General features: G+C 35.0%; 31 protein-coding genes, 3 long non-coding RNA genes, 1 other non-coding gene and 1 pseudogene across 45 annotated transcripts; 16 read left to right on the top strand and 20 right to left on the bottom strand.

Moving 5' to 3' along the window:
* Window positions 1–6,270: 6,270 nt before the first annotated feature.
* On the top strand, window positions 6,271–11,147 carry LOC109121482 (alpha-crystallin domain-containing protein 22.3). The gene is made up of 3 exons (XM_059742890.1): window positions 6,271–6,432; window positions 8,462–8,808; window positions 9,100–11,147. The coding sequence occupies exons 2-3, from the start codon at window positions 8,571–8,573 to the stop codon at window positions 9,330–9,332; spliced, it is 471 nt and encodes a 156-aa protein (XP_059598873.1). The 5' UTR covers window positions 6,271–6,432; window positions 8,462–8,570; the 3' UTR covers window positions 9,333–11,147.
* Window positions 10,068–10,911, bottom strand: LOC100249373 (alpha-crystallin domain-containing protein 22.3). The gene is made up of 2 exons (XM_010661533.3): window positions 10,452–10,911; window positions 10,068–10,315 (listed from the first exon to the last, which is right to left on the bottom strand). Exons 1-2 carry the CDS (start codon window positions 10,909–10,911, stop codon window positions 10,068–10,070), a joined length of 708 nt encoding a protein of 235 aa, XP_010659835.1.
* Window positions 11,148–16,571: 5,424 nt separating the features above from the next.
* Window positions 16,572–19,702, bottom strand: LOC100263173 (putative pentatricopeptide repeat-containing protein At3g05240). Of its 2 annotated transcripts, none has more exons than XM_010661535.3 (2): window positions 19,580–19,702; window positions 16,572–18,480 (listed from the first exon to the last, which is right to left on the bottom strand). In XM_010661535.3, exon 2 carries the CDS (start codon window positions 18,417–18,419, stop codon window positions 16,722–16,724), a length of 1,698 nt encoding a protein of 565 aa, XP_010659837.1. In that variant the 5' UTR covers window positions 18,420–18,480; window positions 19,580–19,702; the 3' UTR covers window positions 16,572–16,721. The 2 variants fall into 2 exon arrangements, with proteins under 2 accessions (XP_010659837.1, XP_002284834.1); XM_002284798.4 differs by lacking the exon at window positions 19,580–19,702 and adding an exon at window positions 19,213–19,409.
* Window positions 19,703–20,589: 887 nt separating this feature from the next.
* Window positions 20,590–26,683, top strand: LOC100254480 (uncharacterized). The gene is made up of 7 exons (XM_002280844.5): window positions 20,590–20,984; window positions 22,302–22,396; window positions 24,279–24,358; window positions 24,451–24,506; window positions 24,619–24,731; window positions 26,166–26,227; window positions 26,342–26,683. Exons 1-7 carry the CDS (start codon window positions 20,843–20,845, stop codon window positions 26,634–26,636), a joined length of 843 nt encoding a protein of 280 aa, XP_002280880.3. The 5' UTR covers window positions 20,590–20,842; the 3' UTR covers window positions 26,637–26,683.
* A 1,096-nt stretch (window positions 26,684–27,779) lies between these two features.
* On the top strand, window positions 27,780–30,789 carry LOC100240917 (amidase 1). Its single transcript, XM_002284787.5, has 9 exons — window positions 27,780–28,004; window positions 28,387–28,539; window positions 28,904–29,028; window positions 29,145–29,270; window positions 29,541–29,723; window positions 29,807–29,954; window positions 30,050–30,218; window positions 30,324–30,458; window positions 30,563–30,789. The coding sequence occupies exons 1-9, from the start codon at window positions 27,895–27,897 to the stop codon at window positions 30,713–30,715; spliced, it is 1,302 nt and encodes a 433-aa protein (XP_002284823.2). The 5' UTR covers window positions 27,780–27,894; the 3' UTR covers window positions 30,716–30,789.
* A 2,803-nt stretch (window positions 30,790–33,592) lies between these two features.
* On the top strand, window positions 33,593–39,405 carry LOC100251148 (mevalonate kinase). The gene is made up of 5 exons (XM_002284777.4): window positions 33,593–34,191; window positions 35,399–35,642; window positions 35,724–35,977; window positions 36,789–37,202; window positions 39,011–39,405. The coding sequence occupies exons 1-5, from the start codon at window positions 34,059–34,061 to the stop codon at window positions 39,130–39,132; spliced, it is 1,167 nt and encodes a 388-aa protein (XP_002284813.1). The 5' UTR covers window positions 33,593–34,058; the 3' UTR covers window positions 39,133–39,405.
* Window positions 39,406–40,014: 609 nt separating this feature from the next.
* Window positions 40,015–41,417, bottom strand: LOC100256303 (glucose and ribitol dehydrogenase). Its single transcript, XM_002284767.5, has 3 exons — window positions 40,753–41,417; window positions 40,305–40,663; window positions 40,015–40,209 (listed from the first exon to the last, which is right to left on the bottom strand). The coding sequence occupies exons 1-3, from the start codon at window positions 41,394–41,396 to the stop codon at window positions 40,187–40,189; spliced, it is 1,026 nt and encodes a 341-aa protein (XP_002284803.4). The 5' UTR covers window positions 41,397–41,417; the 3' UTR covers window positions 40,015–40,186.
* A 906-nt stretch (window positions 41,418–42,323) lies between these two features.
* Window positions 42,324–43,470, top strand: LOC100246005 (uncharacterized GPI-anchored protein At3g06035). The gene is made up of 2 exons (XM_002284780.4): window positions 42,324–42,663; window positions 42,797–43,470. The coding sequence occupies exons 1-2, from the start codon at window positions 42,576–42,578 to the stop codon at window positions 43,297–43,299; spliced, it is 591 nt and encodes a 196-aa protein (XP_002284816.1). The 5' UTR covers window positions 42,324–42,575; the 3' UTR covers window positions 43,300–43,470.
* Window positions 43,471–45,975: 2,505 nt separating this feature from the next.
* LOC100259597 (uncharacterized) lies at window positions 45,976–53,687 on the top strand. Of its 3 annotated transcripts, none has more exons than XM_002280835.5 (10): window positions 45,976–46,706; window positions 47,320–47,382; window positions 47,588–48,604; window positions 48,701–48,769; window positions 49,644–50,141; window positions 50,227–50,295; window positions 50,915–51,079; window positions 51,713–51,929; window positions 52,143–52,484; window positions 53,006–53,687. In XM_002280835.5, the coding sequence occupies exons 1-10, from the start codon at window positions 46,035–46,037 to the stop codon at window positions 53,116–53,118; spliced, it is 3,225 nt and encodes a 1,074-aa protein (XP_002280871.2). In that variant the 5' UTR covers window positions 45,976–46,034; the 3' UTR covers window positions 53,119–53,687. The 3 variants fall into 3 exon arrangements, with proteins under 3 accessions (XP_002280871.2, XP_010659838.1, XP_010659839.1); XM_010661536.3 differs by having other exon boundaries at window positions 45,988–46,706; window positions 47,320–47,386; window positions 47,583–48,604; XM_010661537.3 differs by lacking the exon at window positions 48,701–48,769 and having other exon boundaries at window positions 45,988–46,706; window positions 47,320–47,386; window positions 47,583–48,604.
* A 2,904-nt stretch (window positions 53,688–56,591) lies between these two features.
* Window positions 56,592–61,739, top strand: LOC100261399 (serine--tRNA ligase). Its single transcript, XM_002284751.4, has 9 exons — window positions 56,592–57,234; window positions 57,411–57,481; window positions 58,195–58,356; window positions 58,454–58,559; window positions 58,699–58,892; window positions 59,654–59,757; window positions 59,835–60,018; window positions 60,442–60,621; window positions 61,232–61,739. Exons 1-9 carry the CDS (start codon window positions 57,102–57,104, stop codon window positions 61,439–61,441), a joined length of 1,344 nt encoding a protein of 447 aa, XP_002284787.1. The 5' UTR covers window positions 56,592–57,101; the 3' UTR covers window positions 61,442–61,739.
* A 6,793-nt stretch (window positions 61,740–68,532) lies between these two features.
* On the bottom strand, window positions 68,533–76,129 carry LOC100266603 (uncharacterized). The gene is made up of 6 exons (XM_010661538.3): window positions 75,896–76,129; window positions 75,625–75,664; window positions 75,258–75,338; window positions 72,085–72,271; window positions 69,590–69,857; window positions 68,533–68,992 (listed from the first exon to the last, which is right to left on the bottom strand). The coding sequence occupies exons 1-6, from the start codon at window positions 75,953–75,955 to the stop codon at window positions 68,786–68,788; spliced, it is 843 nt and encodes a 280-aa protein (XP_010659840.1). The 5' UTR covers window positions 75,956–76,129; the 3' UTR covers window positions 68,533–68,785.
* Window positions 76,130–78,152: 2,023 nt separating this feature from the next.
* Window positions 78,153–81,816, bottom strand: LOC100244263 (peroxisomal adenine nucleotide carrier 1). Its single transcript, XM_002284727.4, has 5 exons — window positions 81,431–81,816; window positions 79,826–80,057; window positions 79,183–79,329; window positions 78,853–79,010; window positions 78,153–78,775 (listed from the first exon to the last, which is right to left on the bottom strand). The coding sequence occupies exons 1-5, from the start codon at window positions 81,571–81,573 to the stop codon at window positions 78,487–78,489; spliced, it is 969 nt and encodes a 322-aa protein (XP_002284763.1). The 5' UTR covers window positions 81,574–81,816; the 3' UTR covers window positions 78,153–78,486.
* Window positions 81,817–95,680: 13,864 nt separating this feature from the next.
* Window positions 95,681–118,536, top strand: LOC100249429 (mitochondrial Rho GTPase 1). 5 transcript variants are annotated; one of them, XM_059742887.1, is made up of 16 exons: window positions 95,703–95,805; window positions 96,144–96,321; window positions 96,442–96,664; window positions 97,513–97,645; window positions 97,903–98,052; window positions 99,068–99,244; window positions 99,396–99,647; window positions 100,640–100,708; window positions 103,235–103,290; window positions 113,996–114,077; window positions 115,259–115,470; window positions 115,596–115,665; window positions 116,758–116,870; window positions 117,575–117,725; window positions 117,858–118,044; window positions 118,145–118,536. In XM_059742887.1, exons 3-16 carry the CDS (start codon window positions 96,447–96,449, stop codon window positions 118,216–118,218), a joined length of 1,944 nt encoding a protein of 647 aa, XP_059598870.1. In that variant the 5' UTR covers window positions 95,703–95,805; window positions 96,144–96,321; window positions 96,442–96,446; the 3' UTR covers window positions 118,219–118,536. The 5 variants fall into 5 exon arrangements, with proteins under 5 accessions (XP_002284757.1, XP_059598870.1, XP_010659842.1 ...); XM_059742888.1 differs by lacking the exon at window positions 95,703–95,805 and adding an exon at window positions 95,837–95,933; XM_059742889.1 differs by lacking the exon at window positions 95,703–95,805 and adding an exon at window positions 95,837–95,933 and having other exon boundaries at window positions 96,144–96,327.
* Window positions 96,121–96,225, top strand: MIR3629B (microRNA MIR3629b). The gene has a single exon (NR_127876.1). It is a non-coding gene; the product is annotated as a microRNA MIR3629b (primary transcript).
* A 228-nt stretch (window positions 118,537–118,764) lies between the features above and the next one.
* On the bottom strand, window positions 118,765–119,656 carry LOC100242488 (cyclin-P3-1). Its single transcript, XM_002280809.4, has 2 exons — window positions 119,120–119,656; window positions 118,765–119,046 (listed from the first exon to the last, which is right to left on the bottom strand). The coding sequence occupies exons 1-2, from the start codon at window positions 119,566–119,568 to the stop codon at window positions 118,815–118,817; spliced, it is 681 nt and encodes a 226-aa protein (XP_002280845.2). The 5' UTR covers window positions 119,569–119,656; the 3' UTR covers window positions 118,765–118,814.
* Window positions 119,657–122,290: 2,634 nt separating this feature from the next.
* Window positions 122,291–126,140, top strand: LOC100247620 (putative UDP-glucuronate:xylan alpha-glucuronosyltransferase 4). The gene is made up of 2 exons (XM_002280796.4): window positions 122,291–123,012; window positions 124,994–126,140. The coding sequence occupies exons 1-2, from the start codon at window positions 122,304–122,306 to the stop codon at window positions 125,923–125,925; spliced, it is 1,641 nt and encodes a 546-aa protein (XP_002280832.1). The 5' UTR covers window positions 122,291–122,303; the 3' UTR covers window positions 125,926–126,140.
* Window positions 126,141–128,221: 2,081 nt separating this feature from the next.
* Window positions 128,222–137,128, top strand: LOC100254531 (mitogen-activated protein kinase kinase kinase NPK1). Of its 2 annotated transcripts, none has more exons than XM_010661543.3 (17): window positions 128,222–128,592; window positions 129,072–129,113; window positions 129,398–129,463; window positions 129,612–129,722; window positions 129,802–129,882; window positions 129,984–130,049; window positions 130,165–130,247; window positions 133,843–133,924; window positions 134,062–134,162; window positions 134,565–134,604; window positions 134,729–134,788; window positions 134,865–134,914; window positions 135,017–135,224; window positions 135,326–135,562; window positions 135,928–136,265; window positions 136,356–136,423; window positions 136,599–137,128. In XM_010661543.3, exons 1-17 carry the CDS (start codon window positions 128,320–128,322, stop codon window positions 136,691–136,693), a joined length of 2,001 nt encoding a protein of 666 aa, XP_010659845.1. In that variant the 5' UTR covers window positions 128,222–128,319; the 3' UTR covers window positions 136,694–137,128. The 2 variants fall into 2 exon arrangements, with proteins under 2 accessions (XP_010659845.1, XP_010659844.1); XM_010661542.3 differs by having other exon boundaries at window positions 129,984–130,061.
* LOC100259649 (probable microtubule-binding protein TANGLED) lies at window positions 137,088–139,336 on the bottom strand. The gene is made up of 4 exons (XM_002284694.5): window positions 139,110–139,336; window positions 138,654–138,796; window positions 138,186–138,244; window positions 137,088–138,092 (listed from the first exon to the last, which is right to left on the bottom strand). Exons 1-4 carry the CDS (start codon window positions 139,188–139,190, stop codon window positions 137,302–137,304), a joined length of 1,074 nt encoding a protein of 357 aa, XP_002284730.2. The 5' UTR covers window positions 139,191–139,336; the 3' UTR covers window positions 137,088–137,301.
* Window positions 139,337–141,280: 1,944 nt separating this feature from the next.
* LOC132255032 (uncharacterized) lies at window positions 141,281–141,781 on the bottom strand. Its single transcript, XM_059742526.1, has one exon. The coding sequence runs from the start codon at window positions 141,779–141,781 to the stop codon at window positions 141,281–141,283; it is 501 nt and encodes a 166-aa protein (XP_059598509.1).
* A 37-nt stretch (window positions 141,782–141,818) lies between these two features.
* LOC100252731 (kinesin-like protein KIN-14S) lies at window positions 141,819–147,720 on the bottom strand. The gene is made up of 12 exons (XM_010661545.3): window positions 147,522–147,720; window positions 147,055–147,197; window positions 145,590–145,721; window positions 145,201–145,297; window positions 144,815–145,111; window positions 144,431–144,710; window positions 143,532–143,693; window positions 143,124–143,339; window positions 142,970–143,007; window positions 142,454–142,617; window positions 142,298–142,369; window positions 141,819–142,101 (listed from the first exon to the last, which is right to left on the bottom strand). The coding sequence occupies exons 2-12, from the start codon at window positions 147,187–147,189 to the stop codon at window positions 141,820–141,822; spliced, it is 1,875 nt and encodes a 624-aa protein (XP_010659847.1). The 5' UTR covers window positions 147,190–147,197; window positions 147,522–147,720; the 3' UTR covers window position 141,819.
* A 2,559-nt stretch (window positions 147,721–150,279) lies between these two features.
* Window positions 150,280–155,586, bottom strand: LOC100257878 (kinesin-like protein KIN-14S). The gene is made up of 11 exons (XM_010661549.3): window positions 155,377–155,586; window positions 154,752–154,883; window positions 154,333–154,432; window positions 153,939–154,235; window positions 153,579–153,858; window positions 152,698–152,859; window positions 152,328–152,543; window positions 152,166–152,203; window positions 151,689–151,852; window positions 151,490–151,603; window positions 150,280–151,297 (listed from the first exon to the last, which is right to left on the bottom strand). Exons 2-11 carry the CDS (start codon window positions 154,854–154,856, stop codon window positions 150,488–150,490), a joined length of 2,286 nt encoding a protein of 761 aa, XP_010659851.1. The 5' UTR covers window positions 154,857–154,883; window positions 155,377–155,586; the 3' UTR covers window positions 150,280–150,487.
* Window positions 155,587–156,633: 1,047 nt separating this feature from the next.
* On the top strand, window positions 156,634–161,759 carry LOC100264831 (uncharacterized). The gene is made up of 9 exons (XM_002284676.4): window positions 156,634–157,011; window positions 157,889–157,976; window positions 158,505–158,618; window positions 159,261–159,343; window positions 159,615–159,729; window positions 160,204–160,295; window positions 160,753–160,818; window positions 161,174–161,267; window positions 161,574–161,759. Exons 1-9 carry the CDS (start codon window positions 156,713–156,715, stop codon window positions 161,682–161,684), a joined length of 1,062 nt encoding a protein of 353 aa, XP_002284712.1. The 5' UTR covers window positions 156,634–156,712; the 3' UTR covers window positions 161,685–161,759.
* A 780-nt stretch (window positions 161,760–162,539) lies between these two features.
* On the bottom strand, window positions 162,540–174,499 carry LOC100242541 (uncharacterized). The gene is made up of 7 exons (XM_002284673.5): window positions 174,261–174,499; window positions 173,389–173,471; window positions 172,535–172,653; window positions 171,620–171,756; window positions 165,129–165,276; window positions 164,881–165,040; window positions 162,540–162,976 (listed from the first exon to the last, which is right to left on the bottom strand). Exons 2-7 carry the CDS (start codon window positions 173,399–173,401, stop codon window positions 162,885–162,887), a joined length of 669 nt encoding a protein of 222 aa, XP_002284709.1. The 5' UTR covers window positions 173,402–173,471; window positions 174,261–174,499; the 3' UTR covers window positions 162,540–162,884.
* A 795-nt stretch (window positions 174,500–175,294) lies between these two features.
* On the bottom strand, window positions 175,295–178,609 carry LOC100263014 (chaperone protein dnaJ C76, chloroplastic). The gene is made up of 7 exons (XM_002280759.5): window positions 178,240–178,609; window positions 177,669–177,749; window positions 177,362–177,399; window positions 176,732–176,811; window positions 176,118–176,201; window positions 175,929–176,037; window positions 175,295–175,695 (listed from the first exon to the last, which is right to left on the bottom strand). Exons 1-7 carry the CDS (start codon window positions 178,501–178,503, stop codon window positions 175,554–175,556), a joined length of 798 nt encoding a protein of 265 aa, XP_002280795.2. The 5' UTR covers window positions 178,504–178,609; the 3' UTR covers window positions 175,295–175,553.
* A 1,890-nt stretch (window positions 178,610–180,499) lies between these two features.
* Window positions 180,500–183,051, top strand: LOC104881403 (uncharacterized). Of its 2 annotated transcripts, XR_002031806.2 has the most exons (4): window positions 180,500–180,679; window positions 180,756–180,849; window positions 181,520–181,776; window positions 182,953–183,051. It is a non-coding gene; the product is annotated as an uncharacterized LOC104881403 (long non-coding RNA). The 2 variants fall into 2 exon arrangements; XR_787445.3 differs by lacking the exon at window positions 182,953–183,051 and having other exon boundaries at window positions 180,518–180,679; window positions 181,520–181,849.
* On the bottom strand, window positions 181,791–185,793 carry LOC100240751 (putative receptor-like protein kinase At3g47110). The gene is made up of 2 exons (XM_002280748.4): window positions 183,045–185,793; window positions 181,791–182,473 (listed from the first exon to the last, which is right to left on the bottom strand). Exons 1-2 carry the CDS (start codon window positions 185,791–185,793, stop codon window positions 182,064–182,066), a joined length of 3,159 nt encoding a protein of 1,052 aa, XP_002280784.1. The 3' UTR covers window positions 181,791–182,063.
* Window positions 184,973–186,111, top strand: LOC132255031 (uncharacterized). The gene is made up of 2 exons (XR_009467587.1): window positions 184,973–185,081; window positions 185,200–186,111. It is a non-coding gene; the product is annotated as an uncharacterized LOC132255031 (long non-coding RNA).
* Window positions 186,112–190,271: 4,160 nt separating this feature from the next.
* On the top strand, window positions 190,272–192,341 carry LOC100247676 (esterase). The gene is made up of 5 exons (XM_002284659.5): window positions 190,272–190,646; window positions 190,879–191,088; window positions 191,172–191,341; window positions 191,490–191,754; window positions 191,865–192,341. The coding sequence occupies exons 1-5, from the start codon at window positions 190,385–190,387 to the stop codon at window positions 192,128–192,130; spliced, it is 1,173 nt and encodes a 390-aa protein (XP_002284695.1). The 5' UTR covers window positions 190,272–190,384; the 3' UTR covers window positions 192,131–192,341.
* Window positions 192,342–202,085: 9,744 nt separating this feature from the next.
* LOC100252783 (germin-like protein subfamily 1 member 15) lies at window positions 202,086–203,043 on the bottom strand. The gene is made up of 2 exons (XM_002284646.5): window positions 202,861–203,043; window positions 202,086–202,743 (listed from the first exon to the last, which is right to left on the bottom strand). The coding sequence occupies exons 1-2, from the start codon at window positions 202,985–202,987 to the stop codon at window positions 202,208–202,210; spliced, it is 663 nt and encodes a 220-aa protein (XP_002284682.1). The 5' UTR covers window positions 202,988–203,043; the 3' UTR covers window positions 202,086–202,207.
* Window positions 203,044–211,515: 8,472 nt separating this feature from the next.
* Window positions 211,516–217,142, top strand: LOC132255030 (uncharacterized). 2 transcript variants are annotated; one of them, XR_009467586.1, is made up of 4 exons: window positions 211,516–211,636; window positions 211,713–211,806; window positions 213,920–216,048; window positions 216,167–217,142. It is a non-coding gene; the product is annotated as an uncharacterized LOC132255030 (long non-coding RNA). The 2 variants fall into 2 exon arrangements; XR_009467585.1 differs by having other exon boundaries at window positions 213,920–217,142.
* A 6,612-nt stretch (window positions 217,143–223,754) lies between these two features.
* Window positions 223,755–224,769, bottom strand: GER7 (germin-like protein 7). Its single transcript, NM_001281015.1, is given in 2 exon segments — window positions 223,755–224,475; window positions 224,593–224,769. Coding segments are annotated over 2 exon segments (663 nt in total). The 5' UTR covers window positions 224,720–224,769; the 3' UTR covers window positions 223,755–223,939.
* A 13,157-nt stretch (window positions 224,770–237,926) lies between these two features.
* On the bottom strand, window positions 237,927–238,935 carry LOC109123939 (germin-like protein subfamily 1 member 17). The gene is made up of 2 exons (XM_019225163.2): window positions 238,765–238,935; window positions 237,927–238,647 (listed from the first exon to the last, which is right to left on the bottom strand). The coding sequence occupies exons 1-2, from the start codon at window positions 238,868–238,870 to the stop codon at window positions 238,112–238,114; spliced, it is 642 nt and encodes a 213-aa protein (XP_019080708.1). The 5' UTR covers window positions 238,871–238,935; the 3' UTR covers window positions 237,927–238,111.
* Window positions 238,936–247,126: 8,191 nt separating this feature from the next.
* LOC100240807 (germin-like protein subfamily 1 member 7) lies at window positions 247,127–248,002 on the bottom strand. The gene is made up of 2 exons (XM_019224923.2): window positions 247,849–248,002; window positions 247,127–247,736 (listed from the first exon to the last, which is right to left on the bottom strand). The coding sequence occupies exons 1-2, from the start codon at window positions 247,973–247,975 to the stop codon at window positions 247,201–247,203; spliced, it is 663 nt and encodes a 220-aa protein (XP_019080468.1). The 5' UTR covers window positions 247,976–248,002; the 3' UTR covers window positions 247,127–247,200.
* A 1,807-nt stretch (window positions 248,003–249,809) lies between these two features.
* On the bottom strand, window positions 249,810–250,617 carry LOC100251041 (germin-like protein subfamily 1 member 7). Its single transcript, XM_059742665.1, has 2 exons — window positions 250,499–250,617; window positions 249,810–250,380 (listed from the first exon to the last, which is right to left on the bottom strand). Exons 1-2 carry the CDS (start codon window positions 250,615–250,617, stop codon window positions 249,831–249,833), a joined length of 669 nt encoding a protein of 222 aa, XP_059598648.1. The 3' UTR covers window positions 249,810–249,830.
* A 1,728-nt stretch (window positions 250,618–252,345) lies between these two features.
* Window positions 252,346–253,338, bottom strand: LOC100261451 (germin-like protein subfamily 1 member 7; annotated as a pseudogene).
* Window positions 253,339–260,510: 7,172 nt separating this feature from the next.
* Window positions 260,511–261,420, bottom strand: LOC109121498 (germin-like protein subfamily 1 member 13). The gene is made up of 2 exons (XM_059742757.1): window positions 261,294–261,420; window positions 260,511–261,181 (listed from the first exon to the last, which is right to left on the bottom strand). The coding sequence occupies exons 1-2, from the start codon at window positions 261,418–261,420 to the stop codon at window positions 260,688–260,690; spliced, it is 621 nt and encodes a 206-aa protein (XP_059598740.1). The 3' UTR covers window positions 260,511–260,687.
* Window positions 261,421–262,756: the final 1,336 nt, after the last annotated feature.

Raw genomic sequence — 262,756 nt, 5'->3', positions numbered from 1 at the left:
TCTTTTGTCTTACTTGAGCCAAGTCTCTCATATGTTTCTGGACAATCTTATGAAGATGACGATTGGCATTGGTAAGGAGAGGGAAGGTCTTAACTACTTAGAGTGGGCAAGGGAGTTACAATCTAAATTTGACTGTGTTTTTCAAGTAGCAAGAGAGACATCTGATAAAAAAAAAAGATTCTTTTATGACATTGTAGATTAGGTCACTCATCTTTTTCTTATTTGGAATGTTTATTTCCTTAATTGTTTCGAAACATTTAAGTTTCTAGTTTAAGGTGTGAACAATGCATTTATGCTAAAAATCATAATGTGCCTTTCAAAATAAGTCTCAATAAAAGTCTGATTCATTTTACCCATGTTTTTACTAATGTTTGGGGTCCTTTTTCTACTCCTACTCTGGGTCATAAATACTTTGTGTCTTTTATTGATGACTTTACTAGGGTGAGTTGAGTATATTTGCTTAAGTCTAAGAATGATGTTTTACATGTTATTCCTCAATTTTCCAAAATGATTGTCACACAATTTAATACTCAGGTTAAGTTTTTTCACTTTGAAAATTGTTTGTGAGTTTGTGAATCAGTCTCTTGCTGATTTATTCAAAGAAAATGGAATCCTCCACCAGACAACGTGTACATATACGCCACAACAGAACAACATAGTAGAGTGTAAAAACAACCACATTCTAGAGGTGGCTCTAGCTTTACACTTTACCTTGCGTGTTCCAAAACTTCTAAGCTGAGGCCATCCTGACTACTATCTTTCTCATCAACCGAATGCCTGCTTGTGCCATTGATTATCAAACCCCGTTACAAATATTATCACAATTTCACTCCATTCCTTCTACTTTGAATTTTTATCTTAAAAGTTTTGTTATGTATTTTATATTTGGGAGAATTACCATATAGGGTGGGCTATGAGTGATAATGACCCAAAGGGGTCATCAACTTTGATAATTCTTCAAAAGGCCTCAAAATATAAAAACTCAAATACACCCTTATACCTTTCACTTTAAAGTCAAACATATCCCTACTTTGTCTTTTCTATATTTTGTCTTTTCTTCATTTTATCTTTTTCTTTTCTAATTATTATTATTTTAAAGATATTATAAATAACTTATTCAAAATAATAATAATAATAATAATAATAATAATATAATCTTAAAAATTATTATTTCATTATGATAATTAAAAACATAAATTTATTATTTTTTTATTAAGTAGATTTCATAAGAAAATATTATAATAAAAATTTATTTTTTTATCTCTTTATTAAATAGATTTCAGAAATTTTGAATTGTTTAATTTGCAATGTAATTATTTAAAAAAATATTATATTAAAAAATTTGTTTTTATAATTGTTAGAAAGAGAAATTAAGGCATGTCATAATATATTGTACTTTTAGTATACTTATATTGTAAGTTCAATACATAAGTATCATACCTACAATTTACGTCTTTTTAATTTTCTAATAATAATAATTATTATTATTATTAACCTATCAAATAAGAATAATATTAATATATATAAATAATATAATAATTAATTATAAATTATTGTTTCGTTAATTATTATTTTAAAAATATTATAATAAAAATATTATAAAATAACTTATCCAAAATAATGATAATAATAAACAATATAATTATTTTACAAATTATTGTTTCATTCTTATAATTAAAAATATAAAGTTATTATATTGATTTCATAAATTTTGAAATGTTTAATATTAGAAAATCTATGTATTTTTGTCATACCTATAACTTAAATATAATATTAGTTGCATTAATAATATTAATAATAAAATTAATAATATAAAACTAATATCATAAATAATAATATTAATTATGTGTTCACCATAATAATTTAGTTAGTCTTAATGTAGCATATAAAGCATAAAAGGAAAAAAAAAATAAGAATAATTTTTTAATAAAGCTTACTTGCCTTAAGAATTAGAAAAATAGAAATTATCTTTTAGGGTTTTTTTAGTAGTAATAATAAAAATATAAATAATAATCATAAAAATATATAATATTAATAAGAACGATATTAATAAATAACATGAATAATTCAAAATATTAATATCATAAATAATAATATTAATAGTAATAATAATAATGTGTAAAGAAGTATAAAAGAAAAACAATTAAAAGGTAAAGTTAAACGAGAATAAGAGGAAAAAGACAAACAATGATATAATTGGAATTCCAAAATGGTCAACTTTTCAAAGAACATGATAGGAATTTGCAAACACAGTGACCCTTTTGGGTTATTATCACTGGTAGCCCACCCTAAATGGGAATTCTCCCTTTATATTCATATATACTTGTCAAAGGGATAAGCTTGATCCTAGTGCTCTTAACTGTATCTTTCTTGGCTACTCTAATTCCTAAAAGGGCTATAAATGTTTTCATCCTCCTACAAGCAAATACTATGTCTCCATGAATGTTCAATTCTATGAAATGGAGTCTTATTTTTCTAGGAATGTGTCCCTAGTTCCTCTTTAGGAGGAGATTGGTAGCAATGAAGAAGAAAAGTTATGGTTAGAAGAGAAGAAGTTATAGATTTCAGGTCAGGGGGAGGATTCAACTGATTTGGGAAGTGGGAACTCTTTAGATACTCCCAATACCATGGCAACTAAGTTTGAATATGAGGAAAGAAAGGATGAAAGACCGGCCAAATTATTTTAACAAGGTTATACAAGGAAGAACAAAGATGCTATTGTCATGCCCCCCTCTAAGCTCCAATACTCCTCTTGATGATACTACTATGCCATCGAATGACTCTTCCAAGACTAATCCTAAGATACATGTTCTTTCACCTTTAACTTTTGAAACTAGTACCTTGAATCCATAAGTTGGTGAACAAGGTAGGAAATATCCTTTTTGTGCTTATAAAGAACCGGATAGGCTGGGTTTCTCAAATTATCCTCTAATGTTATCTATCTCATTTCTAATTTTGTCTCTTATCATTGCCTATCTAAGGCTCACCTTGCTTTTGCTCTTCAATTATCCTTTGTGTCTATTCTTAGTCATTTTTTGGAAGCCCTTGAAGATCCTATGGAAGTTTGCTATGGTAGAAAAAATGAAAGCTCTCCAAAAGAACTCTACTTGGGAGATGGTCGAGCTTCCTCAGGAAAAAAAGTCAGTAGGATGTAAGCGAGTGTTTTCCGTAAAGTACAAACTAGATAGGACAATTGACAGGTACAAAGCTAGATTGGTTACCAAAGAATACACCTAACTTAAGAAATTGACTATCAATAGACCTTTGCCCCTGTGGCCAAGAAGAACGTTGTCAAAGTCATACTCTCTTATGGTCAATTTGGACTAGCCATTAAGACGATTTGATGTAAAGAATGTCTTTTTCCATTGTGATTTGTTAGAAGAGGTGTACATGGATCCCTCTCTGGGGTTTACACCAGAAGGAGGCAAGGTATGCAAACTAAATAAAAAGGGCTTTGTATGGATTGAAGGAGTCACCAAAAGAATGGTTTGATAGGTTGAGCTGCTCAATGAAGGAGTATGGTTTTAAACAAGGAATGGCAAATCACACTGTTGTATAAGAGAGATGGTGATGACATTACTTTGCTTATTGTTCATGTTGATGACATGATTGTTATAAGTAGTAACTTTATAAAAATAGAGAAGCTTTGGAGCTATATGGCTAAGGAATTTGAAATGAAGAATTTTGGGTACTATAAAATACTTCTTGGGTATTGAGGTATCTTGGTCCAAGCAAGGACTCTTTCTCTTATAACGAAAGTATACATTAGATCTTTTGGTTGAAAATGGTAACTCCATTTGCGAACCTATAGATACTCTCATTGAGATAAATCATGGCTTATCCATCTGCCTTAAACAAATTCCAACGAACAAAGAAAGATATCAAAGACTAGTGGAAATTAATCTATGACCCACACTGGACCTGACTTGTCATATGTGGTTAGTGTTGTAAATCAATTCATGCACAGTCTGAGTGATTGACACATAAATGCAGTAAATTGTATTCTAGTCTATTTGAAGTCCTCTCCAGGCAAAGGTATTATGTTCTCCGAACATGAACATCTAGATATTAAGGATTACACAGACTGACTTTGTCAGATCTAGATTGGATAAAAAGTCTACTTCAAGGTACATGTCATTTGTAGGAAGAAATTTGGTGACTTGGAAGAGTAAGAAACAAAATGTGGTCTCCTTGTCTAGTGTAGAAGTTGAATACCATGCGCTTCATCATGCAACTACAGAACTTATTTAGCTAAGAATTCTCTTAAGTGAGCTTTGGTTTGGTTCCAAGAAACCTATGGTGCTCTTTTGTGATAACACGGCAGCTATTAAGATTGCAAATAATCCAGTATAACACAATTGAACTAAGCATATTGAACTTAACAGGAATTACATCAAGGATAACCTAGATTCTAGCATGATAAAGGTTTCCTACATCAAGAGTGAAGATCAGTTGGTGGATATAATGACTCATGTTGTTACTAGTGATCTATTCTATGCATCATTATCCAAGTTGGACATGTGCAATATCTATGTACCAACTTGAGTGGGAGAATTAGCATATAAAGCTGATGTGCAGTTGTGGCCGTGCACAGCTGTGTGTACAACTGTAATTGATTGTGTAATTGTGATTTATACAGTTATACATTATTTTGTATAGTTGTCAATTATTTTATATAGTTGGCTATCCTAAAATAGTTTTGTGTACCCTGTATAAATACCGTTGAGATATGTGAAAATATTCATTCAATAATTTATCAAGTATCTGTGATCACAAACCGTTACCCACAAAATGTGTTTGGCCTGTTTTAGAAAACTGGAAATGACACCAAGGGTGATGTCCTTGCAACAGGTCTACTCTATTTTATTCAGCATATTTTCTCCAATAAAAAAGAACAATGAGATATTTCTTTTCCATATCTTCTCCATAGAGAAAAATATATATATAAAAAATAAAAAAAATAAAAAAACAATGAGATATTTATTTTCATTGTTTGATTGGTTACTGAAATCAAACACTACCTACTCGTATTATTAAGAAGATAAATGCTTCTGCTAATTGCTGTTTTAGTCTATGTAAGATAGCTCCTTTCTTTTTCTTTTTCCTTCCATTTTAGTTGGAACCCATTCTTCCTCTATAGAATAAGTGAAAGGAGTTGATGTTTGTATTTCGTTGGGCTAGGTTTTGATCATCATTGCCTTACATCTGTCAATTTCGCAATGGCTTGATTTGAGATGATAAATTTGTATTTTCAAAATGCCATGTAAGATTCAATGCACTCTTTTAATTAAAAAATGGTTGGCTTTACCTTCTCCAAAATAGACAGAAGACTTGGACAATGCCTCATCCCCAACCATTTAAGAGAGGTAAATTGTACAAATTGATCACATAGAAACTATAAAAGAAACTACTGAAGCAGTTTTGATGATTCAATAATATTCTTACGTCACTTCAGAGTTCTTAGTTACCTCAAAAAACCGAATGTTAGCAATGGAATAACCAAATCATGATTCATTGGTTGATTTACCATTAACCTTTTTTTATTTTGGTGTTAGGAACTTATTGAATCGACTGACTTCAGCTGCTTCTGTTATTGTTGCTGGATTGGCTGTAGGGCTTGCTTCTATTGGACTTGGTGTCCAAGTACTACAGCAGACCAGGCTGTAGAAATTATCGCATGACAGCCTGATGTGGAGAGAGAAATTTGAGGTACTTCATTCTTTAGTCTAGATATGATGAAGCTTTAACAATTTATGGACTGGTTATAGCATTAGCACTTTTATGGGCAGATCCTTTTATTTAATTGTTAATCCTCTAAATATGTAACTACATATTTTCTTTCTTATTTTATTTCCTTGGACTTGCCACTTGCATTTTCAAATTATATCTATACTGAACTACTAGATGATAACCCATGGAAAGGGCTGATTTGGGGATGAGGAATTAGAAAACTGAGGGTGGGCAGTTACTAAGGTTGACTTCTAGGAGATAATAACGCAAAATATGTCTCAGTGAATGGATTTTTCCTACATTATCCATAGGAAAATTTATCTCCCCATTAAAAAAAGAGAACAATCTTGCAATTGGAGTTCCTTGATGTTATTGCAACGTCAAGTCTGTGTTTTATAGGGTGGTGCATGTGAAATGTTTATCTTGGAACTGACTTTGCACTCTTGGAATCTCACAAAACAGCACAGAAGGAGGATACAGCAAAACAATGACACTGGGTCACTTGTGGGAGCTACATCTTTGGCTTTTTGGTTGACATTGTTCAAGGAAGGATTTGAGAGATGAAACCTACAAGAGTTGGAGTTTTGCATACCAAGAGCCTCGCCTTACATGGGTCAATCAACTTGGTCTCGGCAGGCTCCAGAGCAAGAGCAATCATCCACAAAACACGAAGGGGCTGCAGCATATACAGTTGGGAAAATGGTACGTGACTTTTTGAATTTCATTTGTTGTTTGGATGGCATGCTTTAGAAAGCTAATTAACATGGTCCAACTGCTTGCACTTCAATTTTTGTGTCCATCATCAGAAAACTAATTCTTCAGTCTTTATATTCATTTTTGGTGAAAAGTTTGGATTCTGATGGTCTAGTTAATAGAGGCTTAGTGGCGCTTAACATTTCCTTACTGATGGATATGGTAAATGTCTAACTAGGTACATTGTAGATATGTCATTGTCAGTGGTTTTTATGCCTAAGGCACCTTAGTTATTCCTATGGTATATTATTCTATTGCCATATATGTTAGACTAATTTTGCAATCTGTCTAGCAGTCCACAGTAGGCATTCCCTTGTGAAACTGGAAACAATATGAGAAAGATCTAAATCTAATCTTATTTAATTAATTTCACATTTCAGAGAGATGTTAGCTGTGTGAATCTACAAATCATAGTATGCTAATTGTATTTGATGAGGACATCCTTTGACATTATTGGCACTGACCTACCTAGGTGACTGAACTGGCCAATTTAGGTGATCTTGTCTGTTGCAAGTTTTAAATTTAGATTTATTACTTAATTTAGTCTTTTAATTTTTTTGTTATAATAAGAGAAAATCTCAACCAATTTCACATGAGGATAAGCTTTGAATTTGTTACTTAATTTTTTTTTTCCCTCTTAAATTTCTTAATTTTTTATTTAGATTTATTACTTCAGAGGTTTCAAAAATGCCTACCAGATTTGCAAGATTTTCTAAGTAACTTTTTTTTTTTAACAATTTTTACTAATAATAATAAGGTGACAAACCCAAATGGGAAAAGGTAAGTTTTGACTCACTAATTTAAAGTTTGAATCCCAAACTTTATAAATCAGATTTATTTTTATCTATTTAAAAATATTTTAAAATATATGTATTTTTTTCATAAGCCAAATAATTATTTTCTGAAATATTCCTTTTACTTGTTAGGTTAATAAGCAATTTTTTTTTATGTCCAAAACTTATTTGAGATCAATAAAATAAAAAAATTTTAAAATATAAAAATAAAATATTAACTTTCACTTTGCTAAAACACACTAGTGGAAAATGTAGATTTTGAGAATGATTCGAAAATAAAATGGTAGTTAAAATTTTATTTTTTTTATTTTTTAAGTTTTTTTGTTTTAATTGTATTTTTAATTTAAATTTTTTTTTATTTGATTGTTGAAGCCAACTAACAAAATTTTTATTCTATTTTATTTTTTAAAAAATGAGAAGATGAGTGGATTTATATAATACATGATATAAAATCATTATTAATTAGAGAATTAGAAAGATTTTATTTATCTTGAGGATACTAGAGAATTTTTTCACAATAATTTGTATTTCATATTATATAATAAAAATTTTATAATATATTTATTTGTAAGAAATTAAAATGTTAAATTAATTTTTTGATAATTTTATTTAATATAATTAAGTAAAATGATATTTCAGGAAATAATTATCTAACTTTTGAAAATATACATGTATTTTAAAATAAATAAATATAAAACTGATTTATAAAAATTTAGATTTTTTTTCTATATTTTTTAAAATTAGTGAATCAAAATCGACTTTTCCCAACCTGTATGCCCTACTCTTAACTCACAAACCACACTCACCTTTATAACTCTGACTTTACCCAAGAAAACCTCTACAACCTGTTCCATACACTTCACTCAGCTCCTCAGAAATCTTGCTGCTGGAACTTGTTTCTTTACCATCCAATGGTGTCTCCAATCCGGTACTTTTCTTTCCAATTGCTTTTTTCTTTGATTTGTGTAGGCATGGATTGGTTGCGGGTTCTTATTTGTTATCCAAATATTAAGAGTGTTTTTGGTTACTTCTATGCACTGTTGTTTCTACGTCGATATTTATCCTTGCTTGAGTTCACTTAGGTTTAATCAACCAGATTTGCTTTTTGGGTTTTATTGCATAAATATTGCTACTTTGCCTTGGGATCATAACCCACTATATTTGCGGTTCTGATGGATTTGCAGGCTTTCTGACACCCATGGGGAAAGAGATAATGAAAAAGAGCCTGGCAATCCTCAGCAGCATGTTCTTGCTGTTGGGCCCCTTAACAGCATACCTTATTTTAACCCTGATATGCTAGAGTCATGGTCACCTGAAGCAGACAATGAAACGGTAGAGAGAGCTGGACCTGGAGTCATTCTGCCAAAGAAAGAGTGGGATGATAGCATTGATGCCACGAGAAGAGGAGTTGGGTTAACCAGGACTGCGGCTTTGGGAATGGTGGGACCAAGTGTAGGACTTCTTGACATTGGGGAGATGGAGGATTCATACATGTTTCGTGTATCCCTCCCAGGGGTTGCAGCCAATGAAAGTAAGTTGCTATATATCCCAAGTAACTTTCTGTAGTTATAAAAAGGTTTTCAAGATTTTTTTTTTTTTTTTTTGAGGAATGCCCCTTGTTAATTCCACATCCTTGCCTTACCTTTGATTTCTAGGAAAAAAATCATAAGCTCTCTTCCAAGTCGGTAAAGCTGATTTATCAAATACTAACAAAATTAAAGTCTTGATACAATTTTATTTGCACATGGTGTCCAAATGCTTTATGATATTATTGGTCTCATAGACAGAGTTATACATGTGACCATGAACCCTGTGATTGCAGGGTTGTTCAGTTGTAATATCAAACCAGATGGGAATGTTTTCATCAAGGGAGTATCAACAACAGGTGAGGAAACTGTGTACAGAAACTCCCAACTTTTCAAAATGAAATCCCAGAATCTCTGCCCTCCAGGGCCCTTCTCTATCTCTTTCGAGCTACCGGGTCCAGTTGATGATCAACAAATCTCTACTAGTTTTGAGAATGGGGTTTTTGAAGCTATGGTGAAGAAAAGATGACCAACAAGTATTGAAAGGATCAATGAATGGGCCAGTAGGTAGGATTCAAGAAAATCCTTTTCTTCCACAGCTTTTGAATCAGGATTCCCTGTGTTCTTCTATGAATCCTCAACCTTCTCAAACCCCATTCCCTCCCTTGACTGCCTATTGTTCTTTAACAAGAAACATTTAGGAGAATGTTATGATCTTTCCCTTCTATTGGTCTCAGAACGTGATGAACTGAAAATAATACATTCTGCTGTTGCAAACCTGCATGTCAGATGCCATTGGTTTATTGCACAATTGGTTAGCAACCACCAGTATAGGATTATTATGGCAGAATTGCATTTGGAGTGAGCATGTTTTTGGCAGTTCACCTAGCATTCATCTTAATGGTTGTCTGTGAAACATACCGATTTTCTAAAGAACCTGCAGGGTCAGAGCCCAAACCCAGATACGACCAAGTTGGGGAACCAAACACAGACCAATCATACAAGCTATGTATGCCAACTCTGATCTATGGGTTGCCAGCCAGAAATCATGCTCAGTAGGCTTTGCACCATTATAAAGTTTCAGGAGGTTATGGAATATCTAAAGCTCAGTCATCGGTCATCTATCCTCAAGAAAACTGAAAGATGCTATAAAGTGGAAAATTCGCCTTCCTACAACTCAGCAAATTAGCATTTCTAGCCAACATTATAGTTACTGGTTCAAGCTTGAGCAGCAAGGTTTATGACAATGTGTTAGTTCAGCTACTCATCGTCGTTTGTCTCTCTTCATCACAATTCCCTCAAGAATCCCATCAATTCCAAAATTACCAGAGAACTGTTGAGGATCAACAGGACCAGGCAGCTGAAAAGAAATGGAGAAGTGCCCTGATGGACAAAGGTTCTGTGTTTGCATTTCAAACACTTGGTTGCCTGCATACACAGTTCTCTCCCCTGTCGTTGTCACACCCCTTATCAATACTTTCCCATCGTTTTCAACTTCACAGCTAAATTCCCCTGCAGTCAGGAAATCAATACTCATATCAAGCAGCAGCAGTAAAAATCAGGTCATTTCTTGAAATCTTGAGATGAACTGTGTGCAAATGAATGAATTAGGTGATTGATAAATTCTATGTCCTAATTCACAACTTACGTTCATCCCTTTTCACCCCAGGAAGGGATACACGAAAAAGATACGAGTCCTCGCACTCCCCAATATCCATGTGCCCAATGGCTGGTCCTATCTGCCCAACAGCAGCACTTCCAGTCAATGCAAATCCACCTCTTGTGGCAGCAACAATGTTCTTCAACTCCTCCATTGTTGGGTGAGAAGGGAGAAAGATCTGAGCTGCTTCAACCCTATCAGCAGCTGAGGTGTCTCCTTCTCTAGGCAATATAGTCATACCACTGCTAACGGATGTCACACAGTGACCCCGTTGTGGGGGATCATCTGCATGTCTTTTTCTATAAGAATCATGGCAAGACCTGGACGGAGGCTGCTGTCCAGTAGATTCAGCTCTCTGCACTGACACATTATGCAAAGCTCCACCCACCCTGGAAATGAGAGATTCTTTAGTCTGAGATGATTCTTTAGTCTGAGATGAGCCGATCATTGCAGTTGCAGATGTAGTTGGAAAATCTGCAAGAAAAAGTAGCAGCACTTCAGGGGAAATTCATGTGCAAAGTAGAAAGCAGATTTCCACTTGATACTCCCAAGATATGTATGCATTGACAGTTTATCGTTTAATTTTCAGAAGCACCCTACAATCAAACTCCTTGGTAGAGGATGCCCAAAGAGATGTGAAACATACTCCTATGAGTAATCAACAGATCTTTTCCTGTCCTCGAAGATCCTAGAGTTCCACTTAATACTTGATACAAATTACCCGAAAAGCTGTTAGCATATCCCTCTTCAGTAGCACCCTCCCCCAAAGATTTTCCAAATGCCCCAAAACATAATAACCAACATATCTGCAATATCTCTAGGTAGAGACCAAGAAATTCAGAATATAGGATTTTGCAGGGGAGGTTTTCACTTAAAAGAGAGGAGACCCACCTTATATTCTTGAGGTGTTGTGCCTAAGATCCATTCTCCCTATAACACTAAAACCTTGAAAGTATAGTAAGCAATGGATTAAAAACCATCATATTTCAGGATTCATCAACTTGATTTATATAAAGAGGAGTGGAGAAAAAATCTTATTGAGCAGAAAATTGTTTCTTTTTCCTGCCTTTCCCTACCATTTCCTCCAAATGCTTCAAGATTCAAACACAGCCTTAGAATCATCCTTATTGAAAATTACACTTCCCGTTTAGCTAAATTATAGGAACCTCCCCTCCTTTTCTGTGAAAATACGCTCCATCAAGTTTTAGCCTCGATTGCATGAACTTCAACAACCAGCCCTCGGTTGCATTGGTGGAAATATTATATTCATGCATCATTTTTCATATCATAGCTATCTGACCATGCCAGAGAACCCAATCAAATTATAAATTCTCTACTTGCTTATTTCTCAACATACGCCAGCCTTAGATTCTATTGATGGTACATGTTACAAATATAGACAGTTCATTCTTGCATCCAATTATCAAAAATTTGTTCCAATTATGAGCAGCAACAGAACACTACAAAGTCAATAGCTGTCCAAGAAAAACTTTCCCAAACCAAGCATTGCAAGGAAGCAATTTCTAGGCAATTCCTTCCAAGTGGTTTCTGTAAAAATTCAAGTGAAAATGTGTGAAAACTCATAGACTTCACCCTACACTTAGCTTTAACACCAGACAGCACGTTGCAATCTAAAAACTAAATGACTCAAGATACAAAAACCCAGCACAATCCATGAATTGCATTGAAGAAATTCCAGCTATTGAGATTGAAATTCCTGAAATTCACACCTATGCATTTCCAATTGCATTCTTGATATGAGGAACAATCAGCCAATTGCAATTTCGGAACTTAACCATTCAAAATACACAACACTCACCCACAAGTTGCATGGTAAGAAATTTATTTGTTTGTGATTGAAATCTTTACATGCATTTTAATTTACATTCTTCATCTACTGTGAAAGGAACATTCAGTAAATTGCAATTTCAAAACTAAATGATCAAAATACACAAAACCCAGAAACATTCACAAATCCTATTGAAGAAATTTCAGTATCCATGATTGAAATTGTTGAAACTTTACACACATATATTCTTTATCCACTGTGGGAAGAACAATCAGTAGGTGCAATTTCAAAACTTAATGATTATATTACACAAAACCCAGAAAAGCTAAGAAATGTTATTGAAGACATTTCAGTATTTGTGATTAAAATCTTGAAACTTAAACAAATGCATTACATTCTGGATCAACCAGTTGAGAAACAGGCAGTAAATTGCAATTTCAAAACTTAATGACTAAAATACACAAAACCCAGCAAAACCCACGAATGGTATTGTAGAAATTTCAATGTTTGTGATTGAAATTGTTGATGTTTAATCCATTTCATTCTTGATCAACTATGTGATCAACATCAGTAAATTGAAATTATTCAAAAATATACAGAACCCAGAAACATCCCCAGAAGAAATTTCAATTTCTGTGATTGCAGTAGTTGAAATTTGCAGCCATGCATTTCCAATTACATTCTTGATTAACCGAGTGAGAAACAGTCACTAAATTGCAATTCCAAAATTTAGAGATTCAAAACACACAAAACCCAGAAAAACCCACAAATTGCATTGAAGAAATTTCAGTGTTTGCTGAAATGCATGCGCATACATGCATTTCCAATTACACTCTTGGGTAAATGTGTGAAGAACAATCAGAATATTGCAATGTCATAAACTTAATTATTCAAAATACACAAAACCCAGAAGAAACCACAAATGATACTGAAGAAATTTCAGTCCTTGAGATAAATTGTTTGAAATATGTATAAATGCATTTCCAATTAAGTATCTGAAGAAAAGTCACGAGGAAAACAAAGGAGATCAAGAAACAGAAAACGTACTAAGAGAAATGGTTTTTGCAGAGACAATGGAGATTGTAAGAGAACCAGTCATGCCATTTGGACCCTTCAGAATTCAGAAAAAGCAATCAAAAGAAGGGAAGAAATTAAGCTAGAGTAGAGGAAGGACCTGAACAAATATTCACACCAATGGCGGTTTGCTTGCAGCGATCGCTTCAGCTTCTTCTATTTCTTCTTCCCACAGATTATTATTTTGATTTTTCTCCTTTTTATCAAACCAAAATGATTGATCTTTTACGAGGCTAATTTGATGAAAATCAGAAAATGACTACAATTTAAGAATTTTTAATATATATATATTATATTTGAAGTTGATATTTCCCCATTCTTGAAGTAAGGCAACAAATCAATAAATAAAGTTAATCCAATAAAACTTAATATTTATTATTTAATAACTTAAGTTGATGGATGTTTGGTAAATTAATTTGATAACTTAAAATGATTTATTTACTTAATTTAAATCATTAAATATATTTAGTAAAATAACTTAATAATATAAATTAAAGTAAGAAAATAACTTTAAAAAATAAATAAAATCAATAAACATATATTTATTTTATTTTTCTGCCACAAGTTACCCTAGTTACTTTTATGATTTCCTTTATTAGTTCACACCTTCACTATTACTCATTTGTCATAATTATAATTTATGAAGATAAATATATTAACAATCCTAATAATTAAATTAAGAATTAAATAATAATTTTTAAGTTAACAATTTAAATATAATTTAACTTAAAATCAACTTAAGGCATTAAGTAATAAGTATTAAGTTTTACCAAACAACTCGTTGCTGACTTAAAACTTATTACTTAATCCTTACTTTAAGTATTTAAATTGTTTGATAAAATTAACTTAAAATTTGTTTTAAATCATCAAATTAATATATTTATCATTATAAATTATAATTAGGGTAAAAGTAGTCAAATAACAATAAAAGACATAAAGTAGCAAAATGGATCATAGAAACAATTAGGACAAATGAAAGTAAAAAGGTAAAATAAAAATGTGAACTTAAAAATAAATTAATTATTTTTACTTATTAATTAAAGTTGATTTTTCCTTTCAATTATATCACTAAGTTATTTTACCAAATATACTTAATTTATTAATGACTTAAATTAAGATATTAGAACTTGGTTTATCAAACACCAATTAAAAAATATAATTATTTTTATTTTATAAAAGTTAATAAAAGGATATATAATTTATGTCTTAGTTAAAATTCTTTATCTATAATATTATATTTTAAATTTAAATTTGTAGAAACATTTTTCCAACTTTAAAGACATGCTTAGAATGTTGGAATATAAAATAAAAATGAAAAATAATATTTAATTTAAAATATAAATTAAATATATTGAACAATTGAACCAGACAGAGACATATTTCCTTGGAATGGTTTGTTTCAACAAAGACCAAATGGTTTTATTTGGAAAGGAAGAAAAGAAGAAAGAAAGAAAGAATCCATTTGGTTGACTGATGAATACTTATGAAAATAGTGCAAAAAAAAATTTAAGAATTTTAAACTAAAAGTGTCATTTTGAGGTAAATCAGCATCTTCTGAACATTCTGCAAAACTTTCACAGAACTGAAAAGAACATCAACAATTCTTGCTTCATTGCAGCTGTAACGACCCGCACCCAACCATGTAGATATTGTCCGCTTTGAGCCCAAATGGGCCCTCACGGCTTTAAAACGCGTCTACTTGGTTAAGAGGAGTCTTTACATATATAGCGCCAGGAACTTGCTCCCCTATCCGATGTGGGACATCACAAATACCCCTCATGCAGACACAACGTCCTCGTTGTGTCCTATGGGATTACGGGGCCAAACAGACAGACACCCCTTACGGAGCCAAACAAACCCCCACACCGGGGTCGGGGATCGGCTCTAATACCATTTGTAACGACCATCACCCAACCATATAGATATTGTCCGTTTTGGGCCCAAGAGGGCCCTCATGGCTTTAAAACGCGTCTACTTGGTTAAGAAGAGTCTTTACATATATAGCGCCAAGAACTTGCTCCCCTATCTGATGTGGGACATCACAAATACCCCCCCATGCAGACACAACGTCCTCGTTGTGTCCCATGGGATTACGGGACCAAACAGACAGACACCCCTTACGGAGCCAAACAAACCCCCACACCGGGGTCGGGGAGTCTTTACATATATAGTGCCAGGAACTTGCTCCCCTATCCGATGTGGGACATCACAGCAGCACTGTTCATAGGTCATTTAAATATTATAATAAAAATATTTTTTTTTCTTTTTTTTTTGGTAAAATATAATTTTATAACTACACAAATTATTCAAATTTTTAATAAAAATAATAATTGAATATTTGTACATTAGGGTATATGATTTTTTTATGGTTAATTTTTTATTTATTGAGTATATATATATATTTAGTCTTATTATTTAATAACAAAAAAACTCTCAAATTTTATTTTTTAAAAATAAAATAAAAATAAAAAATTATTTTAAATTATATGAAAGGATATTATTGTAAATTTATTTCTTTTTCATTTCCATTCCTATTATTATCAAACATTGAAATGAAAATAAATAATTATTTCAATCTTGCATTCTTAAGTTCATCCAAATGTCAGAAATAGAATCATCAAATTTATTTCTATCCATTAAGAAATAGGAATGGAAACAAAATATTTATTTTCATTCTCTATTCCGACGTACCAAACACCCCCTTAATGTTTGAATTTCAAAAATCACCACTAACATACATCCGATGGATGTTATTAATATATTATAAAAAACAGTATTCGAAAGAATTTTTTATTTTTAATCAAATAACCTTATATAGTCAAACCCCTTAAGATTCTCCATTACGAACCAAATCTCAGGAACCGCAGGTGCGGAATACCCGTAACAATGGGTAAGGATTTGAACCCTGAGACCACATTTCCTAGAGTTACCTTGATCAATTGTACTATCCTAACAGGTTAAAAAAAAAATTATTTATATTTAAATAATAAATAAAGTTATATAAAAATAATTACAATAAAAATGTTACTAACAAAAATGAACTTTTGCAATATTTTTTATATCATAATCCGATTAGGTACAAGTTGTGGATACGGGTGATTATAAATGGTACCCATGTGGTCAGAGTCGGAGAGATCTCTAACCCGTGTAAAGGTTTGTTTGGTCTTATGAAGGCTCCACAATCCCATGTGATACAACGAGAACATTCTATAACCACGTCTTAAAGCCATAAGTGCCCTTTAAGGTAGAGCTGACAGTATCTAAGATATACTTTTATTTCCAAAAACAACTGATTACTATTTTTAGCAACAGATTTAAAGAACATTGCTAACTAAGCCCCAAGTCTTTAGGGCGATGGAACTGATACAAGAGCATGAATGTAGAAAACACAAGAATCATGAAGCCAACATCTTCATTTCAACTGAGCTATGCCCAAGACTTTTCTGAATCTTTCTTTCCTTCATTAGCTCTCTAGCCATCTTCACCTCCTCCCATCTACAGGCTCCGGCGTATATGTTAGAAAGCAGCACATAAACTCCACTCCCATCAACCTCCAGCTCTCTTACCCGCCTTCTTACCCGGTCTGCTACATCGATGTTCTGGTAAATCTTACACCCATTCAAGAGAGCACTCCATATGGCAGTGTTTGGTTCAACTGGCATTTTCTCTACTAGCCTCTCTGCCTCTCCCAACCGACCTGCTCGGCTGAGAAGATCAACCATGCAGCCATAGTGCTGGGTTGTTGGCTCTATGCCATGAACATTCTTCATGGAGATGAAGTGGTTTTTCCCATCTTCCACCTTTCCAACATGGCTGCAGGCAGATAAGACCCCAATATATGTGATTTCATCTGGAATAAGGGCTGTGTCCTCTTGCATTTTCTTGAAGAAAGTCAGTGCCTCCTCACCATGTCCATGCATAGCTAGGCCTATGATCAAGCTGGTCCATGCTGTGACGTCTTTCTTCTGCAGTTCAGAAAAGACCTGCTGAGCCCTTTCTGCATCTCCACTCTTGGCATACATGTCCACCAAAGCAGTCCCAATGGCAGTATCATCAGTAAGGTTCGTTTTTGAGACATAGGCATGCAGAGCTTGGCCTGATACTAAGGCCCCCAAATGGGCACAGGCACCAATCACACATAAGAATGTAGCTTTGTCTGGATCAAAACCAGCAATTCGCATATCAGAGAAGAGATCCAATGCTTCATTGGCCTGGCCATACTGATTATACGCTCCAATCATGGAATTCCAAGCAACCAAATTTCTGTGAGGCATTTTGTTGAACAAGTCCCTGGCTGTCTTTAAGCTACCGCACTTTGCATACATATCAACAATGGCAGTGGCGAGAATTACATTGAAATTTGAATTTGACTGAAAGGGATCAAGTCCCATTTGGCCAGTTCGATCATGGACCCATCTTCCAGCATTGAGATCCCTACTTCTAGCACATGCAACCAACACATTCACCATTGTGATCTCATTTGGGGCGACACTCCAAAGCTCCATATCCTTATACACCCTCACAGCTTCGCTAGGGCAATCATTACTGATACACCCGGCAATCAAGCTAGTCCAGGCCACCACATTCCACTTGGGAATATCATCAAACACTTTCAGAGCCGCCTCCATATCACCACAAGCTGCATACATCTGGAGCAAAGCAGTAGCAGCATACACATCCACTTCAAACCCAGTTTTCACAATGCAGTTGTGAACACACTGCCCCAAATTGTATCCATTAACCAATGAACAAGCTTTGAGCACAAAGGGGAAGGTGAAATGATCCGGGGCATAACCCTTTTGCCGCATTTCTCTGTACATAGTCAAAGCCTCATCTGGGCTTTCACTAATGGAGTAACCCTTGATCATGGAATTCCAAATGTACAGACTAGGCCGATCAATTTGGTTGAAAACTGACTTTGCATAGTTGAGGTTTCCGGAATCCGAATATGCACAAAAATCAACAAGCCTGCTCAGTGGGATTACATCTTGGATTACTGATGTAGTGATCATTAATCCATGCAATCGTTTCAACTCAGCCATGGTTTTGCATTTTTCCAACAAAGAGAGGATGGAGTTGTAGTGTTTCTTCATGAGCTTTTTTGCTGTTCAGAAGCAGCAGACTCATGGGATTTGTAAAGGGTATCTTCAAGAACTGCAAAAAAATATATGGCATCATTAGATATATTTCAATTTCTGCAACTTTCCTAGGAAAATTCAAACTCATCAGCACATATCAAGTTTGGAATGTCTTCAACTATTCATAGGATAATTCAAATTAATTGGTCTGTTTCAGAATTTAAATGTCTGCACATTGTCTAGGAAAATTCAGTCCCAAACTCATTGATCAATTCATCAATATGATTGTCGGAGAGATTGATAAAATAAATAAATAAGCAATCATCTTATTACAAGGTAAACGAATGTAACAAATTTGATTTATGGTTTTATTTTTCTTCTTCTTCTCCTTGCAACATTCATAATTGGAGAACAAACCCTAGACCTTTCAAGCCATTTCAGCACTTCCTGATTCCTCAACCCTAAACCCATCAAAACAGCACAGCAGCAAAACCCTAAAACCCAATCTTTAAACCCTCTCTTCCACCCTCCAATGGAAAACCCGAATAGAGAAACCCCTAAAACCCCCCAAAAATATTCAGTTCCTAGTTCTCGCCCAATCAACACAGCAAAACCAAAAACCATAACCAACCCAAAGAGCGTTAACCCTAATCGTCTCCTCCTTCCTCTCCAACCATCAAAGCCTCCTCCTCCTCCAAAACCCTTCCGAAACCCCAGCCCACCACCATTACCATTCCCAGCACAGAGTTCTGAAACAACCAAATTCAAGGGCTCCGGTAAGATTTTCAGACTCGATGCGATGACCCACATTGATTCGAGGATGAACTTTGTCGATAATGAGGACCCAGATCGCCTTCTGTTCCTTCTTGCACATACAATTGGTTCGAATATCTGGGTTTGGTTTGAAAACTGAAGCAAAGACCAGCGAATGGGTGCCGAGAAATTGGAGCATTTGGGAAAGCAATGAGGATTAGGAGATCGGAGAGGAGAGACTTTCAATAGGATAAGTTGGGGGTTGAAGTAAAGCATCTTCTGCGTTTGCCTCTCTCCTCTCTTCCCTTCCCCTCTCTGTTTCCCCTTTTACAGAAGAAAGGAGGAAAAGAAGAAAGAAAATTTAAAAATTTAAAATAAAACAAAAATATATATACATGGAGATGAAGATCAAGAAAACTGACCGTTAAAGGAGACTTTTTGAAATTTATCCATTTCTTTTTCAATTTTGAATTCATATACTTTTGCAATGTGGGACATGAAATTGGTCAGCTTGTGGTGGCTAGAGGCCCTAGACAATATTGTGAAATATGGGAAATTTTGGATACCACCAAAATTATACTTATGCCTTTTTTTTTTAGATATAAAATAATGTCAATTGAAATTTGAGATTTCAAAGCAAATCCAAGATTAGGCTTCAAGCCTGCATCAAATTATGTTATTTGTTAATAAAAATAAAAGATTTCCTTCTATCATTCTTACCATTTTTACTTCAAAATTAATAGTTTATTGTTATATACACAAAATATATCCCCAAAATTCTTTTGTTCTTACCATTTTTAAATAGGATTTCACCACTACATACTATATATCTCAACATTGCATAGATTTGCTTAGATTGTGTCCTTTGTCAACAAGCTTCTCAATTCACTATGTGTTTGTCCTATGTTAGATGCTTTGTAACATCCCATGCTATATGTTATTTCCTTGATGTGTCAATAGCCTTGTGTTTGGGCTTCCACCATTTCAAGGTGTCACTCTTATGCCTCGAGTTGTCATGATATTGGTGTCACACAACCTTTTGATTGCATTATTGCCCCACACATGCCAACCTTGTTGATTTCTTCCATTTGAAACAGACATCTCATGTCATGTACTACAATATATTGCACTTATGAGTTGCACCAAACTTGTGACATTACGTTCATCCATCAATGCTAACAAGGCTCACCAATAGATCTTGACCATGTATAAGGCTCCATGTCTCGTCCTTAGTGTGGCATAGCCATTAACGTCCGCATTCTATTATCACCCTTTGAAAGAGTTAAGGTGTTGACACTTACCATTCTGATGCACATCCATTGCACCATACTTTCATATTTCAATTGGACACGAGTGGTCTTTCCATTAGGCACTTGATCTCTTCATTTTTCAAAATAAACTTCCTCCATTCGATTTGAATAATAAACATTCAAGTTTAAACCTAATCAATCAGACTTCAGAATTCTAGGTGAGTAACCCAAATCTAACTCAACTTTTTTTTTCAATCTTGATCAACATAACACTTCAAAAGAAATAAAAACCAACAAAATGAATAAGTTTATTTTCTGTAGAAAAAATAAAATTTTATATAATATAATTAAATTTAATATTTTTCTTTACAATCATTTAATATATAAAATGAATAAAATAGAAAAATAAAAATAAAACCTCCACATAAAATTTTGATGGAGGGTTTGAAACTGACTGGAACGATGATGAACCAGAGCAAGGATACCAGTTGCAACGATTCCCCCTCAGAGGGTCCAAACCCGTGTCCCATATGTCTTGGGCCTGTAGTTAAGGACTCCTATTTGGATCAATGTTTTCGTACGTTCTTCTTCTCCTGCCTCCTGGTGTTTTCATGCTTTACTCCGACCCACCCTCTGTTTGTTTGCCGAGAATAAAACTGAAAGAAAAGTCTTGAATATTATGGTTTCCACACAAAGAAAGGCTCACCCCAACTGGGTCGATTCAAGATTTAGTTTATTTCGTTTCCAGTGTTTTTTCTCACCGACTCTGGGTGTTTTGATTTTTTGCTCAGTGAGCTTCTGCAAATGATGGTGAAGAACCCCTTTTTTGTTCAATTATTTGATTGAAACAGATTGATTGTTTAGCTTTTGTTGAGATTGATTTGATATATTTTAAGGATTGTCTTGCCCATTAGAAAGAATAATAATTCTGAAAATGATTTGTTTGTATGATTTGGTTATGAACAATCAACTTTAGGGGTTGATTGGTTTTCAAAATATAAACTGTTTTCCAATTTCAAAAATGGAAAATGGAAATCACATAGGAAACACACTTTGCAGCTCTTCTTATGAAGACTGTTTCTCAAATAATTTCTTGGAAAATGACCCATACTCTGATAGGTTTTTACATTGCCATTTCGATTTTCTGATCAAGAAACCTGAAGCAAAAGTATACAAATCAATCTCAAAGTTTGTTGTGTTCATTTCAGAAATGAGAGCCATTTTCATATGTTTCTTTTTGAGCCCTAGACCAAACAGACCCCCCTTGACATTCCCTGACAATTTAACAGCTTAATTTCAGTCACATAGCCATTAGCATGAAGATGCCTATCAAATTTGTTTAGTGAGGATATTCTTCAGTCTGCCCTTGTAGAATTTTCAAAAATTATCCCCAAGCAAGACTTGCATAACTACATTTTGCTGCTGCGCTACTCAATTTGGTAACAAACAGAAAAGTAAATCATATGATTGTAGCACATGCTCTTCCAACCTTTGTCCAATACAACGTAGATTTTACTATTGATTAGTGAAATTTTCATATTCGTCATTTGCTTTGCTGGTTTGAAGAATGAATAAGCTCCAAGCCTGCATTGTTTATAAATAACTGCATGGATTTTAATTGTTTACACTTCTCACTTCCTTCAAACTATATTTGAAGTTTTATCTATTCAGAAAACCTGATTAGCCACATGGCTGAGCATTTTTTCTCTCTCTTTTCCTTTTGGGTCTAAGATGGACTTGTTGAATATTTGACCTGTATAACATCTTGCTTGATCTTGAGCAACTGAGAGTGTAAAGATAGGGTGGGAGACAAGTACTATAACATGTTTGTTGTTTTGCAGGTTCTTTTGTTTGCAATTGGTCAAGCTTTAGTCTTACCATTCTTGTGTTGCAGATAAATTTTGCTATGATTGCATTGTACGTTGGACCAAAGTGGTTGCCAGTAAACATTGTCGCTTGTCTTCCACTATAAAATGTCCTTTCTGCAAGGTTTGATTTAGTCACATCATTCTTCTACTTCTTTCATTTCCTGTCACTTACCTTGTTTGTGAATGTGATATTGTATTGTTGATGATGGCTTTCCAAGTTGTCAGCTTCCCTTTCTTGACAGCATATCAATAGGTAACCCCCACGAGAACTGTCTCTTATAACTTCAGATGATATCAGGGACTCAGGTGTATGTTCAAGGGTTATCATAAGGATGATGTGTTAGGAATCCAATTATTGGCTAGGTACTGACATTGAGAAAGAGAGATATGTCGATATGTTCAAGGAGGCTTCAATGGGCCTTAGTATTAGTGCCTTGTCTCTGATAGAGTTGTTTTTCTCTTTAGTTTAGCCAGATGGAGAGCATGGAGGGTCAGATGAATTTTAGTTGCTAACCGCTGCAGTCTGCATTACAAACTTTTCAAGCTCAACTATCAGGGGTTTGCTTTTTCCTTGTTATAAAAACAAATAGTTAAATGAACTGCAAACAAAAAAGGTTCAATGTAAGGATTATGAAATATTGAACTGTTGCATACTCAATTGGTGTTTGATTGCTCTCATTTCATCATTTTGTCAATAAGATTGAAGTGGTTCTTACAGCCATGTCTTATGGAGGTTAAGAACACTGGAGGGCTTTAGATACTAGCTAAAATCTTGGAGGACATTAATTTCTCAAATTATGATTTTCCTCTTCTCTATGAGCATAACTTCTCTACTGCTGTTGAGGAGGCTATCTCCTTTATCAAAGAGACCTATATTCAGAATTTCTTCTAAGTTGAGGCTGTTTCTCTTAATGGATCCTTAAACAAAAATAAAAGATATCCTAATAAGAACTAAAAAGATTAAATGATATGGAATTGTGGATAGATCTTTCCATTAGTTAAATCAATAAGTCCTATTTATTTTCATTTTTCCTTTTGAGCCCTTGGTCCATCTTGGTGAAGTCGATTTGACATATGGGTGATACCATGTTCAGCAAAAGAAACCCTATTAGGGTGGCATAGCTCCTTCACGGATAAGAAATGGAAGAAAGTTTGGAGGATTATTCCCTCATGTGTATTTTGGACATTATGGAAAGAGAGGAACCAGAGATGTTTTGAAAGCAAGGAATTGTTCATGCGCTATGGTTCTCTTTTCTATGTAATCTCTTGATGTTGATTAGGATTTACATTGATGGTGGTTCCTTAACTATGTTAGATTTTATAGACCGGTTAAGATCTCCTTGAAGAGGTGGATGGTTTTTTGTTCCCCTTTCTTTTTTGCTTTGCTTTCTAGGCTTCTTTTGTATACAGCCTATGTACTTTGTTGCACCTTTAGATTGCACTTTTAATATATTTATTTTGTTTAGTTATTGCTCCAAGGTGATTAATCACATTCTTATCCATTGCTCCAAGGCAAGGGTTTTGTGGGAGCTTGTTTTTGCTCTGTTTGGTGTGACGTGGGTCCTTCCGCTGTCGGCTAGAGATACTCTTCTAGGCTGGCATGGTTCCTTTGTGGGCAAGAAGCATAGAAAGGCTTGGATGGCAGCTCCTCTTTGTTTCTTTTGGACAGTTTGGAAGGAAAGAAACAAGATAGCTTTTGTTAATAAGGATATTTCGATTCAAATGATGAAACTTTCGTTGGTTTGTAATCTTTGGTCTTGGTCTAAGTCTTGTTTAGATGTAGGACCTTTACCTTTAATCAACTTTTTTGATCGGTTGGGTTCTAGATGAGGGCTGGTGAGTTTTTGCTTCTTTTTGTTCTTGCCTTTTGGCGTTTCTTGTATACTTCTTGTATGCTTTGGGTTGCCTTTTAAGCGCCCTTTTTTCTTCATATATTTTTTCTGTGTGTTTATATATCAAAAAAAAAAAAAAGTCAATCTGACATTGGTCTGATCAATTTGCAGACTGAAAATTTTTCTATTGTACATGGATATGATGGGAGTTCTTTTCAACAACATTACATTAACCAGGATTTTGGGAAAAGGTATTGAGTCTTTTGGGTTCTTTTCTTTGACTTTCCTTTCATATTTTATGAGATATCATGATTTTCTATATATTCTTTCATGACATCCACAGTTTTTCCTTTTCAAAAGCTCACAAGTATAGATTACAGTGCTACTACACTGAACCAGGTATCATGCCACACATCAATTTGCTTCATTGGTTCACTCTTTCCTTTCAGTTATTTCTTGAAAAACCTACTATTATCTATATGCGTTTTCAGTTAATTATGTGTTAAAACAGGTATCTTAAATGATAAATTCAATGTGTCGCGGTATTGGAAGTTCCATAAGTATCGTCAGCCAAATCAGTGGCTGCAGGCTTGGTTAAGAAGGGAGATTCAAGCTCTAATACAGGTTAATGTAGTCATCAGTTTATTATTCCCGTGTTTCATTTCCTTTTCCCATGATATTTGATGTTGGTGGATGTCCCATGGAAACTGAATCACTTCATTGTCATGATAGGTTTCAATCATTCAAATCAATCCTCTAGAAAGATTTAAATGGAATCCATGTCAGAGATAATGGCACATGTTCAGTATTAAGATTTCCCAAAATGCATCATATCATTTTTTTTTATTTTTTTTTTGGGCCATGTTTTTTGGTGTTGACTCTACCTTCTTTGATGATTTCATTTTCTGCGGGTGGATTTGGCACATCAATGCCCTCTAAGATAGGATAGGACAATTCTATTTCCTTGAACATCCAAATGCGTGGTCATCTATTTTTTGTGGGAAGAGGCTCATCTAGCTAAGCAAGCTCACCAATTGAGCCCTTTGGCATAGCTTTTTTGATTGTGTAGAAGTTCTTTTTAACTGTTAAGAGATTTATAGGTTGTTTGGTTGCACAATCAAAAAAGTCTAAAACAGAAGATGACTGGAGTTGAAAACTCTTTTTAGTCAAATTAGAAGTGGGATGCTTGTACAGAAGAGCTTTCAAGTAGAGGCTTCAGAATTTCAAATTTTTTTAACTTGATAAATAGGAACATATTATTTATGCAGCCTTTTTTTTCTTTTTTTTTTTCTGAAGCACTTCACTAGAAGGTATGGTTGCCAAATGAAGCCTTATAAACCTGTTGATAAATCAGTTTCAAATGAGGATAATGTTCTGTTTTCTTTTGTGAATACTATACGTTGTATTGGTCTAGATCTGATTGTGTAAGCACCAATATATGGAGTTTGACATGTATTTAATTTAGAATGTCATCTACCTTGAAGTATATTTCTGAGAAAATCGGCATAACTTCAGTTTCTTGTTACCATCCCACTGAAATGGATTTCAGAATATATTTTAGTGTATGTTTGTATGCCACATATACTTACTGAGTCTCTCTTTGATATTAGCCCAAAATGGACCAGTGAAATGGATTCACAAAGCCGTATTACCATCATTTTGCAGCACAAGCTATCTCAGCTGACACACATCTGATCCAATAGCACAAATACCTCCTTTTCTTAACACTTCCATTTCCTGCTCAACTGAAGGAGCCTATAAATTTCCAGATTTTGCTCTGATCTTGCCATTTTGAAAAGCTTCATCAACATCAACCCAGTTCCAGTCCTAGTGCCAAGTTTTCTACAGTATGTCTTGTCCAAATGTCCAGATGTTTGAACAGGGATGAAATTGATTCTAATATCATAAGCTATAATGCTGAAATCTTTGCATGTAGAATCATAACATTTACATAATGTTCTAGTGATAATTTTAAAAGTCATAACCTAAATGCTCCTTTTATATAGCAAAATCCATGCACAAGTGCTAAACTTATTTCCCTCTCCGTCTTATTTGTAGGAGGAAGATGTTGACATTATTGTGCATCACATCCTTGGTGTGCTTGACTCAGTCATCAAAAGGTAACATTCATTAGTTTTTTTCATCCAACAGCAATTAGAATACAGTTTGAGCTTTATAATCATTTTTTCAATGTTTGGCATGCATGAACTTACCCCGACTCTAAATCGTTCTAGAACCGAGCAAAAAGGTCAAACAATTACACCTGAAAGAAAACAAGAAGAGTTCAAAGCTTCAGTCTCTGATGCAGCTAGGCCTTTCCTAACAGGAAGAACAGACCGATTTGTAAACGAGGTGGAACTATTTCTTGCATCAGGTTTAAACATTGAAGCCTATGATGAAGTTTATCTGCAGCAGTTGGGTTGGACCAACCCTATGGCAACCACAGAGGGTGTAGAAGAACAGAATGGACACACACATGTTGTTCCTTATTTGTACTTGTTTGACTATGACTCTGATGGCACTGATTGAAACATTTCCTTGCTAATGTGGAAGTTGGTCTGATTTTCTTTTGTGAACTTCCCTTGTAGGATTCCTTCCCCATCCCATCTGCTAATGACTCTGTGTATCCCAAATTTATGTCTGCATTGGGTCACATTTACAAGTATTCACATCCTAGAATGTAAGGTCATGTTTGGTTAGGTGGTGTTTGGTCGGTGACTCGGTTGGATATAACATAAGATAGATAAGAGAGGGGATAACATATCATCGGATCCTATTCCATGCATGAATAGTAATGAAATAAGATAAGTTAATAAAATATGTGATAAGATAAATTCACCTTTATTTTTTTAATCCCCTTTTATATAGTATTTTAAATATTTTAATTATGAATATCATTAAACATGAGAAATTTCATATTTTTTAATAGAAAATATTGGAAGATAATATAATTTTTATTATAAATTGATATTAGATATTGAAAAACAATAAATATTTTATTTTATTTATTATTTATTTTATAAACTAAATATAAATATAATATAACATATCTAATTGGATATATTACTTTAAAATTTCATATCCATTAAATATAATATTTAAGAATATCACATCTAATTGAAAATAATATATATATTTCTTATCCTATTATATCCAATTAATCCAATGTACCCTAGCCTCGGAATTTTTGGCATTCTATTCTTTATAAAAAAAAAAAAAAGGAAGAAGCCTTTTTTTAACACTATTATTAAATTTTTTCATATATTTTTTAAAAATATGTTACTTTTTAGAATAATTTTGAGTTATTTGTAGTTGTTTTTTTTTAAATGTTGTCAGCATTTTCCCCCAAAAGTATAGTGCTATAAATAATTTGTAAATTCATGAAATGGATTTCATTAAGGTGACGTGGAGTGATTTGGTTGGTGGGTAACTCGTCAAATCTAAAAATGTTCCATTTCTTTCCCATTTTGCCCTCCATATGCTTCTTAGGAGTCAGGGCCATATGTTGCCAACTCAACATCCTAATGATAAAGGGCACAAGGGTCCTTACACCTTCTCCTTCATCCAATCCCCACCCTTCTCGGAGGAATCAAGTATAGGCCAATCAAAGTACCCAAATGCCCCTATCCCCTTGTAGAAAACTGGCAAGCACACTCATAAGAACACCATAATTACCAAGAATCATAGGGGTAGAACGGCCATTGGACCACAATTACCGGACCAAGGGTCCAAGGCTGATAACAAACGGAACTGACTGAAGAGCTAGTGAAAGAACAGTAGCAGAGAGATGGCAAAAGCGTCCAACTATGGAGCTTTCATGGAGAGATTCATTCTACAACCAAGCTCTTCTTCCCATGAACTTCCCTTAAATGGCCTCACCTTTGCAGTTAAAGACATGTGAGTTCCTCCACACAACTCTCATTCCAATCTGTAATCTGATTCAATCAATTTCTTTGATTAAACTCATAATATCACTCTTCTCCTATGTGGGCACATAGAAAATCTGCATACAAGTACTGTTTCTCTGTGTTCCGTACTCATTCATCAATTTCAGAAACTGGGTTTTATCTATATTCTCTTTTAAGATTACACACATGATCATAATTCAAATGATTTTACTCCTTCCCCTTTGAGAATTTGAAATTTGTAGAGTCTGTTATACTTGTTCTTATGTGTTTCAACTCATTGATCAGTTTCAGCAACTGGGTTTTATCCAAATTGTTTTTACATACTTCAAGTGATTTTTCTCTATTTCATTTTTGGGGAAATTTTGGAACAGATTTGATGTGGATGGATATGTGACTGGGTTTGGGAATCCTGATTGGGCAAGGACTCATCAGGCAGCCATGTTGACGGCTCCGTCGGTTTTGGCTGTTCTAAAAGGAGGTGCCACATGTGTTGGTAAGACTGTCATGGATGAAATGGCATACAGGTTAGAGTGCAGAACCCAATTTGAATTTTGCTCATTTGGCTTAAAGGATTAAATCTTGTTGCATGAGATGCCTATAATTGTGATGAAATTTGAAGACTTATCAATTTTGGAACTCAGGAACGAATATCAGCTCAAATTTTTTGTCATGAATCCATTTTAGAAATTGCTATACTCTTCTTGATGAACCAGTGCATTTGAATGCTATCCAATAAAAAGTCAAATCAATTCAATCTCAGCTGATTTCCAAATGCTTTTCAAATGGTTTAAGGCTGTCACCTGGTTTTTCATCTTCACATAAAGGTCTCTTGAAAATTCAGGGCATATTTTTTTGAATAATGTGGCAGAAATGACTATTTTTTGGCAGTATAAATGGAGAAAACAAGCATTATGGCACACCCACAAATCCACAGGCACCGGATCGGGTACCTGGAGGATCTTCTAGTGGATCTGCTGTTGCAGTTGGTGCAATGCTTGTGGATTTCTCCCTAGGTAAGCTTTTAGTTTTCATTTTTTTTCTTTTTTATTTTTCTTAAATCTTGGAGAACTTCTGAGCAATTCTTTTTATGATGTTAATTAGTTGAACCAGAGTTTTTCCTCCATTACAGGTACTGACACTGGAGGAAGCGTAAGAGTCCCTGCATCATACTGTGGAATCTTTGGCATCCGGCCTTCACATGGTGTTGTTTCTACTACAGGAGTCATTCCTATGGCACAAAGTTTTGATACTGTAGGTAAGAACCAACAATATAATGACTTAATACCTTCTGCCTGATTTTCTCCAATTAAATTGTCTGAATGACAACCAATGCGACATTTCAAACATCTTTCTGCTATGAAGCTGAACATGTAGCTGAATTCTCATGAAAATTTTCCCTTATTTTACTTTTCTGGAAGGTAATGTGTGTTGTGTTTAGTCTAATGTTTCATGAATTATGAGCTCCTAAACTTGTAGCACTCTTTCAATTTTGATCTCATTTCTTTGACCCCAAGTTCACTCCCAGGATGGTTTGCTAGGGATCCTGAGATCTTGAACAGAGTTGGACATGTCTTGCTGCCATTCCCTGATGTTAATCCTGTCAAACCTAGTCAGATTATCATTCCTGAAGATTGTTTCCGCCTCCTCAGCATTCCAATTGATCGAGTAACTCAAGTTCTTATTAAATCAGTGGAGAAGCTATTTGGGAGTAAGTAGTTTGACTATATACTACAAAACTCTACATTTCATTATCATGGAGTGAGATGACACTTTCTGTATTTACTAGTGCAGGTGATATTGTCAAGCATGTAAGCCTTGGGGACTATGTAGAGGACAAAGTTACAAGTTTGAAGCCTTTTATGAGTAAAGAAAATCAAACACAAGAGTACAATATACCATCCTTGGCAGCCCTTTCAACTGCCATGAGGTTGCTTCAAAGGTACAGGTCCTGAACCCTTTTCTGTTGGATTCTTAGTGGATTCAACAATGTGCTTGAATGATAATTGGAGTGCTGTTGATGATCTTGAAGCATAGGTATGAGTTCAAGAATAACCACGGAGAATGGGTCCGTGAAGTTCAACCTGATTTAGGGCCTGGAATCAGAGAAAGAGTATGGGAAGCCCTAGGGACAACAGATGAAAAAATTGATGTCTGTCAGTCTCTGAAGACTGAATTTCGCTCGGCTCTTACTGATCTTCTTGGGGTACTCTCTCCATCTCTCTCTCCCAAAACTCACACAAGCAGCTATACCAACAAAATAGAAGACACCATTTCTCCATGAATTCACGTTTGCCTGCATTAATCTTAGGATTCTGGTGTCCTTGTGCTGCCAACGGTACCTGGGCCTCCACCAAAGCTGCAAACAGACCCTACTACACTTGAAAGTTTTCGTGCCAGGGCTTTTAGCTTGCTGTCCATTGCTGGGGTGTCTGGTTTTTGCCAGGTGATCCTCTCTTTCTCTCCCATTGTGATCTTATCTTTTCCTTGATTATCATCAGTCATTTGGGAAATTTTTTGTTCACTTTTGGGAAATGGTTCAATCCACAGGTGAGCATACCACTGGGGCTGTATGACAATCTTCCTGTGGCAGTTTCCTTGTTGGCAAAACATGGTTCTGATGGCTTTCTACTCAATCTTGTTCAGACCCTTTATGGCAGTATCAAAGAACAGGTTGAAGTAGCAGAGAAAACAAGTTACTGAGCTCAATTGAATCTCTTTGTACTATTCAGTTCTAAACTCTAGTACCAACTTGAATAACAAGGCTCTGTTTTGCATGTCTTGTGCTTTGCATTTCTCTCTATTCACACATATGGGGTGTGTTTGATACACTGGAATGAGGAATAGAAATGAATATTTTGTTTGCGATCCTATTCCCTCGTGAATAGGAATGAATTTGGTACGAATGTAAGGTTGGAATGATAATTTTTTTTCCATTTCAATGTTATGTAAAAATGGAAATGAAAAAAAAAAATTGTCTATAATATCGTATATATGGTTTAAAATAAATATTTTTATTTTTATTTTTATTTAAAAAATTTTCAAATTGTACATAGTTTGAAATAATTTTTTATTTTCATTTAAAAAAATCCTTGAGAATTTTTTTTCTAAATAATAATACCACTATTTGGTTGTTATTCTTTAAAAACAATTTTTAAAAACAAAGTAAAATAGAAAATTGTTCTTCCAATTTTTTTTATTAGAGAAAATGAATTTCAAATCAAGTGAAACTTTGTATTATATGTATTAATAAGTTTAATAATTTTAAAAAATAATTTCAAACTCAAAAAAAATATATACATATAATCACTATGAAAACTAATGGACATAATTAATATTTTAAAATTTTTAATAAATATTGTAATTTTTTAGAATAATTTAAAATTCAAAAAACAAATTGATTAATTATAAATTAAATAAAATAATTGAAAATGTCATCTTGATAATTGAGTAATAAATGTAAGTTTATAATGAAAAATTTGGCTCATTTATTTCTTAAAAAATTAAATATTATTCGTTTTTATATTCATTGAAAATATAATAGTACTATTAATTATTGATTTTGAAGAATTATTCTTTATTTTTAACAAAATAAATCAATTAATGTTAATATCTATATTTTTATAATATTTATAAAAAAATATAATTTATAATTTTATTATATTATTAATATTCATATTTTATTAAAAACTATTTATTTTAAATTTATTTGTAACTAAAAATTATTTTTATTTTTAATATGAGGTGAATTAAATTTAGTTTACATTATATAAATTAAATTTATAATTTCTGTTTTTTACAAAATCAAAATAAATAAAAAATATTTTTAAAGACATATCTAAAAAAAGTCTTCACAAAATAATGGTAGAACTCAAAGCTTCACAAATAAGTTTGTATGAAATTATATAAGTGGGTCAAAATACTCCTAAAGTTTAAAACCTTTCACAAATTCAAGATAATTCAATCTCTTTAATTTCTTTCATATTAATTAATATAAGATATAAATGACACATTTTTCATTTATAATTACAAATTCAACCCATTATGATATTTTTAGGCTTCCTCCACCATAGCTTTTTATTTCTTGTTTTAGTTGGAAGTTGAAATCGAAGTCCAAATTATAATTTTTTTTAAAGGAAATATTAACATTGTAAAATTTAATTAAACATGGAAAAATAAAATTTTCCTAACTTTCATATTCGGTTTTATTTGAGTCATAACTTATTTTTCTTTTTTTCCTTTTTTTTTTTATAAAAAAAAAGCTTTTGATTTCTTAAAAATTGATTTTAATCGGGTCTTAATCCTATAACTCTCATGTGTAGCTATAGAATTAATAAGAGCATACATATACGAAGAAGGTTGCAATTGAGTGAATATAAAAATGTTATAACATTAGGTAAGTTAGGGATTCTTGAGGGATCCCAGAATCAAGTTTGCAATGTTTTAAAACATTTTGAAGGGTGTATAAGTGTGTAAAACTTCTTTTCTCAAAGATTTGAAGTGACTAGGAATATCAAACCTATTGCTTTATGCAATATGACATCTTTATTGTGACTTATGGTGTCACAACCTCACTCTCCACCTGATATTGTCTAGTTTGGTTTTACTTTTTTATTAGACCTACACCCTTAAGAAAAGGCCTTGATAGTGTGTTGTGAAAACCCTTCATATATGGTTCTTCCTCATCCACTCCTCGAGCGATGTGAGACACTACATTCCGCCCCCTTTGGAGCCTAGCGTCATCGCTGACACACTTCCAATCGAATATCAATACCATTTTGTCATAGCCCCACTCTTCACCTAATATTGTTGGGTTTAGAGTTGCAGTAATGCACACATGTCCCACCAGTCGACAATAGTTTTACTTCTTTATTGAGCCTACGCCCTCAAGAAAAGACCTCGATAGTGTGTTGTGAAAACCCTCCATATATGGCTCTTTCACATTCATTCCGTAGGTAATACGAAACACTACATATGGTATTTATGTTTGGTATGATAGGGGATATTACTTTCATCCTTCTTGCACTATGATACCTTCATTGTGGCATCAAATGATATGAGGTGGGGAGATATCATATTCACCCTTCCATCCAATACAACGCCCATGTCTTAGTCTATAGGGCTCGTGGATGTAACATACATCCTTGTTATAGCCAATGAAGCTTCTTATTGTCAAAATTGCATTTGTTTTTTTCTCAAAGACCAACAATGATAATTGGTATAGTATGGTCTATGTCAAAGTCAAAGAATTTTATGACTTTAAAACACGTTTTATAAAAATAAGAAGAAATATTTTTTTTTTCAAGTGCCAAAAACATCTTTCTTCACTAGGACTATGACCAAAATTATCTTTCAATGTAAACCCAACTATCCAAATACTTCACCAAAGAGAGGTCAAGCCCATGCCGGCCCATTGTCAAAGCAATCCATCATTCTCACAAAAAATGATCAAAAAGGTCCAATTTTGTGATCACCCCCAAATTGAGTGGACTTAGAAATGGGCCCACCAACAAGCCCGTGGTTCACGATGAAGGTGGGTGAGAGTATGAGAATGGAGAGTGCCATAATAGTGTTCACTCAAAGCTTCAAACCAAATATATAGACATGTACTCAAGGTTGAAGCTTTGAATTGTTTCCGGCTTGTGAACTCTAAACCCACGCTCCACTCACTGGCGCGTACACATTTAGTATCAATTTATGTACTATTTTTAGAAACTCATGATTAAATTTATATAAAATGAAGAAAAATCATGAAAAATCGACTTGGGTAAGTATAGGTTTGAAAATTTGTGGTGACAATGCCATCAAAGAATTCCACGCGCCACCACCTCAAGTGGGGGGAGTGTCAGGGACTGTCAACACCCAAAGGGCCTAAAACAAACGAAGTCAAGCATACGTCTCTTCTCCGTCACAGTCTCTCCCATTCCCAGCTCTAACTTCCAGCGGTGTGATCCAATCACCCATCAAATATTCGTAAATATAAATTCTAATCCACACCCACGAATCTCCATCACTTCAATTCGTTTCTCCCAAATTTCCAACGAGAATGGAGGTCAGAGCTCGAGCTCCCGGGAAGATCATCCTCGCCGGCGAACACGCCGTCGTCCACGGATCCGCGGCGGTGGCCGCTTCTATCAATCTCTACACCCACGTTTCTCTTCGATTTCATAGCATTTCTGGTGCACCCGTCAATCTTTTTTTCTCCTTTTGTTTTTAGAGTTATGATCATGGCTTGTTTGGTTGCTCAGAAAATATGGGAAAAGGGAAAGAAAGTGAATTTTTTTATATTCCGTTGAATTTTTTCTCCTTTTGCTTTTTTCTAATTGTGATGATTCAGACAAATGTGGGAAAGGAAGACGGTGGATCTTTTAATATTGGGTCATTGATTGGTTATAAGTCGTTCCGGTGAATCCAACGCTCTTTTGTGTCCTTTCTTGCACGAGTTTTGTTTGAATCTATAACTGTTTTTTGTTGGTAATAGGAGATGGATTAGTGGCGCTGTGTTTGATTGCTCAGAAAGTGTGGGAAATGGAAAAAGAGAAAAGTTTTAAATATCGTCTTTGTTATTTTTTTGTATGTCTATGAAAAAGACGGGTTTGGAAGCTCTAATTAATTTGGTTTGGTAGAAATTATCTGTTTAGTAGGGTGATTAATGATGATGAAGAGTGATTAATTATTTGTGTCTCCTGGGAAAAGAGGGTTTGGGAGCTCCAATTGATTTTTGTTGAAATGATGATCAGAAGAAACCCGTTTCTTTTCCTTCTTTCGGTAAGAATTAGGAGAGTGATCGATGATGATGGAAACTGTGATGATAATGATCTGTTTGGTTGCTCAAAAAGATGTAGGCAAGTAAATCTTTTCAATATTGAGGTTTCCATTGTTTGAATCTTTATCCATGAGCTAACTTTTGCATAGATGAAATTTTGCATTGGATTGATTGGGATTTGCTGCAAATTATGATTGAGAGGACATTGTTCAGGTTTTGTATTAATGGTTTTATTTGAAAACATTTTTGCTCTGATTTTTTTTTTCTCTAAGCTACTATTTTTTGTAAAAAAAGAAAAGAAAAGAAAAATCACTGCAGTAAATTTTTCAAGATTGCATTGATTTGTTTTTGCCAAAATAGATGATAAGAAAAAAAAATGCATTTTAAGATTTTGTGCTAATGTTTGTGGTCAGAGTGGATTGTAGAAATGTTATTCTTTTATTTATGTTCAATATATTTCAGACTATTACATTTGTTAAAAAAAAAATTGATGCCAATTATCAAATGATGATCAGTCGGATATGGATCTGATATAGTATGTTCTCTTTTTCCTGATATGGTTTTGTTCATTTCTTCTTGGTTTTCTGTTGACTGTACCTCTAATTAGTATTTTTTAATAGACGATGATCATACCTTAAAACTCCATCTCAAGGATATGGCATTGGAATTTTCATGGTCAATTGAAAGAATCAAAGAAGTACTACAAGAAGTAGGTTGTCCCTTCTCGTCGACGCCTACAACATGCACTCCAGAGTTCATTAAATTGATTGCAGCTCTACTTATAGAGCAGAACATTCCAGAGGCAAAACTTGGACTTGCTTCTGGAGTGTCCGCCTTTCTCTGGCTGTACACCTGTATCCAAGGGTATTCCCTTATTATTAGTTTCTATTGTCAACTATTCCCCTGTTATTGTTTGCTTTTCTGATTTGGTTCCTTATGTCTCAGGTTTAAGCCTGCTACAGTGGTCATCACTTCTGAGCTTCCACTTGGTTCAGGCTTGGGTTCATCTGCCTCATTCTGTGTCTCACTCTCAGCTGCCCTGCTTGCATTGTCAGATTCTGCAAGTCTAGATTTTAGCCACCCAGGTTGGTCAGTATTTGGGGAGAATGAGCTTGAATTGGTAAACAAATGGGCCTTTGAAGGTGAAAAGATAATTCATGGAAAGCCATCTGGAATTGACAATTCAGTTAGCACATTTGGTAAGGAATCTTTCTGATAGTGTAGATAAATTTATAATTGTTGTCTTTCAACATTTTATGTACAATCAGTCTCCCTCTTTTTCCTGACTAGGATCTGGCCGCTATTTGATGTCTGGAACAAGTTGGAATTTAATAAGCTTTCATAGTGAAAGAGTTGAAAGAATGGTGGTTTATAAAAAATGGCAAGTATTTTGAGAAAAACTTACAAATGCAGTGCATTTTGTGGAAAAGGATGTCTGTGTTGCTGTCGTGGAATTCTCTCTAATAATTTAGGATTTCCCTCCAATAATTTAGGAATTCCAAATCCTTGGAATTTGTTTCTGATGTACTTATGTAATTTGTGAGCTGGTGAAATTTATATGATAACACTAGGTCATGTAGCATATGTTTGACATGGTCCTGGGTTCGAATTCAATCATTGATAATACCTTGAATTTAACTGGTGCTAATTGTTGCAAGGCAGTCAGCACCCCAAGGTTTGGGTCCCCGTGGAGAGTTTTAAGGGCTTGGCCATGAAAGATTCCTCGGTTATTAAAAAGAAAAACAAAATGTTTTAGAAGCTTTAAAAATTTCAAAGCAATTTGTCACCTCTTTCCTTGTCACACACCAATCCGCATGCACACATTGTCTTGTGCAGAGAATGATATAACAAGAATAAAAAAAAGAACTGTCAATATCTGGATCTTTCATTCAGCGCAATAAGATGCTTTTATTTTATTAACCAAAGAATATGTAGTTTTTTTTATCTTGAAAATCCTAGGCGGTTGCTTCTTTTTAAATATTTATGTGATAAAAAAGGTTTATGAAACAGGCAACATGATCAAGTTCAAGTCAGGTAGTTTGACGCGCTTATCCTCCAATATGCCACTCAAAATGCTTGTTACCAACACAAAAGTTGGGAGGAACACAAAAGCATTAGTTGCTGGTGTCTCAGAGAGGACCTTAAGGCATCCAAATGCCATGAAAGCTGTGTTTAACGCAGTTGACTTTATCAGCGAGGAATTGTCCACTATCATTCAGTCTCCAGCTCCTGATGAGCTCTCCATAACTGAGAAGGAAGAGAAGCTAGGAGAGTTGATGGAAATGAATCAAGGTTTGCTCCAATGTATGGGGGTCAGCCATGCTTCCATAGAAACTGTGCTTCGAACAACATTGAAATACAAGTTGGCTTCGAAGCTGACAGGAGCTGGGGGTGGAGGCTGTGTTTTGACGCTATTGCCAACCCGTATCCATTTTCAAATTCTGTTTATATTTGGTGGTATCATTCTTGTGATGGCACCCTTAATTTCAATCTTTTCCCATTGCATGCTTTTATATTCTATAATGAATTCCATGATTAAATATTAGTTAGGGGCATATTTGTAGAAAAGACATGCGATATAAGATAGGATACATACATGACGCACACAGATTTTTCCATTTAATAGTTATAAGAGAATTTACTTTTGAACATTTAAAAAGAAGAGTAGAATTATTTATAAGGTAATTTAAGATTTTGAGGCTTGCTTTCTGTAATAAAAGTTAAAAACATCTAACTCATGTTGCATCCAGTGAGGAGTGGTTTGACATTTCCTTTACAAGGTTTTGAGACTTGGTTTCTGTAATAATAGTGCATGGAAGCATTAATTTATACTTGCATGTGTATTCCTTTTTGTGAATTGGTTGCAGACTGCTTGGAACCTTTGTTATATTATTAGCTAGTTATAAACTAGTTGAAACTAGAAAGCATAAGTAAAAGTTAGTAGGTTTACCTTTGTGGATTTTATAATGAATTAATGCAATGAAATGTCATTAATGTGTGCATCCGAATAATACGATTCAATATATGTTTTTGCCTTTTCAAACATTATATCTTCTATGAAATTGTTTATTTATAGCTTTGTCCCTCATTGTTGCAATATATATCTGTTTTATAATGAAATTTCTTTTATGGTACACCATACAGAAATATTGGAAATTGATTACTATATGCAAGTTGACAACTATTGTTTGGAGGCATTAATTGTTTCTGAAAATATATGTGATTTTCCCCTTTATTTGCCTTGGTACCTCGTATGTACAATTTTGATTCTTACAGTGGCAGGTTGCTTCATTGAATAGGTTTGCCATATGTGCCTAATATTATGCTATAAATGAAGTTTCATGCATCTAGTTTGATTTGTTTTGGGGCTACTACTTTGCAGATGAATAAAATCCTTAGCATAGAGCTCAAAACTTTACCTAGAACTAGGATAAAATTAGAATAATGAGTTGGAATCCTTGTTTAAATTGAGACAAACAGAATTTTTTGGTTGCGTGCCCACAGAACTTACCTGGTTAATGCAAATATTTGATGAATGGATCTGTACTTGGCTATAGTTGGGAGTGTAAGAACTTGAAAGGACCATAATAGCAAACTGCTTTACAATCCTAAGGAATTGAATCTAGCTAGAGATGGGGTAAGAGAAGGGTGATGAGTGGGTCATTTAGTTTATCATTTCAAGAAGCTTAGACTTGGTTGTAAAATGGAAATCCCAAGGAATGTGACTCCGGTGCTGAGGATTAGATAAGAAAAGTAGCTAAATAGCTTCATGTGGGCAGACTCAAATAGTTGGGAGGGCTTGATTTAGAGCTGGTCTAAGATTTTTATAAATGAGTCTTTCAAGTAGAAACAATTTGAACAGAGCTCAAGCTGCTGGTAGTAAACAGGAGCAATCATGGTAGATTTAGACAGATTTTGCCTAGAACAGATAACCCTCATCATTTTTTGCCCTCATGCAAGTGCACGACTGAAAGCTCTTTCAGAAACAATTTGCTTGGCTGTAGGGACAATCTCATATATGTTACAATTCAGAATAATGACAGGAAAATGAAACTAGGCAGCAGTCGAACAAATTAAGCTGAACAATCCATATATGGCCACAGAAACATGTTATTTTCTCAGCTTCAATGTGGCTGTAGTCATACAAACCAATATTTTTTGTTTCTAAATGTCATTCTCTCTCTCTTCTCTTTCTCTTTCTTCATTTGTTCCCCTTGACTACATGATACAAGTGCTATCAGGAACGGTTGTTAATAAAGTAATAGCTGCGTTGGAGTCATGTGAATTCCAATGTCTTATCGCTGGAATCGGCGGGAATGGTGTTGAGATTTGCGTTGGTAGTTGTTCATCCTGATTTTCTCAGAGGAAGCAATGAAGCACAGTAAGCTTGTAACAGCTATATTTCATTGATGCTGTTGTGTTTCTGTGTACATTAATTTTAGAGTCAAGGAGGAATAACCATTCTTCCTGGTTCATGGACATTATGATAAAAGAAAATGACTGTATGAATTCTTAATAATGGCCTGATCCTCCTTCATGTTGTAAGGTTGTAGTTTAATTGTAGCACACACTGCAAGCTTTTAACGAGTCCTTTCTCCTTTGCAGTAAATCCACTCTTTTATTTTGAGGTATTGGCTTCAAGGTTATGTATGGTTCTCAAAAAAGTATTAATGAAAGAAACCCCAAGTAGTCTGGTTCGTCTTGATTTTCAGTAGGTGGCACATAATAAATAAAATATTAGACATAAAAATTATCTTTAAAATATATTCAAAAATATTTAAAATTTTAAGTTTTCAAATAATTTTTTATCATACTAAACGAAAATGGTTTTAAAATTAATTTTATATATATGTAATATATAAAATTAATAGGATTTGCATGGAAATGTTATTCGAAAACAATTTTTATAAAATAGTTCTCAAAAAATAAATATTTTATGAAAAAAATAATTTAAAAAATTTGACAAATGGAAAATTGTGGATGATGCTCAAATTGTTTCTGTGATTTTTCTTTATTAAATTATTAAAATATTTAATAAAATAAATCATTAATTCATAAGGAGCATATGACCCATCTCAAAAAATGATCTTCAATTAAATGTACCACAAATAAAAGCCACTGATGAACATGTTCCATTCATCAATCTGTTAGATATCCAAGGTACTGCTGCCTTTTAAACCCACTGGTTAATGGGAGGTCTCCCAAGTTAGATTCTAAAGCTTCACCAGACAAATTCTTGCCACAAACCAAAGTTCCATTTATTTCATGTATCAAACACATCATATTCCCCTTGCCACAAAAGTATCAAAACCCTAGTTCCTTACAAACAAAACCCATCTCTATATACCAGGACTTGTTCATCCACAAATCCCCAAGAACACACAAAATTCTCCCTTTTGCAAACCCCATCAAGCATTCACCACAACCCCACCTGCAAAACCAAAAACCCATCAAAACAAAGTCATCAAAACCCCATCTTGAAATCTTAAAAGCTTAAATATCCAAAACCCTAAAAGAAAAACTTACCATTGGGGTGGAGAACTTGACCAGAAATATAGGAGGAGTCTGCATGGGAGGCCAAGAAGACATATGAGGGTGCAACCTCACATGGCTGGCCAGCCCTGCCCATGGGTACTTCAGACCCAAACCTTGCACACTCCTCTTCACTGAAGGAGGCTGGTATGAGTGGAGTCCAGATGGGTCCAGGGGCCACACCATTAACCCTAATTCCTTTGGGTGCAAGCTGCAGCGCCAGTGATCTGATGAAAGCCACAATGGCACCTTTGGTGGATGTATACTCTATCAGTTTATTGTTTCCTTTGTATGCATTGATTGAGGTGGTGTTTATGATGCTGCTCCCTTCCTGCATATACTTCAGAGCATGCCTAATATATATCACCACCAAATAACGGTCATCAGTTAGTGGGTGTGTTTGGTTCTTGGGAAAACAGAAAGAAAATAGCAGTTCATGGACCTGGTCAAGAGGAAGTAAGAAAAGATGTTGGTTCTGAACACCCTCTCCAGCCGCTCCTCGTCGATCTCCTCCACCGAGCACGACTTGTACTGCTCGGCCGCGTTGTTCACCAGAATGTCTATCCTCCCGTACGCCGCCACCACCTCCTCCACCACCCTCCGGCAGTTATCATCGTACCCCAGATCCGCAGCTATCGCTATCGGCTCCTTCGCATCGTCCCTCTTCGCCTTCCTTATCATCTGCAGCGTCTCCTGCGCGTCCCTGTCCTCCTGCACCTTCACGTACGTGAAGGCTACGGTGGCCCCCTCAAGCGCATACAGGTAGCAGACGGCTCTGCCGATGCCAGAGTCGCCACCGGTCACCAGCGCTACCTTGCCTTGGAGCTTGTGGGCAGGCCTGTAGTCTGGGTTTATAAACTGCGGGGTGGGGGTCATCACGTGCTCCTTCCCTGGCTGCCTCTCCTGCCTCTGGGGTGGAAACTGCTGGCCGCCACCGGAAGCCATTGTCCTCTGCAACAGTGCTCTTCTGGGGTTATCTCTTGTCGCCGGTAAGCCTGTACGGACAGGCGGAAACTCCAATCTCAGGTGAGTGACACAAGCTAGTGATGAGACTGGTCTCGATGAAGAGAGAATGCTAGAGAACATGGAAATTTATGGGGTATGGGGGTGGTGGAGCTAAGCTTTCGGCTTTATAGTGAGGTGGAAACGGCGCGTGTGGATACGTGGCAGACCTGGCGTCTACGTGTCGCGTCGATCGCATGCGGCGGTCACGTCCTCCGAAATGGGCCCTTTGCCTGAGCTCATGGGGCTTCCCTTAAATTATTATTTTTTATAATAAAAATTAAATTAAATTTACTGTGAAAAAATTGTTCTGGATTAAAATTTTCATATTTTACTAAATTATATATTTTTATATTTTGTTTTCTAAAATTCCTATCAAATCTTTCTAATTGATTTGAATTTTGACTTTTACTTTTATACATTTCTAGTAAAAAACGATTTTTTAAAAATAATTATTTATATTTTTTAAACATAACTTTCAAAAATTAATGGCAAGAAGGATCACCCTTATTCCAATTTATTTAAATTAATTCTCAACCTTATTAAAAAATTTAAACGAGTTAAGGTTGGTATAAGAATTCTCATACCCATCCGTCCAACCATGTTTAATTTTTTTTCAATTAAATTTTTTTTCTTCATATTTTTATTTTTTAAATATTAAATTTTATTAAAAATAAATATTATACATATTTATAATTTATTTTTATAAAAAATATTTTATATATATATATTAAAAATTGAAAATAAAAAAACAATTAAAATATATGTTGCCATCCTGTTGGAAATGTTTTTAAATATTTATTAAAAATAATTTTTTTCCTTTTTTTCAATATGTTAGGAAAGCGTCAAACAAATCTCAAAAAAAAAAAAAAACATGTTTTTGAAAATAATTAATAATCAAACATAGGAAATACTAAATATATACCTTCTGTATTTTCTTTTTCTCTCTCATTTTCTCACAACTTTCTCGGACAACCCTAATTAGAAGTTGAGTTTAACAGAGTCAGAGATGGGAACACTTGGCTGAGGAAGGAGAGCAAGAAAAGTGGGTCTTAAGGTAGTTTTGCATGTTGGCCACATGTAGTGCTCTTCCAATTGACACCTTCAACCCTTTCTTCTCTCCTATTTTCTCCCTATTTAACCAACCCCCCACACTCGTTTTCACTCTCTCTACCCCCACATGCAAATCCACAACCCAAACCAGAAATATTGATCCTCTTCTTCCTCCTCTCTCTCTCTCTCCTCCGGTTATAGAGCTCAACAATGGCTTCTCTTCTTCAACTCAGTACCCTCTCCTTCTTTCTGGTTGCTCTCTCCATACATTTCACATCTACTCCAGTCCATTGTGATGGTAATCAATTTCTTTAATTTCATCTTCTTCTCTCTTTCGTATGACCTTTTTGTATTTATGGTTGAGAATGTCAAGTGTGGGTCATGGTATTCATTTCACTCTTTGTCTTTTTCTTTTCTTTCTTGAGATGCAGCTGAGGATGACGACCTTCTTCAAGGCCTCAACAGCTACAGAACGGCCAGAAACCTCTCGACCCTGGTCAAGAACGACAAGGCGGAGTGCCTGGCGGAGGAGCTGGCCGGGGAATTAGAGCATCAGCCCTGCACCGCTGCCGTCCCCGCCACCCCGCAGCTCCAGCTCGCCAACTACCCCAGCATCCTTAAGAAGTGCAAAATCGACATCAACTACACCAGAGACGGTGTCATCATGCAAGTCTGTGTCCCCCACAGGGTCCCAACCCTCGTCCTCACCAACTTCACCCAGTCTCACTACTCCAGGTACCTCAACGACAGCAAGTTCACGGGCGTCGGCGTCGGGTCAGAGGACGACTGGGTGGTGGCCGTCCTCAGCACCAATGGCATCGAGGGGAGCTTCAGTGGGGCTTCCAGGGCTGCCATGGAGCTGGGTTTGATGATGCTCAGCCCCTGCTTGGTGGCTTTGCTTTTGGGATTATTTGTTGCTATGGTGATCAACTGAGACTGATGGGGTGTTAGGGCTGTGTTTGGTTGTTTAATCTTTTGTTTTTGTAGCTTTATTTTTCAGGTTGATGACCAGTTTTCAGTGTAATGTTAATGCGTTTTTTCCCCCTTAATTTCTTATGTGTATGAATGGTAATATATAGAATTCCAAGTTCAACTTGGGTTTGAAGCCCAAAAGAGTCAAAAGACCCGTCCAAATTTAGTTAGGGCAGACTTGGGTCGAACACGTTTGAAAAAGCCCGAAATGGCTCCCAAGCCCAAATTTAGGTGGGCATACTTGAGTCTGACAGATTCAGAAAAGCCCAAAATGGCTCAAGCTTGACTCGACCCAAATTTAGGTAGGGCAAGCTTGAGCCGCTGTTTATTTCCAAACCCATTTAAACTTCAACCCGATTGGATCCTCGAGCCTGTTCAAAAAACCGATCTAAAAGTTCATAATTAGATTAAGAGTGTGTTTGATAATGATTTTAAGAAATGCTTCTAGTTTTTTTAACGTTTAAATCATAAATCTTTTTAATTATTATAAGTGATTGAAACGTTTTCTAAATTCACCATCAAATGGACTTTAAACTAATTGAAAAGATTATAATTAGTCAAGTTCACCAAAAACCTTCAATAATTTAAAGTTACCCTTAATCTTTGTATATTACATTTGCAAATTTTACTTTGTGATTTTATTACGTATTCTTGTTTAATATTTAATGGTGGTGGATGTGTATTTATATTGTAATCATGTCATAAATATTATCAATTCACCAACAATAGTGGATTAAATTACACTTATACCCTTGATAAGATGTAAAATTTGGAATTTTAATATAATTTATAATTTGGATTTTTTTTTTCATTTTGGTTGGTATTATCTTAAAATATTAAACATTTTAAGCATAGTTGATTTAGTTAACGATGTTAATATAAAATGGTAAATCTTTTAAAATTATTTAAGACCAGCAATATATGGCATACATATGGAGTTAATTTAACCTTTTTTTTAGGTACAATCACTTATCGAAGATACTCATTAAGACCTAAACAAACTCGTTTAGGGCCTTTATTTCAAGCAATAACTTTTTTTTTCTTTTTTTATTTTAAGAAAAGAACAAATAATTACCATTTAAAGGCCAGGAAAGGATCACTAACAAAATATTGTATTTGTATCGTAATTTAGATTCCACATGAGGCCAATCTTAACTCTTAATTCAATGACCCAATTTTTTGTAAAGATACATATGACATGATATTATAATGACACTCATACCATATGAAGTGATTGTCACATGGTAGAGAAATGGTATCTTGAATCTTACAGTAATTAGAAAATAAGATAATGACACTCATACCATATGAAGTGATTGTCACATGGTAGAAATGGTATCTTGAATCTTACAATAATTAGAAAATAAGAAAATAAATTAAATAAATGATATTGTCGTAGTTAAAGGTCTTCATTGTCATCATGGGAGTGGGACATGAGGGTTGTACATCTAAATAATTTTCAATCAAATTTGGAATCCATATTATGTAAGAAGACATTGTTTTTGTTAATTCGAATTGAAGGGTGATATAAAATCAGTCTATTGTCGACATCATATCTATAGTTAGAGCATTCATCACAATTAGTAGCTCTAATTCCATATCAAAGTCACGATCGATAACATCACTAGCATCAATATGCTATATAATCCGTACCCATTTGTAACTCTCCCTTGTGATGTTATGAGAAATATCTATATATATAGGAAAACTTCGGATTACTAAATTACTTTTTTGAAATACCTAAGATAAAAAATAATAAAAAAACTAGTCATTTCACCGTTCAATTATTTACTCCAAGTCATGAATGAAACCACACTAAAATCGAGAATCATTTCATTTTAAACATAAAAATCTTTCACATTTTTTTTTAGTGGTTTATAGACAGTTTTTAGCAGTTCCAACTCCTATAAATAGTTCTCTTTGATATTTTATTTGGTTGGATCAACCTAACTTTAACACTCAACCAACTCCAATAATATATATATAATTAGAAAAAAAGAAAATAAATTGAACAAATGATAATACTATAATTAAAAACTTTGGTCATCATCATGAGAGTGGACACACGAGGGTCCTACATTTTAATGAATTCCAACCAAATTTCCCACAAGTGGGGACTTTGAACCTTGGGAAGAAATAATAATGTTGAAAATTTATTTATTTATTTATTTATTTATTTAGGAGAATTAGCTTGTGGGTGTGTCTCATTCCACAATAACCCATGCCCCATTTACTTTTTTGTTTTTGACTAGACCATGGTGGACATTGTGGTCCATTGGGATTTGGCTTAAGTTCATTTGTCACTAATCAATCCTAATAGTATGGCTTTGGTTATGAATTTTTTAGTGGGAAATTTTGAATCGTGTATTTTTTATTTTAAAAAATGAAAAATATTTCTCATTTTCTCATTGGAAATAAATTTATTTATTTTTGGATCAAATTCTCATCCAAATATATTTTTTAATAATAATTTTTTGGAATCAAATTTAATAAAAAAATTGTTAATTTGGGAATTTTGTTATAATTCATTAGTGGGCCAACCCGAATCCAGTTGGCTCAACTGGATTGTGGGTCCCTTTTAAACTTTGCCAGCTGCAACTACAGTGAACGGCATGTGCGCACAAGCCTAACGTGCGCACCAAGCACCACCCACAAAAACGATACGTCAGAGAGAGGAACACCTTCAGGGCTTCAACCATGGCGGCGATTTCATCCGTCCACGACGGCGACGAGGGTTTTGGGGATTTCAAATTCGCCTCCTTCCCAAATCCGACCGTCCATTTCAATCAGATTAACGGCACAGATTTCACCGACGATGAATGGGGCGATTTCGTCGTACATCCACTCTCCAATGTACTCTCCCACATTCAATCATCGTCCAACCCCTCCCAAACCGCAAAGCCCTTCGACCCTTTTGGTTTCTTCCCCAACGATTCAGCGAAGCCCTCCGAATCGGTGGTGAGCTGCGTGGACTCAGTGCCGACTCGATCTGAATCCGAGAAGAAACAGTGGGTTAAGCCTCAAGGTGCCTTGCCGTTATCGATCTTTGGGGAGGAGGAGGAGGAGAAGGAAGAGAAGGAATCTGATTCCTCCGAGCCCGCGCAGACTTTCGATCACAAACGAGTCGATTCTGCGAAGCACGGACCGAAGGTGGATCCGGTTGTTGGGATTAATGATATTCTTTCAAATTTGTACAGTCAGAATCAGCAGATCAAGGGTGAAAATGGGTCGCCTGCGGTCTCTAATGGGCGGAATTTGAACTCAAATTCGGATTCAAATACGTTGCATGCGGATTTGGTTGATGGGGATGATGGTTTTGATGATGATGATGGATGGGAATTCAAGGGTGCCGTCTCTGAAAATTCTAAGGTAATGTTTCAGTACTTGTTGTTTATGATGGGTTGTGCATAAGATTGGGGGGAAGAAAAAGTTATAAAATTTTGAATGTGAATTATTTTGCGGTTCCCCTTATGCAGAAAAACTGAGACAAATATATATATATATATATATATATATATATATATATATATATATATAATTTATGTAGTTTTTGCTTTCTTTATGCTTGGTTGGTGTCAAACGTGAGGGAGAGAAGAAATTAAATTTTTGGGCATTAAGGTGCTTTGTAGTTAACCCCTTGCTCGGTTGTGAAGAATGTTGAGGAGCAAAAGAACTGCAAATTTTGAATAAGGACGTTGGAGCTCAGCTTTTATAGTTCACCTTTTTTCCTTTATCTTTCTTTTCTGAGAAAAATGAGGAGCAAAAAAAATTTCAAACTTCCAGCTTTCTGTTGTTTTGGTTTGGGAAAAAAAGGACCTACTGTGAGGTGAGCCAAATAGTTATGCTAGAGAAAATCTGAATGGATGTTTTTGAATAATAAAACAAACTAATGTTAAAAATTTTGAAGTTCTTTTCTAGTCCTCCGGAACCAAATGAAGCATTAGAAAAAATATGATTGTTTTTTTTTTCCTGTTCATGTCAGGTACAAGTGGGTTCAGGATTATTAGGACTGGAAGTTGAGACAACAGTAAAGCAAGAAATGCAGGCGGGTATTGTTTAATTTTATATATTTGTATGTTGTTTGTGTTTTCATGATCAATTTGTATTGGAGAATTCAGTGTTGTGTGTGTATAATTATCCGTAAAAGAAATCAGTTGATCTATTAAGAATCTTGTTGCTACTTGTTTAGGGAGAGCATTTTGTCTGTAAAGCTGACATTTTCTTGGTTTAAATGTGATGGAAAAGGGCAGGAAAATCCTGGTGGAGGCAAATACACATCTGGATTTTGCAATGCTTTGGATGGTTCTAGAGATTTCTTTGCTGCACCAAATGGGCTTTGGCAAGAAAGTTCTAATGGAGCCAAACGCATGTCTGGTTTTCACAATGCTCCTGATAGCTCGGGTGATTTCTGTGCTGCTTCAAATGGGCTTTGGCAGGAAAATTCTGAGGGAGCCAAATATGCATCTGGGTTTCACCATGCTCCTCATAATTCTAGTAGTTTCTTTGATGCATCAAATGTGCTTTGGCAGGAATCTGAGGGAACCAAAAACACATCTGGGTTTCACAATGCTCCTGATAATTCTAGTGGTTTCTTTGATGCTTCAAATGGGCTTTGGCAAGAATCTAGGGGATCTGGGTTTCACATTGCCTCTGGTAATTCTAGGGATTTGTTTGATGCATCAAAAGGGCTTTGGCAGGAACCTGAGGGAGCCAAACACGTAAGTGGGTCTCACAATGGTCCAGATAGTTCTAGTGATTTCTTTGATGCATCAAATGAGCTTTGGCAGGAAAATCCTGAGGCATCAAAACAAGTATCTGGGCTTCACAATGCTCCAGATAATTCTGGTGTTTTATTTGCTGCATCGACTGAACTTTGGCAGGAAAATTCTGGAGGAGAAAATTACACATCTGGGTTTATCAATGCTCCAGATAGTTCAACTGATTTTTTTTCCATGTCAAATGGGCTTTGGCAGGAAAATGCTGAGGGAACCAAAGCCTCATCTGGGTTTCACAATGCTACAAATAGTTCTACTGATCCTTTTGCTGTGTCAAATGGGCTTTCTTATGAACCTAGCAAATTGGATATTGGATTTGATTTCAAACCAACTCTTGCACAAAATGATACCATTGCAGATTCAAACTCTACAGGCAAGCTGATTGATAGTGAGAATGTGTTGAAGCCTTATCTGGGAGATGAAAATGTTGATCCTGATGAAAATTTTGGGGAATTTAAGGATGCGTTTTCTGAAACCGAGTTGAAGTATGAGGTGAATTAGCAATTTGATTTGATTTGCTTCTCTTGATTAATTATGCATCAGTTTTTAAGAAATGCTCTTATGTTCAAACTTTAATTTTGGTTATAGGAAGAGCAAAAGCTTGCTGGCATTTCTCATCCTGGGGTTCAAGTTCCCAAGTTTGATGGTGGAATCCAGGTGGGTGATTCAATTGATTTGCTTCTATATTGTTACAAGATTATACATTGCACTTTATCAGATTCAAAATGTTCTACTTAGCATCCATAATGTATGCTATGTTAAAGATCAAAACGTGTAAAAGATGGGATGATTTTCCCAGAAGAAATGCCTTTCTTTTGATCTTCAATGATAATCTGTTTCTGCTTTTATCACGTGAATGCTTTTCCTTTACAACCACTACAGGTGGAACATAATAGGACACTCAGCCCAAGTAAAGGAAGCCTATCCTAGTAATTTGTGATCAAAACCACAACTTCGTCTAGGGCATACGATAAGTTATAGAAAACCATGTCTTCTCACAGGTTCTGCCATGGTCTTACCATTATCCTTTTAATCCCTTTTGGCCTTGCACTTGTCCGCTCAGTGCCTCCAACTAAAATCGTGGAATTCCGTTTTGGTTACACGGTTACTTCTATCACTTAGTTGTCATCTTGCTGTGATCTGGAGCTGCATCTAATGTTTCACGAATTCCTTCATTTCAAACTCAATGCTGCTTATTTACTTGTTTTGTTTATTGAAGCTTGTGTGATTGCATATGATTCTGTATTTTAAATATTCTGGGTGATCTTATCTAAGATGTTGAATTTTCTCTAACTGAAATAATAAATAAGCCCTATGACCATGCATAAAATGTCAATCCACAATTACTTCATGCCTGATGGGTCCTTGACCTTCTTCCATGGTACATGGTGATTCTTGCTTATGAATTGTTGGATTTGTTATTAGCAATTGTATTTCATTGATAAACTGAATTTTGCTACACTAGGTCAAGCTTTGAACCCCAAATTTTTCTTCTTTTAGCTGTTTAACCATTTCACTGTCAACTTTCCAGGAAAATGAGGGAAAGCCAGTGAATCATAAAGGAGCTCTGCCCCTGTCTATGTTTAGCTATGGAGAACTGGAAACTGATGACTCTTTGAATCATCAAGATTTTTTGGCTTACAAGCCCAACTCCAATCCAAGAAATGACACAACCCTTCAGGCTTCTAATATATCTATTAATGATCTTATATCAAGTTTATACAACCAATCTGAGCCAAGCACATCTGTTGATTCTGCCCAAAAACCAAGTGAAAATGGGTTTAGTTTTGCTGAAACAGTGCTGGATTCTGATTTAGTTAATGGTAGCGATGATTTTGATGATGATTCCTGGGAATTTAAGGATGCCTTTTCAGGAGCCAAAGCTGAAGATATGACTTCTGCTCATGGTGTTGATAATGCACATCAAAACTTTTCTACCAAAGTAGAGCTAAAGGATTATGTCGACTTCTATTTGAAATTGAAAGAGGAGTCATGCTTTGTTGCACTCTGCCATCTTGACAGTCTTAAGGTTGGTTCACCTCTTAATTTTTATGGATTTTCTCTGGCAGTATATCATTAAAGGGACTAAATTTGTGAAATATGCTTTTTATTAGAAAGCTAAAACTGATGCTGCCCTGTCTGGTGAAGATGTGAAAGCAGTGGCTCTTGACGAGGAGATCAAGGTTGGTATTTGAACAGCTTCCTTTGATATTATTGTTATGTTTTTTTATTAGCTGAATGTTTCAATAATGTCATCAGCAGTTTCTGTAAGTAGCTTCCTATTAAAGCATTATATCATAGCTAGATACAAAACTCTTTCTGACTACACTTCCCATGCTAACTCATTTTTAAGTCCTCTGAGATTGGCACAAAAATGATGTTGCTAGTGTTGTTATTTCTAATAAATTTGTTTCTTTGTAAAATAAAACAAATTTTTGGGAAAGGACATGAATAAATGGGCCATTGGTAGCATCACTACTTTTAGGAAGTTTGTTTCTTGTAAAGTTAAAGGGATCTGGGAAACATCAGAGACTGGATCTGGCTTCTGACTTCAGCCTCACTCTAATTTGTAATAATTTGAAATAAAATTCTCATTAGCCTTGCAGTAACCTTCGTAAGTAATAAGAAAATGTAGCCATTGCCATTGCTTTACAGTAGTTAATATCAGTCCCTTGTACACATGCATAACTTTTACTGCCTCTGTATTTGCACGATATTGTTGAATTACCTTTCTTTGCTTTCGCAAGTGGAATTATTATATATATTACTCCATATTTTCTATGTGACAATTTCCTGTTGTAGGAAGCCTGCAAGGAATTGTCCCAAGAGAATATGCTCCCCAAAGAAGTCAATCCTGAGAATGGTCCACCAAGAAATATTTGCCTTGATGGATTTCTTGAAGATCTGTGTGGACCAAAGTTTCAAGTGCTTGAGTCTGAATATCACTTATCAAGAAGACTATCATTGGTATGTGACATTCTCATTGATCTGTGATGAACTTCTTCACCATTAAATCTATTTATTATTCTTCGGCATGTCAATTTTCTGGCCAATTTTTATCATGGACCTATTTATGGCAGGTGAATAGAATAATTCTTCTTTTTTGTGAGAACTTAATGAACTACTTATTAAAGAAATAATGACCTGCTGTCACTCTGTTCAAATTAGTGGTATATATATGCAATATTGATGTTCAGTTTGAGGAGCTTTTCCCCTGTTAACGTATGCTTTGCATGAAGTTACACATACTGAATCTATGAAGACGATGAGTGTTAAGAGGAAAAAGAGAGACATAGCTAATGCCTATATCTGCTGTCCGTAAATTCTATTTGAGATTTTATTTTGCTTTACTGTCTATTCTGTGATTAATTATCTCATGCTTTTCAACCGACCATGCGACACATCCTGCTGATACACATTTAGTGAATGGCTTATTGTGGATTAGACTTTGTAAGGTACATGGATACTTGTTTTGATGGTCACCAACATACTTGTTAGCATGCACAATATTTTTATGAGAAGTCAATGGTTTGGGTTTATCAGGATTCTTGGCTTGATACCACTTAACCACTTAATGTAAATTGTTATTGTCATGAATAGGCAGAGAAGGATTTGAGGTCAGCAGTTGAACTCTTTAAACATGCTACATCAATACTAAAGATTCTCATGTTGAGATCAATGGACGAGGTGACCAACTATGTTTCCACATGGTCTAGAATGATCTCTGTTTGTGCTCAAGAGTTGAAACAGGGTGCCTTTATTTGGAAGCAATCATTGCAGAAGAATGTTCACAATCAAATACTATTTGAACCTCAAGGTATTGCATAGTTCTAGAATTACTATATTAATGCTACAGTGTCTCAACTGTCAAATACAGATTTGACATTGCTACTGCTTCATTCTCCCCTTTGCTGCCGCCCCCCCACCCCCCCTTGGCAGCAGGAGGCAGGTCTTGAAAGCAATGTAAAACAAGGGCTACCTCATCTGTTAACTTTGATTTTGATTTTATTAACTTTGTGAACGAATGCAGGCCAGAAGTTTATTCTTGCCCTTGGAGAGATTTACAGAGTAGTCAAAGTTCTTGGTGCCTCGGCCAGACTTTTCAAGCTATGGGTATTGTTAAGTTCTGCAAAAGTTGACATCTTTGTTCTTTTGGAGGAATGTTCTACCATATGGTCAAGTTCAGGACTTGAAGACGCTCTCCACTGTATATGTGATCCAGTTGGTTTTGAATATGATGCGACTGTCCAGGCATTACTGGCATCCATCAAACATGTTCATGATCTTGATGTGCTCCCTCTTCAAAACCACATCTTTGCTCAACAAAAACCTATTTGTCAGCTGTCATTACTAACACCAGAAATGGTGCCTGGTAAGTGGATCTCTGGAGAGTCTTCGAGTTAGACCAGATAAGAAAAATACCCACCCCTTTCATCTGTTTCAACAATCTTGGTGGGCAGATGATTCATGGCCAAAAATTCTCCCTCAGATTATGCTAACCACCCAATTAGATTTTGATTCTGGCATATGAATTTTTGACCTCTCAAATCATAATGAAATTTCAGAGGTCATAGAGGTTGACCCTTATTGAAATTAGAAATGTCAATTTTCTCACCTGGTCAAATTTGAAAAGAAATTTAAATTTGATATTCCATCTTTGGATCCATGGTGAAGGATGCAGTAGGTTAGACAGCTTCATTTAATGAGGTGAGAATTTTTGGCCTAGAAATTCTTTTACTGGAATGTACCAGGACAGGAGAATCATTATGTTCAGGCTGCCTAAACCAGAAATGAAGCAGATAACAATCTCTAAACTTGTTTTAGAATATCCTGAAAAACCTTATGCAGATACCAAACTTGTCATCTAAGTTTCTGTTGTTTCTCCTGAACCAGGTATGAAAATGGTGGCTTGGAATGGGAATCACTACTTTCTGACACTAGCTAATTTGTGGGCAAATCTGATTAGTTCTGATCCTCCTAAGTTGCCAGACCTACAAACTGGGTGAGGGGAAGAATCATGCAGAAAAGTTTGGGAAGTACACACCTTTATAAGCTCCTCAGCGAAATCATGGAAAATGTTGGGAAGGTTTTGTTTAGAAACTGTGTGGCTGAGATTACAACACAATCCGATTCTTTTCCTCAAGCACAAGTCCTGTACAGGCATTCATCAAGGTTTCAAAACTGGAAGGTTCAGTCATGGGATGGGCAAGACCACAGAACGACAATTACAAACCCAGATGGCCATGCTGCAGCTCGGCTCTTTCAGGCAATGCATCCAATTCAATCCTTGTTTCTTCGTTTCGCATTCTTTCTGTGGGAGGTGTAGCATAGCATGGTGTGAATGAATGTACAGGTGTTTTATTATCGTCTGAATTTAGTCTTGTATGATGATTTGGAGCTGGGTGATTTGATATAAGCACCCATTTTATACATAGAACAGAACTATGAAAGAACAGAGGACATTCAATCCAGACCCTCTCCCCCCCACCCCTCCCCCTTGGCCCTTTTTCTGTTATTGGCTTTGCATATTCAGAGTTACAAAGAGAATAATGAGAAAGATTTTTTGGTTTGTTAATGTGTCCCCTGGTGAGAATTTGTAGAGTTCTTCAATGACCTTTTTCATTCTGATTTAGGATTCTGGAGATTTGGATTCAATTTATCAGTTTTTTGTCAGTGGGTTTCTTTTTCAGCAAAAATCCTCTTCAATACCTGAATGCTTTGCATTACTTCTGCAGTGGATTGATGAAAAGGAGAAAATTTTTCTTCTTTTCTATTTGTGTTTGAACATGGATGTTAGCTTCTCCCCATGAGCGGCATTGCGAGTTTATTTTGAAATTAATTGATTAAAAGGTATAAAATATCTTATATTTATAAATCTAACATCTTCCATTTTTTTTTTCTTGAGAAGTGAGTTGTTTTTTACATAAATACCTTTCAACATATTGATTAGTTGCCTATGTGTTTTAAAGGAAGGTTATTTTACAAGAGAAAAGTGAGGACATTTTTGTTTAAAACGGTATCATTTTGGTTGAAAAAAGTTGAGAGTTAAATTTACAAAATAAGGATGATTTCATTAGGGTTGCAACTTGATAGGATTAATGACCGACTAATCAACCCTAACCCAAATTAAAAAATAATTAATTTAAACTTAACTAAAAACCGAATTCTAACCCGTCTCATCCAACGTTGCCCATCAAAAGGCACATGGATGTCCCTTCTCCCATGTAATGAGTGCCCTTCCCACGCACTCGGCCTTGTCTTGGCTCGCCGAGGAACTCTCAAGCCCTCAAGCGAGCATGTTGCCTTAAAAAAATGTGTCAATGGCCAACATCAAGGCTCACCCTCGAGGGCTCCCCATCGCTCGGTTGAAATGATACTCAAGGCGCCCCATGCGGCTCGTCCACCACAGGTTTTGCTTGTTGCTCTAATGATTCATGATAACTCGACAGATTGCATGACCATCATGTCAATGACGCATCATTCAAATTTTTGCCCTATCAACTTTCGATGATACTTAACTTGAATCCAATCTAATTACATGTTTCTAAGTTCAAGTTGAATTCAAGTTATTCAAGTTAGATTGGGTTGATCAGGTTGGTCGAATTACCCTGAGTTGATCAGGTTATATAATTCAAAATCCATTTATAATTTTTTTTTAAAAAAACTTTTTTAATATATTTATTGTGAAACCAAGGTTTGGTTAATCTTGATTTTGATGATAACAAAACAAGGTTTAAAACTAATGATCATATTTCAAGTGTGATTAGGCAAGACAACTTCCAAAGTGGCAATTCAAAGACAAATCAAGCCAAGGAGAAATCATGAAGAAGAAGACCACCTCAAAGAGAAGAGTTTTTCAATACCAAATCTTCTTAAGATCTCTTTGTAAGGTTGTTAGTGCATTAGGATTTTCATGCATTTCATTCTTTATTTATACACCAAAATCATCCAAGAGTAATATTGTTTTAAATATCTTTAAGAATTGGATGATTTCATGTTTTCAACTAAAACCTTGTGTTAAATGATTTTCAAACTTGTGATTAAAAGGTTTTAAGTTGAAAAAGGTTGAGTGTTGAGCCAAAAAAATGGTTCAACCGGTTCAATCGGTCGACCGGTTATGCTCGTCCGGTCAAGGACCGATTGAGGAAGACCAAAAAGTTTCTCTCTCTCCCAGTGGTCTTCTCTTCCTGGTCAAGGTTGAACCTCAACCGATTGAGGTCCGGTTGAGGCCCAACGGTCACTTTTCCTAACAGCTAGTCAATCGGTCGACCTCTAGCTCAATCGGTCGAACCCCCAACGGCTTGTTTGACTTTTTTCTTCTATAAAAAGGCTTCAATCTTCATTGTTTCATAAGCTTAACCTTCCCAAATCATTCTTGGTTATATTTGAGCATTGGAAGAGTGTTTTTAAATACACCATTGTTTTATAACTTGCATATCTTTAGTGCACCATTCAATCCTAGTTTTTCTTGTATCTTTGAACCTAAAGTTCTATTACTAGGATTTTGAGATATCATTATTTGTATATCTTTGTGAGGAATTTTCTCAAGTGAGAGGTATCACTTGAAAGGTTGTTCAAGAAAGGGATATCTTTTGAAGAAGTGTAAAGGGTGCTTAGAGCCAAAAGTCCAAAAGGGTGAATTGGAACCATAATCCAATTGTAAAAAGATTGGAAGTTTAGTTGAAACTTCAAGATAGTGGAACCCTCACTCTGTTAGGAGGTTAAGGAGAGTGGACGTAGGTAAGGAAGTGCCGAACCACTATAAACTCTCGTGTTTGCACTCTCTCTTCCCTAACTCTTTTAAATTATATGCAATTGTATTTATTTTGTTTATTATATATTTGCATATAATTGTCTCTTATTTTTGCATAGTTTAAATTTGTGAAAAAGAGACTATCACCCTATTTACCCCCCCCCCCTCTAGGGTGATTACCATAGTTTGGATTAGCCTCAAATTCCTAACATAAATTTATATATATTTTTGGAAAAAGTGAAAAATATATGATATAATATAATTTGATTTTTCTTTTAAGAAAATGAATATTATTTTATATATATATATATATATATATATTATAAAAACATTAATTCAAATTCAGGTTAGAGTTGACGTTATTTAAACTTTAGTCTGAATTCAATCCAAATTAAATTTGGGTTGAAAAAACCTAATTTAGGTCCAACTCGAGTATTTAAAGTGATCGTCCAAATGTTAGGTTCGTCTAAGTGATATAGATCATATTTACCTACAATTTTTAAAATGAAAAAAGAAAATTCCGTGGGTCAAGACCTAGCATGAAAACAATGAAAGAATTCATCTGGGTCCATAGAATGTGAAATCAATCAAAAGGTGGAGAAAAGTTGAGTAAAATAAAAAGAATGAGAATTTAGGGTTTAAGATATTTTGATTTGTGATCAAGTAAGGTTGACCAGTGTGAGTCTGAATCAGTCAAAACCCAACCTTTAGAGTGGCTTGTAAGTCACTCTCCCAATCCACAATGTTTCAACTTTTTTTTTGCCTTCCTCGTCACCCTCCATGGCCTCCATTGCTCAGTTTTCTTTGCAAAGAAATAATTTTTTTGTTAAATTCTTTAATAAAATTGGTGATGAGGTGGCAAACAGTGGACCCATGTTAATGGATCTAATGGGCAGGAAAATTGGGTGCATATTTTTTAATTTTGGAAAATTGGTGATGAGATGGCATAGACCACTTGAATGGATTCAATGGGCAGAATATTGGGTGCGTATTTTTTAATTTTGGAAAATTGGTGATGAGGTGGCAAACTGAGGGCCCATTTGAATGGATCCAATGGGCAGGAATGTTGGGTGCGTGGATGCCCAGTTGGCTATAAGCTTAGAGTCTCAGCTAGGGTTTTGGGCTCAAAGGGAGGAAACCACATCACTGCTGCGTCGCCTTCTTCTTCATCATCGGCGCCTCCATTTTCATCTTCCTTATTCTAGAGACAGAAGCTAGAGAGAGAAAGGGGAAGAAATGTTGGACATCAACCTCTTCAGAGAAGACAAGGGCCACAACCCTGAAATCATCCGCGAGTCCCAACGACGTCGTTACGCCAACGTTGAGCTCGTCGACGAAGTCATCCACCTCGACAAAGAATGGCGCCAGCGTAATCCTCTCCACTTGGATCTCCTTTCTTTTTTATTAATTTGCTTTTGGGTTTTCTGGATTCCTGTTTGTGTCCCTGGAAAATCAAGTTATTTCCCAGAAAAGCTAAAAAAAGATCAACTTGAATTGTGGAAACACATTTTTGTTTATTTATTTATTTTTGATTTGGTTGCTTAGGTCAATTCGAGTATGAGAATCTCCGTAAGGAGTTCAACAAGATCAACAAACAAGTTGCTAAGCTCAAAATTGTGAGTGTCTGCTTCTTTTTTCTTTTATCTTTTTGTCATTTTCAATGGGTGATTTTTTGGGGTTTATTAGTAGTATGAACTGAATTAAATTTTTCCTTGTGATTCCAATTATAGAAAATGTTCAATTTTTTAGAATGATCTTCATCTGTTGTTAGGGGTTTAGATGTAAGCCTGATCAATTTCTGATCTTGGTCTGTACTTAGGGTTGGACTGGGCACATGGAATTAGTATTAGGTATTAGGCTGCTCTAATAATGGTTCTATGGAAATAAGCCCATAAATCAAAGACTGTAATGTAAATACGGTTCTAAGAAAGTTTGTTATTGAATTAAAACACTCATTTAACCTACAAATATGATATATCTACGGAAAATTTAACATTTCAGTGACACTGACACAGTATTATCCTGTCCAATATGCCAATTTCCATATGTCTATGTATCCAACTGGTGTATCCAACAAAGGAAAAGCAGAAAAGAAATTCTGGTTCATTGTGAGTGGCCTTAGAATCTTGTTGGACATGCCATGCCAGAATCAGTACTCCATAGCCTTGATGTCCTGTGAATCTTATTCTGCATGACCAAAGGCAATCTGACTAAAAAGTACCTTATCTATATTTTATAAAAGTTATTATGTTGAATTTCCATGTTTTATGGTTTGATTATTGCAGTTTGTTTGTTGTGAAACTAAATTATTGAATTGGTTTGAAAAAAGTCTGGTGAGGATGCAAGTGAAATGATCAAGAGCACAGATGAGAACAAGAGGTTAACTTCCAAAAAAGAAGCTGAAGTTCAGGAGGCTTTAGCAGCACTGAACTCAAAATTGGAAATAATTGGAAATCTTGTTCATGATTCAGTTCCAGTGAGCAACGATGAGGTATACAAATCGATAGATTTTAGTTCATTTTAAGCTATTAATTCTAATGCAAAATCTTTGTTTACTAACTTCTTTTTTATTTTATAAATTTTGGTAGGCAAATAATGCTGTTATTCGGTCATGGGGTGAGAAAAAAGTGGAGCCAAAACTAAAGAATCATGTTGAGCTTGTTGAACTTCTTGGAATTGCGGATTTGAAGAAAGGTATTAATTAAAGTCTCCATTCAATCTCACACATAATCTGAAGTTCTGTACTTGTATGCTGCCTCTAGCTCCTCACGGATGCATTCATTTGAAGTTGTATGTAACTTATTGATTATGCAAATACACTTGGAATTTGCAGGTGCTAATATAGCAGGGGGTAGAGGTTTCTACCTGAAAGGAGACGGTGTACGTCTTAATCAAGCCCTCATCAACTTTGGTCTTGATTTTTTGGAGAAAAGGGGATATACAGCATTGCAAACTCCATTCTTCATGAGAAAAGATATCATGGCAAAGTGTGCTCAATTAGCACAATTTGATGAAGAACTTTACAAGGTAACACTAACATATTATTAAAGAGATAATAACTAAAGTGGGACCATATAAATTTTATGACTATATTCCATATAAAGATATATCTTATGACTTACAAAGTAAGAAGCAGTTTATTCTTTTACTTCACATTTCTGCTAGGGCTGTAAAATATTTTAGAGGCTTGTGAGCCCATTCATTAGAATTATGATAAAAGTGACCATATGTTGACAAATTTACACAATGGTTTAGATTAGGTTTGTCAACATTGATGAGTTGAATGAAGATTGCTCTTTGTAGAAGGTTTAGTAGAAGTTCGTTTTGTGAACAACTAGTGAAGGTATCTTGAATATTATTATGTTTGTTCACCAAACTCAAGCCAACTCCACCTTAATCCCAATACCTTTGTGTTGGATCAAGCAGAAGGGAAGGGGAACCTTTAAAATGTCCTTTGCTTTGATTGTTTGGGTTGCAAGTATGGCTGGAATGGGATGGGTATGATGTGGCCTTTTTACTGAATCATGTTTCTCCACCTGAACTGAATTTGAATTGTGGAGCAAATAAATGCTATTTTTCAGCTACATCAAGCAAATCCTTTCTTCTCAAGTACTGTTGCCTTGTGATTATGATTTCTTTAATTTCAGTTTTATTAAAACAAGAGTACTTGCACTAGTGCCTTATTCCAACTCTTCTTTTTAGATCAAAGAAATATAACAGCACGCTTATATTGAAACTATTTTTCCCACTATAACGTGGGCCTGACTGATTTAGTTGGTGTTTAATAGGTAACTGGTGAGGGAGATGACAAATATTTGATTGCAACAGCCGAACAACCCCTCTGTGCTTATCATTTGGATGATTGGATACATCCTTCCCAGTTACCCTTAAGGTAAACCCAACTTGTGAACCCTATTTGTCTCACGGTATCTACAAAAGAATGGTGGTTAATATTACATGTTTTCCCAGATATGCTGGATATTCATCTTGTTTTCGTAAAGAGGCTGGATCGCATGGTCGGGATACTCTGGGAATATTCCGAGTTCACCAGTTTGAGAAAGTGGAGCAGTTCTGCATTACCAGCCCAAATGGAAATGACTCTTGGGACATGCATGAGGAAATGATTAAAAACTCAGAGGACTTTTACAAGATGGTACAAGAATTCTTCATTTCCATCAGAAAGAGGACTTTTAGTTTGCCTTTTTTTCTTATGTTGCTTTATCTAACAAAAAAGTTTTAACAAAAGAAAAGACAAACAACTATAATTAATTTTCTTCTGAATGTTCATGATTCGGTTTCTCTAGGGAACCTATATGGGTAATTTGAATTGCTCTTAACCTCATACATGTCATGATTGATTAGGCAACCAGTTTTCATCATTTGTTCTCTAATTTTCTTCCTAGTGAACAAAATTCAAAGATATATTTGGATAAATGAATGCAGAAGTTCTAAGCTGTACTGTTTCTGCCATTTTAGATGAAAGAAATGGATCTGCTCTTGTGATATGATGATTATTCCTTAGTGAAGAATGCCCTTTTTTCCGCCCTGGAATGTAACTCCATTTCCTCTATTACAGCTAAACATTCCCTATCAAGTTGTTGCCATTGTTTCTGGTGCCTTGAATGATGCAGCTGCAAAGAAGTATGATTTGGAAGGATGGTTCCCTGCATCCCAGACTTACAGAGAGCTGGTCTCGTGTTCAAATTGTACCGACTACCAGTCCAGAAGATTAGAAATTCGATATGGACAGAAAAAGGTTAGTCCTGTCTACTTGTTCTTATTAAAAATTTAATAAGCTGTACGCCATCGCATGCTGCCTCTATCAATAATAGAAGTGCTAGGCAAATAACAGTTGGATGCATTAGTTTTATATCGGAAAAGAATTGATAGGAATTATGGTAAGGTCAGTATAATATTTATCCAAAAGAAAAATGGTAAGGTCAGTATAATATCTCATATCTCTGAGGTGTCTTAACCAACCAAATTTCATCATCTATACCTATTTTGTTTCAATCATTCCTCTTTGATATGCTTCTCTTGGTTCATTCAAGACAGCTCTTCTTTAATTGATCTTTGGCTACAGTGATTGTTTTAAACCCTTTTCCAAAATTTTTGAAGTGATCCAAATAGAGATGAGGGGAAAATGAAAAGAAATGAAAGAAAATTTGCATATGTTATGTGGCACTTAACAAAAAATGAAAATTTGTATAATAAGATATGTTATTGTCTCCAATTTGCATGATGCTTTATTTCCTTTATTTGTTAAAATCATACTTTGATGGCATGCTTGGCACTCCCAACTCCATGTATGGAGGAATCTCTATTTTCCAATTTTTTATTGTGCTTGTAATTGTGTTTGGTTGCAGAGCAATGAGCAGATAAAGCAATATGTTCACTTGTTGAACTCTACCCTCACAGCAACTGAGAGGACCATCTGCTGCATCCTTGAGAACTACCAGAAGGAAGATGGTGTTGAGGTACCAGAGCCTTTGCGACCGTTCATGGGTGGAAAGACTTTCCTACCTTTCCAGACCAGCCCAGCAACAGAAGCCAAAGGGAAGAAATCCAAGGCCTAGATTCTCTCTTAAATTCACCATTACAACATTAGATTTAATGCCCCCCACTTTCACCTCCACCCAAAGCGAACAATACAGTTGAAATCCTAAATTAATGGAGTCATGTGGACTTCAATAGTTGATTGATGTGTTGCTAAACTGTAACCCATATTTAAGGTCAATACTGTTGGAAAGGGGTAGGAATCAAAATAGTATTTTGCCACTCATTCATATGTATCTGGGTATGTGATTTTTTTTTCCTTTTATATTGTTGGAACCTTTCCATTTGAATGTTGTATTAAATGACAATCATTCATCATCTTGTGCCTTTAAGCATTCCAGTGTCAGCCATTTTTCTCTTAATACCAACCCTGTTCAACATCTTATGACTGGTTCAAAACTGAGTACTTACCACTTTGTTGTAGCCAGTCCATTGAACTTCCCCATAAGAAGGAATAAGTCAGTCTGACCCAAAATTTGGGTATTAGTACTTCCCACATCTTATGCATAGTTCAAAACTGAGTATTTTGACTCAAAAGAAAACAGAAAATCACTGTTACTTGGGTATTAGTGTTGTAGTTGAACTATGCAAAATTTGGATTGATATGGCTCTGTTTGAACTTTGAGGGAATGCAAGCATCTGCAGATGAGAATAAAAGTGGCAGGAATCTATATCTTCCTGTTATATAGAAAAATTGTATGCATCTGCAGATAGAGAATATAAGTGGCAGGAATCTATCTTGCTGTTGTATGAAAAGTTGTATGGATGTCATGATTGAGGAGGTATGAGTTCCATTTTTTTCTTCTGTGTAAATTCCCTCTAAAACTCAATTATTAAGGCACGATCTCTGCATGGTAAACCAGGGAGTACTGACAGTGGTTTTTTTTGGCTTTTGGTTGTAAACATATGGGCCTACTAGTATGCATCAATGTAGCTATTATGAGAAACAAGAATGCTTAACACATGGATTCATTTCTAGAGGTCACACTCTGACAGGGTTTCCTAGATTTAAAGGTATTGATAGAAAGCTACTGGTCTCCTACCTACTTCAGATGGAAGGATTGCATTATCAACATGTCAAGGCATCATCCAAGCATTGATATGAATGAATGTCGCTTTCCAGATTGCAACACTAACTTCATTTCTGTTGATCCTGCTTGGGAACTTCATTCACTGACATGGATCCATCCAACAACATCAGGAAGAGTATCCATCCATTCATCCCATCAAGTGATAATTTTCATGAAAACCCGGATCGCTGCCCTCCTTAAGAGGGTAATGCACCTTGATGGTGAGCTTGATCATGCTTCACCACCAAAAACATGGAATTGGTCGAGGAGATCAATTTTGGTGGATAGAGTTGGAGGCTTGTCAAGACAAGAAGTGTCCTAACACCAAGGGCAGGTTGGGTTGAATAGATGTCTTATTGGCTCATGCCCTTGGTGACCCATCTGGTCCTACTCACAAAACTCCTTCAAAGCAACTCAATGGGGATGGGCCAAGGTGCAAGGTGTTGGAAAATCTTGAGTTTATACGCAGCCTAAGACCATGAACAAACCTTTATTGCATTTGCGACAACACTAGAGAAGAGTACCATTGAGTTTGAAAATTTTTACCCTTTGTCATTTCTCTCAAGATCACATTATGGGAGAGTACAAATCTAAACTCATTCTCATTGGCCAATCTTGAGTCCACTTCCCTTCAACCATGTCAAAGTAGGGAGTTGTTTTGGAAGAAGCTCAGGTTCAAAAAGTAGAGCAAGAAAGTGCAGCAATGTCATTATAGTGGGAAGACCCTTCAAAAAGCACCACAATATGGGCAATGAGAGGCTTCTAACCTTTGTTTATTTCATCTTGTGTATCACACAAGTTGGGTAACTTTCAACCCATGAATCTTTATAGTTGAATTTATAACATACCTTTTTGGAATTAGAGTCCACAACATGGAAACTCACACTCTAGGAATAGGTTTAGTCGTCTTAACCTTCAATAATTTTGTTATTTTTCTCTTGGAGTCAAAAAGAAGATGCCCTTTTTGAAGCATGGCTCATTTTACTTTAAAAAGTTCTATACTGTCAACATCTCAGAAATCACACAGATATTTACAAAAACATTTAGGGTTTTGAGGTCTAACATTGCATATTTTGCTTTAGTTTTTGTCTTTATGATTCTGCAGTTTACTGTGAAAGTTAAAGAAAACAAAAACAAATCAAAAGAAGAAGATTTCTAAGAGGTTTTACTCTTGAGGGAGAGAGAGAGAGAGAGAGAGAGGGAGGGAGAGGAAGAAAGAGAGAGTGAGGGAGGGAGGGAGAGGGAGGGAGAGAGAGAGAGAGAGATCTTAGCATGTTTTTGAACCAAAACTCTTTGTATGAATGACAAATAAAGATACATGGTGTATGCAATATGATTCTTCTTTATTCTGCTTATTGTAACTCACATGTAAACTAAAATTCACTTTCTGCCAAAAATAAAAACAAAAGACAAAGAGAAAGACAAAAATTCACTCTTATTGAGTTCCTGACTAATAGTGTGAAACTAAAATCCACAATTATAGTAAGAACATCTCTTCTAGCATTCAAACCGGCGTATCGATCGCTAAGAAGCTCTTGATCAACAGCATGTCCGATCAAAAGTTTTGATATATACACACACACCTTCAACAACTCAACTCACTAGCCAGGTTTACCTGTTGTGTAATGGATCAGGACATGAGGGTACTTCTCTATTGGTGTTTGCAACAAAGCCATCATCTCCACTGTCTGTGTTTTTCCTCCACATATGCTGTTTTTCCATGTCTTTCATCTTCTCTTTTAGATATCTGGCTCCTAGAACTGTTGGGTGTGAAGCTAAAATGCACACCAAAATCAATAAGAGACACAGCACCTGGGTCCTTGAGATGAACATGGCTTGATGATGAGTCTGCAAACTGGCTCTGCTGAACTTACACTTTGGAGAGAAGGATTGGAGCTTGGGAGGGAGGAGAGAATGAGATTGAGATTGAGGGGGGGAGTTTGTTGTAAATGTAGGAGTAGGATGGTGGAATATAAAGGGGGATGAGGACAGAAGAATATTCAAATGGCTGTCCTCTGTGTGTTTAAGTTGAAAATATTTGGTCAAATTCCCAAGCAAAACAATGTGGGAGGTGAGAACTCATTTATGGGTTGAGCTCTTGTGGAGGTGGCTGTCCCCCCACCCTCTCATGTGATTAACCAACTGTTGGAGGACTTGTTTTGGATCTCTTATTCCTAAATTAGCCTCAATAATCACATAAAATTATAAATGACGACCATTAACATTTGAATTAACATCAAAGCTTAAGTTATTACATATAGCTTATATCAAGCTGATCTCACGATTTGAGATCGAGTTACAACCCTTTAATCTCACTCCATCAATAACTTTCATTGACTTGCTCATCAGTTTAAACAATAAGGAAAATAAACAAACGAGGTTCAAATTTATGGCTTTCAAAAATCAAAACTTTGATATCATGTTAAATTATTCTCATTTATTCAAAATCTTAAATTATTAAATCGATTAATAATATTACTATATCTCATATACGTCTAGGGAGGAGATTTTTAATATTCATAAAAGGGTAATGCCTCTAAACCATTTTGATGCATTTTAAAACAATAAGGATAGTGTTGACCAATCTTAAATTGAAGGTATGGTAGTTTGTTTAAAAGAAAACAATGTTAAGTAAAACCAATCTTTGTAAATTAGCTACTATTTGCGCGTTATGTAATCAAATAAATTTAGTTCAATGTCGAAAATGCGATTATTAAGCCATGACTATAATTTACAAGCTTTTTGCTCAAATTTAAGCTAAAAGAAGTTAAATACGAAAAAGCAAAGAAATCCCGATAAAAATATGATTAAAAAAAAATACACTTTAAATAATTGGTTTGTTTTATAAATCATTTTAAGATGTAGGAACTTGAGTTTGATTAGGGTTATACCACAAAGAATTTGATGATATTTTTTACATGAAAATAGTTCCAAAATAGAGTCTAGTGGCACCAAGTAATTTACCAAGAATTGAAGGGCATATGTCCAAAGATTTGAAGGGTGAAGTTGATGACAAAGTATTATGTCATCCAAACCAACCAGTCATCTTCTACTTTCACACTGTTCAAACCAATGACCACTCAATTTTCAATAAAAATAACCTAACCATGTCTCCCCAAAGGACCTCAATTTCAGGATCTTAGGTTTGACTCTTTCTTGGGTGATTTCCACTTTCTCCATTGCCCTCTTCTAAATTCCAAAACCCTAATGTCCATGCAAATGCAGTTTTCTAGGGCTACCACTACTTGTTCCTCTTTCTTTATCCTACTTTGATTTGTTAATCATTTTTGTGTTTCCCAATCTAGGGTTTATGCCTTTTGAAGAAACAACACATTTTTACTAAAAGCCATCTCTACCATTTCTTTTTGTTGGGTTTAGGTTTCTTGCCCTATATTTTACTATCTTTTGTTTCTTCTTTTGTAGTAGCTCATGGCATTTCTTAAATCAAATTTTTCATTTATTTAATCCTCCTTTTTGGGGATTTGTTTTATTTAATATTTCACTTTGCTTGCACCAAATCTCACATTGGTTGTGAATCTTGTGAATCAAGTCTTGTGACCATTTTTAGGCTTAATATTTATTTAATAAATTTTTTTTTAAAGAAAATATTCCATAATTTTGATTTATCCTTGGGGTTGTGAAGCTAGATTGTACTATTGAGCCCATGTCAATGAAGAGTGCATTTATTTTTTTTAGGTTTTTTAATTAGTTTTTATTTTACTTGGAACTTGCAATCACTTTTACATTTTTTTTATAGCATTTAATACATTTATTTTATTTTCATAAAAAATTATTTTAAGAATGGACCATATTGATTTTGTCTACCTTATAGTAAAGATCTAAACTATGGTCTCTTACATTCAATATCCCTTTTTTTTATTGTTGCATTGAGATGTCTTACATTGACTAGTATCAAACTATAATACGGTATCATTTGGCACCACTTTTTGTTTCTATTTTGAATAGTAGAAAAAGTAGAAGTAGATCTAAGGGGGTGGTCATGTTTTTCTTTAGTTAATTCTAAATATAACTTAAAATTAAATAATAATTAATATTATTAATTATTAAATTATTTTTTAATATTTTATTTCTATTAAATATTAAGAAATAAACAAAAGTTAAATATTTTGATTTTTTTTATTTAGACAAAAATTCAAGAAATAAGTAATAAGTTACTAAAAAGTGAAACAATACAAACCATCTAAAATCTGAAAGTAAGTTGCTTTCAACAAAAGTTTTTAAAAAAAAAAACAACACCACCTAACTGTATTTATATACCAAAACTTGTATTTTAAAAATATATTTATTAAAATTAAGGACAGTTTTAACATTTTTTAAAATTTAATCAAAATTTCATTACTTCCTATCACCTTATTATATAAAAAGCTCTCCTAAATAGGGTTTAAAATCTTAATCTTAATGCATCGTCTCATGAACTTTTAAGCTTATGCATTAGCTTAAATAAACAAGTGATGAAATTCAAATTCAAACGACCCAAAAACTTAAAACGGTTGTATCAAACCAACATAAACAAAATTAACTAAAACCCTAATTAAGAACCCAATATGAAGAATTGAAAAATAAGGATGAAATTGAATAGCAGATGATCCCTGAGAGGAGGAGAATGGTTACTATTTATTAAATAGAGAGAGTTGCAGAACATGAAATTAAAGCCACGAGGCACAACAGCAACTCATAATGATAGGAGACAGGAGACAGGCCATGGATGAATGTAATTAGGGTGGCACTGAAGTTGAAGCAACTGAATGAATGGATGATGTGTATTGTATTGTATAGAAGGGATAATGTTGGGAAGCATTTATTGTTTAGTTTCTCCCAAACCCATACATGAAGGGATCCAATGAGCAAGAAATGACAGATTTTTCTTTTTTTTCTTACTCTTCTTACTGTGTCTAGGGCCATCATGTCTCCAAATTTTCATTGCGATCTCAATCCAGCTGTCGAACTGATTCGATACATATTGAAAAACACGACCGATCAAATCATATTGGGTGTATATATAGATTTTAATGTGTCAAAATAAATATGATTAATATTTTAATAATTAAATATTATTCATGTATTGTGTTGACTTGTCATAAAATTAAATAATATTTTTAAAAAAAAATATTAAGTAAATTAGCAATTGAAAATATGAAAATAAAAATAAATAATAGTATATTTTATAAAGCTTATTTAAAAGTGAAAGCATTTAAATATGATATATTTATAAAAATGACTACTATACCTTCAAATTTTAATTATTATATTCATTTATTTATTTAAATATCTAAATATATAAATATTTTATAAATTTAGTAATGATATTATCAAATTCACAAAAGTTAAAAACTTAACATCAAGTCTCTAAAAATTTCAAAAGTGAGTTTAGGATAATAAAAGATATTACAATTATGTAGTAATTATTATTTTTTAATAAGTAATAATAAGTCTTTGATGTAAATGACATAAATTATATTATAAGTAGTGTTAATTTAATAATAATTGACCTAAAAGACCTAAAACCCTCAAACAAACCCTTCCTTTTGCTACTTGACTGAACATTAGCTTCAAGCTATCAAGCACTATAATGAGCACCTTCAAGCAAAAAACCAATTAAGGCCTAAAAGCATTTTCTTCATCAACCAAAAAGGAAAAAAAAAAAAAAAAAAAAAGTGAACTGATTCATGGGAGGCATCAAGTTTGGACCATTTAAGTATGTTCTAAATCCATATCCAGAACCAGATGCTATAATATCGATCCCTCTTTTTCCATGTAGGTTACCCTATATGATGCTTAAGCTAACAAGGCCGAAGTTGAAACCAACCCTCGAGACATTAATCATCACAATATGCAACAGTAGGCCCTGTGTGAGACACCAAGCTCACATGTATGTCTTGAGTTAGGATGCGTTGGAAAGCAACTTCAAGGAAGGATATAGAATTCTTTCTCCCAAAGTCCCAATAGAAAAGGGACAAAAAACAGCCTAGGCAGAGTAGGATGGAAATAGTATAATTGACAATAACACAATGCACGTACGATTCACGCAGATAACGATATGTTCCCACTCTATGCATTCACCTATCACTTTACATCATGGTCTTAATCTGAGTTGGGAAAAGGAGGAAGTGCATACAATTTTTTTTAATGTTAGTTCATATTGTCACAAATGAATGAATACAAAGAGGTTCTCTATCTGAAGAAGAATACATCCAGTAAAGGAGGACCAAAATCTGTTTCTCTCATAGATCTAAAATTTGTTGATAGCCACCTTATTTGAAAACCAGTTTACTCTCACACTGTGACGGTGAACAAGTAGATCTTCAGTACAGCAGCCAGAGCCAACTGCAATAAAAATATTGCAGCTACAATTAAAAACCATCTTTCACCTGCTGACTTAATGTGGGCTCGGAGGTTGAGGGCCACAAAGGTTGCCGACAAGAACCCAGCTACACCAGCAACCACCCATCTGAACAATTCCAGAGGCACAACGGATAGACACTGCAACCAAATACAGAATTAGAACCTCCGCAAACTGGTGTGTGCCCTGTCTTCATCATAATTCATAAAACTTTCATATGTTTAATAATCATGCAGCTCATTGCTTTTTCTAATATATATTTTATAAATAAATGTGCAATCATGCACCTGAAATTTGGAAGAAAACATTGGTTTTGTAAATGTAAAACCAGACCCAAAAAAATAGAGTAAGATGGTCATTGTTTTTTGGTTGAATAAAAAATACCAAAATATTTTGCTAAATAGAAAAGATTAAAATATTTGGATTTTTTTATTCAATTAAAAATAACTTGTTGATATGAACCAATATAACTAAACTGGACCTATTAATAACAAGTTCACTTTAGTTATGTTGATTGCTATCAATAGACTACTTTTAGCTGAATAGAAAAATCCAAATATTTTGGTTTTTTCAATTCAACCGAAAAGCAAACACCATCTAAGTGATAACCTAACACGATCACTAAAGGGTCCATATTTCATACTTGCATAGAGGTCAGACCATCTCAGATTTGATTATATTCACAAGCAGTAAATTCTATAAAATATCATGTGGAAAATTGAGAGCAGAGAGCTCACCAAAGCAGGAATGAAGATAAACAGGGAGTAGCCATATAGACATAATAGCTGGGCAAGGCCAGATGGGGCTGAGAAATATTTGAGAATTATATACAACCCGAGAGGAATAATTGTGACATAGCCATAAAATAAACCAGCAGACCAAGTCACCAGGTTTATATCATAGTCCCATTCTTTCTTCTGTATTTTGTGAGCCACATAGGTGACAAATGTGCCAATGGAAGCTGCCACAAATATTAAGGTAGTGCATATCCAGAATGGTCCATACCTGCACAGCATTTGAAAAGATTACACAACATCTACTATTTTTATTTATTTATTTGTTAGGGGAGACAGAAAGAGGGGTAGTTAATAAATCTAAATAGCATCTTAGACTTTGCTAAAATTAAAATAATTTACTTTCTAAAAACTATTATTACAACTAACAAGCCAAAACTACAGGAAAACCTCTAAAGCTCTCAAAGTGATTTGATGTTAAGGGAAACAATTATCTTACCTTTTTTCCCAATATATGAGAACGTTTTTTTCCAGAACCCTGCTCTTTTTTTTCTTTATTTGATAGGAAAAGAGAGAAAATGATATTAAAAGCACCAAACAAGAACAGGGGTGCACCTAAGTACAATGGGAGCACACAGAGTGCAAACGTCAAACAGCGCTAAAGGAAGGACCCACATCACACCAAAGAGTGCAAAAATTAACTCTCATAATACCTTAACCTTAGAGCAATGAATTAGGATGTGGTTTATAGACTCTTCTTCGACAAGGCAAAGGAAACATCTATTGGCTAGAGTCCACCCCCTCCTCTTTAATTGATCCAAGGTTAAGACCTTACCCCACAAAGCTTCCCAAGCAAAAAACCCCACTTTGGAAGGCAAATGATGTTCCACATAAATGGGACTGAATTTCTTGTCTCCAAAGCATCATAAAGGAACTTAATAGAAAACTTCTCATTCTTAGTCTCTTTTCAAAGCACCCTATCCTCTGAGTCCATAAACACCCTCTTCCCTTGAATTGTCGAAAGGAACCACTCCACTAATCCACCTCCCAACCATTAAAAGGCTTTGAGAATCAAGGATTCCATCCCCTCTCCTCACCCGAAGAATCCCACACCTCTTTAGAGTTCACCAAGGCATACAAAGAAGGGAAAGAATCACACAAAGCAATGTCACCACACCACTTATTCTTCCAAAACCTCACTCCTCCCACTACCCACTGAGAACCCAATTTGATTACTCATTAAAAATCCTTCCTTCCTAATATCCTTCCACAAACCCACACCATACCCCTCCTTAACTGCTCGTGTACTCCACCCTTCCTCTACCTCAAACTTCCTACTAATAACTTGTTCCCAAGGAGTCCCCCTTTCATCCACAAAACGCCAACTCCATTTGCACAAAAAGACCCTATTGAGTGTAGAAGGGCATATCACACCCAAGTCACCCTTTATTTTTATCTAAACAAACCACCACCCACTTTACTATACGAGGCTTCCTCTCTAAGGCCCCCCACCCTAAAGGAAGTCCCTTTGGATCTTTTGTAATCTCAATCTAACCACTCTTGGCATACAGTACAGGGACATGTAGTAAATAGGCATGCTAAACAATGTGCTTTGAATGAGAGTAATTTTCCCTCCTTTAGAGATATATTATCTTTTCCACAAAGCTAGCCTCTTTCGAAACCTCTCCTCCATCCCACCATCCCAAACCACCATAGATTTATGCAGAGCACCCAAGGGAAGCCCTAAGTAAGAGGAAGGAAGCTCTCCCACCTTACAACCAAGCTCAAGTGCCAAAACCTCAAAATTCTGCCACCTTTCAACTGAGTAATGCTGACAGAAACATGTTCCCCATACTAACTTCCAAATTCCAATTGAATGGACAAGGTAAAAAAGCTTCATCCATCATGTGCTAAAAACATGCAGGGGGCTAAAGGGTTAGAGACAATGTATACCTAAGTATTGTAGTTTCTTCTAAATGTTTATTAAACTTTATACATCTATGAATTAACCAAGCTCAGGAACACCTTAAGAACAAGCCCAAGAACCCATAAGTAGTTCATGAGGGCTAACTTGAACTTGAAGAATTAGTGCTTAAGAACTTAACGGCACGCATAAAACTAACTTGTTGCAGAATTTCACTTTTAATATTTCAGAAAAAGTTAATACTGTTTCTATATTCTTCATATTCCACAATTTTTCAAATTCTCCATCCAAAAAGGAATTGCAGTATATCACATCAACCCTCCACTCAAGTTTTGTAATAAAATGTAAAAGAACCTTTACTTTCTCTCCTTTTTTGTTATAGGCAGTAAAAATATTTTATAAACAAATGCCCAAAAAACAAGGCATCAAAAAATGCTTCTACTCTCAAGGCAGAGAAATCCCAATCAAAATTCACATTAACAAATAAATTGTTAAAAAAAACCCAACATTTTAGTCACCAAGTCCAAAAAGTATATGTATTAAATAATAGGAAGAATTAGTTAATATGACTTACAAATCTGGGTTGCTTGCGACCTTTTCAGAAAAGCTTCCATTAAATGGAAAGAGTGAATCTTTAATCCTCTCTAAAACATCTGAGGTGTCAACATCAAAGTAAGGTTTATATGCAGCAACTGTAAATGAGCGTAACCAGCCACTTGGCGGAGATTCATCAGAACCAGGTACTGGTTTTGAGAATGTTTCTGCATCAATGGAAAATTTTTAATTTAATTTACAAGCAAACATAAAAACTAACCAATCATTTCTGTCTTCTGATATATGAGTTAACAAAGAAATCTACAAGAATGTATATTTTTTTTAGGACTTTTTTTTTTATAGATAAAAGGATGTATATTAAACAAAAAGAGGAAGCACCAAAAACAGTGCCCTCAAAGTATACAAGGAGTATACAAAAGCAGCCCAAAGGCTCAAAATAAGAGTCAAGCCATGTGGCCAGTGTGTGATCATGAATTAAGGGGAGAGTAGAGCAAGAGGAAGAGAGAAAAAGAGGCAGAAGGTGTTGGTGTGCTGCCAAAGGGGAGCTCTAAGAAGCGATCTCAAAAGTGCCTGTGGAGCCTCAACTGGAAAGTCTGAGATTCTTTAGAGAGGTCAGAGTTAGTAGGTTAACTGTTGTTTAAAAATCTCAGTTGGGAAGTTTAGGACAGGCCTCCAAGGCCTAGTGCTTTAGGACTTCATTGCTCCAAAATACATTCATGGTAAAATCCATTCCCTAGACACAATGGATCCCCCTACCTCTCAATCCAACCAACATGGGTTCGATTCAGGTCTGATTTATTCTTCCACAACAAGCCTACAACTCTATCCATTAAACCAAATATCTTAAAGCAATCCCAAATATTTAGTAATGGAAGGGTTAGGTTCACCACCAAGTTCACCTTGGACTCCCCTACCTTTGATTCCAACTTGGGCTGCATTAATAACTGCAGCAGTAATAAAATCTAGATTGGTTAGGCTACAGATAAGGGGAAAGAGTGTTTTCTCTCTTCTTGTTCTTTGCTTCATGGAGCCCTATTACACACACTCTGTACTTTGTGTGGCTTTTTTTGGCCCTTATTTATATATTGCTTGCCTTGCCTATCAAAAAATAATAGCATTTAAGTGCTATATCCCCAAGAGAAGGGGGCATCTTCATGGGAGTAACAAATAACTGAAGTAGGTTGTGGAGCACAGTGAGTTTTGGAACCAACCTACTTTGAGTGTGGAATATTCTTTATGGCATTTAAGTGCTATATCCCCAAGAGAAGGGGGCATCTTCATGGGAGTAACAAATAACTGAAGTAGGTTGTGGAGCACAGTGAGTTTTGGAACCAACCTACCTTGAGTGTGGAATATTCTTTACTTTGACAATTCAAAGAAGGTCAACTCAACAATTGAGAGGAGAACTATTTGCTCTACTAAAAATAACACCATCACAACCCTAAGCCACCACAACACCAACCTCCCTCGGTCACCCTATGCCACACAAAAAGAAGGGACATCCCCTTCTTTATCTTGACAATTATTTTGAGAAAAATCACTTACCTCACACCTTGACACAAAGGCCACACATTTAAAGCGCGTGGAAAGAAACCCCTCACTACAAACACTTTGCAAACAAACATCATTTCACCAGAAAGTGTGTTAGATGAGCCTATCATTCACCATGGCCATCAGATATGGGCATCCATGCTAGGTGGGCAACCAAGACACCCAGGCAACCAACCTTAGAGTGGTCATCCAGGCTAAATGTCAATTAAACCTAGCACAGGAAACTAACCAGAGATAATCGTGTACTCATGTAGAGACATGGAACCCATGGCCACACATGAAGGAGAATCATCAAAATTTGTGCCACAGACGAAAGGAGAATCATCAAACTCATATGGAACTAGATTACTGGCCATGTTACACTTCATCATAACTGCTTGCGTGGATAAGCTGCATCTCATACTAAGACATTTGGCACACATAGATAGGCTAACATGGACAACATAAATTAGACATTGGCATAGTCCTTATAGACCACACACTAAAATGAAATAGTTCCAACATGTGGAGGGTTGTCATTGTTCATGCCCAAACATATAAACCTTTAGCACTGATGAGCATAAACTGTGCCTTCTTGAATACAAATAGCAATCCAACTTACAAAATATTGAAAAAAATGATCTAAATGGTGAAGAATATTGACAAACCACTTTGCTTTCAAGAATTATTGTGCCAAATATGTCTAGAAACCAACTGTATGGTCAGCTAAGAGTCCATTCTAAGAACAGCAGTGGGCCTTACATAGGATGAGCTGTATATGGACCTCAACCAAAATGCAACTGATAGTCTCCCACTCTTGAGCTCGCCCAGAATTACATGATTTATATAATTCCATTGTCTATGAAAGGTTATGATGGGGGGAGTCATTTTCTTCATATGCGATGAGTATAAATGAAAAACAATTGTATGGAAGCAACGAATGGACAAGAGAATTAAGGAGATGAGATGTGATGACTTATGAACAGACCAAAGATATTGTCCGGGTTAAAGCTAAATAGCAATGCATGCATGAGACGAGTAAGAGGATTAGATGTGATGACTTAAGACTAAACTGAAGATATGGCCATTGATAAAGCTAAACAGCAATGCATGCACAAGAGGAGTAAAAGTGTTGGAGGTGATGACTTGAGACCAAACTGAAGATATGGTCATTGATAAAGCTGAATAGCGAAAGCTAACCCCAAGTAGTCGAAATATAGGGTTTTTTTTGCACTTATTGTTTGCAATAGTCAACCAATTTAATCAAAAAGGCCACCACAAATATTGCTGATTTAATAGTAGTTTAAACTGACTAAAATTTAAAGTTATATTTCTAGAGCAAATAAAGAAAACAATTGAAACAATATTACTCCAAGAATACAAGGAGAACCATCTTCTTTTATACTTATCAGTTATCCCAAAGAACTGCTTATTCAATCTTATAACTCTAGAGTTACTCAAACCCTGATTAAACTATAGATCTGGTGCAGGGTCAAATAAAACCTGATCTAACAAATGCCTAGTATAATGAAGACCTATAAAAAGAAAAAATAACAAGCTTTTCTATCATAAACACAGATGAATGGTGACAGTAAATCAATTCACATAAATTTTTAGAGAAAACAATAAAACATATCTATATAAAGATTGAATAGCATGTACCGTCAGCATCGCGAGGAGGCCGTGAAGCACCAGAGATCTTCCCCTGAGCCTCAGATGGAGGAAATGTTTCAAGATTTGAATCTGAAACAGAAAATCAGAAAATTCATCCATTATACCACCACTAATGCTAAGAAATCTGAGGAAACATGAGCAATAAGGATACTACCCTTTTAACCTTGTGATTTATGCAGTAGTTTAGGTTTATATCATGGTCTAATTTTTGTTTTCTCAATACTCAGACAAATGAAAACCTAATGGTTTTATGGTTTCTCAGGAACCAGCCAGAAATACAAATCTCACGAAACAAAAGATAGCTTCCAGCATAATAAATTCAGACTCTCAATTTCATGCAAAAACAAAACCGTACCTGCGAATTTGACGGTGACCTGACCTGGATCTGAAACCGCCTGAAAAAACAACAAAACCAGACATTAAGATCTGAAGCTTTACCTAAAGACAAAAAGCTAAACCGCAGCAACAATCCGCTTGGTCCCTGAGAAAACCTGGGGAAACGAATGAAAGCTTCGGAATCTCAGAACAGGCCAGGAACTGTCAAAGGACTACTCCGAGATTCCAATTTTTTCACTCATTTCCCTCCAGCTCTCTCGCCGGCCAAACGGAGCGGAATGGAAAATTACAGGTACGGATCCGGAGATTTTCTGGTTATCGATGGTGGTATAATTCCCGCCGGACATCATCTTGTCTATTTATTATTGTTTTCTCTCGGACTGAGGACGGCAAGAAAGTCGAGGCTTCTTTTTTCTTGGAAGCCAAACAGATCTCCGTTCCTCCCCCTCTCTCTCTATTGACTCTTTCTGTTTGGCCTTGTAATGCGCCATTCACTTCTCAAATTTGTCTTAATAACGCAGCTTCTACTGCCCCTTCTCCCTGCGGTGACCCAGATAAGTATCAAAGACGCTGATTGTAGGACACGTGTACTTTGCAACAATATTTTATATATTTTTTCTCCCTTTTCTCTATTAGCATTTTAATGCATTCCAATTAGATACAATTTTAATTGTGTTAATTTATAGAATATTTAATACAATTTACCACTTCATCCTATCGCGTGTTTTTCACATCGTATCTTTTAAATTGAAGGAAATATCATAATAAAAAAATAATAATAAATTTGTAAATTCAATTATCAAAAAATATATCATGTGATATTTTTGTCAATTAAAATTAACATCGTTCAAAAAAACAAAATGTTAACATTTAAGAAGCTTGATTTTAATTTTTGTAATGTGTGAAAAATGTAATAAATTAAAAGAAGTAAAACGTATTAAACTCTTTATATAATTTATTCAATAAATAAATCATGTTCGGGTTTGACTATTCAACCCGTTTAACCTATCTATTTATTGATGGTAAAATAATTTATTTATAAATCAACATGTGTGACATATTTTATTCATACAAATTTATTAATTTCATGTATTTGAAAATTATAAAAAAATATAAATATGTTTTTTAGTTACAAATATCATATAATTAAAAAATTAAGAGAAAATTTATACATTTCATTATGTAGATTAAAATTTATGTAATCAAAATATTAATTTTTATATTTGTTATTTGCATGTACGTTTTAAATGAAAAATTATTTTTACAATAAAAAAAAGTGAGGGCATTATTTATCAGATAAATTATACGATATAAAATATATATATGAATTTATTTTTAAAAAATATTTATAAATCTATATTTCTCTTATATTTAATTACTAAACAAAATGATTAAATAAATATTTATTAAAAATATTATCGTAATCATCTTATATATATACGTAAAGGGCAATGAAGATGAAAGTTGACTAAAAGAAGCAGCCGATGACTTGACCTTGGGTCGGTCTCCATTTCCATTCGCCTCCCTCAATGAGGAGTGCATGTGAAGCGACGAGGCCTCCTGAAGTAAATGGCTCGCCGATTTCACGGATATTTTGGCTATAAAATCGGGAATATCGATAAAATGTAGGAATATCACCGATACGAGGACGTGCATCTAAGTTGATATGGCTCACCGAATCGCAGATATTTCGGCCTAAAATGGGTAAAATATTGATAAAATTGGAGATATTTCGGCTCCCGGAACCCGGATATGTCGAGGATATTTCGGCCATAAAATCGGTAAAACTTGTTAAAATCGGGAATATTTCGGATAGCCCTAGTAAAATCGGTAAAATGTTATAAAATTGGAGATATTTCGGATGCCAAAATAACGAAGATTTCGGCCATAAATCGGTTTTCGAGATTTCGTCCATAATATCAAAATCGATAAAATCGGGGATATTTCGTTCAATAATTCGATAAAATCGGAAAATCGATAAAATTGATATTTCGGTCATAAAATGGGTAAAATTTTGATATTTCGGCCGTAAAATCAGTTGAATCTCGATAAAATCGTGAAAATCGATCAAATGCAAAAACGTCACCAAAAATCGGCTATTATCGGACCCGAAATTTCCACTATTTTTCTCCTACCTCTAACGGAACTTTCATCCATGCTGCTGGGTGACTCATATAGACCCTACTCGACCGAGTCAATCAAATCAACTACAGCAGCCAAACCTAAGGACAGTCGTGTGATGCATCTTCCCAGGTAGCCATAACGGCTCTGTTGGCTTCCTGAATATAACTCTCATTCAACACTCCAATTTTAACTTCGCTTTATGGTTTTGTCAGACCCCCTTTTCAGCCATTAACTCCATAGCATTTACTCACCCTTCTCATAACTCCGAACGGAGCCAGAACCATTTCCAAGGAGAAAGATGATTGAATGAAGCTCTCATACTGCAATCACAAATGGGTTACCAAGCCTTTTCTTCACAGTTCATTAATACCGTAATCCCTATAAGCTTCAAAGACCAAGAGCACATGCATGGTAGAAAGAAAATGAATTGTCAATAGAATGATTCATAGCAGAAATCATCATGCAAGTAGTCCTTTGTTTTCTTAAGTCAGTGCCTTAGCACACAACAACATACCCTGCTGCGTGTTTATTACTCTACTAATGAACTTTCTGATCAAGCTATACGAGAATCACCTGTTTTTAATGTCTAACAATAGCCTAATCCATAATTATTCTTCTTGAAAAAAAATAATCCCTTGTTCCTGCAATCGAATTTCAACGAAAGCAATTGAACCTGGGCTCTATAATTGTCCTCCTGTTTGGCAACATCATATGAAACCAAATTATCTACAGCCGATCATGTGTACCACCATTGATGCTATGGCTTCTGAGCACTCTTCAGTCTACTCCCTGTGAGCAATAGATACTTTCTAGCTGCAAGTATTAGTACCCAAGTGCCTGCTGCAATTTTCTCCTTGATCATCAAAAGCAATGCTGAGCTTAGTACAGTTTTCAGGATCTGAGCTTGCAAACCCTTAAAGAACCCTGGCACCCCTTCTCTCTTCCAAATAGCATAAAGAACACCATGTACTGTTTTGTGGGATTTCTGTGGAGCTTTCTTGGCTTCATCGTCATTTGTGTCTGCTGCTTGAATCATGACCTTACACCTGTTCATGGTTCATATATCAATTACTTCAGCATACGAAGCTGTCAAATATGATAGGCATAAGAGAATCGCACAAACCTGATTGCTGGATATGTCAAAAAAGTGGCAATACTCTTTGAAATTGCACCCAACATGAAAGCTGAGAGGGCAGAAAGGGCTTCCGGGGATGAGCCCTTCTCTGTTATGTTCTGATTCCTCTTCAGGTGTCTTTGCTTCAGCTGATCAAATACTGTATACTGCAGAAGATAATGATTCTTGTCTCAGCTTGGTCCATTATGTTATTGTCTAACTTTCAACGAAACTTTCATTTAATGCAAATTGCAGCTTGACATGAGACACGGTTACTTGAATCACATGGTTTGAGATCATACTAATTTACAGTTACAAACTTGAAGGAAAATCAGGTACCTGAATTGCAGGATTTGTGGTCAAAAGAAGAGAGATTCCAAGACCATCAAATGCTTCACTCCAAGTTCCAGCTGTAAGGGTTTGCCAAAGCCCTTTTGATTTCCCAAAAGCACTTGTCTGCATCCTCGAGGAGGCTGTATCCAGGGGCTACATGGCAATATAAGAAAATGAAACATTACATTTTCAAGAAAAACCAAAAGAGAAAAAAAAATGGTAATTGTACTTAAAACTAAGAGTAAATTAGGAACAGATTACAGCCATCTCAACTGCAGATAGATGTATGATTCCATACATCCATAGGCAACCAAATGGAGCATTAGTTGAAACCCTAATGCATAATAAAAAAGAAATGAAGCCAATATCTCAACATTGTATAAACAGCAATCTTGATTTCAGTATCTTAACACCAGGGATTCCCCCTTTTAAAAAAAAAAATTTGCTAGCCATATCCAACCTCAAATATGAATTATGCCTTTTTTCCATTATTTTCCCAGGTCACAAAGTTGCAAAATAAAAAACCGTGCATATAGTGGATGATACTTCACATTTTTTAAACCGATATGTGACATTTAATATTGTATATAGTGAAATGAGATATAATTATCAACCAACAACATACGGGCCTGCCTCAAATAAGCCTTACCTGAGTCACAATAGCAGTACAGGCCCCAGCAGCTGCTGCAAGAATCAAGTTTGCTTTTGTTCCAATGGAATTGAAGCCACTTCTTTCCAAATATAGTTTTTTGAAGCAGCTATACCCATAGAAGTAGACAAACTGTGCAATGAAAGATTGCAGGTTCTTTGTCCCTAAACCCTGATACAGAGAAACAATTTGACGGGTAGAGATGGCTTCCCATAATACATCTGAGAGGTTCCTACAAACACCAAAGCAGGTGGAATCAAATAAACAAGAGACCAATACTAAGAAATGCATGCAGGCTTGATAAATCAAAGAAAGCATAAAGGAACTGTATTCACATTCTCCACAACCATGAAACGAGTGAAAATTTCCAGAATTATTTCTTTGCAGAAATTCTCACATCAGTTAAGTATTAACTGAACAAACAGGGCCAAAGGAACACCGAAAGGAGCAGTTGCTTGCCATGATTTAATAAGTCAAAGATCAAACAGTGCATATCAAACCTATTGTAAGTCCAAAAATCAGCTTCATCGTGTCATACTCCGTATGACCCTTTTATCCACGACAAAACACTATGAATTTGATTGCCACCAAAATGTAATAAACAACATGAGTGTGCCAGTGTCATAATAAAAAGCCAAGACCTTCACAATGAATCCTAAAAGAGACCATCCAATAGGGATACACAAATTCATTTCTATCATCCAAGATTTTGAAGTGACCTTCAATTATCATGTTCGCAAGAAATCAGAAACCTGGCCTCTTCACCAGCATTATCACCACCACCCAACTCCACAAAAGGAAATCATCAGTCTGTAATGCTCCTACCCCATGGTGTAACCGAAATACCCCATGAGCAGTGCTAGTATAGAAACCACACATTTTACCTTTTTGCTAGGTCTAAAACCCAAGCCAATGTACTGCAAAATTGTAAACTCCTCAATAGAATCATTGATTAAGAGCTACATGTAGGACGTAACAGAATCAATCAACCTTTTTCATTTCAAAAATATCCTTTCATACTGTGTTTAATGAACAGTATCATCCCTGAAAACCAAAAAAAATCTAAATATGCAGATCTACAGAGACTATAAATCTACTGAAATATATGCCCTAATTCACGGATAAAGTGCACAACCTTCCAAAGTGACATAACTGAAAGTGAAAGACAATGAGACATCAAGTGGTTGGACAATAATTATTGACATGAATCAGTCCTCACAGATAATAATAACACCAACAACAACTACAACGACAACAATAAATTGTATGGATTGAATCATAATATACAGACAAAATCAAGCCAAGTTTACATATCAAAACTGCTGAAATATACTGGTAAAATCAAGGTGTTCAACAATTTCTTAAAAAAATCAACAAAAATTAAGAGAAAAAAAAAAGAAAGAAAGAAAAAAAGGAATCGGGCATCAACTGTACTCAATATACCAACAAAGCGATCCACCATAATTGAAACAGACAAGAAAAATTTTCCTGTTGATCAAACATCAATAAGAAAAACGAAGAAGATAAAAAAGAACCCATAAAAGAGAAAATAAAAAGACGGTGAAATTAATGAAGGAAGAATGGGAAAAAAATGAGATGGGTCACCTGTATTTTTGCTGGCCGTGGGCTTTGACCTCAGCTTGGTACTTGGTCTTGCAGGTGTCAAGCGGGTACAAGATGGTGGTGCTCAGCAGTGCTCCTACGGCGCCAGAAGTGGCCTCTGATAAAGATTGAAGATCAACCGCCATCTCTGAATCGCGCTCTTCTCGAGTACCCAGATCAAAATACTATTTATAGGCGTGCTTGGACAGGAAGAAAAATAAAAAAGGAGTTGGCAGGTGGGAAGAGAGAGAGAGAGAGAGAGAGAGAGAGAAAGGAAATTGGTAAGGGAAATGAATGTAAACAGGAATGGAAAATGACGTTTTTCAGGAAAAGGGAATGGGAAATGGTCGGTGTTTTCCTGGGAATTGAAAAACGTGAAGCGATTTTCTTCGGCTCTTTTGACCAACGAGTCGTGTTTGTCTACGAGGTTATAGTATCCCATGTCAATGCTAGACGTGGAAAATAAAAGGAAAATCATATCTATACTACTTATAAAATTACAAGCAATTTTTCACCTTTTTATTTCTTGAAATATTCTTCTCAATACTAATAATCAATTTAAATAATAATTTAACCTTTTTAAAATAATTTAATTTTTTATTTTATTACGATTTTAATTATTTGTCGCAATGTAAACCATTTTTAAAATTATCATCACAAATCTAAAAGATAATTCAAAATTTAATATTTTTCGTACTCATAATCAACTTAAACTTAAAAGATAGTGAAAATTTTAATTTTTCATTTGCCTCTAATTTTTATTTCATCAACTGTTTTAATAAAAATTTAATTTAAAGTTTTAATTACTTAGCACAACGAAAATCTGCATGTTTATAACTTTATTTTGATTTTATATTCAAATTCAATACTTCGCTTTAATTTTATATTCAAAATCAATCTTGAAAACTGTTCTCAATAAATTATATAAGAAAATGTTAATGTTTGTGGAAACCTCTCAAATTGGGCATTCATCTTCGACGTCCCTCCAACATGGTTACTCCATCTTTCATCCTATTTGATAAAACGCACCATGATCCACCAATACAATGTTTATTAGTCTCCATCATTAATTTTGGTTTATTTATAATATATATGTATAGAAGTTTGGTTATAGTAAGAAATCTTGGATAATGTTTTTCGATTTTGGATTTATAATTGATATAAAAGATAGTTAAAGGTTTGTTTGGAACTCTCCCATAAATCAAAATTTATTTTTTCTTAATATCAAATTTGAAGTATTTTGAATCATATAAATTAAATGTATTTAATACTTATATTTATTATTAATTTTTCTTCTTATCCTAACTTATCTTTCATTTCTTCAATGAAATAAATTATTTAAAAAAAAATTATATGAAACCTTTTACTTTTTATAACCGTAATAGTGATTTTCATTCATTTTGAGATATTGAAATTTAAAAAAATAAATTATTTAATTAAATAATAGTGAATTAATAATTAACACTTATTATATTATAGATAATTATTGAATAAAAAGTTTCATCACTCATTTATATTATTTATTCAAACAAATTTAAATTTATTAAAAAAATTACTACATTGTTTTAAAAATATTAAGATTTTGATATAAAATTTGCCAAAATGATGAAAATTCTTTTATTGAGATTTTAATTCTTTTGATTTTTTTTTAAATATTTTAAGAACAAAACTTATTTTTCTTTTATATACTTTTCCTTCGATTAAATAATTTGATATATTATATATTTTTCTTTGATATGAAATTATTTAATTTAATTTGGAATCTAATTTTTGATATAAAATCAATTAATTTAATCCAGTTATATTTTCTATATTTACAAACGAAAAATAATAATAAATTTTACAAAATATATGATGGTTTTTAAAAACAAATTAAAATCACACTATTAATATAATCAATGTTATAAAAATTTATCATTAAAAATTTGAAAACTTTTCAAATTTCTTATAACCATTTTATTTTTCATCTTTAAAGTTTGAAATTTTTTACCTTCTTTTGTTGTTCTTTATTCTTTTCAAATTTTTCTCATTAACTTTTTCAGGTATGCTACCGTTCTTTTTTTTTATTATTCTTTTTATTTTTTAAAGATTTTTTTTAAATCCACAAATTTCTTGCTTGAACTAAGTCATTTTTGTTCTGATTTTTATTAAAAAGCTCTAATATAAAAGAAAAAAAAAGGTATTTAAACTATATATAAAATAATTAACTAAAAAACTAAAAATTTAGTGTAAAATAAATAAATAAATAATGGGTTTATATTAAGACTGGTAAATGTCATCACTTTCTTTGCAGCTATCCAGTGGTCCAAACCTGGGTTACTCTAATATCATCCTAACATTCCAACAACAAATGCAATATCAAGCCTTGTGCAGACCTGAGCATACATCAGACTTCCAACCGCATAAGCATATGGAATGTTCTTCATCCGTTCCATCTCAAGATTGTTTTTCGGGCATTGGTTCAGATTGGACCTATCACCCTTCACTATAGAGGAAACACTAGGTGAACAATCCTTTATCCGAAATCTCTCTAAAACTTTATTGATATAGGTTTCCTGAGACAAACTTAAGATACCTTAAAATCTGTCTCTATGGATCTTAATGTCAATGACATAAGATGCCTCACCCATATCCTTCATGTCAAAATTTATAGAAATGAATTATTTCACCTCATGAAGTAAACCCGTATCATTGGTTGCAAGTAAGATGTCATCCATGTACAAAACAAGAAAACAGACTTTACTCTCATTGACCTTAAGGTATATGCATTGATCCATAACATTTTCTACAAAACTAAATGAAGAAATTATGTTATGGAATTTTAAATACCATTGGCGGGATGCTTGTTTTAAACCGTATGTGGATTTCTTAAGCTTGCAAACCAATTGTTCACCATCACTAGAGAGGAATCCTTCAGGTTGTTTCACTTAAACTTCCTCCTCTAGCTCTCCATTAAGAAATGCAGTTTTCACATCCATTTGTTGCAATTTCAAATCAAAATGGGCTACTAATGTCAATATAATGCATATGGAATCTTTCTTAAATACAGGAGAAAATGTTTTCATGTAATCGATTCCTTATTTCTGAGTGAACCCCTTTGCAACAAGTTTGGTCTTATATCTCTAAATGTTGCCTAATGAGTCTTTCTTTGTCTTAAAGACCCATTTACAACCAATGACTTTTGCACCATTAGGCAACTCAACAAGGTCCCAAACATCATTGCACCTCATGGAACTCATCTCATCTTCTTAAGTGCTTCAGTCCACAGGAATCTAGAAATTTTTGAGCTACTCAAGATACTCCTCACCATGTCCAATAAAGTTCGGTTTCTTCTTTCTACTACACCATTTTGGTCTGAAGAACCAGGCATGGTGTGACAACAATCTCATGCTCTTGAAGAAACTTCACAAATGGCCTTGGTGCTTGTCCATTTTCCATATATCTATTATAATATTCTCCATCTCTATCTGATCTTAATTTGTTTACCGCATTGTTTCTCTACTTCTACCTTGAAAACCTTAAAGGCATCTAATGCTTCATTTTTGTTGTAAAGTATGTAGAGATACATGTATCGTGAGAAATCATCTATGAAAAAAATGAAGTATTTCTGATCATAAGAGTCCATGTATAGACTACATATATCGGTATGTATGATCTCTAATATGGCAGAACTCCTAGTAACACATTTCTTTGACTTGTTGGCCTGCTTTCCTTTAATGCAGTCCACACAAGTCTCAAAGCTAGTAAAATCTAGAGTACCCCATCATTTACCAATTTTTTATTCTAGCTAAGAAGATATGACCTAATCTCCGGTGCCATAATGTAGAGGAATCCTCATTTACAACACATTTCTTAATGCCAGTTTGGACATGTAATGAATTATAAGTGGTATCATTTTGTAAGAATATGAGATAAAGACCATCAAACAAAATACCATTCCCAACACAATCAAATTTATAAGTCAAACTTGTAGATGTTTATGAAAAATGAAAGGAATATCCAAAAGGTACAAGTCTAAAAACTGAAATCAAGTTTTGTGGGAAACTTGGTACATAAAAGGTCATTTGCAATTCTATAACAAAACCACCATCTAAAGTTAAATAACATGTCCTTATTGCTTCCACATGTGAGCCCATCTTGTTTCCGGATAAGATGAATTGCTCACTACTCATTGGCTTCCTTAGGTTTTGCATACCCTGCAAGGAATTTAAAATGTGGATTGTAGATCCAGAATCAATCCACCATGTGTTGGTGTTTACGTTAAGCATATTAGATTCATAACAAACAAACGAGGTAGGGTTACCTTTCTTCTCAAGTCATTTTTGGAATTTCAGACATTTCTTATTCACATGTCCTTTCTTTTTACAGAAGAAACACTTTTAGTCTTTCTTAATGTCAGCTTTGGGAGGAATTTGATGCTTATTTTTCTGACTGGCTTTAGATTTTCCTTTATTTCCTTTATTTTGAATTACCAACTGATTGGAGCCAAAATATGTGCTCTAATGGCACATATTCGATATGATTTGTACACCAAAGGACATTCAAATCACCCAACTTGACCTAAATCAATGCTAAGGCCCTAACCATGAGTTTAATCTGTACTTTGGAGACTTATCTCAGGTTCAAGGGAAGAAAATTGTGCAAATTGAATGACTTTAGATTTTGAAAGATCAAGAAAGGGCTAAATGAGAAGATAAGTGAGTCAAGACTCATTGAACGTAAGGAAAGGCAAAACAAGGATATCATGAGGTTGGAAGATGATAAATGACCATTATGGAGTAAGAAAGAAGGCAAGAAAGCGTGGGAAATGAGGCATGAAGCAAGATTTAGCTGCATGAAAATTTAGAACTCAAAAATCTGATGACATTATATACTCTGACTTTGAGGACAAATTTGGAGCACTTTATGGAGTCCATTATATACATACTATATATTGTTTCGAAGCTCGGGAAGTCAGGAGTCCAACGCTTCAAACGGTTTGCAAATCGGAGCTGAAATGAAGAAGTTATGGCTATTTGAAGACAACTGCACCAAGTTGGAGGGTCATTTCGAAATGATTTCGAAATTCAACTTATAATTTCGAAATTCAACTTATGAATTCGAAATCCACTTCGAAATGACACCAATTTCGAATTCACCCACTGCCACTTTGATGTTCCACCTCCTCTACCCCGGGAATTGCATCTATTCAACTTATGAATTCGAAATCCACTTCGAAATGACACCAATTTCGAATTCACCCACTGCCACTTTGATGTTCCGCCTCCTCTACCTTGGGAATTGCATCTAAAGCACTCCATCCGCCCTAGGTGGACCCCACACGACTAGAAATCACCATTTTATTATTTTTTAATCATTTTTAAGAAATTATTTTGTAATAAGTGGCCAATGAGAGTGTGCCACATGTTAGGTAATTGAGGATATTATATAAACTCTCTCAATTCTAGGTTTTAGGAATCTTGAATTTTTTTCTGGAGTTTTTGACATTGAAGGAGGAAGAAGACGAGAACTTTGGTTTGTTTTCTTTTTCTTCTTTATTGAATATATTGTTTTTAGTTTCTTTTGATTCAAATTATGGATTTTTACCCTATTATGAATTGTGAATGTGACATCACCCCCATGAGAGGCTAAGAGCCAACTTGGGGCTTGAAGCATGAAAACCTAAGGGTTAGGAAACCTATAGGGACAATGGGTAAATTATTATAATAATGAGATTAATTATTGGTTGGGTGACAATTTATCAATTTTTTTATCCTATCCTTGTGAGTTCGTTTAGGGAATGATACGGTAGATTATTACTTGATACTAGTGATTCTTGGTAATTATTAATTATTAGTTATCCTCGTCTTACCTATCGTTATTTGCCCCTAAACAAAGCTATAAGGAGTAGGAAGGGTTAAAAAGCCAAATCTTAAATTGATAATCAATCTCATTCATTTGATGGTTTTAGGAATCTATTTTAAAAAGGAAAAATTAGGTTTCGGATGCAATTTTGAGTTATAGAACTCAACCTGATCGCGAGTGGCCAAGGATCCCAAAACCCTAAGATCATATTACTTAAAATACCCTTGTTTTCTCTAATTTCTATACCCTAGGTTGGATTGTGGAAAACCCCAAACTTGAATCAATTGAATTTAAAATAAATATTCATTTTTTTTCTTATTAATCCAATTTCTTTTACTTAGTTTCACATTATTCACATATTGTTTTTCACTTAAGGATTTAAACAAAAACAATTCATTTATTCTAGTATTGACAATTTTCATAAGTCAGTCCTTGAGAACGATACCCGGAATACTACAAAAGCCGTAGTGACTCTTTCTCTAGTTTTTCTTGACCAGAGTTACTACGTAAAAACGCTAAGTATTTTGGTACAATAGAGAAATTTCGGTCACCAGCATGGCACTTTCTCCTTGCTCCATCATTAACCTTCCTTCATCTTAAACACTCATGGTTATCAATTCATTGATAGACTACTTATCCTTATGTGTTGTAAGAGATTTTGAAAGGTCCATACTAAGGCGGAAAAGTGTTAAGGATAAAGTGCACCAAGAAGGATTCAGACATTTCTACCTTGAGCTTCTTCAGTTGAACCACCATGTCCCTCATTTCCATGATGTGTTCGCGTACATCTTTTATATCGATGAGAGGATGTGAACTTCATAATTTGGGTGCTCGCCAAGGCTTTATTTGAAGTGACGAATTGCTCATCAATAGCCTTTAGCAATTTGCGGACATTCTTGTGCTGCTCAATTGAACCACATATACCATTACTAATTTTTGTCCTAATATACATCACACTGAGGTGATTAGATTTCTCTCAGCATTTCATACAATAGAATTTGATCAGGTGTGTTGGTATCAGTGATCTTAGGTGGTTCATTTTTCCTGATGGCATAGTCTATGTTCATACACCCTAATTAAAGAAATAACTCTCTCCTTTCATAACTTAAAGTTATCTCCCCTGAGTTCGGGAACCTCACAATGAATATCGAAAATGTTAGGTAAAACTGCACAAAAAGATTACAAGCTTATTAATATTTGAGGCTTTAAATAAATTCATGTTTTACCAATGTAAAACACGCTTAAAAATGAATCTAATTTTATTAAAAATTGCATGTGGGCTAAATCTCTAATTCAATCGGATTCATTATCTTTATGATAGATTTTATTAAACTATTTTTACTAAATTTATAATATTTATTATGAATATAGTTTGATATCTTATATCTTTAAGCTTTATGATAAACCATTGAATTAATTCTTCCTAACCCCTGTGCATAAATTAGGAAATTTTTTTTAACATTTTATCCTAATTAATTATATAAACATAATGAAATCTCTGTGGGGTAAAACCATTATATTTATATAATTAATTACAATTAATGTTCATTATGTGATCCTTATCCACTTAATATATAATTTTATATAATTAAAGATGTTGTGGCTATTCCTTAATTATTTAAAATTATATGGTTCACTTAGACCTTAAAACTTTATGTTATAACTTCAATTTATCTAGCACAATTTAGGCAACATTGCATGCAATTAAAGCTACAATTTTACACATACAAACATATAAATTAACATAAAATAACCATATTTGCATGTATAAAAAAATCACATAATAATAATTTATATATATATATATATATATATATAGTAAAAGTGGATTTTGGATTGTGATTGGGTGCCCAAGCCCATATAGTAACACAATCTAGGTCTATGCCCAACAAAATTATTTCAAACGGGCCATAAGGGCCTAAACTAGCCCATCTTTCTTATTAAGTCCATGGCCTAACAATTTACTAAAGCTAGGGATTAAAATGGCTCACCTTCTATAAGATAGTTCAGTTATCAGATGGTGCGGGAAGTGGGCACTACTATTATGAAACCAACAGCAGATCTCTGCCACTATAGGAGCCATGCCATGAACTTAGTCGGAATTCTAAGCCTCCACTGAAAACTCAACGCGACGTCTTCCTTTCACCGACATCACCGTGCTTCAGTGCGACGTCTTCCTTTCATCGGCAGCACCAGTCCAAGCCTCGAAGTCGCCTACAATTTAATGATGCAGGCCTGGCAGTGGGAGATTGGTGCACTGTGGTCCAACGCGCCTCTTTCCACTATAGGAACCCAAAAACCCAGGTCTTTGCTCGGATCTCGAGGCTTAACTCCCTACTAAACCATTTCCAAAATCATTCTTGGAAACCCCATAAGGGTCTATAGGCCGTTGATATCCAAATGACAATTTTGGCTGCCAATCCATTGAAAATTGGAAATTAATGTTTCAAGTAATCCAGAACAATACCGAGTATATTATTAGTTTTAAGTAGTGATTTTGAGAGATCATAAAAGAAAAAATTTCTTTCAAGCATGCTGCATGAATGTATCAAGAGGACACGTGGCGCGCTCCCCTATCCGGACTCCCTCAGGGAGAAGCACACGGCACTCGCGAACATCACACCCGGACGATAGCATATCCTATCCGGATATGTTGCTCGGATCATTGACTGAAGTGAGCAAGCTTTGCTACGTCATTTCGACAGCCTACCACAGCCCACGTCCGCCGCCTGCAGAGCGAAAGGACAGGAGCGATAACAAGTCGCCTCCCACGATATCTGATAGCCGCCCGTAGGGTGATAATAACCTTGCCACCATCTAGAGGCATCATGACGAGCCAAAAAGTCTTCCCACCATTAAAAAGGGAGGCAGAACTTCTAATACTATATAAAAGGGCCTTCACACAAAGAGGAAGGTAAGCTGATTATCCCTGAAAAAGCCTGATAGCTTAATCTCTTGAGTCATGGCTAACAAAACCATCGAAGGGTGTGTCCGGACATCCTGTCCGGACATCTTTTGCAGAGAAGACTGAACTAGAACTCAATCTTGGTTGAAAGCGTGCGTCCATTTGGCAGCTACATGGATCATTGGGACGCAAGGCATCAACAGTGGCGATTGTAGGGACCCCTCCCCCTGATGACAAGTGGCGCTCATCACTATCCGGAACAACTCCATCCGGACTCCCCAAGAGGACACATGGCGCGCTCCCCTATCCGGACTCCCTCAGGGAGAAGCACACGGCACTCGCGAACATCACACCCGGACGATAGCATATCCTATCCGGATATGTTGCTCGGATCATTGACTAAAGTGAGCAAGCCTTGCTACGTCATTTCGACAGCCTGCCACAGCCCATGTCCGCCGCCTGCAGAGCGAAAGGACATGAACGATGACAAGTCGCCTCCCACGATCTCTGACAGTTGCTGGTAGGGTGATGATAACCCTGCCACCACCTAGAGGCATCATGACGAGCCAAAAAGTCTTCCCACCATTAAAGAAGGAGGCAGAGCTTCTGACACTATATAAAAGGGCCTTCACACAAAGAGAAAGGTAAGCTGACTATCCCTGAAAAAGCCTGATAGCTTAATCTCTTGAGTCATGGCTAACAAAACCATCGGAAGGTGTGTCCGGACATCTTGTCCGGACATTTTATGCGGGGAAAACTGAACTGGAACTCAATCTTGGTTGAAAGCGTGCGTCCACTTGGCAGCTACATGGATCATTGGGACGCAAGACATCAACAATACTATCCAATAGTGTATGAAAACATTGCCATACGAATCAAAACAGAAAAAGTTTAAGATCAGTTATTACTTCCAACCATTGATGTTTGATTTGTTATACCCACTTGTTGCTGCAAGTCTTTGATTTTTCCAAACTCTGATCTCTCACGTGAGATGGTGTATCACTGAAGAAGAGAACAATACAGAGTGAGGTTACCACCATTACGCAGCAGTTGTGGGTCACGTTCCTAGACTATAGGGAATGTGGAAAATGTGTGGAGGATTTGGTCAAGGTGTTGGGCCACTTCAGAGGTGTTGTGGGCATGTAACAGATAACATAATACTCAATTTACTTAATGACTTAAATTAAGTTATTAGCTCAAGTTGATTTACCAAACACACACTAAGATATTACATTATAAAAAAAATTGTATAGTTTAATGTATGATTCACTTACTAAGTAATTAATAATTTCCTACTATGCTTTATCTAGAAAGCCCTTATAAAATATGTATTTAGTGTTACTTGTTTTTCAGGAAAAAAAAAAAATATATCCAATTATACATATAATAATTTATTAATTAATTGACTAAAAAGTAATAATTTTTTAAAATTATTTATAAAAAAAAGGTATTAAACAAATATTAATACATCAAATTTTAAAGCTTTTAAAGTAATTTTTAAAAATATAAAATAAATCTATACTTTTGTATGAAAATATTTATTTTTTATATAAATTTTATTACTAAAACTAAAAAACAAAAAATATATGCATATGAGGGTTTTTTTTAATGTCCCTATTTGGCATCTACATTGCCCTAAAATATCCAAAAAAAAAAAACAAAGACTAAAGTTTTATTTTATTAAATTATTGAGTTGCGTATTTTTAAATTATTTCGAAACTTTTTATTTAATTCCATGTGATTTAAGGAAAAATGCAATGCATGTAAAATAGAAAAGAAAAATAATAAAATAAAATAAAATAAAAAATATATTTAAAATTAATGAATTATTTTTATAGTATAGCGCAAACTTATTTTACCTATTTTAATTTTTGTATATAAAAATTAATTAACTAATTTAAATATATATAAATTTTTAAATAATTTTAATTATATTTTATTTTCTTTTATATTTTTTATAATACATCTATATAAAAAAAATTATTATTTTTTTTCAATCTTTCCTCAATCCTCTTACTTTTCAAAAACTAAGAAATTAGGTTTAAGTAATGAAAATTTTTATTTTTAATTCTAACATAGGGCAAGGTAATTAGAGCTAAGTTAACCTTGGTCATGGACACACCTTGTAATTAAATGGGACGCCCACTCGCTTCACCTTTTAACTTTTGTTTGAAAATTTTAAAATTTTTTAATTACATTAAGATAAATATACTTTATAAATAATTAAAATATTATAAATTTTTATAATTTGTTTTATTGAAAAATATTTATTATTATTATTGTTATAATTATAAAAATATGAAAATAAAAATTAAATTAAATTAAATTGATATATAATCGGGATGGAACAAGGTAATATTGAATTCGTCCCATGTTTTTAAAAAAAATCCAATCCCACCTGTAATGCGTTTATTTAAATTTTAAACTCATTTCATTAGGGACGAGACGAGGCAGATACCCAAAAAAACTTGTCGTTACCATCCCTAGTTCCGACTTTAATTTTCAAACCAAACCTCATAAATGTGAAATTAATATCCAAAAACATGGTAGTAGTGTTATTTCAACAATTTAATATCATAGTACATGGTGGTGTTATTTCAACAATTTATTGATTTTCCTTGTGAAAGGAAGATAAAATTGATTTGTCCTTTGCATAAACTATATCAAATGTAATGATATCCAATAATGTAATTTATTGAAAAATCAAAGCATTACATTCTTTGTAACACAAGTGTATCATTATTGACACAGATCTTTCCATGCTTTAAATACTTTATTATTGATGAAAATATAGAGGTCAAATATGATTTTATTACTAATCAATATGTTAGGACATTTTGTTTTTCTTATTGATTAGATGTGACTTATTTTCAGAAGTCTTAATGGTTAGGAAGACTTTAAGGTTTTGTACAATTAAGGGGTGTTTGGTAAACCAACTTGATAACTTAATTTAAATCATTAAGCAAATTAATTATATTTTATAAAATAATTTAATGGTACAACTTAAAGTAAAAATTAACTTTAAGTAATAAGTAAAAATAATTAACTTATTCTTAAATTAATATTTTTATTTTATTTTTTTATCATCATTTGTCATAATTATCTTCACGATTTCTTTTACTATTTCATGACCTCTATTGCTACTCAACATTCTTTACTCTTAATTATAATTTATGAGGATAAATATGTTAATGTGATAATTTAAAATAAATTTTAAGTTTGTTTTACCCAACAACCTTGATAGTTAAAATAATAATTATGTAGTAAGTTTTAAGTCAATAACTTGAGTATAAATAAACTTAAAGTAAACTTAAGTTATTAAATAATAAATATTAAGTTTTATTTAACACTCTTCTAGTCGATAAAAGTGCAGGGTTATCAAATTTAAGATAAATATGCATGATTAATACAAAAAATTATGATGAAAATCATCTATGTGTTTTATAATCAGGTATGTATTATTTTTTAATTCCGATTTTGATAAGTTTTAAATTTGTGATTATTTCTAATTTATGATTTGATTTTAAATAACATATTTTTTAATATTTAAAAATTTGGAAATTCTCCTAATTGGTTATTAGAGTTTTTTTGAATATTTTATAAATAGAAAACTTTTCATAATAGAAGTAGGATATTTCAAATATAAAATGATTTGTTTGAAAATTATAGGACTCTAAGAAAACTATAAAAGAAAAATTATAGGATATTTATGTATGAAATTTTTATTCTCATACAAATAAATAAATTATTATAAAAATATATAAAATTTTTATAATTAATAACCCGTGTCTTATTTTAATTTTTATTAATATTTTTTATTTTTAAATAATTTCAATATCAAATTATCTCTAAATAGCGCATGATTATCAAATTCAAGATAAATATGCATCACTGATACAAAAAATTGTGATGAAAATCATCTATGTGTTTTATAATCAGGTATGTATTATTTTTTAATTCCGATTTTAATAACTTTTAAAATGGTGATTATTTGTTAATTATGATTTGATTTTAAATAATATATTTTTTAATATTTAAAATTCTGGAAATTCTCCTAATTGGTTATTAGAGGTTTTTTTTTTTTTTTAATATTTTACAATTAGGAAAATTTTCATAATAGAAGTCTAGGATATTTCAAATATAAAATGATTTGTTTGAAAATTATAGGACTCTAAGAAAATTATAAAAGAAAAATTATAGGATATTTATATACGAAATTTTTATTCTCATACAAATAAATAAATTATTATAAATTTTTTTATAATTAGTAACTCGTGTCTTATTTTAATTATTATTATTATTTTTAAAATTTAAATAAATTTAATCTCAAATTATCTCTAAATAGTGTCAAGATTATTAAATTCAAGATAAATATGAATGACTAATACAAAAAATTAGGATGAAAATCATCTATATGTTTTATAATCAAGTATGTATTATTTTTTAATTCCGATTTTGGTAAGTTTTAAAATTGTTATTATTTCTGAATTATGATTTGATTTTAAATAATATATTTTTTAATATTTAAAAAATTGGAAATTCTCCTAATTGGTTATTAGACTTTTTTTTTTTTGAATATTTTACTATTAGGAAACTTTTCATAATAGAAGTCTAGGATATTTCAAATATAAAATGATTTGTTTGAAAATTATTGGACTCTAAGAAAACCATAAAAGAAAAATTATAGGATATTTATGTTTGAAATTTTTATTCTCATACAAATAAATAAATTATTTTAAAATATATAAAAATTTTATAATTAATAGCCCGTGTCTTATTTTAATTATTATTATTATTATTATTATTATTATTTATTTTAAAATAATTTCAATCTCAAATTATCTCTAAATATTAAATAAATTATTTATTATTTCTTAATAAAAAATGAGTAGAAAAATCTATATGATAAAAATATGAATAAATTAGATAATATCAAAATAGATAAAAATTAATAATAACTTATATCCAATTTTTATATGGATTTTTAATCAAATTTTGATGAAAAGCTTTAATAAAACAATCTATTTATTATTTTAACATATTTTAATCATTTATAAATTCTTTTAATTTACCCAAAAAATTTACAATTTTAGAAAAACAATATATGAATTTATTGAAATTAAAATACATTCCACTAAAAGTTTTAAGGCTTGTTTGAAAATTATTTTTTAAGACCAGTTTTCTATTATCCATAATAAAAAATAAAAAAAAAATATTTGATAATAAAAAATTATTTTATGTTTAATATAAAAATATTTTAAATATATTTTAAAATATTAAAAATAGATTTAAAACATTTTAGGTTTTTGACTTTTATTCTATAAAAATAAAAAAATAATTTTCCAAAATTGTTTTCAAAAATTATTTTTGAAAACTATTACCAAACATGCCTTGCATATTTTAAATATATATTTCTAATATTTAATTTGTGAAAGGAAAATTCTTGAAAAAAAAAAGAAATATAAAAAAATGACACGTGGGTCACAGTGAAAAAGCATGAGAGAAGAGAACACTGATCGTTTAAATCCGAAGCTTCATACTTCTTTCCCAAGCCTCCATCCCTACCATTAGGGTTTTGGCGGTGTCTGCAATTCCCAAAACAACCTTCCACAATTCTCAATCCAACAAGGTATATCCATTCGCATTCGCACCTTTCTCTGTTTGGTTGTTCCGAAAGTAAAAGGAAAGCGAGGAAAAGGCGAGAAAAAGAAAGATTGTTGTTTTTTTTTTCTTTTACGGTGCAAGTGCAAAACCCTGGTATTTTTTGAATTTTTTATTTGGAAATTATAAGTTTTATCGATCGCATTTCATTTTTTTTCTGTTTGGTTGCTGAGAAAATAGAAGGGAAAAGCGGGGTATTCGTTTCTGCTGAATATACAAAAACCTGGGTTTTTTTTTTTTTTTTTTAATGTTGTTTTATTTTATTTTTAAAGTTTGAATTTCGTTTGTTTTCGTCCGGTTTCTCAGCAACCAAACAGGGTTCATTCGATTTTGAAATTCCTACATCGGATGCTGGGTGTTGGCTGCTGAGAAAATGTAGGAAGAGGGAAGGAAAAATCCATTTTTGAATCTTTGATTTTTCGTGGTCTGAATATGAAACGTTGGAAGGCTTTCTTGATTGAGTCCATTGCAGCTATTTGAATCAGTTGAGGTTTTAGTTTTTCGTTTTCCTCAGTTTTTTCAGCATCCAAAAGGGTAGGGCTAGGATTTTTTAACTGGTCATTCAATTGTTTGTTTGAATCAGAGGTTTTTCTTTTTCTTGAAGGTCTAATGGCGAAAGCTTCAGCTGGAGCTACAAATTCTGGGAATCGAACTGGGGTCCGGATTGTTGTTGCTGGAGACCGAGGCACTGGAAAATCAAGCTTGATTGTTACAGCTGCTGCAGAAAACTTTCCGGCCAATGTGGCACCGGTGTTGCCACCAACGAGATTGCCTGATGATTTCTACCCTGACCGCGTGCCCATTACAATCATCGATACCTCATCTAGGTAACAAATCTTGTTTCTGTATGCTACGTTTGGTTGGAGAGAAAATTTGGTAAAAGTGTAAGGAAATAGTGCTCTCTTTGCTTGGTGAGAAATTGTGCAGACAGATAGGAAGTCAATAACCTGTTTGGTTGTTGAGAAAATATAGGAAAAGAAAAGAAATCAAAAGTTGAGCTTGATTTTTTATTTTATTTTTGAACTCCATTTCATTGGGCATAAAACGAATGTTTGTTCTGTTCATCTGTATTTTCATTTTCTTCATTAAGATTTATATCCTGAATTTTTGCCCATTACAGCCATGAATACCGGAGAAAATGTGGAAAAGATAGAAACTAATACATAATGTCTTAGACAAAATGGTAAAAAAAAAAAGAAGGTAAATAAAGCTAGATTCTTCTTATATATATATATACTGCTTTGGTTTTCTGAGAAATGGGAAAACCTGCCTTAACATGGCCATTAGGGTAGTCTGCTGCATTTGGTTGCAAGGAAACCAAGGAAAAAAGAAATCAATTGATTTCTTGCCCTTTTTTGTGTCATCTTCTCCCGAGAAGATGGAAAATTTGATCTTTTTGGGCCAAAAATATATTTATTTTTCTCCATCTTCTCATTAACTGGATGGAGCATTGAGTATTCTTTAATTGGGGAAAAAAAAACCTTAAACCTGGACTATATTGAGTCTAATTCAACTATTTTGTTTAGTTGAATTCAGTTTTTCTGATTTGGAAACTGAATCCACAAAGAATATGGTATTTGGATTTTCTTTTTCCTATTTTCTTCCTCAGAGAATAATCCCAGTAATATATTCAGTTAAATTTTGACTGACTTATTGTTATCTATTTTTCAATCAGTTTGGAGAATAGAAGTGCACTTGCTGATGAACTGAGACGGGCTGATGCTGTTGTACTTACTTATGCCTGTGATCAGCCTGCAACTCTTGATCGGCTGAGTACTTTTTGGCTTCCAGAACTTCGTCGCTTAGAGGTTTTTCTTCTACTTGTCATAAAATTTTATATTTTTCCTATTGGCTGTTTGTTTTTACAGAATTTATTTCCAGGTTTCATGGATAAAGAGATGATATTTTCATCAACCATCAATATAGAATATCCACTGAATAAGTGGAACATTATTGAGAAATTCTTTTTGGAAAATCTCCCCAGGATATATATGTCAGAATAGCAAAACCAGCGATCTTGTTTTTGACAAATTTGTAATGGGGATGAGTAAATTTTGATGAGCAGGTAAAGGTCCCAGTTATTGTGGTTGGATGTAAGCTAGATCTGAGGGATGAGAATCAGCAAATGAGCCTGGAACAGGTTATGTCACCAATCATGCAGCAGTTTCGGGAGATAGAAACTTGTATAGAATGTTCGGCATCCACACATATCCAGGTAAATTAGGTGCTCTTTACTTTACTGTTTGGTTCTTTTAGTTGCTTTTCTGGCTACAAGCTTTATCAGTCTGTTATCGGATGCAATACTTAATTTCTTTTCGTTTTTTTTGGAATAAGATGACCTGATATAGTATGAACACTTGTGATATGTTTATTTGTTTAATACATTTGGTTGTATACTATGACAGCTGGTCACAATACTCATGAGCCACTCTATACCTAGGTTATTTGCTAGTTTTTTGGGTATTTATTTTGAAGATTGATACATGTTATGAACATTGTATGTTATATGGAGGGCTGTTAAATACAGAAAACAAATGGAGCTCTGGTATGGTTTGGTTTGTTGAGGCAAGCTTGACTTCTAAGCTTCATCCGAGGCTCCGAGACCAAGGATTGTGCAAGGATCACTTCCAGCTTGACCTCTTTGGAATGCAGATCAGCTTGCTAGTCCTAGTAGCAAGTGCCTGGTTTTGGTCAGGGCTGTTTTGAGGGCTGGGACTAGTTCTCTTTGCATTTCCTTTTTAAGGGATATTTTGTCATTCTTTATATGCTTCTTTTTGTTTTTTTATTAATAATATTTCTCATTTTCCTAACACTAAACCCACTCTCACCCAAACCCAACCTGTTGATGAGTCATCTGCCATTGGAAATTTTCATTTGTTTAGGGTGGAAGTGTGAAAAGCCGTGCAAGGGTAAGTTTTGTTTATCCACATCAGAACGTTACTTTATTTCATGAACTCTGTAAAAGTTATCTCACATGACTGTCTAAGCCTGTAGCACTCCCTTCCCCCACCTACCCCCACACACTAAAAATAAAGGGCAAAAAAAGGCTACCTATTGCATGTGATGTCAATATTGCATTTTATCAATATATAGACTTAAAAAAAAAAGTTATCCATACTTAATCTGTTGGTTGATTCTGATTTGGTATGGTTAAGGCTCTGTCTTGATGATTTGGCATTGACACAATTTCATCGTCAGAATTCAAAATGATGGGATTTCTCCACTTACAGATCCCTGAAGTTTTCTACTATGCACAAAAGGCAGTGCTTCATCCAACGGGACCGCTATTTGATCAAGAAACGCAGACTTTGAAGCCCCGGTGTGTGAGAGCTTTGAAACGAATATTCATTTTGTGTGATCATGACAGGGATGGTGCCCTGAGCGATGCAGAATTAAATGATTTTCAGGTTTCTTTTTGCTGCTTCAAATTTTTTTCCTTGGATCTGTCCTGTAGAAAATGATCTAATAATGATCGAAAACAAGTTCTTAGTTTTTTGCAAAAAGTTATGGTATTTTGTGACTGAGATTGTTGAAGGAATTAATAATTAGTGTAAACAGGTCAAATGTTTCAATGCTCCATTGCAACCTTCTGAAATATCTGGTGTTAAGAGGGTTGTGCAAGAAAAATTGCATGAAGGAGTCAATGATCGTGGTCTTACTTTGACTGGATTCCTCTTTCTCCATGCATTATTCATTGAAAAAGGGCGTCTCGAGACAACATGGACTGTCCTAAGGAAGTTTGGGTACAATAATGATATCAAACTAAGGGAGGATCTCATTCCATTGTCATTTAAACGGGCTCCTGATCAGGTAACTTCTTATTGGTAAACAATCAGCATTATGGTCTTGAATTTGTGGCAATGTTCAGATGCTTTTGTTAAGTGCTGAGTCTGCTGACAATTATTTGTATCTGTTTATGTAAAAGTGAGTGCAAATTCAGAGAAGTTGCTTATATTTTGAATGCATAATTTTCAAGAACATTGGTTTGGTTTGTTGAAGTAAGCTCTAATATAAGGACCCTTTACGAGTTATTGGCAAATGACAATTGAGGAAGGGCTGACTTTTTTTTATGCATTTGTTTTCTTGTCTGGTCTTGTTTCTTGACATATTGGTGTGGCTTGCATGCTGCCTGTGTACTTGGGTTGTATGCCTTTTTGGCATTGTTCATTTTATGCTCAATGGTTATTATCTATCGAAAGAGAAACAATGTTGATGATCGTTTATGCCAAATTCACAGTGATGACTCTCAATGCTAATAGGAATTGATTTATGGTAGGTGCTAGAGGCAGATAAAACAGTCTGGCTTTTTGGTGCTGATATGAAATGCTATTCATCTCTGACTTGGAGGTGATATGATTGTTGACATGTTTATTGAACTTTGGTTTTTCCATCTAGATGATATATATGTAGTTACAGATTCTAAATCATTAAATCTGGTTGTTATTAAGCTTCCCCTTTTTCCTTAATGATAAAAATGTGACTCATCATGCCTGCTTACTTTTGTAGGGTCCCTCTGTCCATGTAAAAGTTTATTGTATCATTTATTTTTTGGGAATATCTTGGTACTGGAGTCTCATGGATTTTAGCCATTGAAATGTTATGAAGGATAGCAGTTTATCTAACTGGCTGGGCTTGTCTCAGGTTCAGGCTTACTTTACACCATAATTTAATACAATTGGAATTGTGGGCAAGTGAATTGCATTTTATGGCCGCCCAAATGTTTGGTTATATCTGTCTAATTCATATCCTGGAAGTATATGGTTTCTTGTTTGGAATGCTTACTCCTCTCATGTTTCGTGTAGAATATGGAGCTGACAACTGAAGCCCTTGAGTTTCTGAAGGGAATCTTTAGCTTGTTTGACATTGATGGTGTATGTACTATTTCTTTCCTTATCAATCACTTAGATGTCACATATAGTTTGATACAATGATGCAGTTTTAAATGTTCGATATGGTTTAAATGAACTTAGTTTTATCACATTATTCGTTTATTAGTTCATTTTTAATTGTGATCGGAATTGTTTATATCAACCATAACCTAGTGCTACTCATAGCATCTAGAGCCCTAAGTTGAGGACCCAGAGTGGCTCATATCATTGATAGCCTTGAGCTATTCACAACATTTAAAGCCCTGAACGCACGACCTATAGTCGTTCATGTCAACCACAACCTTAAGATGTTATAGTATCTGTAGCCCTTAGATCAAAACCCCGAGTCATTCATGTCATCCACAATCCTAAGCTCTTGATTTAGACTCTTTCATGTCATTAACAACCCTGATCTATTCATAAGATCAAGTTTCTCATTGATGTAATTACATTGCTCTTTTATTGTTGTTATTATATCCATCATAATCTTCATGGTATACTCATTGTTTTGGAGTCTAAGATACTTAAATTTCATGTCTATTTAGTTCAGATATAGAAAGTATGCTGGGGGCAGAAGTTCCACAGTCATCTTGCATGCCACCTTCCCTCTCTGTCTCTTTCTCTCTAAATAGATTCTGAATTTTCTCATCCCTTTCTTTGCTTTATCCAAAGTACAAAGTTGAGTTGAGGTATAATACAAAATGACTTTGATACTTTCTATTAAGTGTTGATATTTTATTTTATTTTTTGTGCATTTCCACTTTGATGTATCTTTAAACATTTATTATTATAGAAGACATCATGCTTATCAAATATACATATAGAAGATACCATCTAAGTAACAAAAGGTGCAGGAAACAATGCCAGATTTGACAGCATCACACCTACATTGAACTCGGTCTGCCTGTCACAATTATGAAGAGAGGCCCATCATATATGACTTCATATTTCACCACAAAGACACACATAAACACGCATGCACACACCATAGTTCATGGAATCAAAATATATAGCTAGAGATAGATATGCTTCATAACTTCACTAAACCCCATAGTAGCTTTATTTATTTCTTTTGATAGGCAAAGAACAAATATATGAACAAAGCCTAACAAAAAAGGGGGTGAACCCTATGTACTCGGGGTATGCAAGAGGCATTGAGAGAACAGAACAGAAACAAGAATGCCTAGGCAAAAAAAAAAAAGGCCCTATACCAAATCTAAAATGTTCATCAATGAACAGTTCTTGGGGCTATAGACCACTTCACAAGGATAGTATAAGGTTCTCCATCAATTTTTGTTTGTGAAGCACTTCCTTGTTGAAAATCCGTTTATGAAGCTCTCTCCACATGCACTAAAGCAAACTAAGTGGAGTCATTCACCAAACCTTCGGCCTCTTATCCAAGCCCCAAAACTTCCATCCCAGTGGGAGATTTCTGGCTTTGTCTGGAAACACTCACTGCTTTAAAAAATGGGTAGTAACATTTCGACAATTTTCTGGTTTTGGCATGGTGGATTAAGATATGGTTTGCCAACTCTTCCTATGTGTTGAAGCCTAAGAAGGTTGCACCGTAGCAGAGATAATGTCTTGATGCTTATATGATCTCGACAAAGACCATTACTTTCTGTTGAAGCTGGATTCCTTATAGAGCATTTTCATGATTCAATCTGCATTATCTATTTTTAGAGGGTATAAGTCTGAGAATATCTTGGAACCCGATTGCATCACAAATCTTGACAATAATTAGTCATTAGGGTGCAAGGGGATAAAGTGGGTGTTAGCCATGTTTTATAGATGTTGACATATGGGACCCACTTCATTTCATGCACGGCCTTATATGGAGGCCTATTTTAATAGTTATATTTGCAAAATGTTATGTTACTTCATGTAACATAGCATTTTTTACTCGGTCATATATCATTATCAGCATGTCTTACCTGATCATAATCATGTCTTATTATGAAGTTTTTCAAGGACATAGTCCAAATTTTCTTTCTTTTGCTTTCTCAAAATTTTCAAGGACATAGGAATCACTAAATATCTTCATTTCCAGTGCATAGGAAATTGTTGATGTCCTTGTCACTTTGTCAAATTTTCCATATTTTGTTCTGTAGTGGCTCTGGTAAAAATGCTGTGACTGAAGTAAAATCTATTAAATATCTATCAAAAAAAAAAAGACCTGTCAAAAAAAATTATAATAATAAACCTCCCTTCCTCTTGCTAGAGCCCAAGACCTGTCAATAAAGTCTAACAAGGACGAGAATGCCTCACATGTGGAATTCCTTTGTCCAAAGAAAGGGGGGTATAAAGGATAGAATTATGCTTAGTATTATTACTAACTTGGAGGGTTAGGGTTAGAGTGATGAAATTGTCAGCATAAGCTAAATGTTTTTCAACAGTGTTGGTAAGTAAACTTCCATTCATGTTTTATGATTGTATTCTTCTATTTTATCTAGCCTAGAGCTCTCTAGTTAGTTAAGTAGTTGCACAGCTTCTCAAAATCCTGATCGATATGGATTTTGTTTTGAGCAGGATGGGGCACTGCACCCTGATGAGCTTGTAGATCTTTTTTCTACTGCACCAGAAAGGTACTTCTGTTTTCCTAAAACATCAATTTATGGTTTTGTTTTTGCTACTTTACTTCAACATATATCATTTCCTATTTTATCAATAAGAAATATGATATGTGTTATTGTCTGTTGGAATTTATAAACATCCTGTTGGAATTTGTAGTTGCACAACATATATCATTTCCTATGTAATTGTTTATTTGGCAGTATTTTGTTTAATAAAAAACAATGAAGCTGTTGTTGACTAATATTTCATATGGAAATTAGGGTAGAATGCATTGATTATAAGTTTTATGAGGCTTGTTAACCAATTTTGTGTTCCTTAAGGGCATCTGGTTTTGCTGTCATCTGAGCTGTCAAAGTCAATGTCAGTATGCATACTGTGCTGTACTTTTATATTGCTTAAAAAAAAAAAAACATGAGTATCACATGTCAAACTTCATTGTTGAAGGATGCTTAACAAATTTGATGCTGTAGAAGAGAATTGCCACCTACAACCATAGCATGTGATGAATTCATGGTATTGTTTAGAAACCTTGGCTGCCAATGAAAGTGAGTTTCTTTGCATGGGAAGTAAATCGGGGCAGGATCCTTACCAGAGATTAGTTGAAAAAGAGGGGCTGGACCATGGTGAACTGATGTTTCGTATGTAAGGATGAGGACGAATCAACAAATCACCTTTTGCTTCATTGTACCAAAACAAGAATCATACGGCAGCTAGTCTTCTCTTTGTTTGGGGTAGAAGAATGAGTGGCACCGACTTCAGTTAAAGGGGCCTTCTTAAGTTGGTAGCGATCCTTTGTGGGAAAGACAAGAAAGAAAGCGTGGAAGACTATCCCCCTTATGTGTCCTTATGTGTTTTTTAGACTGCTTGGAAGGAGAGAAATAATGGGTCTTTTGAGGACGTGGAACAAATGGATCAAATGCTAAGGCTTTGTTTTGTAACTGATTTTGAAGGCATTTCCCAAAAAACAGTCATAAAAATCAGCTTTTAAGAATAGTTTTTAAAAACTGTTTTATAATGTTTTGTAGAACAAATGTCTATTTGAGAACTTGAAATGTTTTTAACCTATTTTTATGTTTTTAAATATATTTTAAAAATAACTTATATATGTAGTATTTTATTTTTAATCATTCTTCATATTTGTGTAATTATTTTTTAAAACAGTCCTCAAATAACAAGTAAAAACAACTGAAAACAACTAAAAAATGTTATATGAAAACATAATGTTTTCTGTTTTTAAAAATAGAAAAATGATTTATGATTTTAAGAACAGAAAACTAATTTTTGTTTTCTGATTGCCAAACGTGTTTTCGTGTTTCTTTGTTCAAGAGAATAGAAAACCGTTTTAAAAAACAATTACCAAACAGGACTTAAAGGTTTCTTTGGGATTGTTTTTAAAAACAATACAATGTTCTTTAAAACATAAAATAGTTTCCTAATTTGGAAAATACATTTGACAATTTTTTTTATAAGAATTTGTTCTAAAAACAAGTGGTTTTCAATGTTTTTTTTTGTAGGATAATGTTATTTTTTTGTAGAATATTATCAAGAACAATTAAAAACATAGAAAATACTTTAGGAACTTTTCCATTATGCATAAATGTATGATACCTTTGTTGAGAGAATAAGTTGAAAAAACTATTTTTCATATTTGAGATGAAACTATCTGTTGGTTGGGTAAAAAGCAAGTTGGCTATGTTCAGTAGGATTGTGGGGTTGCCAATGGAGGGGTTTGAGAAGGAAATTTTTTCCCTGTTGAGGTGAGGAAGGTCCTTTCTGTAGCAAAAGTAGGAAGACAACTCTTTCATCCAAAATTGAGAGATCTGAAATTGGAATTTTTAGTGAGGTATAATGGCACAAAAGGGAAAGTGGGGTTTTTTGGGAGGATGGGTTTTGTTGGCTGAAAAGCTTCACTCCCTTGGTGTTATGTCTCGGGATGAGCCTAGGGGAAATGCTGTTTCCTATGGGACAGGGAGTACAGTTGGGGAATCTGAAGGAAAAGCCCAAAAATCCTATGTCGATGTGGTGAAATCAAGAGAGAAAAAGGTAGGGGAAACACTATGGTTATAGTTGGGGGAGAAAGACATCTCAAGTGAGAGGAAGTTAATGGACCGATGTCTGGTTGGCAGATGGGGACATACTCCACTGTTGGATCCAGATATGTATGCTCTTGAAAGTTGGGGGAGAACCTGTTGGAATATTAAAGGAGGAATGAAGTTTGCGAGGATAGGGGGCCCTCTCTTGCTGATTGAGTTTGAGAATAAAGATGAGGCAGACAAGGTGCTTTTAAGAGGAAACAGATGGTTCAAGGAATCGCCTCTGCATTTGGACAGGTGGGACCCAAAAGTGGGGTGTTCTCAAAATGGCGAGAGAGCCGAGAGTGTTTGGGTGAGAGTCGTGGGATTGCCGTTGCATTTTTGGAGTCAGGAAGCTTTCAGAAAGATAGGGGACTGTTGCGGGGGGTTCGTCGAAGTGGATGTAAATACTGCTAATCTTAAGGAACTAAGGTGGGCCAGAATATCAGTGAGATATGTAGGTGTAGAGTGGCCGAGTACCATGCAAGTAGTAGTGGGATCTTTTTGTTACGCTCTCCAGCTGTGGTGGGAGGTGAAACCAGGCTTGTCAGAAGTGGTTCCGGCGATAAGAAAAGAAAAGGGCAAGGAGCGGGAGGTTAGGGATGACGGAGAAGGAGATACACGCGCTGAATTCAAAAGGGTGAGAGAAAAGACGTATGGGGAACCTGCAAAAGTGGCTGAGAAGTACAAAGTAGGTGAAGGAAGCTGCAGCAAGAAAGCTCAGCCCTCTGGTACTGTGTCGGGAGCAGCATCAGAGGCTGACGGGTCAACAGGAGACCGATCTTCAGCTTGGGGGAAGAGTTCTTGCTATGGGCCTGGAGAAAATCTACCACTGGGCCGGCAAGGCGAATCGGGTTGGGAAAGAGAGCCCGCTGTGGAGGGCCAAGGGATTAAAAAATAAGAGGAAATGGGCCGGCCCAATTTGAAGCTTTCTAAAGGCCAGGTGGGGGAGGGACGACCCATTTTGAAGATTGCAAAATGGGTTAGGGCTCCCGATGGGCGTCGCAGTGGTGGCGGAGAGCAGGAGGGGGATTTGTTTGGGTCCAAGCTGGGATCGCCTCGTCCGACCGTCAATCTCTCAGAAATCACTGACGAGGCGTTATTGGAGGAGGCCTCCAGGTATTCCGATCAAACCTCTTCTCCTTTCTTGTCTCTGGGGAAACGGGATATCTCTCTCTTTTCTACTCCTTCTGGGTGGGACGGGGAAGGTGCTGTCATGGCTAGGGCTTCCGACCGGGGAACAGTTTCAGATGACGAAGGGGGAGCAGTCATGGACCCGCTACGGATGATTTTGGCGGATGGAAGGGAGGCTGAGGTTTCGGACTTGGTGGGTAGAGAGTCTGGGATTACCGAGGTGTTATCAGTAGGGGTTTTGGAAAGAGTCTCCCATGAGGACAAGGAGGAGAGGGGCAAAGAGGGGGATCTGTGTTGGCAGTCTAGTAGCCTGGCTAAATTTAGCTGCTATCTAGGAATGCCGACGGAGGGATTTGAAGGGGAAATATTGTTCTTGCTTAAAAGAATGAAAGAGAGGAAAATTCAAAAAGGTAATTTGGATGGTAGAAAAAGGAGAAAATTAGAGACGTCAAAATTCGAAAGAGAATTGAGAAAATTGGAATGGACTGTGAACTATATTGGAGGTGGAGGAGGAGGAGGAGGAGAAGGAGGGGGAAGCACGAGTAGGTCTAAATGAAGCTCCGAATGCTCACCTGGAATGTAAGAGGGGCTAATAATTGCGACAAAAGGAAGGTGATCAAAGCCTTGATTAGGAAAAATAGGGTGGACTTGGTTTGCCTACAGGAAACCAAGATTCAGGAAATGTCTACGGGCATTGTTCGGAGCTTAGGAGTGGGCAGGTTCCTTGAATGGGGAGCTGTAGACTCAAGGGGTGCAGCCGGAGGAATAGTGGTGATATGGGACAGCAGGATGCTGGAGTTGGTTGACATGCAAAAAGGATTGTTCTCTATTTCGTGCACTTTTAAGAGCTGCGAGGATGGTTTTATATGGACGTTTACAGGGGTTTATGGGCTAACTTTAAGGAGGGAGAGGGAGAGTTTTTGGGAAGAGCTGGGGGCCATTAAGGGGCTTTGGAATGGGCCGTGGTGCGTTGCAGGGGACTTTAATGCCATTCTGAGACCGGAAGAGTGCAACAGAGGAGGGAGATTGAACTCAATTATGAGAAGGTTCGCAGAAGTGATAGAAGAGCTGGAGTTAAAGGATCTGCCCATGGTGGGGGGCCCTTTTACTTGGACTGGAGGAGCGGATAACCAGTCTTTTTCAAGGTTGGATCGCTTTTTGGTTAATGAGGTGTGGGATAGCCATTTTGGAGATGCAAGACAGTTTCTCCTTCCAAGACCCGTGTCCGATCACTTTTCGATTCTTATGGACGGTGGGGGTCTGAGAAGAGGCCCTATCCCGTTTAGATTTGAGAATATGTGGTTGAAAGCGGAAGGCGTAAAGGATCTATTGAAGCAATGGTGGGAGGAAGGCAGCTTCAGTGGATCCGCAAGTTTTATCTTGGCTGAAAAATTAAAATTTATGAAGGCTAAGCTGAAGGAGTGGAACAGAAACAGTTTTGGACGAGTTGAATATAGAAAGAATACGACTCTGGAGCAGATGGAGTATTGGGATGCAAAGGAGAAAACCAGCAGGCTGTCATTGGAAGAGCTGGAAGCCAGAAACGAAGCGAAGGAAGAATATAAAAAATGGGTCTTACTTGAAGAAATCACGTGGAGGCAAAAATCCAGGGAAGTGTGGCTGAAAGAGGGAGATAGAAATATCGGTTTTTTCCACAAAATGGCCAACGCACATAGGAGGAGGAATAATGTGGACAGAATTAAGATTAACGGAGCGTGGCTTACGAAGGAGAATGATATTAGGGAAGGGATCGCCAATGCTTTTAAGACGTTATTGTCTAACCCGGGGGAATGGAGGCCTTCTGTATCTGGGCTGCAGTTTGAGATGTTAGAGCCTTTGGACGCTAGTGCATTGGAGTCTCCTTTTATGGAAGAGGAGGTATTTGACGCCCTAGTGGGCTGTAATGGGGATAAAGCCCCGAGGCTAGATGGATTCTCTATGGCCTTTTGGCTTTTTGCTTGGGATTTCGTGAAGGCTGATGTGATGAGCTTCTTTAAGGAGTTTTACGAAAATGACAAATTTGTTAAAAGCCTAAATGCAACATTTATGGTCTTAATTCCAAAAAAAGCAGGGGCTGAAGCTTTAGGGGATTATAGGCCTATAAGCTTGGTGGGAAGCTTGTACAAGTGGCTGGCCAAGGTATTAGTCAATAGGCTAAAAAAAAGTGGTTGGAAAGGTGGTTTCCAAAGCTCAAGGGGCGTTTATGGAAGGTAGACAAATCCTAGATGCAGTATTGATAGCCAATGAAGCCATTGATTCGACCCTTAAGAATAATGAGAGCGGCATTTTGTGCAAACTGGATATAGAGAAGGCGTATGATAAAGTGGACTGGAATTTTATTCTCACAATCATGAAGAAAATGGGCTTTGGGGAGAAATGGATTAGGTGGATTTGGTGGTGCATATCCACTGCAAGTTTCTCAGTGATGATCAATGGAACCCCTACGGGCTTTTTTCAAAGCTCCAGGGGTTTGAGGCAGGGCGATCCCCTTTCCCCCTACCTCTTTGTCATTGCTATGGAGGTCTTTAGTGTTTTCATTAAAAGGGCAGTAGAGGGAGATTTTTTATTTGGTTGTAGGGTAAAAGGTCGGAGCGAAGAAGGGGTCCTAATTTCCCACTTGTTGTTTGCTGATGATACACTTGTGTTTTGTAAACCTTCACAAGATCAGTTGACTTACCTCAGTTGGCTTCTCATGTGGTTTGAGGCTGCTTTAGGATTGAGGATAAACTTGGAAAAAAGTGAATTAATTCCAGTAGGGAGGGTGGAGAGTATGGATGATCTTGCTGGGGAGTTTGGTTGTAGTTTGGGTAGTCTTCCAACCACCTATTTGGGGATGCCCCTGGGTGCTCCTTTTAAGTCAGTCACAGTTTAGGATGGTGTGGAAGAGCGCTTTCGAAGAAGGTTAACTATGTGGAAGAGATAATACTTGTCCAAGGGAGGAAGGGCGACTCTCATTCATAGTACATTATCGAATTTACCCATTTATTTAATGTCATTGTTGTGCTTACCAAGCTCAGTTAGACGGAGATTAGAGAAAATCCAAAGGGATTTCCTATGGGGTGGGGGCAATCTGGAACATAAGCCTCACTTAGTAAGATGGGAGTTGGTGTGTTTAAGCAAGGCGAAAGGAGGCTTGGGGGTCAAAAGCCTTTCCCTCCTTAACAAGACTCTTCTTGCTAAGTGGAATTGACGTTTCGCAAATGAGAGAGAGGCTTTGTGGAATCAAGTGATTAGAGGGAAGTATGGAGAAGCTAGAGGGGGATGGTGCTCGCGGGAAGTGAGAGAGGCTCATGGTTTGGGTTTGTGGAAAGGAATTAGGGTGGATTGGAAGTTGGTGAGTGATAGGATGGCTTTCATAGTTGGTAATGGGAGAAGGGTGAGCTTCTGGAGGGATAGATGGTGTGGGGAGTCTCCTCTGTGTATGACCTTTCCCTCTCTTTTTGCTTTGACGGTTGAGAAGGAAGCGTGGGTGGCAGATATATGGGATCCCTTGGCTGAGGGGGGCTGGGGGGGTTGGAACCCCTGTTTTTTAAGAGCGTTCAATGATTGGGAGGTTGAGGAGGCGGAAAGATTTATGGAGAGGATTCAGAGTAAAAGAGTTATTGAGGATGTGGAGGATACGGTATCCTAGATTGAAACCAAGAGCGGTAAATTCTCGGTCAAGTCTCTATACATAGCTCTTGAAGCAAGTGGTTCATCTTTGTTTCCTTCAAGCTTTATTTGGAATGCGAATGTGCAGCCCAAGATTAGTTTCTTCACATGGGAGGCCACGTGGGGCAAAGCCTTAACTTTTGATCTAGTCCAGAAAAGAGGATGGGCCTTGGCGAATAGATGTTTTATGTGTCTTGAGAAAGAGGAGACCATAAACCACCTTCTTCTTCATTGTTCTAGGACGAGGGCGCTATGGGATCTTCTCTTTGCTTTATTTGGGGTGTCTTGGGTTTTGCCTTTTTCAGTTAGAGAGACCCTTCTAAGTTGGAATGACTTTTTCATGGGCAAAAATCGCAAGAAGGTGTGGAGAGCTGCTCCTCTTCATATTTTTTGGACGGTTTGGAAGGAGAGGAATCGATTGGCTTTCAAGAATGAATCGGTGTCAATTCAGAGATTGAAACACTCTTTTATTCTTACTTTATGGGCTGAGGCTAAGTTGTTCATAGACGATTGCCCTCTAACTATAGCTAATTTTATTGATTGGTTGGGTTTTAAGTAGGTTTGTGGCAATCGGTTTTTTGTCTTTTGGCCTTTGATGGCGGGTGTATAGGTTTTGTATACTTAGAGTCGCTATTTTAGCGTCTCTCTCCTTTTTTAATGAAATTCATTTACTTATCAAAAAAAAAAAAAAAATTGGTGGTTGGGCTATAGGTTCAGAGGCTCTAGCAGTCGTATTCTGGTTTTCAAATTGAAAGCCTTGAAGATGAACTTAAAAGCTTGGAATCGGGAGGTGTTTGGAAATGTGTCAGTCACCTAATCAGCAGCCTTCAATCAGTTAGGCTTTTGGGATGCCAAGGAAACGGAAAGCTCCTTTGGTTGAGGAAGAAGTGGAGGTTTAAAGGAGTAGTTGTAGAAGATTATAATAAGTGAGCAAAGCTAGAAGAAACCTCTTGGAGACTTAAGTTGAGAGTGATATGGCTGAAGGAGGGAGACAAAAACACAATATTCTTCTACTAGGTGACAAATGCTTATCAAAGAATTACTTTATGGCTTGAATAAGAGTGAACGAGATTTGGTTATCCTGTGAGAGGAGATTAAGGAGGGGGTGACTAACTCCTATTGAAGCCTTCTTGTTGAGTCCAGAGAATGGAGGCCTTGCATTAATGCGATGCCCTTTGCTTTTTTGAGAGCGGAGGAAGAGCTTGGAGTTACCTTTTTGAGAGGGGGAAGATTATTTTGCCCTCTTACCCTGGAAGTGGGATAAAGTCTTGGGACCAAATGGGTTTATTATAGCCTTTTGGCAGCTGTGTTGGGAATTTGTGAAGAGTTGCGTGATGGGGTTCTTTGGGGAATTCTATGAGCAAGGTCTGAGTGCTACTTTCTTGACCATGGATAAATCAAAGAAGAGAGGATGAACTTTGATGAATAGATGTTTTATGTGCAAAGGTGAGGAAAAATCTATTGAGCACATCCTCTTTCACTGTTCCAATGCTAGAATTCTATGGCAGTAGTCTTCTCCTTATTTGGAATTGTTTGGGTGCTAAGTTCATCAATTAAAACAACTCTACAAGTTGACATGGATCTTTCATTGGGCAGAAGCGGAAGAAAGCATGAAAAACTGCTTCTTTGTGTTTGTTTTGGACTTTTGGGAAAAAGATAAATAGGAAGGCTTTTTTTTTGATAGGAAAAATAGGAAGGCTTTTGATAATATAGTAATATGGATACCCAATAGATTTTATAAAATATTTATTTGTTTTTATTTTAATTATATTTATAATTTATATAATTAAATTTTATTTAAATCCTAATATACATTATAAAATTTATTTTAAAGATTGATAAAAAAAATGTATATATAAAATTTATTTTAATAAATTGTTTTTTTTGGTAATTTTCTATTGATATTTTATTAAATATTCTTTTAGTAGTGGATTGTCTTCAGTTTGATTTTGAGATTTTGTTTAAATGTTTATATTTTAGAGTTAATCAAGTAGTTATGAATTTACAATTAACTACGGAGTTATTTAAATTATATACTATTTAATCGTTGATAAAATTTAAATTATTTAATGATTCACATGGAGTCATTAAATTATAGGTAATAACTATATATTTTTTTTATTACCACTTATCTATTATTTGAGAAGACTTGTGACTCCACCAAATCTCTAACCATCAAATGACATGTTTTAATGATGACTCTTAGATGAAAATTTTATATCTTATAAAATATTTATTTGTTTTTATTTTAATTATATTTAAAATTTATATAATTAAATTTTATTTAAATCCTAATATACATTATAAAATTTATTTTAAAGATTGATAAAAAAAAATGTATATATAAAATTTATTTTAATAAATTGTTTTTTTTGGTAATTTTCTATTGATATTTTATTAAATATTCTTTTAGTAGTGGATTGTCTTCAGTTTGATTTTGAGATTTTGTTTAAATGTTTATATTTTAGAGTTAATCAAGTAGTTATGAATTTACAATTAACTACGGAGTTATTTAAATTATATACTATTTAATCGTTGATAAAATTTAAATTATTTAATGATTCACATAGAGTCATTAAATTATAGGTAATAACTATATTTTTTTTTTATTACCACTTATCTATTATTTGAGAAGACTTGTGACTCCACCAAATCTCTAACCATCAAATGACATGTTTTAATGATGACTCTTAGATGAAAATTTTATCACTGTCAAGTGATTTATGTTTAATTATTTGAAAAAATTCAAAAAATTTATTAGTGAAATTATTAAAATATTCATCACAAAAACTTATTAAAATTATTAAAATTTTTTAGTGATGCTTCTTGCTGTTTTTTAAAATGCTTTTGAAAAATCCTTTGAATTTTTTAATAAATTTTTATAAAAGCTCAAATTTTAACTAATATTTTTAGTTTTTTTGTTGTTTAATTTGATAAACTGTATTTTTTTTTTCATGATTAATGTCTATAATTGCTTACCTTTTTGAATTGATATTCTATACCCTTTTTTTTTTTTTTTAAAAAAAATATATAAAAATTTCTTTCACTGTTTAATATTGCATTATCAAAATGTTCTCTTGGCCATCAAGAAATTATTGACCTTTTTCTTTTGGTGGAAGCTTATATTTAAGGGGGATATTCAACTTTATTTTAGAAATGCAATTGTTATTTTTGGCTGTTCCATTTTTATTTTTAGCAATTTTTAGCATGAGCCTTGCCAGTTTTTCTATATACACTAACATGTCCATATTCTTGCATGTAATTATCTGTATGCATGTTTGTATATGCAAAATTATTGTTTTGTCAATCTTTCAGTCATTCGTTTTACTCCATTTTTGATTTATCACTTGAATTGATTATTACCTAGTTTACAATTAGGGCCTGTGTTGTAATACCTTCTATGCACTTTTTTGATACTCTGAGAACTATGTTAATGTCTGTGTCTGTTGTGCTAATCAAAGATTTGGACACCTATAACTCACCCCATGTATTTCACTTGTTTTCTTACTCATGAGAAAATGATAATCATCTGATGTTAATATCTGATCTTGTTCTAATATTTTTCTTTGTGTGTTTAATATTTCTACCATGTAACAAATGAGAACAGATTAAAATTTGGAAACCCCATGGGGCATGGTGTTCTGACTGCATATATATATATATATTTTTAATTCAGATATTAACTTTTAACATTACTGTTGTGGATTATCAGAACTTCATGCTATCAATTTGAGTAAATGCACTTTATGAGTTTTTATGTTGGTATGTCTATTGGTTGCAGTATAATACAAGACATTTGTTAGGCCTCTGCCCCCCCCAATCTTTCATTTTTTTTTGACACTTCCTTTTTGAAATTCAGTCCTTGGATTGAAGCTCCATATAAGGATGCTGCAGAGAAAACTGCATTGGGAGGGTTGTCGCTTGATGGGTTTCTGTCAGAGGTATTTCACCAATTTCTTTTTTTTGGTTGATTTTATACTGACATCACAACATACTTGCGCATTTATAAGGTAGCAAAATTAAATAAAGTTTTCTTGTATGAATCAGTACATTTTTATCGTAGTGTATTGATTGTCCCCATTGGTTCACTTGTAAGTTTATTTCAGTCAACTATATGTACCATAGACAACAATTTCATTAACTCTTCGTGAAATTAGGGAAAAGGACCATCTGGAAAGTCATGCTTTCAATTCAAGTGTAATTGCAAACCAACTTAAACTTAGTTTGAAATTTTTGAAGATAAAGTGTCATTCCTGGATGTGAAAGAACCATGCTGGAGAGTGATTCATTTTGGTTAGTGCACAGTTGGGCCTTTTAGCAGTCTGTGGGAAACAATTTACTTGATATTCTTGAGATGTATTGATAATCATGCTAGGCTTGCTCAGGTAAAGGGTTGGGGTGGGTTTATGGGAGGTTCCAGGTTCAATTCCTAGAGCTGATAAAAAAGAAAAGAGAAAAAAGATAAAAAAAAAAAAATCATACTAGACTTGCAAAATATTGGGTGCTATGGAGGTTTTTTTTTTTTTTTAAATTTCAATGAAGCATCTATATGCCCTGGAGCAGTTCTATCTTATGTTCCTTCTGTAGTTGATAGAGGATGCAAAATATGTAGCTGCAGTGTTTATGTTTTGAGACAAATTTACTTTATCTAACTCTATTTTCTTTGATCGCAAGCTTGTTATCAATTTGGAAGGAAGTTAGTTGATGAACGATTTATTATTGATATGCTGATAACATGGACCTTAATTTTTATTATTTGATGGTAGATAGGAGGAACAGTACATTTATTCAGTTTTGTCCTTGTACTTTTGATTGTTGTGCGATGTATATGTTGTTTCTGTAAAGAAATTGTTCATTCTTGTTACATCCCAGTAGGACAATAGACAAAATTTTGTAGTTTGTGCTGTTAGTTGTGTCAACTGATTGTATCCATATGTATGAATTAGAGATCTTATATATGGTTGTTTATATAGTCTCTAAAAGGAAGAACCAACATGGCTTTGACTGCTTCCACATATGTAATTTTTTTTAGGCAGTCATAACTCGTAGTTTAAGCAATCAGAATTCTATTTCTTTTTCCTAGCTACCATGTACTTATTTTAGATAATGATGGTGGTTGCAGTGGGCTCTTCTAACACTTCTGGATCCAGTGAGTAGCTTGGAGAATTTGATATACATTGGATATGCTGGTGATCCTCCTTCTGCCATGCGTGTAACTAGGAAAAGACGTTTAGATCGTAAAAAGCAGCAATCAGACAGAAATGTTTTCCAGTGCTTTGTTTTTGGACCTAAAGAGGCTGGAAAATCTGGATTATTAAATGCTTTTCTGGGGAGGTGCATCTTCTGGTCCATATCAGTTACTCTGATTTATCTTTAGTTGAGTTATATCTGGTTCATCTTGGTACTTCATTTATGTGAGTTGATTGTTATGCTATAATATTCCACCTGTTAAAATGCAGGCCTTTCTCTGATAGTTATAATCCAACCATTGACGAGCGTTATGCAGTGAATGTTGTTGATCAACCTGGGGTGAGTGGTACATTACATACCTCGTGTCTTGATGATTGGGTGGATTATTTGCACTCTCTTTCTCTCTCTCTGTTCATCTGCACGCAAACAAATGTACTGTTGGTGCACACTAATATGATGTAATGAGTCAAAACTATTGGCCTAGGCGATCTAATTAGCTGCATTTTATTTATTTTTGTCTCTTCTTTTCTTGCTTTGTCTATGAAAATTCTCTTTTTTTTCTTGTTATGCTGCATAATTCCTGCTTGTGCCTTTTCCTTTATTCCATTTGGAAGTAATTTTGCATCTTATTATCAGTCGTTGACTGACTTATTTTTGTAGGAGGATTAATCGTTTTTCCTGAACCTTTATATTCTTGTAATAAATTGAAGACACAATGGGGACCTGAAAATACATGCAACTTGTTTTCCCTTTGTTTGGAGATCTATTTATGCACGCCATAGATCTCTTTTTCCCTTTCTCTAGAAACTTGTTTTCCCTTTGTTTGGAGATCTATTTATGCTCGCCATAGATCTCTTTCTCCCTTTCTCTATCACCTTCTTGTCTTTTCTTTTCCTTTTTCCTTTTTTTAAATCTTTTATTTAGTGATAAGGAATGAAAGAAAGTAGGTACCCATTTGTTGAGCACTTGCATGCTTAGGGAAATTGTAGTCTATATATTAGAGCAAAAGCCCATTTTGCTTTCGTAACTAGTGCCCTTAGTTTTGTTTAATATTCAAAGTTCCAACAGCTGATGCAGGAGGAGAAATTCTTTTTTGAAATAGTTGATCCTTCAATCAAAGACAAATGTCCTTAGTTTGGTTTAATATTCAAAGTTACAACAGCCGATGCATGAGGAGAAATTATTTTTTGATATCCCTTCAATCAAATACTTACGTATCTCTTTTGTCCATATTTGGATTCTTGGTATGTGCTTTGGGTGTGCATCTATTTTCATGCTGCTTTCTATTACCGAAATTCATCCCCCCTCCCACCTTTTTCTTATGTTGTTTTTGAATTCAGATGTTCTTTTTTGGCTGTTTGTTTCTAATTAGCAGCCGAGGTTGGTTTAAGCTCTTTGATGAAGTATTTCGTTTTATTACCATGTTTGCAGGGAAGTAAGAAAACCCTTGTACTGCGGGAGATAGCTGAAGATGGAGTTAGGAAGCTGCTATCTAAAAGAGACTCTTTGGCAGCTTGTGATATTGCACTATTTGTGTATGACAGGTAACTAAGACGTTGTTTTGATATTTTCCTAGAGCATATTTTTTTAATTTTAAGTCAGAGTATTGAAATAGCTGATTTTTTATTTGTTTTTAAAATTTTAAATGGAAAAACCAAAGGTTATTTTCATCTACATGAATGTGAATGTAGGCAAATTTTAAATCCATATTCTGCTAAAAATCTCAATTTCCTTTATACTAAGTTCTTATCAGTTTAAAGTGAAACTAAGAGGAGAGTTAGTGTATATTATTAGAAGTATGATGATACTTCATGGGCATTTTTGATTAGTGTTATTATTATTGTCATGTATAAATCTAGGAAACCATGATGAAAGGTTTACACAGTTTACATATGAGAATAGGAAATCAGAAAAATTATTTTTCCTCTCTTTTTAACTTCAACAAGAACCTATTGTAACTTTGAGATGATTGGAAGTCTTGAATCTTGATTCTTTGTGTTAGTTGTGTCTATCTCTTGAAGTTGTGGTTGAGAGATTTAGATTTCAGCGGTGCTTATGGACGTGTGTGCTCACATGCATGCATGCTCCTATGCGTGTGTCTTTCTTAAAAAATTGAGGTTGTAACATTTAGATCTTCATGGTACCTCTAGAAGTGTGTGCACATGGGTCGTCTCCATAGCATGGTGGTGAACTTCTAGTTGCATTTTTATCTTGGAAGTTCCAAAGTTGATGCTTTATACTTTTCCAGTTCTGATGAGTCCTCGTGGAAGAGAGCAACTGAGTTGCTTGTGGAAGTTGCTAGTCATGGTGAAAATACTAGCTATGAGGTACCTTGCCTCATTGTTGCAGCGAAAGATGATCTGGATCCTTATCCGATGGCAATACACGATTCAACAAGGGTATTTACCTTCTTCAGTAGTGTTATAATTTCTTTTGCATTATGTTATTCATGGGGCTGTCAGTTTGGTGAAGGTATTGATTACACTGGACACCGCATTAAGTCTTTCGTATTGCAAATATTGGTTTTGCAGCTAACTCAGGATATGGGAATTGAGCCTCCTATACCTATCAGTGCAAAGTTGGGAGATTTCAATACCATATTCCGTAGGATTATTGCTGCAGCTGAACATCCCCATCTGAGCATTCCTGAAACTGAAGCTGGGAGAAGCCGCAAGCAATACAGTCGGCTTATTAATCGCTCTCTTATGGTTGTATCAGGTATGTCAATGTCTGAAAACTAATGCTTAGAATACGGGCTCTCTCATTTACAGTTTATTGGTTTATCCTGTGTTGTTCATTTTGTTTTTCACCATTACAGTTGGAGCTGCAGTTGCTATCGTTGGACTGGCAGCTTACCGTGTCTACGCGGCTAGGAAAAGTGCCTCAAGTTAAGGGTATAACGGTTTACCCATGGACCTTCCCTCAACAACCTGGTGGTGCCAGGCTTTTCTGTCATTTTAAATCACCCCCATTTTATTTAAGTTTCTTAAAACAGGCCCTGCGGAGGGTTCCTATATTTCTTTTCAATCATCAATTTTCCATTGCTTTGAAGTGTTTGTGTTCCTTATAGGGTGGTTTTACTAGGAAAATTATGTGGGCTCTGTTTTGGGGTGGCAGGGTCTCTGAAGTAGAACATGCCATAGTTGGTTGTACAATGGAATTTGTTGTGCAGGACTTGTGCAATAAAAAATTTTTGCCAAATTGATCCAAGTGATTCAATATGTTGATGAGCATACATTTGGGAGCTCTGAAATTTATGCCCTCTTGGTTGCTTTCTCTGTTCTAATTGACTGAACTTGCAGCCATCAGCTCTCGTTTAATTTTTTTGCATCTTAATTTAATTGATTAATTAATTTTTTCATTTTTCCTTTTCTTTATCCATATAAAATAATAAAAAAAAGAATTATAAAAATTAACATTTATTTATTCATAATTTATTTTACTTCAACTCACAAAAAAAAAAAAAAAAAAAAAAATCAAATATCTAATTAGATGGACCTGCAAGTATACCCTGAAATGGTGGATGCAGCTTGTGATTCATTGACCCCATGATTTCCGCCGCTGGCAGCTTCCTCCTCCAGCTTCACGCAGCACCGCCTGAAAGTCTCTACAGTCACATGGAGCCTGAAATCCATATCAAACAGCAACTTCACCTCCAGACTGTTCATTTCTTTTATGCTTAGCCCCCCAATCACGGCGTAGAATGCGTTATCGTAAAACCTGCATTCATACGGTTCAATATTAATCCATGAACAGCCACATTTTCAGTGAGATCAGTAATATTACTACTAACATATCATCCATGAACTTGGCCGCTAGCATGACGGCAGTGATGAGCAGGCGGTGGACGTTGAGGGAAGTGAGGCGGACGCCCACACGCTTAAGGTACCGGTTTATGTACAGAAAGGCGACGACGTAACAGGAGGGGCTGCAGTTGGCGTACTTGTCGATACGTTCCATGTACTGTTGGACGGTGAGGGAAGGGGCTCTGGAGCTGTGGAAGTCGGTGATGGTGGGAGTGGTTTTCCTCGTTGACGTCTGTATGAACTTCTCATTCTTTCGGATGGATCTCCGGAGAGATGCCGCTATAAGGAAGAGAGCCCGGGGTGGCTTTTCGGCTCTCTTTCTGGATTCAACCAAGCCCAGTGCTGCATAAATTCGTGCTGCTTCATGGTTGTCTTCCGGTGGCTGTTGGGTTTCCATGGTGATGGTTTTTTTTGTGGGAGAAGCTGGGAGGGGCATGCATGCATGGTTTCTTCATCTAGGGGAATTGTCAGGCTGTCAGCTTTGTTCTTTTCTTTAGGGTAAAGCCATGAAGATACGCAGCTAAGGAGGGTCCATTTGGGAGTGATTACCGTGGAATCATTTTTAGAACGTAATGCTTTGGTGCTTAGTACTTTTATTAGAAATGTTCGGAGAATCATTTACGCTATATTTAGTTCCCGAAAAGTATCAAGAAAATAATAAAAATGTTAAAAATACCTTGGAGACTTTGGTCTCGTATATAAACCTATATTATTTTTATGAAGAATAAGTTAATAAAATTATTTTTCATATTTGAGTTTTTAAATAGAATTAATTTATTTTTCTAAAACAATTTTTGAAAAGGTTACCAAACAAACCCTTAATATTTAAATATAAATAAAATATTTTGTGATTTTATTAAGTTGTGTTTGTTTTTTGACTGAATAAAAAAAATCAAAATATTTGACTTTTTCTATTCAATTAAGAGTAACTCATTGACATCAACCAATATAATTAAATTAAACTTAATAATAAGTTCACTTTAATTAGTTGGTTAATATTAACAAGGTATTTTTAGCTTAATAAAAAAAAGTCAAATATTTTGACTTTTTCTATTAAGTCAAAAAACAAATACCACCTTAATGTTTTTTTTTTTTTTTTTTTAATATATTACTTAAAAAAATGATATTTGAGAGAAGCACTTCCTAAGCACTAATACAATATTAAGTTTATTTGCATATGCATAAAAGAAAAAGGGGGAAAGAAAAGGACATGGATTTATTCCTTAACCTCTTAAGTGGGTAAAGAATAAAATGGTTGGCAAATACTTGAATTGTAAGTTTATTAGGTGTTTTAAAATATTTTTTTCCCTATATTCCTTTATATTATGAGAAAACATGTAAAAATAATTAAAATATGTTCTTCCAAAGTATCGCGCATTTAAAACAATTTTCAAAAACCGTCTTGAGCATAATTGATAATATATATATATATATATATATATATATATATATATATATATATATATATATATATATATATATATATATTTATTTATTTATTTATTTATTTTAAAAATAAGAAATTGTTCTCCATTTGAAGCTAAAATCATAATTTATATAATTTTAAAAGTTTTAATAAATTTCAAATAATTTTTTAATTAAATTTTATTTGGGAGGACCTATTTGGCAATGCCTTTTTAAAACATTTCGAAAAAAAAAATAGTATTTTGTATTTAAGAAATAAAATATAAAAATAATTTCATTGATTTATTTTGTATAAAAATATTATGCACTTATATATAATAAAAAACTTCCTAAATTATTCTCAATATTTTCAATTATTTCTCAAAATATTTTACAAAAAATATCTTAAAACACCTCAAATTAATTCTAAATGACAACACAACTTCAAAACAAATTCTAAATAAAAGTATTTTTGGTAAAAAAAAAAAAAGTATTCAATATACATTTCAAATTAAAAAAATTATTTTATATTTTCAAGAATAATCTACAAATAAATCCTAAAATTCTTAATTTTTTTAAAAATAATACATAATTATTCAACCATTGACAATTTTTCTTTAAATTGGAGGCAACATTTTGAATAATTTCCTAAAATTATTTTTTCAAAAAAAATGTTTTTATATATCATTTTTACTTTTTTTTTTAAAAAAAAATTTCAAAATTAGAAAATGAAAATATTTTGTTGTAAAAATATTTGCAAATCATAAAAAATAAAATAAAATTTAGATATTTTAGATTTTCTTTTAAAATAATAATAATAATAAAAAATCTTGGTTGGAAACATGTTCCATCATATCCAATTTTCTTTTCCATGGGCAAATATTTTATTATTATGTAGGCCAACTATTATTATGAGAATTATACACCACTGATTTGGTACCCACCCACCTAATCAAACGGTGTAGATTACAAGTTGGTGGGTCATGTGGGCCATGGCCACCATCCATTTATATCTCAACTCTAACCTATTTAAATGCAATTTTCCTTAATTAATTACATGATTACTGCACTTCCTATTTATGTCAACCCTCTATACTTGCCATTATGGCGCGTGTATGACACGCTCTATGAATTTAAACTTCAATAATATAAAAAAATTAATTGGTTAAAATAGATAGAATGATATTTGTATTTGTGAATTTAACTCGTCTTTTTGTTTGAAAATAAACTCATTTTAGACATAAATGTCTTTAACTATTTCAAGCATTTTTATGTATGTTTTAAAAGAAAGAGTTATTATTAAAAGAGAAAATAAGGGTATTTTTGTCAAAATGATATCAAGAAAGAAAGAAGAGTTAAATTTCCGAAATTGAGTTTTTATTTACCCTTTTAGTCAAATAATCCAAAAAAAATATTAAATATTTTCCCTAATACACTAATCCATTTTTTGAAAAAAATAAAAATAAAAATTCCAATTGATTTAAAATATCAAATTAATTTCCCATTTTGCTTTTAATTTCATGCATTAATTACCTTTCTCTACCCAAATGGATTTTCTCCATAATTGCGTAGATTTTTGGTAAATTGATTAAATACACGCGCACACGCGCAGCGCGTGGGGTAAAACTGAATGCAAGAAAAAGACATGGAATTGACTGTGCCAACGTGCCGCCATGCAAAACCCTGTCTGTCGAAATAAATACACACAATTTACTCAGGGGTTTTCTTCACCAACCCACAAATATTTGCAGCAAAACCCTAAAATTAATGGCTCCCAGTCTTAAACCTTTCAATTTCAAGCCTAAATTCTTCATTTTCTTTCTCCTTGTTCTCTCTCTAGCCCTCCTCTTCCTCACTCTAAGTCTCCGGCCACTCTACTTGCTAGAGACCTCACTCCGAAACCCAAAATGGCTCGGTATTGCATCGAAAGAACTCAACGGTAGGAGAGTCAAAATAGGGTTGGTTAATGTTGGTGACCAAGATTTTGGAGAACTGTATGGGTTAAGAGACCAAGTTCACGTGCCATTTGATCGCGTCGCCGGCGATGTCAAGTGGGGTGACTTGTTCCCGGAGTGGATAGATGAAGACCAGAAATGGGCTGCACCGCGGTGCCCGGACATCCCGATGCCGAGGCTCGAGTTGTACGAGGACCTGGATGTTGTGGTAGCCAGGGTTCCATGTGGGCATGGGGTGGTGGAGGGGAGGAAGGGGGTGAGGGATGTGTTCAGGGTGCAGGTGAATTTGGTGGTGGCTAATCTAGCAGTAAAGAGTGGGCTGACGAGGGGTGACATTGATCAGACAGTAATCGTCGTGTTTGTTGGGTCCTGTGGGCCCATGCGGGAGATTTTCCGATGCGATGATCTGGTGGAGCATGGAGAGGATTACTGGGTTTACAGGCCTGATTTGAGGAAGCTGAAGCACAAGCTGGTCATGCCTGTGGGGAGTTGCCAACTTGCTCCTCCTTATGCAGAATTCGGTGAGTTTAATTTTCGACCATTACAATGAGCTTTCCTTCAAAATTCCTTCAAAATTTCTACTAAACTCGACACGAAAACAATACCAATTTCTTCGAATTTACTTCTCATAATATGTTAATAATTTGTTTCATAGATCCAATTTTTTTTTTTTTCTTTTTCAGAATTAGGGTTTTGTATTCCTACTCATATTTTATTGAAGACCTCATTTGAGGAAGATGATAGAGATGTTGGGGTTAAGGGAATTTGCAAACAAGGAAAAAGATAGGGAATATAGGAAGAATCTCAGTGTATACACCTAACAAATCAGTTTTGGTCACCAAATATCAAGATAGGTTTAGGTTTTGTTTAATTGGTTTATAATTAGAATTAAGATAATGGATTTTTTACCTTTGTCTATCATAAGAAACCCATGATTCTATATACCTTAATTATAGAAATAATTTTTTGTATCAATCCCACAATCCATTGGTTAAATAAGGTTTTAACTTTTAAAGTTTGGAGACAAGTCCAGTTCATTAGGTAGAAGTTTGAGAAGGCATGCAAGATGGATTTATAAGTGGTTGGTGAGCATTACCATATATATATATATATATACTCTAGAGTCTAAACCTAGATGGTGGGTCTAAGAATTACTAACTTTGGAATCGATTTTTTCTATATATGTAACGCCAAAGCATTAGGTGGTTCATGAATTAGGGTGTAAGCACTTCAAAAAAGTCAACCCAATATGACAATGCTTGTTTGTTTATTTGTGTCTTTTTATTATTATTATTATTATTATTATTATTATTTTTTTTTTTTATGGTTTTGAAGTTAAGGTGGAGGGTGTTAGTTTTCCATTTAAAAAAAAGATTATTTTAAAAATAATTGTACAAATGTTGAGATTTAGGATGTAAACTCTTCATAAAAACTAGTCCATTATGACAATTCCCATTTGTTTGTTTGTTTGTTTTTTTTATTAGTTTATTTTTCCTAAATTTTCGATAGATTTCAAATATTTTAGTGAAAAATTGTTTTTGAAGTTAAATTTTAGATAGTTGGTAAAAGTTTTGATTGTTTATGTGAAATTGAAGTTTGAATAATATTTTACATAGGCGTGTAATGTTGCCCCAACCAAATCCATACTCAACTTAATTTTGGATGGATCTGGATAATCATTTTTAATGATTAGGTTAGATATGAATTAAGGTTTTTATACGCAATTTTAATTTGGGTGGGGTTAAAGTTTGAACAACTCGAATTTAGCATAAATCTTATATAATATTTTAATAATAATTATAATTTATATTATGCTATATGATAATACTCATTTTATTTATCATCCTTTTACATTTTAAGAAAAATATTCAAATTATATATATCATATATTTTTCATTATATATATAATTTTTTATTATTATTTAGAAATTTTATCCCACTTACTATTTAAATTTTGGTAAAAATATATAAAAAATGGTTTTTTAAGAACTTTGTGGGTACATTTTGAATCATATAACCAAATCAATCTGAATCTAATTCAAGCAACCCAAAGTTAGAAAAATGAAACCGAGTTGGGTTTGGATCAACTGTCTCAAATCAGATATTAGATTGGATTGAATTCAAGTTAATTGTGTGTGCTTTTACATCAATTATATTCAAATTTCAAACAAATTCGAACATGTTTGAACGAAAAACAAACTCCTCCTTAGATTGTCACAAGTCTCTTTCAATTGTTGAGTAAGGTTATAACTAAAGATTTTGTCATCACTTTAGCACCCTAATGATCAAAAACCAAAACTAAACCTAATGCCTTCAATTGGAAAACCTACCTGTTTACAAGCACACAAGATCATCCGTCCTCTCTTAAACCCTAATATCTCCCTTGAGCAAATTTTAGCCATGCATGTTGCTACTTTGGGTTCTGATTAATGACTTCTGATTCAATTCTACACCACTATAATAATGAACCTTGAACTGAATTTTCGGTTTCTATTCATGCAGGCAAAGAGAGGTGGAGACGCTATATATCACAATCCACACCATCATCTCTCAACTACGCAATCAACAAACCAAGAGAAGCCTATGCAACCATCCTCCATTCTTCTGAGGCTTATGTTTGTGGTGCCATAGCTTTGGCCCAGAGCATCACCCAAACCGGATCCACCAAAGACCTGGTCCTGCTCGCCGACAATTCCATAACTTCCCGATCCCTCCAAGGCCTTAGGGCTGCAGGGTGGAAGATCAAGCACATTGAAAGAATCCGAAGCCCTAATGCAAAAAAGAATGCCTACAATGAGTGGAACTACAGCAAGCTGAGGCTATGGCAGCTCACTGAGTATGATAAAATCATCTTCATAGACGCCGACTTTATCGTCCTAAACAATATGGATTCCTTGTTTGTTTATCCACAATTATCAGCAGTAGGGAATAACCGAGTGTTGTTCAACTCTGGGATCATGGTGGTGGAGCCCTCCGAGTGTATGTTCCAAACCCTAATGGAGAAAAGCCAGACAATGGTGTCATATAACGGGGGCGATCAGGGCTTTCTCAATGAAGTCTTCACATGGTGGCACCGGTGGCCGAGGAGGCTGAACTTCCTCAAGATCTTCAAAGAGAAAAACGAACATGAGATCCCGGCGAATGTGTATGCGATTCATTACTTAGGGGTGAAGCCATGGATGTGCTATAGAGACTATGACTGCAACTGGGACAAGCTGGATCATCATCCTTTTGCTAGCGACTCGGCTCATAGGAGGTGGTGGGAGGTGTACGACGCCATGCCGGAGGGGTTGTGGGGGTACTGCGGGCTGACAAAGAAGAAGGATGAGAGGATAAGGAAGTGGAGGAAGATAGCTCAGAAGAAGAATTTGTCTGATGGGCATTGGAAGATGGAAGTCAGAGACCCCAGACAGAAGATGCTTGTTGATTTGTAGGAGGAAGAAGATGATCAGGTTTTGGGGATTCCATGTGGTGAATTGTGGTATATGTTGAGGAAGGAAGGGGAGATGTATTTATAACCAAAAACTTGGATTGAATTATTATTCAAAAGTGTATGTAAACTACAAAGCTTTGCTTCATGATATGTACATTTGGCATACAATGGCAGAGTTAGAAATGTGCTTGAAGAGACATAAATAAAAGAATTATTTCAGAGGAAGCAAAAATAGGGAGAGACAATGGTATATAATGCAGTGGAAAACATGTTTTCAAACTAAGGTTCAGAACCCTTATTATGATTTTAATTTTTTAGAGGGGGCATGTGCCCCTCCTGGGCCTTGGCTGGTTTCACTGATTGCTTATTTTTGGGTTTGTTTATTAGAGTTCATAACCATGAATCTTAAATCCTAAATTCTAATTAAAATATGAATTATTAGCTATGACTTATTTTTGGGCTTGTTTATTAGCCAAAGACTGATAATATCAATTGTGTGTTTCCTATTGTAAACCTTAAACCCTAAATCTTAATTGAAACATGAGTTATTTCCTATTATTTATTATTGGATTTGTTTATTATTGATCGAAAACCAATGATATCAATTATGTTCTGCATCATAAAATCTCAAACCCTAAATCCCAATTGAAACATGAATTATTGGACAAAGATTGTCGACATCAATCGTGTTTTATATTGTAAAGCTTAAACCCTAAATTCTAATTTTGAAGTATGAATTAATCGATACTTTTTTATATGTCAATTTTGAATGAAAACATAAAATAATGGGGTGACTCTTTTCTCAAGATGCTTTTTTTTCCTTGTGTGGAGCCCCTAGCTAGTTGGTTTTGGTAGGGTTTGAAATGGGCTTTTATTTTTATTTTTAATTATTATTATTATTATTTTGTTTGGAGAGAAGGAAAATGGCTCAAATGGGAATAGGGGGTTGCAAAAGTTGTGGAAATGAGGGGGCCAAAACTCCCAACCTGCACCTCTCAATTATCCTTTTTAAAAGGTTTAACCGACCTTTATGAAAATTGTACCAACTTCAATTTCAAAAGTTAAGCCTTACACATTATTCATTCAAAAAAAAAAAAAAGGAAAAATATTATTAATTATTTGATATATTTAAAAGACTATTATTATTATTATTATTCATTTTATCTCCATTTTCACATTTTTATTATAAGGATGAAATGTGTATATATATATATATATATATATATATATAAATGTATTTTGGTCACACTTATAATGATTTTTGTACACTTGGAACATGGACAATGTTTTAGGAATAATTTTCTTTAGAAATGGTTTTTAATTATTTTGAGGAATAAAAATATTTGTTTAAAATTTGTTTTTTTTAAAAACTTATTCTATGTTAATATATTATACATTTATACATAATTCAAGAGTTTTTCAAATCATTCTTTGTATTTTTACTTATATTTTAGAGTATTAAAAAAAAAAACTCATAAAAATACCTTTATTTTTTTATTTTTATAAAAAATAATCAATTTGGGAATAAGTTTTTAGAAAATTATTTCCCATTAAAACTTGCATAACGTGTTTTTTCAGTTAAAACTTGATTTCTTATCAATTAACATAAAAGTATAAACCTATTATCAATTCAAGACTTGTTTTTAGGGGTGTAAATGAGGGTGGTTTGGTTGGTTTTTGAGTAAAAAATGAACCGAATGAATATAATCGATTTTATATGTAATAAAAACTGAATCAACTACATTTGAAGTAAAGAGAAAGAACCAAACTGAGTCTTTTGAGATTGATTTGATTTGGTTTTTGTGTATCGATTTCTATCTAACTTAATGACCTTTTAGTCCTCAATCCAGGTATAGATTTGTGTTTGTTTTCAACTCAAAGCTTATAATTTTAGTTTATATTAGACTTTAAGTCTACTTTATTTTTAAAATTAATTGAAATCAACTTAGATTTGATATAAAAAATATATCAAATACATTTAGAATTAATTTGATCATAATATAAAAATAATAAATTATAATCTAATATAAAAAACTTATCAAATATCAAATAAGGTCTATTTTCAAAATACTCAAATGGAATTGATTTTTTTTTTATTGAAAACCGAACCAATATAATCAATTTTAATTGATTTGGATCGATTTATTGATTTTTTCGATTTTGCTTGTACTACTACATGTACATTTCAGGATATTACATCTGAAATTGTGAATAATTGTAGGCTAATTTAATTTAAATATTTTAATATTAACATTTGATGTTTTATTTTTATTTAAAAAAATATAAATTTGAAAAAAGAATTTCTCCCTCCTTTTTCCCTCTTCCTCTCTCTCATCATCATGCTTCCTCCTTGTCTCTAAAACCCTACCTTTCCTCGTTCCACAGACCCACAACAATGCAAGACATTTTCGGATCAGTTCGCCGGTCGCTCGTCCTCCGGTCACCCGATGGCGACGACACTTCCCCCGGAACCCTAGTCGACAAAATCAACTCTTGCATTCGCAAATCCAGAGTCTTCTCCAGAGCCTCCCCTCCGCCACTAATTCCCAAAGACGCCACTGCGCCTTCGATCCGATGTCGAAAAGGGGAGCTGATCGGCTGTGGCGCCTTCGGTCGTGTCTATATGGGCATGAATCTCGATTCTGGAGAGCTTATCGCCGTCAAACAGGTCGGTTTTTGTGCATTTTCGATTTCTTTTGCCATCAATTTTGGAATCTGAGTTCCATTGTGTTTCTTTTCCAAGTAAACTTTAATGGGTGGAGTTGGATTTTGATTTTTTTTCATTCATTTTGAAGGTTTTTTTTAATTGTCGGTCTTTCAGTGCTTAATTCTTGGAGGATTGTGTCTAATTTTGTTTTTTAAGTTTAATTTTGTGTTCTTTAATAGTTAGTTTTTAATGTGGCTTTTATGAATCTTGATTTTGGAGTTGGATTTTGGGTTTTTATTTATTTTATTAATTGTTGAAGGATTGGATAAGTTTTGGGATTGGGATTTGTTTTCTGGTCCTTCTGTGGTTAATTCTTGAAGGGTTTTGACTAATATGGAGTAGGAGTTCTTTTGAGGTGTTTCCTTGTTAGTTTTTGTAAGATCTTCATCAATTTTGGTTTGGCATTGGGGTCTTGAGTTGCTTGCTGTTTAAATTTTCAGGTTTTGATCACCACAAGCAATGCTACAAAAGAGAAGGCACAGGTTTGAATGTAATTTCTGTTATAAAGTTACTGTTATGATCTTATCGAGTTTTAGTTATTGTGTGATTAGTAGTTTGTAATTTTCTTACCTCGGCTTTGGTTGCTGAGAAAACTGAGAAATGAAACAACTTGCCTCTGTTTGATGCTCAAATTTTTTATTTGTCTATTTTCTGAGCAACCGAAAGGAGCAATGTGCAATTTTGGTTGATTTGGCATTTATTGTGAGGTGATTAATCAAAGAATAGCATTTATTGACTAAGTGTCTTGATTGTTAATGCTAAGTAGGCTCATATTAGGGAACTTGAAGAAGAAGTGAAGCTTCTTAAGAATCTCTCTCATCCAAACATTGTTGTGAGTATGATCTTCTACCTTTTTCTTATTCTGATATTTTCCAGACAAAATGAATGAAATTGAGTAGAAAATGGGTAATAATGTTTGACAAAGTAAACTGACTATACTTATCAGGGTTCCAATTACATTCGTTGTTTTCGTTATGCAGAGGTATTTGGGTATAGTCAGGGAGGAGGAGACCTTGAATATTTTGTTGGAATTTGTTCCTGGTGGATCCATCTCATCACTTTTGGGGAAATTTGGATCTTTCCCTGAGGCTGTGAGTGATCACCAATCTTGATGTTGCACATTTTGGTTGTTATTTTAATGCTAATATCATCTACTACTTTGCTAAGCAGGTGATAAGAATGTACACAAAACAATTATTATTGGGACTAGATTATCTTCACAACAATGGAATTATGCACAGGGACATCAAGGTGCTGTCTCTCTTTCTCCCCCTCTCTCACTCTCACTTATTCTCTCTCTTATTTCTTCTTTCCTTCTTAGGAGATGACATGTATTTTTGACCCACATTTAGGGGGCAAACATCCTCGTCGATAATAAAGGATGCATTAAACTTGCAGATTTTGGTGCTTCCAAGCAGGTTGTGGAGCTGGTACACACTATCTGCTCTGTGTTTATTCATTTATTCAGTTGACTTAATTTTTGTGATTACTTTTGCTCAAAATCTCGTCTGATTGAGACATTGGTTGCCATAGGCTACCATTTCAGGTGCCAAGTCCATGAAAGGCACCCCGTATTGGATGGCTCCGGAAGTCATTCTCCAGACAGGCCATAGCTTGTAAGGACTATATCAAACCTCTAAAATTATGTTTTTATTTTTATTTTATTTTATTTATTTATAGTTAAGATGATATATCCAAAATTGTTGAACTTGGCTAGCTTTTCTTTGCTCTGAAAACCTTCCCCCTCTCCTCTCTCTCTCACACACACACAAAAAGAAAAACAAGGTCAAAATTTGAGCTTCTAATTTAATGATCTTCATTATGCATTTATAATTGTTAATATTTCAAACAGTTAATAATAAAATTTCTTAAATAATGGGCATACCAAGATATTTGTTAGCCCCTCAAACTAAGCATGTCAGCATTGTGGCTTCATGTGGGCAGCACCTTGGCCCCATGAGCAGACCACGAGCAACACAAGGTGTAGTGAGTGGAATGGAAGCCTCGGATGTGTGCACAAGCTGTTGGCATGTATGCGTATCAGCAGTGCATAAGCATGTTGGCGTGGCAGCATGCAAGACTTGCGCACACGTTGGTGCCTTCATGTGGCACAACCAGTGGCACAATGACACGGGGGCATGTGGGAACTAGGACAGGATGCCTCGGAAAAGGGGACCATGCTGTAGCACGAATGAGCATAGCCTCAGTAGCAAGGTCTTGTGAGACGCATGAGCCCAACATGTGCATGGATTAGGTGGGAGAGAGTTATGCTAAAACTCACTCCCTAGATTTGGAAGAAGATTAAAAGTAATTTTAGAAGGGCTTGATTATGAAATACGATGGTCCCTCTGAGGTTGTAATGAAGATTGGTGTTGTATCTTACAAATTGAAGCTTCTTGAGAGATTGAAGCTTCACCCCTCATTCCATGTGAGTTTCTTGAAACCTTATCACGAGGATCCTGATCTCGACAGAGTGTAAGCAAAGAAAGCACCTCCTAACATCCAAAAGGAGTTTAGCAGGGACATAGCGAGCATCCTAAAGCATAGGAAGATGGGGAATTGGAAGAACAGATGGACCATGTTTCTGATTCACTGGAAGGGGATGCTCTAGAGTGAAGCAAGTTGGGAAAAGGGTGCCATCATATGGCAGTTTGAAGATAAAGTGCAAGAGTACCTGCAAGCCAAGTCAATGAGGGTGTTGAAGGGGCAAAGTTGTGGGGGAGGGGTGTTGGGTTTCTTAGCCCCTCAAACCAAGCATTTGGGCAGTGCCTTGGCTCCATGAGCAGACCATGGGCAACACAAGGTGCGGCGAGCAGGATGGAAGCCTCGGATGTGTGCACAAGCTGTTGGCATGTATGGGTGGCTGTAGTGCATAAGCATGTTGGCGCGGCAGCATGAAAGACCCACATACAGGCTCGGTGCCTTTGTGTTGCACATCCCGTGGGCACGATGACATGGGGTATGTGGGAACTAGGGAGGGATGTCTTGGGAAAGGGGGCCATGCTGCAGCATGAATGAGCATAGCCTCAACAGCAAGGTCTTGTGAGATGCGTGAGCCCAACACCCACGGATGATCCATAGATGCAGCAGCAACATGTGACTCCTGTGCAGGTGGGCAATTGAGAAGAGGCAGTCTGGTGGTATGGCTTGAGCGAGACTGACTCAAGGCAAGCACAGGCGGACTTGAGTCAGATCATGTTGGACACATCTTGGCATTGGGAAGAGCCTAAGCAAGATGTGGTTCTCCTTGTGCTATAAGCACAGTGGACTGATTCATCAGATTTATATAGACAAGATTTATATTTGCTCCCTTCAGTGGTTTTAAATCCTGTTCTGGTAGTGGCGACAGAATTAAGTTTCTGTTCATTTGCATAGTTGTCAAATCATTGTCTTGTTATAGCAAATTTTAAAATTTTTTATTTTGGTGTATGGTATATTGATAATCAAGGAGTGAATGTGTGATAATTTAAGGTTATTTCCATGTACTGTTACAAACCTAAGTGTCAAAAACATCCATTCATCTTCTTCAAGATTGATAAAACCATGAACTTTATATGCTTCATTATTAAACTAACAATGTGGCTATACTACTGTTAAGCCTTGTGTTGTATGTCTTAGCTATAATTTGTGCAATGTTTTTGTGTCTTTCAAGTTTAATTGCTTGCTTCTTAATTTCTGAGTTTGTTTCAGTGGCATGCATTTGTATTTTCAAAATTTCATTGCTAGTTTGAAACCTTTTGGTGCAGAAGCAGTTACTAACATGGAGCCGGATTCTGACTATTGCAGAAAGATTAACCTAATTTTCCATGGATGACTTGAAAAACCCTAAAAGAATTTGAAAATTCTTAAAAGACCAGTAACTTTAGTTAGTTTCTCATAATCCTTATGTGCCTTTAAGTGATTTCTTTTTTGTGGTAAATGAGTTAAAAAAAAAAGTCTCCTCTTTTGAAAATTGTCTTATATTTTTTTTTGATAGATAATCACAAATATATTAAAGGGCAAAGGCCACAAAGCATACAGGGAGTATACAAATCAGCATAAAACAAGAACACAAAAAACAAGCACCCTTACCCACCCTTAAGTGGCCGCTAGCCACTCCAAAAAGCCTAAGAGCGAAGAGGACTCCTCTCCAATATACACCCTAGCCCAACTCCACAAGGTATATACAAAAGAATTTTTGAGTTTCTGTATATCTAACACACCTCCCCTAAAAGCTAATCTATTCCTCTCCTTCCATACCGTCCAAAAAATACACAACGGGATGGAATTCCAAATTTTTTTCCTTTTTTTTCCCCACAAAAGAGCCCCTCCAACTGAATAACGCCTCTTTAACTAACTCTGGGAACACCCATTGAACCCCAACAAGGGCAAGGACGATCTCCCATAGGGCCCTTACCACTATACAATGTAAAAGAATGTGATTTACATTTTCTTCTTCACAACCACACAAAAAACAGCGGTTAGGGAGCTGCCATCCCCTTTTTTGAAGCCTATCCAAGGTGAGAATCTTCCCCCACGCGGCTTCCCAAGCAAAAAAGGCCGCTTTGGTTGGGACCTTGTCCACCCAAACGCATTTAGTTGGAAAGGCGCATGCATTGGTAACAGCCAGCACATTGTAGGCAACCTTAACCCCATATTTGTCATGACCCCCACATTGTCTTATATTTTATTATTGCATGCATTGTTTGTAATGTATCTACTAGCACACTCTGCAGTACATCATGTTGCAAAACATGGAGCCAAAATTTGATTCATGACTGCACTTTATTTATTTTTTGGTGCTTCGGAAATGGCTCTATGACCATATTGTTCTAGAATATCCACATTTTCTGGCATTCCTTTTGGGATTCCCTTCGCTTGTAAGTACATTCTTACCTGTTTTTCTTGGGCTCTTAACTCTATAGATGTCAAAATCATCTTACAAGGAGTTGAGTTTTACTTCCTTTCTGCTCTCTGATTGCAACGCCATGTTTTTCTACTACTGGAACATAAACTTAGGTTCCCCTTTATTCTAATTTTTTGTTGAGAGGTTTGTCCATTGAAAACCTAAGAAGGTGAGCCAGTCTCCAAAGAATATTCTTTGCATAGCATATGCATGCGATCTTTAGTGCAATCTCATTATGCTTCTGCATCTGTGATGTTCTGACATTGATAATGAAGATCACAAATTCTTGCTATATTATTCTGATTATTTTCAAAATAATTTATTAGCTCGGCTGATATATGGAGTGTTGGATGTACCGTTATTGAGATGGCCACTGGAAAGCCTCCTTGGAGCCAAAAGTACCAAGAGGTACACACTCATAAAACATTGATTTATTTGTTTTTCACTCCATTCTGCTGATTTCTAAGATTACATTCGATTTAACTTTAGTGTCCTTGATTTCAGAAGATTTTGCACATACGACACTAATGACAGGTTACATTCAGGTTGCTGCTCTCTTTTATATTGGGACAACAAAGTCTCATCCGCCAATTCCTGCACATCTCTCTGCTGAGGCAAAAGATTTTCTACTGAAGTGTTTACAAAAGTATATTCATTTTTCCCCTGCTGATCCTTTCTGCTTTTTGTATTCTTTTTAATTCTGGAAAAAGTCCTAAATATAATTACGCCATAAATCACTATTATTCTCTGTAAGACATTTTATGCCGTCTCTATCTCTCTCTGTGTATTATCAATCTATGGTCTATCTCTCTCTATTTCACTACGAACTTTTATATTGTACCATTGAGATATGATAGAAAAGAACATTTCCCAGTACAGAAAAATTTTGTTTTATTTTATTGTAATCTTTTTAAATATTGAGATTTATGTCTGCATGCGAGGTGATCTCTTTCTTAGTAGAGTTACTGAACTATCCTTCTGTTATATTCTTGTTACCTTTTTCCATCTGCGGTGTTTTTATGAATTTATGATAACATGGAATTGTCAGGGAACCAGATTTGAGGCCAGCTGCCTATGAGTTGCTGAAGGTGATTCTGATTGAATAACATCTCTCTTTCTTGCTCTTTTTTTTTTAATCCATTTCCCATATAATAAATAGAATGCAGCTTTTTTATTCAGTATTTGATTTTCTACTTTGCTAATTTCTTGCAGCATCCATTTGTTACTGGAGAGTATAACGAAGCTCAACTTGCTCTTCAAACTTCCGTTATGGTTAGTGTAGTTGTAGTGGTTTCATATTCATTATATTGTTCCAAACTATTCTCTCCTGAAATTTTGCTACCATCAGGAAAATTCTGAAACTCCTGTATCAACTTCTGAGGAAAACTTGCCAAATCCGTAAGCATTAAAATTTTGTGGATTTTGGAATTCTGGTTGTATGTTGTCTGCAAGCTTGATCATAAAAGCCTTTTGGTGATGCTGCATCAATTGTGTTTCCAGTCAAATGACAAATGACTCTAGCTTGCTGGATGTCTGTGAGATGGGGAATTTGAGCTGCTCAACTGGATATCCTGAGAATTCAGAATCCAAACCTAATTGGGGAACAAGCAGCAGTATTGACATGTGTCAAATTGATGACAAAGATGATGTTATGATGGTTGGGGAAGTAAAGTTCAATTCTATCCTGCTGCCTGATAACTTTAATAAGGTCTGATATTGCTTTCATACTACTCTGATGAGTTGAGTACTTTTTTTAGTCACGAAGATCTTCAGCATCTAATTATTCTTGTGTAATCCTGTTTGCATTAGAGTTTCAATCCGATTTCTGAGCCCTCACATGATTGGAGCTGTGAAATTGATGGAAATCTACGACCAGAACATAGTGGAATGGACATGGACACCAATCCATCTCTTGATATGCCTGCTGGTAGCTCTGGCATATCCAATAAGGGAGGCAATGATTTCTCATTTCCTTGTGGGCCATCAGTATCTGAGGATGATGATGAAGTTACTGAGTCAAAAATCAGAGACTTCCTGGATGAGAAGGTATTGTTTTCTTTTGTTTGTGCAAATGCCTGTGCATGTGTGCATTGCTGGTTCATTGTCTGACAACTTAAGTTTTTGGGTTAATTGGTTGGCTAACATAGTCTCATAACTTTGATTGTTGGGAGGTAATGAGTTTGAGTCTCAATGTTACTTATTTCTCCATTTATTGAGTCCATGTGTGAGACTGAAGAAGGCTGCATGTGAGATGAGGTGTTAAGACATTAATCTAATAACTCGAGATTCATTGTCGGTCCATTATTTAACCACTCTAGTGTTTTGGTTAATTGGTTGCTTATCAGTTTTCAGTTTAAGTTTTGCATTAGACTGTCTTCTATGACATTAAACAGCTTCTTGACTCTATTCAGGCCATTGAACTGAAGAAACTGCAAACGCCATTATATGAGGAGTTCTACAACACTTTGAATGCTGCATGCTCTCCAAGTGTTGCTGAGCGTACACAGGATGAAAATGTTATAAACTACTTGAAATTGCCTCCTAAAAGCCGTTCACCAAGTCGGGCTCCAATTGGAACCCCATCTGCGGCTGTTGATTCCACTAGTACTGCGAGCCCTGGGAGTTGTGGCAGACGAATGTCAAATGTTGGCAATGCAGGTGATCAAACTGCACAGGACACCCCGTCACCTCCACATAATGACTGGAAAGGCCTTCTTGTTGATTCTCAGCAGGAACCTAATAGCCCAAGGTTAGCCCATTGTTTTCATTTAGCTTATCCAGTGTTTGGTGTCTTTTTTACTATCAAGCCATCTGAAATACAAAAGTGTGCTGCTTGCAGTGTGAGCTTTTATGAGATACAGAGGAAGTGGAAGGAGGAGCTTGACCAAGAACTAGAGAGAAAACGAGGTAGCTATTTATTTTTTATGCATTTTGGGTGCCAACAATATTGTGTTCTAAGTGTTTCTGCTAAGCCATTGGTCGTTTCTTGGACCATAAAGTGTCTTGGATGGATCCACCTCTGCGTTAAATCCTGATTATTGGGCTGCGAGTGGTTGCATCTTTAACAAAAATGTCTTTGCAGAGATGATGCGCCAAGCAGGGAAAACATCATCACCAAAGGATCGAGCTTTGAATCGGCCAAGAGAACGTTCAAGGTTTGCATCTCCAGGCAAATGAGAATTGTATGTGAGTGCGCGCAGTTATACCGGTCCAATCTAGTCCAATCTGGTGAAATGGATCATTAATACCTTACCACCATTGGCTCCCCAAGAAGATAGCTATGCCACCTCTCACGCCAATCTTATTCAGCTCTCATGGTCATCATGGTGTGTCCCTAAACTGAGTGATTTTGTATGTCCCTTGAAAGCCCAAGCCTGTGTCTCTGCTCTATATAAAAAGAGTGGGTTGGGTGATACATATTTTCATTTTTCTTCTTTTTTGAGTGAGGTTTGTGTCCAGTGCATAAAAAAAAAAAATATTGATCCTGTTCTATAGAATAATTTGGATTGTTATGGCCCACATGAGACAGCCTAAGAAATCCTATGCCACTTTGTTTCTGAACTATCATCTCTGCTCCAATTGATTCATATATAAGCTTTTCATTATTTTTCAGCCTGTAATGCTTTGTGTGTTCACAATCGTTATTGATGAAATACCTCACAAACTTGTACAAGAATCAATAAAGTAAGGTAGTAAAAATCAATACAAGAATCAAAGGATCACCGGAAAACTCACACCAATACTGAGAATTCAAAGTAATGGACTATGGACATCGAGACAATATCTTAAATTCTTTCTACTGACAGTCGAGTTGGCATCACCAAAGAAGAAGCTGGGCGCTGCTTCAATCCACTCATCATCATCAACCCATCGCTCTTCTGTACACATTTTCTGTTCTTCAATGGAGATACAAGTCTGTTAGCCAGTCTTGAAGGTGAAAATGACCGGCGGAACTTCACTGCAGCCGATACCTTGGGTGATGACTTCTTGCCCAAAGCAGTTGTTGATCTTGTGGGAGAGATGGAAACAGGCAGGTTCTTGATCTTGACTTGAGATTTGGATGCTGATGGTGGGGACTTGATCAAGAATTTATGTGGCAGTTCTCGGGTTTTTGCCAGCACTGGAGATCTTGTTCTGCAGAACTTCTGCTGGTGTGAAGCTGTGTTGTGAAGGAACAAAGGGTTGGGAAACATCACAGTTTTTCTCGCCCATGGCCTATTCCTGGGAGACACTCTGTTAGCTGAAAGATGATAGTTTTCTTTGTTGAACTCCCCTTTCTTTGGAGACACAACCTTGAAATTAATCCGGGATCGAGCCCTTTGAAGCGATGGAGCATCAGACTCTGATCGAATAGACTGTAGTCTAACTTGTTTCTCCCTGTTTCTCCTAGCTCTCAGTTCAGTGTTTTCGGGTTGTGGCCGCTGCTTTCTCCCTTGAGTCACTGGAGTTTTTGGATCATCCATGGAGGTTTTCTTCGTTGCTGCTACAATTTCTCTGGCAAATTGACTAGCTTGTAGAATTTCACCAACGGTTTCTCCCACAAGCATCGCTGGTAGCGACATTCGACGCCATTCTCCTGCACCAAACAGTCCAATTTAGAAACACAGATCATGGCAAAAGATCTCTGGAACATGAAGAAGAAGCACAGAGAGTGGAAAAAGAGAGACACCTCCTGTACTTCCTGCAAATTTTCCCACTGGAGATTTTCTTGGAGCTGCATTCTTGATCCTTCAAATTGGCATAGAGGAAAAAGAGAGAAACCCCATTTGAGTAATGCTAATAAAATGGCTGAAAACGAACAGAAAACTATAATTTTCTCATGAATCTGGATCTGTTTGGCTGAGGAGAAAAATGTGGAAAACTAGAAGAATAAAATTTTGAAACCCATGCCTAATATGACTTTGTATCAGTTGGAAATGTTCTAAGGGCAGCATCTTTTGTCCTTCAAAATCCCATTTAAATGATACAAACAAAATGAAAAAATTAGCAAGCACTGACACTATACTGGAACATATCTTTCTGTTTGGTTGAGGGGAAAATGTAGGTAAATGAACTGATATAATATAAAGATTCATTATCTCAGGAACCAAACAGTAGTGGGAAAATGGAAGAAACTGAGAGAAGTGGAAGGTGATACCTGAGAGACTCTTGCTTGCATCTGAAACTAGTTTTTAGATAACCTCTGGTACTACGAGGGCTGAGACTTTTCCCAGATATGACCTTTGTTCCACCTGCTACTGTGTACTGAAGCTCTTGTAATCGAGCCATGCATTGATCCACCTGAGATTTCACCCAACAAAGAAAAAAAAAAAGAAAAAAAAAAAAAACACAGGCTCAGAAGTTAGGAACAGAGAAATCTGAATGTAAGTCTCTGCTTGGTTGCTGAGAAAATTAAAGTAAGAAAACCCAGTAAAGACAGGACACTGGATGAGAGATGCTCAAACCCATTAATGATAAACGCTCAAAACACAGTATAAAAACTAAAGATTCAAAAACCAGGAACTTTTTTAATTTCTTGTTCTGCAATTTTTCTCGGGATCCAAACAGAGGAGAAGGAAAAAGAAAATCCTAGGGAAAGGGATGAAGTTGCCACCTTCTTAACAGTTTCTCTGAGAAGAATGGGATTGAGAGGAGCAGCAATTTTCTTCTGCTTTGGTGGGGTTCTTGCAACCATTTCCTTTTTTCCCAGGGAAATCAAGTCACAAATGGTGGGTCTCTCAAAGATCTCTCGGTGTCCCTCCCTCTCTCTCTCTCTCTCTCTCTAAGAGTCTTCAACACAACATTCACTCTCTCTCTCTAAAATACGCAGTCTCTACATTATATGTATTTTTTTTCTGTCTCTTTCTCTAGAAAAACTTCTCATTGGAGGCGAATCTGAAAGTCAAAAAGACAGACTTAAGTGCTAACGGATCTCTGGTTTCAACGGTCGATTCTATCTCACTGTACACGTCATCCAAACGGCTAGTTCTCATGTTTTCAAGGAAAAAGTGAGACCCACCCCAGTGATGGAAGGCCGTTGATTCACCACCGTGCGATCCTCTAGGGATATTGCATCGACGGCGTGTGGCTAATAGGGACCTCGTGAAGAGCATGAAGAATATGGGGTTTACACGTGGCTTGTATTGTGTGGTCGAGATTTAGGTAATTTGAAAATCTTGTGCTTGAGCAAATTCATAAAATATTGTTAACGTCAACGTTAATTAAGAATTGTGAAATATTGATTGATTTTGTAATTTCTTTTATTTGAACTGTTTTTAATAACATTTTTTTATTCTCTAAAACAAAAAATATAAAAAAAAATTTAACAATATTAATATTATCAAATAGTTACCGAAAAGACCCTAAGATTTTTTTTCTTTTCTTTTGTTATTCACTTTATTATTTATAATATTAATACAAATATTATTTATATTATTTTTAATAATAAATAATTATTTATAATAATAAGAATGATAATATTTATATGATAATAATAATATTAAATATGGTAATATTAATACCATTATTCATAATATTTTATTAATAATAATAATGATGATGATGATGATATAGATTAAAAATATTGATATATCTTTTATTGTGTTAATAAAATACTAAAAAATTCAAAATAATAACAATGATTATAATTAAACATAATAGTCTTAGTATATGTTAGTTTCAGAGTTTTCTTAATTAAGTTTTGATGATTTTAAAATAAAATTAAGTTTATCAACATTTTAAATTAAGTTAAGAGTTAAAGTTTGAATGAAAAATTCTAAAGAAATCTCAAATAACATTAAAAGAAAATTAACGGCATGAAGATTTGGGTCTTTTGAAGACTTAAAAAATTTATAAGATGGTATTCTACGGTGCACTTCGATTTAAAACCTTTTTCACGTACTTCAAAACTAATTTCTTCATCTATACTTGAGTTTAAAAACGATGTTTTATCATGAAAATGGATGAATCCATTGTTTAATTCAAAACATTGTGCCAAATTCTTTTTAAATTGACCCAAAATGGTTTTAAAAGGGTTACAAAAGTTGTTGGAAAGTTGAAACTTCAAAGTAGTTTTTATGTACTTTTGGGTGCAACTAGTTGATGTTAACTTGAGCAGTTGAATTAGTTGAAAATTGACTTGATTGATTTGACTCGATCGATCAAGGACTGATTAAGTGTGCTATCAACCGAGGTTTTGGTTGTCGATTCCAATGGGCTTTCTCAATCTCTTCAAGTATAAGGTTCCAGTAGTCACTTATAGAGCATTAAATGCTTCAAAACTCGTTCATGGTACTTTTTGTGTTTTTAGGTGTTTAAAGTTATTTTCTATAAACATGCACCACAAAATCTATCATAACTTTATTTCTATCGTGAGTCAAGTTCTTTTTAGGGTTGAAAATATTAAATTCATTTTTTATCTACTCATTTTTAGAAAAAAGTCTTCAAGTTGTGTGTATTATTACCTGAAGAGGTTGAGAAAGTCCATTAGAACTTTACAATCGAAGTATAAGATGTTGAAGACTTTGATTTTGAAGTCTTGGTGATAGTGGAATTCTCACTTTACAGTAGCTTTTCTACAGGGATCAGTTGGGTATATCTGTGGATTGAGGTAGTCAGATAGCTATTCTTGTTGGAATGTAAGTAAGAATTTAATGAACTGTAACAAGAGAGAAAATCCACAATCTCATGAAGCTAATGAAACCAAAATCATCATGACCCTACAACATTTGATATACACTTATGTTCTATATTGATATTACAGAATTTTGATGTTGTTTAAGTTCTTTAATAGGGGGTATAGTACAGAATTTTTTTTGGGTCCCTCACGAAGGAAAGCTTTGGCCTCAATGAACCTGCTTCCATGAATTTACTACAGCTCCTCATGGCAGTTGGTGTTGCCTGCACTGTTGCACCTGATGCTGTCCTCGACCCTGGCAGTGGAGAGAAAATCCTTGATATACGCTGTATCCTATATGGGTTCCTCACGAAGGACTGACTGCCCATTGCACCTCTACTCTTTAGTTCAGCGGTAAGGGGTGTGATCATGTGTGAGTTAAATTCAGGGAGAAGGGTTTCAATTGAGACCCGTCTCTTGGGCTGAAGAACCTGTGCTGTTGATGTTTGAGGAAGTCTGAGAGAAATGGAGGTCCGTCTTGGTTGCAAAAAGGATTTTGTGTTGGTTGCTGCAGCTGTTGGTCTGGGCATGTTTACTCTGTCATCTGTTGAAGCTGGAAGGATTGGAGATGGTGGGGGCAAGAGATAGGAAATTCTTCTGACAGGCATCATCCTCAGTTTTGAAGGACCCAAAGATGGCTTGTTCTTCGCTATGGTCCGTCTTGGTTGCAAAAGGGATTTTGTTTTGGTTGCTGCAGCTGATGGTCTGAGCATGTTTTCTTTGTTATCTGTTGAAGCAGGAAGGATGAAGAGTAACTCATGGTTTTGTGGGGTGGGATTGGAGATGGTGGGGGCAAGAAATTAGAGATTTCTTTCAGAGGCATCTTCAGCTTTGAAGGACCCAAAGGCGGCTTCTTCTCTGCAATGGTCTTCAGGGGTTGTTTTAATCTGGTTTTCCTTTCCACTGCTAATTGATTTTCAAGGTCCCGAACCTGTTGAGAAAAATTTGCTATCAACTATCTGTTTCATTGGCATGAAGACTAATCAAAAGCTGACAAAAACTAATCAGATGCCACTTCAGGTGATTTGGATAGAATATCAACCTCCTCCAAAGGTCAAAGAATCAGTCTAATATTATTTAATTATTTGATCTATGTCAAAAAGCACACACTAAGTGATGATAATTACCTTCTCTTGAAGACTTCTGCAGACATCCTGTAATTTTTTGGTTTCCTTTTCTTCATGCTTTAGCTTTTCTGCCTGTTTATAAATCAAACCTAAGTTCAGCCAACCAGAAACTGAAAGAATTGTTTTGGAAAAGCTTTATTCTTAACGTTCACATACCAGTTGCTTATACTTGAAAAGCTCGGTGAGATCAGCCTGTTTACGAACAGGACCACACCCAATTCCCCGGACTCTGCTGGCAAAGTTGAGTGAGCAAAGGGTCTCTCCTAAGTCTGCAGCACTTGGGCTGATCTGGACAAACATTAGGGTTTTGCAATCCCCTCCTGTTTTTGAAGTTTTGGTTAGTGTTTTTCTTTATTTGAGAAAAAGGAATATACCATTTAACTTATGCTTTATGGCTACAAAAAATTTGGACTTGGGTTGCCTGCAGCTAAACCTTGGAATTTGCTGCAGTTACAAATCCCAGCATACCAAGATGCATAAAGTAAAATATGGCTCAAGGCAATTAACAAATCACCCATGTAGTTCATAATGACCACCACTGCACTTCAAGTAAGTGCAGTGGAGTGGCACATTGTAATCAGGAGCTAGAGAATTTGCAGGACAGGAAATCCAGCTATATAGGATTGTTTCCAAATGAAATAAAATGTTAAAATACAAAGACAGGAGACTCACCTAGAGAGCTTTGTAGAATATGAGTGAGCTTGGAGTTCCTGGATTTGGAGAGATGAAATAAAACATATTTAGTAAAATAAAAGAAGAATAAATTCACACAACAATGAGAGAGAGAGAGGGAGAGAGAGAGAGAGAGAGAGAGAGAGAGATGTGCCTGTAAGGAATGTGGGCTGTTTTAGATGCAAGGGCAGAGATAACATCACCTAGTGCTGAGAGCGATTTGTTTATAAATTGAGATTCCTTCAACCTTTCACCTTCAGCTTCAATCCTCCCCACCCGCTCACTTCCAGCCAAGTCCACTAGCCAGAGGTGGCTACTTGTCCTCTCCCCATTCACTAAATTCTCCCCCTTAACAGTCACTCTCAACAAGCTGCACACACAAGATTATTTGATCATTACCACAATATAAAAGGGATATTTTGGCCAACCTCATAATATCATCAAATATAGTTTTAACATACTATGAACCACAAAATTAATGAACTGCCTTGATTTTGGTTATGTATGTTTACAAATGAATATAACACATTATCTAATTTGTCAACCAGAAGCAGCAAATTACCAGTGAGAGCGGCTGCTGAGCTCATTAGCATTAGTGGATCCAACAGATCTATTTCGGCTTCCAGATTGAAGCAGTCCCCACACTTCATCTGTGCCATAAACACGGGCTTCAACTAGTCCTGGGACTTCTTGGGTTCCTTCTGCTGCTTGTTTGACCTCCAACCTAGATCCACATAACACATTCTATTTAGATCTATTTTAAGATAACATTCAACAATGCATAATGGTTAGGACCAAATATGACCTCAAACTTAATTCAATTACTGAGTTTTGTTGTTTGTTACTGAAGAAAACCACAACTAATTGAAACACTAGAACAAAACCCAACAAGCCAAGCCCAAATTTGATTGAATTTTCAGTGGGTAACAAGTTGTTTTAAATATGCTTTGTTTTGAGTGATTCAATTGAAGTTCAACTTTTCTAGGGTTTGAGTGAAGCAAGGATATGTACAGAGGCCAACTAATCCAGAGCTACTGATGCTGTGTTTATTAATAAATATAATCACCAATAAATAAAGTATTTTCTCTTTGTTTGCAGCATCTTTTTTTGGTCCAAAATTCAAAGATCATTTTACACAGAAAAAAGTGTAATGTTCGTGCAAGTTGCAAAGTGAGAACTACACAACTACAGTGCATTCTATCATCCAATCTACATGTAAGCTCTCAATAGAAAATAAATTCTGTTTCAAAAATTTTTCCATAAGCATGACACTACTTAATCTTGCTTATGATCATGGTTCTCTCTCTTTTATTATTTTTTATTTTTTCTATTGGTAAAATAAACCATTCGGTTTTTCCACTTGTTATCAGAATCAGAATATTTGTATAAGTTGCATGTTTGACAGAATACCATACTTGAAATGGTACAGCTATAGTAAAGAATTCAGTTCAGGGGACCTACTTCTTAGGAGGCTGGTTGGATTTTTCTACCAAAAGGTCTCTGATCTTCTCATTGTAAACCTCCAACATGCTAACAAACAATTCATAATTTATTATGTTGCTTCGCTCCCTTGAAATTCGGAACAACTCCTCCAGAGTCCTGTAGTTGACTCCCCTATTTTCAGGAGTTCCTTCCATTGTAAAGGTCTTTCCAGTTCCAGTTTGTCCATAGGCAAATACACAGACATTGTACCCATCCAGCACAGAAGTCACAATTGCTGAAGTTTGTGCAAAAACAGCCTCTGCATATTTAACAAACCTAGAATTAAAAACTTGTAAACAGTGCAAGACCCATTAACTAATTACTCCAGAGTAACAAAATCAAATATGAGAATGTTCAGGTTACCTTGGTCACTCCCAGGCCTGAACACATGGTCAAACTTAAATTGCTTCTTTGAAGAATCAGAGCAAATGATTTGAAGCTCATTTTCTCGAGATGAGTCAAAGTCGACTATAGAAGTAGATCCATTAGCAATTTCAGCTTGATTTAAGGGTCTACACCTGCAGAAGACCCTGATGCTGCCTTTGAGTTCAATAACTTCATTGTGCAGCCGCTTCCGTTCCAAGCACTCTTCAAGGTACTTCTTCTTCAGAAGCTCACTCTCTTCCAAATATTTCTTCTTCAAAGTTTCATACTCAATACCTAAAATCAAATAAAGCAAGTAACAAACCAATCAAAACCCGGACAAGAAGAATATAGAATATCAGTAGTAGTTAGTGAAGACGACATACCGAGAAACAGAAGGGCATCATAAACTTCAGGGCCAGGAATGGAATCTGCATCAATGTTCTTCACTTCATTACATAAAACTGTGTGCACCTTCAAATTCTGTCACATGAAGATTCAAAGTCGATGACAAATAAATGAAGATGAACTTTCTTACAAGACAAAACGTCCAAGGCTCTGATTGGTTGCTAAGAAAAGGCAGGAAAAGATAAGTAAAATTCTGAATCTTCAATTTTGCATTAATCCTCCGCTTACTTAAAATGTGTTGTTCATATTTTTTGACAAACCTAAATCATGTAAAATATAAGATTCAAAATTTTCTCTTAGGTCGCCCTAACCTGAGCTTTCTCAGCATCTAAAGATTATGGTTAGGCTATAATTACCAAAACCGTACCTGAGTCTCGGTGCTCAACTCATCAATTTTCTGAGAAACCGGAAGTCTCTGGTTATGATCCAAAGAAATTTCTTGGATTTCCATGGAAACATCATTCTCATCCATCTTGTCCCAATTTGGTTCAACTTTTTCCTGAAGCAACATCCAAAACCCTTGATCAACACACACACATCACAGAACCACAAAAACGACAAACTAGAATTTCAAATTCCCATCACTTCAGAGTTAAGACCCAATGAAACAAAAACAACCACTCAACTGCACCTAACACAACCACCTGACTGACTAAAACCGACCTTTTCTCAACTTCTTGAACCCAAAAAAATAAGTTCCTCGGATGTCACCTCCACATTCTCAGACACCCAAAAAAACAACCAAATGAAAGAACAAACTACTCAAGAACTCAAGACTGCAGACACCCAAACATCTTCTCGAACTCAAAAATCCAAGAAGACCAAAACAATTACCGTTTCTAGGGTTCATGCTTCTTAAATCAAAGAAAGAAAAACAAAAACATAAAAGCAGAAACCTTATTCAGAAATTGAACAAAGCCGTGTGATCTGAGAGCAATGCGATCGGAAAAAACGACGACGTTTTGCAGGTCGAATAGTTGGAGGAAGAGAGAAAGGAATTGATGAAGAGGAAAAACAGAGAAGACAGTGGATTCCTCAACGGTCACATAGGGTTTATAAGTTTGAATTAAATGAATGTGGGCTGTTGGACCGGGAGAGATTGCGCCAACGGCTCTAAACTTAGGAGCCTTTTTTTGGAAAATTTTCATTGGATACGGTAATTTCATATTGTTTCTAAATTGGGGATGCCACGTCACCTAAACTATGATGCCACGTCACCTAAAATTAGGATGCCACGTCACCTAAAATTAGGATGCCACGTCACCTAAAATAGGATGCCACGTCACCTAAATTAGGAGGTCACGTCACCTAATTGAATGCCACGTCGCCTAATTGGATGCCACGTCATCTATTTGGGATACCACGTCACCTCGTTGGGATGCCACGTCACCTAATGTTTGGAAAAATTACTATTATATTATTATTATTATTATTAATTCATATGAAACAATTGATCACTAATCCACAAAGTATAAATGGGAGGAACTCTAGACCAAAAAAAAAAAAAAGAGAAAAAAAAAGGTCTGTTTGGCTGAGGAGAAAATTGTGGAAAACTAGAGGAGTAAAATTTAGAATCCCATGCCTATTGACATCGAGTTAGTTGGCAATTTTTTCCGGGCAGCATCTATTGTCCTCCAAAACCTCATTTGAATGTTACAAACTGACTGAGAAAAATAAACAAGAAGCACTGATTTTATAGTGGAACGTATGGTTCTGTTTGGTTGAGAGGAAAAGGTAGGTAAATGAACTGATATATAATATAATATTCATTTTCCCAGGAACCAAACAGTGGAGGGAAAAGGGAAGAAACTGAGAGAAGTGGTGAGAGATACCTGAGAGACTCTTGCTTGCATCTGAGACTCGTTCTGAGATAGACTCTGGTACTCCGAGGGCTCAGTGTCTCCCCAGATACGACCTTTGTTCCACCTGCAACTGTGTACTGAAGATCTTGTAATCGAGCCATGCATTGATCCACCTGAATTTCACCCAGAAAAAACATAAAACCACAGACCCAGAAGTTGGGGAGAGAGAGATCTGAATGCAAATCTCCGTTTGGTTGCTGAGAAAATTAAGGCAAGAAAGCCCCAGAGAAGGCAGTGCACTAGACGACAGTTGCTCAAACCCCATTAATGAGAAATGCTCAAAATTATAGAAACATCCAACCCAGTACAACCATTGAACATCAAAAACGAAAGATTCAAAAACCACGAACTTTTTTCTTTCCTGTTCTGCAGTTTTTCTCAGCAACCAAACAGAAGAGACGGAAAAAGGTTCCTAGGAAAAGGCATGAAGTAGCCACCTTCTTTACAGGTTCTCTGAGAAGAATGGGGTTGAGAGGGGCATCAATTTTCTTCTGCTTTGGCGGGGTTCTTACAACCATTTCTTTTTTCCCCAGAGAAAACAATTCACAAATGGTGGGTCTCAAACTCTCAACACAACATTCATCACTTTGTCTCTCTAAAATACGCAGTTTCTCTCTCTAAATTATTTGCATTTTCTTTTTCTGTCTCTTTCTCTAGAACCAAACTGGAAGTGAAAGTCAAAGTCAAAACGTTAGATTCTATCCCACCATTCGCCTCATCCAAACGGCTAGTTTTCAAAAAAAATTTTAGAGGGAAGTGAGACCCAAGTGATGAGAGCCCATAGCCATTGATTCACCGCCGTATGATCCTCTCATCAGACACGTGGCGTGCATAGTGTGGTCGAGATGTAGATTAATTTGAAAAATCTTACCCTTACGAAGACCTCAAATCTTATTGTTAAAATGGGAAATTAATTATACGAGGGAAGAAATTTTTGTATTTGTCTTTTTATGATAGATTCATTGATGCATTAGATTGAGAAATATTATCTTACCAATTCCGGGTCATATTAAATTTTTTTATCAAAACTATTAAAATATATGATAAAATTTAGAGTCTGCTTAGCTGTGATTTTAAAAAACGTTTTTAGCTTAAAAAATGTTTTTATTCTTTTAAAAACACTTTGTGAGTAGTTACATCTACAGAAGTTGCACTTGGGGCCATGTCTATTTGCAGGAATGGAAGTTTTTCCAAAGATTTTACCTATTACTTGAATCTTTGAAACAATGAAATAACAGGAGAGCTACTAGATGAAATTGGATACTTAAAGCTGATTCATGAATCTAGATTTGTGGTACTGTTTTATTGCTCTTTGTTTCTGCTGCTGTCTTAACTGGATTCTTCTTCTTCTTCTTCTTCTTCTTCAAAAGGAGAAGTGCAGGAGCTACTGGATCCAATTCTAATGGCTTTTCCTGAACCATGGTGGAAGTTGACCTTTTACTCAAAAGCTCTGATGAGGCTAATATTTTGGGGGGGGAACTGTTTTAGCTGTTAAGGTTGTAGAAGAACAGTGCAGCCAGGGTTACAGAGGTTTCAAAAGGGAGTTCCAAATAGCCTCTGGAATTGGACATTCAAATCTTGTCAGAATGGTAGGATCAATCCAGAGACGAGAACTCAAAGGTATATTTTTTTTTTTGGAGTTTGTGGGAAATGGGAAATGGGAACTTGGAACTTGGAACTTGGAACAACATCAGTATTATACTGGGGGGTCAGGTGGAGGAGCTGGTGAATTGAAATTGAGGGAAAGAATGGGAATAGCAATAGATATTGCTCATGGCTTGGAGTATGTATCTCCATGGGGGCTGTTATGTCCTATTCAGGTTGTACATTGTGACCTGAAAGTGCAAAATCTATATGTGAATTGAGAAGCTGATGAAGGCTTCTCAACTCAACCCCAGAAATGGCTAGGCACTCTGCATTCTTAGGGACTACCACAGTACTCTATATGTGTATTGACTATTGAGGTATTCACATAGCCATTCTTGATGAAGGGATCCAACAAGAAGGTAAGAAAACTGTCACAAGAGAGAAGCTCCACAGTCTCATGAAACAACTGAGACCAAAATTATCATCAAAGTTCATGAAAACGAACACCCATCAAGATTTGCTATATTCCACAATCCCATATAATGTACATTGACGTTTTTAAGTTCTTTAATAAGGGTAGGATCAAAGATAGTTTCATCAAGACTCTTTTAGCAGCATAGAAGACAACTTTGCTACTCTTCCTTGTGCCTTTGAAAGCACTTTCCAAAGCACTTTGTTGTAGATTAGCATTTAAAATATCACCATTTTTGGCATTGTAAGGTGTGGAGGGGAAATGATGAGAATCAACAAGCATTCAAGGATCCATTGCATGTTCCAGTTGGGCTTATTACTAAAGCAAGATCTAAGAAGATCAAATAAGCACTTAATGGGCTAATTCAAGATATTTGGGCTGATTCTGACGTAGGACATTCCAAGTTTGGCCCAAAGGAAGATGAATGTGTAATAAATTTAATCCAATCTATTGAGGGCTAATCTAACTTGATTGGGCGTGATTTATGGCATGGATTAATGACTGATTGACTTTCCAGCTTCATATCAATTATTTCCTATTCTAGAGCTTCTAAATCCAGACCAAATCTACCTTAATTTTAGGCTTTTATTATTTAAAACGTTTTTTAGCTATTTTCCTATTTTGGATCTGCTAATTTCAAACCAAATCAACCTTTATTTAGGATTTTAATATATAGTATCTTTTTTAGTTTAGGATTTTAATATTTAGTAAGTTTTTTTTCATGACATATAAATAGTACACACTGGGATAATTTTTATTGAATAAAAAAAATCAGAAAAGGGGATAATTTTTATTGAATAAAAAAATCAGAAAATGTGAGGCTTTGCTTTTCTTTTGGTTCTTCTGTAAACTTATCAAGGATTCTTCCTTGTGGCGTTCAAACTTTATACCTTCGGTTCGTGATTCCATTGTAATCATTGGGTCTTGGTCTATTACTTATTACTTTTGGTTCGCGTTTCACTTATAAACATCAAAAATTTGTATTGTAGCTTTCTTGGGCAATTATTCCAATATTGTTTGTTGGGTCTCAAAGCGTGTCGATTAAGGTTCGCATCAAGAAAGCAACACAAGGGGGCTGCTATTTCCAATCTTCTTATAAGAAAATATAAATGGAACTATGTATTATAGAATGAAGATAGAGCGCAAATGTTAGAAACACTTGTTTATGGGAAACGAAGAAACCGAGACTAGATTTCAACAAGGAACTGTTGATTTTAGTAAGCATACAATGGCAATAAAATCCAAAAGAACAAAAAATTGAAAAATGGATGGGAGAGAAAGGGTTTGTCATTTTAGTGTAATTGATGATACAGGCTGAGACTTCATTCATACCCCAGTGGGTGATCAAGAAGGTACTAATGACCTTCTGTAATTTCTCATGCCGCCCCTCATGGTCAGTGGACTCCACACTAACTGTTTCCTTTGCAGTGCAATTACTGCTGGGTGCTTTGACCTCAATGAACCTGCTTCCATAGGAGGACTACCCATGAATTTACTACTGCTCCTCATGGCAGTTGGTGTTGCCTGCATCGATGGGCCCATGAATCTACTACTGCTTCTCATGGCAGTTGGTGTTGCCTGAACTGTTGCACCAGATGCCCTCCTCAATGGAGAGAAAATCCTTGATATACGCCGTATCCTATGTGGGTCCCTCACAAAGGATTGCCTGCCGACTGCACCTCTACTCTTTAATTGAGTGTTGAGGGGAGTGGTCATGTGTGAGTTCGATTCAGGGCGGAATGTTGCAATGGAGACTCGTCTCTTCGGCTGAAGAACCTGAGCTGTTGATGTTGGAGGAAGTCTGACAGCAAAGGAGGTCCGTCTTGGTTGCAAAAAGGATTTTGTATTGGTTGCTGCAGCTGTTGTTCTGAGCATGTTTTCTTTGTCATCTGTTGAAGCTGGATGAATGGAAGAGGAACTCATGGTTTTGTGGGGTGGGATTGGAGATGGTGGGGGTAAGAAATTGGAGATTCTTCTCAAGGGCATCCTCGGTTTTGAGGGTAAAGGTGGCTTTTTCTCTGCTATGGTCTTCAGTGGTTGTTTTAATAAAGATGATGAGGCAGGAGGTTTTGGACAAGCAGCAGCAATGGCCCTAGTTTCCTGTTTTAATCTGGTTTTCCTTTCCTCTGCTAATTGATTTTCAAGGTCTCGAACCTGTTGAAAAAATTACAATCAACTATCTGTTTCAATGGCATGAAAACTAATAAGAAACCGACAAAAGTCGGCTACTTATTTTGTGTTTGCATAAAACTTGAAAAGCATAACTTTAGGCATCTGTTAGAAAGATTGTGAAATCTTTTGTTGCATTTCAGATGCCATTTTTGAAGGAGAAAAATGAGTGGTTACCTTCTCTTGAAGACTTCTGCAGATATGTTCTCTGGCTGCAAGTTTTAATTGCAGTGACTGCAAGTTATCCTGCAATTTTTTGGTTTCCTTCTCATCGTGCTTTAGCTTTTCTGCCTGTTCATAAATAAGACCTGAAGTTCAGCCCAGCTTGAAACTGCACAGAATTATTTTGGAAAAGTTTATTCTTATTTTCACATACCAGTTGCTTATACTTGAAAATTTCGGTGAGATCTGCTTGTTTACGAACAGGACCACACTCAATTCCCCGGACTCTGCTGGCAAAGTTCAGTGAGCAAAGGGTCTCTCCTAAATCTGCAGCACTTGGGCTGATCTGGACAAACATTAGGGTTTTGCAATCTCCTCCTGTATTTTAAGTTTTGATTAGTATTTTTTTGAGTTGAGGAAAAAAAATATGAACATTTTAGCTTTTGCTTTATGGCAGCACAAAATTTGGATTTGGATTATCTGCAGCTAAACCTCAAAAACTACTGCAGTTACAAATCCCAGAATACAAAGTTGCAGAAAGTAAAGTATGACCACCACTGCACTTACTCGAAGTGCAGGGGAGTGGGCACATTGTAACCAGGAGAACTAGAGAATTTGCAGGAAATCCAGCTATATGGGATCATCTCCCAATCAAATAAAATGTTGAAATATAAAGACAGGAGAAGCTCACCTAGAGAGCTCTGTAGCATATGAGTGAGCTTGGAGTTCCTGGATTTGGAGAGAAAGAAATAAAACATATTTAGTTAAATAAAATGAAAGATAGATTCACACAAAGATGAGAGAGAGAGACATAGAGAAGGGGGGGTGGAGAGAGAGAGGGAGAGAGATGTGCCTGTAAGGAATGTGGGCTGTTTTAGAAGCAAGGGCAGAGATGACATCGCCAAGTGCTGAGAGCGATTTATTTATAAATTGAGATTCCTTCAACCTTTCACCTTCAACTTCAATCCTGCCCACCCGCTCACTTCCAGCCAAGTCCACTAGCCAGAGGTGGCTTCTTGTCTTCTCCCCATTCACTAAATTCTCCCCCTTAACAGTCACTCTCAACAAGCTGCACTCAAGTTATTTGATCATTACCACAATAAATGGGATATTTGGTCAACCTCATATATCAAATCTAGTTTAAACAGACTATGATCCGCAAAATTAATGAACTGCCTTGATTTTGTTTATGTAAATAAATTATTCAGAGAGCAGAAAATTACCAGTGAGAGCGGCTGCTGAGCTCATTGGCATTAGTCGATCCAACAGACCTAATTCGGCTTCCAGATTTAAGCAGTTCCCACACTTCATTTGTGCCATAAACGCGAGCTTCAACTAGTCCTGGGACTTCTTGGGTTCCCTCAGCTGCTTGTTTGATCTCCAACCTTAATCCACATAACATAGTCTATTTAGATCTATTTTAAGGCATATTAAACCAAATAAAAATCATTATAATGTATTTAGCATCAAATTTGACCTTAAATTTAATTTAATAATCGATTTTTGTGAGTTGATAATGAAATAAAACCGCCATCACCACTTCCCAAATGGAACTGTTTTGAAATAGTGGAATAAAACCTAACATGCCAAGCCCAAAATCGATTGAAATTTGGCCATCAATATAGGAAGATTCAACTGAAATTCAACTTCTCTAGGTTTTTAAGCAAAGCAAGCATATGTAAAGATTCTCAGTTGGAGATTTAACAATCAACCCAGAGCTACTTGTGTTTATCAATAAACAATAATCACCAATAAATAAATTTTCTCTCTTTGTTAGCAGTATCTTTTTTGCTTCAAAATTCAAACATCATTTTAATGTCTGTGTAGTTGTGAAGCGAGAACTGCAATTTAGAGGTGAATTCTATCATCTAATCTACATGAAAGCTCCCATTAAATACTAAATTATCCCTTGAAAAAATTGCCATGAGCATGACACTAGTTATCTTGCTTATGATCATGGTTCTCATTTTCCTTTCCAGTAGTAAAATATACCCATATGGTTTTCCCACTGCTCATCAAAACAGACTATAAGTTGCATGTTTGATTTTAACACCAAACTTCAAATGATACAGCTATAGTAAAGAATTAAGTTCAGAAGACCTACTTCTTAGCAGGCTGGTTGGAGTTTTCTACCAAAAGGTCCCTTATCTTCTCATTGTAAACCTCCAGCATGCTAACAAACAATTCATAGTTCATTATGTTGCTTCTCTGCTTTGAAATTCGAAACAACTCCTCCAAAGTCCTGTAGTTGACTCCCCTATGTTCAGGAGTTCCTTCCATTGTAAAGGTCTTTCCAGTTCCAGTCTGTCCATAGGCAAATATACAAACATTGTACCCATCCAACACCGAAGTCACAATTGGTGAAGTTTGTGCAAAAACAGCCTCTGCATATTCAACAAACCCAGAATTAAAAACTTGTAAAGAATTCAAGACCCAAAATCAATTATGTGTTTCTTGAGGTTACCTTGGTCACTCTCAGGCCTAAACACATGGTCAAACTTAAATTGCTTTTTCGAAGAATCAGAGCAAATGATTTGAAGCTCATTCTCTTGAGATGAGTCAAAGTCAACTATAGAAGTGGATCCATTTGCAATTTCATCCTGATTTAAGGGTCTACATCTGCAGAAGACCCTGATGTTGCCTTTGAGTTCAATCACTTCGTTGTACAGCCGCTTCCGTTCCAAGCATTCTTCTAGGTACTTCTTCTTCAGAAGCTGACTGTCTTCCGTATATTTCTTCTTCAAATTTTCATGTTCTATACCTAAAAGACCAAACAAAGAAAACAATAAACCAATCAATCAGACCCCCCAAAAAAGAAGGGTATACAACATTAGATTTGGTCAGTGAAGAAGGCAAACCGAGAAGCTGAAGAGCATTGGAAACCTCGGGGCCAGGAAAGGAATCAGTATTCATGCTCTTAACTTCATTACATAGAATTATGTGCTCCCCCTTCAAATTCTGACAAATGAAGATGCAAAGCCAATGAAAAGTAAATGAGGATGGATTTTCTTTTGAGACAAAACATCCAAAGCTCTGATTGGTTGCATAGAAAAGGCAGGAAAAGACAAGAAAATTTCCTAATGTTCAATTTCACATTACTCTTGAGAAAACAAAAATCCTCCGCTTAGAGTTAATCTAATTCAACTGTTCTGCTTACTTGAAATGCGTAGTTCATTTTTTTCTTTTGACAAGTTCAAAATTTTCTTTTAGGTTCCCTATTTGAGCTTTCTCAGCATCTAAACAAAGCATGGCTAGGCTATAGTTATCAAAATTGTACCTGAATCTTGGTGCTTAAATCATCAATTTTCTGAGAAACTGGAAGTCTCTGCTCCTGATCCAAAGAAATCTCTTGGATTTCCGTGGAAACATCATTCTCATCCATCTTGTCAGAATTGAGTTCAGTTTTTTCCTGAAGCAACACCCAAAACCCTTCATCAACAGGCACATCACAGAACCCCAAAACAAACCCTAAAACCGCTACATTCGTTTGGTCACAGAGAAAATGGAGTTCAAAAACAACAAATTAAAATTTCAAATTACCATCACTTAAAAGTTAAGACCCAAGAACGCAAAACCCACCACTCAACTGCACCTAACACAACAACCTGACTGACTCAAGTCGACCTTTCCTTCATTTCTTGAAACCACAAAAAAAAAAAAACAAAAAAAAAAAAGCTCCTCCCATTTCTCCCCCACTTTCTTAGCATCCAAACAGTGCATAAAACAACCAAATGAAAGAACAAAAAACTCAAGAACTCAAGATTTCGAACACCCAAACATAGTTTCGAACTCAAAAATCCAAGAAAACCCAAAAGATTACAGTTTCTAGGGTTTATGTTTCTTGAATCATTCCTGAATCAAAGAAGAAAAATCAAAACAAACAAAAATATAAAAGCAGAAACCTTATTGAGAGGTTGAAGAAGGCCTGCGCTATGTGATCCGAGAGCAATGCGATCGGACCCGAACGAAAAAAAAAAAAACGACGACGTTTTGCAGATCGACGGGTTGGAAGAAGCGAGAGAAAGAAGAATTGTATGAAGAGAAAAAGCAGAGAACAGTGGAATCTCGAACGGTCACATAGGGTTTTTATTAGATTTTTGAAGTTTGAATTGAAATGAATGTGAGCCGTTGGATCGAGAGAGCTAGTCCTAACGGCTATAAGCTTTGGAGCGTTTTCTCGTGGGATTTGAACGTATTTGGCTGCATTGACTTCACTATCCCTTCATTGGATATGGTAATTTCCCAGTGATGCCACGTCATTTGCAAGTTCGGAAAAAAAAATTATTATTTTTTTCCACGTACTTTATCTTTTAAATTTCTTTTATTAAATAATATTTTGAAATTACAATTTCCAAACGCGATTTTAATATAATATGAAATCACATTTTGAAGATGCGGTTCCCGTTGAAGGACGAATTTGACATAAAATTTTATTATTTGAATATTATAGTAATTTTATTTCTTTATATTTAATTAGATTTTTAATTTTTTTTAGTAAAATATTTATGAGCCATGATAATTTGACATAAATTTACAATAATTTATGAAATTATGATAAAAAGTTGTCACTTAAAAAATGATTTCGATATAAATTTTAAATTTTGAAGTTGTTATTAAAAGAATAAGTTCAAATTTTTTGCAATGTCGGTAAAACTTAATATTTGTTACTAAATAATTTAAATTGATTTTAAGTTAAATTATATTTAAATTATTAATTTAAAAATTATCATTTAATTTTTAATTTAAGTTATCAGATAAAATTAGCTTAAAACTTATTCTAAATTATCATATTGATATATTTATTCTTATAAATTAATTGAGGAATAAGAAATGTTTGTGGAATAGTAAAAAATATGTTGGAGATAAATAAAACAAATAAGATAAAAAGATAAAATAAAATATGAGTTTTAAAATAAGTTAATTATTTTAATTTATTATTTAAAATTATTTTTTATTTTAAATCATATTATTAATTTATTTTATTAAATATATTTAATTTATTTAATAATTTAAATTAAGTTATTAAGTTACTTATTAGTTTATTAAACACCCCTTATTAATTAAAAATGAATTTCAATAGGAAATAAATTGTATTTATATTTACATCTTTTCATTTTTCAAATTATATATATAAAAGATATGATTGAATATTCCAATAAGAGGAGACACGTGGTCAGACCCAGTCACCCAATCCCAACAATCAATGTAACGGTGTGGGGGTAGCTCAACAGCAGTATCATGGCTTCTTCTTCTTCTTCCTTTCCAAGCTTTAGCTGCTTCTGCAAAGCGCCACTCCCCAATTCAACCTCACCCACCCACTTTTCTTTATCTTTTCCTGCCTCTATCCTTGGTGGGTCTGGTGCTGTTTCCCTCCACACAACTCGCTCTCACCCAACCACTCGTGCCAAGTTTGAGAAATTCCAAGATGACCCTCCTCAAGCTGATGATCTTCAGTTCTCCGCAGCTCCATCTCAATCTTCATCCCCTTTGGAGTCACAGCAGCAAGCAATTCAAGAAGAAGTAGAGGAAGATGACAGGTGATTTTTTTTTTTTTTTGATTAATTTTTTTACACTCTTTTGATTGATTGAGGCTAATTGGTTTGTCGGTGTATGGGATGGAGGCTGGATATTGAGAATTGGAGGGGAAGGAGAGGTACCCATTTGTGAAAGCTCAGGGAAGAGAGGGTGTTTGGTTGGATATTTCATCACTTTAATGGAAATTTAATTATCCAATTGTTGTTTCCCCAACATTTAAAGTTAGTGAAACATCTTTACTATGCAATTTGTTTGAGCCCAATGGCTGTCTGGTTCCCTTTTTTTGTGCTTTACATACCTATGCATTCAGGTCCACAAATGCCAAATCCACAAGGACAACTCCATATAGTAGAATCAAGGTTTTCAATTTTGATAGTTATTACAAATCAAGCACTATTTTGCGTGACCAAATGTTTCAATTTGTTTGCAATCTAGCCGGTAGACTGGCTGGGTATCTCACCAGAGGGCTATTGAGCCTACCTTGAGTGTGCTTGAGCAAGATTGAACTGGGCAGGATTAGACTTTTGAACAAAGTATATCTCAACATAATTCCCATGAATGGATAATGGGAAATTTTTTTAGTTTTATCATGTTTTGATGGGTGTTTCTATTTGCCATTATATTTGTTTATTCCAGAGGTTGGTTCAACATTTAGGTTGTGCATAGAGTTACTAATTTATTAATATTTTAGATTTATATGGTTTATAGGGAAAGTATGCTTCCTAAATGCATAATCGCTAGTTTCAACATTGCCTCAAGTCAATTACATAAATTATAATTTATGTATGATAGGGTAGATGGGCAGATAGATTATGTTTAGATGCTTTCTCCTCATGTTATGTAGCCTAAGGCATTTGACGGGATTCATTTATGTTTCAGCTGCTTGCCTTCTGACTTGGAGGGTGCAGTCCGGCAATCAGGTCAAGCAAGTGCCTCGTTTGTATCTTCAGGAGGAATGAGAGCCATAGTATGTGTAAAAAATAAACAGTCTCTTTGTTAGAAAGTGAATCAATTTTCATTCTTCCATGTTCGGTGTCATTGTAAACAACTTTGGGAGGCCTAATTGAGTAAATTTGAAAGAAAATGGTATAGGACAGCAAGACTATGTGATTCACAAATCTGGCCTACCCAAACAAGTTCTATCATATAACGTCTTCTTTTTTTTTTCCTTCTGTTTTCTTTTTTGTTTTTGCAGACCTGGTATTAGAAGCCTTAGGGAGTGGGATAGTTGGAACATGTCTTTGATATCAGAAGGCATATTGGTGCTGAAATGAGATGCTCTTGTTTAAGTTCAGAGTATGGGATAACCGGGAAATGAGTTTTCAGCTTGTATTTGTCAAATGTTTGGCTAACATTACCTTGTTTCCTAACACTTGAAAAATTAAATTTAAACTTGTTATGATGGAACTGTGTAAGATATGACTTAGTCTCAATCTGGAATTAATTTCATTCATTTGCATCTTTTAAACCTTCCTTCTTTTCCCCCTTTCTACAGGTTGAACTCTTGATACCACAATTGCAGTTTCTTGATGATGAAGGGGCCCAAGCTGAGCTCTGGGAACTGTCGAGGATTTTCATAGATACGCTAATTGAAGAAACAGGATGTCAGGTTAGCTAGAATGTTGCTTTAGGTTAAATTTTTTTAGTATTCTGAAATATGAGGTTTTTCAATAGAGAGGCCCCCGGGTAGCAAACTGGCAATGCTTCCATATTCATACAACTAGCCCTCTAGAAGTCTTTTGTTTTCTGAGATGTCTTAGGGTTTATTTAGGAACTTTTTCAAGAATAGGTCTCAAAAAACAGTTTTTGGGGATAGTTTCCTAAAATGGTTCTCTGATGCTTTTTATAACAAAAGTCTAGTTGGGAATTTACAATATTCTCAACCAGTTTTCTGTGTTTTCAACTATTTCTTAAACATAATTTTTGTCTGTAGTGCTTTATTCTCAATCATTTTTCATATTTGTATGATTATCTTTTAAAATAGCTCTTAGAAAACAACTGAAAATAATTAAAATATGTTATTAAAAAACACCCTATTTTCAGAATAAGTTTTCAAAAAAGTGTTTTTAAAAACAGTTCCCAATCAAACCCTTAGCTTTTAAATTGTTTTATCAATTGTCATGGATCCTATAATTTCTTGTTGAATAATAAACTTCACTTCTCTTTGTTGCCATGCCATTACAGACTTTATTTTTTACCTATACTTTATTCAACCTTGGTTGCTATGTTTCATGATTTACTTTTTTGCTAGAGAGTGAAAGCCATATTTCCCGATGCTGGTGCTGCCGCACTTCTAAAGTATCGCTGGGGCGATGCTGCATTTGGATTCGCCAGGTAAATAAAATTCCTATAAGCATCTAATTTGGGAAAGTATTCTTCAAATGTGTCAGGTTGTATGGTATGGTACATTTCCTACCAAAGTGGAATCAACCATACCACTGGGTCATTGTGGTTATGATATTCCATAGTTAGCCCCGGTCTGTGGATGTGTTCTAAGATAGTAGGATATTGATATGCAAAATGTAAAAGATGTTTTGGATTGTGTTTAATGTTTAAGTTTTCTTGCCTACTGTTATGTAATTCTTCTGCCTCATTTCACTGACAGTTTGAGTGACCGGAAGCCTGTAGAGGCTGAAGATGAGCTTGTTGTCATGGTTGTTCCTGACTATCAGATGTTGGCATATGTAGAGCGAATTGCATCTAATCTTTCGGATGATCCGGTATCAACCTATCCTCAGTCCTTATCAGAAACAATACTCAAGATTTGTTTCTTTTGTTAGTGGATAGCACTCTCATGCCTTCTGGAACTTAGTGATGAAATGTATTAATGTCTAACTCTAAAGAAATCCCGCCCATCTCTAATTTTCATTTGTAGAATAGCATTATTAATTTATTTATTTTTATCATCTTGACTGCATTAATTTAGTCCATTAGGAATTACTTAGAAAGCGCACTACCCAATATTGGATATTTTTTAGGCTCTTAGCAGTTAAAAGAAGAACACTTACAGAGCTTTTGTTGCACTGTATCCTTTTATACGCTATAATTCTGATTGTGTCTCATATGCTTATCTAAAGAAGGATACATAATAAGAAAACGAAAGGTCAAAGTGGAGGATCTGGTCATCATTATCTCCTAATATTTGCTTTTGGTTTATTGTTATTATTATTTTCTTATTGCTGATTTATTGCTAGCCAAGGCCTCTCATCATGTGGAACCCCCGTCTGATCAGTGAGGATGTTGGGGTTGGGTTCAATGTGCGGAAGTTACGGCGTTCTTTTTTAAGGTAATCTTTTCATTCTTATGTATGCTATTATCCTTTATCTGTTTGCATCTTGTTTCTTTTCCTTTTTTCCCCTTTCTAAATCCAAGCTCAGCTCAATCCAGCAATCTCTTGTCTCAATCAGTTGGGTTATTTAGACCAAAACTTTACTGCCATTTGTCATAACTTAGGTCAAATAAACTATCATTATGGTGCTTCTTGCAACAATGGCCAACTTCATTTTAATCTTTCTCTTGCCCTTGTTTTTTCATTTCATGGGCATGTCAAATTATTTAAAAAGCAACCTGAATTTGATAGTTTTAAGTTCAATATTACATTAAAGCGGTAGTTTACATTTTTTTAATATGCATTTCTTAAGCGTATTAAATTGTTTGATGCATATCTTAAGCTAGTTTCATTATAGAATTGTTATCTCTATGATCACAGTTAAATGCTAAACCATATCTCATTTGTTGTGCAGCACTTTTACTGTGGTTTACTCCATGAGACCTCTGCCTGCTGGTGCTGTCTTTAGGTGTTATCCAGGGTAAGGAACCATCTCCACTTTGTTTTTTCTGGTCTTATTGGATTGCCAATATATCCTGGGCTTGTAGGGCTATTTCTGTTAGACTCTGCTGAATGAAGGTCACAATATCTCATTTATGTATGAGAATGCCTTTATCTGAGTATAATTCACATGATGTATAAGAATGAACCTGAATATGATTTCATGCTGGGTTTCTTTAATATGTATTTCTGACCTAGCCCAATCTTCATTCACCTCGGGCTAGCTTGGACAGTTAGACCAAGATTCTGAAATCTTCAGCCATAATCTATGTGCTGTTGTTGAGCCCATTTGGAAAAACCCCCCATCTGATTTTCTATTTCTGATTGTTTACCAGATCATGGAAGGTGTTCTATGATGATAAGGACAGGCCAAACCGTTACCTGCTAGCCAAAGAACAAATAAGCCGTCCTGATGCTGAAGAACTTGAGGTTAGTGGTTGCCAAATTTCTATGATTGAGTCACAAGAAGTGGTTAGTCATATGATCAATGCACAGAGAATTCACAATTTTCCAGTAGAGTAGCAACTTTTTCGCTCCCTCTGATTTTGTATTAAAGACTCACTTGGCATCAGGGGAAAAGGGTTTTTAAAGAAACAACAAATCTATAAACAGATAGGCTCTAAAAGCTTCATATATGGTAGAAAGATCAGGTTGCTAATGGCTTTATAAATGCTATTGAAGCCAGTTTTAAAATGTTACATGTAATTTAAGGATTTTCTTATGAATCTTTTGCAGATAATATTCGGAGATGTACAAGATAAGTCCGAGAAGGGCCCTTCCTTTTTTGGCCAAGCAGCCAGTATCTTTTCCTCACTAAATCGATTCATGAAAGTGATTTCAAAGTAGTCTTTCGTTGTCTCTCTGTTTTGGTTGTATGTATCACAATTTTAACTCTAATCCAACAAGATTTGGTTTCCTTTATTTTTGTCTTGGTTTTCTTTCATTTTCCTTTCCCTTTTTCTGCTGAAATATGGAGGTTATGCCATACTTTTATCAGCATATGCCCTTACATTGTAATACAAATGGGCTTGTTACAACATAGAACTATACTTTTTCGGTTCCTAACAAAAACTTACCTTGTTCAGTAATCTAAATTTTGTCATACATATTCAACGGTTTGGATCTTTTATTCGATAGGTACCATTATGGTACTACAGCATTTTCCTAACACATAATAGAGAATTTCCACCCTCATGAGTGTGAGGCTCTTGCTTGGACCTTGTAGGGTGAGACTAAGCCATTGCCTCTTTATATTCTATTCACATATGTGACTAACCCAACAATTGGTCTCATTCCAATGCCTTGATTCCAATTCATTAAAGCAAAGTTGAAGTAGAGTGAAATGAATCTCAACTTCAGCTACCCTCATGGTAGGATCATTTCAGACTCTACGGATGATTGAATGCTTGAATCCCTTTGCTCCTTGTTTCTTCCACAGAGAACAATCATCATTAAGGGAAATTGTGCTCAGTGTAAACGTTCACCATACCCCTTTGTTCCCACAGTACCAATTGTTTGAGGTGATTTTTGTGAACAATACAAAGACCCTCCCATGCATAAGTTAGTTTTCTTGATAGCAAAACAAAGGGTTATTCATGTCAAGATGATTTGGATTCCTCAGCTCCGAATAACAAGCATTTAAATGAGAAGGAACAAAGAAAAAAGAAAAGGGAACAATGAACACAAAGGGAGAAGACAGTGTAATTCTCAAGTCAATAAATCATATATATTGAATGATCCAATGCATCATAATAATTGGTGTGCGGACAAACATGTGGACAGAAGAAGCATCTGAAACTAGAGTGTGATCATTAATCATATAACAAAAATACGGATATGGGACCAGCTCAAACATCCTCTTATTCAACAAACCGCAATATTGACACACACTCAAATCATCTCCAACATTTGCAGAGAATTCGCAGACAATTGGGTATCTCTTCTTCAAAAGTTCAAGACACAGGATCCAAGATTTTTTTTTTTTTTTTTTTTGGTCCTTTTTTTGGATAAATGGGTAAAACAAGATGATACAGAATTTCCGAGCCCTCACATAAAATCATAGTCATCGATATCATCATAAGCATTAACAACTACGTCGTCATCCGGCTTATCAACATGAAGTTGCTTCTTCTTTGCACCTGGACACAACCACCAAAAGAGCAATTCAGAGTCACTTGTTAGTTTGCAATTCATAAGCCCTCATTCTAAACAAATTGTCCCAATAAACGAGTAAGAAATCTGCCACAGTTAATGCGTCATGCTCAGATATATATATATCAGGCACAAAAGAGGTTGTTTCCCGAGATAAGACGTCCATAGAAATAAGCTGCAAAATTACAAGCAGCTCTTGACTTTTGGAATGGTGATCAAATGAATCTTCCACAATTCTCAAACTGATCATTTGGCCCTTACTCAGCCAAAGTGCTTTGGGAAGGGCAATTACAATAAAATACCCTTCTGATATATACCATATTATAGTCGTCAAACACTGAGGTTCAAAAGTTTTTTTCTCCAAAAGATTGGGCTTAGAACTAATCCTTGCCCAAGGGATTATGGTTATCATCAGAAAACAAAATGTAGTATCTCACTTCACTCCACAATCCACATATACATAGCAAAATTGTCCATATCAATGCAAAAACCATTGATGTAATCCAGTCATAACTAGAAATTGATTTTTCACTCTCCCAATGGTTATCACACTCGCCACCAGTCCATGCCCTTAATCACATTGGCATATCAAATGGCTGCCTTTTTCCTTTTTGTAAAAGCATGAGATAAATTACCTCAAGTAAATAATTTCACGGATCAATAAAATTTGTTCAAAATTTTCCATTACATTATGAAATAAGGGAATGTTTTGAGGTCTTCTTCAAAAACAGTTTTTGATAACAGTTCTTAAAAACAATTTTGAATTGTTTTTAAGAATAAAATCTGTTTTTTCCTCAAAACAAATTTTAATTGTTTTTAAGAATAAAATTCTGTTTGGAAATTCAAATATGAAAAATAGTTTTTCCCACTTATTCTCCAAGAAGGTACTATGTGCTTATGTACGATATAGAAGTTTACAAAGTATTATTCATGTCTTCATTCATTGCTGAGATCATTCTACAAAAAACAACTGAAAACACTTAAAATTTGTTCTAAAAAACAACTCATTTTTAGAACAAATTCTCAGAAAACTGTTTTCTGTTTTGCTAACCATGTTTTGCGAGTTATACAACTGTTTCATGTTCTAAAGAACAGAAGAGAGTGTTTTCAAAAACAATTGCCAAACATGGCCTAAAATCCTCATGTTTTGTTTTGGGTCCAGTTTAAAGAATGTGAAGTGTCCAAATTTTATAATAAAACCTGTTACTGATCGGCTCTGATATGTGGCCTTGTTACTGTGCCACACTACTATCATGGTATGACAAAATTTACTAATTATATATATTTTTTTTACTTTAATTTTGACCCCAGCAAAAGAAGGAAAAAAGAAACAAAAGGCAAACAACAAGAAACAAAAGATTCCTCTTAATCACACCACTTCCTGCATGGAAGGGAGGATGTTCCCATAAGAAGTCAGCATGAGATGATAAACAAAAATAGAAACAGGATGATAAAAAGTGTTAATTAGTATTTACTGTCTTAAATATAGGTGAGATGGCTTTGTGTGCATGCATAAATTTTCTACACTAATGATTGACAATACATAAGGAATTTTCCAAACCAAAAAATTATAAATAACGGTTAAAATTAGCCATCACATGTGTTGGAGGTATCATAATATAAACAGGGGCTTATACTTTTTTTTAAAAATCTTATACGTGATATAATCTGCACCTCTGTTTTGGGGCAAACAAATTTACAAATAAGGTTATGGGTATCCATGATGGCTTTTTACAACATTTATAAATCTTGTTACCTATCTCTGCATTTAAAGGAGGTTTTGATTTTATTTTATTTTTAAAGGGATTAAACAATCACCTCTAGAACATAAATTTGCAAGACAGCAATACTTTCTACTCAAATAAGAAGAGGCATATCAACAGATACATACCAATTTTCTTTTTACCAGTATTGGCTTCCTTTTCCGCTTTCAGCTTCTCATTTGCAATTGCTGTGACAGATGAGGCTATTTCTTTTGCATCAGCTGCTTTTAAGGAAGCCATTGACAGTCTCATTACAGCCTTGAGCAATCCAATATAGTGGAAACTTTTCTGCATTATGAAGCATAAATCATAGCCATGTCATAATTCTGTCCAGCTGTATCACCAAACACCAGATAATCAAACATATCAAACACACCTCATACGATCGCAGCTTATGAGAAATGAGCTCCGCATATTCTACGAAGTCACTTTCAGATTTAGGAATGAAACTATCAAGAGTCTTCTCATCACCTCTCTTAGCAAACAATTCTGTCGTGGATTTATAATCCGCTTCCTCAATAAGCCTGTTACAGGACCCAAAAAAAAAATTACCATTATTAAACCAAAACATTTCTGAAGGATTACTCATCCTCCACTGTACTCCTTTCTCCATTCATAATATTTCCTTTTTCTCTCTTCAAAGAGGGAAAAAGAGTTTTATAAACCCATGTGTCAAAAATCATCTAACAAGTTCAACACATTTCGTTCTAGTTCCCCATGGTCAACTCACAACTCCTCAAGTAATACCATCTAATATCAAATCAACTAGTTTAAACAACATTTGACATATTTTCCATACTGGTGCAGTAGAAAGAATAAGACATCATCATCATTCAAATGGTATGGAGCATTTTCATTGATCTAATATCTAAAACAAACCTCCTTTAATGTGAGAAAATATACCCAAGCCTTGTCCACCATTCATAATGGAATACTGCACAAGATATGCATACAGGTCACTAACTTACCAACCAAATCTCACATATGCGAGTAACCTCTTTACTATGCACCAGATTCTCTACACCAGTGGTTTCCCAGACAAAATGCATAAATGTACAACTACACAAGTTTATACTGAATGTTTCTAAGTTCCAAAAGGACTACAGGAAGAAAGAAGAAAAGAGTTCTAATATCACCTTATTGATGACAAGAAGATTCGTATTTTAGGTCTCTTTTATAGATTGAAGAAAAGGATAAATGTCAGTACACAAACAAGGAGCCCTACACCTTATCCCATTACATCCTACCCATGCCCCCACTCCTTTTTGGGCTGAGGGTGTAGATATCTGGAGGTGAGTGTCTTCATGTGGAGTCAAATGCTCAACCTTTTATGAAGGTCAAGCTCAGTAATCAAGTTAACATTCATAACTCAAAAGGCTCGAGGCCCAGTTGTAGTCTGCCGATGGGATGCGGGGGCAGACAAGCGGGTCGGGGCGCCCTTTGGATCGTCTTCGAAGCCTTGACGGGTTGTCAGATAGGCCCCATGGAGGACTGCAGCTTTTGGGTGGGCCCTCTAAGCTAGGCCCAGCAAAGGACCCACGGTGTACTAATCTGGTTTCTGGGCCCTCTGGGCCAGATCCAGTTTCGTCTACCTCAATTGAGGCTGGGTTGCTTATTTTTGGGCTGACAACTGTGAAGGACCCTGGGTGGGCCAAGGCAAAGGAGTCCTTTGTGGCCCCTGGGTCGATGTTTGCAGAGGCCCGCCCCAGCCCAAGTTGGTGTGGCCCGCCCCTTGGTTTTGTCTGGCCCAAACTCATTGAGGGGTCCAAACCCTGGAATCTCTATTTTTCGGGTGAAGGATGGCCTGCGGAAGCAAATTGAGGAAGAGCACCATTCTGAGGAGAGATCGAAGACTGACCTTGCACTAATTGAGGAAGCATTGAGGTATGGGAACGCTTTTAATGGAATGTTGGCTTCTAGGTTCTCTTTTTCTCCCTTCTTTTTTTCTGATCAGACTCCAATGGGGGAGTATTACGACTTTTCTGGGGCTGGTTGGGAGAAAGTCTAGGGGGAAACCCCGCTTCGCTTGGTCAATGCTCCGGGGGCTACAGAGGATGAGACCATTACTCGTTGGGAGTTGATGGAGGTTAACAATGGCAGCAATAAAGAAAGTAGAGAGGAGTTGTGCTTAGTTCAAACTATGCCACAAGAAGTAAAAGGTTGGGAGGAGGTCAGTTGGAAGGAAAGCAATCTAGTTAGGTTCAGTAAATTCTTGGGGTTTCCGACAGAGGGATTGGAGAAAGAAATTTTGGATTTTTTGGTTAAAATCAGAAAGAGAAGGGAGAGAGTTCATAGCAAAACTCTTCTAGAGAAATCCAAATTCGAAAGGGAATTAAAAAGACTAGAGTGCTCCATTACCTATGAGGGGGGGGGGGGGGGGGGGAAGTAGAAATGTGGTATGCAAGGAAGAGGGTGTCAAATTATGGAAGTCCAATAAAGTTAAGGCTTTTGAGTTGGAATATGCGTGGAGCTAACGATAGCTTTAAAAGAAAGGTGATTAAGGCCCTGATTAGAAGTCAGAGGGTGGACTTGTTCTGTCTTCAGGAGACGAAAATTCAGGCAATGTCAGAGGGTGTGGTGAGGAGTTTGTGCACTGGTAGATTTCTAGACTGGGGTACCCTGAATGCTTATGGCTCTGCGGGAGGGATATTAATCTGTTGGGATAAAAGGACCCTGGATGTGCTTGAGATGGAGGTGGGACACTTCTCAACTTCCTGTAGGCTTAGGAATGTGGAAGATGGGCTAGTTTGGATTTTCACAGGTGTGTACGGGCCTTTCTCTAGAGAGGTTAGGGATTGTTTGTGGGAGGAGTTAGGGGCGATCAGAGGCATTTGGGATGATCCCTGGTGTTTAGGGGGTGACTTCAATGTCATCCTCTCCCAAAGGGAAAGGAGTAGCTAGGGAAGGCTAACTGGTGTAATGAGAAGGTTTTCCTAGATTGTTGACGAGCTAGAGCTACTTGATCTTCCTTTACAAGGGGGTGTGCTTACCTGGAGTGGGGGTAGGAATAATCAGTCTTGGGCTAGACTGGATAGATTCCTAGTGACCCAGAACTAGCTTGATCAATTTAGTGGGGTTGTCCAAAGTAGGCAGCCTAAACCCACTTCAGACCACTTTCCCATCTTGCTGAAGGGTGGTGGGTTAAGGCGGGGCCCCTCCCCGTTTAGGTTTGAAAACATGTGGCTTAAAGTTGATGGTTTTAAGGACCTTCTTCGAGGATGATGGCAGGGGTCTGGGGTGAGAGGGAGGGCCAGTTTTAGACTGGCCACTAAGTTGAAGGAGATGAAGCAAAAAATCAAAGTTTGGAATAGGGACGTGTTTGGAAGGCTGGAAGTTAATAAAAACTCAACTCTACAACAAGTTGAGTACTAGCATGGGGTGGGAAGTGAAAGGAGCCTTTCAGAAGGAGAAACAGAGCTGAAAAAAGAAGCTAAGGAAACCTATAAAAAGTGGGTTTTACTGGAAGAAACCCATTGGAGACAATTGTCAAGGGAGTTGCGGCTAAAGGAAGGGGATAGGAATACAGGCTTCTTTCAATGGATGGCAAATGCCAATTGAAGAAATAATTCCCTGAATAAAATTAAGATTAACGAGGTGTGGATGACTGAGGATCAGGGGGTGAGGGAGGGGATTGTGAATGCTTATCAACAATTGCTCTCAGAATAGCCAAGCTAGAGAGTTGACATTGAGGGGCTACACCTTCAACATCTAAATTTCCGTGAAGCTGAAGTTTTGGAGCTGCCTTTCACTGAGGAAAAAATCCACTCTGCCTTGATGGAAATGAATGGTGATAAAGCTCCAGGCCCGGATAGGTTCACAGTCGCTTTTTGACAAGCTTGCTGGGACTTTGTGAAGGAGGAGATTGTGGATTTGTTTAAGGAGTTTTATGATCAAAGATCCTTTGCCAAAAGTTTTGGACCTTGGGGATTTTCGACCCATCAGCCTTTTAGGGGGACTGTACAAGCTTTTAGCCAAGGTGCTGGCGAATAGGCTGAAGAAGGTTTTAGGAAAGGTGGTTTATGTGGATCAAAATGTCTTTGTAAGGGGCAGACAGATTTTGGATGTTTCGCCTATCGCTAATGAGGTGATTGACTTCTGACATAAACGTAAAGAGAAAGAGCTGATTTGTAAATTGGACATTGAAAAAGCCTATGATAGCATCAATTGGAATTTTCTCATGAAGGTTTTGCATAAGATGGGCTTTGGGTCTCGGTGGATGGAGTGGATTTGGTGGTGTATTTCAACGCCAAATTTTATGTCCTGATCAATGGGGTGTCAGCAAGTTTCTTCTCGAACACCAAGGGGTTGCGTCAAAGAGATCCTCTTTCTCCTTACCTTTTTGTCTTGGGTATGGAAGTGCTAAGTACTCTAATAAGAAGGGCTGCTGATGGGGGCTTCATTTCAGGCTGTAGACTTCGGGGGAGAGGGAGGATGGAGACGAATGTCTCCCATTTACTTTTTGCTGACGATACAATCATTTTCTACGAAGCAAGGAAAGAGCATCTTACCTTTTTAAGCTGGATTTTGGATTGGTTTGAGGCAGCCTCCGGCCTAAGAATAAACCTAGCTAAAAGCGAATTAATTCCTGTTGGGGAGGTAGAAGAGATTGAGAAAATGGCAGTGGAGCTAGGGTGTAGAATGGGGTCTCTGCCCAATGTTTACTTGGGGCTGCCCCTTGGAGCCCATCACAAGGCTATGTCTATGTGGGATGGGGTGGAAGAGAGAATGAGGAGAAGATTAGCCCTGTGGAAAAGACAATATATTTCTAAGGGCGGGAGAATCACCCTCATTAAGAGCACACTGGCTAGCATGCCTATTTACCAATTATCCCTCTTTCGAATGCCCAAGATTGTTGCAAAAAGGCTTGAAAAATTACAACGAGACTTTCTTTGGGAAGGAGGAAGCTTGGAAAGGAAAATCCACTTGATCAATTGGGAGGTAGTGTGTACTCAAAAGGAGAAGGTTGGTCTAGGCATACGGAAGATTGATCTCTTGAACAAGGTCTTGCTGGGTAAATGGATATGGAGATTTGCCTTTGAAAAGGAAAATCTTTGGAAAAAGGTGATTGGGGTGAAGTATGGCCAAGAGGGCTTTGGGTGGAGGACTAATGAAGCTCGCGGGACGTTTGGAGTGGGGGTTTGGAAGGAGATTCTGAATGAGGCAAATTGGTGTTGGAATAACATAGAGTTTAAGGTGGCTAATGGGACTAGAGTTAAGTTCTAGACTGATCATTGGTGTGGCAATGCGACGCTGTCCCAAAACTTCCCCCAATTATTCGCCTTGGCGGTCCATAGGAATGCAACGGTCAATGAAGTGTGGGACTCAAGCCTTGGTCAAGGAGGTTGGAATCTCAAATTTTCTAGAGATTTTAATGATTGGGAGCTGGACTTGATAGGAGATTTGCTTAATATGCTGAGAGGCTTCAGAATATCTTCAGAGGAGGACTCAGTGTTATGGAAAGGAGGGGGTCATGGCACTTTTGGGGTTAGGGACGCTTATTTTCTGCTGGTTGCTCCCAACGCCTTTGCCTTCTCGAATAAGTGCATTTGGGTGGATAAGGTCCCAACCAAAGTTGCTTTTTTTGCTTGGGAGGCCACATGGGGGAAGATTCTCACCTTGGATAGACTTCAAAAACGGGGGTGGCAGCTCCCTAATTGCTGTTTTTTGTGTGGTTGTGAAGAGGAAAATGTAAATCACATTCTTTTACACTGTATAATGGCCAGGGTCCTCTGGGAGATCGTCCTTGCCTTGTTCGGGGTTCAGTGGATATTCCCAGAGACAGTCAAAGAGGTGTTAATTAGTTGGAGGGGCCTTTTTGTGGGGAAAAAAAGGAAAAAGATTTGGAATTCCATTCCGTTGTGTATTTTTTGGATGGTATGGAAGGAAATGAATAGATTAGCTTTTAGGGGGGGTTCTTTAACTATACAGAAACTCAAAAATTCTTTTGTATGTAATTTGTGGAGTTGGACTAGGGTGTATATTGAAGGGGAGTCCTCTTTGCTCTTAGGCTTTTTGGAGTGGCTAGCGGCCACTTAAGGGCTGGTGAGGTGTTTTTTACGTTTTTTTTTTTCAAGCTGCTATGTATACTCCATGTATGCTTTGTGGCTTTTTGCCCCTTAATATATTCTGTGCTTATTTATCAAAAAAAAAAATAGGCTAGCTGAGGGAACGCTTTAGGACCAAGACTCATCTGAAGCCCTTGCATAGCCTAACTATAAGGCTAAAACAGTACAACCAGAAGTGCAAAAGTAACATCTTTAGCTACCTCTTAGGGTGCAAATACCATCAAAGCAAATCCATGTTATGTAAATATTGTTAATGTATGAGTGGATAGAGTTCCTATACATAGTCTATTGAATACTAAGAATCTGATGATCTTTGCATCGGGGCTGAATTTCAAATTCTTAATCTGACATAAATACATTGCAACAAACCCCCAATTTTTTTTCCCCTTTGGGAGGACATAATGGTCAGTATACCCTCCAAGTGATAATGCTCTTTCAGTTTTCACATTCAACTGTACAGGTCTCGCATTCAACTGACCCTAGGGTAGAACAGCCAAGTCCAGCTTTTAAACATTTTAATTGACATGAGATAAACCTGCATGTACCCACTTGGGGCAAGTGGTTGTGTCTAAGCTCATAGCATTGTATGCTTGCATGAGTATGGACCACCATACTCATGGTTTTTTTCTGCTAAATTGTTATCTATCAAAATATGGAACAACCATATGATGTATATGCAATGCAGCAGCTTTCCATGTACAAGTACTCATGTGCACCTAAAGCATCAAGTGATATAAATGTAAAACCACAAGTTGTAAAAACTAGCTGTATACAAGAAGAAATGAATGCATCAAATTCATACCTCTGCTGTCTAATTTTCTCTGCTACAGGATCTAGTGTGACTTCTGTTACTGCTTCAACAGCTTTTCCTTTCTTCTCAGTAGCTTTTTCCACAGGTTTCTTGGGAGGCTTTTCAGCAGGAGGTTGTATTACAGGTGCCTGATCACATCACATGAATTAAAATCGACTTTAGAGAACCATAATTAACAAGGATGTTACTCCATCATGAGTGAAAAAAGAGGCCAAACACCAGAACTGCAATATAGAATTCTCTAATCCATGTTCCCAACCCTAATTGAACATATTAAACCTGGCCTCATCCCACATCCAACTCAAACTATCCTGAAACCGCCCATATGTAATTTAAACTGACTACATGCATCCAAAAACTTTCAACAAGAGGATAAAATCAAACAAATAACAAAAATCCAAATCTGAAACAGCTCCACACACAACTGGGGTTTTCTATTCTCATTCTTAATTGTCTAAATCCCAAACTCATTCAGATAGAAGTGAGACACAGGACCACAGGTGGCAGAGTATATGGTCGAAAATGATTGTGTGGTTTGTTTGAAAGATACGACGACAATGACATAATTATAATTCAACAAAACGTTCAAGCACTCAAATTCAGTAGATGAATAAACACAACCATTTTGCCCGATTTATTAGCTAATACACATTCCAAAGGGCATATCACTGAAAAATATAGTCTCATTCGCCAGTTGATGTGTAAAACAACATATGGCTAGTGATTTAAAAGGGTAAATTTTGTGAATAACAAACAAGGATGCTATACACCAAGGTATACAGGATGTTTGCAGAGTGTATATATATATCTAGTCAAAGCTTATCATAAATATGATTAAAGGAACAGATGAAAACAGACTTCAGCCACAATATCTAATTGAAGAACATAAATAGAATTTAATAATACCGGAGCAGGCTCATCTTCATCCTCCCATGACTCCTTCACATTATCGTCATCCAAATCTTCATCATCCCACTTATTCTTAGGTTCCTCTTTTTTTCCAAGAGGTGTAATTGGCTCATCCTCTGAAACAATAGCATTAGACTTTATAAATTGAATACAACACAAAGTAAAGAACAAACTCACTGCAAAGCTTAAAAGGTTGTAATCTTTTAATTAGAAAGATTATCTTAATATTTTTCTTCTGATTCCAGAAAAGACCACCGACCTTATCTTGTGCTCTAATGTAGCCTAAACTACCTACCTCTATGCAAACATCACCACTTGGAAATAATTACTTTGCCTATGGAGTTAATAGTTATAACATATGACCAAAGCAGATCTGGCCCTCAATACAACAATTATTTTCAAAGGAAATGGTGGTAATTGAAATGATATCAAAACCTAACTTTACATCAGAAACTTTTCATTTACCAAACCACCACCACCCCCATGGCCCCGACTGCCTCTTGCTAGTAGTTACCAAGTTGAGCCAATCTAATGGACTTATTTAGTTTCAGGAAATTGACAGCCTTTTCCTAGAAAAGGATATGAATCAAATATGTCAATCTCTGTGTATTTCAAAATCTTGGACTTGCATAATACTAAAGATTAGCCTATCAAAAAAAGAAAAATAAAAAGAAAAAACATTTCATCTGAATCATATTTGTCACAAACAATCATTTTTGACATGTCAAAATATCTAACAACTTCAAGTAGTTGCTTGTCATTAAAATATAAAATTCAGCAATATGCTTATGCTAAAGAAATTATGATTATCACAAAGATAATCAAAACTTTATATAGCAAAGGCATGTTACCCCAGTCTTCCATCTCTGTTTTCCGATTTGGACAAAGTTTTTTTTGTTCAAGATCTCCTTAAGTCAAGAATAAATGGATGACCCTGCATATTGAAGGACACAAACATGGAAAAGATTTTACATTAGTAATTAGAATAGTGTAAACAGCAACATTAAAAGGTACAAGAAAGAAAATGGAATTAACAGTATTCAACTGTCACTGAAAACAATAACGATAACAAGCAACAAGAAGTTCAAAGAAATCATCCACCATAAAAACTGAGAGATACAGTTTCCAACAGTCATGATTAATGACTCCACATTAATCTCAAAACCAGAAATTTCAGTGAATAAACTTTCAAGATTATTTGCAAACAAAACTTGTAAATAATGTCAAAAACAGAATCAGTGCCACCATCTTCCAGGGTTTGGAGAAAATCCAAAACCCAACTCAAAAATCTACTCTATTCTTGTAGGGTTGCAAGAAACCGCAAGATTCTACCTAAAATCAGAGCCAATCTATCATATTTTTCCAATAAAATGCAAACCCCGACTCAAGAACCAGTGTCAATCCCATATTTTTCCAAGAAAATAAAAAACCTAGCTGAAAAACCAGCACCACTCCCTCGTGGGGGTTCCAGGAAATTTAAAACCCAACTATTGACTTATACCAATTCAGTTGAGCCTCATGAGAGGCTCTAATTTTCTCGGGTCCCAAACCACAAAACTCCAAAATTCAAACCCTTAATGCCACCATCTGCTCAGCAACCAAACATATTAAACAAAGAGCACCCCAAAACAATGACAGGACCAAACAAATTTCTGCCCCGCGTTTCCCCCGTATAAAACCAAGAACGGAAATTAATTGAGAGAAAAAGAATCATTGTGATTACCTAAATTAATCTAAAAAAAACCTTCTCTTCTTCAACTCAAGGGCGTCAACAAACCGAAACCCTAGCGAAGAAGGAGAAACCCTAATATCGAGCCTTCTAACACGGAAGAAGAAAAACCCTAATAGGAAGAAGAAACGTTGAGATCGATTCGGATTCCGACGAAAAGAGTGAGTGGTAACGCAAGACAGAAATGACCGAATCGGTTATTAGGGTACGGTTCGGCTGCTGTGAGGGCATCTTATATGAGAAAATCAACGGGCGGATCCTGATTTCTGGATCATACGTTTCAACGGGTGAAACTTGACCCGATTTGCTTCATCCGACCCGACGCTTCGGGTTGATCTCATTAAACAACCTCTCCACCTTATCTTATAATATTAGAATTTAAAGGAAAAATAAAAAATATACTATAAATAATAATAATTTCTATATAAAATATATTCAACTTTAAAAAAAATGCACTTTGTGATATTAAAAATTACTTTTAAATTTTTTAAAATTTAAGATAATAAAAATATATTAATTCTTTTAATTTTTTTAACCATTTTTTAAATTATTGTTCTTTTAAGATGATTTTATAAGAGTTTTTTTTTTCGTGCATTTTTTCTATGTATTTTCTTTTTCTCAAATTTTTCAAGTATCAAACATTCACAAGCTATTGTTTGGTAGCTGTTTTTTTAAAACGGTTCTAAGAAATAGTTTTTGAAAACATTTTTTAAAACTATTCTATGATATTTTGTAGAAAAAAAAAAATCTATTTAACAACTGAAATGTTTTTAACTTGTATTTAATATTTTTAAATATATTTAAAAAATAATTTTTATATCCAGTACTTTATTTTTAATTATTTTACATATTTATATAATTATTTTCTAAAATAAGTGAAAACAAGTAAAAAAATGTTCTCTAGAAACAATAACTTTTTTATTATCAAATATGTTTTTTTTTTTTTTTTTTTTTTGTGAGAATAGAAAACTGTTTTAAAAAACAGTTACCAAACTCATTGTTTGCCTTCCAATGATCCGGATCAAGAATGGTCAAATGGAGTGTAATATTTTCTTTATTGATCATACAAACACCAGAATCCGATATTACCCGCAAGGCTTACTCTCCAGTACCTATATACTAATCTCCATGGATTAAAGTTAAGGCACACACTGGGCAACTCAATAGAGCATTTCTGTTACTTGAATTTCATCTCATTACATGACAAGGAGCATTAGCATATGTTGCAGTATCAGCATAGTGGCTGGTTATGCTTTGCCTCTGGGATGAAGCCTGGAAATCCAAATATCAAAACCAATCTACGTGTTGGGTTGAGCCCTTTGGTTGATTCTTCGGCTTCTGATACCGGTTGTTCTCAAACCTGGCTTTAACGATAAGCGAATAAAGCAAGTCTGCCTCAGCTGAAGTATCATAAGGTGTGTCCAAGATGCTGCAAATCAAAATGAACCATAAACACAGAAGTTAATGATAAAGCTCTTAACATATAAGCTGATCCCAGATTATCCGTTAACTGGACTGGGATTAACATAAGTAGACAAGCTCTCACATGAGTCTAAGGAATGTAGACAAGCTCCATTGTTTTAATTTACTGGTTGCTCTAGATTAGTATAAATCTCTATACTTTTTTAACATGGATTTTCAGAAAGGATGAGATGTGTCTACCTGTCCAGAAGCTCCTCCAGAACGATTCTCTGTGAAGGTGTAACATAATGAATACAGCTTCTTGGGCACTGGCCAACTGCAAGCTGAACTTGGTAATCTTCACCATGTCCTGATTAGAGTTCATAGTGGCTTTAAAATCCTCTTCATTGTAGTTTGATAGGCCAGGAGTTTAATAGAGATTAGGCTGACCTTGAGAAGTTGCTCGTGCGGTTCCGGTTGAAGAAACAAATGTGAAGGCATGAGGTGCTTTATTTACACACGAATACGGACAGCCTGCAGATATTTTGGAAGGTTGGTGAGAAGAGATCCATGTACAAATTTATGCTTTTGCAGGCTTCTCAGAAATTTGAATGAGGATAACTCATGAACTTCAGGTACATGACAACAGAACAATCCAAGGGTTCAATCAACACGATGTTACTTAAGGGAGTCCTCTTCACAACAGAGGGCAAGAACAGAGATCCCTGTTGCTTGTCACAAATATTATTTTCATCCCTGGAATTCAATAACGATATGAGATATACAAAGCTATATGCTCACTCTTTATGTAGAACTGCAGGCAATGATTTTCTGTAATTGAGGGGTTTTGGACTTGCAAGACAATTTCTAGCTATTGCAGCCACACAACTCCTGAAAGGGAGTGTATCACCAACAGTTCAGGGTTTTTGTTTCTTAGTAGACCAGGCAAGATGAAGAAAGCTCAATACCTAAGTTCTACTATCCGATGCTTTCAAAATTCATTGAACTACTAGCTCATCAACAGTTCAGGGTTTAAGGTAGAAGTTAGAGTGAAGCCACCATACCTTTGCCAACACAAAGAACTTCATTAACAAAGAGATCAAATGCCTCGCATTCCGGCTCATCAAATGGATCTAAACATTCCCTACAAATATACATGTCCAACATTAAGAACGACACTAAGAACAAAAAATTTTCAAAGAATGGTGGGGATCATAAATATATAACTTAACTGATACGTAAATAACGAACTAAAAACATACTAAGTTCCTTCAAATGATTCAGGAGTAGCACAGTTGACATCAGAGATTAACATTACAAATTCAGGATCTGGGAAAACTCCAGTTCAAGGAATTATTCAAAGGTTGGAAGATAATGAGTACAAAACTGCAGAAGGGCATTACATGTAAAAAGGACAGAAGATGGAGCTTCCTTCCCAGAATAATTCAGAGGTTCATTTGTGAATAATTTATCGAAATCTGCAAATAGATTTTGGAGCATGCAATCACGGAATGAATACAAATTATTGTGAGTGGCTTCTGAATTTTTCAATAACCCGATATGTCCATTAGAAACTTGAAAATAACAAAAGTTTTGGATGAAGCAAGATAGAACAGAAATGGCAATACCATATGGCTAAGAAACAACAGAAACATTCCATTACTAGATTCCAAGAACTTGAACACTCAGTTTACCTCTCAATGATCTCTGATCGGCTGCAACAGGATAACAGCTGCATACAATATTAAACCGCTAGAGTCAACAATTTCTATCAATGGCGACTAGTTATAGAAGTACAAACATTATACATGTGAGCTCAATAGAAAAAACTAATATGACAACTGAATCAAGCCTATTACAACTATTAGGTTTTCAGGTTTTTTTTCCTTGAAACCAAACAAAGAAGAATGAATCACTCCATGGTGGTCCTGTGTCTTCCTTTGAATCTTTACTAAAGAAATCGAACGAAATAAATTGTTCTAGTTTTATATATGATTGTACCTCGTATGCTTGAATTACAAGGCGAATCATCTTGTCTGAATCTCCCCCTTCTTTATTTACATCGGGGTGAAACTGCTTGACCTGTACTAAAAACCAAAAAAGGCGTCAATCCCCATTTCTTTCATGTTCGAATTTTAATGCCAGAGAAACATTAATTTCTTGTTTGATTCTTGAGAAAATGTAGGAAAAGAAAAGAATTTATAGTGGAAACTGCAGATTCTTTATTACTTTATCCCAGAAACATCACTCTGTTGTGCCTATTACTTCTCCTTTGCTTAGTTGATTTTTCATTTGCTCACAAAAGGTATCAATTCTCTGTTTGGTATCTGAGAAAATGCAGGAAAAGAAAATAAACTAAACTTCGAATCACATAATATTCACCGTTCGGAACCCAATGAAAGAATGGGAAAAAAAACAAAAGAACAAACCCCAACCCAAAAGTGGAATACCACCGTTTGGCCTAGAAGGCAAAAAAAAACATGCATAAAATTCAAAATTTTATTTTCTTTTCTTCCATTTTCCCGGGAGCCAAACAAAATAAATCAAACAATTCTTGAATTTTTTTTCATACTTTGGCTCTGAAAGCGGCCTTAAGCTCGGGAGCTGAGCAACTGGGGTCGACCCCAAGGACAGCGTAAGCCGAAGAATCAGAGAGTTTCGGTTCTTCTCCAGTTCTGTCTCTACAATTCACTGTAAATCGAGACGTTGAACTTGAAGAAAACGATAACGAAGTCTTGAAGGTGGCAGGAAAATTGAAGCCGTTAAGATTGGTAACCGATTTTGAAACGGTATTGATCGGAAGGGTTGAATTGTAGAGAACCAAACACCCCATCATCTCCCTCTCTCTGGCTCTGCTGCTTCATCCCCACACAGAGTGGGCTCCAAACGCCAGACTTAAAACGATGCGTTTTAAAGGAGGACGACGTCGTTTTGAAGGATGAGTAAGGATTAATTTCATTGTCTTTTTGGGCTTTTGGCACCACTTTTAAATAAACTATCAACTTTACTAAAAACTTAAACTTGTTTGATTTGGATTCACAATATATATTGTTAGCACCATTGTTTGCAATTTTTGTAACAACTTACACTCAATCATGTAAATATTGTTAATTTTAGGTCTGAAGGGGTCTTCATGCCTTTAAAACGTATGTACAAGGTTAAAAAGAGTCTATACTTGTATAATGTTAGGAACTTTTCCTCTTATTTAATGTGGAATATCACAAATACATCAAACAAACCTTCATATTGATTTGTAACAACTTATACCTAACTTTATAAATATTATATGTTTTAGGTCTAAAGGGGTCATCATGACTTTAAAACACATTTACAAGGTTGAGAAGAGTCCATACATATATAACAATAAAAACTTTCTCCCCTATCCGATATGAGACATCACGATAAGCACATTTAACTAAGAAGTTTTGATGTGATCTGATGCATTAGTGTTTGTGTGATTGCACCCAACCATGTAGATATTGTTCGCTTTAGAACCAATGAGGCTCACAACTTTCAAACGCATAGACAAGATTAAAAAGAGTCTATACATATATAGTATTATGAACTTCCTCTTCTATCCGATGTTGGGCATTACAATCATCCCCTCATGTCGACATAATGTCTTCATTGTGTCCCACGAGATTATGGAGCCAAACAAACAAACACCCCTCATGGGATCAAACAAACCCCCACACTAAAGTCGAGGATTGACTCTGATACCATTTGTAATGACTTGCACATAACTATGTAAATATTGTCTGCTCTAAGACCAAAAGGGCTCCTACAACTTTAAAACGTGTCTATAAGGTTAAAAAAGTTCATACTTATATAGCATTAGAAACTTTCTCTCTTATTCGATATGAGATATCACAAATATTCTCTCATGCAGACACAACGTCCTCGTTGTGTCTGTATAGGGGGTATGATTGTGATGTCCCACATTAGATAAGTGAGAAAATTCATGATGATATATAAGTATAAACTCCTCTTAACCTTGTAGATGCATTTTAAAGTCATAAGAGTTCCTTTGAGCCTAAAATGGATAATATTTATATAGTCAGGTATGAGTCATTACAAATGGTATCAGAACCGATCATTGACTTCGATGTGGGGGTTTGTTTGACCCCATGGGAGATATATGTCTATTTGACCTTACAATCCCATAATATATAACGAAGATGTTATGTTTATATGAAAGAGTGATTGTGATGTCCCATATTAGATAGGCTTCTTTTAACCCTATAAGCGCATTTTTAAGTTATGAGGACCCATTTGGGTTTAAAGGGAACAATATCTTCATTGTTGGATATTGGTCATTATAATTTTATTTATTTTCGTTCTAGTATAGGGTTTTTTAGACAATGACTTACTCTTTATTGAAGATTTGAGGCTGTCGTTTAATTAAGCGTACTGTCACAGGTAAGCTTGAAAAGATTAAAGTTAAAATAAGCTAGTTTTTAAACAAGGTATAGTTGGGTCGAAAATTTTAAAATTAAGTTAAAATGTCTTAAGATGGTTTTTTAATTTTTAATTTTTATTTTTTATCTTGGCACATTGTATGAAGGTTTTTCACATAAAACTCTTTTGTCTCACGCGTGTTTATTTGTTTTTTATATTGTCCACTTTCTCAAATAAATTGAACATCTCAACTCTTGTATTAAAATCTTTAAAAACATCCATCTACACCCTGAGGGTGTTTCTCATATTATATCACATAACTTTCAGATATTGTAATGGACAATTGCAAATTAGGAAATAAATATGTAAATGGGTACCACTTTTTCTAAAAGCTTTTAAATTTTTTTCTATTTTGGGTTATAATGTGTATCATGTTATTAATAATATTCTTGCTTTTGTTTCATGTCAAATAAAACAATTTTAAATTTTCAAACGCGAGAAAAGTCACCCGATAAAATGCTTTTTACTCATATGCATTTCAGGGTGTAGGGATTCTCATGGAAAACACTTTCCATGGCTGGCATGGGAGTTGAAGAATTCTTGTGCAGCCCAAGGTAAAAGAGGGATTCATGTGTTACCTGAATTGCATTTTATCTGATTTACAATTTGATTATATGTATGTTTGTGCAGTCTAGTTCTTGTGTTGCTCATTTCTATATGTGCTAAATGGAGGATTTCTTTTTCATCCGGAACCCTAGTATTGCAGGAGATAGTTGCTTTATGGGTCAGTCTTCTTACCAAATCTTAACTCTATGCTGACTTCTTTTTCTTTGATTTCCTACTCTTTGTTCTGCGTATGTGTTTTCAACCTAACTATTTTCATAGGGATCAATGGAAATTATGATTTTTCAAAGAATATTGAAAGTAGAAGAAAATTAAGCATTTGTGAAATATGGAGGAGCAAAATGATTTCTTAGTTTTAGCACATCAGTTTACAGAAGATATTGTAATTTCACATGATGAAAATGAAGAGGGCAACCCGGATTTCCAATGGAGGGACTTTTAGGGCTTGGGGGACTAGAAATGCAAGATATAAGTGCAAAAATTGGAGTTACCCAACCATAAATCTGTCCGAAAAACTCGCTGTAAGGGGAGGATGTTCCTCATACACAAGATGGATTTACTGTGGGGATAATTAGATCCTAGATGTTTGTAAGACTCAATTCTATCCAGTTTGCATCCTTTTGGGGCTCCATCATGTGGGTTCTTTCCCCTTTTCGGTCATCTTAAACTGGCTCTGATGGTTGTTCGATTGGTAACTCCGAAAGATCAGAATAGATGTATCTGCTAAGATAATGGATGAAATGATATGCTAACTTAGTAACTCGAAAATAATGCCCCGTGTGTTCCTCCTATTAGGGTATATTGAATTCTAATTCAAGAAATTTTTGCAGTATTCAGGGTGGAAGCAGATCACTTTATCTTTTGTACTAGGGATTTAAGAGGTTTAGGCAGATGCTTGAAAGTTTATTCATACTTATTGTGAAGCAGATCATCTGGAAAACTGGGGAGTTATCATGCTGAAGACATTTTTCTCCTTATTGAAGTTTTCCAAACAAACCCTTCCATCTAGGGTGAATTATTGGTTTCATTTGGCTTAGTAGGAGATTTCAGATAGAAGCCATCAATCCTGGCCCTCAAGGGTGGAATGGTATGATTACCATCTATGTAAAGACTTTGAAATTTTTTTGTCATTAACAAGCATTTGTCGATAAATTTGCTTACCATCTTCCACAAATGAAATTATGGTTTTGAGTGTATAATTATAGCTGCTTATGATGAAAGGGAAAAACACTGGCAAAGGACTCACTGGTTTTTTCTGTACAAATGGGAGCAATCTGTTATTCTGCTTTCTTACTACACACAAGCAACACGATCATTTATAGTTGTAAATAGAGAGCTCTTCTTCTTACATAGACTGAGAGTGATGGAGGTTTACTATTTTGAGTTCAGTGACATGTCCACATTTTCTTCCTTTGCCATATAAAGTGTTCCAAATCCCATTTCTTTCCAGACATTCTTTAGCCTTTGAGCAACCGAAGAGATAAGGGGACGCTTTTGGGGGTTCTCTTCTGTACACATCATCCCTGCATCAAGCATGTGGATACAGCATTGCTCAAGCTTATGTAAAGCACCACTCCCCTCTTCCAAATATGCTTCGTGCTTCAGTGAGATGTCTACAATATCCAAAACTTGATTTGGAAAAGCAGAACACACCCATTTCCTTAGATCAAGTCCATCTGAAAACATTTCATTCGTTGGTCTCTTCCGTGTTATCATCTCTAACATCATCACTCCAAAACTGTATACATCTCCTCTTGTTGAGACATCGATCCCCTGCCCATATTCTGTGTACAAGCAATAGGAACTATTAGCTGAATCACTATACTTTTATTTATAGCCCTTCAAATTAGGATAGTTTAATGAAAGAGACATTTAATGAAAGAGACATGGATAGATGCAGTTGGTTCATATTAACTATCTGAATATCACAAGAGGGCAAGCATCCTTCTTTTTAAATGCTTCTCATTGGAAAAGAGATTAGGGAATGGATCCTGTACTTAAAGCAAAGCGGGAGAATAAGCAACAAGACATACCATGTTAAACAAATTTATCATAATGGTATATGAGGAAACACACAAAACCCTATTTTTTCTTCTGTATTTCTATCCTATTATTCACAGTTAGTTCTCTAGAATATATGACCATTGGGTAGGCAGTCAAATGAATGGAAACTAGACTAGTTTGAAGTTCATGTGAGATGACAGATTGGCATTCATGATTAAAAGTAATTATCTAGTCTGATAACTTATCATTTACTTCTCAGATTTGAAGGTAGGTCACTAACTGTTCCAAGAACATTCAAAGGGATTATGAAGCATAGGATTGAAGATTTATATAAGGTAATCAAATGCATACCTGGGGGGATATACCCGACAGATCCTCGTAGAAAAGCAGTTGTGGTAGTAACATGTCCTCTTGGTTTGTCACCTGAAATGAGCTTTCCAATACCAAAATCTGCTACATGAGCCACCATATCATTGTCCAAAAGAACATTTTGTGGTTTCAGGTCACAGTGTACAACTTGAACAGGACAACCCTCATGAAGATACTCCAAGCCATTTGCAACATCTATTGCTATTCCCATTCTTTCCCTCAATTTTAATTCACTACCTCCTTCATCTGACCCACCAGGGTAAAGATGCTGTTCCAAGTTCCCATTGCCTATATATTCGAGAACAATAGCCTTGAATCCTGAATTCCAGGTCGATCCTATCATTCTAACCAGATTCCTATGTCTAATTTCAGACAGTATTTGACACTCCCTTTTAAAACTTCTGTAACCCTGAACACACTCTTCTTGCAGAACCTTAACTGCCACAACAGTTTTTCCATCATTGATGATAGCTTTATACACCCTACCAAAACTTCCTTTCCCTAACAGATTAGCCTCATCAAAACCGCCAGTTGCAATTTCGATTTCCCTTTCAGTTAAAGTTTGGGTTCCATGATGGGTTGGGGAACACATTAGAATTGCAGTCTCCGCACCTGCACTCCTATTTTTGAAGAAGAAACGACGAACAGTGAGGGCGATCAGCACAAAGAGAAGCAGAGAACAAGTTATTATTGCAAACAAGTAATAAATCCATTTCCTTTTCTTGTGCTTTTGTTTCTGAATTTCACATGGATGGAGACCCATAAGTTTGGTGCCACCACAGAGCCCCATATTCCCCATGAATGAGCCGCTTCCTAGATTTTTATACCTCCCACTATTTGGAACCTCTCCTGTTAATCTGTTATACGATAAATTGAGATTCTTGATCTTCTGGCTGTCACCAATCCAGATTGGAACATTTCCTGTTAAATTATTGAAAGCCAAGTCCAGATATCCTAGATCAATGATTTGCTTCAGGGACTCTGGGATTGTAGCTTCAAGCATGTTGTGAGAGAGGTTCAGATACTCCATTGAAATGCATCTTCCAATCGAACTTGGTATCACTCCGAAGAATTTATTCGCTGACAAGTCAATTGCCAGCACAGATGCCAGATTTCCAATACTAGCAGGTAGTTCTCCTTGAAGATTGTTGTTCGAAAGGTTGAGTGAAAGAGCTAGGTTTGAGAAATGACCAATTTCTGTGGGAAGAGACCCTTGTAAGTTGTTAAAAGACAAGTCAAGAAGCATTAGAAGAGAACATTGGGTGAGTTGGATGGGAATTTTCCCTGTGAGGTGGTTGTGAGACAAGTAAAGATATCTCAACTGTGACAGGTTACCAAGAGAAGATGGGATTGTCCCACTAATCAAATTATCACTAAGTTCCAGTAAACCAAGGTTAGCCATCTGCCCAAGTTCATCTGGAATTGGCCCAAGAAGTTTGTTTCTTCCCAAGTGTAATCTCTGCAACTGCCTAAGCTTCCCAATTGTTGCAGGAACTCCATTCAAAAAATTATACCACAGGTCTAGAGTCACAAGGCCGCTTAGATTTCCAATTTCAGCTGGTAGGTCTCCTGTTAATTTGTTGTTTCGAAGATTCAAGTAGTAGAGGTCTTTGGAAAGACTGCCAATTGAAGCCGGTAAACTTCCTGCAAACAGACATGCCCCTAAGTGCAGTTTCTGTAGACGTGAACAATTAGTGAGAGGAGTTAGAAAACTGAGGGAAGAGTTGTTGGAACCGCTCACCAGGTTATTGCTATGAAGGTAAAGTCTCTCAAGTTTCTTCAACTTCCCCAACTCAGGAGGGACTTCCCCCTCTAACTGGTTGAGGCTAAGATCAAGCAGTGTCAGCTGAGAAAGATTGGACAGGGTCACTGGAATTTTCCCAGAAAGTTGGTTTTGTTGGAAGTACAATCTCTGCAAGTTATGGAGCTTTGACCCCAATTCTAAAGGGATTGTTCCCGTTAACCGATTCTCAAACAGTGTAATGTGACGCAGGGCAGTGCAATTACTGATGGATGCAGGTATGCTTTCTTCCAAAAAGTTCATGTGGAGGTACAATATCTCCAGCTTTGTTAATGCTCCTAGCTCCTCTGGAATCCTTCCTGTGAAGTAATTAACCTGCAATTCTAAATCTTTCAGCTTGGTTAGATTCGAAAGAAACGATGGTATAGCTCCAGTGAGGCTGTTCTGAGAGAGACATAGGTATGTCAAGTTTGTCATTTGGCCCAGTACAGCAGGAATGCTTCCAGTCAGATTGGTATAGTCCAAGTCTATTGTCTCCAGGCTCCAGCAGCCTTTTATTGAGGCTGGAATATTGCCCCCAAGCTTATTACGACTCATGTTTATGAATGTTAACTCAGAAAGCTCTCCAATGGTAGCTGGAATCCCTCCGTACAAGCTGTTGGCTTGCAAAGAGAGGGTGGTGAGATGGGATAGATTGGATATGTATGGTGAGATAACTCCCTCTAAGCGCATGTTTATGAGCTCAATGGCTATGACCCGGTTCTTAAGCTGCTGGTGGCATGTAATCCCTGTCCAGTTGCAGAAGAACATGGTTTCATTCCAATCTTGGAGATGACCATCTGGATCACCTGTTATGCCTTGTTTGAATTTGAGCAGAGATTGACAATCAGTGGAGTTTTTGCAGAGGAATGTGGAAGTTGATAGTAGAGCAAGAAAACTAAGAGAGAAAAATACTGCCACAGCAACGGGATTGTTCTGATTGTATGCCATTCTCTCTCTCTCTCTCTCTCACTGTGTGTGTGTACAACTTTTGGAAGAAGATGTTAGATTTTAGGCCAGGATTTTTTTCTCACTTGTTAGGTAGTAGTTTAAATAGATGGGCTCAGTTGTTCAAATGGTTCAGACAACTTGGCCTAGTGAGGGGCAGGTGGTGAGCCCTCATTTATCACTGGGACCATAGATTAGGTATAGCCATCACCTGTCTGGGCCCCCCAGTCTCTTAACTACATTCAATCCCTTCAATGCTGTTTGACATTTTCTTCCATGACAGAATTAATAGCTATGGAGTTTCCCAAAATTTGCTCCAAACCCATTCTCATGTTTATTTTATTTATTATTATTTTCATATTTTATATTTTGTATTTATTTATTTTTCTTTATTATTATTAGTTATTATTTATTTTATTTTTTACTTTCCCCCTTTTTTTTATTTTAATTTTATTTTGTTGGTCGAACATAGATTTGTAACGCATGGGAGGAGGGTTGAATTTCATGAAAAAAAAATAAGGGTCGAAAAGATGATAAATGGGAGAAGCTTATTGTGGGTTTGATTGGGTACAAATTCTTTTGTATATATCTATATAATTGAATATTTAATTTAGGAAAATCCAAAAAATTGTTTCAATGAAATTCAAAAAATTGTTTTTAAGAACAATTGCCTGAAAAATTATTTATTTAATAAAAATTGTTTTTTCGATTAAATTGTCCCAAAAGTTAATTTTTAATAATATTATCTTAAAAAGTGAAAATTTAAATTAAACTCTATTTCCTTAATTAAAATGGGATAAAAAGTAATTTTTGTAAATTAATGTCTTAAATAATCTTTTCATAATAATAGAATGAGAATCTTTTTTGCAAATTGAAGTTATAGAAATCATATTCTTTTTGTCAAATTGAAATACTTTTGTAAATAAAGTTAAAAAATTTATTATTTTTCTAGTAAAAGTAAGTAAAAATCATTTTTATTGTCAAATTAGAATTTTTTAAATAAATTCTATGCAAATAAAATTGAATCTAATCATTTATTTTTGTAAATAAATAAATTAAAATATTAAAAAAGTAATATTTAAAATATATTTTTTAATCAATTTAATAAATCAATTTGTATAATTCTAATGTCATTTATTTTTTTTATTTTTTAAATTTAATTTTATAATTATTTTCTTATATATTAATTTGTGTCTTTAATCTTTATATTCATGATTAATCAATTAACTATCATAATTCCTTTTATTTGTTTAGTAAAGATTGTTAGTATACATGCTTAGAGGGATATTACGACTTATTATGGTACATTCACGATAAGCAACTTAAACCTTAAATCTAGACTTGATTTTACAAAAATGTCTTTTCTAAATAAGGAGTTATACAAAGTTTTCTTTCTTATTTTGTTTTTTCTTTTAAAAAATAAACTAAAATATGTGGCAACCCTAATCTATTCAAAAAATCAAATTTTCACAATAAAATTGAGTCTCATTGTCGGGGAGACACACCAAAAAATAAGGGTCGATAGACATCCAATTGATTGGGATCAATGTCAAGATGTATGATAAAGTTGCATAATTTGAATATAAATCCTGCCATTGATTGAATCTTGAACTACTCAATACTGGTTGTAATAGGTGAGGTGAGTTGCTAAGGTTTGGGTCGAAAAGCTCAGCCATGGAAAGTTACTAGTCATCTAAATATGTATATAAATCAAAGTGCACACAATTGATTTTCTTTTTCTCTTTTAAATCTAAGAAATCAACCTCCTTAAGAAATCAACCTCCTTAATGTAATTCTTAGAGCAAATTACATTAAGAGAGCGTTTGACAGTGATTTTAGGAAGTATTTTTAATTTTTTTAATACTTAAAAAATAAAAATTTTCAAGTATTAAAAAGGTTAGAAACACTTCCTAAAATCAATGCCAAACACACTCTTAACGTAATTTGCTTTATCTACCACTTGATGTGGATGTTAAGATTGATTTCCTTTGCCATTGCCTATAATCCTTATCCATAATAGCAAGAAGACATACATTGAAACATGAATACCCTTCCATTATGTTTGGTTTCAAAAAACACTAAGAAAAGAAAATATTATGAAAAATATTTTTCTTATATTTAGTTTTATTATGAAAAATGAGAAAATAAAATAAAATGTAATTATAATTAATTAAAAATAATGTATTTTAAAATTATTTAATATTTATATAATAAAGGAGAATAAATTAAACGAGTTTGAAAAAGTATATAAAAATAATTTATTAATTATAACTTGTATGTGATTATTTTATACTTTAATTTCATTTTTCTTTTATTCTCTTTTATGTACCTTGATTTTATATATTTGTATCTTTATTCAATGTTTAGATTTCATATATTTATATATTTAACTGACATTGCAAGATCTGTATTGATTGAGATTAGGGATGGCAACGCACTATGCTTGAGATAGGTTACTCATATCTCAATCCATTATATTTATTCGTATATGTTATCATCCCTACAAAAAAAAAAAAGAAGGAAATTAAATGGGATGAGTCATGTATAAGAAATTCTTATACCTGCCTCATACTATCCCATTTATTTCTTTTTTCAATTGCTTTTCAATTTTTATTTTTAAAATTTTAAGAAAATTAATATTTTAAATATGTTAAAAAAATTGAAAATTGAAAAACGAAATCAATTAAAATAAATTTTTATTTAACATTATACATAATTAGGGTGAGGTAGGATGAGACAAACTCATACCCAAAATCACCCCGAATCAATCTCAGGTTTTAAAAAAGTTCTCAGATTCAAGATGAGACAAAATCATATCCAAAACTACCTCAAATCCATCCTAGATTTTAAAAATTTTCTCAAATTTATCTAAACTCATTTATTATTATCTCAAAACGAGCCCATTAAGGTTAAGACGAGTGCAAAAAAAATTGGTATATTGTCATCCCTAATCAAGATCCTAAATTTTTTCTTTATGATAGTGAAAACAACAATCATAGCCGTCATCTCTCTTTCAGTTTACTTGTAAGTTTGATTGAATACACTTTATGTGATTTTTTAAAATACTAAAAGTAAGAGGGTGTTTGTTTTTTAATTTGCTTTTTGCTTAAGTCAAATTGTTTTCAAAATTTAGGTTGTTTGTTTTTCTACTTTTTCATAACTTATTATTGAATAGAAAAAACTAAAATATTTAATTTTTTTTAAATAGAAAAAATAATATATTGATTTTTCTTTATTTTTTTAATACTTAATAGAAATAAAATACTACAAAAACAAACAATCTAATATTTAATACTATTAAACATTAAGTTTCTATTTAAAATTAAGCAAAAAACAAACATCAATGACTTTTTTTTTTTTTACTTTTTAGTACTTAATAAAAATAAAATATTAAAAAAAACAAAAATTTTGATATTTAATACTTTTAAACACTATTTAAATTTTAAGTTTTATTTAAAATTAAGTTAAAAAAAAGGAACACTCCTTCGTCTGAAATTTTTAGGTCAAAGCTTAGTCTGACCCTCATCTAAACCCGAGCCAAACTTCAACCAAAAAGACGTGCGTCTAGCGCAGTTACATGTGTAGCATCCAAACGCTAGACTGGGTGGGTTTTATCAAACCCGACCAATTCATCCCCTTTGCCTTAAGTTGACCACCCGGTTCGGACCAGCCTTGACATGAACTGCAAGGTCCAATGGATTGGGTTGATTTGGGGTCTTGGGTTTTTTTTTTTTTTTTTTTTTTATAGACCAGAGTGGTGAGTTAGTCTTTGCATAAACTCACCAAGTCTTCAATGGGTAGTTTTTTCTTCTTTCTTTTTTTGGCTTTCGAGGACAAGCGGTTACACCAATACATGTTGATTTACGTAGGATTAGTCAGTATACAGATCTTAACCAGACTATAAAGAAATGTACAATCAGGTGGAGGCAGGTCCAATTTAATATCAATCTGCATGATCCATACGTTTACATATATAGTAGAGTTTTCTGCTCTTTTATTATCGGTACCCAAGCACTGAAAAATCTGTAAAAGTAGTGTCATTAAAATATGTTTATTAGGTCATTGGATTAGGCATGCGGACGTGGGCGTTGAGTATGCTTTTACTTGCGAGTGTCTTGCTACCTTAGACACGAAACCCTCCTCTTCCACTCATTTTGTTGCGGAAGGAGGCCAGGCCATTCTTATTCAAACAAATTAGCTGGGAACTTTGAAATCTTAAACCGTTGTAGATATGTGATAAACTAGTACACCTTGTATGAGATAATCTAATCCTGATTATTTCTAACATTGTCAATTTTAATCAGCTCCGGCCTGTATGTTGTTGGACCAGTTTTACACAAACACGTAGTTCACATGGAAGTGGGTCCTGAGGTCAGTACCTGTTACATCTCCAACCACAAAAGAATTAACTAAAAATCAAATGTGCAATACGAGTACAATCAGTAATGGGGCAGCGCACTGACTTTGAATTATATGGTTTAACCATTAAACACTTTGAATTTCTTCATCACGTAATCCAAAAGTCTACCTCCTCCTCCTCCTCCTCCTCCTCCTCCTCCTCTCTCTCTCTCTCTCTCTCTCTCTCTCTCTCTCCATGGAGTCTCCCAGCACCATCAGACTTGCCACTTCTCTCTGCTGTATTTGCGTGCTTTTATCTTTTACTGCCACGGTGATCAACCCTGTTGTTGCTTTGGAAAATTGCAAATTTCCAGCAATCTTTAACTTTGCAGACTCCAATTCAGACACAGGCGGATATGCTGCTGCCTTCTCTCAACCTCCCTGGCCTTATGGGAGGACCTTTTTTCGCATGCCAGCAGGCAGATTCTCAGATGGTCGCCTCATGATTGATTTCATTGGTACGATTTACCTTCTCTTTAAACCTATTTTCTGCATATCTACCTCTCCTTGGCCAAGAGCCAGTGTTTATAAAATCGGTACAGGGGACAAGAAAAGCCAAATTCAGACATTCATTTTTAATTTCATTTTCCATCAAAATTAGAAAAAGGCCTAGCAAATGTACTGTTTTAGTCTAGGCCTAACAAAAACTTGGCAGCATTATTGATTTGGGCAAAATTTACATGGTTTCAGCCAACAGTTTTGGTCTACCATTTCTTAGTGCTTATCTTAATTCTCTGGGGTCCAATTACACAAATGGTGCAAACTTTGCCACGGCTGCTGCTACAATCCGATTACCGACTAGAATAATACCTGCAGGTGGGTTCAGTCCATTCTACCTGGGCTTGCAATACGATCAGTTTGTGCAATTCAAGTCCAGAACACTAAAGATAAGGAAACGAGGTGATAATTTAACATTAATAGACGTTTTGTAGTGCATAGCAATATAAATGATATTTTTCTAAGTGGCTTTTAATGATTTTTAGGTGGGGTGTACAAGGACTTAATGCCCAAGGAAGAGTATTTTCCCAAAGCTCTATACACGTTGGACATCGGTCAGAATGATCTTGGTGAAGGGTTCTTTGCTAACATGTCTATCCAGGAAGTCAATGCAACCGTCCCTGATATAATCAATGGTTTCTCCACCAATGTTAGGGTAATCCTTAGATTAGGGACTTCGATTTAATGTATATTTTGAAGCATTTCCTTTCTGGGTCTCGTTTTTTCATAGCTTTTTTCTCTCTGTTACAACTTATTGCATGGTACTGAGACTATGTACATGAATGAATCACATGATGATGCAGCGTATTTACAAGTCGGGAGCAAGATCATTCTGGATTCACAACACAGGACCCATCGGCTGCCTCCCCTATATCTTGGCCAATTTTCAGGCAGCTCAAAGGGACAGTGCCGGTTGTTCAAAGCCTCACAATGAAGTGGCTCAGTACTTCAACTACAAGTTGAAGGAGGCTGTTTCCCAACTCCGGAAGGACTTTCCTTTAGCTGCAATTACATATGTCGATGTCTACTCTGTCAAGTATTCCCTCTTTAGCCAACCCAAGAAATATGGTAAGCCATATGATGATATATATATAGGAAAATAGTTGCTCGTGTCATCTAACTTTACCTCATTTATGCACCATGTTGTTAAGAAATTATGCTTTTCTCATAATCTGCAGGGTTTGAGCTTCCACTTGTGGCTTGCTGTGGCTATGGAGGTGAGTACAACTACGGCAATGATGCTGGCTGTGGTAGTACCATCACTGTTAATGGTAGCCAAATTTTTGTGGGATCATGTGAGCGCCCTTCACTTCGAGTGAATTGGGATGGAATTCACTACACTGAGGCAGCTAACAAATTTGTTTTTGATCAAATCTCCAGTGGAGCATTTTCAGATCCGCCTCTGCCCTTAAGAATGGCATGTCATAGGAACACTTCATATTGATTTTTGTCTACTTGGAAGGCAGACCAACATGCACTTCTGTTGGTATTATCATTAATGTATGCTCCTGGTTCTGGGTAATAAGCATCATGCATTGATCAAAGGGTAGCCTAAAATGTACCTTTCTTGTATGTAATAAGCATCTAACTCAACAGAGTTAGTGTACTCATGCTCTCTGATATATTTGGCAAAGCCCATGTCCTTTATTGCAGAACCTGCACTTTATTTGTTGACTACGCTGCACAAGGGAAATAATTTTGCAGAGAAAATGACAGCATTAAGAATTAAACAAAAGATAAGTATAAAAGTAATAACCACACACGTTAACATCATAATATCTAAACACACCCATCAGGCCACACCATTGGACATCTAAACACACCCATGATGTCCGAAATTTGAACCGAATCATTTTCACATATTCAGCATCAAAATTGCACAATGACTTGAATGTCAAACGATAAATTTCCTAGGATGAGAAGTTGTTTTAATAAATTTCCTATAAACGATAGGAAGTCCAGCGTGGCTTGGCATTATTTTAAGACCAAATATGGCCACCTGGTGTGCTAAGAAGCATTTGTAGTAGAATTTCCAAATCCGTCTGGTGGAGTTGAGTATGTAAGTGCTGAAATTATTAATGTGGTTGCAGTCATCGTGAAAAGAATTAATGTCATGACCCAATAGACCTTTATAAGAAGTTGGATTTAGAGGTTTGTTCACAGTGGATGTCATGAGATTTCTGGGCTTTCATTTCCATTCTTTCCTCACTATTTCATGACACTGATGCTTCTCCCACCATTCATATGGTTTTACTCGGACGTCTTAATTAGTTTTTTCGATCTCAGTTGATGGGGGTTATAATGGGAGAATTTAGAGAAGCAAATTAATGGCATCTTTCCATTACAGGATTATATGAGGTTGTTGGCCATGGTTCAAAGTCATGGTATCGGTCACCAACTCGGTAAGTCCCGAGGCACATCGGTCTCGACATCTTGGATCGATATCGGGTGATACGCAAAAAATTATAGTTTAAAAACTCAAAACAATTTAAAAAGATTACAAAAATAAATACAAATAAATAAAGTTAAAAATTAATAAAATAAACTTTTATTATATATAAAATTATTCAAATTATGATAAAAACATACCTTCATAATGATTTATAAAAATATAAAAAAATTAATTTAAGCACTTAATATTAAATATGCATCATTAAAGATGAAAATAATAAAAAGTGAATTTGTTGTTTATAATTTTTTAAAAATTAAATATTTTGAATTTTTTAAAAATATTTTCAATCTTAAAAAAAATACATCTAGGAATCATCTTTGAAAAAAATAAACATCATTTTTCTTATCAAATGTATTCTAAATAAAACAATTATAAAAATGGAGAATTTTTATTTGAATGAGCATATTTGAATATAATATATTTTTTCTATACATCTATTCATTTGAATTGAATTTTTATATTAATATTTATTTTCTATTTTATTTATGTAAACCTAAATATTCATTATTAATTTGCCATAATCCTAAGCACATCAAATTTGCATTATCCATTTAAATACAATTATTCACCACATATTCATTAACTACTTATTTGTAATCCTATCAAATACCCATAAACCATTCACCTCGCAAACACATATTTCCTTTTTTTTGCACAATACCCATTTCCCCTCTAAAACAACAGTTTGAGCTCTCTACTTCTTTGCACAATACCTATATTTGAAGGTTGAAAAAATAACCCCACAAAGATACAAGAGGATGGAGATGCAAATATAAGGATGAAGATGCACAGGGTTTGAAGACTTGAAACTCTCCATACTTCTTCACTTTCATGGGTTTCGATAATCTCACTACAAGGAAAAAGGTATATGGTGACATTTATAACGAGTCACCATAAACATAAGGTGTCGCTACAACATAGCGTCACCTTCTCCACTGACACCATAGAGGGTACCAATTGGTGACGTATTTGAAAGTGACACCAAAGTAGATAAATGGTGACCCATTCAGAAGTGACACCATATATTTCTAGTGATGATAGGGTGTCACATTAAATACATCATCTTTAAGTTATGATGTCACATTAAATGCATCACCTTTGAATTATGGTATCACATCATTGTAAATTATTGTGGAATATATGATTGGTTTTAGTTGTTGATTTTTGTAATGCTTATGAATTAATAAGATTAACCTGTTTATATTTTGTCCATAAATATAACAATCATATTATATTTAACTCATTTTTCTGTAATGTTTCTGAAATAACTCATAATACATTGATCATCTAATAATATTTGTATATCAAATGTTCACAAAAGGATAGTACGTCCAACATATCAAACCCATCAAAACTAATAAAGAAGAGTGAATACATACCAAAACATGATTTAGAAATGTTAAAGATCCCAAGATTCATGTATACCTCCATTTCATAAGCATAAAACCGGCTAACCATAAAATGACATAGAAGTCCCATCTAAAAATCTAAATTTCTCAGTTGCAATTAAAGTAACGTTTATGTCCTACAACGTATGATATAAGAGTTGCATTTAAAACCCAAAATCTTGTTGCCTTCTTCTTTCTTTTTATTCTCCATTTCACCCTCCCAAGAGTGTATACCTGCATTTCAAAATTTAATGAGTTTTAGAGATTTTTATTGAAGAAAATAAACATGGATCTATGTTATCATAAATGAACAAATCTAAGAATTTTTTTTTTTTTTTCAAATAGAAACATTATTCAAAGAATAAGCATTACTATACAATACCTATGGAAAAATTCATGTAGTAGCTAAGGGACTCACCATGAATGGTGATCATGATGCATCAACATGATTCATGATTAGTTGTAGCACAAAAGTAGCCCATTCTCCTCTAATTTCATCGAATTCTACTTGAGAATATGGTTTTTTTATTGCCAAACTGAAATCAAATAAGAAAATAACATTAAAATGCATAACATTTGGAAGCCTAAAACTATGTACAATTCATTAAATAAGTAATACCTTTGAAGCAATAATTGTAGGATAAAAAATTATCTCTTTAATGAATCTCATAACAAAGTAGCCACATTCGAACCCTCCTTCTTGTCTTGGACACTAATCGATCAATTATAAAATAACATTAGTACTCACATATATAAATGGTGCAAATGCATAAGCTAATGTGTAAAGAAAAATTTTTGGATGTCACCTGCACTAGTTGCTAAGATGGCTCCCTCTTAGATGTTTTCTTTGCAGATATTCGAAGAGCCCTATGTAAATAAGTTCAATGGGTACATTTTTAAAATAGGTAAATGTTATATGTTTTAATATATATAAATATAAAAAAATGTGTTTGAGGTGAATGTATTTTTTTTTATTTAAAAATAATACTATGAAAAATAATAGGAAGAACTTACATGTTTACGATATCCTTTAAGTCCTCACATGGTTTGTGATGCATAGGGTCAAGATAGTGGACTATCATTTTCCTTGGCTCAAGCACTGCCTAAATATAAACCCTTTAAGTCCTCATATCTATTTCTATTAACAAAATATAAAAACTTTCCAAAACTCAACTACTTAAATATAAAAACAAAATCAAATAAAATATCTAGCTAATTGGATTTTAGAAACTAAATAAACTATAAATAAACTAAATATAAAAAGTAAATAAAATATCTATGCCCATGAATTAATTGAAGATGATAGAAAGACACAGAGAGAACATAGCTATGGTTATGATTTCCATCTTATCATCTCCCGTCAATACCACACATGCCCATTTTAAGGTTGGACACTACTTTTGCTGCTGGACTTGGAAAGGGAACTTCAAAATTGAAAACATAAATAAACCTTTATGTAAAAAAAAAAAACATTAAAATATAATTGAGCATTAAAATATTTACTCTCTTTCATCACTTTCATTTGAATATTAATAATCTCTTATTGAGATAGATATTTACAATTTAACAAAATAGAAATTCCTAATGATAAAAAATATAAAAATTTCTATTTCTATTAACAAAATATAAAAACTTTCCAAAACTCGAATACTTAAATATAAAAACAAAATCAAATAAAATATTTAACTAATTGGATTTTAGAAACTAAATAAACTATAAATAAACTAAATATAAAAACTAAATAAAATATATATGCCCATGAATTAATTGAAGAGGATAGAAAGACACAGAGAGAACATGGCTATGGTTATGATTTCCATCTTATCATCTCCCGTCAATACCACACATGCCTTCCCGGATTGGTCCTTTTGGGGTTGGATACTCTCAACGAAATTCTATATCTCATTCCCACTTAGATACAAACAGAAAAATCATTCTCTTTTTTTAGAAAGGATGAAGATTATGTGATGGTATATCTTAAAAAAATTTTGTACCTGTCATTCTCACACAAATACATATTAAAAATCATTCATTTTTTTTCCTGTTTTTCACTTTTTTTTTAAGGACTTGATCATGTGTTTGGTTTAGATTAAAAAAATCAATTAATCTATAGTTTTTTCTTCCATGCTAGAAGATTAAACCTAAATTTTTCTTCCCTACAACTCAAGAAAACACAATTCACAAAAACCATAATACAAAGATGTTGAAACAATTAATATAATGACATTAATAAAAGAAAAAAAAATGATAGATCCAAGATATTTTGGGTTACCTAGGAGTCCACAAAGTGAAGAATGTCGGTTTTGAGCGTGTTGACTATGGATGGGTGAGAGAAAAGGTTGAAGAAGATCATGATTTTATATATAGGATTTATATATTGAGATTTTTTGGATTGTGGGTGAGATATGGAAACAATGGGATTTTTGTATGGTACCCATCATTATTAATTCTAAAAGTGGGCTCATTAAGTTATAATACTTAAAAAAATTTATTTTATATGATGTCACTTCCCAAAAAATGACACTATAAATATAAAATTAATATCATCTAACTACCTCAATTGAAGATTTTTTATATGATGTGTCACCTTTATTAATTATAAACCCTATGGTGTCATTATTTTAAAAGTGACACCGTAAATAGTGACACCATAAACTATTTTTGTAGTAGTGTCTTCTCTCATCCACCATTTTCGCTTCAATATTACCTTTTTTTTCCATCACCCAAAGAGCTTAGTTTGAATATAATATTAGGCTTATCTCAAAGTTTCTTTGTGATTTAAAAAGTTTATTCATGCGTCAACCAAATATTGGACTCAGGTATCGATCCAGTACGGGTCATGAGCTCTTTATTTATTTGTACAACACCCATTTTTGAAGGCTCACAACACAACCCTACAAAGATACAAGATGATGAAGATGCAAATACAAGGATGAAATGCAAAGTGTTTGAAGACTCTGTACTATTTATATTTCTTCACTTTCATGGGTTTCGATATTCTTCTCTCATCCACCATTTTCGCTACAATATTACTATTTTTTTCCATTACCCATCACTCTAAAAGCTTAGTTTGGACATAATCTTTAGGTTATCTCAAAGTTTCTATGCGATTCAACAAGTTTATTTCATTAGATAACCAAATATTAGACTCAGATATCAATTGATATCGGTCATGGCCAAGGCGGATGTAACTCGGTCAAGTCGTACTAGTATTGACTAAGATTTTGAACCCCATTTGAGCTCTCTATTTCTTTGCACGTACAATGCCCATTTTTGAAGGCTCACAAAATAGCCCTATGAAGATACAAGAGAATGGGGATGAAAAGGGTTTGAAGACTCTGAACTCTTCATACTTTTTCACTTTCATGGGTTTCGATTTTTTTCTCTCATCCACCATTTGTACTCCAATATTACCATTTTTTTCCATCATCTACCACCTGAAGAGCTTAGTTTGGAGATAATCTTGGGGTTAGCTCAAAGTTTCTTTGTGATTTAACAAGTTTATTCATGAGTCAACCAAATATTGGACTTAGGTATCGGTTCGACATTGATCATGGCTGAGGCAGATATGACTCAGTCGAGTCATACTAGTCTCAATCAAGATTATGAACCCTGTTTGAGCTCTCTATTTCTCTACACAATACCCATTTTTGAAGACTCACAAAATAGCCTTATGAAGATACAAGATAATGGAGATCCAAATATAGGTGTAGGTCCTTAGGCGCTACCAACTTTCCTAAAAGCAATTGCTGTTAGGAAAGGCGCATACCTTACCCTTATAGTGCATTCACCCAAGCGCCCATGGCGAACACAAGGGGAGTTGATGGATGTGGCCAACCTTCCGATCTGTCAACAATCTTCCCCCCTAGCGACACCCCTGGGGTTTGAATCCATGAACTTAGCTCTGATACCACTTGTAGGACCTCAGGTGCTACCAACTCTCCTAAAAGCAATTGCTGTTAGAAAAGGCGCATACCTTAACCTTATAGTGCATTCACCCAAGTGCCCATGGCGAACACAAGGAGAGTTAATGGACGCGGCCAACCCTCCGATCTGTCAACAATAAGGATGAAAATCCAAAGGGTTTGAAGACTCTGAACTTTCCATATTTCTACACTTTCATGGGTTTCGATCTTCTTCTCTCATCCACCATTTTCACTCCAATATTACCATTTTTTTTCTATCAACCATCACCCAAAGAGCTTAGTTTGGACATAATCTTAAGGTTATCTCAAAGTTTCTTTGTGATTTAGCAAGTCTATTCGCGAGTCAACCAGATATTAGACTTGAGTATCGGTCTGGTACTGGTCATGGCCGAGGCAAATATGACTCGGTTGAGTCATACCAATCTCGATTGAGATTTTGAACCTTGTTTGACCTCTCTATTTCTTTATACAATACCCATTTTTAAAGGCTCACAAAATAACCCTATGAAGATACAAGATGATAAAGATGCAAATACAGGGATGAAGATGCAAAAGGTTTGAAGACTCTGAACTCTCCATATTTCTTTGCTTTCATGGGTTTCAATCTTCTTCTCTCATCAACCATTTTTGCTCCAATGTCACCATTTTTTTTCACCACCCATCACCTGAAGAGCTTAGCTTGGACATAATCTTTAGGTTATCTCAAAGTTTCTTTGTGATTTAGCAAGTTTATTCATGAGTCAATCAAATATTGGATTTGGGTATCAGTCTGATACTGATCATGGTTGGGACAGATATGACTCGGCTGAGTCTTACCGGTTTCGACCAAGATTTTGAACCCTGTTTGAGCTCTATATTTCTTTACACAATACTAATTTTTATAAAATAACCCTACGAAGATACAAGAGGATGGAGATGCAAATACAAGGATGAAGATGCAAAGGGTTTGAAGAGTTTGAACTCTCTATACTTCTTCACTACCATGGGTTTCGATCTTTTTCTCTCATCCACCATTTTTCCTCCAATATTACCATTTTTTTTCATCACCCATTACCCGAAGAGCTTAGTTTGGACATAATCTTAGGGTTATCTCAAAGTTTCTTTGTGATTTAACAAGTTTATTCATGAGTCAACTAAATATTGGACTTGGGTATCGGTTCGATAATAGTCATGGCCAAGATTTTGAACCCCTTTTTAGCTCTCTGTTTCTCTGCACAATACCCATTTTTGAAGGCTCACAAAATAACCCTACAAAGATATAACATGATAGAGATGCAAATACAGGGATGAAGATGCAAAGGGTTTGAAGACTCTGAACTCTCCATACTTCTTCACTTTCATAGGTTTCGATCTTCTTCTCTCATCTGTCATTTCAGCTCCAATATTACAATTTTTTTCCATGACGCATCACTCGAAGAACTTATTTAGGACATAATCTTAGGGTTATCTCAATTTTTTTTATTTTATTTTTGTGATTCAACAAGTTTATTCATGAGTTAACCAAATATTAGACTCGGGTATTGGTCTAGTACTAGTCATGGTCGAGGCGGATATTACTTGGCCGAGTCGTATTGATCTCGACCGAGATTTTGAATCCTAATTGAGCTTTCTATTTCTTTTCACAATACCCATTTTTGAAGGCTCACAAAATAGCCCTACAAAGATACAATATGATGAAGATGCAAATATAGGGATGAAGATGCAAATATAGGGACGAAGATGCAAAGGGTTTGAAGACTTTGAGCCCTCCATATTTTTTCACTCTCATGGGCTTTGATCTTCTTCTCTCATCCACCATATACGCTCCAATATTACCATTTTTTCCATCACCCATCGACATAATCTTAGGGTTATCTCAAAGTTTCTTTTTTATTCAACAAGTTTATTCATGAGTCAACCAAATATTGGACTCGGGTATCAGTTCGGTATCGATCATGGCCGAGGTAGATATGACTTGGCCGAGTCGTACCAGTCTTAACCGAGATTTTGAACCTTGATTGAGTCGTACCAGTCGTACCAGTCTTAACCGAGATTTTATTTGCACAATACCCATTTTTTAAGGCTAACAGAATAACCCTACGAAGATACAAGAGGATTGAGATGCAAATATAGGAATGAAAATGAAAAGGGTTTGAAGACTCTAAACTCTTTATACTTTTTCACTTTCATGGGTTTCAATCTTCTTCTCTCATCCACCATTTTTGCTCCAATATTACCAATTTTTGCCATCACCCATCACCCATCATCCATCACCCAAAAAGCTTAGTTTGGACATAATCTTAGAGTTATCTCAAAGTTTCTTTTTTATTCAACAAGTTTATTCATGAGTTAATCAAATATTAGACTCGGGTATTGATCCGATACCGATCATGGCTGAAGCAGATATGACTCAATCAAGTCGTATGAGTCTCAACCGAGATTATGAACCCTATTTGAGCTCTTTAGTACTCTACACAATACCCATTTTTGAAGTCTCACTAAATAGTCCTACGTAGATGCAAGATGATGGAGATGCAAATAAATGGATGAAAATCCAAAGGGTTTGAAGACTCTGAACTTTTTATATTTTTTCACTTTCATGGGTTTTGATATTTTTCTCTCATCCACCATTTCCACTTCGATATTACCATTTTTTTCCATCACCCTAAGAGCTTAGTTTGGACATAATATTAGGGTTATCTCAATTTTTCTTTGTGATTCAACAAGGTTATTCATAACTCAACCAATTATTGAACTCGGGTATCGGTCCGATATCGGTCATAGCAGAGGCCGTTATAACTCGGTCGAGTCATACTGATCTTGACTGAGATTTTGAACCCTATTTGAGCTTTCTATTTCTCTGCACAATACCCATTTTTGAAGGCTCACAAAATAGCCCTGAGAAGATCCAATATGATGAGATGCAAATCTTACTCCTTGAATTTCTGGCAATAATTGGTTTATTTTTTTAATTCTGAAATATTTTTTAAAATTAAATATTTGTTAATGAAACAAAAACACTAACTCTTTCTTGATTTGGAGTTTATTTGTTGAATGAAAAAATTTGGATAATTATGATTCTGTGCATAAGAGAAATAATGAATCAATCGTTGTTCATAAATTCATAAAATTGGATTAGTATTTGAGTTTCAAATTATTTTTAAAAGTGACTACATTCATTAATGAATCTAATACACTAGGTTCCTCTTTAGGATGAATTTTGAACGAGGTTAAAAGCATTTCCTAATACTAGAAAGCAATCTTCAAAAAAATTGTTGAAAATCACTTTTAAAAATCTAAATAATGATGTGATTCTTCCAACAATCACATTTTTGTTATATTATACATTACCAAAACATTCTCGGAACTTTTTTTTTTTTTTTAAATTTATAATGTGCATTTACTACAAAACAATCTTTTTAAACAAATAAAAATACCATTGATAATTAGGTTACGCTAGATAATGATTTTAGGAAGTGTTTTTAATCTTTCTAATACTTGAAAAATAACAACAGTGGTTTTAGGAAACGTTTCTAGCTTTTTTGGTGGACAATTGCAAATTAAAAAATAAATATGTAAATGGTACCAATTTTTCTAAAAGCTTTATTGCAGACTGCTTTATTGCAGTAATATGCCCAAAGTCCACACCAGAAGAGTTACAACCAGACCCTCTTATTATACCATGTTTGTTACAATGAGGGAATTGAACATCATGAATCGTCATTCAAGCAAGGAAATCAAAGGTTGACAGCTTATTCTGTTTCTATATTTCCCCACTAGAATCGTGCTTGAAGGTATTCAACCACCCTCTTGTCCAACTGGAAGGCCCTTGCCAGGAAATCAGGATTGATGGGTGGATTTGATCCAAACATTGAACTGGCTATGGTGACTATACCTGGATTTTGGCTGTTAAAAGCGGCAATGGCTACTGCATTAGTGTGCCCAATGTTGACTTGGAAGTGAATGAGACTGAAAGGGAACACAAAAACATCCCCCTTGTTCAGGACTTTGCTAACGAAGCGGTGTTCAGGGTTGGATGTGATAAAGCCAACAAAGAGTGTTCCCTCCAAGACAACGAGGATCTCACTGGCACGAGGGTGAAAGTGAGGAGGGTTTTGACCATTAGGTTCATAATCGATACGAGCCACTGACACCCCAAGAGCGTTTTCTCCTGGTAATTGATCAACATTTATAAGATTGACAATTGAGCCCACATAATTTGATGTGTTTCCTGGAATATTCAGCCCTTGATACAAGAAATCCTCGGCCACGGTCAGGTTTGGGTTCTTGCAGAACTTCCCATTTACAAATACTGCATGAAGAAGGAAAAAAGAAAAGATATATCATTAGTATCGAACCATACTCACCATATCAATAAAAAGAGAAGTACTGAAAATAGCTATAAGATCATTGGTTACTATAGAAATACCAGCATTCTTGGGCTCATCAACGGCAACACAGGTGTCTTCCAGTGGGCTTGGATCATAGGCAGAGGCAAGAAAGGAAGCCAATGCCATGAAGGCCACGGTTACCAGGAAACTAACGCTTTTCTTCATTGTTAGAGTACTGTCTCCAACAATCACAATATTTATCTTTAGGCGGGGATAAGAAATTTAGCATGGAAAAGATGTTAATTTATAGACCAGAGTCGGTGAGTTAGTCTTTGCATAAACTCACCAAGTCTTCAATGGGAAGTTTTTTCTTCTTTCTTTTTTCACTTTCGAGGACAAGCGGTTGCACCAATACATGTTGATTTACGTAGGATTAGTCAGTATACAGATCTTAACCAGAATATAAAGCAATGTACAATCAGGTGGAGGCAGGTCCAATTTAATATCAATCTGTATGATCCATACGTTTACATATATAGTAGAGCTTTCTGCTCTTTTAGTAGTGTATGGACAAGCAAATAGAAGATTACAGAGTAGGTGCCAGCTTGGACTATACAATGACCCACCCCTATCAAACATGGTTACTCCATGAGACTTGTGTAGGTTCAGTTTAATGAGTATTTATATAGCTTAATTCACCATTCGAAGTGTTGAGAGATTGGCTGATGAGATTGAATATGTAGCCAAGTTCTGAGTTTCTAGCTCATGTGCCTTCCACTGAGTGAAAAGTCCTTGGATAAGCTCTGGGGTTGCCTCAGTTCAATGAAAAATTGGGATAAATTCAAAGACTTTCTGCTATATGCTCACTAGGCTTTCCTCAGTTACAAAAGCTTTGACTATGATTTTTATGCTTGCAGCCTTCCCTGTCTGAGCGGTTGGCTCAAAAGTTACTACTACAATTATTATGGTTTGTGAGAGAAAGAGATCTTAACAAACACCTTTAAACTAAGACTTTTTAATTAGTCGTCTTTAACAAGCAAGTCTGTATTTTCTGGTGAGAAGCAAGAAACCTTACATTAGCAAAATACCAATTAATTAGATGAAGTCCTTCGGCTAATCTATGCCCTATAAGTAAGGTAATTAAGCAGATCGATACACTTTCCAAATCTTCAATGGATGTCATTTTTCAAATTGAAAGGTTGAACCATTCTGAGAATTTTCAAATTGGACAGGCCATCTGTAATCAGATTGTGATTAGTGTCATGACCCATTAGATCTTTATAAGAAGTTGGGGTTAGAGGTTTGTTCACAGTGGATGTCATGAGATTTCTGGGCTTTCATTTCCATTCTTTCCTCACTATTTCATGACACTGATGCTTCTCCCACCATTCATATGGTTTGACTCGGACATCTTAATTAGTTTTTTCGATCTCAGTTGATGGGGGCCGGTTATACTGGGATAATCTAGAGAAGCAAATTAATGGCATCTTTCCATTATTGGATTATATGAGGTTGTTGGCCATGGTTCAAAGTCATGGTATCGGACACCAACTCGGTAAGTCTTGAGGCACATGGGTCTCAACGTCGCAGATCAATATCGGGTGATACACAAAAAATTATAGTTTAAAAGCCCAAAACAATTTAAAAAGATTACAAAAATAAATACAAATAAATGAAGTTAAAAATTAATAAAATAAACTTTTATTATATATAAAATTATTCAAATTATGATAAAAACATACCTTCGTAATGATTTATAAAAATATAAAAAAATTAATTTAATCACTTAATATTAAATATGCATTATTAAAGATGAAAATAATAAAAAGTGAATTTATTGTTTATAATTTTTTTTAAATTAAATATTTTAAATTTTTAAAAAATATTTTCAATATTTTAAAAAATACATCTAGGAATCATCTTTGAAAAAAGTAAACATCATTTTTCTTATCAAATATATACTAAATGAAACAATTATAAAAATGGAGAATTTTTATTTGAATGAGCATATTTGAATATAATATATTTTTTCTATACATCTATTCATTTTAATTGACTTTTTATATTAATATTTATTTTCTATTTTATTTATGTAAACCTAAATATTCATTATTAATTTACCATTATCCTAAACCCATCAAATTTTCATTATCCATTTAAATACAATTATTCACCACATATTCATTAACTACTTATTTGTAATCCTATCAAATACCCATAAACCATTCACCTCGCAAACACGTATTTCCTTTTTTTGCACAATACCCATTTCCCCTCTAAAACAACACTTTGAGCTCTCTACTTCTTTGCACAATACCTATATTTGAAGGCTAAAAAAATAACCCCATGAAGATACAAGAGGATGGAGATGCAAATAGAAGGATGAAGATGCACAAGGTTTGAAGACTCTAAACTCTCCATACTTCTTCACTTTCATGAGTTTTGATTATCTTCTCTTATCCACCATTTCTGCTCCAATATTACTATTTTTTTTCCATCACCCATCACCCATCACCCAAAGAGATTAGTTTGAATATAATATTAGGGTTATCTCAAAGTTTCTTTGTGATTTAACAAGTTTATTCATGAGTCAACCAAATATTGGACTCAGGAATCAGTCCAATACGGTTCATGAGCTCTTTATTTATTTGTACAATACCCATTTTTGAAGGCTCACAACACAACCCTACAAAGATACAAGATGATGAAGATGCAAATACAAGGATGAAATGCAAAGGGTTTGAAGACTCTGAACTATTTATATTTTTTCACTTTCATGGGTTTCGATCTTCTTCTCTCATCCACCATTTTCGCTACAATATTACTATTTTTTTCCATTACCCATCACTCGAAAAGCTTAGTTTGGACACAATCTTTAGGTTATCTCAAAGTTTCCATGCGATTCAACAAGTTTATTTCATTAGATAACCAAATATTGGACTCAGATATCAATTCGATACCGGTCATGGCCAAGACGGATGTAACTCAGTCGAGTCAAACTAGTCTTGACTAAGATTTTGAACCCCATTTGAGCTCTCTATTTCTTTGCATGTACAATGCCCATTTTTGAAGGCTCACAAAATAGCCCTATGAAGATACAAGAGAATGGGGATGAAAAGGGTTTGAAGACTCTGAACTCTTCATACTTCTTCGCTTTCATGGGTTTCGATCTTTTTCTCTCATCTACCATTTCTACTCCAATATTACCATTTTTTTTCCATCATCTACCACCTGAAGAGCTTAGTTTGGAGATAATCTTGGGGTTAGCTCAAAGTTTCTTTGTGATTTAACAAGTTTATTCATGAGTCAACCAAATGTTGGACTTAGGTATTGGTTCGACACCAATCATGGCTAAGGCGGATATGACTGAGTTGAGTCGTACAAGTCTCGATCAAGATTATGAGCCCTGTTTGAGCTCTCTATTTCTCTACACAATACCCATTTTTGAAGACTCACAAAATAGCCTTATGAAGATACAAGATAATGGAAATGCAAATATAGGTGTAGGACCTCAGGCGCTACCAACTCTCCTAAAAGCAATTGCTGTTAGGAAAGACGCATACCCTAACCTTATAGTGCATTCACCCAAGCGCCCATGGAGAACACAAGGGGAGTTTATGGATACGACCAACCTTCCGATCTATCAGCAATCTCCCATACCACTTGTAGGACCTCAGACGCTACTAACTCTCCTAAAAGCAATTGCTGTTAGGAAAGACGCATACCCTAACCTTATAGTGCATTCACCTAAGTTCCCACGACAAACATAAGAAGAGTTGATGGACGCGGCCAACCCTCTGATCTGCCAACAATAGGGATGAAAATCCAAAGGGTTTGAAGACTCTGAACTTTCCATATTTCTACACTTTCATGGGTTTCGATCTTCTTCTCTCATCCACCATTTTCACTCCAATATTACCATTTTTTTTTCTATCAACCATCACCCAAAGAGCTTAGTTTGGACATATTCTTAAGGTTATCTCAAAGTTTCTTTGTGATTTAGCAAGTCTATTCATGAGTCAACTAAATATTAGACTTGAGTATCGATCTAGTACTGGTCATGGCCAAGGCAAATATGACTCGGTCGTGTCATACCAATCTAGATCAAGATTTTGAACCTTATTTGAGCTCTCTATTTCTTTGTACAATACCCATTTTTAAAGGCTCACAAAATAACCCTATGAAGATACAAGAGGATAAAGATGCAAATATAGGGATGAAGATGCAAAAGGTTTGAAGACTCTGAACTCTCCATATTTCTTTGCTTTCATGAGTTTAACTCTTCTTCTCTCATCAACCATTTTTGCTCCAATGTTACCATTTTTTTCACCAACCATCACCCGAAGAGCTTAGCTTGGACATAATCTTTAGGTTATCTCAAAGTTTCTTTGTGATTTAGCAAGTTTGTTCATGAGTCAACCAAATATTGGATTTAGGTATCAGTCTGATACCGATCATGGTTGAGGTAGATATGACTCGGCTGAGTCTTACCGATTTCGACCAAGATTTTGAACCCTGTTTGAGCTCTGTATTTCTTTGCACAATACTAATTTTTGAAGGCTTATAAAATAACCTTACGAAGATACAAGATGATGGAAATACAAATACAAGGATGAAGATGCAAAGGGTTTGAAGAGTTTGAACTCTCCATACTTCTTGATTCGTTCCCAATTGGTGTCTCAGCTGATTCATGTCCAGCTGGTGCTCTTTGATTGAGAGAGTAATCAACAAAATTTATAACCTATATCACTATGCATTAGGATAGCTTTAGCTAATATAGCATAGTGGCTCTAGGATCGTTCACTGGGAAGGGTTTTCAACTCACAACTGATACCAATTCAAAGTTAAATTGGTACTTTTTCATTTCAAGGTTAGCTTAAGAAAAAAACACAAACTTTGTTTAAATGAGGTTTTGTTTAAAGGTAACTAAAAAGAAAGTAATGGAAATTACTTATGAAGAAAAACATTCCTTGGAGGTTTAGGTTCACAGGGGAGGTTTCTTATGCAAAAACAGAGCTCCGGTCATTTGGTTCATTTCCTCGCATTAGAGAATTAACATATAGTCAATTCTCTAACCGGTGCTGCACAGATGTATCCTTTAAATGGATTTCAACTCTAATTCCCTCTCACTGATGCAACTTGCAATGGCTCGTGCCTCTCACCTAGCATTTTCCATTCAATGTGATCTTTAACTTTGGACTTCTCTTCTCAAGCTCGCAAGAGATAACTAACGGATGTCTCCTTGGAGTCCAAAAGCTTACCAAGTGTTGGCAATTCTAGAAAATCCTACCTCCAAGTCACTTCCCAAAAGCCCGCAAGAGATAAACAAGTGCATCTCCATGGACGGAGATCACGTGCCTTACCAAGTGTTGGCTTAAGTGAATTGAAGGTATTTTAAGTTAACTAAAAACATATAAATCATTAAAGGATCACACTTTCTCTTCATTAATGACTGAAACCACAAAGCTACTAATTCTTGCACTTGGAACCTTTCCCGGCAACCTTAACTCCAAGGAACTAAAAGTCTAGCCACTCATTCTATGAGGAAACTTCCTCAGAGCTTGTTTGGCTAGTAAGAAAACTAACGAGAAAACAATTATATGAAGGAAAAACAGAGCAAGTGCTCTATAAAATATATTTCTTTTTTCTGCCGATTACATAATATATCTTTGTAAAGAAAATTACAAACTATATATATGAGGTTATTCACCCTTTGTACTTACTTAAAGACTAAGGAATCCTATGATAGGTGGGTTACAAGGAGACTTTGGGAGGTGGGTTACAAGGAGACTTTGGGGATTTAGACAACAAATATTTAAAGCAAAATATCTCAGGATGTCGGTCGGAAATATCAAGAAGCTTCAGGAGAACACCGTGGCACTGTATACTGAGAGAAAAACTCTCCTGGTAAGCGCTATCAGAGGATCCGGATAAGTTTGACCGGAGAAGTTGAAACGTCCTCCTCTCCCATCCGGCTGCGAGATATCCAGATGTAAAATGTCGGCGCACAGAATTCCGGATGTGAAATGTCGACGCACGGAATTCCTCCCCTGGTGGACTAAGCTATGTTGCGCAAGGGGGACCGTCTGCGTGTGCAAGGTGTAGGGACCCCTCTCCCGGATGACACGGAATGCGCAAGGCTATCCGGATCAACTCCATCCGGATTCCCCAAGAGGACATGTGGCGTGCTCCCCTATTCAGACTCCCTCAGGTTGAAGCACACAGCACTCGTGATCATCACACCCGGACGATAGCATATCCTATCCGGATATGTTGTCCGGATCATTGACTTCCGCCGTCATCCGATGGTGTGTCCGGACATCTTTTACTCCTTGCATTCCAGATTTGCTTATGGAAAAGAACCTCAAAGCTTTGGTTCTTCATATTTCTGAGCTTTCCATTGCTTTGCCATGGATTCCAAAGAACTCTCCTCAATCACGGATTGCTTTGGTGATAAAAAAGCTATCAAAACACCAAAACTTAACACAATTTGATTAGAATTGATTGCAAGGGTCCTTAATATGTTAATTGGGTTAAAATGTGATAACTACTACTCAAAAGTGTTTAAAAGAGTTTATTACAAGCTATCAAATAGCACTTTTTGAGTAGTAATCACTTCTTCACTACCATGGGTTTCGATCTTCTTCTCTCATCCACCATTTTCCCTCCAATATTACCATTTTTTTTCCATCACCCATTACCCGAAGAGCTTAGTTTGGACATAATCTTAGGGTTATCTCAAAGTTTCTTTGTGATTTAACAAGTTTATTCATGAGTCAACTAAATATTGGACTTGGGTATCGGTTCGATAATAGTCATGGCCTAAGATTTTGAACCCTTTTTTAGCTCTCTATTTCTCTGCGCAATACCCATTTTTGAAGGCTCACAAAATAACCCTACAAAGATATAAGATGATAGAGATGCAAATACAGGGATGAAGATGCAAAGCGTTTGAAGACTCTGAACTCTCCATACTTCTTCACTTTCATAGGTTTCGATTTTCTTCTCTCATCCGTCATTTTAGCTCCAATATTACCATTTTTTTGCATGACCTATCACTCGAAGAGCTTATTTTGGACATAATCTTAGGGTTATCTCAATTTTTTATTTTATTTTTGTGATTCAACTAGTTTATTCATGAGTTAACCAAATATTAAACTCGGGTATTGGTCTAGTACCGGTCATGGTTGAGGCGGATATTACTCGGCCGAGTCGTTTTGATCTCAACTGAGATTTTGAACCCCATTTAAGTTCTTTAATTCTTTTCACAATACCCATTTTTGAAGGCTCACAAAATAACCCTACGAAGATACAATATGATGAAGATGCAAATATAGGGACGGAGATGCAAATGGTTTAAAGACTTTGAGCCCTCCATATTTTTTCACTCTCATGGGCTTCGATTTTCTTCTCTCATCCACCATATACGCTCCAATATTACCATTTTTTCCATTACGCATCACCCGAAAAGCTTAGTTTGGACATAATCTTAGGGTTATCTCCAAGTTTCTTTTTTATTCAACAGGTTTATTCATGAGTCAACCAAATATTGGACTTGGGTATTAGTTCGGTATTGGTCATGGCCGAGGTGGATATGACTTGGCCGAGTCGTACCGGTCTTAATTGAGATTTTGAACCCTAACTGAACTCTCCATTTATTTGCACAATACCCATTTTTTTAAGGCTAACAGAATAAGCCTACGAAGATACAAGAGGATTGAGATGCAAATATAGGAATGAAGATGAAAAGGGTTTGAAGACTCTTAACTCTTTATACTTTTTCACTTTCATGGGTTTCAATCTTCTTCTCTCATCCACCATTTTTGCTCCAATATTACCATTTTTTTCCATTACCCATCACCCAAAAAGCTTAGTTTGGACATAATCTTAGAGTTATCTCAAAGTTTCTTTTTTATTGAACAAGTTTATTCATGAGTTAACCAAATATTGGACTCGGGTATCGATCCAATACCGATCATGGCTGAAGCGGATATGACTCGATCAAGTCGTACGAGTCTCAATCGAGATTATGAACCCTATGTGAGCTCTTTAGTACTCTACACAATACCCATTTTTGAAGTCTCACAAAATAGTCCTACAAAGATGCAAGAGGATAGAGATGCAAATAAATGGATGGAAATCCAAAGGGTTTGAAGACTCTGAACTCTCCATATTTCTTCACTTTCATGGGTTTCGATATTTTTCTCTTATCCACCATTTCCACTTCGATATTACTATTTTTTTCCATCACCCATCACCCTAAGAGCTTAGTTTGGACATAATATTAGGGTTATCTCAAATTTTCTTTGTGATTCAACAAGTTTATTCATAACTCAACCAAATATTGAACTCGAGTATCGGTCCGATATCGGTCATGGTGGAGGTAGATATGAGAACAACCAAATATTCAATTTTTTTTTAAATTTATAATGTGCATTTACTACAAAGCAATCTTTAAAATAAAATAAAACTACCATTGATAATTAGGTTACACTTGACAGCAATTTTAGGAAGTGTTTTTAATCTTTCTAATACTTGAAAAATAACAATAGTGGTTTTAAGAAACGTTTCTAACTTTTTTAATGGACAATTGCAAATTAGGAAATAAATATGTAAATGGGTACCAATTTTTCTAAAAGCTTTTAAACTTTTTTCTATTTTGGGTTATAATGTGTATCATGTTATTAACAATATTTTTGCTTTTATTTCATGTCAAATAATATAATTTTTAACTTTAGAAGAGTCACAAACAATATTTGTGTTTACCCTAAAATGCTTTTTCCTCGTATGCATTTCAGGGTGTAGGGATTCTCATGGAAAATACTTCCCATGGCTGGCATGGGAGTTGAAGAATTGTTGCATGTGCAGCCAAAGGTAAAAGAGGGATTCATGTGTTACCTGAATTGCATTTTATCTGATTTACAATTTGATTATATGTATGTTTGTGCAGTCTGGTGCTTGTGTTGCTCATTTCTATATGTGCTAAATGGAGGATTTCTTTTTCATCCAAAACCCTAGTATTGCAGGAGATAGTTGCTTTATGGGTCAGTCTTCTTACCAAATCTTAACTCTATGCTGACTTCTTTTTCTTTGATTTCCTACTCTTTGTTCTGCATATGTGTTTTCAACCTAACTATTTTCATAGGGATCAATGGAAATTATGATTTTTCAAAGAATATTGAAAGTAGAAGAAAATTAAGCATTTGTGAAATATGGAGGAGCAAAATGATTTCTTAGTTTTAGCACATCAGTTTACAGAAGATATTGTAATTTCACATGATGAAAATGAAGAGGGGAACCCAGATTTCCAATGGAGGGACTTTTTGGGCTTGGGGGACTAGAAATGCAAGATATAAGTGCAAATATTGGAGTTACCCAACCATAAATCTGTCCGAAAAACTCGCTTTAAGGGGAGGATGTTCCTCATACACAAGATGGATTTAGCATGGGGATAATTAGATCCTAGATGTTTGTAAGACTCAATTCTATCCAGTTTGCGTCCTTTTGGGGCTCCATCATGTGGGTTCTTTCCCCTTTTCGGTCATCTTAAACTGGCTCTGATGGTTGTTCGATTGGTAACTCCGAAAGATCAGAATAGCTGTATCTGCTAAGATAATGGATGAAATGATATGCTAACTTGGCAACTCGAAAATAATGGCCCGTGTCTTCCTCCTATTAGGGTATATTGAATTCTAATTCAAGAAAATTTTGCAGTATTCAGGGTGGAAGCAGATCACTTAATCTTTTGTAGTAGGGATTTAAGAGGTTTAGGCAGATGCTTGAAGGTTTATTCATACTTATTGTGAAGCAGATCATCTGGAAAACTGGGGAGTTATCATGCTGAAGACATTTTTCTCCTTATTGAAGTTTTCCAAACAAACCCTTCCATCTAGGGTGAATTATTGGTTTCATTTGGCTGAGTAGGAGATTTCAGATAGAAGCCATCAATCCTGGTCCTCAAGGGTGGAGTGGTATGATTACCATCTATGTAAAGACTTTGAAATTTTTTTGTCATTAACAAGCATTTGTTGATAAATTTGCTTACCATCTTCCACAAATGAAATTATGGTTTTGAGTGTATAATTATAACTGCTTATGATGAAAGGGAAAAACACCGACAAAGGACTCACTGGTTTTTTCTGCACAAATGGGAGCAATCTGTTATTCTGGTTTCTTATTACACACAAGCAAAACGATCATTTATAGTTGTAAATAGAGAGCTCTTCTTCTTACCTAGACTGAAAGTGACGGAGGTTTACTATTTTAAGTTCAGTGACATGTCCACATTTTCTTCCTTTGCCTTACGAAGTGTTTCAAATCCCATTTCTTTCCAGACATTCTTTAGCCTTTGAGCAACCGAAGAGATAAGGGGACGCTTTTGGGGGTTCTCTTCTGTGCACATCATCCCTGCATCGAGCATGTGGATACAGCATTGCTCAAGCTTATGTAAAGCACCACTCCCCTCTTCCAAATATGCTTCGTGCTTCAGTGAGATGTCTACAATATCCAAAACTTGATTTGGAAAAGCAGAACACACCCATTTCCTTAGATCAAGTCCATCTGAAAACATTTCATTCGTTGGTCTCTTCCGTGTTATCATCTCTAACATCATCACTCCAAAACTGTATACATCTCCTCTTGTTGAGACATCGATCCCCTGCCCATATTCTGTGTACAAGCAATAGGAACTATTAGCTGAATCACTGTACTTTTATTTATATCCCTTCAAATTAGGATAGTCTGTTTAAAGAAAGAGACATGGATAGATGCAGTTGGTTCATATTAACTATCTGAATATCACAAGAATGCAAGCATCCTTCTTTTTCATTTAGATGTAAATGCTTCTCATTGGAAAAGCGATTAGGAAACTATCTGAATATCACTGTACTTAAAGAAAAGCGGGAGAATAACCAACAAGACATACCATGTTGTTAAACAAATTTATCATAATGGTATATGAGGAAACACACAAAACCCTATTTTTTCTTCTCGACTTCTATCCTATTATTAACAGTTAGTTCTCTAGAATATATGACCATTGGGTAGGCAGTCAAATGAATGAAAACTAGACTAGTTTGAAGTTCATGTGAGATGAAAGATTGGCATTCATGATTAAAAGTAATTATCTAGTCTGATAACTTATCATTTACTTCTCAGATTTGAAGGTAGGTCGCTAACTTTTCCAAGAAGATTCAAAGGGATTATGAAGCATAGGATTGAAGATTTATATAAGGTAATCAAATGCATACCTGGGGGGATATACCCGACAGATCCTCGTAGAAAAGCAGTTGTGGTAGTAACATGTCCTCTTGGTTTGTCACCTGAAATGAGCTTTCCAATACCAGAATCTCCTACATGAGCCACCATATCATTGTCCAAAAGAACATTTTGTGGTTTCAGGTCACAGTGTACAACTTGAACAGGACAACCCTCATGAAGATACTCCAAGCCATTTGCAACATCTATTGCTATTCCCATTCTTTCCCTCAATTTTAATTCACTACCTCCTTCATCTGACCCACCAGGGTAAAGATGCTGTTCCAAGTTCCCATTGCCTATATACTCGAGAACAATAGCCTTGAATCCTGAATTCCAGGTCGATCCTATCATTCTAACCAGATTCCTATGTCTAATTTCAGACAGTATTTGACACTCCCTTTTAAAACTTCTGTAACCCTGAACACGCTCTTCTTGCAGAACCTTAACTGCCACAACAGTTTTTCCATCATTGATGATAGCTTTATACACCCTACCAAAACTTCCTTCCCCTAATAGATTAGCCTCATCAAAACCGCCAGTAGCAATTTCGATTTCCCTTTCAGTTAAAGTTTGGGTTCCATGATGGGTTGGGGAATACATTAGAATTGCAGTCTCCGCACCTGCACTCCTATTTTTGAAGAAGAAACGACGAACAGTGAGGGCGATCAGCACAAAGAGAAGCAGAGAACAAGTTAATATTGCAAACAGGTAATAAATCCATTTCCTTTTCTTGTGCTTTTGTTTCAGAATTTCACATGGATGGAGACCCATAAGTTTGGTGCCACCACAGAGCCCCATATTCCCCATGAATGAGCTGCTTCCTAGATTTTTATACCTCCCACTATTTGGAACCTCTCCTGTTAATCTGTTATACGATAAATTGAGATTCTTGATCTTCTGGCTGTCACCAATCCAGATTGGAACATTTCCTGTTAAATTATTGAAAGCCAAGTCCAGATATCCTAGATCAATGATTTGCTTCAGGGACTCTGGGATTGTACCTTCAAGCATGTTGTGAGAGAGGTTCAGATACTCCATTGAAATGCATCTTCCAATCGAACTTGGTATCACTCCGAAGAATTTATTCGCTGACAAGTCAATTGCCAGCACAGATGCCAGATTTCCAATACTAGCAGGTAGTTCTCCTTCAAGATTGTTGTTCGAAAGGTTGAGTGAAAGAGCCAGGTTTGAGAAATGACCAATTTCTGTGGGAAGAGACCCTTGTAAGTTGTTAAAAGACAAATCAAGAAGCATTAGAAGAGAACATTGGGTGAGTTCGATGGGAATTTTCCCTGTGAGGTGGTTGTGAGACAAGTAAAGATATCTCAACTGTGACAGATTACCAAGAGAAGATGGGATTGTCCCACTAATCAAATTATCACTAAGTTCCAGTAAACCAAGGTTAGCCATCTGCCCAAGTTCATCTGGAATTGGCCCAAGAAGTTTGTTTCTTCCCAAGTGTAATCTCTGCAACTGCCTAAGCTTCCCAATTGTTGCAGGAACTCCATTCAAAAAATTATACCACAGGTCTAGAGTCACAAGGCCGCTTAGATTTCCAATTTCAGCTGGTAGGTCTCCTGTTAATTTGTTGTTTCGAAGATTCAAGTAGTAGAGATCTTTGGAAAGACTGCCAATTGAAGCCGGTAAACTTCCTGCAAACAGACATGCCCCTAAGTGCAGTTTCTGTAGACGTGAACAATTAGTGAGAGGAGTTAGAAAACTGAGGGAAGAGTTGTTGGAACCGCTCACCAGGTTATTGCTATGAAGGTAAAGTCTCTCAAGTTTCTTCAACTTCCCCAACTCAGGAGGGACTTCCCCCTCTAACTGGTTGAGGCTAAGATCAAGCAGTGTCAGCTGAGAAAGATTGGACAGGGTCACTGGAATTTTCCCAGAAAGTTGGTTTTCTTGGAAGTACAATCTCTGCAAGTTATGGAGCTTTGACCCCAATTCGAAAGGGATTGTTCCCGTTAACCGATTCTCAATCAGTGTAATGTGACGCAGGGCAGTGCAATTACTGATGGATGCAGGTATGCTTCCTTCCAAAAAGTTGATGTGGAGGTACAATATCTCCAGCTTTGTTAATGCTCCTAGCTCCTCTGGAATCCTTCCTGTGAAGTAATTAACTTGCAATTCTAAATCTGTCAGCTTTGTCAGATTCGAAAGAAACGATGGTATAGCTCCAGTGAGGCTGTTCTCAGAGAGACAAAGGTATGTCAAGTTTGTCATTTGGCCTAGTACAGCAGGAATGCTTCCAGTCAGATTGTTATAGTCCAAGTCTATTGTCTCCAGGCTCCAGCAGCCTTGTATTGAGGCTGGAATATTGCCCCCAAGCTTATTACCACTCATGTTTATGAATGTTAACTCAGAAAGCTCTCCAATGGTAGCTGGGATCTCTCCATACAAGCTGTTGGCTTGCAAAGAGAGGGTGGTGAGATGGGATAGATTGGATATGTATGGTGAGATAACTCCCTGTAAGCGCATGTTTATGAGCTCAATGGCTATGACCCGGTTCTTAAGTTGCTGGTGGCATGTAATCCCTGTCCAGTTGCAGAAGAACCTGGTTTCATTCCAATCTTGGAGATGACCATCTGGATCACCTGTTATGCCTTGTTTGAATTTGAGCAGAGATTGACAATCAGTGGAGTTTTTGCAGAGGAATGTGGAAGTTGATAGTAGAGCAAGACAACTAAGAGAGAAAAACACTGCCACAGCAACGGGATTGTTCTGATTGTATGCCATTCTCTCTCTCTCTCTCTCTCAGTGTGTGTGTACAGCTTTTGGAATTCGATGTTAGATTTCAGGCCAAAAGTTTTTTTTCTCACTTGTTAGGTAAGATGGGATGAACAATCAATTTTCTTAAAAGTTTAAACTTAACGTGTATCATACTTTTCAACACTCGACGGGATCAATGGTAGAAGTTTAAATAGATGGGCTCAGTTGCTCAAATGGTTCAGACAACTTGGCCTAGTGAGGGGCAGGTGGTGAGCCCTCATTTATCACTGGGACCATAGAGCAAGACTTTTTGGTATTGCCATCACCTGTCTTAACTTCATTCAACCTCTTCAATGCTGTTTGACATTTTCTTCCGTGACAGAATTAATAGCTATGCAGTTTCCCAAAATTTGCTCCGAACCCATTGTCATTTTTTTTTCTTCATATTTTATATTTTGTATTTATTTATTTTTATATTATTATCATTTATTATTTATTTTATTTTTCTTTCTTTTTCTTTTATTTATTTTATTTTCTTCTTCCTTTCTTCCTCCATGCATGCACTACCATTGTCACTTTTTTCTCTTTCTAAGGATTTGCAATTGACTCTATTGATATTTTGTTGGTTGAGCATGGATTTATGACTTATAACACACACATGGAAGGTTGAATTTCATGAAAGAAAATGAGGGTTAGAAAAATAATAAATGGGAAACATTGAGCTTATTGTGGGTTTGATTTGGTACAAATTCTTTTGTATATATCTACTTGGGTATACAATTGAATATTTAATTTAGGAAAATTCAAAAAATTGTTTTCAATGAAATTAAAAAAAAAAATTAATAACAATTGCCTGGAAATTTATTTATTTAATAAACATTGTTTTGTCAATAAAATTGTCATCAAAGTTAATTTTTAATAAAATTATCTAAAAAAGTGAATTTATAAATGAAATTCTATTTCCTTAATTTAAATGGGATAAAAAGTAATTTTTGTAAATTAAAGTCTTAAATAATTTTTTCATAATAATAGAACGAGAATCTTTTTAGCAAATTGAACTTATACAAATTATTTTCTTTTCGTAAATAAAGTTTGTAAAGAAATTATTTTCTTTATAAATAAAATCAAAATGAAATATTTTTACAACTAAAAGAATATTTAATTGAGCAAGTGATGAACTATTTGCTTGTTTAAGTAACCTTTTGAAATGTTCCCTCAGCATAATGGTAGTACAATAAGAGGGTTTATTATGTACTTCTTTCTATATGGACTTTGGGTATAATAAAAACAATGCTTTCTCTCTCTCTCTCTCTCTCTCTCTCTCTCTCTCTCTCTCTCCCCCTAGTCCACAGGTTTACACCCTCAGCTTTACCCTGGACTAAGTCCTGAAACCCAAAGATTATGCAGAATCAAACTCTTAAAGTCTACAGCATGAGTTGAAGAAAAAAGGATGAGTATTTAATGTAGTAGTTGAGGAATGATTCAATGTTTGAAATATAAAAAATGCAATCCATTGAACACTTAGCTGGACTATCTGCTTATTGTATACATAAAACATAGACTAATCCGAAGACTTCTATGTTATAACTTTAGAATTTTCATATCCAAGGTTTTCACTTCTTTCTCATCAGAAGACAAAGATTGTAACTGTTGCAGAAAACCTAACAACCTAGTTTATTTGTTAAGGTCCCTTTCTCTCATAAGACATAAATATATTCACTATCAAACACCATAATGATAATAATAATGATCTTCTTTTTGCTGTATATACACTACTTTAGAGTTTGTTCAATGTTTGGTTACCAAGAAAACAGAAGGACTGATCTGCTGCATTAAAAGGTTAAGTAATCCTGAATACTTTCACTTCATTTTGCCATATGTAGTTCTTCCATTAGCTAGCCATTTGGAACTAAATCTTGTGGAGAACTTTTCATATTGGAGATGGATATGAAATTGGATCTGCCTCCACCTCATTGAACTTCACTTTCAACATATGCATTGAGAATATTTAAGTTAAGATCAGTATACTAACTAACCCTACATAAATTAACATGTATTGGTGAAAACACTTATCCTTGTAAGTGAGAAAGCAAAAAAAAAAAAAGAAAAAAAAAAAAGACCTACCCATTGAAGACCATCTATAAATTGACATGTTTCTCATGCAAAAATTTTCACCCCTCACCTAAACACAAAGATTTGTGATTGTTTGGAGACAGTACTCTAACAATGGAGAAAGGTGTTAGTTTCCTAGTAACTGTGGCCCTCATGGCATTGGCTTCATCTTTTGCCTCTGCCTCTGATCCAAGCCCACTGCAGGACACTTGCGTTGCCATTGGGGAACCCAAGAATGCTTGTATTTCTTTAGTAACCAATGAACTTGTCACTATTTTCACTGATCTTTCCAATTCAATATTGGGCACATTAATGCAGTAGCCATTGCTGGTCTAAGCAGCCAAAATCCAGGTGTAATCACCATATCCAATGCAGTGTTTGGATCAAATCCACCAATCAATCCTGATTTCCTGGCAACGGCCTTCCAGTTGGACAAGAAGGTGGTTGAATTCCTTCAAGCACGATTCTAGTGGGGAAATAGAGAAAATGAAGAAGCTATGAACCTTTGATTTGCTTGCTTGAATGACTATTTGTGATGTTCAATTACCTCATTACAATAAGAGGGGTTTATTACTTTATTTTGTAGCTCTTTTGGTGTGGACTTTGGTCCTAATATTAAAATAAAGCAGTTTGTCTGTTATGCATCTTCTTCTGTCTCCATCTCAATATTTGTCTTAAAAAATCTTATCTTGTGAAAAAACAACTCTCAGTTGATTGATTAACCTGCATGTGCAGAATGTTTATTAAGAATGAATACTTAACTAGTTGTAAAACAGTACTACTGCTACTTCCAGCATACTGCTGGCAGAATTGGTGATGAAGGAATGAACATTGAGGCAACAACTGCTGAGAATTCAAAAATAAAAAAGATGCCATTTTGCTTCTCTATATTTTCCCATTATAACTCATCAACCGAGATCGAAGAAACTAATTAAGATGTCCAAGTAAACCATTTGAATGGTGGGAGAAGCATAAGTGTCATGAAAATTGTGAAGAAAGAATGGAAATGAAAACCCAGAAATCTTATGACATCTACTGTAGACAAATTAATGTCTTAAATAATCTTTTCATAATAATAGAACGAGAATCTTTTTAGCAAATTGAACTTATACAAATCATTTTCTTTTCATAAATAAAGTTTATAAAGAAATTATTTCCTTTATAAATAAAATCAAATTGAAATATTTTTGTAAATAAAGTTCTAAAAATTCATTCTTTTTCTAGTAAAAGTAAGTCAAAATAATTTTTATTGTCAAATTGGAATTTTTTGAATAAATTCTATCCAAATAAAATTCAATCAAATCATTTATTGGAAATAAATAAATAAATTAAAATCTTGAAAAAGTAATATTTAAAATATCTTTTTGTAATCAATTTAATAAATCGGGGTGTATAATTCTAATGTCATTTATTTTGTACATTTTTGTAATTTAATTTTATAATTATTTTCTTGTATATTAATTTGTGTCTTTAATCTTGATATTCATGATTGATCAATTAACTGTCATAATTCATTTTGTTTGTTTAGTAAAGATTGTTAGTATACATGCTTAGAGGGGTATTACCACTTATTATTGTACCTTTCTGATAGACAACTTGACCCTTGAATATAGACTTGATTTTACAGACATGTCTTTTCTAAATGAGGATTTATACAAAATTTTCTTTCTTATTTTATTTTCTCTTTTAAAAAATAAATTAAAATAAGTGGCAATCCTAATTTTTTTATATAAAAAAAAAAAATCAAAATTTCACAATAAAAATGAGTCTCACTGTCGAGTGGGAACACACGCAAAAAATACGGGTCAACATGTATCCAATTGATTGGGGTCAATGTCAAGATGTATGATAAAGATGCAAAATTTGAATATGAATCCTACCATTGATTGAATCTTGAACTACCTGATACTGGTTGTAACAAGTGAGATAAGTTGCTAAGGTTTGCATTGAAATCCTCAATTGAAAGTTACTAGTCATCCAAATATGTATATAAATCAAAGTGCACACAATTGATTTTCTTTCTCTTCTAAATCCAAGAAATCAACCTCCTTAAGCAAAAGACCTTAGAATTCTTAGAGTGTGTTTGATAGTGATTTTAGGAAGTGTTTTTAACTTTTTTAATAATTGAAAAATAAGAATTTTGAAGTGTTAAAAATGTTAGAAACGCTTCCTAAAATCACTATCAAACGCACTTTTAATGTAATTTGCTCTATGTACCACTTGATGTGGATGTTAAGATTGATATCCTTGGTCATTGCCTATAATCCTATATCTATAATAGCAAGAAGACATACATTGAAACATGAATACCCTTTCACTATGTTTGGTTTATGGAAAATACTAAGAAAAGAAAATGTTCTGAAAAATGTTTTTCTTATATTTAGTTTTATTATGAAAAATAAGAAAAAAATAAAATATAATTATAATTAATTAAAATTTTATGTATTTTAAAATTATTTAATATTTATATAATGAAGGAAAATAAATGAAACAAGCTTGAAAAAGTATATAAAAATAATTTATTAATTATAACTTGTATGCGACTATTTTGTACTTTAATCCCGTTTTTCTTTTATTCTCTTGTAGGTACCTTGATTTTATATATTTGTATCTTTATTCGATGATTTAGATTTCATATATTTGTATCTTTAATTGAGATTGCAAGATCCGTACGGATTCAGATTAGGGATGACAACGGTATGGGCTTGAGGCAAGTTACTCATATCCCAATCCATTATATTTATTCGTATATGTTATCATCCCCACCAAAAAAAGAAATTAAATGGGAATAGGAAATTCTCATGCCTACCCCATGCTATCCCATTATTTATTTATTTATTTTTCAATTTTTATTTCTAAAATTTTAAGAAAATTAATATTTTAAATATGTTAAAAAAATTGAAAACTGAAAAAAGAAATCAATTAAAGAACTTTTTATTTAACATTATACATAATTAGGCTGAGGTAGGATGAAACAAACTCATACCCAAAATCACCCTGAATCAATCTTGGGTTTTTAAAAATTTCTCAAATTCAAGATGAGACAAAATCATATCCAAAACTATCTCGAATCCATCCTAGATTTTAAAAATTTTCTCTAATTTATCTAAACTTTATATCATTATCTCAAAACGAGTACATTAAGGGTATGACAAGTACTAAAAAAAAATTGGTATATTGTCATCCCTAATCAAGATCCTAAAATTTTTCTTTATGATAATGAAAACAACAATCATAGTCGTCATCTCTCTATCAGTGTACTTTTTAGGTTTGATCGAATACACCTTATGTGTTGCCTTTGGGGCAACCTAGCTCTCTCAATCATTGTCTAAAGTTCGGGTGTTTGTTTGTTTTAATTTTTTTCGACTTTTTTTAATACTAAAAGTAACTTAATGACTTTTTTTTAACTTTTTAGTACTTAATAAAAATAAAATATTAAAAAACCAAAAACTGTGATGTTTAATACTTTTAAACACTATATAATTTTAAGTTTTATTCAAAATTAAGTAAAAAAGAAAAAAAAAACACTCCTTTGATGGTCATCTAAAACTTTTAGGTCAAAGCTTGATTTGGAGCTCATTTAAACCTAACCCAAACTTCAACTAAAAAGACCTATGTCCAACACAATTATTAGAGGTGTCCAATGGGTCATGTCGGGCCAACACAACCCATGTTTATCAGGCCAATGCGTTGGCTCGACCCATGCAAGCCAAATAGGTGGCTTGACATGGCCCATAAACCCATGGGCTAATCATGTCGTGTTGTGCCATGTCGGTGAGTCGCCCCATGGGCCACACACTTTAATTATTATTTTTTAATTTATTTTGTCTTAAGTTTTTTATTATTAAATAAAATTTCTTTTTGTTACTTTAAACACCTCTAATAATTATACTTTTTATTTTTTATATTTATATTTATCAAGTTTATAACTGTAAAATTTATAAAAATGTTAGTTTTTTGTTTTTAAAAATAATAAAAAGTGATATTTAAAGGGTTAAGTGGGCCAACATGATGGCACGACGGGTTGTTTCCTTAGGCCCACCACGACCCGCTCCTTTGGGCCATGCCGGCCTGACTCGATCTTTTGGCGCACTAGGCCACAGGCCAAAATGGGTGGCTCGACCCATTGGACACCTCTAGTAGTTACATGTCTAGCATCCAAACGGTAGACCAGGTGAGTTTTGTCAAACCCAACCCATTCATCCCCTTTGCTTCATGTTGGCCACCCGGTTCAGACCAACCATTGGGTTGATTTGGGGTCTTGGTTATTTTTGTTTAAATAAATTGCAAAGAAAAAAAAAACTTGGTTTGGATAAATAAACTTAAGTTGTTTTTAAAATAAGCTTTTATTTGATTTTTTCTAAAAAAATTTATAAATTCAATTTGTACAATATTAATTATATTTAATTGAAGTCTTATTAAAGATTTAAAAAAAAATAGTTTTTAAATTAAAGATAAATTAAAAAAAATCATAAAATATGAAATTAATATTATAATAAAATCATAAATTATGATTTTTATTTAAAATGATACTATTTTAAGATATGATTGATTTATTTATTTTGATAAGAATGAATAATACTAATTTTAAAATAATAAAAGGGTGATATAGTTTATTTGAAATAAATTTAAAAATAAATAAAATTTATTTTTTTAATACGTAAATAAGCGAAGTTTTTCATTATATCTACACCTGAGAATTTAATCAAGGATATAGTATTTTGAACTAGTTTTGATTCATTCCTATAATCTTCATTCAGTCATTATGGTTTAGACAATTGATAATTAATCTGTTGGCATAATTGATTCTGCAAAACAGTATCCTGAATTTAGTATCGAGGGAGGCAGAAACACAGCGAGAGAGAGAGAGAGAGAGAGAGAGAGAGAGAGAGAGAGAGAGAGATGATGCTTAACAATTAACAGACTGCAGACTGCTTTATTGTAGTAATATGCCCAAAGTCCACACCAGAAGAGTTACAACCAGACCCTCTTATTATACCATGTTTGTTACAATGAGGGAATTGAACATCATGAATCGTCATTCAAGCAAGGAAATCAAAGGTTGACAGCTTATTCTTTTTCTATATTTCCCCACTAGAATCGTGCTTGAAGGTATTCAACCACCCTCTTGTCCAACTGGAAGGCCCTTGCCAGGAAATCAGGATTGATGGGTGGATTTGATCCAAACATTGAACTGGCTATGGTGATTACACCTGGATTTTGGCTGTTAAAAGCGGCAATGGCTACTGCATTAGTGTGCCCAATGTTGACTTGGAAGTGAATGAGACTGAAAGGGAACACAAAAACATCCCCCTTGTTCAGGACTTTGCTAATGAAGCGGTGTTCAGGGTTGGATGTGATAAAGCCAACAAAGAGTGTTCCCTCCAAGACAATGAAGACCTCACTGGCACGAGGGTGAAAGTGAGGAGGGTTTTGACCATTAGGTTCATAATCGATACGAGCCACTGACACCCCAAGAGTGTTTTCTCCTGGTAATTGATCAACATTTATAAGATTGACAATTGAGCCCACATAATTTGATGTGTTTCCTGGAATATTCAGCCCTTGATACAAGAAATCCTCGGCCACGGTCAGGTTTGGGTTCTTGCAGAACTTCCCATTTACAAATACTGCATGAAGAAGGAAAAAAGAAAAGATATATCATTAGTATCAAACCATACTCACCATATCAATAAAAAGAGAAGTACTGAAAATAGCTATAAGATCATTGGTTACTATAGAAATACCAGCATTATTGGGCTCATCAACGGCAACACAGGTGTCTTCCAGTGGGCTTGGATCATAGGCAGAGGCAAGAAAGGAAGCCAATGCCATGAAGGCCACGGTTACCAGGAAACTAACGCCTCTCTTCATTGTTAGAGTACTGCCTCCAACAATCACAATCTTTATCTTTAGGCGGGGATAAGAAATTTAGCATGGAAAAGATGTTAATTTATAGACCAGAGTCGATGAGTTAGTCTTTGCATAAACTCACCAAGTCTTCAATGGGAAGTTTTTTCTTCTTTCTTTTTTCACTTTCGAGGACAAGCGGTTGCACCAATACATGTTGATTTACGTAGGATTAGTCAGTAAACAGATCTTAACCAGAATATAAAGCAATGTACAATCAGGTGGAGGCAGGTCCAATTTAATATCAATCTGCATGATCCAAACGTTTACATTGTTTCAACATTTTTGTATTATGGTTTTTATGAACTGTGTTTTTTTGAGTTGTAAGGAAGAAAAACTTAGGTTTAAAGTTCTAGCATAGAAGAAAAAACCTGTAGATTAATTGATTTTTTAATCTGAACCAAACACATGATCAACTCCATAAAAACAAGTGGAAAACAAGAAAAAATGAATGATTTTTAATATGTATTTGTGTGAGAATGATAGGTATAGATTTTTTTTTGAGATATACTGCCACATAATCTTCATCCCTTCTAAAAAACGAGAGAGAAAAAAAAAAGAATGATTTTTCTGTTTGTATCTAAGTGAGAATGAGATATAGAATTTCACTCCAGACGCATTAATTTTATCTCATACTGCCATGCTAGACCAAATCAGCCCTTAACGACAACCACACTGTTTTGTGGGGGGGGGGTTACTTTTGTTCCATTATATTCACAGAATCTTCAAATCCATTCTTTGGATTAATCTGCATGAGGAAATCTGTTACTGTTAGTGACGGAAACCTGTTATTGTTAGTACCGGAGTCAACTGTTTGACTGGGTGGGTTCCAATCAGATCCTAAGGAATGGGTCCAAAGGTCATCCATTAGAGTTAATGGAATTCATTGTTGTTCTTGTGCCTTGATGTGTGAGCCCAACACGCACAGATGCAACTAGGGATGGCAACGGGGCGGGTTTTTTCGGGTACCCGCCCTGCCCCGCCCCTAATGGGATGGGGTTGAAATTTAATAAATGGGTTTTTAACGGGTATAAGATTTTTTTTTTTAAACCCGGGGCGGGTTCGGGTATTGCCCCATCCCGCCCCGCCCCGCCCCGCCCCGCCCCGCCCCGCCCCGTTTACATATAAAATCAATTTTAAAATTTAATTTAATTTAATTTAAATTTTAAAATTAATTTTATTTTACTATTTTTAATATATAGATAATAAAAAAAAATTAATAAAATAAATTATAAAAAATATAATAATTTTATTATTTATAAATATATTTATTTTAATGTAATTAAAAATTTTAAAAGCAATTTTTTTTTTTTTTAAAAAGGAGGCTAAACAGGGCTGGGCGGGGCGGGTTTGGGAATTTCCCATACCTGCCCCGCCCCGCCCCGCCCTGCCCCGTTTAATTTTTTAAACGGGACGGGGATGGGAATTATTTTTAATAAACGGGGCGGGGTTGGGATGGGGGCGACCCGTCCCGAACCTGCCCCGTTGCCATTCCTAGATGCAACAGTATGAGTCATGTGCAGGTAGATTTGAATAGACACATCTTGGCATCGGGATGGCTTGAGCAAGGTGTAGTCTCCTACAATAGGAAGCATGGTGAACTGATGCATCACATGAGCAAGACTCCTATTGCATGAGACATACTCCTATCACATGAGACTTCTAGTCAAAGTGGGAGATTGAGACCTAATATTGCAGGAAGAGAAAGGGACTCTTGACATGAGAAGACTCCTAATCGGGATAGAAAACTAAATCTTCATGCATAAGGAGATAGAGAGATGTGGCATGAGAGTTTTAGATTCAGTAGGACTTGGAGTCCTACTCAAATTTGTCATCTGTTAAGCTTGAGTCGGACGCAAACTAGGACTCAAAAGTTAGTCTCCTAGTAGGATTAGGATGGCTTGGTGCAACCTTCATAAAAGGAGGGCGTGACCCAATAGGATGCTCCAAAAATGGTACCTTACGTGATAGGAAGGCCCCTTCAAAAGTCATATTGCTTGTACCACCAAGACACCACCACTAAGTATTTGTCCATATCTTAATCCATGTGTGCATGGAGATGAACATAAATATATATAGAAAAGATAAATATTAGAAGACAAGTCTCCACAAAGAGACAAAAATATAGAAGGCTTCGGTCAACCAATCCCGCTATGCGTGGCAAATGTTTCAGGGGACTGCGTAGGATTGAACAGCCTTTGCTAGAGGGAAGATCAATCTATGGGCGTGAATAAAGAGAGAACTGGAGAAGTATTGGAACAGGCGGGTCACCTCAGTTGACCAGGAAACATGGCATTAGTCAACGCAAACCTTGGCTTTCGATCTCTACATCGGTGCTGAATATTGTTGAACGGAAACACGTGGCCAGCTACATTGGTTCTAGACAACAAAGGCTGCAACAATTAACCTGAAATTGAAAATTTTGAAATTTTTTTGAAAACATAACATCTTAAGATGACTGGTAACCTTCTCTTATTGGTTGGCTCTAAATCAAAACCACTATACATGCATTGTTCAATGTATATATGATGTAGCATTTTTGTGTTTTGTCTTTTACAAGTTGTATATATTGGAAAATTCTGACACCATACAAAAACATAGAAAAGCCACAAATACCGCAACTTGCATATTTTCATTTTATGGCTGAAACTTTTCAATGAATCATTATCTTTATTTCAAACTTTAAAATTTTGAAAACATAACATCTTAAGATGACTCGTAACCTTCTCTTATTGGTTGGCTCTAAATCAAAACCACTATACATGCATTGTTCAATGTATATATGATGTAGTATTTTTGTGTTTTGTCTTTTACAAGTTTTATAAATTGGAAAATTCTGACACCATACAAAAACATAGAAAAGCCACAAATACCGCAACTTGCATATTTTTATTTTATTTTAATTATTTATAGTTGATTAGGTTTATGGTATGCCATGTTGGATGCTTTCAGATTTTACAGATCTAAGTTACTTTTATTTTGAGAACGAATATTCCATAATTCAACCTTTTCCTTTTCTTGTTGGTAATCATGATACATAAAATCTAGGAATGCTAAACACATCTTTTTTAAAAGTACTATATTGTATTACAATAGGAAATGGCTTTTATCAAAAGAGAAATATCCTTAAATTGATTAGGCCTAGCTCATACTTTCATCAACCATATGATGACATGAAAAAAATCAAAGAAGAAATATGGGAAATGGTACGAAAAGAGATGGGTAGTAATAACATGAGACAACAACTTGTTTTACAACTAGTTGTAGCAGAAAAACCAATGTTTAAAATGATAGAAGAGCCCCAACCACCAGAACCACCACTGAAACACAAGGTATGCATTTACTTACTAATAATACAAGATTAATATAAGTGACATAAAGCCTATGTAAATGATATTATTTGTTGTATTGAAGGTAATTAAATGTAAATTAGCAGTGGAAAGAAAAGAAAATGTTGTTCCAACTGGTACACTAATAGAAGAAAAAGGATCGAATAGGTTGGTTGTAATAAATGCTGCACACAAGCCAGATGCTAGACTCCCATTTCCAAATCCATATGAGATTATCAATGTTGGGGATGCTATTGGCTTTGAGCTTGACTGGCCAACAAGCCTTGTCATACTTGAAACTGAACATCCTTAGGTATGTCATTTTATGCCTATAGTAAATTTGATTGTAACTTGGTATTTTATTGTTTAGGAGTATATATATCTAACATTCCTTCCTTTTTCATAGGTGTTGGATAAAGGAAAGAAGAAGATAGTGAAGACACCAATTTTTTGAAAATCTAAGCCTCAAAATCATTCGGTCATTAAAAATTTTCAAAAATTTGTGGATGGTTGTCTTGGTAATGACAAGACATACCCAATACAGCTCCCCATTTCACTTTTTGGTGTCGAATTTCAAACATATATATCTAGAGAGGATTGTGAATACATTATTTCATCTTTAGAGGTGTCATCAAACTGCATCTCCTTCTATTTATGGTGTGCACCTTTTATTTTCATTTGTTTTTATTTTTTTAAATATGAGTTGCCCATGTTGAACGAAATTGGATATGACTAATGATAATTTTCTTTTGGTGTTTTGATACAATAATAGGCACATGCATGATCAACTACATATTGCCAAAAAGGAATCACAATTTATATTTGTTAATCCTTTTACAATATCACGAGCAAGCCTTAGTACTCATCAAACAGAGAAAAGAGCACAATTGTTGTCAAAACGCTTAATGGAGTGCCAAGATGCTAAATATGTTTTCATACCTTACAACCCTGAGTAAGTGACAAATATTATACTTTAATTTGAGGTTTTATGATTGATTTATATTTCTAATTAGACGCTACTTTTGTTTTTAATGTTTTAGCTTTCATTGGGTCTTGGTGGTGATTGAGCCAAGGAAAATGATAGTCCACTATCTTGACCCTATGCATCACAAACTATTTGAGGACTTAAAGAATATCGTAAACATGTAAGTTCTTCCTATTATTTTTCATAGTATTATTTTTTTTTTTTTATAAAAAATACATTCATCTCAAACACATTGAACTTATTTACATAGGGCACTTCGAATATCTACAAAGAAAACATCTAAAAGGGAGCCATCTTGGCAACTAGTGCAGGTGACATCCAAAAAATTTTCTTTACACATTAGCTTATGCATTTGCACCATTTATATATATGAGTACTAATGTTATTTTATAATTGATCGATTAGTGTCCAAGACAAGAAGGAGGGTTCGAATGTGGCTACTTTGTTATGAGATTCATAAAAGAGATAATTTTTTATCCTACAATTATTGCTTCAAAGGTATTACAAATTTAATGAATTGTACATAGTTTTAGGCTTCCAAATGTTATGCATTTTAATGTTATTTTCTTATTTGATTTCAGTTTGGTGATAAAAAAACATATTCTCAAGTAGAATTCGATGAAATTAGAGAAAAATGGGCTACTTTTGTGCTACAACTAATCATGAATCATGTTGATGCATCATGATCACCATGCATGGTGAGTCCTTTAGCTACTACATGAATTTTTCCATAGGTTCTTTGAATAATGTTTCTATTTGAAAAAAAAAAAGAAAAAAAAATAGTTCTTAGATTTTTTTCATTTATGATAACATCGATCCATGTTTATTTTCTTCAATAAAAATCTATAAAACTCATTAAACTATGAAATGCAAGTATACACTTTTGGGATGGTGGAATGGAGAATAAAAAGAAAGAAGAAGGCAACAAGATTTTGGGTTTTTAAATGCAACTCTTATGTCATACGTTGTAGGACATAAATGTTAATTTAATTAGTACTGAGAAATTTAGATTTTTAGATGGGACTTTTATGTCATTTTATAGTTAGCCGGTTTTATGCTTATGAATTGGAGGTATACATGAATCTTGGGATCTTTAACATTTCTAAATCATGTTTTGGTATGTATTCACTCTTCTTTTTTTAGTTTTGATGGGTTTGATATGTTGGATGTACTATCTTTTTGTGAACATTTGATATACAAATATTATTAGATGATCAATGTATTATGAGTTATTCTAGAAACATTACAGAAAAATGAGTTAAATATAATATTATTGTTATATTTATGGACAAAAAATAAATAGGTTAATCTTACTTATTAATTCATAAGCATTACAAAAATTTATAACTAAAAGCAATCATATCTTCCACAATAATTTACAATGATGTGACACCATTACTCAAAGGTGATGCATTTAATATGACATTATAATTCAAAGATGATGCATTTAATGCGATACCCTCTCATCACTAGAAATATATGGTGTCACTTCCGAATGGGTCACCATTTATCTACTTTGGTGTCACTTCCAAATACGTTACCAATTGGTACCCTCTATGGTATCAGTGGAGAAGGTGACGCTATGTTGTAGTGACACCCTATGTTTATGGTAACTCGTTATAAATGTCACCATATATCTTTTTCCCTATAGTGTATAGCTCCAGTGAGGCTGTTCTCAGAGAAACAAAGGTATGTCAAGTTTGTCATTTGGCCTAGTACAGCAGGAATGCTTCCAGTCAGATTGTTATCGTCCAAGTCTATTGTCTCCAGGCTCCAATAGCCTTGTATGGAGGCTGGAATATTGCCTCCAAGCTTATTACAACTCATGTTTATGAATGTTAACTCAGAAAGCTCTCCAATGGTAGCTGGGATCCCTCCATACAAGCTGTTGCCTTGCAAAGAGAGGGTGGTGAGATGGGATAGATTGGATATGTATGGTGAGATAACTCCCTGTAAGCGCATGTTTATGAGCTTGATTGACTCTATTGATATTTTGTTGGTTGAGCATGGATTTATGACTTATAACGCACACGTGGAGGGTTGAATTTCATGAAAGAAAATGAGGGTCAGAAAAATAATAAATGGCAAGACATTGAGCTTATTGTGGGTATGATTGGGTACAAATTCTTTTGTATATATCTACTTGGGGTATACAATTGAATATTTAATTTAGGAAGATTCAAAAAATTGTTTTCAATGAAATTCAATAATAATAATAATAATAATAACAATTGCCTGGAAATTTATTTATTTAATAAACATTGTTTTGTCATCAAAGTTAATTTTTAATAAAATTATCTAAAAAAATGAATTTTTAAATAAAATTCTATTTCCTTAATTAAAATGGGCTAAAAAGTAATTTTTGCAAATTAATGTCTTAAATAACCTTTTCATAATAATAGAATGAGAATCTTTTTAGCAAATTGAACTTATACAAATCATTTTCTTTTTGTAAATAAAGTTTGTAAAAAAATTATTTTCTTTATAAATAAAATCAAATTGAAATATTTTTACAACTAAAAGAATATTTAGTTGAGCAAGTGATGAACTATTTTCTTGTTTAAGTAACCTTTTGTAATGTTCCCCCAGCATAATGGTAGTACAATAAGAGGGTTTATTATGTACTTCTTTCTATATGGACTTTGGGTATAATAAAAACAATGCTTTCTCTTTCTCTCTCTCTCTCTCTCCCCCTCAGTCCACAGGTTTAGACCCTTAGCTTTACCCTGCACTAAGTCTTGAAAGCCAAAGATTATGCAGAATCAAACTCTTAAAGTCTACAGCATGAGTTGAGGAAAAAAGGATGAGTATTTAACGTAGTAGTTGAGGAATGATTCAATGTTTGAAATATAAAAAATGCAATCCATTGAACACTTAGCTGGCCTATCTGCTTATTATTGTATACATAAAACATAGACTAATCCGAAGACTTCTATGTGATAACTTTAGAATTTTCATATCCAAGGTTTTCACTTCTTTCTCATCAGAAGACAAAGATTGTAACTGTTGCAGAAAACCTAACAACCTAGTTTATTTGTTAAGGTCCCTTTCTCTCATAAAACATAAATATATTCACTATCAAACACCATAATGATAATAATAATTAATGATCTTCTTTTTGCTGTATATACACTACTTTAGAGTTTGTTCAATGTTTGGTTACCAAGAAAACACAAGGACTGATCTGCTGCATTAAAAGGTTAATATGTAGTTCTTCCATTAGCTAGCCATTTGGAACTAAGTCTTGTGGAGAACTTTTCATATTGGAGATGGATATGAAATTGGACCTGCCTCCACCTCATTGAACTTCACTTTCAACATATGCATTGAGAATATTTAAGTTAAGATCAGTATACTAACTAACCCTACATAAATTAACATGTATTGGTGAAAACACTTATCCTTGTAAGTGAGAAAGCAAAAAAAGAAAAAAAAAAAAAGAAAAAAGAGAGAGACCTACCCATTGAAGACTGTCTATAAATTGACATGTTTCTCATGCAAAAATTTTCACCCCTCGCCTAAACGCAAAGATTTGTAATTGTTTGGAGACAGTACTCTAACAATGGAGAAAGGTGTTAGTTTCCTAGTAACTGTGGCCCTCATGGCATTGGCTTCATCTTTTGCCTCTGCCTCTGATCCAAGCCCACTGCAGGACACTTGCGTTGCCAGACCCAAGAATGCTGGTATTTCTTTAGTAACCAACGAACTTGTCTCTATTTTCACTAATCTTTCCAATTCAATATTGGGCACATTAATGCAGTAGCCATTGCTGGTCTGAGCAGCCAAAATCCAGGTGTAATCACCATAGCCAATGCAGTGTTTGGATCAAATCCACCCATCAATCCCGATTTCCTGGCAACGGCCTTCCAGTTGGACAAGAAGGTGGTTGAATTCCTTCAAGCACGATTCTAGTGGGGAAATAGAGAAAATGAAGAAGCTATGAACCTTTGGTTTTCTTGCTTGAATGACTATTTGTGATGTTCAATTACCTCATTACAATAAGAGGGGTTTATTACTTTATTTTGTAGCTCTTTTGGTGTGGATTTTGATCCTGATATTAAAATAAAGCAGTTTGTCTGTTAGGCATCTTCTTCTGTCTCCATCTCAATATTTGTCTTAAAAAATCTCATCTTGTGAAAAAACAACTGGATAACAACTCTCAGTTGATTGATTAACCTGCATGTGCAGAATGTTTATTAAGAAGGAATACTTAGCTAGTTGTAAAACAGTACTACTGTTACTTCCAGCATAAGTGTCATGAAAATTGTGAAGAAAGAATGGAAATGAAAACCCAGAAATCTTATGACATCTACTGTAGACAAATTAATGTCTTAAATAATCTTTTCATAATAATAGAATGAGAATCTTTTTAGCAAATTGAACTTATACAAATCATTTTCTTTTCGTAAATAAAGTTTGTAAAGAAATTATTTTCTTTATAAATAAAATCAAATTAAAATATTTTTGTAAATAAACTAAAAATTAATGTCCTAAGTAAAAATCATTTTTATTGTCAAATTGGAATTTTTTGAATAAATTCTATCCAAATAGAATTGAATCAAATCATTTATTGGAAATAAATAAATAAATTAAAATCTTGAAAAAGTAATATTTAAAATATCTTTTTGTAATCAATTTAATAAATCGGTTTGTATAATTCTAATGTCATTTATTTTGTACATTTTTGTAATTTAATTTTATCATTATTTTCTTGTATATTAATTTGTCTCTTTAATCTTGATATTCATGATTGATCAATTAACTGTCATAATTCATTTCGTTTGTTTAGTAAATATTGTTAGTATACATGCTTAGAGGAGTATTACGACTTATTACTGTACCTTCCTGATAGGCAACCTGACCCTTGAATATAGACTTGATTTTACAAACATGTCTTTTCTAAATGAGGAGTTACACAAAATTTTCTTTCTTATTTTGTTCTCTTTTAAAAAATAAATTAAAATAAGTGGCAACCCTAATTTTTTTATAAAAAAAAAAAAAAAATCAAATTTTCACAATAAAAATGAGTCTCACTGTCGAGTGGGAACACACGCAAAAAATACGGGTCAACATGTATCCAATTGATTGGGGTCAATGTCAAGATGTGTGATAAAGATGCAAATTTGAATATGAATCCTGCCATTGATTGAATCTTGAACTACCCGATAGTGGTTGTAACAAGTGAGATAAGTTGCTAAGGTTTGCGTTGAAAAGTTCAGCCATGGAAAGTTACTAGTCATCCAAATATGTATATAAATCAAAGTGCACATTCTAAATCAAAGAAATCAGCCTCCTTAAGCAAAAGACCTTACAATTCTTAGAGTATGTTTGGTAGTAATTTTAGGAAGTGTTTTTAACTTTTTTAATAATTGAAAAATAAGAATTTTGAAGTATTAAAAAATGTTAGAAACACTTCCTAAAATCACTATCAAACGCACTTTTAATGTAATTTGCTCTATCTACCACTTGATGTGGATGTTAAGATTGATATCCTTGGTCATTGCCTATAATCCTATATCTATAATTGCAAGAAGACATACATTGAAACATGAATACCCTTTCACTATGTTTGGTTTATGGAAAATACTAAGAAAAGAAAATGTTTTTCTTATATTTAGTTTTATTATGAAAAATAAGAAAAAATAAAATATAATTATAATTAATTAAAATTTTATGTATTTTAAAATTATTTAATATTTATATAATGAAGGAAAATAAATGAAACGAGCTTGAAAAAGTATATAAAAATAATTTATTAATTATAACTTGTATGCGACTATTTTGTACTTTAATCCCGTTTTTCTTTTATCCTCTTGTAGGTACCTTGATTTTATATATTTGTATCTTTATTCAATGATTTAGATTTCATATATTTGTATCTTTAATTGAGATTGCAAGATCTGTACGGATTCAGATTAGGGATGGCAACGCTATAAGCTTAAGATAAGTTACTCATATCCCAATCCATTATATTTATTCGTATATGTTATCATCCCCACCAAAAAAAGAAATTAAATGGGATGGGACGGGTATAGGAAATTCTCATGCCTACCCCATGCTATCCCGTTTTTTATTTATTTATTTTTCAATTTTTATTTCTAAAATTTTAAGAAAATTAATATTTTAAATATGTTAAAAAAATTGAAAACTGAAAAAAGAAATCAATTAAAAGAACTTTTTATTTAACATTATACATAATTAGGCTGAGGTAGGATGAAACAAACTCATACCCAAAATCACCCCGAATCAATCTCGGGTTTTAAAAAATTTCTCAAATTCAAGATGAGACAAAATCATATCCAAAACTATCTCGAATCCATCCTAGATTTTAAAAATTTTCTCAAATTTATCTAAACTCGTTTATCATTATCTCAAAACGAGCCCATTAAGGGTAGGACGAGTACTAAATAAAATTGGTATATTATCATCCCTAATCAAGATCCTAAAATTTTTCTTTATGATAATGAAAACAACAATCATAGTCGTCATCTCTCTATCAGTTTACTTGTTAGGTTTGATCAAATACACCTTATGTGTTGCCTTTGGGCAACCTAGCTCTCTCAATCATTGTCTAAAGTTCGGGTGTTTGTTTATTTTTTTAATTCATTTTGTCTTAAGTTTTTTATTATTAAATAAAATTTCTTTTTGTTACTTTAAACACCTCTAATAATTATACTTTTTATTTTTTATATTTATATTTATCAAGTTTATAACTGTAAAATTTATAAAAATGTTAGTTTTTTGTTTTTAAAAATAATAAAAAGTGATATTTAAAGGGTCAAGTGGGCCAGCATGATGGCACGATGGGTTGTTTCCTTAGGCCCACCACGACCCGCTCCTTTGGGCCATGCCGGCCTGACTCGGTCTTTTGGCGCACTTGGCCACAGGCCAAAATGGGTGGCTCGACCCATTGGACACCTCTAGTAGTTACATGTCTAGCATCCAAACGTTAGACCAGATGAGTTTTGTCAAACCCAACCCATTCATCCCCTTTGCCTCATGTTGGCCACCCGGTTCGGACCAGCCTTGACATGAACGGCAAGGTCCAATGGATTAGGTTGATTTAGGGTCTCGATTATTTTTGTTTAAATAAATTGCAAAGAAAAAAAAAACTTGGTTTGGATAAATAAATTTCAATTGTTTTTAAAATAGGTTTTTATTTTATTTTTTGTAAAATTTTTTATAAATTCAATTTATACAATATTAATTATATGTAATTGAAGTCTTATTAAAGATTTTTTAAAAAATAGTTTTTAAATTAAAGATAAATTAAAAAAAATCATAAAATATGAAATTAATATTATAATAAAATCATAAATTATGGTTTTTATTTAAAATGATACTATTTTAAGATATGATTTATTTATTTTTATAAGAATGAATAATACTAATTTTAAAATAATAAAAGGGTGATATATTTTATTTGAAATAAATTTAAAAATAAATAAATTTTATTTTTTTAATACGTAAATAAGTCATGTTTTTCATTATATCTACACCCGAGAATTTAAACTTGACCCAAACTTCAACTAAAAAGACCTATATCCAACACAGTTATTAGAGGTGTCCAATGGGTCGTGTCGGGCCAACACAATCCGATGTTTATCAGGCCAATGCGTTGGCTCGACCCATGCAAGCCAAATAGGTGGCTTGACATGGCCCATAAGCCCATGTGCTAATCATGTCGTGTTGTGCCATGCCGGTGAGTCGTGCCCCATGGGCACACACTTTATTAAAAATTTTAATTAATTTTTTTTAATTCATTTTGACTTAAGTTTTTTTATTATTAAATAAAATTTCTTTTTGTTACTTTAAACACCTCTAATAATTATACTTTTTTATTTTTTATACACTTCTAATAATTATACTTTTTTTTTATATTTATATTTATCAAGTTTATAACTGTAAAATTTATAAAAATGTTAGTTTTTTGTTTTTAAAAATAATAAAAAGTGATATTTAAAGGGTTAAGTGGGCCAGCATGATGGCACGATGGGTTGTTTCCTTAGGCCCACCACGACCCGCTCCTTTGGGCCATGCCAGCTTGACTCGGTCTTTTGGCGCACTAGGCCACAGGCTAAAATGGGTGGCTCGACCCATTGGACACCTCTAGTAGTTACATGTCTAGCATCCAAACGTTAGACCGGGTGAGTTTTGTCAAACCCAACCCATTCATCCCCTTTGCTTCATGTTGGCCACTCGGTTCAGACATTGGGTTGATTTGGGGTCTCGGTTCTTTTTGTTTAAATAAATTGCAAAGAAAAAAAAAACTTGGTTTGGATAAATAAACTTCAGTTGTGTTTAAAATAAGTTTTTATTTGATTTTTTGTAAAAAAAATTATAAATTCAATTTATACAATATTAATTATATTTAATTGAAGTCTTATTAAAGATTTTTTTAAAAATAGTTTTTAAATTAAAGATAAATTAAAAAAATTCGTAAAATATGAAATTAATATTATAATAAAATCATAAATTATGATTTTTATTTAAAATGATACTATTTTAAGATATGATTGATTTATTTATTTATTTATTTTGATAAGAATGAATAATACTAATTTTAAAATAATAACAGGGTGATATTTTATTTGAAATAAATTTAAAAATAAATAAAATTTATTTTTTTTAATACGTAAATAAGTGAAGTTTTTCATTATATCTACACCTGAGAATTTAATCAAGGATATAGTATTTTGAACTAGTTTTGAGTCATTCCTATAAGCTTCATTCAGTCATTATGGTTTAGACAATTGATAATTAATCTGTTGGCATAATTGATTCTGCAAAACAGTATCCTGAATTTAGTATCGAGGGAGGCAGAAACACAGCGAGAGAGAGAGAGAGAGAGAGATGATGCTTAACAAACAGACTGCAGACTGCTTTATTGTAGTAATATGCCCAAAGTCCACACTAGAAGAGTTACAACCAGACCCTCTTATTATACCATGTTTGTTACAATGAGGGAATTGAACATCATGAATCGTCATTCAAGCAAGGAAATCAAAGGTTGACAGCTTATTCTTTTTCTATATTTCCCCACTAGAATCGTGCTTGAAGGTATTCAACCACCCTCTTGTCCAACTGGAAGGCCCTTGCCAGGAAATCAGGATTGATGGGTGGATTTGATCCAAACATTGAACTGGCTATGGTGATTACACCTGGATTTTGGCTGTTAAAAACGGCAATGGCTACTGCATTAGTGTGCCCAATGTTGACTTGGAAGTGAATGAGACTGAAAGGGAACACAAAAACATCCCCCTTGTTCAGGACTTTGCTAATGAAGCGGTGTTCAGGGTTGGATGTGATAAAGCCAACAAAGAGTTTTCCCTCCAAGACAATGAAGATCTCACTGGCACGAGGGTGAAAGTGAGGAGGGTTTTGACCATTAGGTTCATAATCGATACGAGACAGTGACACCCCAAGAGTGTTTTCTCCTGGTAATTGATCAACATTTATAAGATTGACAATTGAGCCCACATAATTTGATGTGTTTCCTGGAATATTCAGCCCTTGATACAAGAAATCCTCGGCCACGGTCAGGTTTGGGTTCTTGCAGAACTTCCCATTTACAAATACTGCATGAAGAAGGAAAAAAGAAAAGATGTATCCTTAGTATCAAACCATACTCACCATATCAATAAAAAGAGTAGTACTGAAAATAGCTATAACATCATTGGTTACAATAGAAATACCAGCATTCTTGGGCTCATCAACTGCAACACAGGTGTCTTCCAGTGGGCTTGGATCATAGGCAGAGGCAAGAAACGAAGCCAATGCCATGAGGGCCACAGTTACCATGAAACTAACGCCTTTCTTTATTGTTAGAGTACTGTCTCCAACAATCCCAATCTTTATCTTTCGGCGGGGATAATAAATTTAGCCTGGAAAAGATGTTAATTTATAGACCAGAGTCGGTGAGTTAGTCTTTGCATAAACTCACCAAGTCTTCAATGGGAAGTTTTTTCTTCTTTCTTTTTTCACTTTCGAGGACAAGCGGTTGCACCAATACGTGTTGATTTACGTAGGATTAGTCAGTGTATAGATCTTAACCAGAATATAAAGCAATGTACAATCAGGTGGAGGCAGGTCCAATTTAATATCAATCTGCATGATCCATACGTTTACATTTATAGTAGAGCTTTCTGCTCTTTTAGTAGTGTATAGACAAGCAAATAGAAGATTACAGAGTAGGTGCCAGCTTGGAGTATACAATGACCCGCCCATATCAAACATGGTTACTCCATGAGGCTTGTGTAGGTTCAGTTTAATGAGTATCTATATAGCTTAATTCACCATTCAAAGTGTTGAGAGATTGGCTGATGAGATTAAATATGTAGCCAAGTTCTGAGTTTCTAGCTCATGTGCCTTCCACTGAGTGAAAAGTCCTTGGATAAGCTCTGGCTTTCTGCTATACGCTCATTAGGCTTTCCTCAGTTACAAAAGCTTTGACTATGATTTTTACGCTTGTAGCCTTCGCTGTCTGAGCGGTTTCTAAGACTTTTTAATTAGTTGCTTCTAAGTTGTCTTTAACAAGCAAGTCCGTATTTTCTGGCGAGAAGCAAGAAAATACCAATTGATTAGATGAAGTCCTTCGACTAATCTATGCCCTATACGTAAGGTAATTAAGCAGTTACACTTTCCAAATCTTCAATGGATGTCATTTTTCGAATTGAAAGGTTGAACTTCCTCAAGTTATGCTCTAGACTCTAGAATGAATTCTACATAATCTTCGGTTTTAGGCCTTATTCCTAGTTTAAAGCTAAGAAGTAAACCAGTGGACAGACCATCTGTAATCAGATTGTGATTAGTGTCATGACCCATTAGATCTTTATAAGAAGTTGGCCATGGTTCAAAGTCACGGTATCCGTCACCAAATCGGTAAGTCCCGAGGTACATCAGTTTCAACGTCACGGATCGATATCGGATGATACGCAAAAATTTATAGTTTAAAAGCTCAAAACAATTTAAAAAGATTACAAAAATAAATACAAATAAATAAAGTTAAAAATTAAGAAATAAAATTTTATTATGTATAAAATTATTCAAATTATGATAAAACATACCTTTGTAATGATTTATAAAAATATTAAAACTATAAAAAAAATAATTTAATCACTTAATATTAAATATGCATCATTAAAGATGAAAATAATAAAAAGTGAATTTATAGTTTATAATTTTTTTAAAATTAAATATTTTGAATTTTTTAAAAATATTTTCAATATTTAAAAAAATACATCTAGGAATCATCTTTGAAAAAAATAAACATCATTTTTCTTATCAAATGTATTCTAAATAAAACAATTATAAAAATAAAGAATTTTTATTTGAATGAGCATATTTGAATATAATATATTTTTTCTATACATCTATTCATTTGAATTGAATTTTTATATTAATATTCATTTCCTTTTTTATTCATGTAAACCTAAATATTCATTATTAATGTACCATAATCCTAATTCCCATCAAATTTGCATTATCCATTTAAATACAATTATTCACAACATATTCATTAACTACTTAAAAAACAAATACCCACCCAAATTTGTAATCCTATCAAATACCCATAACCCATTGGCAAACACGTATTTCCTTTTTTTGGCACAATACCCATTTTCTCTCTAAAACAACACTTTGAGCTCTCTATTTCTTTGCACAATACCTATATTTGAAGGCTAAAAAAATAGGCCTACAAAGATACAAAAGGATGGAGCTAGAAATACAAGGATGAAGATGCACAAGGTTTGAAGACTCTATACTCTCCACACTTCTTCACTTTCATATGTTTCCATCATCTTCTTTCATCCACTATTTTCGCTCCTATATTACCATTTTTTCCCATCACCCATCACCCGAAGAGCTTAGTTTGAATATAATCTTGGGGTTATCTCAAAGTTTCTTTGTGATTCAACAAGTTTTTTCATGAGTCAACCAAATATTAGACTCAGGTATCGGTTCAGTACTAGTCATGGACAAGATTTTAACCCTGTTTGAGCTCTCTATTTCTTTGTACAATACCAATTTTTAAAGGCTCACAAAATAACCCTATGAAAATACAAGAGGATAGAGATGCAAATACAGGGATGAAGATGCAAAAGGTTTGAAGACTTTGAACTCTCCATATTCTTCGGTTTCATGGGTTTCAATCTTCTTCTCTCATCAACTATTTCTGCTCCAATATTACCATTTTTTTCCATCACCCATGACCTGAAGAGCTTAGCTTGGACATAATCTTAGGGATATCTCAAAGTTTCTTTGTGATTTAACAAGTTTATTCATGATTCAACCAAATATTGGACTCGGATATCGGTCCGATACCGATCATGGCTGAGGCATATATGAATCGGTTGAGTCGTACCGGTCTCGACCGAGATTTTGAACCTTGTTTGAGCTTTCTATTTCTTTGCACAATACTAATTTTTGAAGCCTTATAAAATAGCCCTACGAAGATATAAGAGGATGAAGATGCAAATACAAGGATGAATATGCAAAGGGTTTGAAGACTTTGAACTCTCCATACTTCTTCACTACCATAGGTTTCAATCTTCTTCTCTCATCCACCATTTCCATTCCAATATTACCATTTTTTTTTCCATCACCCATCACTCAAAGAGCTTAGTTTGGACATAATCTTGGGGTTATCTCAAAGTTTCTTTATGATTCAACAAGTTTAGTCATGAGTCAACTAAATATTGGACTTGGGTATCAGTCTGATACTAGTCATGACCAAGATTTTGAACCCTTTTTGAGCTCTCTATTTCTCTACATAATACCCATTTTTGAATGCTCACAAAATAACCCTACAAAGATACAAGATGATAGAGATGCAAATACAAGGATGAAGATGCAAAGGGTTTGAAGACTCTAAACTCTCCATACTTCTTCACTTTCATAGGTTTCGATCTTCTTCTCTCATCCGCCATTTCAACTCCAATATTACCATTTTTTTCCATGACCTATCACTCGAAGAGCTTATTTTGGACATAATCTTGGGGTTATCTCAAAGTTTCTTTTTTATTCAACAAGTTTATTCATGAGTCAACCAAATATTGGACTTGAGTATTAGTTCGGTACTGGTCATGGCCGAGGTGGATATGACTTGGCCAAGTCATACTGGTCTCAATCGAGATTTTGAACCCTATTTGAACTCTCTATTTCTTTGCACAGTACCCATTTTTTAAGGCTAACAAATTAGCCCTACGAAGATATAAGAGGATTGAGATGCAAATAAAGAAATGAAGATGCAAAGGGTTTGAAGACTCTAAACTCTTCATACTTTTTCACTTTCATGGGTTTCAATCGTCTTATCTCATCCACCATTTTCGCTCCAATATTACAATTTTTTTCCATCACCCATCACCCAAAAAGCTTAGTTTGAACATAATCTTGGAGTTATCTCAAAGTTTATTTTTTATTCAACAAGTTTATTCATGAGTAAACCAAATATTGGACTCAAGTATCAATTCAATATCAATCATGGTTGAGGCGGATATGACTCGAACAAGTTGTACTTGTCTCAACCGAGATTATGAACCCTATTTGAGCTCTCTATTTATCTCTACAATACCCATTTTTGAAGGCTTACAAAATAGTCCTACGAAGATACAAGATGATGGAGATGCAAATACAAGGATGAAAATCCAAAGAGTTTGAAGACTCTGAACTCTCCATATTTTTTCACTTTCATGAGTTTTGATTTTCTTCTCTTATCTGCCATTTCCGCTCCAATATTACCATTTTTTCCATTACCCATCACTTGAAGAGCTTAGTTTGGACATAATATTAAGGTTATCTCAAATTTTCTTTGTGATTCAACAAGTTTATTCATAAGTCAGCCAAATATTGGACTTGGGTATCTGTTCGATACTAGTCATATATGGTAGAGGCGGATATGACTCAACCAAGTTGTACTAGTCTCAACTAAGATTTTGAACCCTATTTGAGCTCTCTATTTCTCTGTACAATACCCATTTTAAAGGCTCACAAAATAGCCCTACCAAGATACAAGATAATGAAGATGCAAATATTACTCATTGAATATCTAGCAATAATTGGTTTATTTTTTATTTTTGAATTATTTTTTAAAATTAAATATCTATTAATGAAACAAAAATACTAATGATTAATACCAAAAAGTGCTATTTTGTAGATCTAATTATAATGGTTTTAAGCACCTTTGAGTAGTAATCATATTCATTTAACCCAATTAATTCATTAAGGTCCTTAGTAATTGGTTTTAACCATTTTGTGGCAAGTTTACATGTTTTTATCAGCTTATGAATCAATTCAAGCATGCCAAATGATGGAGGAGCTACTTAGACAAGTTAAAGCAAGGATTTTGGAAGTTTACAGGCTTGAATTTCAAGTGGAAACACGAGCACAAGCAATGGAGAAGAGGAAAACAGAGTGAAGAAAACAGAGGACAGCAGCTGCAGTCTTCTTTTGCACTTTTGGAGCACTTCCCGAAGTCCATTTTCTACATTCTATATACCATTTCAAAGCTCAGGAAGTCAATAATCCAATGCTTCAAACGGTGCGTGATTCGGAGTTGAAACGAAGGAGTTACAGCCATTGCAATCAGATCACTCCAAGCTGCTGCGAAATCAGCCTTTTGTTGCGAGAATTTCGCAGCCTTTTTGTACAGTGCAATGGAATTCCTCCTGAAGCTACCCGATATATGCTGCAAGCTGGAATGCTGAGAACCTCAAGGTGGAAGCCAACTTCGCAGCCCTGCGAAGATAGCTTGGTGTTGCGAAATTATTTCGCAACCCTCTTGAGTGTCTGCGAAATCTCGCAGACCTCGTTTTCACCTGCGAAATGTCCTTAGTGCTTCCTGATATTTGTGCACCGACTCTTTTGGATATTTTTCTTCAGATATTTTTGTATAAATTTCCATTTTCTCCTTGTTTTCAGCCACTCATGTAATTCCTTAGCTAGGAAGTATCCAAGGAAGGGTAAATTACCTTCCTATATAAACTCTCTTGTAAACACTAAAAAGGGATGCTGAGATATATCAGGATCATATATATGTAATATAGATCAATATATAGAATATACAGAGCCTTGCTCTGTTTTTCCTTCTCTTTCATTTTTCATTTCTTTTTATTTCTAGCCAACCAAACTCTGAGGATTTTTCCTCAGATGATGAGAGGCTAAGCTTTTGTCTCTTGGAGTGAGGAAAACCGGGTAAGTTTCCACATGCATAAATTGGAAGTTTTGTTGTTTTAGTTTTTAATGAAGAGAAAGTGTGACCCGTTAATGGTTTTTATCTTTTTAGTTAACTTAAAACGCCTTTAATTCACCTGGGCCAACACTTGGTAAGGCAAGTGATTTCCGTCCATGGAGATTCACTAGTTTACCCCTTGCGAGCCTTTAGGAGGTGGTTTGAAGGTAGGATTTTCTAGAATAGCCAACACTTGGTAAGCTTTTGGACTCCAAGAAGACATCCATTAGTTATCTCTTGCGAGCTTTTGACGGGTAATCCAAGGTTAAAGATCACCTTGAATGGCAAGTGCTAGGTGAGAGGTATGAGCCATTGCAAGATGCATCAGTGAGAGAGATTTAGTGTTTGAACCCATTAATGGGAAGCATCTGTACAACACCGGTTGGAGAAGGAACTATATGTTAATTCTCTAATGCGAGGAAAAAAAACAAGTGACCGGAACTCCCTTTTTGTATGAGGAACCTGAGCCTAGTGATCTGAACTCCAAGAAACACTTTTCTTTGTAAGTAAAATCAGTTACTATTTTTGGTTAGCTTAAAACCAAACCTTTTTCATTCAAACATCTTTATGTTTTCTTAAGCTAACCTTGAAATGAAAAGGCACCAATTCAGCTTTGAATTAATATCATTTGTGAAGTGAAAACCCATCCCAGTGGACGATCCTAGAGCCACTATGCTATAGTAGCTTTGTCTTTGCTACCCTAGTATATGGTGTAATAGGTTATAAATTTTGTTGATTACTCCCTCAATCAAGGAGCACCAGCTGGACACGAATCAGCTGAGACACCAATTGGGCACGAATCAACTAACTCTTTCTTGATTTTCTTCTCTCATCCACCATATCCGCTCCAATATTGCCATTTTTTCCATCACCCATCACCCTAAGAGCTTAGTTTGGATATAATCTTAGGGTTATCTCAAAGTTTCTTTTTTATTCAACAAGTTTATTCATGAGTTAACCAAATATTGGACTCGGGTATTAGTTCGGTACCGGTCATGGCCAAGGTGAATATGACTTGGCCGAGTCATACCAGTCTCAATTGAGATTTTGAACCTTGTTTGAACTCTCTATTTCTTTGCACAATACCCATTTTTTAAGGCTAACAAAATACCCTAACAAAGATACAAGAGGATTGAGATGCAAATATAGGAATGAAGATGAAAAGGGTTTGAAGAGTCTAAACTCTTCATACTTTTCCACTTTCATGGGTTTCAATCTTCTTCTCTCATCCACCATTTTTGCTCTGGTATTACTATTTTTTTTCCATCACCCATCATCCAAAAAGCTTAGTTTGGACATAATCTTGGAGTTATCTCAAAGTTTCTTTTTTTATTCAACAAATTTATTCATGAGTCAACCAAATATTGGACTAGAGTATCGATCCGATACTGATAATGGCTGAGGCGGATATGACACGATCAAGTCGTACGAGTCTTAACCGAGATTATGAACCCTGTTTGAGTTCTCTATTTCTATACACAATACCCATATTTGAAGGCTCACAAAATAGTCCTACGAAGATACAAGATGATGGAGATGCAAACACATGGATGAAAATCCAAAGCGTTTGAAGGCTCTGAACTCTCCATATTTCTTCGCTTTCATGGGTTTCGATCTTTTTCTCTCATCCACCATTTTCGCTCCAATATTACCATTTTTTCCATTACCCATCACGCAAAGAGCTTAGTTTGGACATAATATTATGGTTATCTCAAATTTTCTTCATGATTCAACAAATTTATTCACAAGTCAACCAAATATTGGACTTGGGTATCAGTCCGATACTAGTCATGGTGGAGGCAGATATGACTCGGTTGAGTCGTACCAATCTCGACTAAGATTGTGAACCCTGTTTGAACTCTCTATTTCTTTGTACAATATCCATTTTGAAGGCTCACAAAATAGCCCTACCAAGATACAAGACGATGGGGATGCAAATATTACTCCTTGAATTACTGGCAATAATTAGTTTATTTTTTTAATTTTGAACTATTTTTTAAAATTAAATATTTGTTAATGAAACAAAAGCACTAACTCTTTCTTGATTTGGAGTTTATTTGTTGAATGAAAATTTTTGGATAATTATGGTTTTGCGCATAAGAGAAATAATGAACCAATTGTTGTTCATAAATTCATAAAATTGGATTAGCATTTGAGTTTCAAATTATTTTTAAAAGTGCTTACATTCATTAATGAATCTAATACACTAAGTTCCTCTTTGGGATGAATTTTGAATGAGGCTAAAAGCTTTTCCTAACACTAGAAAGCAATCTTAAAAAAATGGTTGAAAATCACTTTTAAAAATCTAAATAATGACATGATTCTTCGAACTATCACATTTTTGTTATATTATACATTGCCAAAACATTCTCTGAACATATTTTAAAAAAAATTTATAATATGCATTTCCTACAAAGCAATCTTAAAAATATATATATATATATATCATCAATAATTAGATTATGGTGTGATAGTGATTTTAGCAATTGTTTTTAGCCTTTTTAATACTTTAAAAATAACAGCAGTGAATTTAGGAAACGTTTCTAGCTTTTTTAACGCTTGAATGATATAAATTTTCAAGTATTAGAAAAGTTAAAAATGTTTCCTAAAATCACTACTAAACAGGCTTTAATCAGTAGTAGTAATTAATTGGTATTGAATAACTGTAATGCAGTTTCCTGAATGTAGTATTGAGGGAGAGAGAAACAGAGAGGAAGAGAGAGATGCTTAACAAACAAATTGCTTTATTGTAGTAATATGCCCAAAGTTCACACCAGAAGAGTTACAACTAGACCCTCTTATCATACTAGGATTGTTATAACGAGGGAATTGAACATCATAAATAGTCATTCAAGCAAGGAAATGAAAGGTTGATAGCTTCTTCTTTTTCTATATTCCCCCACTAGAATCGTGCTTGAAGGTATTCAACCACCTTCTTGTCCAACTGGAAGGCCCTTGCAAGGAAATCAGGATTGATGGGTGGATTTGATCCAAACACTGCATTGGCTATGGTGATTACACCTGGATTTTGGCTGTTCAGACCAGCAATGGCTACTGCATTAGTGTGCCCAATGTTGAATTGGAAGTGAATGAGACCGATAGGGAACACAAAAACATCCCCTTTGTTGAGGACTTTGCTAATGAATCGGTTTTGAGGGTTGGATGTGACAAAGCCAACTAAGAGTGTTCCCTCCAAAACAGTGAGGATCTCACTGGCACGGGGGTGAATGTGAGGAGGGTTTTGACCATAGGGTGCATAATTGATACGAACCAGTGATATCCCAAGAGTGTTTTGTCCCGGTAGTACATCAACATTTATAATAGTGACATTTGAGCCCACTAGATTTGCTGTGTTTCCTGGAATATTCAGCCCTTGATACAAGAAATCGTCAGCCACGGTCAGGTTTGGGTTCTTGCAGAACTTTCCATTTACAAATACTGCATTTAAAAAAACAAAAGGAAAATAAAAGATAGGTCATTAGTATCAAACCACCATCAATGGAAAGATTAGTGAAAATAGTGACAAGATCATTGGTTACTAAAGAAATACCAGCATTCTCGGGTTCATCAATGGCAACACAAGTGTCCTGCAGTGGCCTTGGATCAAAGGCAGAGGCAAGAGAGGAAGCCAATGCCATGAGGGCAACAGTTACCAGGAAACTAACACCTTTCTTCATTGTTAGAGAACTGTCTCCAACAATCACAATCTTTATCTTTAGGTGGGGGTGAGAAATTTTGCATGGGAAAGATGTTAATTTATAGACCAGTCAATGAGTAAAGTCTTTGCATAAACTCACAAAGTCTTCAATGGGTAGTTTTTTCTTTTCTTTTTTTTCTTTCTTTTTTCTTTTTTTCACTTTCAACGTCAAGTGGTTACACCAATACATGTTGATTTATGTAGGATTAGTTAGTTACTATACTGATCTTAACTAGAAAATTCTCCATGCGTGTGGAAAGTGAAGTTCAATTATTGATGGAGGCAGGTCCAATTTCATATCAACCTGCATGATCCATACATTTACATAAATAGTAGATTGAATATTACTACCATTCAAACACTGAAAAATATGTATAGTGTATTGACAAGAAAATAGAAGATTACAGAGTAAGTGCAGGCTTGGACTAGACAATAACCCACCCATTCCAAACATGGTTACTCTATGAGGCTTGTGTAGGTTCAGTTTAATGAGTATCTATATAGCTTAATTAACCAGTCAAAGTTTTCAGAGATTGGCTGATGAGATTGAATATGTAGCCAAGTTCTGAGTTTCTAGCTCATGTGCCTTCCACTGAGTGAAAAATCCTTGGATAAGCTCTAGGGTTGCTTCACTTTAGTGAAAAATAGGGATAAATTCAAAGATTTTCTGCTATGCTCATTAGGCTTTCCTCAGTTACAAAAGCTTTGGCCATGATTTTTATGCTTGCAGCCTGCCCTGTCTGAGCAGTTGGCTCAAAAGTTATTATTATTATTATTATTTTGGTTTGAGAGAGAAAGAGATCTTAATAAACACCTTTAAACTAAGACTTTTTAATTAGTTGTTTATAAGTTGTCTTTAACAATCACGTCGGTGTTTCCTGGTGAGAAGCAAGAAACCTTGATTTGAAAAATACCAATAAATTAGATGAAGTCCTCAGGTTAACCTATGTTTTATAGGTGAGGTAAGCAGTTACACTTTCCAAGTCTTCAATGGATGTCATTTTTCAAATTTAAAGGTTGAACCATTCTTCGATCACACTCCTTTCTCATCCTTTTCTCCTCAACTTATGCTCTAGACTCTTGAATGGATTCTACATAATCTTCGGGTTTTAGGCCTTATTCCAGTGTAAAGCTAAGAAGTAAACCAGTGGGCAGGCCATCTATAATCAGTTTGTGATTAGTGTCATGACCTAGATCTTTATAAGAAGTTGGGGTCAGAGGTTTGTTTACAGTGGATGTCATAAGATTTATGGGCTTTCATTTCTATTCTTTCCTCACTATTTCATAACACTTATGCTTCTCCCACCATTCATATGGTTTTACTTGGACATCTTAATGAGTTTTTTCGATCTCAGTTGATGGGAGTTATAATGGGATAATTTAGAGAAGCAAATTAATGGCATCTTTCCATTTCTGAATTGTATGGGGTTGTTGCCTCAATGTTCATGTCTTCATCACCAATTCTGTCAGCAGTATGCTAGAAGTAACAGTAGTTCTGTTTTATGCATATCCTGTATTTAATCAATCAATCAACTGAGATTTGTTATTCAGTTGCTTCTTTTACAAGTGAAATCTCAAAGATTTGTTTAAGATTTTTTAATGAAAACATAGGGTAATCCTGGATATGGCATTGGATAGTGAGAGAAGAAGATGGCTAATAGACAAACTGCTTTATTTTAATATTAGGACCAAAGTCCACATCAAACAACCTACAACATAAAGAAATAAACCCTCTTATTCTAGGATGACTATAATGAGGTAATTGAACACCACAAATAGTCATTTAAGCAAGGAAAGCAAAGGCTGGTAGCTTCTTAATTTTCTATATTTTCCAACTAGAATAGTGCTTGAAGGTATTCAACCACCTTCTTGTCCAACTGGAAGGCCCTGGCAAGGAAATCAGGATTGATGGGTGGATTTGATCCAAACACTGCATCGGCTATGGTGATTACACCTGGATTTTGGCTGTTCAGACCAGCAATGGCTACTGCATTAGTGTGCCCAATGTTGAATTGGAAGTGAATGAGACCTATAGGGAACACAAAAACATCTCCCTTGTTGAGGACTTTGCTAAAGAGGCGGTTTTGAGGGTTGGATGTGACAAAGCCAACTAAGAGTGTTCCCTCCAAGACAGTGAGGATCTCAGTGGCACGAGGGTGAGTGATCATGTGAGGAGGGTTTTGACCATAGGGTGCATAATCTATACGAACCAGTGATATCCCAAGAGTGTTAAGTCCTGGTATTGCATCAACATTTACTGTAGTGACATTTGAGCCCACTCGATTTGCTGTGTTTCCTGGAATATTCAGCCCTTGAAAGAAGAAATCCTCGGCCACAGTCAGGTTTGCGTTCTTGCAGAACTTTCCATTTACAAATACTGCATTTAAAAAGAAGGGGAAAAGAAAAGATAGGTCGTTAGTATCAAACCATTATCAATGGAAAGAGTAGTGAAAATGGCAATAAGATCATTGGTCACTATACATATATAGAAATATCAGCATTCTTGGGTTCAGGAATGGCAACACAAGTGTCCTGAAGTGGGCTTGGATCAAAGGCAGCGACAAGAGAGGAAGCCAATGCCATGAGGGCAACAGCAACCAGGAAGCTGACACCTTTCTTCATTGTCAGAGTACTGTCTCCAACAATCAGAGTCTTTATCTTTAGGTGGGGGTGATAAATTTTGCATGGGAAAGATGTTAATTTATAGACCAGAATCGGTGAGTTAGTCTTTGCATAAACTCACAAAGTCTTTAATGGGTAGTTTTTTTTTTTCATTTTCAAGGACAATTAGTTACACCAATACATTTTAATTTATGTAGGATTAGTTAGTATACTGATCTTAACTAGAATATTCTCCATGAGTGTGTGGATAGTGGAGTTCAATTATAGGTGGAGGCAGGTCAAATTTCATATCAATCTACATGATCCATGCAATAACATAAATAGTAGAGCTTTCTGCTCTTTTAGTTTTAGTACCCAAACACTGAAAAATCTCTAAAGTAGTGTATAGACAAGCAAATAGAAGATTACAGAGTAGGCCATCGGACTAGACAATAATCCACCCATTTCAAACATGGTTACTCCATGAGGCTTGTGTAGGTTCAGTTTAATGAGTATCTATATAGCTTAATTCACCATTGAAAGTGTCCAGAGATTGGCTGATGAGATTGAATATGTAGCCAAGTTCTGAGTTTCTAGCTCATGTGCCTTCCACTGAGTGAAAAATCCTTGGATAAGCTCTGGGGTTGCTTCAGTTTAATGAAATATTGGGATAAATTCAAAGATTTTCTGCTATGCTCGTTGGGCTTTCCTCAGTTAAAAAAGCTTTGACTACTTGCAGCCTGCCCTATCTGAGCAATTGGCTCAAAAGTTATTATTATTATTATCATGTTTTTTGATAGTGACTTTATTTATGTATTATGAGAGGGAAAGAGATGCTTAACAAACACCTTTGAACTAAGACTTTCTAAATTATTTGTTTACAAGTTTTCTTTAACAATCAAATCTGTGTTTTTTGGTAAGAAGCAAGAAACCTTGCATTGGAAAAATACCAATTATTTAGATAAAGTTCTCAGATTAGTCTATGTTTTATACATAAGGTAAGCAGATACACTTTCCAAGCTTTCCAAGTCTTCAATGGATGGCCTTTTTTTAATTTAAAGGTCGAACCCTTATTCAACAACTACACCCCTTTCCCATCCTCAACTCAAAGTGGACTCTGCATAATCTTTGGGTTTTAGGACTTATTCGAGGGTAAATCTAAAGGAGTAACCCTGTGGACAGACCATCTATGATCAGTTTGTGATTAGTGTCAGACCCATTAGATCTTTATAAGTTGAGGTGAGAAGTTTGCTGCATGAATTCGAATCTACTTTCTTTCCACTTCTTATCATCATGGAGTACATGACGAAAACTTCAGATAAAAATGAAAACTCAAATTAAACTGTTTTCTTTTCCATTCTTTCTTCACTATGTTCATGACACTTGTGCTTCTCCTACCATTCAAATGGTTTATCTGGACATCTTAATTAGTTTCTTCGATCTTAGTTGATGGGTTATAGTGGGATAATTTAGAGAAGCAAAATGGCACCTTTCCATTTCTGAATTGTATGCAGTTGTTGCCTCAATGTTCATTTATTCATCACCAATTCCGCCAGCAGTATGCTGGAAGTAACAGTAGAACTATTTTACAATCAGTCAAGTATTGCTTCTTCATCAAAATTCTGCATATACTGTATATAATCAATCAAGCAACTGAGATTTGTGATCCAGTTGTTTTTCCACAAGTGAAATATCAAAGATTTGGATAAGATTTTTTAAGACAAATATTGAGATGGAGACAGGAGTAGAAGATGCCTAACAGACAAACTGCTTTATTTTAATATTAGGACCAGAGTCCACACCAAAAGAGCTACAAAAGAAAGTAATAAACCCTCTTATTCTAGGATGATTGTAATGAGGTAATTAAACATCACAAATAGTCATTCAAGCTTGCAAATCAAAGGTTCCTAGCTTCTTCATTTTCTCTATTTCCCCACTAGAATCGTGCTTGAAGGTATTTGACCACCTTCTTGTCCAACTGGAAGGCCCTTGCCAGGAAATCAGGATTGATGGGTGGATTTGATCCAAATACTGCATTGGCTATGGTGATTACACCTGGATTTTGGCTGTTCAGACCAGCAATGGCTACTGCATTAATGTGCCCAATGTTGAATTAGAAGTGAATGAGACCAATAGGGAACACAAAAACATCCCCCTTGTTTAGAACTTTGCTAATGAGGCGGTTTTGAGGGTTGGATGTGACAAAGCCGACTAAGAGTGTCCCTCCAAGACGGTGAGGATCTCAGTGGCACGAGGGTGAGTGTGAGGAGGGTTTTGACCGTAGGGTGCATAATCGATACGAACCTGTGATATCCCAAGAGTGTTAAGTTCTGGTATTGCATCAACATTTACTGTAGTGACATTTGAGCCCACTCGATTTGTTGTGTTTCCTGGGATATTCAGCCCTTGATAGAAGAAATCCTCGGCCACAGTCAGGTTTGGGTTCTTGCAGAACTTTCCATTTACAAATACTGCATTTAAAAAAAGGGAAAAGAAAAGATACATCATTAGTATGAAACCACCATCAATGGAAAGATTAATGAAAATAGTGACAAGTTCATTGGTTACTAAAGAAATACCAGCATTCTTGGGTTCATCAATGGCAACACAAGTGTCCTGCAGTGGGCTTGGATCAGAGGCAGAGGCAAAAGATGAAGCCAATGCCATGAGGGCCACAGTTACTAGGAAACTAACACCTTTCTCCATTGTTAGAGTACTGTCTCCAACAATCACAAATCTTTGTGTTTAGGTGAGGGGTGAAAATTTTTGCATGAGAAACATGTCAATTTATAGATGGTCTTCAATGGGTAGGTCCTTTTTTTTTTTTTTTTTTTTTTTTGCTTTCTCACTTACAAGGATAAGTGTTTTCATCAATACGTGTTAATTTATGTTGGGTTAGTTAGTATACTGATCTTAACTTAAATATTTTCAATGCATATGTTGAAAGTGAAGTTCAATCAGGTGGAGGCAGGTCCAATTTCATATCCATCTCCAATATGAAAAGTTCTCCACAAGATTTAGTTCCAAATGGCTAGCTAATGGAAGAACTACATATGGCAAAATGAAGTGAAAGTATTCAGGATTACTTAACCTTTTAATGCAGCAGATCAGTCCTTCTGTTTTCTTGGTGACCAAACATTGAACGAACTCTAAAGTAGTGTATATACAGCAAAAAGAAGACCATTATTATTATCACTATGGTCTTTGATAGTGAATATATTTATGTCTCATGTACAAATATATTTCCACACTTCTTCACTTTCATATGTTTCCATGCATCTTCTTTCATCCACTATTTTCGCTCCTATATTACCATTTTTTTCCATCACCCATCACCCAAAGAGCTTAGTTTGAATATAATCTTGGGGTTATCTCAAAGTTTCTTTGTGATTCAACAAGTTTTTTCATGAGTCAACCAAATATTAGACTCAGATATCGGTTCAGTACTAGTCATGGCCAAGATTTTAACCCTGTTTGAGCTCTCTATTTCTTTATACAATACCCATTTTTAAAGGCTCGCAAAATAACCCTATGAAGATACAAGAGGATAGAGATGCAAATACAGGGATGAAAATGCAAAAGGTTTGAAAACTCTTAACTCTCCATATTTCTTCGGTTTCATGGGTTTCAATCTTCTTCTCTCATCAACTATTTCTGCTCCAATATTACCATTTTTTTTCCATCACCCATCACCTGAAGAGCTTAGCTTGGACATAATGTTAGGGATATCTCAAAGTTTCTTTGTGATTTAGCAAGTTTATTCATGATTCAACCAAATATTGGACTCGGGTATCGGTTCGATACCGATCATGGCTGAGGCATATATGAATCGGTTGAGTCGTACTGGTCTCGACCAAGATTTTGAACCCTGTTTAAGCTTTCTATTTCTTTGCACAATACTAATTTTTGAAGCCTTATAAAATAACCCTACGAAGATACAAGAGGATGAAGATGCAAATACAAGGATGAATATGCAAAGGGTTTGAAGACTTTGAACTCTCCATACTTCTTCACTACCATAGGTTTCAATCTTCTTCACTCATCCACCATTTCCATTCCAATATTACCATTTTTTTTCCATCACCCATCACTCGAAGAGCTTAGTTTTGACATAATCTTGGGGTTATGTCAAAGTTTCTTTATGATTCAACAAGTTTATTCATGAGTCAACTAAATATTGGACTTGGGTATCAGTCTGATACTAGTCATGGCCAAGATTTTGAACCCTTTTTGAGCTCTCTATTTCTCTACATAATACCCATTTTTGAAGGCTCACAAAATAACCCTACAAAGATACAAGATGATAGAGATGCAAATACAGGGATGAAGATGCAAAGGGTTTGAAGACTCTGAACTCTCCATACTTCTTCACTTTCATAGGTTTCGATCTTCTTCTCTCATTTGCCATTTCAGCTCCAATATTACCATTTTTTCCATGACCCATCACTCGAAGAGCTTATTTTGGACATAATCTTGGGGTTATCTCAAAGTTTCTTTTTTATTCAACAAGTTTATTCATGAGTCAACCAAATATTGGACTCAGGTATTAGTTCGGTACTGGTCATGGCCGAGGCGGATATGACTTGGCCGAGTCATACTGGTCTCAATCGAGATTTTAAACCCTATTTGAACTCTCTATTTCTTTTTCACAGTACCCATTTGTTAGAAATTTGAGGCTAATCCAACCTATGGTAATCACCCTAGAGGGGGGGTGAATGGGGTGATGGTCTCTTTTCTAACAATTTAAACAAGTGAATGCAAGAGACAATTATATGCAAGTATATAATAATCAATATAGAGACAATTGCATATAAATTAAAGAGTAGGGAAAAGAGAATGCAAACACAAGATTTTATAGTGGTTCGACGCAACCCGGCCTATATCCACTCTCCTCTAGCTTCAATCCTGAGCTTGAGGTTTCACTAATCCAAGGCTTCCAAACCAAGCCTTCAAGCAATACAATTGGATTATGGTTCCAATTCACCCTCTTGGACTTTTGGCTCCAAGCACCCTTTACACTTCTCAAGAGATATCCCACTCTTGAACAACCCCTCAAGTGATACTTCACACTTGAGAAACTTCCTATCAAAGATTTACAAATGAATGATCTCTCAATCTAGCACAAAAACTTTAAGCTCAAATGATACAAGAAAAACTAGGATTGAATGGTGCACTAAAGATATGCAAGTTTTGAAATAATGGTGCACTCAAATATACTCTTCCAAGGCTCAAATATAATCAAGAAATATTTGGGAAGGTTAATCTCTTGAAACAATGAAGATCGAAGCCTTTTTATAGAAGAAAAAAGCCAAACTAGCCATTGGGGGTTCGACCGGTCGACCAGTTGACTAGCCATTAGCATTTAATGCATGGCAAGTGACCGTTGGGCCTTAACCGGACCTCAACTAGTTGAGGTTCAACCTTGACCGTGAAGAGAAGGTCACTGGGAGAAAAAGAAACCTTTTGGCCTCCCTCAACCGGTCGACCGGTTGAGCCATTTTTTTGGCTCAACACCGAACCATTTTCAACTTAAAACCTTTTAACACAAGTTTGAAAATCATTTAATACAAGGTTTTAGTTGAAAACATGAAATCATCCAATTCTTAAGATATTTAAAACAATATTACTCTTGGATGATTTTGGTGCATAAATAAAGAATGAAATGCATGAAAGTCCTAGTGCACCAACAACCTTACAAAGAGATCCTATGAAGCTTTGGTCTTGAAAAACTCTTCTCTTTGAGGTGGTCTTCTTCTTCATGATTTCTTCTTGGTTTGATTTGTCTTTGTGATTGCCACTTTGGAAATCGTCTTGCCTAATCACACTTGAAATATGATCATTAGTTCTAAACCTTGTTTTGTTATCATAAAAATCAAGATTAACCAAACCTTGGTTTCACACCATTTTTTAAGGCTAACAAATTAGCCCTACGAAGATATAAGAGGATTAAGATGCAAATAAAGGAATGAAGATGCAAAGGGTTTGAAGACTCTAAACTCTTCATACTTTTTCACTTTCATGGGTTTCAATCTTCTTATCTCATCCACCATTTTCGCTCCAATATTACAATTTTTTTCCATCACCCATCACCCAAAAAGCTTAGTTTGAACATAATCTTGGAGTTATCTCAAAGTTTCTTTTTTATTCAACAAGTTTATTCATGAGTCAACCAAATATTGGGCTCAAGTATCAATTCAATATCGATCATGGTTGAGGCGGATATGACTCGATCAAGTTGTACTCGTCTCAACCGAGATTATGAAACCTATTTGAGCTCTCTATATATCTACACAATACCCATTTTTGAAGGCTTACAAAATAGTCCTACGAAGATACAAAAGGATGGAGATGCAAATACAAGGATGAAAATCCAAAGAGTTTGAAGACTCTGAACTCTCCATATTTTTTCACTTTCATGAGTTTTTATTTTCTTCTCTTATTTGCCATTTCCGCTCCAATATTACCATTTTTTTTCCATTACCCATCACTCGAAGAGCTTAGTTTGAACATAATATTAAGGTTATCTCAAATTTTCTTCGTGATTCAACAAGTTTATTCATAAGTCAACCAAATATTGGACTTGGATATCTATTCGATACTAGTCATGGTAGAGGCGGATATGACTCGACCAAGTCATACCAGTCTCAACTGAGGTTTTGAACCCTATTTGAGCTCTCTATTTCTCTATACAATACCCATTTTGAAGGCTCACAAAATAGCCCTACCAAGATACAAGATAATGGAGATGCAAATATTACTCGTTGAATTTCTAGCAATAATTGGTTTATTTTTTAAATTTTGAACTATTTTTTAAAATTAAATATCTATTAATGAAACAAAAATACTAACTCTTTCTTGATTTTCTTCTCTCATCCACCATATCCGCTCCAATATTGCCATTTTTTCCATCACCCATCACTCGAAGAGCTTAGTTTGGATATAATCTTAAGGTTATGTTTCTTTTTTATTCAACAAGTTTATTCATGAGTTAACCAAATATTGCAATGTTTTCAGAACCGGACCGGTGATCGAACCGGAAAAGTTACCGGTTCACGGTTCACTGGTCGGACCGGCGGTCGAACCGCTATTGAACCGGTGACATCATAAATATATAATTTATATATTATTAAAATTAAAAATAATTATAAAAATTTTAAAATATATATGAATAAATTAAAAATCAATAATATTATCAAATTAAATCATATTAATATTTTTAATTTTGTTAAATGAAATATGTAAAATATTTAAATATGAATATATTAAAAATGAAAATTTAAACTAATTTTATCATTTTTAAAAATATTATATTATTTTTATTTAACATTACAAAATTAATTTAAAATCTAATATATATTATTTTGTTTAGCATATTAACTAACATAAGCTGTGTAGCCGAGTGGTGCCTTGCATGCCTTCCAAATCTGGGGTCCAAGGTTCAATTCCTCCTGGCTGTGGGGGACTTCTTGTTATTTTTTTCATTCATTTGGTTGGTTAGGAATCCCACATCGGAAACAAAGAGAAATGAGGAAGCCAAGGGTGCCTATAAATTCTATCCACATTGAAAGCCAACGCATTCCCTCATTGGGTGGGCTCAAGACTAAGCCCACAATATGGTTGAGTGGGGTTTGGGCTTTGTCATGATGAGACAAGCCCAGAATGGGCATTTTGCCCAAGACCTTTTTATGCAAGGGAGCCTTTAAAATGGAGGTTCAAATTGAACCGTTCGGTTCGATTAGAACCGTCCGGTTCGACCGAGTCACCGGTCCGACCGTCGGTTTTGGCGGTTCGTGGCCGGTTTAAATCTTAAACGGTTCAATAAGTAGATCGGACCGGAATTGTGACCGGTCGACGGTTGAACCGGTTGGACCGGCCGGTCCGGTCCGGTTTTTAAAACATTGAAATATTGGACTCGGGTATCAGTTAGGTACCGGTCATGGCCAAGGCAAATATGACTTGGTCAAGTCATACCAGTCTTAACTGAGATTTTGAACCTTGTTTGAACTCTTTATTTCTTTGCACAATACCCATTTTTTAAGGCTAACAAAATACCCCAACGAAGATACAAGAGGATTGAGATGCAAATATAGGAATGAAGATGAAAAGGGTTTGAAGAGTCTAAACTCTTCATACTTTTCCATTTTCATGGGTTTCAATCTTCTTCTTTCATCCACCATTTTCGCTCTGGTATTACCATTTTTTTCCATCACCCATCATCCAAAAAGCTTAGTTTGGACATAATCTTGGAGTTATCTCAAAGTTTCTTTTTTATTCAACAAGTTTATTCATGAGTCAACCAAATATTGGACTAGGGTATCGATTGATACTAATCATGGCTGAAGCGGATATGACACGATCAAGTCATATGTGTCTCAACCGAGATTATGAACCTTGTTTGAGCTTTCCATTTCTATACACAATACCCATTTTTGAAGGCTCAAAAAATAATCCTACGAAGATACAAGATGATGAAGATGCAAACACATGGATGAAAATCCAAAGGGTTTGAAGGCTCTGAACTCTCCATATTTCTTCACTTTCATGGGTTTCGATCTTTTTCTCTCATCCACCATTTCCGCTCCAATATTACCATTTTTTTTCCAATTTTTATAGTGCAATGGTTGGCTGTTCACGGACTAGCTGTACCTACCATTTCTTTTTTGGGGTCAATATCAGCAATGCAGTTCATCCAACGATAAACCTAATCCGAATTATAGAGCTACGACACAATCAAACCCGAAGGAAAGGATTTGTATGATATCTGATCTAGGGAAATATATATATTATACTGTGTCATCCAGAAAATCGAGTGATTCCTTATTACCCATCACTCGAAGAGCTTAGTTTGGACATAATATTATGGTTATCTCAAATTTTCTTTATGATCCAACAAATTTATTCACAAGTCAACCAAATATTGGACTTAGGTATCAGTCCGATACTAGTCATGGCGGAGGCGGATATAACTCGATTGAGTCGTACCAGTCTCGACTAAGATTTTGATCCCTGTTTAAGCTCTTTATTTCTCTGTACAATACCCATTTTGAAGGCTTCCAAAATAGCCCTACCAAGATACAAGATAATGGGGATGCAAATATTACTCCTTGAATTACTGGCAATAATTGGTTTATTTTTTTAATTTTGAACTATTTTTTAAAATTAAATATTTGTTAATGAAACAAAAGCACTAACTCCTTCTTGATTTGGAGTTTATTTGTTGAATGAAATTTTTTGGATAATTTTGGTTTTGCGCATAAGAGAAATAATGAACCAATTGTTGTTCATAAATTCATAAAATTGGATTAGCATTTGAGTTTCAAATTATTTTTAAAAGTGCTTACATTCATTAATGAATCTAATACACTAAGTTCCTCTTTGGGATGAATTTTGAACGAGGCTAAAAGCGTTTCCTAACACTAGAAAGCAATCTTAAAAAAATGGTTGAAAATCACTTTTAAAAATCTAAATGATGACATGATTCTTCAAACTATCACATTTTTGTTATATTATACATTACCAAAACATTCTCTGAACATATTTTTTTTTAAATTTATAATATGCATTTCCTACAAAACAATCTTAAAAAAATATGTATATCATCGATAATTAAATTACGGTTTGACAGTGATTTTAGCAATTGTTTTTAGTTTTTTTAATACTTTAAAAATAACAGCAGTGAATTTAGGAAACGTTTCTAGCTTTTTTAACACTTGAATGATATAAATTTTCAAGTATTAGAAAAGTTAAAAATGTTTCCTAAAATCACTACTAAACAGGCTTTAATCAGTAGTAGTAATTAATTGGTATTGAATAACTGTAATGCAGTTTCCTAAATGTAGTATTGAGACAGAAACAGAGAGGAAGAGAGAGATGCTTAACAAACAAATTGCTTTATTGTAGTAATATGCCCAAAGTCCACACCAGAAGAGTTACAACTAGACCCTCTTATCATACTAGGATTGTTATAACGAGGGAATTGAACATCATAAATAGTCATTCAAGCAAGGAAATGAAAGGTTGATAGCTTCTTCTTTTTCTATATTCCCCCACTAGAATCGTGCTTGAAGGTATTCAACCACCTTCTTGTCCAACTAGAAGGCCCTTGCCAGGAAATCAGGATTGATGGGTGGATTTGATCCAAACACTGCATTGGCTATGGTGATTACACCTGGATTTTGGCTGTTCAGACCAGCAATGGCTACTGCATTAGTGTGCCCAATGTTGAATTGGAAGTGAATGAGACCGATAGGGAACACAAAAACATCCCCTTTGTTGAGGACTTTGCTAATGAAGCGGTTTTGAGGGTTGGATGTGACAAAGCCAACTAAGAGTGTTCCCTCCAAAACAGTGAGGATCTCACTGGCACGGGGGTGAATGTGAGAAGGGTTTTGACCATAGGGTGCATAATCGATACGAACCAGTGATATCCCAAGAGTGTTTTGTCCCGGTAGTACATCAACATTTATAATAGTGACATTTGAGCCCACTAGATTTGTTGTGTTTCCTGGAATATTCAGCCCTTGATACAAGAAATCGTCGGCCACGGTCAGGTTTGGGTTCTTGCAGAACTTTCCATTTACAAATACTGCATTTAAAAAAACAAAAGGAAAATAAAAGATAGGTCATTAGTATCAAACCACCATCAATGGAAAGATTAGTGAAAATAGTGACAAGATCATTGGTTACTAAAGAAATACCAGCATTCTCGGGTTCATCAATGGCAACACAAGTGTCTTGCAGTGGCCTTGGATCAAAGGCAGAGGCAAGAGAGGAAGCCAATGCCATGAGGGCAACAGTTACCAGGGAACTAACACCTTTCTTCATTGTTAGAGAACTATCTCCAACAATCACAATCTTTATCTTTAGGTGGGGGTGAGAAATTTTGCATGGGAAAGATGTTAATTTATAGACCAGTCAATGAGTTAAGTCTTTGCATAAACTCATAAAGTCTTCAATGGTGTTGAGGCCTAGCGTCCCAACGATCCACGCAGTTGCCAAGTGGACGCACGCTTTCAACCAAGATTAAGTTCTGGTTCAGTTGTCCTTGCAAAAGATGTCCGGACAGGGTGTCCGGACACACCCTCCGATGGTTTTGTCAGCCATGACCCGAGAGATTAAGCAGTTGGCCTTTTTCTAGGTATAGCAAGCTTACCTTCCTCCTTGTGTGAAGGTCCTTATATATAGTGTCAGAGGCTCTGCCTCCCTCTTTAATGATGGGAAGATTTTTTGGCTCGTCATGAGGCCTCTAGGTGGTGGCAGGGTCATCATCATCCTACGAGCGGCTGTTAGAGATCGTGGGAGGTGACTTGCCATCATTCCTATCCTTTCGCTCTGCAGGCGGCGGAACGTGGACTGTGGCAGGCTATCGGAATGACGTAGCAAGGCATGCTCACTTTAATCAATGATCCGGACAACATATCCGGATAGGATATGCTGTCGTCCGGATGTGATGTTCGCGAGTGCCGTGTGCCTTTCCCTGAGGGAGTCCGGATAGGGGAGCGCGCCACGTGTCCTCTTGGGGGGAATCTGGATGGAGTTGCTTCAGATAGAGATATGTGCCACGTGTCATCAGGGGGAGGGGTCCCTACAATGGGTAGTTTTTTCTTTTCTTTTCTTTTTTTCACTTTCAACTTCAAGTGGTTACACCAATACATGTTGATTTATGTAGGATTAGTTAGTTACTATACTGATCTTAACTAGAAAATTCTCCATGCGTGTGGAAAGTGAAGTTCAATTATTGGTGGAGGCAGGTCCAATTTCATATCAATCTGCATGATCCATACATTTACATAAATAGTAGATTGAATATTACTACTATTCAAACACTGAAAAATATGTATAGAGTATTGACAAGAAAATAGAAGATTACAGAGTCGGTGCAGGCTTGGACTAGACAATAACCCACCCATTCCAAACATGGTTACTCTATGAGGCTTGTGTAGGTTCAGTTTAATGAGTATCTATATAGCTTAATTAACCAGTCAAAGTTTTCAGAGATTGGCTGATGAGATTGAATATGTAGCCAAGTTCTGAGTTTCTAGCTCATGTGCCTTCCACTGAGTGAAAATCCTTGGATAATCTCTGGGGTTGCTAAAGTTTAATGAAAAATAGGGATAAATTCAAAGATTTTCTGCTATGCTCATTAGGCTTTCCTCGGTTA

The sequence above is a fragment of the Vitis vinifera genome, chromosome 14, assembly GCF_030704535.1.
Source record: "Vitis vinifera cultivar Pinot Noir 40024 chromosome 14, ASM3070453v1".
NCBI classification, from domain to species: Eukaryota; Viridiplantae; Streptophyta; class Magnoliopsida; order Vitales; family Vitaceae; genus Vitis; species Vitis vinifera.
Note: the sequence above shows the minus strand (reverse complement) of the source record. Positions and strands in the feature narration are given on the sequence as shown.

Coding starts and splice junctions, on each gene's coding strand:
- LOC109123939 (XM_019225163.2), bottom strand. CDS start 238,870: ATGGTAACTGTGGCCCTCATGGCATTGGCTTCGTTTCTTGCCTCTGCC. Junction 238,648..238,764: donor TGATGAGCCCAAGAATGCTG/GTATTTCTATTG, acceptor TTCTTCATGCAG/TATTTGTAAATGGGAAGTTC.
- LOC100254480 (XM_002280844.5), top strand. CDS start 20,843: ATGGAGGGTTTGAAACTGACTGGAACGATGATGAACCAGAGCAAGGAT. Junction 24,359..24,450: donor AACCAGGATTTTGGGAAAAG/GTATTGAGTCTT, acceptor TGACATCCACAG/TTTTTCCTTTTCAAAAGCTC. Junction 24,732..26,165: donor AGATTCAAGCTCTAATACAG/GTTAATGTAGTC, acceptor TCTTATTTGTAG/GAGGAAGATGTTGACATTAT.
- LOC100240807 (XM_019224923.2), bottom strand. CDS start 247,975: ATGAAGAAAGGTGTTAGTTTCCTGGTAACTGTTGCCCTCATGGCATTG. Junction 247,737..247,848: donor TGATGAACCCGAGAATGCTG/GTATTTCTTTAG, acceptor TTTTAAATGCAG/TATTTGTAAATGGAAAGTTC.
- LOC100252731 (XM_010661545.3), bottom strand. CDS start 147,189: ATGCATGGCTCGATTACAAGATCTTCAGTACACAGTTGCAGGTGGAAC. Junction 145,112..145,200: donor TGATGCCCTTCTGTTTCTCG/GTATGTCGTCTT, acceptor ATTTGATTTTAG/GTATTGAGTATGAAACTTTG. Junction 143,340..143,531: donor CTCAGCAGCCGCTCTCACTG/GTAATTTGCTGC, acceptor TTGTGTGTGCAG/CTTGTTGAGAGTGACTGTTA.
- LOC100246005 (XM_002284780.4), top strand. CDS start 42,576: ATGGCTTCTCTTCTTCAACTCAGTACCCTCTCCTTCTTTCTGGTTGCT. Junction 42,664..42,796: donor TACTCCAGTCCATTGTGATG/GTAATCAATTTC, acceptor CTTGAGATGCAG/CTGAGGATGACGACCTTCTT.
- LOC100264831 (XM_002284676.4), top strand. CDS start 156,713: ATGGCTTCTTCTTCTTCTTCCTTTCCAAGCTTTAGCTGCTTCTGCAAA. Junction 157,012..157,888: donor GAAGTAGAGGAAGATGACAG/GTGATTTTTTTT, acceptor TTTATGTTTCAG/CTGCTTGCCTTCTGACTTGG. Junction 161,268..161,573: donor CTGATGCTGAAGAACTTGAG/GTTAGTGGTTGC, acceptor AATCTTTTGCAG/ATAATATTCGGAGATGTACA.
- LOC100247676 (XM_002284659.5), top strand. CDS start 190,385: ATGGAGTCTCCCAGCACCATCAGACTTGCCACTTCTCTCTGCTGTATT. Junction 191,342..191,489: donor GTTTCTCCACCAATGTTAGG/GTAATCCTTAGA, acceptor ATGATGATGCAG/CGTATTTACAAGTCGGGAGC. Junction 191,755..191,864: donor TAGCCAACCCAAGAAATATG/GTAAGCCATATG, acceptor CATAATCTGCAG/GGTTTGAGCTTCCACTTGTG.
- LOC100249373 (XM_010661533.3), bottom strand. CDS start 10,911: ATGATCGGCTCATCTCAGACTAAAGAATCATCTCAGACTAAAGAATCT. Junction 10,316..10,451: donor TGGGGTGAAAAGGGATGAAC/GTAAGTTGTGAA, acceptor TCCTGACTGCAG/GGGAATTTAGCTGTGAAGTT.
- LOC100247620 (XM_002280796.4), top strand. CDS start 122,304: ATGGCTCCCAGTCTTAAACCTTTCAATTTCAAGCCTAAATTCTTCATT. Junction 123,013..124,993: donor TCCTCCTTATGCAGAATTCG/GTGAGTTTAATT, acceptor CTATTCATGCAG/GCAAAGAGAGGTGGAGACGC.
- LOC100240917 (XM_002284787.5), top strand. CDS start 27,895: ATGGCAAAAGCGTCCAACTATGGAGCTTTCATGGAGAGATTCATTCTA. Junction 29,029..29,144: donor GCTTGTGGATTTCTCCCTAG/GTAAGCTTTTAG, acceptor CCTCCATTACAG/GTACTGACACTGGAGGAAGC. Junction 29,955..30,049: donor GCCATGAGGTTGCTTCAAAG/GTACAGGTCCTG, acceptor CTTGAAGCATAG/GTATGAGTTCAAGAATAACC.
- LOC100252783 (XM_002284646.5), bottom strand. CDS start 202,987: ATGAAGAAAAGCGTTAGTTTCCTGGTAACCGTGGCCTTCATGGCATTG. Junction 202,744..202,860: donor TGATGAGCCCAAGAATGCTG/GTATTTCTATAG, acceptor TTCTTCATGCAG/TATTTGTAAATGGGAAGTTC.
- LOC100242488 (XM_002280809.4), bottom strand. CDS start 119,568: ATGCCCCTCCCAGCTTCTCCCACAAAAAAAACCATCACCATGGAAACC. Junction 119,047..119,119: donor GCCAAGTTCATGGATGATAT/GTTAGTAGTAAT, acceptor GTATGAATGCAG/GTTTTACGATAACGCATTCT.
- LOC100259649 (XM_002284694.5), bottom strand. CDS start 139,190: ATGGTTGCAAGAACCCCACCAAAGCAGAAGAAAATTGCTGCTCCTCTC. Junction 138,245..138,653: donor TGCAAGCAAGAGTCTCTCAG/GTATCACCTTCC, acceptor GCCAATTTGAAG/GATCAAGAATGCAGCTCCAA. Junction 138,093..138,185: donor ATTTGCAGGAAGTACAGGAG/GTGTCTCTCTTT, acceptor TGTTTGGTGCAG/GAGAATGGCGTCGAATGTCG.
- LOC100257878 (XM_010661549.3), bottom strand. CDS start 154,856: ATGGATGAGAATGATGTTTCCACGGAAATCCAAGAGATTTCTTTGGAT. Junction 152,544..152,697: donor CTCAGCAGCCGCTCTCACTG/GTAATTTTCTGC, acceptor ACTTGAGTGCAG/CTTGTTGAGAGTGACTGTTA. Junction 151,853..152,165: donor TATGCTACAGAGCTCTCTAG/GTGAGCTTCTCC, acceptor CTTAAAATACAG/GAGGAGATTGCAAAACCCTA.
- LOC100244263 (XM_002284727.4), bottom strand. CDS start 81,573: ATGGCGGTTGATCTTCAATCTTTATCAGAGGCCACTTCTGGCGCCGTA. Junction 80,058..81,430: donor CACGGCCAGCAAAAATACAG/GTGACCCATCTC, acceptor TGGTGTTTGTAG/GAACCTCTCAGATGTATTAT. Junction 79,011..79,182: donor CCACAAATCCTGCAATTCAG/GTACCTGATTTT, acceptor TATCTTCTGCAG/TATACAGTATTTGATCAGCT.
- LOC100240751 (XM_002280748.4), bottom strand. CDS start 185,793: ATGGCATACAATCAGAACAATCCCGTTGCTGTGGCAGTATTTTTCTCT. Junction 182,474..183,044: donor TGTCGGGTATATCCCCCCAG/GTATGCATTTGA, acceptor GCTTGTACACAG/AATATGGGCAGGGGATCGAT.
- LOC100263173 (XM_010661535.3), bottom strand. CDS start 18,419: ATGAAGAAACACTACAACTCCATCCTCTCTTTGTTGGAAAAATGCAAA.
- LOC132255032 (XM_059742526.1), bottom strand. CDS start 141,781: ATGATGCCTGTCAGAAGAATTTCCTATCTCTTGCCCCCACCATCTCCA.
- LOC109121498 (XM_059742757.1), bottom strand. CDS start 261,420: ATGAAGAAAGGTGTTAGTTCCCTGGTAACTGTTGCCCTCATGGCATTG. Junction 261,182..261,293: donor TGATGAACCCGAGAATGCTG/GTATTTCTTTAG, acceptor TTTTAAATGCAG/TATTTGTAAATGGAAAGTTC.
- LOC100251148 (XM_002284777.4), top strand. CDS start 34,059: ATGGAGGTCAGAGCTCGAGCTCCCGGGAAGATCATCCTCGCCGGCGAA. Junction 34,192..35,398: donor TCGATTTCATAGCATTTCTG/GTGCACCCGTCA, acceptor ATTTTTTAATAG/ACGATGATCATACCTTAAAA. Junction 35,978..36,788: donor CAATTCAGTTAGCACATTTG/GTAAGGAATCTT, acceptor TTTATGAAACAG/GCAACATGATCAAGTTCAAG.
- LOC100251041 (XM_059742665.1), bottom strand. CDS start 250,617: ATGAAGAAAGGTGTCAGCTTCCTGGTTGCTGTTGCCCTCATGGCATTG. Junction 250,381..250,498: donor GTTGCCATTCCTGAACCCAA/GAATGCTGATAT, acceptor CCCCTTCTTTTT/AAATGCAGTATTTGTAAATG.
- LOC100266603 (XM_010661538.3), bottom strand. CDS start 75,955: ATGATGTCCGGCGGGAATTATACCACCATCGATAACCAGAAAATCTCC. Junction 75,339..75,624: donor GGTCACCGTCAAATTCGCAG/GTACGGTTTTGT, acceptor TTTCTGTTTCAG/ATTCAAATCTTGAAACATTT. Junction 72,272..75,257: donor GCCTCCTCGCGATGCTGACG/GTACATGCTATT, acceptor CCATTGATGCAG/AAACATTCTCAAAACCAGTA.
- LOC100263014 (XM_002280759.5), bottom strand. CDS start 178,503: ATGATGGGGTGTTTGGTTCTCTACAATTCAACCCTTCCGATCAATACC. Junction 177,400..177,668: donor TTGTAATTCAAGCATACGAG/GTACAATCATAT, acceptor TATTGTATGCAG/CTGTTATCCTGTTGCAGCCG. Junction 175,696..175,928: donor CTGGAGGAGCTTCTGGACAG/GTAGACACATCT, acceptor TTTGATTTGCAG/CATCTTGGACACACCTTATG.
- LOC100249429 (XM_002284721.4), top strand. CDS start 96,447: ATGGCGAAAGCTTCAGCTGGAGCTACAAATTCTGGGAATCGAACTGGG. Junction 99,648..100,639: donor TTAAACGGGCTCCTGATCAG/GTAACTTCTTAT, acceptor TGTTTCGTGTAG/AATATGGAGCTGACAACTGA. Junction 116,871..117,574: donor GCACTATTTGTGTATGACAG/GTAACTAAGACG, acceptor ATACTTTTCCAG/TTCTGATGAGTCCTCGTGGA.
- LOC109121482 (XM_059742890.1), top strand. CDS start 8,571: ATGCTAGAGTCATGGTCACCTGAAGCAGACAATGAAACGGTAGAGAGA. Junction 8,809..9,099: donor AGGGGTTGCAGCCAATGAAA/GTAAGTTGCTAT, acceptor CTGTGATTGCAG/GGTTGTTCAGTTGTAATATC.
- LOC100254531 (XM_010661542.3), top strand. CDS start 128,320: ATGCAAGACATTTTCGGATCAGTTCGCCGGTCGCTCGTCCTCCGGTCA. Junction 129,883..129,983: donor TTATGCACAGGGACATCAAG/GTGCTGTCTCTC, acceptor ACCCACATTTAG/GGGGCAAACATCCTCGTCGA. Junction 135,225..135,325: donor TGCCTGATAACTTTAATAAG/GTCTGATATTGC, acceptor TGTTTGCATTAG/AGTTTCAATCCGATTTCTGA.
- LOC100256303 (XM_002284767.5), bottom strand. CDS start 41,396: ATGTTCTCTAGCATTCTCTCTTCATCGAGACCAGTCTCATCACTAGCT. Junction 40,664..40,752: donor TCTTACTTCCTCTTGACCAG/GTCCATGAACTG, acceptor GATATATATTAG/GCATGCTCTGAAGTATATGC. Junction 40,210..40,304: donor TCAAGTTCTCCACCCCAATG/GTAAGTTTTTCT, acceptor TTGGTTTTGCAG/GTGGGGTTGTGGTGAATGCT.
- LOC100261399 (XM_002284751.4), top strand. CDS start 57,102: ATGTTGGACATCAACCTCTTCAGAGAAGACAAGGGCCACAACCCTGAA. Junction 57,482..58,194: donor AAGTTGCTAAGCTCAAAATT/GTGAGTGTCTGC, acceptor GTTTGAAAAAAG/TCTGGTGAGGATGCAAGTGA. Junction 58,357..58,453: donor TTCCAGTGAGCAACGATGAG/GTATACAAATCG, acceptor AAATTTTGGTAG/GCAAATAATGCTGTTATTCG.
- LOC100259597 (XM_010661536.3), top strand. CDS start 46,035: ATGGCGGCGATTTCATCCGTCCACGACGGCGACGAGGGTTTTGGGGAT. Junction 48,770..49,643: donor AGTTTGATGGTGGAATCCAG/GTGGGTGATTCA, acceptor TCAACTTTCCAG/GAAAATGAGGGAAAGCCAGT. Junction 50,142..50,226: donor GCCATCTTGACAGTCTTAAG/GTTGGTTCACCT, acceptor GCTTTTTATTAG/AAAGCTAAAACTGATGCTGC.
- LOC100242541 (XM_002284673.5), bottom strand. Junction 171,757..172,534: donor ATGAAGATGAGCCTGCTCCG/GTATTATTAAAT, acceptor TGATGTGATCAG/GCACCTGTAATACAACCTCC. Junction 162,977..164,880: donor TACTGGTAAAAAGAAAATTG/GTATGTATCTGT, acceptor GGTTGTGTCCAG/GTGCAAAGAAGAAGCAACTT.